This window comes from Xiphophorus maculatus, chromosome 15, assembly GCF_002775205.1.
Source record: "Xiphophorus maculatus strain JP 163 A chromosome 15, X_maculatus-5.0-male, whole genome shotgun sequence".
In the NCBI taxonomy this organism is placed as follows: domain Eukaryota; kingdom Metazoa; phylum Chordata; class Actinopteri; order Cyprinodontiformes; family Poeciliidae; genus Xiphophorus; species Xiphophorus maculatus.
Genome location: NC_036457.1, coordinates 9,180,756 through 9,433,688, shown reverse-complemented (window position 1 = coordinate 9,433,688; position 252,933 = coordinate 9,180,756). Strand labels below are relative to the sequence as shown.

The following is a 252,933-nucleotide window of genomic DNA, read 5'->3' as shown; positions in this document are numbered from 1 at the left end:
GGTGTGGCTAATTAAAGTATGAGTGTCCTGGGCTGTAAAAAAATGGACACAGATAAATGAAATGCAAAAATAGAAACCCAAAGTGTTCCAAATAATAATCTATTAAAAAGTTACATCAATAAAAAATAGATATAGACTACTATAGAAGAAACACCAGTCAAGGCATGTCCATGGTCTCTCTCAAAATGTGTTCTCAAATGAGAAAGATGTTCACTACTTCCTTTTTTTTTTAAAATCCAAGTGAATTAAATGTGACAAGCAAAAAAAAAAGAAAAGAAAACCATATTAAATAAAATGTTGATAGAACTGGAGCACTCGCTTTGCTATAATGCCTACCTGTGTAAGCCTTCCAGACAGCCACCTTATAAATTCGTGGAGATGGCTTTTGTTATCAGCACCTTGCCTCCTCACTCGGGGCAATCAGGAGGACATGTCACAAACAGCCTCAAGCATGTGTATAACAAGTCAGAGCCCTTTGCAGCCTGTAGACTGAGCTGGCTGAAGCGATACCTCTGGTGGAATGCAGCTGTCTTCACTCAGTCTGTTTTTGCGTGAAGCTGTAACGGGGTTTTGGCACCTTTTTTTTTTTTTGCTGCTTTTGCAGAGAAACCACAAGACAACCATCTGCTTCATTGAGAGTTTTCAGTTTAAAAATACATTACGTTTTTGTGCTGACTCATGCATTATTTCGGTGAGCTGCAGTGCAATTTGTGAGGGCGTGCGAGCGTGTGTGTGTGTGTGGCTGTAACACGGTGCTGAGAATCAGAAATGAGGTAATGAAAGGTATCGTTCTGAGATCAGAAGTCGTTATCTCCTCGTTGCTTTTCTGTCTGCACATCATCTGCACAAAAATAATTACAACCAGTGTCCCGTTGCAAATACAAAGTCAACAAATCAAAACAAGTTTTTGTCATGTATTTTTTAGTCAACTGATATTAATAGTAGATGTATATTTTAGGATTCAATCTATGTGTTGCATGTTCAAATCTTTCATGAGTTACAAAAACCATGGAGAACAAAAACCAGGACCTCTGGAAGCTGAAAACCTAATTGCATTATAAATCAATGTGAAGCTTAAAGTCTAAGTTGTCAAAGTTGTGTCCAAATTCTCAATTTTATGAATGCTTTGATTAAACTTCTGATCCACATTTTTTTTTGTAATCTTTGTAGTAACTTCTCTTGACTTCTTGAACTGGGTTGTGAAAAAGCTGAGTTGACCTTTTTACTGCTGTTTAAATGACTTTAGCCAACTGAAAGAGATGTTAGAGAGGAAGAAAATCACCTCCAAAAAAGTAAAAGCATATGTTTACTTTCCTTGTGGGACCTATAGAATAGAATAGAATAGAATAGAATAGAATAGAATAGAATAGAATAGAATAGAATAGAATAGAATAGAATAGAATAGAATAGAATAGAATAGAATAGGCAAATGATGCAAAAAGCATGTAATAAAACATTTCAAACTGTTAGAATGGGTAAAATATTACAAAAAATTGCCTTCAAACAACATATTGAGTCCAGATTGTTATCACATGCAGAGATCAGGTTAGATTCTTGTCTGGGAGCCTCGACCTACAGCGGTGGTGTTTGCAGAGTCTAGCTACAGTTGGCAGGAATGACCTCCTGCATTTTTTAGTGAGAATTTATGGCTGAATCAAACTTCTGTGGGTTTATTATGTTTGTTAAGGGTTTCTTGGAGACAATATGAGTAATTTCCACAAAATTGTAACTGCTTTGTCATCCTCAATCACCTATCCCAGCCTGGTGAGTTTCATACCTAGGTCAGATGCATCTCACTCGCCAAGGCTGATCTGGAGTTGTAAATCTCCTGATTGTATAACAGATGTAATAGTACCTGACCCTCCTCAAGTTGTGGACCAATCACATTTGCTACTTAGCATCACACTACTTGTAGGAGTTTCTGATCTCTATTTCACAAATACTGATGTAGACTAGAGCTGGAAGTGATTTGTTTTCCCGTACAATCCATCACCGCCTATTTTGCTTTAGCTGCATTGAAAGGCAAATAAATCTCCCCCAGACTGTCCTACAAAATACAAAAGCAGACACCAGTGCTCATCCTTGTTTCCCTTTCTAACACAACTAACAATAGCATTGTCATAAGAATATTTCTATTAATGCCATGTCTTTGAATCGTTGTTAAACTCTGCTGAAGAGGTTGGAAATAGCAAGTGGTGGCACTTTCCCCAGAGAGGCATTCATGATGATGCCCATCAGGCGATTTATGACACGAGTTCTGAATAAGCAAATAGTGCCATCTTCTGGCTGCAGTTGTGGAAGTGTTGATAAAGAAGCTCTTCCGCACTCAGTTACCAGTAGATATTTTAATATTGGTGAGTTCTTCTCGCTTTCTGAAGGGGGAGACATTTTCTTAAATATGAACCTCCGCTGGCTTTATTATTTGTCAAGTAGTAAACAGAGTTATACAGCAGGGGCACCTGCAAGAATTTAAAGACAAGAGTACTCGCAGTGAATGTTTGTCTGTTCATTATTTACCAAAGAAAAACAAACGGGTTTTTTTTTGTCTTCTTTTAGTTGTTTGCCTTCTTTTTTATCTTCCCTCGTCAAATTTGTTCCTTTTGAATCGCACACTTCAATTGCAACTTTCTGGAAGTGTCTGCAAGTCATTTTTGTTCTAATAGATAAATCACACCGCGGCATTCAACAGGGTTTCCATCTGCAGGAAGAAGAAGGAGGGTCAGCGCGTCCCTGCCCTCTGCATCCAGCTGTCCCCTCACTCCGCAGCTGCAGAGCGCCACATTTACAATGGCTGCAGCCGCAGGCAGGACGCTTCTGGCGCTATTCTTTACGTTTTGCGCTCCACAATGCGGATGGGCAGGTAAAAGAAATTGTTTTATTGCGTTTTAAAGGGGGGTGCAGGTTTTGCACTCAGCTGTGTACTGCTTAGCGGATGAGTTTGTGTTGCTTGTGCCTTTTTTTTCGAGACTTATGCAAACATCTTTTTGTTCTCTGTAAAAGATAAATTTATTATGTCTGTGCGTGATTGTTCAAGGTGTTCATTTCTGCATGGGAAAAAAACGAGTGGACTTTATTTATTATAATATTCGCCATAAGCTTTACGTTTTTTATGCAATGGAAAATTAAAAACGTTACTCAGAATAGTTTCTATATTTTAATTTAAGTTTCAAAATCTTATGCAGGAGAGTACAGTAACTGAAAGATCCAATCAATCTGCTGAAGTAACTGCAGTGGTTGCTGTGGCTAGTAGGATGGCGACAAATTTCAGCCTACACCATAAAATACACTGATTAGTCCAATTGTTTCCTTTAGGTGATTTTGTGCCAGATTGGTGACTATTCGGGCTGACAGTGGTAAGAAATTACCTGGCTGTGAAGTTCTTGTCCGTCACCCTTCAAATCTTTCATGGGTTATTTATTGTGAATGTGTTTGATAGCAAGCCTGACCCAAATGGTTTTAACCCACAAGTCATTTATCAATTGTGCTGCACATTTTTCTTCAGTATGCACGGACACTAAATTGCAGTAGCAGACGTCTTAAAAATGTCCAAAGTGTTTTCTATAAAATCCATTTTCAGTAACACCTCATCCATTTTCAGTACATTCTTCAGACAATAAAAAAAATTGTGAAAATAGAAAAAAAATGTCATAAAGCTCAGAGAGTAGAGTATTAGACAGGAGGACGCTAATCCTTTTGGCTGGGTTCAAAGACCATGCTCTCATTTTTCCTTCCCTCCTCCTAAAGTATATCCAGCACACATTTTGTGAGTTGATCTGTGAGTTTCTATTTGTTCTGGTCTCAAATGTGAGCATTTGGTGCATGAAATCAGTGCTTTCTCTAGCACAGATGCTCTTTGTTGTGGTCTTTCTTTTCTTTATGTATTAAGTGATGTCAATGAACTCTTATGCGTTCTCCCACCTGAAAACAACTTAGCACATTTAGACTTCAACACTTCTGATCTGAACAACACAGTGCAGATGTCCTGAGTTATTGCTTCATTTGAGTGTTTGAGAATCAGCTTATTAATTAAATGTGGGTGTAACTTATAGTTTTCTTATTACATTCTTCACAGGAGTATAGTAGATGAATTAAGGTATTGCAGAATATCCAGATGTTTTCAGGAGCCAGAGCCAACCCAATGTGGCCCTATGTGGTGTTTCATTTGGGGGGCCACTTACCACCTATTATCCACCAATCATCACACCATCACTAATGTTGTTTATCAAATGTCTGAGCTTCATCAATCATAGTTTGTTCATTAAGTGTGCATTTAGCTAATTAGTGATCTAATTCCTGAATTCAATGCATCACAGAATATGAAAGCTGCAAATGAACTCTGGCAGTAAGGATGTTTCTCAGACTTACTCAACAGGTTTTTTTTCCAAGATTACTCTGAATTCAACTTCATCTTTCTTCACGTTGACTTTGGCCAGTTTCATACTGGTGTTAGTTTTCTATTTGTAAGGAGGCCAAAAAGCTTAATTTTGGTCTGACCTAACCAGAGCACTGTTTATTCCCACATGTTTGCTGTCTCCTATGCAGGTTGTGTCAAACCGTGTATTACTTTTTTTTGTCTTTCTACTTTCTACTTCTCCTTGAAGACCAGATGTCAGTCTCCCACATGATTTGTGGATTTTTGCAACCCCTTTAGAGTTATCATGAGCCTCTTGGCTGCTTTTTTAATTAACGTCTCCCTCCGACTAGCTTCTCTGTTTCTGCTTAGAAAAAGGGTTCCCACAACATGATGCTACCATGACCATGTTTCACTATGTGGAGGTTGTGCTCAGAGTTATGTAACATCAACTTTTCTATCACAAATGGCCTTACCCTGCATGTGGGCCAAAACATTAACATTTGATTTTATCTGACCAGAAGGCATTTTCTAGCAACACAACTAGTATCTCCTATAAGTTGTGAAAGTTTGATATGTAATACTTTGTGCACTACAGTAGTTAACTAGTGAGAAAATAAATATGTGACAGAATTTATTGAATCCCTCCAGGTAAATAAATTACACTTGAAATTAAGGGTGTAGAATAGTTACAAATGCGGTTGAGATGAGGTTATTTCTCAGACTTTCTGATTTGATCTGACAGCTGTGTCTGTTGTATAACACTTTAATGCAAACATGAAAGAATGAGGGGTGAGAAGCCTTTGCTTACAAGAAATCACAGAAAATATTTATTCAACCCCTACATTTAACAACAGTCAATTAGTGCATAAACTGCAAAGATCCAAGCAGCCACAGATAGCCAACTATACAACAGTTTTAAATTATGATGACTGCCATAACTATTAAACTATAAGGATTGTACCTTTAATGGATTGGTGACCTGTCCCACAACTCGACTAATAACTACTGGATACAAGTGCCCTCTTCACTTGTGTGTCACCTGTCGAATAGAGTAGGTTTACACTCAGGCTAGCATTGCAAGGAACTGTGAAAGTAAAAGAAACAAAACCACAACAATGTCGAATCTATCTGGGCAGCTTTACTCTAAAAGCTTATGGAAAGTTTGTGGAGAATAAGTGAGACAGAGAGTGGTTGGAAAGATTGGATCATGTTCTTGCAGGCAAGTGGAATTTTATTTCACTGCTTCTCTTAACATGTTGGGATTCTGCAGGTACTTCATTTTACAGGATGAACAAAACCATAAAAAAAGAGAGAACACAGACTTTCTGTCATAATGTCTGCAGGCATGACATACATCTATGCTTCCAGTTTTTTCCACTGAATTAGGAAAATTCTAACACTGGCATAATTTCTGACCTGTAACCCCACCGCCCTGCTGCTTGGCTGCCTGTCGAAGCTACCAGTGCTGGCATGAGCAAATCCTGCGATGATGTGATTTCTGGGCGTCCTTCCAGCTATTCAAACAAGTACCACCTGGAAGATGAGCACACCTGTCAAAGCGTAACAAAGATCAGCCTGCTCAGGGTGCAGGAAGGCAGTTAAGTAGAGTGTCACCCTTCATTAGTGAGTAAATACTGGAAATGAGAGCAAACTGTTTTGACAAAACGTACACTTACTTGGGAAACATGACTTTATCCGATAATTATGGTGGCCTGCGTCTGCTTGAAGAAGAAATAAAGAGGAAATAAAAGTTTTTAAATTATGTTTCCTTTCAAAACTTTAAAAATGTGCTCAGTGCTAACTTTATTATAAGAGTCCTTTCTGAAGCATGAACAAAACTTCTTGCCAGAGTTCAGCAGATTGACAAACTAAATCTAAATCAAAATAAGCACCATGAAGGCATCCCAGAAACAAGTACTTCTTAGGTTATTCATGCCCCTTCAAATATTTCACATTTTGTGACATCGGAATTACAAACTTCTTTGTTTGAGGAGATTTTATGTCACAGATCAACACAAAGTAGTTCACAGACATGAAGTGGAAGGAGAAACACACATGGCATTGATCATGTTTTATAAATGAAAGCAAATAAAGCGTAACTTGACTTTTTATTCCATTGCCCTGAGTCGGAGCCGTGTAGAAACACCCTTTGCTGCAATAAGAGCAAGTCTTTACACACCAGCTTTGCATGTTTAACGATTCACAGTGGACTTCAAGAGAACAGCAATTTTCAAGTCTTACCACATAATTTTAATTGGATTTGGGTCGTGACTTTGACAAGTTAATTCCTAATACACTTAAATATATTTTGATCTAAATCCCACTGGAGCTCCAGCTAAATGTTTGGGGCTGTAATGCTGTTGAACTTCTTCCCTAGCCGATCTCTAACAGGTTCACTCCCAGGATCACCCTGTATTTATGTAGCTCCATCTGTGTTTTCCCCTAGTTCTTAATAGCATCCCCACATCATAATGCTGCCACCACCATGTTTCTTAAGAGCGGGATGGTGTGTTAAGGATGAGGGAGTGTTAATATTCCACCCAACATGGCACCAGATCACCTTCTTCCATATGTTTTTGTGGCAGATTGGAAGCAGAACATTTTGAGGCATTCCTTCAACAATGTTTTTTTCTTGACACTTTTACAATAAATTGGTATTTTAAGTGAGCATGACCAAGAGCTCAAGAGTTATTATAGGGCTCCTGGCTGCTTCTCTGATTCTTGCCCATTCTGTCAGATTAGGTGGACGCCCATGTGTTGGTGGGTTTGCAGTTGTGCCATGTTCTTTCCATCTCTTGATGATGGATTGAAAAGTACTCTGTGAGACTTTAAAAGCTTGAGCTATTGTTTTATTACCAACCCTTCTTTGAGCTTCTCCACAACTATATCCCTGACCTGTCAGATGTGTTCTGTAATACTTGGATGATGTTTGTTCACTAAAGTTTTCTATCTACATGTATTTATACTGAGATTAAAATAGTCACTGGGGGATTCTGTTTACTAATTATTCAATTCAGCTTATTTTTGGAGAGCCAATTCGCAACAAATAACACTTTGCAAAAAAATTTTTCAATTCAACCATGCATACATTCCTACTGATTCTGGTTTTCAAACAGTCCAACAGTTTTTTTTTTGGCAATTTCTATCTAAGGAAACCCTGCAGATTGCATCGAGTCATTGACTTGCAGCATTCTCTCATCTTAAAATTACAAAGTGTACGTATAAAAGTGACCACTAAGAAATATAAAACAGGGGTAAGAGAAATCACACAATAAAAAACCATAAAACAACAGACTAGGGTAAAACTCAGCATCTCAAGTGGTGTCAATGCTCATTTCTGCCTGAGCAAAGAGGTGAGCATTAGGAAGCGATTTTCAAACAGTGAGAGAAGCGGTATGTCTAATTTGCAGAGGAAGTTTATTCCACATCTTATGAGCAGTAATAGAAGAGACACAACATCCCCTAAGCTTATGTTTGGTCTTTGGAGCTCCAAGGAGGAGCTGATTACCTGGCCAGAGGGAAAGGGAGGGCATATATGGATTGAACAGCCCAGAGAGGCAGGATGGAGTTAGACCTTGGAGGGCTTAAAAAAGAAATAAAGTGAAAAAATGTTTGGGGAGCCAGTGGAGAGAAGCTAAAATGAGGGTGATGGGCTCGTATTTACTCATGCAAGGAGAAAGATAGAGTAAGATTAAAGAGAGTTGATACAACTTCACAGCAAACATTTCAGAACTTTATAGATTTTTTTATGTGCATTATTTTTATTCTGCCTTACAAGTACTTATTTGTGTGTTCTGTCAAATAAATTGTGACAAATTGTGAAAATGTTCATGTGGGTGTGAATGCTTTTAAAAGACATAAAGTCATTTAGTCTCATTATAACAAATTGTCTGATCACTAGCCCACTCCCACAACTAAGCACAGGATTAAGCAGGCATAGAGAAAAAAAAAATCTGACAGAAAATGGATGGATGTGCAGAAATGTCAAAGCCATGTGGAAACAGTGGTAATAAGGGGAGTCTGTTCTGCCTGTTGGAAAAGAATGAAGTGGAAATGGGGGGAATCTTCAATGAGGCATAAACCAAGAAGAAAGATGACACAGGTGCTTTAGCAATTGGTATCAAAATTGCACATGTGGCATTTATAGCCAGCCAATACTCATAAAAAATGTTTGGAAAACTAAATGGATGCAGTACAAACAGAATGCATTCCATTTCTTGTTATAGATGTAGACAGAATATGGAGCAAATTGTTTTGAATGTAATAGATTAAAGTAAAAAATGTAATAATGCTCATTCAATGTGTTTTGTTTGCAACTGGTGGGAGCTCATAAATATCTCAGTAGTATCTAACAACACCTCAACTATGGGAATACCAGAGAAGTTGAAAAGGAGGCTTCATGGATGCAGAGCAGGACCAAACAGCAGAGAGAGAAGGACAAACTTCAAAGTTATGTTGTTGATCGATCACAATATAATTCGGTCATGACCATAACTCCAACGTCTCTTTCTGCTTTCTAACCATACAACCAGACAGACACTTAAAAAGGAGCAACCAAAGCAAATGAGGTGGATTAGGAGGGCTTGTCAACAATGGATGGGGTTATCACAAGCTACTATGAAGTATCGTCTTTGCTGCTAGGATTAGTCCCAATAAGCTGCTATCATGTTGTGACAATCAAGAGACTGCCATACTTCAATAGCCTTCAGTCAGGGGCTTCTTCGAGTTTGTTTTCAAGACTGACCACTGTCAATTCTTTCAGCTCCCAGCATCACCAAACACAGCGACTCTTTGAAGACACTTGGATGAAGTGCCTTAAAATGTTTAATTTTAAACATTAAGTATTAAGTAATTTTGAACTTGTATTGATTTACTCGAGAAAAACTTGAGTCTAACAGCTGTGTAAACTGTTTTTGTATTTATAAAACATTGTTTAGCTACTATCATAATGAATTTTGGATACAGTTGATGTAACACACCAAATCACTGTGTAGAAAAATGTGTGAAAAACATGTTTTGGCAATATCTTCAAAATTGACAGCTTAAAGGGAGTGGTCAGTGCAAAAGAGAGATATGGTGTCTCTCTTTTGGAAGTGGAGGGTCCTTTGGGCTTTTATTCCACTGCCAAAATAAAAAGGAAAGAGTTTTCTGTGGATAAAACATTATGGAAGTAATTGGGTAATTTCCTTTTCTAAGATACCTTTTGTTGTTTTCTACTGTAAGTGCAAATTTTACATAGTTATACTGTAGCTATGTAAAATCTGCAAATCATCCAGAAACAAATCCTTATTAAAAAGAAAAAAAACAGAAAATACCCCACAACCAAAAGTACAATGAGTGTGACCAACTACTAGTATACTGATGGTAATATCTCAAATAAGAACTGAAAACAAAGCTGTGAAGCTAAATCCATCCAATCAGATTGAAGGTCTAGCATTTTAGTTTTTACTGTGATTGTTGAAAATATCATCAAACATCAAAAGTGAACAAACACAGATTCCTGTGACTGAACATGATTTGTGCAGCATCAACATTACTACAAAAAGATTACTGCCTTCAACTTACTCACATTCCTCCTGTTACAACCATCATCTTATTTGATGATGATTTTTTCCTGTTAGATCAAGACAATCAAGATAAATAGTGCATAATTGTGAAGTGGAAGAAAAATGATACATGACTTGAAATTCTTTTAACAATGAAAGTCTAAAAGCTGTGATGTACATTTACTCTGGCAGTGACAAGTCCAGTTTTACAAAATTCCCTCAAAAGTCATGAAATTATTAAACAGTGTCCACCTGTAGCTCATCTAATTTTATCACAAATAATCTGATCTTTAGGTATTTCAAAGAACTCTATTGAATCCAGTTTCTAAAAAATGGAAAGAGCATTGCACAATTACTAACCAACAAACACTTGGCTGGCCACGTAAGCTGATAGACTCTCAAGGAGAGCATAAAGTAGAGAAGCACTAAAAACGATCATTTTTATTCATGATTTGTTATTCATGGTTTGACCAATGACAGAAAGCATAAATGGATTCCTTTATATTCCTAGATCTTACAAAAATCTATGTGGAAGCAAAATGTGTTTTAAAAGGTTGATCATGACTTCTTTTGGGGTAAATGAAGGGTCAGTGTGATTTTGTGGCTGGGTGAGCAGGTTCTCTTTTAAAATCTCATTGCAGCTGCATGAGCACTAATAAATTTCAGAACTACAGCAGTCATTTGACCTCAGGCCTGAGCTGCTCATGCTTCTTGTGCCAAAGTATTCATGCACTTACATGTGCCTCCCGGTCTGTCTGTGGGTCATCAGGTGTGCATGTGTGCTATATCAATCTAACCTACACACAAGGTAATAAAATGGCACACCCTGAGTTCCTGTCTTCATTCTTGCCATACCTATGACTTTCTTCCATCAAATTCAATCACTCTTTCTTTATGTTTTTGTATCACAGTCACAAACAGAGCAGAGACTATTTTAAATTGTTGCTTTTGTCTCCTGTAGCAACGGCCTACAGCCAAGCCCTCTGCTGTCAGACATTAATGCAACATCTCCTCAGTTAACTGCTTCCAAAAATGTTTGTAGTTGGAAGACAAACATGCATCCGCAGAGTTTGGAGGAGTCTTGATTTAATTAGACATATTGGCCTTCCCCTTGCATCATACATTTTCCAAAGAGACAGAAAGAAGTCTGGACAGAGGAGTAGATCCCTTTATGTGTAATAACACAGGGTAACTTGAAACAGAAACGACTGAAAGGTGTGCTAGAGGAGAGCGAACTCGAACAGCTGGTGAAACCCCTCCCTCCCCTAATTAATTATTCCTTTATTTTTATTTTCTTTTACTGCTCTATGTACATTTTAGTCTCAGATCTATAGAGTGGTAAGAGTGAACAAAAATATGATAAGGTAAACCTTCAGCACTAAAACTCCAAAAAGCATTGGAGTTCAATAAAGTTCCTCAAACTGGAAGACACCTGTAAGCAGGAGACTTGGAGATGGTTGTTAGAAGGCATAACAAAAACAGTGATTGTGAATCAGAATACTGGAAAACATCCAATTAACACCTTAGAAAGTACCCACATGTTAAAGTTTGAAAATGCTTAAAAATTCAGACCGCAAACAATAAAGCTATTGTTTATGCATTTAAAACTAAACTATGAGACTCACAAGACTTTTAAGTTATCCATGAACTGCATAAATGTTTTGGTTTGTTCTCACTGCTCTCATCGGTGGGGTTTCCAGCAGCATCTGGAACAGGGAGCTGATTTTGCTCAAAAAACCCCCAATGCATCCCACCTGCACTCGATCAAACGTCTTACAGTTGAAGTCAGCAAGCCCGATTGCTCATAGTGGAAAATCTGGCCCAGATTTTTTATTTTTGAAGACCAAGTGGAAACTGAACTAGTGAGAGAATAATCTCCACATGAAATCTTTTATGTACAACTGTATGTGCCGGATATGAACCGTTTGAACTTTGTGTGCAATGGTGTTCAGAGGTAGGCAGCATTTCTTCAAAATAATGCACAATCGAACTGAAAAAATAGTCATGAAGAACAGTTACGTTTGGTCCCAGATGTATAATCAGTACAATTGACATATTTCCACACCAGCTGAGGGCTTGAAATGGAAACTGAATTTTACATTTATTGAAATAACTTGTGAGGCCAAACTATCATGTAAAATAAAAGGAGTGTTCACATATTTTGATTTTATTTTCAGTTTCTAATTGCGACATAATTGACTCATTGGAATTGTGTGCTATATTTAAAGTAAATTGCAAATCATATCAAGGTTTTCCATGTATTACAGAGACCTGAAGTAATGTGTTTTTTGCATGGCGTATGGTGTCAGTGTCATTTTTATTTTTTGATTCAGATGAGTTTCAAGCATTTACGTAAATTCTGAAGCCTGAAACCAGTTGAGATTGTTTATTTCCCATATCTCCAAACCACCCAGAGACATTTTAACAATTTATTTTAGACAAACTAAATACATGATTTCATTCTGAAGTGAAAGCTCCACAGTCAGTAGAAAAAACAAAGGTTTCTTATTGTCAAGAACTTTCAGCATTCAACCATGTCTGCAGTTGTTTATAAATCTGACTAGTTGGTATTTCCTAACGCTGCCTCCATGAGCGTATCTTTCTACATTAATAATGAAGCATTGCAAGAACAATAAATAAATTGGATACTGTCAGTTGGTTGTGAAGTTAGGATAGAAAATTAGATTTCAGAACCAATATGGTATGTTTTAAAAACAAAAGGTTATCACATCTGTCACGATGTTAATGTTTAGGTCAAATTTGTTTAGTCAAAATTATTTTAAAATCTTGTTTTACAGCAGAAAAAACTGTGCGGCCTCAAAGCGGGAAGCACACAGCTGCAGAGAAAGTCTTCAGGGAGAGCTGGGAGCCTTCGATCCATCTGGATGGAAGACCCGTGGACCGCTTCGTCTTCAACTCCAACAAACCCAGCAGATCCCATCGCTTCACTAAAGTGAACAAAGAGAGCCGTCCACATTCAGTGGAGGATGTAGGTAAGACAAATGAAGTTTAAGTAAGGCCTTTTTGGACAATCTGAAATAGTTAGTTGATCGTAGCAAAGCAAAGTGGAATGAATGTTCAAATATTGATAGAAGCTATTAAAAGGGAAATAAATAGACATGCTACATAAAAATTAAATTTGAGACATTTTTTCTTTATTCTTGAATCTTGAGTTCTCAAGTTCAACAGTAATAAGAGGACAAGCAAATGCAAGCAGTCAACACAAGAAGTTGGGGAGAAAAAAACACACTTGAGTGCATATGTGATTGATTTATTTTCAGTGGATTAGTTCATAATTGGACGTACTTTCGAGAAGGTTTGCCAGAAAAAACAAAGTTGGATCATGACTTGTATATGTGATCAACAGTTACCGGCATAGGGCTTATCTTAGACTATAAAGTAATATTTAGTTCCCTGTCCTGTAAAGAATATTTTGGGCTCTTGGTCCTCCCACACAAAAATAGTAGTCTGCATTGTTGAGACAGTGTTGTCTGCTTTTGTCATTATTCCATTTGCATCAGTCTTTGACAACTCAGAGCCAAACTTCATGAGCGACGCAAAGTCTGCAGAAAGCTGTTTTTCAAGCCCGGCCCAACTCTTATAACTCAATTCTCTGTGTTGTGGTAACTTGTTATGAGCATGTGTGGTCGTGGAAGTGATGCACAGTAGTGAAGTCATGCATCTTCTTGTATTGTGTCTCTAGCTTGTTGAAAGCAGCTACTCCAGATGCCTTTTGGTTTGTGTGTGCTGCTCAGTGTACGTTGTGGCAGTCCTTGTGGTCTTTCCAGCTCCGGTGAGGTTCGCCATAAATCTTTGGCAACTGGGCTGACGTTTTAGTGCGGCCTCTCCAGAAATTCCTCTGGGTCCATATGCTGTTCCCTTAGAAGCATGAAAGCTACATTAGTTACCATAAATAACACCGCTCTCTTTGCTTCCACATCATTAATATGTCTGGCCAGCCACTGCGGGAGCAAAAAAAACAAAACAAAAAATAAGCTGACTTATTATGAGCAAGAAGAAGCAAGATGGAGAATAATGGAGAGAGGATATTAGAAAAACCATTCCACTTTTTTCAATATCGCATGAAAGGAACTGACCTGCTCACCAGAAAAGAACAACAGACAGTATGCTGATTAGATAAGGTTAGAGAAATGTTTTGTTCTGCAACTGACAGCATAACAAATACAGCCAGTTTCTTCTTTGTATTTCAGACCCAGAGTGGATCAATCTGGACGGATTTGCTGTGTTGAGTCATGCACCTGTGAACAACTCATCAGCAGGTAAACTCTATGTCAAAGAAGAATTGTTTGCACTGGTCACGTTATTAGGTGCATCTGTTCAACTGCTTGTCAACGTAGAGGCACTAATTGCATTTATCCATGAAAATGTGGTGAAGATTACTTGCTTAAGCATCAGAAGAGGGAGGAAAAGGGTTTTAAGTGACTGTGAATGTATCATGGTTGCTGGTGCCAGATGAGCTGGTCTGACTGGTCAGAAACTGCTAATATACTGCAGTTTTCATAAATAGTACAGACATTACAGAGGATGGTCCTAGAAAAAAAGAAAATATACTGAGTGGAAATTGTGTTGACCAAATGTCTTGTCAGATGTCTAAATGATTGAAAGACTAAAGCAGTTACAACAAGGGTATGCAGTATATCATCACTGGATGTACAACGCTTCAAACCAGATGCATTAAAGCAGCATAGGAACACACCAAATATCAGAAATCTCTTTTTCAGCTGTGAGATATAAGACTTTAGGTTCAAAATTTGGTTTAAAGTTCATGAAAGCGTAGATTTGCGTATGCCACCTTGGATCATTGGTTCAGTTCGGTACTGGAGGTGCCTCCCACTTCATATCCTCTTATGGGATCCAAAGAAGTTGTGACTCATTGTTTCCTATACTTTTAACCAGGTATATTTTCCCTGTGGGTCATCCAAAATTTAACATCGAGTAAGAATGTGTGGTAATGGTATATGCTATATAAATGACATCATATTTCCTTTACAATGATTTCAGTAGAAAGCCAACTGGTGTGAAAATTTGTTGCAGGCATATGTGCTTCTTGCTTATTGTCACATTAACATCTATAAGGAACCTGTGGAACTGTGATGTAGAAGATTATAACCCCCATTCACCAGTGCTTTGGGGATAAATTTGCTTTCTTTTTATTTCCATTTGTTTTATATAATATGAAATTGTTATTGGAAGACTAACATGACCAGACACTGTTCCAGTTTGGTCTGTCTACAGATCTTACATATTTGGCTTTGGAAGAGATTATAGGAACCACTTCAAGTTTTTCATTTGGAGGAGAGAATCAAGAACCACAAATTTCTTTAGTGTTTGCAAGGCTAACCATAATGCTTTTCTATGGGGGAGTGTTGTTGCCCAGTTTTGCTTTAGCGGCTTTTGTTAACCAACTACTGGGTTCATGTCAATGTAATGTTAGATTAAAAATGTTTATGACACTAATTAATGGTTAAACAGCAAGAGATACTGATGCCATAACAGTACATAACTCAGGCTAGGGAGAAGGGCAAATGGATTACGATGGAGGGTTTATTTTGTTCTTGGATCCTATAAAAACAGATCAGCATAATCATAAACTGTAATTATATTTAATCATCTTTTAACCTAAAAGAATGCTAATCTGAGAATATGTCCCCAGAGAGATGCTTAATCTCTTTACATTACTCTTTTGCAGATTTCAGCAAAACATATGATAGAATTTACTTTTTCATTTTTACTGAGAAAAGGAAACAACTTCTCTTTTTTAGGATAATCACATCCAGGTTTGGTCCAAATGTACCACTGTCCCTGTGCTTTTAAAATATTCAATGGTAATTCATAACATCAATTCAGAAGAGTTAAAACCCTTGCATTATAATGATGTCTAGTGTCATTCTAATGCATTAGATGCGTTATAATGGATCCAGTGCATTATAATGACATATTACATATCATGTAATATGCATCAGAATATATTTTTGATCAAATATATTCAGAAACCAATTAAACTAAAATGCCAAAAAGTTAAGCTCATTTATCAGGTAAGCTGCAGTAAATGTACTGTGCAAATGTAAACTGCCATTTGGATACTATATACTCATCTGGTTAGTTTGGCTTTTTAATGTTTCAGATTATGTGCCAAACTAATCACTGGTGGCAAACCACGGGTAAATAATTACTGATTCATCATATGTCATCAGTGTTGTGTATTTTATGTGCAGTTGTTTTGTTCCCTTCTTGGCTTGTTAATAATCTATCTTGCCAGATAACCCTCAACTGATTATCTGGGCATGTAGGAAAACTCCTTAGCAGAAAATTGTTTTTGGAGCTGAACCTTTGGGGAAAGTGAGCAACACACTGTATCCTGAGACCTAAATCTTGCAGTTTAACATTTGCAGTATTTAGGTTGTTTTTTGGATTTGGTGAAATGTCATGGACAGTAGTTAAAGCCAGCTAGTTTTTGAAAAGCACTGAGGCAAAGAACACTCACATCTCATCTCATAAACATCTGATGCCAACTGAGGTGGCTCTCTCCGCTGAGGCAACAGTGGTACTGTCATGCCAGCTTTGCCACACCCTCAGCCATGAAGGCTAAAAAAAAAAGAGATCAGGAATTAAACGTACTTTTGGAGTTAATGGTTTGGTTGTCAGCGCCAAACTATGCAGTGTGACAAATAACCAGAGGAACAGAGGATGACAATTTTCAAGTTAGCTGATGAAAACCACATGATTCTGGTTCTGGTGTTAGAGCATAAGTGTCATCAGAGATGTTGGTAACGTCAGGGTTAAATGTTTAAAGATGCATTGGGTTATGGTAGACTATACGCTTCTTTAACATAGAATTTTATTTGCCTTTCAATAAAGAGGTCATGCTTCTGTAGGTTGGTATCTAAGACAGCAGAATATTCTATGGAAAAATCAACTCAGTCCTGTGCTGGCAGGAAATGCTGTCTGACTGGTCAGGCCCCAAAGGCAGAAAACACTATTCCAGTTTGAAACACATTGAACCATCTCTTTTCTGGACATCTTTGACATTGGATATCGCATACATTGATTTTCACCTGATACCCTTTTGTTTTTCATCAAATGTCACCTGTCAAGTTTGCTGACTTGACATTATTCATCCTATTGTGCATTTCCCTTTTTGACAGGACATTTGCTTTCATCTTTTTTCCTCTGATTGCACTAATGAGGAAATGATTATGAAAGAATAGAAAAAAAAATAAGAGTAGGAAAGTGGAAAGTGTTTTATTTTTCATGTGTCTTCTGGCAGGTCTTTAGCTTACCACTTCATCAACCAGGTGATCCCCTTCATTGGCCAAAAAGAACGAGATTGTTTGGCAGTGAGAGTCAATGTGTAAAAGATTTCCCAAAGTGCAGTGGCTACTAGGATTAGACACAAATTTAAAGCAGAACAGCAGAAGTTGGGACAAATGACGGAGGGGGAAACATTGTTGCTCTACATCTTTTCCTTTTAGTGAAAAATGACTATGTTTACTGTGACCTCAGGATGAATGGAATATAAATGTGTAGTGAATGGAACAGAAGGTGCAGTCATTTTCCATGGTAGGTAGAGTCTCAAGAAGGCCTTAAGGGAAGTTCAAGTCAGTGCTCTGTATAGAATTGAGTTATGGAGACTCACAGGTGGGATGAACTCAAGTGCTCTTTCTAAAGTTCATTATCATCCACCAACAGGTTTTGTCAGGACCGCAGTCAGAAGCAACTCTGCTGCAGGACGGAAGACCAGGGTGGATAGAACCACTCAGCCTGCAGGTGCTGCCTTCACCAGGACACACATGAGGGCGCCTCAGTCCTCCTCGGGCCCAAGACAGCCTGAGAAAGCTTTGCCAGGAACCCCGCTGTTAGAAAGAAGACGCCAGCAGCGAACCAAGCCTCAGGCTGACCAGAGAAACCGACAAGCACAAAAACTCAGTAAGAGGACCTACATTTTGTACAACTGATAACCAGGGATTGTTTTTTTCTCTGTGATAAGATTGCTAGGTAAAAAAATTTTTGGGCTATCTTTAGTGTTCATAGTGTAAACCCTGGCCGTGCCTGGTATCCTTTTCTATTCATAGCATCTGAGTCCGTTCATGTGGTGTCACTGCAGGCACAGAAGGCCCTTGGGCAGAGTCTACCCAACAATGGAGCAGCTACAGCCAAAACTTCCCCACCAGGTACCCAGATTAAGCTCATTTAGAAAACCAAGCAGAAGTATCCATACCACTTGAACTTCTTTGTCATAACAACCACAAACTTTATGTAATTTATTAGACCAAAACAAAGCAGTCTTTCGCAAATTTCCTCCAAAGTGCCTTGCGTTTCGTTCCACAGATCTTCACATCAACTTTGACCACCATGATGCCGCCAAGACTGCTTTTATTTCCTATGCATGATTTTTCACGTAGGCCTAATTTATTTTAGTCCCATTTGAGCAAAACTCCTTATTTCAAACAGCTATTGTCTGCCTTGTATGACTAGTGGCAAACCACAAACAGAAGTTATTGTTGCCGTCTTTAAACATAGGCTTTTGTCTTGCTATTCGTCTATAAAGAACAGATTTATGGTGTACACAAGTGATTGTTGTCTTCTCAACAAATTCTCTTTACTGAACTGTAGCTCTCTGCTGGTCTTCTAGAGTAACCATTGCTCTTTATCAAAATAAGATCATTTTTGTTTGTGGTTGTGAAACGACAAAATGTGAAAAGTGCCATAAATACTTTTGCAAGTCCGTGTGGCAAGTAAATGAGTTTGTTCGCACCTAACTATATTTGTCTCGATGTCTGCGAAACTGTGTGTTGTTTAGAGCCTCCTGAATATGAGGCCCAGGACATCAGTGTCAGGGTCATGTCTGCAAAGTCAGTCCTCATCTCCTGGGTTGACCCTGCCGTTGAAATGAGGAAAGTTGACCCCGGGGCATCCAGGTGGGCTTTTAAAAACTGTTGCTGTGTATAACCCCTTTTTTTTAAATGACAGACAAGCATTTGATGCAAAAAATGAGCTGAAACTAACCCTTATGCGGCTCATTATAACAGAGCATCTTCATGTACTCTTTAATCAGATCATACACAGTCAGGTTCAGGGAGAAGGGGGAATCAGCACGCTGGGAGTACAAGGAAAGCAACCAGAGAAGAATAATGATCGACACCCTGTCCGCTGACGGCATGTATGAGTTCTCTGTCAGGATCTCTCAAGGAGAAAAACAGGGCAAATGGAGCGTTTCAGTATTTCAGCGGACTCCTGAATCGGGTATGTATTGTCACAGCATTTGCTAAAAGAAATACCCTGTTAAGCCTTTTCTCCTTTTTTCTTCATGCTACACCTCATTACTATCACCGCATATAAGTCTCTTGATATATATTTCTGGCTGCAGCTCTGTCAGAGTTGGAGCAGTTGTGCTATGTCACAGGAGCTCCTGAGTTTTGGTTCACTGGAATGTCAGAATTTATTGCCTGGCTTCCAGTTCAGATCTGCATCTGCAGCTCCATACAAACTGCCATGGGACATTTTCTGTCCATATAAGGCAGCTGTATTTTGTTCAGTTGAAGCTATACTTTTTCACACACTTTAATAACCTGCTTTGACCTTTCATACATCATGTTCTTCTGCTTTTTCACTCCTGATTTGATTTTATTCTCTACTCTTTCATAGCACCATCTGGGCCACCTGAAAATTTTGAAGTCAAGCCACTAAGAGGAAAAGGAACTGCTGTGATATCAACTTGGGATCCTCCAGAAGAACCAAATGGAAGGATAAGAGGTGAGGCTGGGAGAGAAAGGCATCATTTTCTTGAATCTCTGCTATTCTTTGGCATTAGATTTATAGCCATGTGGATTATGGGTAAATATTGTGAATCTGAATTTAAACTTCTCTTAATGAAGCTAATTTCATCAAGTGAGACATTTAAAATACTTATAAATAGATTCAAAGTCTGTATAACCCTGTAACACACAGCAGATTGGAATCATTTTGCATACTTGTTTTAGCAAGATTGACAATAATACAGAGTACCTAACAACACAGCGACATAAAAGCTACTATACTTAGTTGTGATAGTAAAATATTTGTAACAGAGAGAAGACATTGTGACCTACTTTGCTCTACTTTGTAGGTGTAAGGATATCAGGAAAGGGATTAGTTTGTATTTGGCTGAAAAAGGTCAAGATACTTTAACATTTTTGCATCTAAGAAGACATTTTAGAAACATGTTTTTATTTGTTTTATCAGCTAGAGAATTAATAGAATTTGTAAACAATGACACTTTGAACCTACATGACTACAAATGAACAAATGTTTTGTGTAACTTTTCATTGAATGGATCACAAAGGCTGGAAACTCTTTTTGTTCTGGATTTTAAAATTGGAGGGATTTTTTAAAGCTTCTTGCTGAATGTTTGTGCTTTATATCCACACAGAGTATATTTTGTCCTATGCCCCTGCTATTAAACCATTCGGGATGAAAACCATAACATATCGGGAGGGCACCACCAAAGCCACCATTGATGGCCTGACACCAGGAGAGCGTTATATTTTCAAGATCAGAGCCACCAACAGGAGAGGAATGGGACCACAGAGCAAGGCCTTCAGTGTTGCCATGCCACGGTGTAAACACATTTGACTCTACATAATATAGGCATGCATTTATTCTTGAAAATCACACATCATAACTCCTTGATCGTTTTCACTTTTGTCTCTGCCAGCCAGCGGTACTGCCTCTTTGCTTTCAAAACCAAAGGACACTCAGACAACTAGTAAAACTATAATCGAACAGGATATTGATAAAAAATCCGACCTCGAGCCCACAGAGGTGCCTGAGGGTCCAATTACAACCCCAAAGCCACACAATACCAACAGACGTCTACGTCCACTTTCCCAGACACGATCTTATCACAGTATCTTCTCCTCTATCAGGGGTTCAGTCAGGAATACAGCAAACAGAGGCTCAGCAAGAGGAGCAGAGAGAGAACATGAAGAACAAGTAGATGACAAAAAACCCACAACACCATCTCCTGTAGCAGAAACAACTACAGTTGTGCCAGAGATAAAAGAGCTGGACAACAATGTCTCCCCTCTATCTGAGGAGGAAGTTGATTACAATGTTGAGCCCCTCACTACAGAAACACCCAGCCTGAAAGTTTTGACACCGTCCCCAACCAAATCTGCATTTAAGCGTCCTTATCGACCAAATAGAAGGCCAATCAAGATCAGGGTCCACCAAAAAACTGGATCTAAAAGTACTTCTTCTGTGTCATCCGCTGATTCATCTTCTTCATCTTCATCATCTTCAACTTCATCCTCATCATCCTCTGCAACATCCCCAGTTTCCTCCACTTCTGAAAACTCATTTTCTTCTTCCTCCAGATCATCATTGTCACACACTTCATTATTGCCTTCCTCACATATTCCAGAATCAGAACCAAGTAAAAAGGACAACATTGAGTCAACAAACCATGAGACCGCGAAAATACATCAAAAACCCAACCTAACTTCAACTAGAAACAGTTTAAGACATGGAAAGCCCTTGATCGTTGTCAATTCACAGGAGACAGAGTCTACACTGACAGATACTAGCTCTTCCGTGGCAGAGCGCAGCAGTAATGCTGGTTCTCGTTTTGGTTCAAGATATGGTTATGGACGACGACAGCCCGGATCTTTCTTTCGAGGGAATTCAACTCGATTGCTAAATGGCAATAAACCAGTTGTGACCACTCAGTTTCATCTTCCAAGCCAAAGTAATAATCAGGTGATATCAAATACAGGTAGTTCAGATAAAACCCAGTCTACATTAACAGAAAGAAGTCAGAACCATGAAACCTCAAATCCTTCTGATCCAAAATCATCCAAGTCAACCTCAAGAAGCACACTGGAAAGTCAAACAACATCAGACTCATCAGTTTTTGATAAATCACAGCCCGTATCAGAGTCAAGGTCTCATGGCTCTAAACTTTCACAAAACAGTCAAGCATCCACATCACATAGTAGTCCAATCCACAATTTGAATACAGATATATCAGGTTCTTCTCAATCAGTATCACAAAGACATAGTTCTTCAACTTCACAAAACAAAAACTCACGGGGTTCAGACACATCATCTAATCGAGACATTTCTCTCAGCAAGAGAACTGGAAACACTGATTACAATAATAAAGATGATATAGAAAGTAAAGCTGAGGGATCAACTTTAAACTCCAGAGCTCAAACGACACAAGATAGTAGGGAAGAAGACAGACAAGATGAAAGTAGTAATAAAAAAACTGTGGGTCCTCGTACAAGAATTAGCTCTTCCTTTGCTGAAAGATTTCCTTGGCTAGCAAGTCACTATCCAGGCAGATTTACCTCGAGTTCAAGGACTTCATATCCCAGACAGGATGCCAGGACTCCTTTAACAAGGGTATCATCTTCTGTTGGTGCTGAGAGACCACTCTTAAGAAAGACACCAACTAGGGTGTCTGGGGAAGCTGGAGATTCAAGAGTTCCTTTAAAGCAAGAGACCACTGAAGATCTGAAGGTCACATCCAGACCTGATTCAATGAAAAATAGTGTCGTACTGAACTCTGGGAAGTCTTCTTTGCCCAATCAACATGCCGTAACTGGTGACACCAGAAATCCAACAACAGTTTCTTCCACTGAAACATTAATGTCTTCAAATTCTGGCTCCCTTTCGCTTGAGAAATCAAGTGTATTGAGAGACTTCAGTGAGGTCACCCATAAAGAAATATCTAAGAGTGGAGATAATATGAGGGAAAATGTTGATACACTGAGTACAGAGAGGAAAGGGAAACTTACAGATCTAACATCTGTCCAGACAAATCCTGCTTCACCATCTGTCCATAGACATGAAGAAAACAATGAGAGCGTGGCTACAAAAGAAACTTTGTCCAGGGCAAGGGCTGGAACTTCTACTGGAATAAGTCCAAGTATTCGTCGTCCTGGCATAGGAACGAATGGAAGGGTAAGGTCTTCTCTGTTAGCCAACAGGCAGCTTGCTGGATCAAGGCTTTCTGTCAGGCCACAGCTAGTGCAGAACTCTCGGCTTGGCGGGTCAACACCCGACTCATCTTCAACTTCTTCCTTAAACATGCCCAAACCGGTCCTTACCTCTGCCAGTGACGCTGATCATGATGCTACCGTGAAAGATACAGAATTAACTGGTGGAAACACACATTCCGGATCGTCTTTACCTTCATCCAGAAACACGTTTAGGAATCAAGGGAGTAGGACTCGCTATCCCATAGTTAGAGGGAGCCCAAACAATGGAGGACGATTCAAGCCAGGCAATGGAAATGGTAAAGTCTTTTGGTATTTGTATGTGTTTAAAAATACAGTTTGTACTGTTTTCAAATACTGTTTCACTTTAAATATAATGGATACTTGAACTAAAGGTTAATTTCTAAATGATAAAATGTTGAACTATAATGATTATACTAAGCTCTGCCTCAAATCTATTAACTGGTAGGTAGAAATGGAAAGCCCAATCTGACAGCAATGAATGGAAAAGACACCACTTCCTCTCATGGAAGCAATAAGGCTGTTGGACAAAAGTTCATCACTGGGCCTGATGGAACCAGATGGGTAACAAACTTTTATGGGCTTTATTGAACTCTTATTCCCCAGCCTGGTATACATTAAATGTATGCTTTGGTAAAAAATATATATATTTTCTTTATAGGTGGTTGACTTGGAGAAAGGTGTTCTTATGAACCAAGATGGGCAGGTTCTTCAGGACTCACAAGGCAAAGCCAAGAGAGTTGTCCTTGGAGAAGATGGACGCACCATTTTTGGTAATATGCTTTAGATATTATTTGATTGCTTGTTTTTTCATTTGTTAAGTATCATATAAACCTCAAAGAGTTGAGAAAATTGTACCAATTCAAAATACTGTGATTTGGTGCAAACCAATCACAAGTCTCTGAAAAGAGTTTTTTTAAACAGCTTTGTTTTTTGTTTTTCCATGTTTACTGCATTTATTTTACAACATGAGCATAGATTTTTAAATGTGATACAGTTTTACATTTGAAACTTCTAAAAATACACTCCTCTCTCCTCTTCTATCATATGCCACCAGACCATATGGGTAGCCCCCTCGTAAGCCAGGAAGGTATTGCTTTGTTCGGACATGGGAGAGACAGCCAGCCTGTGGTCAACCCCAAAGACAAGGTCCTCATGATTGGAGGAAAACCTGTTCTTGGATTGGATGTGCCTCCTCCCAAAACTTCAACCACCACCACTACTTTGGCTCCCACTACCACATTAGAACCAACCACAGATTGGACCACAGAGGATTTTAGCACTGCATTGCCCTACCCAACCTGTCCACCAGGAACTTTCTCCAAAACAGATGAATTTGGATATCCAATTCTTGATCCAGAAGGAATTTTGGACTGCTATCCTGAAGGTGAGAACATTGACAAGAGATGTCTTAGGGAATTATCTTGTTGCATTAGTTAAATATGACACACTGACAACATTAACAGGTTTTTGACCAATGGGAAGCCAAATTAATCCCAAAAATAATAAGCACAGAAAAGTATGACTTCACTCAGTTGAACTTGAAACTATCCAGGCCAAGACTGTGTATGCTTCCTGTCTGTATCCTCAGAGTCCCATTACTGTGTGTATTACTGCGTGATCTGGTGTGTGTATAAAAGATCTGAGTGCATTCAAGTAAGACCACAGAAGCCACATGTAAGTCTCTGCATGTGGAAGCTGGCTATGGTCACAATACAGACTGGTTAAACACTCTACAATCTTTCAGTTGCACATTGTCATTGGTGTTACAATATGCCAAAAAAACAAGCATAAACATATAACAGGACTTTTCTGTTATGTACTGCATATTTGTATATAATCTAAGTCTGGATTAATTAAAATAAATGCAATTACATCACATAGAAATGAGTCAAATAACAAGCACAAAGCTGTTTTTAAATGAAAACATATTTTGTTATTATTATTGGTTCCGAAACTTTAAATCAATTGTGAGATTGATGCTGCAGCTTGTTCTACTTCTCTGACAGAGGAATCCTCAGGGATGGAAATGGATCCTATGCTTACAGTGGCCATGATGCCTGATGCTTTAAATCTTGACAAAGGTATTGGCTGCGTTTGGCTTCAGACCAATCTACCACCGGGCTTGAATTGACTAATTGCATTGCATGATTTTTGTTTGTTGTCTGTCACACAATTCTGTTTTCATGATTTGCCAACATCTCTCTTCTCTACTTTGTTGATCTTTCCTGTGGTCTTCATTTGTTTATTTTTTTTCTTGAAAACATTTGTTTTGCTTGATCAAAGTTCATCACTATGGTCCTGGATCACATCCACTATGCGCTGCTTTGAATCACTTTTTATTCCAAAAGCCTCACGTTGTTACTAAGATAAAATGAATATCCTTGCTTATAATTTCATTCAATGTATTTGCTGTTTCAACTCTGTTATATAATTGCTAGAACCTAGCTTCTGCCAAACAGCAAGCTGAATGAAAAACTGCAGGGACTGTTTTGTGTGAGAACTTACATTTACTAGGTCGCTTTAGGGGATTAGTTGCTCATAATAGTCTTTTTTTCTGTTTTGGGCTTGCCAGAAAAGTCTCACTGAGTTTTGAAATATTCTTAGCAATTTCTTGCCATGGCACTGTGTTGGTCAGCATGTATGTGGACCATGATGTAGCAGTACGGTGCACTGGTGCACCCCAGGTCATAAACTGGGATATCCACTTTTGTGGATGAAATTACATTGCAGGTTTGTTTGATTTGGAGAGTTGTGAAATAGTTCTTGCTGAACACATGGAAAATATGGGTAGCAAAATTACAGCTTTAGATGTTGATCACAAGCAAAGCAAGCTCACCCATCTGTCTACAGTAGAGTAAACTAGTCTAACATTTTCATTTTACAGTCATTGCGAAGATTGCAAAACATAAATGCTTAGTTTGGGCAAAAATATTGTAAATTAATTCATTAAGTACTAATTATCATGTACGATTTCTAGATGAACTGTTGGTGCAAACCACCTTACCACCAACTACTACCACAATTGCTACAACTACTACCACTACTACAGTGATCCCAACTACAGAGCCACAAGTGAGGGTGTCCAACAGAGGTCCTGTATCGGAGTTTGATCTCAGCGGAAAGAAGCGCTTCACAGGTACTCAAACATTTACTTCTGAATCCCTTAGAAAAAAAATTAACCAGTCACGTCATTAGATGCTCCTGTTAAATTCCTTGTCAACACAAATAGCAAATCAGTTAATGACATGGTAGCAATTCACTGAATTAAGGTATTTAGAGGTGGTGACGATGGATCACTGAAATTCAATTTCAGCATCAGAATTCAAGTGGATTTAAGTGGCTTTGAATGTGACGTGGCTGGTCAGAGTAGTAATAAAGTGAGCAGTTAATATCAGCTTAATTTTTCTTGCAGTTCTTGCTCATTGCTTTGAAAACAAAATTTTGTCTCTTTTCCTAAGTGTGTATGTCCAAATGGTTTTAAATGCATCTGTGCTGATATTGTATCTGTTTCATTGAGGAGAGCCAATATTTAAACTCGATTTTAGAAAAAGAATCCAGTATGTCACAACTGTTTGTGTAAATTGCACATGAGAAACTCCTTGTGAAGTGAAAGAAGGTGTTCCACAACTGTTCTCACTGTCTCTGTAATACTTAACGGCTATCAAACTGACTTTGACTTTTGAAATTTCAACAACATCCAGCAATTTTTGAGGGTGACAAGACATCTGGTTACCATAAAATCTGATTTTGGTCCATCAAGGACAAGGGTATTACTCTCCATGCAGAGAGGGCCATTGGCCATTGAACCTTTACAGTATGTTATCCTTGACTAATGGCTGTTTTTTACTTACAAACAGATTAAATGCATACTGTCACTCTCATTTATGTTGATATTTGAGAGGAGCCTTTTAAAAAGTAAAATTTATGACCATATCCTTATAAATACAATACGAATGAATCTGTTCCAAAGGCGAGCTACAATGATGCAACAATGCTGAACACCCACAGATTTATAATTCACATGACCATGTGAAAGCTATCATTCTTCCACGTTAAAAATGGAAATCATAAAAGCTGAAGTGTCTGGCCTCAGTGCAGATAGATGAGTCTGCTGGCTCAACGTGGAGACTTCCTCCTCCAAGTTTATTCGATTAATATTTTTAGGTCCACATCAGCAGCTTGCTGACATGCTTTAGAAAAAATAAAGTGTCTGACAGAGACTCCTGCAGCCTTTGACTTCTGGTTTGTCTGAACAAATTTTACTCAAAAAATATTCCTTAATCATTCTCAATATCTGAGGTGAAAATATTTTAGTCATAATTTGTCAGAGCTAATCTATTGGCTATCCTGAAAATGATTTTAACTGATACAAATTAATGCTGTATATTTCAGTTAAAATGTTTTTAGACCTAAACTTTGAACTATAATATTTACTATGCATTTTCTGAACATCATCTGCCCATGGGAAAAGTAATTTAGAGTTTTATTTTAAAACGACATATCTGTATTAAGACACATCCAATATCAGCATTCCTCACTGAAATAAATAACCTTGTTTTGGCCTTCAGCTCCTTTTGTGAACTACATCCAGAAGGACCCAGGTGCACCTTGCTCCTTAACGGAGGCTCTGGAGTACCTTCAAGTAGACGTCCTGGAAAACTTGATGGAGAAGGACCGCATGGCAGTCAATCAGAACCAGCCTCCAAAACACAAACCTCAAAACTTCACCGTGGTTGCCATGGAAGGTTGTCACTCTTTTATCATCCTGGACTGGGCCAAACCTCTGAAGGATGATATGGTGTCAGGTAAGGAGTTATTTCCCAAAACAAAGCTGTACTTGCTCAAGTACTCCCACATTTTAAATGATGAAAACAAACGCAATGTCAACTTTGAATCAGTGGCTCTACCAGCAACACCTCTATATACCAAAATGTACACCAAATCGTTGCTTTCCTTTTATCCATACACAGTTATTAGTTGTTAATAAAGGTTTAAAAAAAAGAAAAGAAAAACTTAAAAAAACTTCTGTTTAAATGCACTACATCTTAACCATTGTGTTATATCTTTACGTAATCCTCAATTCAATAACTAGCAGAGGGTGCCCTGCTGAATTTTGGGAAGGTGACGCACATCCACTGCCATAGGAGCATACCCTCTGTGCCTTGATGTTACTAGTTCTTTGAAAGAGTCGGCGTAATCATTGCTATGTCCCTGTTTAATATTAGCAGAGCACCATGTACATTGAAAACATGTCTGCTTCCAAAATTCTTGAATGTCAGTGCTGCTGTGGAGACCATCCCCATGGCCTTGTCACGTCAGTTTATATTTCCGCATGAAGCTCCACAGGTGAGGTTTTACTCTTAAGAACAGGAGCCAAAAAAAAGCCCTAGTGTTCAAGTAAATGGAACCTGTTTCATCAACCTCTTCTTTTCTGCGGTTTGGCAAATATGTTTAACATGTTTTTAGGCATTCCTCATGACTCACTTTGAAGAATTGGTCCCAGAAGTGTTCTGCGAAAACCAAAAAATTGTTTCTAAATGAACACATGCAAAATGGTTGCTTTACTCCTACCGTTTCACATGGAAAATTTAAAAGTAAATAAATAAATTTGTCGACCTGCATTATGACATAAGGAAAGTATGTAACAAAGAAAAATCGGAAGAAAACAACCAACTGTATGAGGCTAGTGAGCTATCAGGGTAACAGTCTGGTCACATAGAGGAACAGTGTGTTTCCTTTGGCAGACAAACACAGTCTGCTGGTCATGCTGTGGACTTCATCCTCTGATGTTTAAAACAGATAGATGGTGTGCTGTTACTTGTGTTTTCTTTCTCTCTTTCTTTTGTACTTCTTCTCCTCTCAGCCTATTGAACTTTGCATGTAACCTGTCTCTTGAAAAGGTTTCTCTTCTCCATATTTTGCCCCTTTACAACCACAAATGGAATAATTTTAGATATTCTATCTGAAAAAAACAAAGTCACTTTTATTGTCCTTCACACAGAGAGTGCCCAGCTGTTTTGGTGCAGCTCCAGTTAAAACAGATGGAAAAGTCAGGAGGTCCAATAGACTCAATCGGTAGTTGAGTGTGTTGCAGAGGTGGTTACCACAATTTTCAAATGAATAACTGAGGGTCACATGACCTGAAGAAACCGAGCAGGGTTTAGGGAATACTCAGTGCAGCCGAGCCAGACAGGAAACTTTATTAATTTTTAAAGAAACCCAAGACTCCTTTCAAGCTTTTTGGCATGTCATAATAGTATGCATATATTTTATTCTGTTTTTAAGTAACTGCTATCAAATAAATTCTGAATAGTCATCAAGAGTAAAATATAAAATGTAAGTGTTTTGACAAAAAGGATTACAATTTACTTTTGCATTGCTTCCTAAAGGTTATATGGTCCACAGTGCTTCTTATGATGACGTCCTCAACAACAGGTGGTCGTCCAAAATCTCCAATGGGACCCACCTGCCTGTGGAAAATCTCAAGCCCAACTCCAGGTAACAGATGTAATGGCGTGTGTTTGTACCACTGCACAATTCATCCATATTTGCTTAGAGTGAGGTTCATGTCTGGTGTTCAAGTGATTTACCGAACAATCTGTGACTGGGGAGGCATAAAAAGAAGAGCCAGATTTTAAAACGATCTGCTTGGTTCTGATATTTTTACAGTGTAAGCTGATCTCACTGTAGGGTTCTTCCCAGCCTTTTATAAAAGTGTATGTATGTCAAACCAGATTCATGCAGCTCAGAGTAGATTGTGAGCTGGACCCTGTAAAATTCAGAAAAGCCTTCTCAGAGTACAGTAAATTGGGTAAATGGAGACAGGCACAGAAACAGATTTAAACCTAATGCGACACGTGGCTGTAAAATTCTGTTGAGAGCTTAGAAAATTGAACAATGTCAACACAGCACTTATTATCCAACCTTCACTAACAGATACGCTGTACTCTGCCTGTTTCTGGTGTTAGAGTTTCCAAAACCTTGTTCCGCTGTTTTAACAATTCAATAATGCAAACATAAACCCAAGAGAGCTGCTGTTGGAAGCTCAAAACCTATCTGCAATTGCATGAAAGTTCTTAGCAGATGTTTGTTCAAGGTTGACTTCTACTTTAGCCTATTGTCTGCAACAGCACAGCTTATTTCTCTTTACATTGACAGTGTTTGATAAGTTTTGAATTCTGCATTTACCATATCTCACTTAGCATTAAATACCTCAATTTAGCATGTGACAATATCTAACAAGATTACGGTATGTAATGGTATGGCTTCAAAATGGCAAAAGCTGTAATTCCTAAAAAAAAAAAAAGTACTGGAGAAAGTACAAGAGACTGCTAGATTTTTTTCCCCTGTTGGATAAAGTATTAAAAATGCAGGGCTGTCTCTTACCCACATGCTCCTGCGCACTATTGCTTGGATAGCAGAAAAGATGTTGCTACATTTTTCCCTTGTTTACAAGAAAGACAAACTTGGTAACTTTTTCAAGGTACGGATTTTGGGCAAGACATGTTTATTTACAGTATGTTGCAATAATCATACACAGGATAATTCAAAGAGCTTTACATATGAATAATGGAACATGGAACAAATGTAGAAAAAACAACCAGCATTGCATAAAAACTATGCATTTAAAATAAAATAAATCTAAGTTTGACATAGGGTTAGGGCCACCTACCCAAGTGGCAGAGCTTTTCCATTCATTTTGACGCTGCATAGCACAAGTGAAATAATACATTAATATTTGACTATAAGTAATGAGTAATTAGCCAGATAATTAGCTTGTGTGCAATGGACTAGCATCTGTTTCAAATGAAAGCAATTAGATCGTATTATGAGTTTGTTTGAAATACCTATCTATATACCATGATACTGTGAAACAAAGTCATTTTCCTTGAAGATAATTCTTCCATGAGAATCTCATGTTGCCCATCCAAATAACTAAATCAAAAAAACATGTTTTGCTTTCCAATTTTATTGATTTGTTATTAAATAAATATCCCTTTATGGATACTTACTGTATAATTTTTTTGTTCACTTTGTTCTTTGGCTTAGAAAGATATAAAATAAGAGCTAAACAATGTGGCTAAAACACATATTTAAATTGTACACTAATACATTCATCCAATTTTGCTTAAAATTGTATGAATTGGGCTTCATGGGGTAACATTTACAATATACCCATGTCTTGTCTCACACCTACACCCACATACTGTTTGAAAAATACAGTTTGGCTCTTACCAAACACCTGCCACCAAGCGCCACAATTGCATGCAGGAGTTTTCCACAAGTTTTCAAGTTGGGTTTTCCTTCCTGGCAGCTACTTTCTACCAAAGATCATATTGTGTTTTCTTTTAAGTTGAAAGCTCCCTTTGGTTGCCAGAAGTATTCAACCACAGCAGTGTTACACCTCTCTGCATATCCTCACATGGAAAATTCCTGCTTTTCATAGGACTGACTAAATGGTAGAATGATAAATTAACCTCACTGTTATTTTAGACTCCTCATAGTCCTGCAGAACATTTTACAATTTTCTTCTCATTCAGAGATCACCACAATACAGATATGAAAACATTAATTTCAAACATTTTATTTAACTTGTGGTAAAGCTATAATACATAATTGGATACACGTGTTAATAAAATCTGTTCATGACTACTTGCACATACAATTATTTTGTCACTCTAAATAACATCAGTTTTAAATGACTCGATTGTATTGGTGCAGCATTTTGCACTCTGTTTTAACACTCTGTCTCGCATTCACTGGACACAGTTCCTTCCTTTTGCCTTTTACATTACATCATCTCTCAGCAGCTGCATTGCTTTATTGTCTCTCGCTCTGAGAAACATTTTGGTCAATGTCGTCATATGGTCGTAGTGATTGGATCCAGGCTTATGGCTGCATGTGATGAAATCTTTTGGGTAGAAAGTGATGGACCATGAACATACTGTATGTGGCCTTGCAATGTTGCAGAATCAAAAAATATTGTGTAAATCAGCCATTTGCAGTTGAAAATTTGCAAAATCTTCTAGATATCTGCTGTGTCTTCATTGTGAGAGGACTTTATAATTCATCACCTACCTAGAGAGAGGGTGCGTTCAGTGCATGAGTTTGTTTTGCCCTTTGGCAATAAAATGTGTGACATGTACTAAAGCGCTCAGTCAGAAATGTCTCAGTAGACTACACTCCTCACATCCCCATTTTTCCATTTGCGCTGAACAATTAAAAATCTATTTAACTGCCTCACTCTTTCCACAGGATTTTTTCCCCTCACTTTTATATTCATCCTGTACACTTATCTGTTGAGTCGATCTCTGTAAACGTTTCTTTTTCTCTCAATCACCTTTTTCTTAACTCCCACTTCCCTAGGGTCCTTTCAGCAAACAGCTTCTCTACAGCCCTCTAAGCCCTTGAATCAGAGCAGCTAAAGCATGCCAAGTCATCTGCTGCACTCATTATCTTTTCCAGTCATAACACATTGGGCGGAATGACACTGTAGCCACTGAATCCCTCATTAAATCTCAGCATTGTGCTCTTCTTGAATGCAGGTACTACTTCAAAGTGCAGGCCAAGAATGTGTTTGGTTTGGGACCATTCAGCGAGACATTAACCTATGTCACTGAGTCAGGTATGTCTGCAAAAATACATATTGAGATCCTTTTGTTGAAATATTCAAAACAGCTCTCTATGTTATTTGTATTGTATGATAGTGAAGGTACAAGATGTGAACAGGAGAATAGAGATTAGTGATCATTGTTTCCATATTCATTTCAGTATTTCAAAGTTAATTTTTCGTTTTGAATGACATTGGCATATTTCTCCTTTCAGATGATCCTCTTCTCATTGACAGACCACCTGGTGAGTCTCTTCACTAATGTTTGATTTCAAAAGTAGTATTTTAAAAAAAGAAAAATTTATTCATATGCTACTTAACAAAAAAGAGATGTGAACTGATGTACTGATTTATTCAAAGTAAAATACATTAAAAAAATAAAAACTTAGTCAATATATCGAGGAAGTACTTAGGAAATAGAAATTAGAAAAGCAGAAAAACCAAAGTCATGTTTGAGAACTTTCCCCTTTAGGAACATTTTCCTGGAGCCGGGGATAGTCTTTATTTTTTCCACTGTAGATGCTCATGTAAAACAGATTGGCAAGATATAAGTTTATTCCCCCATCACTTTACCCTGAACCTTCAGGATGGAAGTAAGTGGATGTAAGTTGAAACTCTTTTGCAACTCAATATATTTAAGCTCAAAATTATTCATAACCTTGGCAAATTGATTATTGTTTCATTGTTGCATTGTGTCATTCTGTTAATAATGAACCTATCAGGAACAAACACCTCGGTTGAATGAAAAATAATGTTAAGCCTAAATCTGTCGGGGCTATGTAAATTTTGGTCTAACTGTGTTTTTCAGTGACATTAAAAATGTCTAGGAAGATAAATATCAAATTTCCACTGTTGGCCATCTTAAGATTTACAGCCTCTGAATCATGACAATTTAGGGTTTTAAGTTGTTTGTTTCAATTTGTTTTTACAGCATTAATGTTCTAAGGGACATACAAAAACAACCACAACTCCCCCAGGAATGTGTCGTCTGGCAGATTTTAGCTCAAAAGAAACACATTGATGTGTGTATGTGTAATTCTCTTTTAGGACACACCATTCTGAGTTTATTAATAAAACATCTGCTAATATTAGATGTTTGCTTTGAGTCTGATGCCGTTTTAATTCTGTCAGTTTAAAATGCTGCCACATGTTGTGGAGACAACAATTATTCTTCTTTACACTTTTTCAGCAGCAGGCAAGATATTAATATACAACAATTCCTCTTCTGTTTTTTCCATGTCATTAGGTGGAGAACCAATCTGGATTCCTTTTACCTTCAAGTATAACCCAGTCCACAGCAGCTGTAAGGGCAGTCAGTATGTCAAGCGGACGTGGTACAGAAAGTTTGTGGGTGTCGTTCTGTGTAACTCTCTACGTTACAAAATCTTTATGGGAGATGGCCTGAGAGGTAACACATTAACTTTGAAGTGTGGAGTATTTCTAAAAAACTTGATTTATTCAACTTTTCGAATAATTTCATTTCCCCAGAGCCTTTTTACAGTATAGGAGATACATTGGGCCAAGGTGAAGACCACTGCCAGTTTGTGGACTCCCACAAGGACGGAAGAACAGGGCCAGCCTACCTCTCAGAAACTCTGCCTACAGCACAAGGCAAACACAAACAGCTGCACACATGGCTTACGACTTATCATTTTTTTCCCTTGCAGACTGACTATAAATAGTTAGGCTGCAAGACCAAAGAATTCCTTTTTTTATCTATGTTACGCACACAAATCCAAAATAAAGTTTGAATGGAAACTTGCTTTGTATTGGCAGACTAAAAATATGCAGGTTTTGTAAAAAGGCAGTGTTGTTAAACTATTAATTAGCTGATTTATTCTGAATTTTGCTAGATGGAAAATATTAGCCAATATTAAATATTGATTGTTTTTCACCAAAAGTGTATGTTTGGTTTGAAGTCCTAATAACATTCTGGTCTTTGGTAAATCCTCTGTATTACAGGATATTACCGTGCCTACAGACAGGAGCCAGTTACGTTTGGAGTCATTGGCCGGCGTACATCACATCCATTTGTGGGCTGGTATGAATGTGGGGTTCCCATCCCTGGAAAGTGGTAACTCTGCTTGAAGAGGAGACATTTTCCATGAAGTTGAACAGCTCGGCATCCTGCTACAGGCTCTCACCTGCTGGTTTTGTTCATTAAAAACAGACTTTTACCAACAAGCACAAAAACACCACTATATTGTAATATTGCTTCAAATAATAAATACAAATATGTACTTTTAACTGCTAGGTATATTCCATTACAATGCACTTTTTTTATATAAAACAGTCTGTATATGAGAGAAAAGAAGTTTGGTCTTACTTAGCATACTTGGTATTACAAGTGTTCCTCTACTATTAACAGAGACAGGTCCTTACCCAGTGTTATTTATCTCATTGATAACAAACCCACATATGGTAAATCCGGTGACACTGGACCAAAACAGAAACTGCAAGATAAACTGTACAAACAAGCACTAGAGATGTGTATAGGTCTGTTTATTTTCTATCTATGGGATTTGTATTACGTATTGTTATGACTTTGTTTTAACTATTTGTGTTCTACACCCATCATATTGTTTTTAATACCCCATTTGTATCGCTTTGAAAATTTAAATATTACAATGTAAGTTTTATATGTATACGGACAAAGAATAAAAGATTAATTATGTGCTCAGGAAATGTCAGACGTTGAATAAAGGTGCTATGACAAACAACTGCAATCCAAAAACAACAGTTATATTATGCTTCCTCTGCTACCAAATTTTGAAACATTACGTACTTCTACTTTCACAATGCTTTTGAACATGTGGGAAAGACAAGCAGTGCAGAAAATCAAGTTAAAATTAAATTCAATGCAGAGATTATTTCCTCTTAGGGGTGCATGGATTGCAGTTTTCTGGCCAATTGCCCATTGCTGATCTTCAAAATGCCTGACCTGCCAATTTCGATTTTCATGGTTTTGTCTGAAATGTTGCTAAATATGGCAAGAAAGTTGATCAGTTTGTAACAGTGGGTTGACTATTGTTAACTGCAGACATGCAGGCCTGACCTGATAAGTGGATTTGTCAGACAGAGCAAAAGAGGACACTGACTGGCTTTTAGACCTTTGTTGAGGATTGGCTAAATCCATTCCACATATCTTGCTATGAATCTGAAGAGTCCTCTGACTGAAGACTGCTGATTTCACCCAACGGTTTTAAACTAATGGGTCATAAACAGCCGTCAGCTTAACTTCATGGCGTGCTGAGGAGGTAGCTCAATAAGGGAAACAATGCCTCACACGTCACTTCTGCGGACGTTCAAACATGAAAAAGAGCATCATCAGAAAATGCTGCACATTAAAAAGGCTGTGGGCATAATGTTGGCTGGAGGTTGCACTGTGATTTGTGGTTTGTGGTAAATTGTGTCAGGCTACAAAAGCTGGTGCAGTCTTGCACCAAACTTTCCAAACAGCAATACTTAAATCAGTCACAGACATCACAGAGCATTTGCACTATTAATTAAGGTTATAATTATGCAAACTTCATTTGCAACTGAGTTTTCTATGCAACGGCCTGTATCCTTTTTTTTTACCACTCCAACAAACTGATCTAATCTTCAGTGTTACACATGGAAAGACTCTTAGAGAAGAAAACGCATTAAACCAACTGCAACCAGTTTTCTTTCCTCAATTGTATAAGGCGTAATCCAATTACTTAATATGTTTGTTGGACCATTCTGATACATGCAGATAAAATCTTTCATGGACTGGCTTCATTTTTATTTCCCAAGCCAGGTGTGATGGTTCAAGTTGACTGCACCATTTAAACACTAATTATTCTTAATCGGTCATAAATAACTATGATACAAATGGCATAACTATGATACAAATGGCAAAGGGTACAGTTATGAACGGGTCAGCACCACAGTAAACTGGGTGGAAAAGTTCTTCCAACAGCGTTGGATTACTGAAGGGGTCTGCTTTGTATTTGTTGCCAAGGAGTCATTACTGCATTTATGGGATTTTGAGATTATTTCTCAGACGTCAGATGGATTGTTGTTTCTCTAGAGTTCAAAAGCGTTAACCTCTTTTCTCTTTTCAAATCTTTTCTAACAGTAATTATGAGCATTTTTCTGTCAAATTTGATTCTAGGAACGATATTTATGATATTCAGAAGATGTTTAAACTCATACTGTGCTGTATTTTCTTCTACACTCACCACAATAACAGAAAAGTCTTATTATGAGAAGGACTGTGTACTTCTGAAGAATGAAAAAAGTATTTCCCCTGAGAAAACTAAGCGTTTTAGGGCTTGTTTTCAGATTTGCAGCAGACCAATTAGTCATCACTCTAATGGGTTATTAGTGCAGATTGTATGCATTCTTTCCAGGTATGCTTAGACAGGGTGTAAGTCTCTGCTATCATATGTTTTCAGTGAGTGATGCACATCTCTTTGCCCTCAAAACATTTTTATTGGCTGCTGCTATAGACCTGGGTGGAAAAATATCATCCATTTCAAACACAATAAGAAAAACAACCCTTCTCTTGCACATAAGATGGGTCATACAAATCTTTTTGGGTCAGAAAATGAGAATAGGAGCAGATGTAAGCAAAGTAAGAAAAGCAGAACATTGTCCTGTGCAGAATTTTCAGACTGAATCTGCACACAAGTGAGAGAGAGCAGTCAAAGGTACAACTAGAAAGGCCTGAAAGCAGAACATACATTTCCACTAATTTATCTCCACCAGTGTTTTCTGAGAGGGATGAGATTTCATGTATCCTTCAGCTGCAGAAAGTTGTCCTGATAGTGAAGCAGCAAAGTCGTCCAAACCATCACAACACTACCTCCATGTTCGGTATGTTCTTTTTGTGAATGTGATGATGTGTTAATGTGGATCATCAAAATATTTCTTGGGGTAAGCTTTTGAATTATCTTTGGTCAGCACTTGAAACTCTTGTATAAATGTCCAGTCTCTTTTTCTCGTATATTGTTTGACCTTCCCTGAATTACCATTTAGAAACTGGAGTTTTATTTGCTCTGGTTATCTTTGGCCAATATAAAATTTTGTTTGAAGATCTAAAACACTTCAATTTGACTAAATGCAAACATGGAAAAGCTTTCTATGAAGGCCAGATACTTTTTTACAGCACTGTAAAAACACATTTGTCGATGAAGAACAATGTTTTAGAGAAATTTCCATTTTCAAATACAAAGGGGTTTCAGTTTGCGGCATTAATCAACTCCACCACAACAAGTCAGACAGCAAGTCATCACAACGTTGCACTCGTTCACTTTTTTCCAAGCAGAAGTAGAATGCTTTTCCTCATGGTGCCTGTCATGTTGATAAATTGGAGCTAGACTTTTGATGTCATTTGCTTTTTGTTTTGGTCCACAACCAGGAAATAAAATGAATCTCTTCCAGTTGACTGCTTGTGACAGACTCCCTTTGCACACCAGTTATTTTCACCAGGCACAATTGAAATCTGTTTTAGAGATCAGTATCACAGTTGCAGAATGACCCTCTGGTGAAAGTATAATGAGTCTCTCCATCTTCTTGTATCTTTAGCAGAAGCACTTAACTCATAGCAGTCGTTGATCCATGCCTTTGTTGTGACTAATGACTTTTGTAGGTTCCCTAGCCCTAACTGTCTAAATTGTGTATAATCTGCAATAAACTTAGATTTTCCTGCCTCTGGCTACTGAAAATGGTTGATCCTACAACCATCAACAGGACAAAGCAATTAAGTAGAATAAGTGTAGTTATCTATCCATCCTCTTTGTAATTGGTTTGTCCTCAACTATAATTACCTCAAGATTGGCTGTTATATCACTTTCAAACTCCAGCATTCATGTTGTTATAGAAAAGACAAAAAAACACGTGTCTGCTGCACTTTCAATGATAAATATTGATCTGTGATGGCAGAAGAGTATAAAAATATGAAGTCAGTGTTTGTGTCAGGGAAAACAAGAACTCAACTGTAAATCACAATATAGATTGGTTCAAAGAAGTTACAACCATCTGACAAAAGGCACATTGTATTCATCACACCCACTAAAAATACTTTCTCTATGTTGATACAATACAGTACAACCAAAGTTACCCTAAAATTGAAAGAAAACATCAGAAACCATTCCAGTACACGATGAAGGTCTCGAGTCATCCTGGAAGCTTTGGCCACCCATGGTAGTTTCCCCTATGGTAAGTGGTTAAGACCCAAATACCAATTCAAGATTTCAGGTGGCAAATGACCACTGAAAGTAATGATCTTAGTCTGGATTTGAAAGGCCAGTGGTTGTGGGGTTGGCAGCTGCTTGCTGTGAGAATTGACTCCTGGGGATGCCAGGTTCAAAGATCCTGACATCTCTCTATCCAATAGCACTGGAGACTCAGAAGGCATTCCCAAGCCAGAACGGATGCATAGTACCTTAATCAAGTTGTGGCTTTGCCCTGGGCTCTTCTCCAGATGGGAAGCACCCAGAAAACCACCAAATATAGGCATCCTGATCAGAAGTGCAAGCCACCTCATCTGTGGTTTGGATGCTACCAGGACCCACCCTGTTTGTGGTGATCATGGATAGGATCTCAGGGTGTTGTAAAGAGAAACCATGTCTGGTTTGGGAATTTCAAGGTCCAATTTCTTTTGTTCTCTTAAATGTATGACCCTGTGAATGAACTGGAGCAGCTTGCAGCTGAGTGTGAAGTAGCCAGGATGAGAGTCAGCTAGCTAAAATGTTCAGATTCTTTCCTGTATTACCACTACTCTTGCTTTTGACTGAAGGAGGAGAAAGTCTTAAGAGAATTTAGGGAGATCAAAGCAAGGATTGTGTAAACACATAATATGAAGTGTTGACTAAATTCAACCATATGCATATATTCAAGTCAACATGTGTACAAAACGCTGAGTTTTCAGTTTACCTAGGAATGCTGACATTTCTGTCAGTCATCAATAAAGGGAGAAACACCATAAGTCAGCTGTTTCTGAGTGGTTGTCACATTATCTGGAAGCATTTTTGAATGTGTGTGTAAGAAGTGCTGATCGCTAATATAAAGAAGGGCAAAAGGCCATTGCTGCTTGATTGAGTCCAGGCTCTGCTGACTTTCCACACATGGATCTTACATCATGCGTTAATCTCCTTCTCAAACTGTCCTTGCAGAGCCAGACAGCTCCTCTTGAAATGATTCCTTTTCTTAAGAAAGAGCTCACATCCATGCATTTGAATTTAACACCAAATTTGCGTAATTAGTGGGAAGAAAAAAGAGTGTTGTTTTGAGCAAATGTAGATGTCATTCCTTTTCCACATGTCGCTTTTTTCTTTAATTCTTTCTGATTGAAGTGAGTCACACACACAATGTGAGCTGGAAAACACTTCAGCTCCATTCTAGTGAGCTGAAATCATCCCGAGAATCAGGTCAGGATTAAATACAGACGAAAAAGAGCAGAAAAGGTTGAGAAACAGATACTTGAAGAGAAAACTTCAAAGCACTGTAGTTTTTCAGGTTTTCAGTATGATTATTATGCTTAATGTAGAGTGCTATAAACCTGTTCCTATTTGTCTCTTCTTATGGAATATTTTTAACAAGAAAGAAAAAACATTACACTAAAGGTACATGTTTAAAATGCTTACCATGAAATATTACAAATACATAGATATTTGGACATAGTCTTGTGAAAAAAATATAGACATCATTAAATGTTCAGTACTTTAAAATTAACTTTTACAGCTTAAAAGTCTAACTTATTTTTTACATCTGGTGATTTAATTACAACCAAACAAAAAAGATGTTTAATCTTTGCAGATTAAATAGTTTTTGTAGATCTTTAATCTACAAAATATCTCACAGAAAATGTGTATTGTAATTAAGGATAAAGTTAGGAATACCTAATGTCTAACTGATAGTCCAATCTATGTAATTTTTAATTCTTTTTATGCTAAGGCTTAGAGCAAAACAAAGTACAAACATGTGAAATATATGAGAAATATAGACCTCAGTGCTGCATTGCCTTTGATGAGGAAATAAAAATCCAGACACAATATGGTGATATGGATGATTAGAAATGAAAGACAAGAAACTGTCATGAAATAGGATCTCTAATCTTGCTTTCTAATCTTGCTTGATTTCAGCACTGATCTGACATGATACTAAATGATAAGCACACTCTCAAGTCAAAAATAACTAAATTTCATGCTTTACACACACACACACACATACAAATACATACACAGTACAGAAAAGAAAAAACAAGTGACATGCTCAAAGTTAATTACCAGGTAACCAGGTCAGGCTGAAGCAATGTCCTGATTCTGTTAGCAGTTCAAATTATTTTAAGACAGGAGTGTTCAAACTGACTTCAGGCTAAAAAAGCATTGCCAGTTTCAGACAACATTAACTCAGCTGGTGAAGGATGTTTTCTTTAGCATTAATCTTTGACAGTGACTGCCACAGACCATCTTCTGAGGTTTTGTGTGAGGTCTGACTCACATTTCACAAGTCAGTAAACACACTGACAATATGCTGTTTATACATGAAAGTGGATTACTAATTCACAGATAAAACAGTTCACTTTTTAACATGAGCAAATCCCCCCTAAACCCAGCTTCTTTTAAACAACATACTGTTTTATTGGTCCCCAGCTAACAAATATTTTAGGAGCATGAGTAATTGTTTCCTAGACTTTGATTTCTTTTAACCACAGTCGCTTTGATAAGCTCTGACTAATAAATCTGACAAAGATCAAAATGAACTGAGACTTTTCCTTAGTTCTGACAGACATGACAGGAAGGAGCTTCAGTTGCTTTTATTTCTGTGACTGTTTTTACAGTTTTAAACATATAAATCCTCTACAGCAATAGAACCTTCCTTTAATTCAGTCATTTTCTGAAGTTTGACCCATACATGGAACCATGAATACATTTTACATGTTCAAACACATCAACAGTACTGGACGTGACTAATTTGATTGCATCAGTGGACTAACACCAATCCAAATGAATGAGACAAAATAAGTAGGTCATTATCATAAAAGTGAAAGGCAAACATATTCTAGTGGATCAAGTAAATGCAGTATTATTCATTTTTCAATGCCTTATTGACCATCAGTTACTTTCCTTCTTGTTGAAATGCATGTTTCAAGTGTGAACTTATCATTTAGGGGCTGTTACACCGTTTTCTATTTTTCCAGGTATGTTAATATATTGAAGTGTACTGAAGGTTCTATAAATATGCCTCTGCCAGATGCTTATTTTACGCTCTGCTTTGTACAGAGGGTCTGGGTCTTTCACAAGCTCTGATTTAGAAGGCGTAGTCTCTGTTGAAGTTTTAAATTTTACCCAATCGCTAACGTTTGTCAGTGACATATAAAATTGCCTGTGTTGAAGTCCACCAATCCCCTCATGCAAAGAAATTAGTCCCGAGCTGAACGAGACAGCTGTTAATGTTAATTCAATGTTTGGAAGTGTGGCCCACACAGACTGAACGGTTTTATTCACTTCTGCCGCTGTCATTGCTAAAACTACAGGCAGACTACAGTTCTAAAACAGTGCAGAAAATCAACATCATTATTTGCAACTTCTCCTTCTGTTCCGGTAGAAATTCTACTGCAGGGAATCCAAGTTAATGGGACAAAGCCCAGACTGAGCTCTAAAGCAAGACTAGTGTCGAGCAGAACTGTGTAGAAAGGCAGTGGATAAGCTAGGAGTTTCCCTAAGTTTCTTCAGTTTCCCAAAGAACTACAGTCACATTGTCTCTTTGTAGGTTACAGACAACACGTGAACAGCTTCCTATATCCGGCACTTACCTCCCTATAAGGCTGTCTGCAGCTTTTTTATTTTATTTTATTTTTACCCCTCCTGGGGGTCTTTTGTGGGCTCTAGTGTCCCTTATATAAAAGTAGGCTGATAGGGGGAAGAATAGGGAGGAAGACATGCGGCAAATATCGTCGGGTCCAGGAGTCGAACCCGCGACGACCGCGTCGAGGACTCAAGGCCTCCAAACGTGGGTTGTGCTATCCCCTACGCCACCACAGCACTCCCCTGGCTGTCTGTAGCTTTTGACTGTGGGTAAATTCTTCATTCATACCTTCCTGTCTAGGTCACTCAGGGCATAAAGGCTCATATTTTAGAGATTCTACTTAGGCACTGAAATATAACCTGTGTTTTGACTCTTCAATATCAAAACAACAAGTATTAAACCAGTACTAAAAGCTTCATTAAAGCTGCAGTATGTAACTTTTACTTGGAAAAAAAAATTTTATTTACATATTTGTTCAAACTTTCACTATGTTGTGTCAGTATAAAATGTAACAGATAATTTGTGACAAAATCAATCTCCTCTACTTTCTCCCAGTGCTATGTGCAGAAATACACCAATCAGAGCAGTCAGTGAAGGAGGAAAGTCTTAGGCTGTCAATCATACTCGTGTACACAATGATCAATGTGTTAATGGAGGAGCTACGTATTTCTGTACATACCAGATTATCTGTTCCATATTATACTGTCATGACATAGTGAAAGTTTTAATAAATATGTAAATAGTATGTTTTTTCTAAAATAAAAGTTACATACTGCAACTTTAATGAAAACTTAATTTGAAACCTGCTCTCAAACTGTCTTCTGTTTATTGTCAAAAACAGAGGAAATCTGTTGGTGTGCAAATACTTTTTCACACTTATGTAGAAAAATGTAACTTTTTTTACTTTTATATTTTAAAAAATGTTAAGGTATTTAGGTTCCAAATATCTGTATGATTTACTCAATGACATCCATTCATTTGGTATAAAACAGTCAGCTACCACCTTTGTCTTCACAGACACCAATGTCCTCTTTAGTCTCTTGTTGGGTTTTCCATAAAAAAGTTAAATATTTTGCCTATTGGACCTAAAAATACACAAAGCATTTTTACAAAATACAAAGAAGGAAGGCAACACAGCAACTTAACTAGCAGGATTTAAATGTGTTCACTGTCAAAAAGTTGAGAATTTAATATGAACCTGATATTACATAATCTCCATCTAACTGATAATGAGCTCATATGACAGTGTGTTCCAGATCTTGGCATGTAAATCTCATTAAATCAGTTCCACCACTCTTGTTGAAAGCCAAGTTGCTCAGATTTTCTGTTACATCATTTTTACATTCCACCTCTGTTGAGATCATCACTGGTAAGTCTGTGCCAGCAGGTTTCTTACTTTTTAAAAAGTAAACATAAAGCTGGCAGAGCTTTTTTACATTTTGAAAATGTATTGTTTTGGAATGGGCTGCTTTTAAAACACTTTCCAACCTACATGTCCCAAAAGTATGAGTTCATCATAATTCCTCAAGGGCAGTAAACTGCTCTGATACTACTATATCTGGCCAAAAGTACAATAAAACGTCTTGTGAGCAGATTCATAAAGCAAAACAACGGAAGGCCAGGAAACTATCAGAATCTACAAAACTGTAAGTTCTGTCAAATCAAATTTATATCAGAAAAAAAGTTATGGTTTTAGTTTCCATCAGAAGATAACATTAGAATGAATGTTTATTCAGTGTACATGAAAAGTCCAAACAATCCAGTTTAAATGCTAGATTTTATGACTAAAATTAAACCCTGATAAATCATTTCACCTTTTCTACCTTTCTACATTTCTACATCCTTTTATAGGAAATATAAAAAGGATGCAAAAATAGCATATTTATTTTCAAATACAGCATTCAATCTACTTCAGTTTGTACCACTCATACACTGTGTTGAATCTATTTTTTGACCTCAGTTATCCTAATATGATTATCTTGACATTTTGTAATTTACACCATTTAGATGAATAGAATCTTGTTGTACAAATATATTAATTAGGAGAAGAAACAAGCAGGTTCTGATATACAGTAAAACTAAATATTACCCATTACTTTAGAATTTTTAGATTCAGTTTTACCATCATGTTTCTTTTGACTGGTATTAATATTCATTTTATGGATGACCCAGTCAAAGTGCTGATTGAATCGGATTCAAATGAGATTCACTGAACTGAATGTATGGAGAAAGGGAGCTAAAGATTAGGATGATGGCAACGCGGTCTTCCAATCTGAAAGACTTGGAAAACGGTAAATAATCAAAAAATATAAGTAGAAACATGCAGAAAGCTGGTCAGCACTTCAAGAAGTATTTAAAAGAAATTTTGATATCAGTCACACTTCCTCCTGGGTTGCTGGTTACTTTGATGGTTGTAATGCCAATGAATACTTTTCCATCGAGTCTTATGAATGGAATGTATGTGCTACAAATGTAAATTGAAACACAGGAATATATATTTGTCAAAAATGACACCCATCATTCATTGTCTTGTATTTTGGGAGAGGTCTTAATCAGAAAAAAATGCTTCCTGGTTGAATAAAAATAACTCATAATTGACAGCATTCTAAATTTCGGATGTGCCGCATTATAAATTTCTAAAAATCCACCAAAAGTCTGCATTGGTTCTTTACTGAGTTAATTTCTCAATAAAACATAATAAACACTTTCATAAAAGTCTTGCATGATGCACAATAAGGAATGAATGCCACACTCCACCCTAATAAAAAAATACTTCACAGTCTGCTTTCTTGTTTAAACACTTTTGTTTTTTGTTAAAAATAATAGGAAAAAAAGATTCAACTGTTGGTGAAGTTTCTGGTAATTCTACGGAAAGTTAGACTAGATATCGTGCACACAGCAAGAACCATTGAAATCACCATAATAGCTTAAATTACAAACACACTATAAAGTGAGGCATAACTAACATTTGCTCAAAATAAAGCAGACATTCATCAGTGTTCAACTTTGGCAGAGAAACTGTTTGGATTTGTTATGCCTTTTCTCAGTTCATTTATGAAGCAGAGAAAATGTGACACACTGACTTTTCCCTCTGAGGTGTTTATGTTATGTGAAGGTGAAGTATAGAAGTTATTCAGATGGACTCTCTCGCCATTTGCCTCTTGGTTTGTGAAGGTGCCTTGCAGCTGATGTGATCCTTCACAGCGAGTGAGACTTGGCCTCCTGACAGGGCTAAACATGGTGTGATTGTAAATAATTATTAGCATTTGTTGTAACCTAAAGTGGCACATCCGCAAAAGTGCAGAGCTCACATGTGGTGGAGCTATTTTTTCTATGTATTGTGCATGTCAAACACAGCTTACCTTAAAGTAAAAGGTGCCATGTCAGCTGCATTACCCTTGAGTGTATCCGATTTCACACAAATAATGCCTTTCAAAAATATTCATTCTCCCTATAATTTTTTTTCACTTTTTGTCACATAATGGCCACATTTTTACCAAAACAAATCTTAAACATGTGGAGTGTGTTTGTATTCAGCCCCCATTACTGAATGTTTGTAGAACTCCCTTCGCTGCAAATACGTTCCTTTGGTATATGTCTCTACCAATTCTGCATATTTAGAGAGTGAATTTTTTCTTAATGTTTTTTGTAAAAAAAAAATCAGGACTGGAAAATCAGGACATTAGCTATTAATTGACATATACATTGTAGCCCTGGCTGTATTTTTGTCCTTCCTACTCTGCTGAAAGGTGAACCACTAACTCAGTCCCAACTCTTCCTCAGCCCCGAATGAGGTTTGCTTCCCGAAATGCTGACTATTAAAGTTAATTATGTAGTGCATTTCATGCACAAAGGAACACAATTTAGCTCCTTTCATTTTCCATTTAACAGTGACTAGTTTTACTGTCCACGGAGAAGAAAATCATCTCCACAGCTTGGTCCTGACGTCAGCCTTTCTGACTTTAGCCAGCACTTTAAATGGGACAAAAATGCCAAACAATTGTAGGATAAACATACGGGCAATATTTTTATATAGATCCGTCTATTGATCTATAGATCAATAGTTTTACTGTACAAAAACTAAAAAGATTAAAAGAACAATGTTCATTTTAAATCCAATCCCTATAAGCCAAATTCAAAGTGTCATGGAGCCACTTTTATTAACTTCAAGTCTCTTGGTGTCATTTAAGATGAACAGCCACATCTTGGTAGGTTTGTAGTTGTCTAATATAAGTATCAGCTCTCTCCATTTTTAGATGATTAATGGAAAAGTGCTGTGTGAGAATGCCTGGAATGCTGAAATGTAAATGCTATTTAGGGTATTAGGTTGAATATGAATCCGCACATGTTTTTCAGATATAAGTTTGCAAATATGCATTTACAACCATGTTATGTATTTTTTTACTTCACTATTATGCACTACTACTGTATGTCTTGATCTGTTCAATAAATTACCAGTAGAAACACTGAAATTGTGGTTTTAAAATGACAAAATGTTAAAAAAGCTCAAGTGTTATGAATATTTTGTCAAAGCTTGGTATGTAATTCTTATTTTAAATCAGCAATTTCTTTGTTCATGCCCGTTTCCCCCGACCCCCAATCTTCTGTCCCAACTATTTTGACTTCTGGTGTTCAGATGCTTTTCTATTTATGTCACACACTGAGGACAAAAAGATTTTATAGATGTTTGTTTGAAAGAAAACATAATCAGTCTGGTAGTTGTGTTCAAAAATATGTTGTTAATTATCACTTAACTGCTATTGGAAAGCACTGTAGGGAAAGGATTTATTTAAACACAGAAAGACCCTGACAGCTGTGGAATAAATAGAAAGGTAATTACTTCCGAGCGCTGGCAAATGCTCGTCACACGCCAGCAAAGACATCATAGGTAAACAGTATGAATACAAAAGTAAAGTTCACGTACAAACACACCTTGTCCCAATGATCTGAAGAGAACTTTGTTCCATAAATACACTCGTGTACAAATCTAAAACTAAAGATGGATAGTAAGCATTGCTCTTAGCATATACTTTAGTTGTAGCTCAACACCAAATCCAAATAAAAAGAAAACACAAATACAACACACTGAAAAGCCATTTTATAGCTAAATTTTCCCCCAAAGTCTTATTAATCACTCTGTCTTAAAAAACCACACAAAAAAAAACATCCACATTGTGCAGCCAGGAAATGTTGCGAAACAGCAAGATGAGTTCGTCTCAGATTGACTGGCTAAAGCTCTACATGGAAAAGTCACATAACAACAGAGGCTGCCTGTCCTGACTGGCTGAGCCAAGAAACATCCAGCAAACAGAAGCACACAGGGGTGAAGAGGGAGCACAGCGTGGAAGCTTTATGGATGTTGTGCATTCAGGTTCTCTTTGAACAGAGTCGGTCGGTAATCCAACAGTAAATCTAAATCCATGCAGCACTGCCGGGGGAGGACAACCTTTGATACTGTGAGTCCATCTCAATTTAAAGCTTAAGTTTCAACAAAGTAAAACTTACATGTATAAATATGGTTTCTGAGGTCCCAAAATGAGCCATTTGCTTCAAGAAAACATCAATAACTTTTACATATCTGTGCTGTAGTAAGTGAAATAGAGTTGACAGTAGCAGTTTTCACTTGTGGTGAATATAGAATTGATGAAACCTTTGCTACAAACAAATAAAGCAATAGCAAAGGATATACTAGCTTTTCAAAGGAAGAGATACCAATCTATATGTTGTCATGTTCTCACAATATTATAGAAACAAAACTAAGTCATATGGTAAGAAAACTAATACCATGTATATTTTTGCAAAGGATAGTACAGTCTTGTGGCACAGCTAACTGACAAAGAAAGTTTGAAAAGGGGAGGTTTAAAGGGAAAGTTACAATTATTTGTAGTCTGCCCAAAGGGTGATCAGCAGCTGCTTTGAAAATAGAGCATACGGAACAGCAATATGCTAACCATTTCATATTGCTGTTGTGCATTTTATCAAAAAAATAACTATATGTACAGACTCATTCAATAAATTGTAATATGAAGAGTCAATTAATTTCAGTAACACTATCACCAAGTGAAACATGTAGATCAATGAGAGGACTGATGCTTAAACCGTTATTTCTCTTAATTTTGATTATTTTTTTTAAACAGCTGATAAAACATTTAAAATTAGAATATTACATCAGACCAATAAAAAAAAACTCTTTAAAAATAGAAATGGGGGTTTAATGAAAAGTATGTTTAATACCTGCTTAAAAGTTGATATTTTGAAAATGTACTTTCAGTTAATTTCATCAATACAGCAAGTCAGTTCCTGACGAGCTAAAACCTAAAAGTGTTATTTAGACAGGTTGTGAGAGTTTCGACTCTCTAACATCTCCTACTGAGGGATCTGGAACCGTGTGTTTTGGTGAGGGGGAGTGCAGGCGAACAGACTGTCTACTGACCTGATAAGCCTCTGGAGGGATTTCCTCTCTGAGGCTGGGGCTGAACCACACACACATATAGTAAATCAGAATGCTCCCGGCTGAGCAGATGTAGAAGGCAAAGAGCGGCTTTTGTAGGAGATGGTTTTTCCTGAGGAGTCTCAGGAAATAAAGTCTGTACTCCACCTTATTTAGTAACTGTTTGGTATTTGCCCCCCAGGTAAGATTATTCTGTATTTCCATTCTCAGAAAACAGAAGGCTGACTCCCTCTCCACACAACAGATGAATATCTGTTTTTCTCTTCTCAAAGTCAATACCCAGCTCCTTAGTTTTGCTGCTGTTGCAGATTATTGACTCTGCTCAATCCAGTAAGCTCGCTCTCTCTAGCCCCTGTGATTAACCTGAGCAGAGCGGTGTCATCTGCAGACTTAATGATGCTGTTGCTGGGTCGATAGGGGTACAATATAAGCGGATTGTGAAAGTGAACTCAGCACACACTCTTGTGGAGAACTGATGTTGATACTGGGTGCAGTGGAGATATAAGAGGCCATTCTGATCTTGATAAGAAGGTCCAGAAAACTGTATTTACTCAAAATATCTTGGTCTGATGTTAAAATTTGTTAGATAAATTAAACTTTCTTAAGTCACTTAAGGTCATTAAGATCTAATAAGTTAAAAAAAATTAACATCAATAGTGGCACATAAAAATTTAATCTCAATTGCAATAATTAATTTTAACAATGTTTATAGTCAAAATTTACCCCTACCTCACCCTGGTAAAGTTATATACACACCTATACTAATTTTACATTACCTGCATGTTGACCATAACATGGACATAAGTTTAGCAGGGCAACTATTTTTACAGATATCTGGAATATCTGTAAAAATAAAATTGTAACAAATTAGAGGAAAACCAGAATAACCTTAAAAGAGAGAACATGGTAAGTAATTTCAATCTGACTTATTAAACTGTACATTCTAGCATTAAAATATTACTGCTTGCAGACAGGGGTCTTGAACAAAAGTTCATCCAACATGCCCTTTTTTTTCCTGATGTGTTGCAGTAACAGCTGGACCATTGCAACACTCTAAAAAGGCATATCCAACAGATGTTACCCTCTAAAAAAAGGAATTGTTTGACTCCCTTAGTTTGAAACTCGTTTGGGGAGCATGGGTAAGAATTTAGGGAGATACCACAGCTAACAAGATATTAAACATTGGGCAATAAAAAAATGGCATGAGACGCACTTACTGTATAAGTAATCTGCCATCTTTGTCCACTCTGTAAAAAGGCAGCTGTTTATTGTTATGTTAAGTCTTACTTCATAAGGCCACTCATGACCATTTAATGTTTTCAGATTGTAGTTTTGCAAGTTTTATTTAGCTTAGAATCCATATTATAAGAAACTGAAGCCCTTCCCACATAAAGACAAACATATATTTAGAGATTTTACAGTGACAGGTTGTTATTAAAGTGGCGCTATTCATAGTTTTTGGCACAGCTCATAATAGCAACTTCCTCTGTTGCTCTTTAAAAGCGTCAAGCAGTCGAAACTCTAATTCAGATAGGCCAAGCAGTGTGACTAACAGTGAGTTTGTGTACCCTGCTACCACTCTGTCCAAGTATGACATAGCTGGAAGTGATGAGGATGAATCTATCTTAAGTAGATTTTATGAGCCAGTAAAGATTCATTGCAACCGCTGATACTCTGAAACATAGTGCCTTGCAAAGGTTTTAAACCCTGAGAATTGAAGGGTTTCATCACCAAACAACTACAACCTATTCAATAAATCTGAATATTATTGAAACGCTGATAAATTTTTCATCGTTTGAGGAAGGAGTCTGGGTGTCATCTTCCCCAAATTTCTTTTGGCCTACATGTAAAATATAATATGTGGAGGATCACTGCATGCCACCCTGAACACATGGTAGTGGCAGCATCATTTTGAAAGTTTTGGCAGCAGAGGCAAGGAAGCTGGTTGGAGTTTATTTGAATGTGGAAAATGGAAGGAAATTCAACCTCTTCTAATGAAACCAAATATTTATGATGGAAACTCAGTCATTCTTTATGCAAATGTCCCCTTTTTAAATAAAGGTCAGAGTCAGTGACTATATAAAACCAGAAATGTGTCATACAACTGTTATATTTTGTTGTAATGTTTTCCCTGTGTAAAATGTACACTTTGCACATTCAATAAAAATATTCATTTTTGTGAGCTTTTAAAATTGCATCTGCTTTGCAAGTAGTCATCAACTGGGTTTTGTTTATCTATACCCATTAATATATTTTTATTCTGTACAATATCTGTTTTTGCATGTGTGCATATGTTGATAGTTAGCCCTGCTGATTACTGAAGCTTTTCATGGTTGCCTGGGTTAGTAAAAAACTGTAGCATATGTGCAAGCATGAGGTCACTCACGGGGACCAAAATGACTTAAACGGATGCTGAATCATCTAACATGGGCAAAGAGCAGCAGAGGTGGACCGGAACGCAGAAAAACAGTCAAAACAAAAGTCAACAGTAGGTAAAAACACCAGCTGCCCTTTTACAAATAAGAAACTGTTCTTTGAGGTTCACAGCAAGCTAAGGGTCTGTTTAAATAATCACAAGAAGTATTTAAATTGAGTGAAAGGACCTGAAAGAAGAAAGTTGGCGATGTTATCTTTGAAGAACAAGTAAAAAGGTGCAAAGCAGGCTCCCACAAGAAGCCCACGAGCATGATATGCATAGCATTGTGTTTGTGATACAATCTAAATATGAATAGATTGGCCAAACTAAATGTTATTTCTGTGGTGTAAGGTTCTGAATATGTGTTGTGTTGCTGGAGCTACAAACACAGAGAGCAGCTGAATGTAAGTATGACCAGATTCTTGCTGCAGGGTAAATGTCTTTTCCCAAGTTGTTGCAAAGTTCTTCTATCACCATTCCATCATCCCTTCATGTTTTTTTAAACTAGGTCATGGAAAACAGCTAAAGGAAAGTCAATCAAAGTTGTTGTTTTTATTATTATTATTATTATTATTATTATTATTATTATTATTTTATTTTATTTTACTATTTAGGCAGGTGCAAAATTTTACCTTCGGGATGATGTTAAATGACAAAAATTTGACTGAATCACAGATGACACATGTAGAAATCAGGCCGTGAGTAATGCATAGACTTATTCCAAGGTGGGCATGTTGATTTGATTTTTTTCCCACTTTTGAAAATCAGATTTCCAAGTGGAATGAAGCCATTATTTATGGGCAGATCTTGACCGAACTCTGTCTAAACATACAAATAGTTATATTCAGTGAATTAGGACATGGGTTCTGATGAGACTCATTTGTCAAATTCAAAGTAACTTTTGAAAATAAACGTTCAGAGGCATTGCAAAATATCATTAAGACTACATTTCACTATTAAAAAAGTTTTTTATTGGTCTGATGCACAATATTCTAATCTTAAATTATGCATTTTCAGAAAATTATCATAACTAATAAAAATAAAGGGCTTAGAATCATCAATCTTTGCGTAAATAATATAATATCTTTCACTTCATAAAATAAGCTACTAAAATATAAACATCTCAATTATATTATATTTCATTAGGTAACTAGTTAAAGGAGCTAAAACCAAAAATGTATTTGGAATGCTGATCAACCAGTGTGCAACTTCAAGAGAGAAATATTTTACACAATTCTAAATATTTGAATTTAATGTAAAAGACCACCACAAAGTAATGCATAACTATGAACGCTAAAAAGTGGGAAACTTTGCAAGGCACTACAGGTGAGAGTTCATCTTACAAACAGTGAAAGTTTGCACAGGTTATCAGAAGTTTTTCCAGAAAGAAACAGTCTATAACAAATGTCACCAAATAGTTCAAGCCAGTGGACTTGGGAAAAACCATTAAAGAACCTCAAGACAAATTGCAGATAGACAAGTCAATTAGATCATTTTAAAGGGAGGCAGTAAGAAAGTGTTAGAGTATGAAGTAAGTATGGAGACAAGAAAGAATGCTTTGTGAGCCTCTTTTTCTACCAGACTGCTAGTTTAACTGCCAACAATGCATCTGTTCCTGAACACAGCAGTAAGTATGGAAAATCCCCTGGCAGAAAGATTCTCAATCAGAGCGAGATAAACACACATGACTGGAAACTAGGACATGAACTCTGTTTGCCCTCCTAGGTAACTCTGACCTGTGCCTCTAAGGTTTATCCCCACATATGAACGGGGTCATTTTCATCCATCAGATCCTCTCATGCTTCCCTTCTGTTTTTGTTTTCATTCCCCAGAAGCAAAGGGTTCGTTATGCCACATTCAAGAATTTTAAACTAATCAATAATCCCCCCCTTGTGGCTTTGGTTATTGAGGTGCAGGCCAGTTTCTAATTTTATTTTTGCTTTTCCTATAGTCACCATTTCACTCAGCACTCACTCTTGTGAGGCCCCGAAGCAGGAGAAGACGAGAGACGGAAAGGATTTTATGGGAAAATGATGTTTTCCAAACTTTGACCTCAATTTTTTTTCTTCTCTTTGTAAAGTACCTTGTGTTGTGACCCAGTCATTTTTTCCATGCTACTTTCTGCTTCTAATTTTCCATGTGGAGATGTGCTTGGACAGACAATGGAATATATCAGGCAAGAGGGGTGAATGGATGCTGATAGATTCTAGCAAAAAAAATGACAGAAAGACGTCTACTCTCTCCAGTATGATCTCATCGTGTGTGACATACGAAGTCTGGCGAGACACGTTTGCTATGTTTATTAAATCTGAGCATATATTGAAGTTTTAGATTTTTAGTCAGTGTTTATATTCTTCTCTCTGCTGTCGGAGCCCTTGGATGTTAAAGGTAACAAGAGTGGATGTTCCACCACATCCCACCTGTCCAAAAACATATCATTGCAATTCTATTCACTTAGGGCATTGCAATTCTATTCACTTAGGGGCACACGGTTCCGATGACATCAGCTGCATGACTGCACCAGGCAGTTTTCTGACGGCCAACACTGGAAGGTAACTGGAACTAATACAAAGGTTCAAATATCCTGCGCATTAAGACAGGGATCATGCTTTTCCATCTTGTATAATTTAATTGATTAGGAGAGACAAATTGTTCATGTCAAAATAAAAGTGTTTCCTTTAGCTACGGATAGGGGTAGGCAGTCACTTCTTCACTTTGAATCTCATTGTAGTCAGAGATAAAACCAATTCCACCTGTGTAGTAGAAGCTTCATTCTGTGTTTTCTAGGGCTCATATGCTGGCACCGTGCTCCAGTATCAAACCATCACCCCTCTCTGGAGGGTGGGAGCATTTTATGTAGTTTCTGTTTAAATAAAGTCATGCAAAGTAGCAGCTAGCTAGCATGACAGATTTGATTGCCAACTTGTACCAGAGATTTTTGTTGATATTATGTTGCGCTCATGTTGACTTAGCTGTTTTTCTCCTCCTACCATCTCTCTGCAGGTTTAGTCGGGAAGGTGCAGCTTCATTTGGTCTTCATCAAGCGTAACCAGGAGTTGCATTTAGAGGTGCAGGTTCTCCATGACTCCATGGTTCTCTCATCTCCAGTTGTAACTCAGCTTCAGCTTAAAGACTGTTTTCTACCAATCTCAGTTTGAGTACTTGTCTTCCTCCTGCAGTCTGTCCTAATTTGATTAACCTCTTCCTGGATTCCTGGATCGTCCTCCCGTGCCACTGATCTCACCTGGGTAAGTTGCAGTCAGTCCATGTCCTCCTGGGATCTGACTCATGCTTCACTGATTTCTCCAGGCTCATGTTTGATTGTCCCACAGCGCTTCTTGGATTGTCTCATTGTATCATCGCTCTGAATCCCTACTCGTTTGTCCACTCTCCACTGCCTTCCCTGCCGCTTCTTTTCCTGGAAACACCAACAAGTAACCAATATTGACAGAACTACTCACCTGCTTTCAACCAATCTCAGCTTTAGTGGAAATACATACCATCGTCATGATCAGCAGCAAGCCCAGCTCTTACTCTCCCTCAGCCTGCACATCTTCCATTATTCTACACACCCATATTAATCATTTACCTTTTCCCCCAATGTGGACCCAGCTGGTTTCCCTTTCCTGCCACCGTTTCCACAGCTAGATCCTGTTATGCTCATAATAAACTCTTTTCACTTACCTCATCCGTGTCCGTATTTGTCGTCTGCACCAGAGTCAAACTGCCCAAACATGACAGTTCTGTCTCTGTTATCTGTATAGTCTACTGGATGAATAACAGTGTGCATGTTGCCTTTGATGCATAGCTGTATGCAGTATGTTAATTCACAAAGGTCAACTTCAAGTTCACTTAATCAGTCTGATTCAATATGCTAGAGTTTATCAAGTTATTGTATTGAAATATACAGAACTACTGTATCTGTAATGTTTATGTTGTATATTATAATGTTTCTAATTAGTTTATGTTTTTCCAACAGAACCCACACACAAACCCTACCACACCCTTCAAAATAAAGTACAGTAACTTCATTCCTTTAACTCTATTTTTTTTCTTCCATTCTCCTCTGTACATAACAAGTTTCCTGACCTCTAAATCTTTGCGTAATTGCTACCAGCTCAAATCTATACAGTCTTCCAAATACTATCAGCAACAGTCAGAAAATGTTTTGGTGAAATGTCCTTCACATCAAATTGGAAAGCACAGTCCTTTTTTTAAGGATGATGAGAAAAATTTGAACTGACAAACATAAACAGGGTCTTCTCCTCTGAGTCTCGTGCTCTGGTGATCAATCGATTCAGCAATTGCCACATTCTTGTCAAAGTCGGGACCCAGTAAAACACTTCTTCTACTTTCAAAGAGTCTCTAGCTTGCTTGCGAGAAAAAGTAATTCCCTCCTGGAAGTACAAATTACATCAGCAACAGGAGAAAATCAGCAGCCAACAAATACTGTTGTAGATGCTTTCATAATGAGTTGGATTTCTAATCTAACCTTATCAAAAATGGGAGAAGTGTAATGCACAAAATAAAAGGGGAAATCTCCTGTAGCCTTTGAACATTAAACAATGGCACATTTAAAGATCAAATCTTTCATAAATATTGTAGTATGAGGATTTAAATAATCCCATCATTAAATATGATTTTCTGTAATTACAGCATTAGCCTGTCATAAAAGTAGTGATTCCACATTCTGGATTTGTCAACTGGTAAGAAGTTAGTCCAAGGCTGAACAGAAATCAATGTTATTCTGTTTCAACACTATACATGACCTGAACTTGTAAGGAGAATAACGTCACATCTTGGAAGTCCCATTATGCTACAACCTTATTTATGCCAACAAAAAGCATGTGTACACATAGTATATATCCTGTATATAGTCCTTCCCAGGCCTGACCTAACTTTAGTTTTCACATAAGCATGTCAGGTTAACAGCATAACAAGTACTTTTAATGTGACACGGATAGTTGTTCTTGGACTGAATTGTGGCAAGTGTTAGCAGAATGCTCTAATGCCAGGCAGGTTCTAAAGAGCACAACTACAATACAGCTGGGTTTTTACTACATTAAAACCCTCTTTTGTTGTTCTGTTTTATATACGAAATGTAATGTGACCATCTGTTTCAAGTCTAAGAATTTGAGCAAAGAACCTAAGCTAGCCTTCTAGACTCACATTTGTGCATCTGCCAAATACCGTTAAGACTGTTTCCATTCACCATTGAATGTAAAAACCCTGCAGCAGCAGAGGGAAAAGTTGGAAATAGCTCAAAAGAATAAGAAGTTAGGCCTCAAGTGGCAATATAGATTTAGTGAGCCAAATGAATCATGAAGCTGTGAATCAACTTAATGTGAATGTTGCTCAAACTTTAGCTTCAGTTAAAAGATAAACTTGCAATTTTCATGATGAAACCTTTTGGGGTAAACTGCAACACTTTTAAAGCAAACTGTATTTTCAGGCAAATGTGTTATGAAATGATAATTTTAGGTTTTTCAAACAAAAACGGAGTGCACACTGGATAAATCTATCATTATGACAGAGTTCTGTGTTTCAGTCTGGACAGCTTAAATCAGCTGTTGTAGGTACTTTTTTTCTACGTTAGCATTTTATGTTAGAAGATTTGTCATTCTCTCTCTCAAAACAAAAACAGCTGCTCGTATCTGTACCTTTGAAGAGTGAAAAAAATTAAAGACATGCATTATGGTATTTACATACACTTACAACCAGATATACATATATTTTTTTCATCTTGCATTATGTTGTTTATTACTGTCGTATATGAGACTTATTACATTTTTCATATTAGAATGACTACGTACGGTCAGAGTAATTAACAAGATAGTTGCCTGCATGATTTTTTTTCATTCAAACTTTATTTATTTATTTATACCTTTGTGTACAGTCTGGGTAAATAAAGATGATGGCTTAATGACTTTTTAAGCTTCTACTAGATTAAATTATTATATTGCAGTAATTACAATAATTAGAGACAAACCTGTGATGACATACTCTAAGGCAGTGCTACCCAACCATGGTCCTCAAGGCAGACTGCCCTGCATGTTTTAAATGTTTCCCTGCTTCAACACACCCCTTTCAGATGATTCAAAAGCCTGTTAATCAGCCATCAATTGAAATCATGTGTGCTGAAGCAGGGAAATGCCTAAAACATGCAGGGCAATGTGTCTTGAGGACCAGGGTTGAAAAACATTCAACTGCACTGGAAAAAGATGGGTTCTGTGTCCAAAAATAAACGACATCTAGTGTAAAATGTGTTTCTGAAAAAAAGAAAAGCACCTTATGAAGATGAAGGTTGAAGTTGGACAAGGAGTCATTATCCATAATGAGTCAACCCTTGAAGCCATTTCCTTAGACACAACACAAAAACCCAGATTGCAATTTGCAAATGCGCTAAGGAAAGAAGATCTTAATTTTTGGATGCGTGTCCTGTGGTTTCATGAAACTTAAATTGAAGTGTCTGACTAAAATGCTCATCGTTATAATTAGAGGAAAAGGAAGAAGCTTGGAAACCTGAAAACACCATCCCAATTGTTTAGGTTTGGGCTATTGGCGTCATGCTGTAGAACGGGTGCGGCAGTTCTTTCAGGATGACAGATATATATTGTATGTGTTACTTTATATATTCTCTCATAAAAAAACTGTTTTGCCATAAAACAACATATAACATATAATGCAAAATATAACATATAAGTTTAAAATATTAACCAGAATTTGCTGGGCAACTCATAATTTAATCTGGCAAAATTTGGATTTTGCCTTTTATTGGAAATAGGTCTCTTCAAATTCAAACACTAATAATGAAAAACAATACAAAGGGAAAGTGGTAGTTTGATTTTCAGTTTAAAAATTAGCATAGGCTAATAAATTGAAGTACTTGCCCCTTCAATTTATTAGAAGTGGTTTTTAATCTTTTACTGTACTTTCTCCAGCAAACTATGCTCACAATGAGCCATTCTTTTCATCATATCCTTGCAGTTCATCTATCATTTTATCTTTGATCTCTCAGATTTTTTTTCTTTTCTAGATGCTTGCTAACCTCGTGGCAAACCTTTACCCAAAACAAAATCCATATTTGAATAATTTATAGTGTGTCAAATTTCTACTGAAACTAAAATGTGCTAGGGTGTCTGCTTAAAGAATTACACTGGTGCAAGATGAATATTTAAAGAAACAGCTTTTTTCCATATGTTAGATCCAAGTTAATGCCTGGTCTCATAAATAAGCATACCAATCACTTTGACTTTTTATTTTAGTAAAATTATCTTTAAAAACCTGGCTCATAAGTTGAGAATCTATAAGAAACTGAATGAGCCACCAAGCATTGCTAATGACTTGAAATGATGTTTTTGTGCCCATCTCTTGTGTGTAAAATACCACCTCCACGGAGACGGATGCATCACGTTAAGTGGGATCATTTTTGGATCATCAAGAGCATTCCCAGGATTAGATCCAGTCTGCTGCGCATGAAGGACGGTTATTGTATTATGGTGCTCTAGCTGCTGGGAATCATCCAGTTTCCCTGAGCTTTCCTCCTCATCTCCCTTCCTCTGACGTCCTGAACCGGCAGCCAAAAAGGATCTGCTAAGTGCTGACTCTCATCACAGCAGGAGAAAAAGAGACACAGATTCTGGGGAGGAAAATGTTTTCATTCTTAGGGTCAAATCCAACAGGATTATTATCACATTACACACCAAAGGACCTTAGATGCCTAGATGAGTAGTACACTAATGTATGAAACAACATCAGCTAATAACAGAAGGACAAATATGTGGAAAGAAATAATTCCCAAACAAACTTGATCAGGGTTCCATTGCTTCCAAGTTTCAAAAAAGCTTATGTACAGATTATGATGATCCTGTAAAATAATTGTTCAATTATGGATACAAGGCTTTTATGTTTGGAGCCATGATCCCTGTATGAACCACATTTTGCAACAATTGGATCTTTCTATTTTTCAGAAAGAAAACTCTGAGATTTCCGTGTGGAATTTCCAAGCCTGAATTAATCCAACATGAACCAAAATGACCTCAGTTTTTGCAGTGATTTATACCGCCATGCTGCCTAAAGGATGTCCCAAGCCTTTGGACTCACTGGAGTAAAGACCAGCTGTTACATAACTACAAATAATTTAACAGACACACACAGTCACACCCTGTTGCTAAAACAATCTTTTCCTCTCTTTTAAAGGCAGACTTTCTAAAGTGACTGAGAGACTTTCAAAGCAGAGTTACGGAAATTTACTGTGCGCACCTTTACTTTATTCTGGCTCCTGGGAATGTGCATCTGTCTGCATGGTGTTTTCACCAGCCATGATGAATCAATCATCCACAGACTGCAGTACTAAAGCTTCCTGTAGAGTCCCACAGCCTCTGAAATGTCTGCTTCCTGGCACTCAGCACCTGGTTGAGCATTCAGACCCAGGCTGAGACCCAAACGGGTGCCCTGAATTTTTCTCTGACACCCTATCTGCCAGGAGCAGTGCATGAGAAGCCCTGGAAAGTTTTACTTCTTTAATGCTGACTCTATTCAAGTCCAACTAGGACAATGGCAGCTTGTGTATAAGACAAACAGTGTAGGTATAGTTCACTTAGAAGCTTGTCAGATGGAACCTAGATGAGCAACGACAACGCCCAGGGCAACAATATGAAGCGTTAATAGGATATGTTAAGCTGTAATCAAACGTAATACAAAAATCAGAATTGTAATCTATCAAAGATGAGTCAGAAGGATGGATGACTACACTTCAATTCAGGATTGATATTCATTATGAATTAAATTAATGTCTACTCTTATTAGTTAATAATTATTAGTAAAGACAACAAAAAACAGACACAAATAGATAGAAATACGCATGTGACTAACTCAAATGCTACTGAAAGCTGAAAGGGGAGGCTTCATGAATAACAAATTAGATATTCAGAATGTTTTTAGAAACTTCATTACAGTCTAACTTTTGTCAAAAAAAAATTTAAAGGAAGGGGTATGAGGCATAATTTTGAGCAGAAAGTTTTAGGAGGGAAAAAAGAGGAGTAATTCAAAGTTTTAGACCCATGTGGGGGTAAGTCAACTTCTCCCACCAGAACCTAAACAATAAAAATACAAACGTGTGGTCTGCAAATATGTTTGTTCACTCAGAACTGACAGCATCACTCAAAGTCTGCCACAGTTCTGTTTCTAATTTGGCTGGTGGGGAAATTTTAAGCATGTTTTGTGTTCAGATTTGAAGCTCACTAGAAATGGAAAGTTCTGGTCAAGGTCATCGGATGTTGTGGTGGTTTCTCATTTTAAATTTGAAACCAAGTTATACAAGAGAGGCAAAACATTAAAAAATATATATTTTATTCAACTACGGACAACCGAAGCTAACAGAAATACTTATCCATAACCAAATCTGAACGGGGTGATTAGTCCTTGTTCAGATTTGGCTGTGCAAGGCTTCTTGCTGTTTTTTTAATGCCTTAGTTTCACTCAGAACTCTTGGGACACTGCCCTAAGAGACAGACACTTTCCTCATAAGGTTGACTGGCCAATCAGAGTTAGACTTCAGGAAACATACATCCATGCAAAATCGATTCTGTTTTTTTGCCCAAGTCAAATGCTTTAAACTCATGAATAGACCAAGAACGTAAGCATACTATCCTTGAAGATAAAACAGGCTCGTTCCATATTCAAGGATTCAAACGTGTAATCGTTTGACTAAAAAGACAGTTTTCAGAGTTTAACAAATTAATCTATACTTAGACATAACTAATATGTTATTTCTGAATCTGTAAACTAGTTTCTAAAGATTGAATATGAACATGTGTTCTGACAGATATTCAGATAAGACTCTCGACATGACACTTCAAGGTAATAAAAACGTCAAGACTCAAAATGCCATATGTGTACAAGAGAGCTTCTAATGACTAATGTAAGATTAGTCATAAGAAGCTAGTTTCACAGAAATTTGGAGCAAAGCAGTTTCTATGACTGCAAGGTCATGCGTATGGGTTAATGTTTAGTACATTTATTAAGTTACTTTTATAATTTAGCCAAATAATCAGCTAAAGCACAAAAATAAATGCAACCGTTTATCCGGCTTAGCTGAGGTAGTTTCAGAACTCATGCATTGACAATGAAAAAATGGATGCAAAACAAACCCTCACGCCAGTATCATTGCATGCCTCCATATACCACAGAGATTCAGCAGCACCAGCAGTTGAGCTTGTGTTTCAAATGATATGTGTGTTGTGGGTTTGAAATAAGCTCAACAAAGTCTGGGCAACTCAGAGGAAATAACTTTAAAATATTTGTCCAACATTTTCCAATTCTCATTCCAGAGGTTATATATTCTGCATTTTGTTCAAATTAAATTTCCTTTTTGCACAAATGAGCCTCAGCAAAAAGAGAGTCTGCTATATTTCTTCTGGTAATCCTCTTATTAGCTAGTAAAACTTTGTTTTTGAGGCATAGCCATATTTGACTTTTGGAACTCCTCTGTTTTGGGTGGTTGAATTCACTTTTCCAAATTAGTTTCCTTTGCCTTCGTAAAGGAAACTAATCGGCCTATTTATGATTCACTAACCACAATTTGTTATGTACCAACAATAGTTCAACCGCTGAATGTCTTCTGTTGAAACTATTGCAGAACAACTAATGCCATATAATTAGTTGCATGAACGCTTGTAACTGAGTTGACAGACCTGGTTACAGGTCACAGTTGTGAGTGGTGCTTTTGTAAATTTGAGCTTGAAAACACTGCCGTCTGGTGGCTGAAAGAAAAAGTGCACAAAGTAAGGCCTCTATTTTCTTCATACAATATGTACGTTTTATAAGTTTGAGTACACTTTTAACAACAGTGCTGCAGTTTGTTGATGAAAGGTGTTTTGGAGAACGTTCTCATTTCTTTTGCTAGGAAGAGACTGAAAACATTTCTGAACCATTTCCATCGAAAGTACACTTAGTACTTTGTCTCCTTTCTGGACAACCCCTAACATGATGCAGAAAACGCTGCTCATTCTTGTCCAGGACCTTCTGGAGGTTTAATCCTATTAGAAGTGGGCAGTTTCTCTCTTCTGCTGCTTGAATGGACAAGCAGCAGAAGAACTAAGAATGGACAAATTCACTGACTCAATGAAAGTAGCTGCACTTCCTTAGATTTTTTTTTTGTTTATTATTTAGATAACTGTACCATATGATTATCTAAATTTGACTAATGTGTTGTAATTAGGTTTGAATTACCGTAATTGTATGTGAAATTGAACTCAGTAAGATTCTACACAATTTAACAAATTTTCGACGAAAAAACCCAGAGATGACCTGAGTTGGCACCATTTAATAACAGAATTAAATCTCAGGTGACTAATGATGAAAATTACACTCGGAAGTTGCAAGCTCTCTCAAAGTATATAAACCTCCCCATGTTACCTAATTTGTAGAGAATCCACAGGCAAAACAGTCTGCTCTTAGAATCCAAAGCAAATTACTATAATCATCTCATTAATGCAACCTCTTAAAAACATTTTGTTTCTGGTACTGAAGTGGACATTGCATTACTTCAACTTGTACTTAAAACATAATGGCAACCCAGGCTACTCCAGCAAGGACACACATATTGCTTAAACTAGATAAAAAATATTGAGTTACAGTACTGAAAAGCTCAATTCAGAATTAAAGATGACCTACATTGTCTGATTTCAGTATGAATTATCCAGTTATTCATTCATTGCTGGTAATCCAGACATTACCAGCAAGTGTAGTGTCCAGGACAATTTGTAAAACATAGAAGTCAAGCCTGTACAATTGAAACACTATTTTATTATATTACATCAAAAACATGGACAGCCGTTATGTTGTCTGATCCTAGTGTCACTTATTTGGACAAAAACACACCTTTTTAAGTATGCACCCATGTGGCACCAGTTAGTTGGGTATGAAAAGCAAGAGGCAGGTTCTATGTCAAAAGGTGGCCAGTTTTTGTGCGCTTTAACAAGACTCTGGTGGTTTGCATTTGCAGAAGTCTTTGGTTTTCAGATTTCTTTCCTTAATTAAAGGGGATGTGGTTTGTTTTAAACAGCAAAGCACTTTGAATTGTTTATTTTTATGAATGCTACAGACATCTTTGAATGGCAAGTGCTGCTTAACCAAAAATGTTTTTTATATCCATTATTTGAAAGGTTTTGATAAAAGGTGCTATTGGGTGCTGACTAAAGAGCCTTTTCTACTTTTTGGCAATCTGTAGACGTTCGTGCACGTTCTCCCAGTTGATTACATTCCAGATAGCCTTCACATAGTCAGGGCGCACATTCTTGTACTGGAGATAGTAGGCATGCTCCCATACGTCAATGCCAAGGAGAGGGATGAGGCCTACGGTGGTAAAAAATAAATGTACATGACAATGAAATACTAGAAGTGGATGGTCCCATCTGATTCACTTCGCCATTTTAAACAAACCTGTAGTGCCCTGCAGTGGATCCTGGTTAGCACAAGCAGCAATGCGAAGTCGTCCGCTCTCCTTGTCGTAACCGAGCCATCCCCAGCCTGAGCCCTGAACAGCTACCGTGACAGCTGCCATCTTCTCTTTCATCTTCTGGTAGGAGCCAAAGTCCCGTTTGATGGCCTCCATCAGCTCCCCTGAAAGACAGATCTTTACTTTAGAGCAATAACATCCATGATCAGGAGTAAGTCTCAGTAAAACTAACTTGCAGGCTACAAAGTTAACAGTCAGTAAGCAATAAGTGTCCTCCACAGGCTGAAATACTTCAGAAAGTTGTGGCATTTTAAAGCCACCGAGGAAGTGCAATAAATTTTCCCACACTGTCAGTTAGCACATTTCCCTGACTAATCCAAGTCAGGGAGATCAAAACAAAACAAAAAACACAACCACTCAAATTATGTCTCTGCAAACTAGCAAATCACTTTGACCTACTGATTTATTCATGTTCAATATACACTATTATTTTAGGTTGGAAGTAAGTTTTCTTAAGAGTTAGAAAACTAAAACAAACAAAATAAGGTTTTGTTTCTGCCTCACCTTGGGGTTCACCGCCACTATTTGGTGAGAGATTCGTCCAAAAGATGGTGTGATTAATGTGGCCACCTCCATTAAACTTTAAAGCAGGCTGAAGGGCAACTTGTGCAGTCACATCTCCTAAAATAAGTCACACACCAGCAATGTCAAAATTTAAGAAGAATACCGATTACAGACAGATGCTTGAGGACACATAAATATGCACCCTTGGAAACGATTCTCAAACTATCCTAATTTTAAATCTGCATTCATGCAATCCTAAGTGACTTCAGGTGGCCATTTGTACCCTTTGCGAGAGCCTCCTCATATTTCTCCTCCGTAACGTTAAGGTTGTTAACATATGTGGCATGATGCTTGCTGTGGTGTAGCTGCATTATCTCTGCATTGATGTGAGGCTCCAGGGCTCCATAGTCGTATGTCAGGTCAGGAAGTGTGTGCTTCTGCCTCGATGCAGCTACCTTACAAATACTTTGGCTGAGGCTGGCAGCACACCTGGAAAGAAAACAAAACAAAGAAAAGAATAAACCAGTTGTTGATGGCACATGTAAACTGAACTTTTCCTATTTTTTTCCCACTTTACAACTACATACTTCAATCAGAATACATCGTATGACAGGCTGATCAAATGAAGCACAAATTGATTGTGAGATAAAAGGAAAACAAGATTTTTCTTTGTTTTGAATTAAGTAAAAGTGAAGGACTAGTAAGCAAGCAATCTTGAAGACCAAGGAACATAAAAAGAAATATGTCAGTAAAAATTATTGAAAAATTTAAAGCAGGATTAAGTTTTAAAACATTTTTGAAAGCTGATCACATAATTGCAAAACTGAACACAAAGGTTTTGTAAAAATGGCAACATTCTAGGGTTATAAGACAAGTTTGCAGGGCATTGTGGACTAAAGAAAATTAACTATAGATGAACAGGTGAACGTTGATTTAGTTCTGGTTATATAAAGTGGATAAACATCAACTAAATTAGCAAATAGCTTCGGCTACATTTTAAAAAAATTCTTTTTACAAAGCCACGTTTCAGTTTACAAGTGCACCGAAACATAAGAATACATAACCAAATTAACCCAAATCCTTTTTTGGTCCACCACAAACTAACATAAAGGAGTAGCTAATCTAACTTAGCATCTGACAAGCTAACTGTTAGCACGCGACATACAACTACACTATTGCAAGTTAGCATTTGACTGCCGCTAGCAAAAGCTCCACTGGTTCTCAATGCAGTTTCAGCGGTATTATTTCTCGGTAATTTTCAGCTGCCTTACCTGCGTAGTTCTCCAGCTCTGCAAAGCATGTTTCCTATAACTCTGTGCAAGATTACAGCAACTCGTGAGCAGTCCAATAAGTAATTGAAACTGCCCTTGAAAGGTGCAGCTTCAAGTTGACAGCCGAAGAGACGGTACTATTATCAGCAGATGTGGGGGTTCGTGAGGTGCGTAGGACTTATATAAGCTTGCGTGGGGACGGCGAATACCATAATAAAGAAGCACAACGAACTCCACGGTAGAATTGAGATTTTTTTAGAATAAAAAAACTCTGACAATTCCCATGTTTATCGCCTGAAATAACTCGCATTTAATTCATATGGCCTTGATTAGAATGCACTGTGATCCCGTGAGAGCAACTTGGAGATTTTAATAACTGTTTTAAACTTAGGCATTTATTATTTGTCATTATTATATTATGGAATGCTATACCCTAGCGAAAACAGTATAGTAAACAAATAAAAGATAAATAAAATAAAAATGAAAACGTGGAACCCACAGTGTGAAATGGAACTATCCGTTCCTACGTCACAAGTAATATCGGAGATCGTCTACACAGTGATGAGAACTCGCTCTTGAATATTTGAGTTAATTATAAAAGATTTTCTTTTGGGAAAAAGTTGCCATGTTCCTTAAACCAGTCTAGAATGAGTATAAATTGGTTACAAATATATGGTAAAAAATATGTCCGCATGTATGTTTCAGTCTTAGCCTAACAAGCTATTCTGAAAATACCTTGTATTATGCTCACATTTGTATTTATATATAAATTATATCTAAATAAAATTCATAAAACATTTTTGTTTTTCGGGGTCGAAGATTGCTAACATTTTAATGTATTGACAACGTGAAAGGAAAAAAAAAATTAAAAAGTAAATTTTTCTGCAGTTATAACATTTTAAACAAAAAAAGTAGGAGTGTTATCTCTTCCTTTGTGATCCCTCTTTGACATTGCTCCGCAGCAGCCTGAGTGCAATACAACCGCAGCTCGTTCAGAGCCATTCTGTTCTGTCCTCGGTGAGGAAGATGAGAGTCCGGACACCGAAGCGTGACTGAAACTTGCAAATTTCCTTTGCGAAACTTAACGTATCTCTTACATTTGGACCTGCAAGGAATTATTAAAGCCGAGTGTTTCCGGAAACACCGAAAGGAACCGACCCGGTGAGTGCTTTGATGGCGTTAGGCCTGGTAACCGCAGCCAAGAGCCCGCTAGTTTCAGGAAAAGGAGCGTAAGGGAGGGAGTCATTTCCTTCAGCGCCATTTTGTGATAACAAGGAGTCGAACCGGAGCCAAGAATTGAACGTAACATAAGTGACCGTTAAAAACACCGTAGCGTTACATCAGCGGTGTTTTAAATGTTTTTAATGTTTAGCAGGTTGGTAAATGTCATTAGCAAACAGTAGTTAACCTTGGTTAGCTTCTACACGCTGTGTCGCTGTTAACTGTTGGCTGCTGCCACACTACCGAACATTTGGCTCGACAGCGATTAGTAGCTGGTTATGGTAACTTTTAGTGGCGAATAGGTGAACGGCGCTGCAGTATCTATCCTCCATCACACACTCATTATATTTCACTATGTATTCTATGTCTTTGTATTCAAACATGGCACATTTTTATTGTGTTGCCACATTCAGCCCTTGGTAACTGAAAATATGATGTACTGACCTAAAGCTTCGGTTGCTGATCGGTTTTCTTATTTCTTTGCTGCTAGCTCACAATGACCAACGAAGAGCCTCTTCCGAAAAAGGTTAGTCCTGTCCCGCTGGTCTGTTAAGATAAATTGTTTGTAGAGCCATTTATTTCTAAAATGGTAACGGAATTATTTGACCAGTCGCTGTTTTTCTCTTCTAACAGGTTCGCCTGAGTGAGTCTGACATGAAAACCTTGACCAGAGAAGAGCTATGTACAAGGTAAACACCCTCTCTGTTTTATGTGCAAGATGATATCTAAATTAATTTCTTTTAAGTATTCTAATAACAACTTAAAAATTCTTTGTGTTTTACAGGTGGAAGCAACACGATGCATATGTCCAGGTCCTTGAAACAAAATATGCAGAGCTCTGTTGTAAGTACATTTGATGTTAGCTCATTATTACATTAGTATTTTTAGCAGTGAAATTCAACCTGATGATGCATTTGTTTTCCACACCGTAGCCAATGATGTGCCAGGACTGAAGGAGTCTGAGGAAAAGCTCAAGCAGCAGCAGCAGGAGTCTGCACGAAGGGAGAACATCTTAGTGATGCGACTTGCCACCAAGGAGCAGGAAATGCAAGAGTGCACAGTATGTATCAGTTTAACATTATTCTATTTTGTATTTAATATGTTTTTTTATTCAGAAAATAGAACTTAATTTTATACTGGAATGCCTGGAACTCTCCTGTTTTGGCATTCAGATGATGGCTGTATCAATGCTGATGCATTTTCATTAGTAATTCAAATAATGTGAAATGTTAACAACATATAACCCCTTTCAGAAAACAAATTTATGCAATATCAGATTGATTTTGACAACTGGTGGTTGAGAAAAGCCTTAGGTATTTTTCTCATGACTTTGGAAATTTTAAATATTGATCATATTGACCATTAATAATATGAGTGCAAACATTTGCAGTGCTGGCTGTCATGTTTTTTTTCACTCTGGACAGATACATTTTTGTTCTGTTTTTTAACAAACGGTTCTCAAGGAATCGTACAATTCCTTTTTTATGTTTAATTATTAATGCATTACCGTATTTTACAAGGCTTTTACTGATTGAATGCATAACACTCATCCATGGAAATCTAAGAGTGGTGGAAAATTAGTGATTCTTGCAAATGATGAATGAGCAAAGTGCTGTAAAATGGGCTATTAGGTGGATTTTCTTTTAAAAGAATTGGTATGCAGAATTACTTACCTTGATAATCTGAATTTTGTCATCCAAGTGGTGCTCAAAACTGGTAAAAAAAAGCAACAACACATGTTTATGCTGCAAGATTATTTTTGTTACAGATTCACAGTTTCTTAAATTTGAATATCCGCTTGTGCAATTTTCCCACTTACAAATAAATGTTTGGATGGAATATTGTGTTGACTGTTATACGTGGATTGCAATACATTAATGCATCCCATAACAGTAATATATTTGGCCGGTTGGATGTGATGTCATCGGCCTTAATGTCTACACCTCATAAATTTTGTAGTGGATGTGGTGCTAAAGTGCATAAGGAGGGTTGGAACATTTTAACAAAACAAACATTCATGAGTGTCATAATTGTATGCTTTCCAAATCCAAATTTTTAATGTCAGTTTTGTAGTAGAGAGCGGTTGGCAAATGAAATGAGTGAAGTTGGTTGTACTCCTATACCAGTGACTAAGTTGCATTTGTCGCATTCTGCAGACCCAGATTCAGTACCTCAAGCAAGTCCAGCAGCCGAGTGTGGCCCAGCTGCGGTCGTCCATGGTGGATCCAGCCATCAACTTGTTTTTCCTCAAAATGAAGGCTGAACTGGAACAGACTAAAGACAAACTGGAGCAGGCCCAAAATGAACTGAGTGCCTGGAAATTTACACCTGATAGGTAAAGACAATCAAAATAACTCCCCCCTTCAAACAAAAAGTCAAGACTTCCTCACGCCCCCCACCCTCACTCTCACTGCAGGCATGCAGGAACAATGGTGGGGCGGAAGGCTGACAAAATGCTGTACTGGTCACAAGACTCAGACTTTACAGAAAGCCAGTCACTGCAAAAACAAAACTGCTTTTGTTCTCTTGTACTGTGGCAGCTACATATCACATAATCTAAAGAGAAAAGACAGTATGGTCAGGTGACAATTGTGTTTCAGCTCCCGCCCCTCACCGTCCGAGGGCCTGAAGGAGTCCGGACTGTTCCGAAGAGGTGGTCGCTCACTGCCCGCACCGGATGACCCCTTCCCAACCCCTCAGCTCAAACCAGACAGTTCACACATAAAATAAAGGGCTTATGGGGGAGGTCGTGTCAGGCGGGGAGCATCCCTAGCCTAAAACATCAATTGAACATTTCAAAGAAAGCTTCCATACTTGCTTTTGTAAAGACATTTAACAGTGGATCACATCACACAATTACCTGCTAGTCTTTCTGTGAATTGTAAAGACTTCTGGACAGTCTAGACACATTTCATTCATAAGAGGAAAGTTACTAGGATTAAAAGTAAGACTTTTGGGGGAAGAGACATTAGAACTGATATAAGACTGTGAGCGGAGACAGATCCTCATCCACAAAGGGACTATGGTTCAGGCATGAGGGTCCTTTCGCCCATGCCTTTGAACATGGGCCTCCACACGGTAGAGTGTATTTAAATGTTTTATTTTGTAAATTGTTTCTTTTCCTTGCCATTTAATTTGATCTCTCGTTTCTCTTAAAGCAAACACTTACAGCAGTGTGTGTTGAAACCAAGAGGCACGATTGGTCCTCATCTTTTACACTTGTGTAAAAGTTTGCAGAACAGTTGAAATTCATTACAGAAACACACTGCTGTAGGTGCGCTCCTGTTGTCAAACTGTGAGTGCAAATGTTCTGCAGATTTTCATGTTATCAGTTGATGAGGATATATTGTTTTGTATTGTGTGTTTTTGTGATTGACCAAATAATTTCTTCCACAGCTTAGAAATTAAGTTTCCCAAATATGTGACTCAGACATTTAACTTGTGAAGCTCTCATACTCTTTTTATCTTTTAAAAAGTATTACATTCACTTTACTATAAAGCCAGACATAAAGTAGACCTTCAGTTTTTTTTCGATTACAATTAGCATAGCGGCTTATGTGCAATTTCCTAGAACTATTTTGATTCCATGTTAGGGTCATTTGTTCTAGGTGTTAAGCATTCAAACTCAATGGGCTGGACTTTCACCGTCTGTATGCCCACACATGATGACGATTTTAGTCACTTAAATGCCACAACTCAGGGGTAGTGGTGGTCAACATGATGGAAAAAGAAATGTGGGTTACTCCAAGTCGGTATCAATATTTAGGAATGATATTGCATGTTCTTGTTTTGCTGATATCATGTGGCTTTGGGTTAAAGTTGGCATTTTTATTTTTTAGTAACTTAAAGAACATTTTTTGGGGAAAAAATAAGACCAAAATTGTTAATGCAATCAAGTCATTGATATATAGTACAGTGATGACAATAACAAGGTTTTGGTAATTCAGTTTAATCTTAATGATTATCGTTGGATACAATTGCTGCTGTCTTTATTATATGTTAACTCATGGGGACAGTACCATAGGCATATATGTGTTAAAGCATTTGCAGTAATACAATTTCAACAATCACTATTGCCTTCTATACTAGTCAGTTTTAAAATAAATAGTCTTGATAATTGCAACTATAATATATTTTTCTCTTTTCTTCTGTTGAAAACTTGAACAAACGGCATCCTAAGCTGGTTGATTTTGCTGTTAACATTTTCATTGTTTTGTCTTTAAAGGGAATACTTCACAGAATCTGTGCATCATTTATTGTGCACATTAAGTTTGGTACTGATTTTCTTAGATTGAAGCATTTCTTGGTGTTTTTGTGGATGTAATGTTCTGTGACATTGCTCAAATTACTCCCAATACTTAGACACAGTAATGGTGGAAGGGTAAAAAATTTAAAAGCCACTGTGATTTTGCCTTGTACAATGTTCATCTTTCATCCATGCGCATTGTGGTAAGTTGAGGTAGACTGAAACATCATTGAAATAGTTTACTTGTCAAAATGTTTGAATTTTTAAAGCATTGGGGTAAGGAAGTTTCTTTATTCATACTGACTACATTGGTTCAGACGAGTTTAAATGGTTTGCATATATTTGTATTCAACAAACCCTTTCAAAAAGTTGCTATTCATGTTGAGGCTAGGTCTGATTGGTCATGTGGAGACTTTCTATTAGGGTTGTGGGGCGGTGATTGGCTGATACAGGCAGTGGGAACAGATCATCAGTGTCTGCCTGCCTTTTGCATTTGTCTCCTTGTTCACTGTGTGATGTGAGACTTGTTTCCCTTGCAGCCAAACAGGGAAGAAACTGATGGCCAAATGTCGGATGCTGATTCAGGAAAACCAGGAGTTGGGTAGGCAGCTATCCCAGGGACGCATCGCGCAGCTAGAGGCTGAGCTGGCCCTGCAGAAGAAGTACAGCGAAGAACTCAAAAGCAGTCAAGACGGTATGAGCAAACTTCTTTTTTCCCCTCTGTACCATATTTCAAGCAAATTTTAAAATGTCCTTTCTGTTTTTATATCATCACTTCCAGAGCTAAATGACTTTATTATCCAGCTAGACGAAGAGGTGGAAGGGATGCAGAGTACCATCCTTGTCCTACAGCAACAGTTGAAAGAATCCCGTCAGCAGCTCACTCAGTCTCAGGGCGCTTCAGCTGGAGCAGGCCCCAGTAGGACTTCACCCTCTGCCTCCAGCTCATCTGCCGAACCCTCCACTCAGCCAGAACAGGCCAATGCTCCAACCGAACAAGGAGGAAAAGACTACGGAAGGGTCTCCAATGGTCCAAGCAATAGCAACTCATCCCAAAGGAGTGAGACCACCACGCCTAGCCTGTACAGAGAGGTCAGCAGCGCCGAAGAAGACTTTCCAATGTCCCCTGTGGTTTCCAGCCCCGGTGACACCGAGACCAAACTCCCCAACCACTCAGAGGAGGCGCCAGGAAGTCAGACTGCATCCGGTAGAGTTGGAGGACCTGCCGGTTTCAGAAGCCAGCTGAGTGCGGGGTATGAGAGTGTGGACTCTCCCACAGGCAGCGAGACATCATTGACTCAACACTCGAATGACACAGACTCCACCACCGATCCCAACGAGGACAAGGCTGCCCTGGTGACCAAGGGCGCCAGGACTGCAGGGTCACGTCATGCCCAGAACGGCCTGGACTCCAACACAAGTGATGGCGCGGTTTTGTAATGTACTTAATGTGTTCTGTATTTTTTTTTATACAGTATAAAAAACAAGGCAGCAAATACATAGTCTGTAACACAGCACCGTTGTCCAAGAAGTTTTGTTTTCACCCTTGTCCCTTTGCCTGTTGTGATGCCTTTGTCACATTTGTGTTGCTTAATGGGGATATAAACAGGATTGATGTTAGATTTGAATTGCGTGAATGTATGATTTAAAACTAGTACCTTTCACTCTGTTTATTTGAGCACGGCTATGCTGTTTAAGCTATTGACACTGAAATCAGGCCGTCTGGTGTTGTAATGTGTCAAGTCAGTAACATCACTAAAAATTTCATTAGGTTCACAATATTCAAGGAGGTAATTTTTAGATGTTGGCCTGTGGGTTTTCTTCTTTTTTTGTTTTAGAATAGTTTTTATTTTCATTGGCAAAAAAATCAGTTTTGACAATTCTGTTAAAATGTTAGTAGTTCATATGCGATGTCCATATTATTCTTCAGCCCTTTTAATGTACTGACCAAATACAAATAAAGATTTTTAATACTATAGAGTGAAACCAATTATTAATAAAAATCAGGAACTTAGTATAAAAGCTCCAATTTTGGGAAAGCTTAATTTGATGTGTTGGGAAAAGGAAGTCCAAACATTGAACTAATTGATGTGCAAAAATAATCTATATTTATTTTACATTTTCAGTATTAAAAGAATCATAAAAAATAGTTTAAGACTTGTATTAATCAAGATTTGCATAAACACTTAGAAGATAGGGCATTATAGTACAGATCTTATTTTGGTATATTATTTTGATAGAGAATTTGGTAGCAGATTTACTAAATGTTTAATTATGTATTTCAGTTTAAGTGCATGATTACGTCAAAGACACATTATTTGTGTTTAATTATTTCACGGTTCTTGTGCTGTGGGGCACCATAAAATAAACTGTCACTGTGGCTATTACATCATAACGATTGATTAACCTCTGCAGACAAGCTCAGTTTTAGACCAATCCTATTAACAAGAGTGGTTGTAGCCACGCCCACCAATCCTGCTCAAAGCTGGCAGATAAATATTCCTGTTGTAAAATGTAACCTAGAATAATTAGTGAAATACATACAAATATAAATATATTTTTATAATAGATATTTATATTGACAAGCTATTTTGTTTTTTAACAAGTTGTCCATCTCTTGTATTTGATCAGTTGATGATACGTTTAAGTAATATTATTAAATATTTATTGGCAAATTAGTGGAAATGTTGTATCTCCATATTAATTCTTCCTTATGCACCCCTTTTGTGCTCATCCTCCCAAGCACACAGTGGCGCTGTGTTCTCTATGAGTTCCATTTGTACATTTGTGCGTCTATGCAGTGTCAACAGAGCCGTGTCAGTGGACAGGCAGGAATAGAAAGAAGACTTCAGCTTCAAACCAGCGCCTTTCAGGATGAACGCCGAACCTGTTGTTATCGTTTCTGCCGCCCGGACTCCAATAGGTAAAGCCAGGCCTCCTTAATGTTCTAGAGTTATTTGTTAAAACTGGACTTTCATACATTGTAACTATGCATTTGTTACATTTTTTAAACTATTATTGTCGTGTAGTTATCTGTGAGGATAAGAGACTCATTTATGTATTGTTTTATTTCTATTTTATGCATATGTTTATACTAAGTGCTATATGTTACATCTTATTTACGTTTGTAATTAAGCAAAGAGGTTCTGTCCTGCACTTAAACTCGCAAGGTTCCTGGTGAGTTTTGATTGGTTGGCTTCTATATCTGGAGTATTCTTTAGCTGCTGATTGGCCGGTAGCTGTAGTCCCATGGAACACGAGCCTGCTAGTATTGGCTACCAAATACATGATGTGAGACGACATCTACTTCTTCTCTGATCTGATTTAATTAACTTTTTCCCATTAAAGTATTCCCAGCTGCTTGCTGTTAAATAAAAGCGAATCAAAATGTGAAGAAAAAAAAACTCAAAACAAAAACATTGACATTTATAGGGACAAAAGGTACAGTATTTTTTATCTGATCGTTTCTGTTAAAAGATAAACCACATAAATTAGCATGCAGTTTCCTATATATTCAGGCTACTAATACATCATTTTTAGCTAATCTGAGGAAAATAAATACTGAAATAAATTGAAATATAATATAGGTCCTACAATCCTTTAGCAGAACTTTGCTTGAAAAACATATATATATATATATATATATATATATATATATATATATATATATATATATATATATATATATATATATATATATATATATATATATATATATATATAATATATTATATATTATAGGTCAAGACAGGTAATATCAAACTGCATAATGTTCTGTTTATTTAAAAGTGTCAGGATACATTTTTAAAGTGCTGTAAATCAGATATTAAGGTATATAATCAATAACTTTTCTGAGATTTTATACTACTTTGGGCTTCAGAGTGTGGATATAAGTAAAAAAGATCTATTTAGAACTCCAAAAGAACAGTTTTAAAAGGCCACATTTTTTAGAGTGTGATGATCATCTTTTTGTACAGGCCATTTCTGTGAAGATCTAGACATTTTACTTCTAAGAGCTTAACACAAGATATGGTTGAAAAGATTGGCTCACCATGTGAAACCGAAAATAGATTTAGACACTCCACTTATTATTTAACACTTTAATAACTTGCCGATTTCATACAGGCTGCTTGAGTGGCGCTCTCTCCTCGCTGACTCTGCGTGACCTTTGCTCGCCTGTGATAAAGGATGTTCTGAAGCGGGCTGAGGTGAAACCAGAAGAGGTCTCTGAGGTTATCATTGGACATGTTCTCACTGCAGGTAAATGTTTATCAAACCTTTTAGAGTTTTCACACTATTTAACAAATCTTGCAGTATTGTTTCCTACATAATAAAAAAAAACACAACTTCTAAAACTCTCTTTCAGGTCAAGGGCAGAACCCGGCACGTCAGGCCAGCGTTGCCGCTGGTATCCCGTATCCTGTCCCTGCCTGGAGCTGCCAGATGGTGTGTGGCTCTGGGCTTAAAGCTGTGTGTCTGGGAGCTCAGTCCATCCAGTCTGGAGAGTCCACTGTGGTAGTAGCAGGGGGCATGGAGAGCATGAGCAGGGTTGGTAATGAGGAAATCATTGTAAAAGAATATGAATATCTAGCGCCCTCCAAAGTGTTCATACTCCTTAAAGTTTTCAAATTTTGTCACCTCACAACCACAGATCTTGGTGTGTATTTTGGAGTTTTAAAGGATAGACCAACACAAAGTTGTGCATAAAACCAATCACTTCTTTTGTCTATAATCAGGCTCCTCACACTCTGCAAATGAGAGCAGGAGTGAAGATGGGTGACGCCTCCCTGCAGGACTCCATGGTTGCGGATGGCCTGACCGATGCCTTCCACAGCTATCACATGGGAATTACAGGTCTCAGTCTATATGTAAACGCTTAGCAACTCAGTCAGCTTTGTGTACTCTGTCAATAAGTATTTAATGCTGATCGCCAACCTTTTACAGCTGAGAATGTTGCGAAGCAGTGGGGAATCAGTCGAGAGCAGCAGGACCTTTTTGCTGTCAATTCTCAAAACAAAACCGAGGCGGCACAGAAAGCAGGACATTTTGATCAGGAGATTGTCCCCATCACAGTGCCCTCCAGAAAAGGTAACAGACTTTTTCAGTTGCCCGGTGACCACTTTGCCATTCTGTCTTCAACTGCTACTCTGTCCTTCAGGTCCTGTTGAGGTGAAGATGGACGAGTTTCCTCGACACGGAAGCAACATTGCAACCATGTCCAAACTCAAACCGTGTTTTGTTAAGGACAGCAGTGGCACTGTCACAGCTGGAAACGCTTCAGGTTCCAGAGTTACTCATGAACCACAATCAAACACAAAATGGGACTTTGTACAGTCATAAAGCTGATTTAATACTACATTTACAGGCATAAATGATGGAGCAGCAGCTACTGTTTTAATGAGCCAATCAGAGGCTTCGAGACGGGGCATAAAACCCATGGCCAAAATTGTTTCATGGGCTCAGGTAGGCCTGGACCCTTCTGTCATGGGAACCGGGCCAATACCAGCTATCAGGAAAGCGGTGAGATATCAAGAGAACATTAAATGTCTTAAATCGAAAAACTTTTATTTTGTTGTTCAACTCTTTTTCTAATTTTGAGTTACTCCCCTTTAGGTGGAGAAAGCAGGCTGGAAGCTGGATCAAGTTGATTTATTTGAGGTCAACGAAGCATTCGCTGCACAGTCTCTTGCTGTGATTAAGGAGCTCGGCCTGAATGAAGACAAGGTAACAGTAAAGACTGGCATCAGTATCTGGGTTCTAGTCTAATTTGTAAACCAGTGGTGGGCAGGAAGTTGGCTGACGTACCACTGAAAGCTTTTGTTTTGTTCTTCAGGTGAATGTGAGCGGCGGGGCCATTTCTCTGGGCCATCCCATTGGCATGTCGGGCTGCCGAGTCCTGGTTACGCTACTGCATGCTCTGAACAGAACTGGAGGAAGAAAAGGCGTGGCATCCCTCTGCATTGGAGGAGGGATGGGCGTCGCCATGTGTGTGGAGAGGGTTTGAGGTACAAACCTCTTAAAGCTTAGATTGCACTTGATTTATTTTTAGCTAATTAAGGGATTATAAAATCTGTTTACATTGTTGGGTGATGTAAAACATGCTGTAATGTGGTGGTCTTACCCCCTCTCCTATAAAAAGCCATTATCACTGTGAATTTGAATTTCTCAGCTTTTGGTGTTTGACTTAGTGATTAAAATATTTAGTCTGAACTGGAAAGTAAAGGTTTCTTAAACCTGTGCAGATTACAGCTGTTAAGACTAGTCAGCTTCATTAGGCTCCAGAAACAAATTCCAAACGGTGAAGCTCAAGTTGTTACTTGGAGTACAGCTTTTAAACAAACACTGTCTTGTAAGGATGTTTTTAATTTTGCTGCAATGATTTAAGTCTTCATTAGAAAGGTTTACATTTCTCAACATTCCAATATCAGCTTGTAGGATGAACATCTTTCCTCAAAGTTGTGCAGATAAAACATGTCAGTGCCAATAATTAGCTGCCTTCTCTAATCTGGTGCTTCCTGTAGACTTAATTTACTGTAATGCAAATAGGTACGTGCTGATAATAATGAATAAAGAGTCATTTACAGCCACTGAAGCTTTATTTGTGTGTCCAAAACCAAAACAGTCACTAACAGTTCCTTTGGAAGCATAAATTCCAAAGATGATGGGAGTGGGAGAAATATAAAGAGGCAAAATGCATGGCATACACTAGAGCAGCAGCCATGAAGAGCTCAGTAATTTATAAATACAGATGTTGAACCAACGGAGACGAGTAAATATTTCAACCGTCCAGAGATCCAGATTCTACAGCATCTCTGTAGGACTTTCCGCCCTCTTTAGGCTCTGGGAACAGTTTGATGAGGTCGTCGATACGCAGGATGGTGATGGCAGCCTCTGTGGCAAACTTGAGGCTTTTTGTCTTGACCATGGTGGGTTCATACACTCCGGCCTGGCGGTTGTCTCTGGGTTTGCCATTCACCAAGTCCAGCCCAATCCTACACAACAAAAAGTTTAACATGAAGCCTCAAAATAGAAAAGGTGCAATTTTACAGAAACATTTTACAGCTTTGATTTTCTTTATTAGCAAACCTGTGTAATAGTATAAAATTATAATTGTAGATACTGAAGTGAAGCAGGTAATGGTTAACCCACATTTTGACTTTTTTTAATTCTGTCCCCACCATTTTTGTGAGCTTAAGCATCTTAACACCTAAAAAATGCACCAGTTGCAGGCATCATAGAAAGGTAGAGGGACTCTATTCAACAGGCTAAACATATTAGTGTCATGAAGAATTTGCAACCATGACATTTAAAATATGATACCCTCTCAAATTTTGCATCCAAGTTCTTTGTTACATTAATGCGTGGCTCTACTCATGAGCATTCTTACAGTCACAGAGACAATACATATTTTTATAAGCAATTTCCAGAATTCACAGAGCATTTTGACATTTTTAAGTATACATATAAAACTTTACTTCGAATTTATGGCAGACCTGGTTAAGTAGACATAGACAAACGGAGTGATGATGATACAACTTCCAGGCAACAAAACAGTGGCACAAAATCTTGAATTAAAATACTTTTCCAAATTGTGTAAAGACTCTGCTTTCAATGAATTCAGTTCTGTGACAAGGCTATAAACTCACCATTTGAGATTCTTGCGCTCAGGATTGACCTGTGCCTCATTGTGGAAAGCCCTCAGTTTGGCCACCAGGTCGGTGGAGTCCTGCGCTGCATTCACAGCCAGAGTCTTCGGTATTACGAGAAGAGACCTTGCAAACTCAGCAATAGCTAGCTGCTCTCTGGAACCCTGAAGAAATAAAACAACAGATGTTTAAAAGTTTGTTTATTCAGTTTAAAGGAAGCCCTACTGGTGAAGGCTTGTAGTTTTATAAACCCACCATGCTGGTAGCATAGTTCTCCAGATAAATGGACAGAGCAGCCTCAACAGCGCCTCCTCCTGGTACAACAGACTTAGACTCGAGGACCCTCTTGACCACGCAGAGAGCATCATGCAGTGAACGCTCCATCTCGTCGCACATGAAGTCATTGGCTCCACGCAGAATGATGGAGGCCGATGTACGGGCTTTTGTACTGAAGGAATGAAAAACAGTAAAATTACTGAAAGGAGAATCTGCCTTTCAGCTGAAAACTGCAACTCTTCTCTGTCAAGCAGACAAGTTCCCGAATGCAACTCATTCTTGAGACAGGTTCAGATTGAAACCTTTGTAGCATGACAGCACAACTCTACACTGAAGACTTCATATATCAATTAGGGGTGCACCGATTGCATTTTTTTTGTGGCCGATCTTTAAAAAGCCCTACCTGCTTATTCCAATTTTGACTGATGCAGCTTTTTTTTTTTGTCTGAAATGTTGCTAAATATAGCAAGAAAGTCACTGAGTTGGCAACAGTGTGGTGACTATTGTTAACTTCAAATGTGCAGACATGACCTAGTGCACCAGTCTGTCAGTTAAACCTCTCACAGCAGAGCAAGAGGATTTTGCAATGGTTTTTAGACCTTTGGCAAGGTATGCTTCATATTTAAGTATTGGCTGATCACTGATCTCCCAAAATTAAGGAAATCAGGGCCGATTTACTGGTACACCCCTAGTATCAAGTTATCAATGAATGCACCACCAATATTAAAAACAACCTCAGATGTAGAAAATGATTTACATTTTTAATTATTTAATACTGTTTTACACCAAACCTAGGAGCTATGCATCTGTTATTGTGTTCTTACTTCTTGATGAGAATGAGCTCGTCATCACAGACTCTTTCCTGCACAACCTCCTCAGCCTGACCGAGCATAGTGACTTCAAATGTCTCCTCTCCTTCCAGATTGGACAGGGAGGGGCAGACAGTGGCTAAAAATGCACAAAAACATCAGATAAATGCAAACACTTTTCATTTAAATATTTTAAGACATGCGGAACCATTGCACAGGACAACGAACTTCGCTCGCACCTCCTGTTGCCTTGGCGATGCGTTTAAGGTCCCTCTTGAGAACCCGTCTCACTGCCATGGCTCCACTGTCCACAAAGTACTTCAGACACATATCATCAATGCCACCAGTGGTCAGTACAACATTTGCTCCAGCTGCCAGAATTTTCTGGATCCTCTCTTTGGTAATGTCAGATTCCCTAAAACCACACAAACAAATCGTTTTATTTTTTTTATATTTGAAATATTTCTGCAAGGAATTTAAGGCAGAGCAAAAACAGGAAAGCAGTACTGTACTAGTCCTAGTACAACACACAAAAAATGTGTCCAGCTCAAATTTGTGGTCCTGCAGCTTAGAGAGAAGCTGCTGCCTTGACTTGTGGCTGCTCATGTTTTCTCCCACGCGTATCACTGTATGCACTATTGGACTAGTGCCACAGCAAATTAAAATGGGATTATTCCTAAAGATGAGAGAAGAAAGACAAACATGATCTATAACGTACCGCTGTCTGATCTGGTCCAGTTTCTCTGGGTCGTTGATGACGACCTGGACCCCCATCTTCATTTTGGTCTTCTGCAGGCTGAAGTCCAGGCAGGCTATCTTAGCATTTACAACACGCTTCACCATTTCTGTGGGTATACAAAACGAGCATTCAACGGCAGAAATAGACTCAAATTAAAAAGGAAGCAAGAATAGTCCCATGTATTGATAACAGCTTCTGATTTACTATCTGGCTACAAGAAGCATCACAGTTTTCATCCCACTGTGACTTTGTTCTTTTCAAAACCAGTTTACTTTCTCCCACGCGTATCACTGCGTACATCACTAAAAGACATGGCAGCAAAAAGAAATGGAAGTTCTTGAGGCCAGTGGTGAATAGCACCCAAATTAATCCAGTAAAATACGTACCTTGTGAACCAACCGTACAGTTCAGAGCATATCCATTGACCAGGAAACTTTCTTTCTGGCTGCGGCCGTGAGCTTTCAACACGTTCACAGAGTTGATGGGGTATTTGGCTACTCCTTTTCCGTCAACAAACTTCACAGCTATGGCAGCATCCACCACCATGTTGGCAAAGAAGTCTGCATCACTAAGGACCCACGGTCAAGGCACATACATGAAACTGAATTGCTTTCTGCCTTCACACAACACTTAAAAATCATCATAACATCTTGTTAACATGCTGCTAAATCAGACAAATATTTAGGATACACTCCAATGATTTTGGAAGACATGGAGGTCTTTGCTGCATTGATTAGACACTCTCTTCCCAGATCATCTGTCCCAATAGTCAGATTCTCATTTATGTACCGCACAGCCTCTCTGGAAGATCAAAAATAAGCAGTTGTAAAGATGATCTTGATCTGCTTTCAATGCGGACTCATATTTGATATCCTCGTCTTACTTGCACGCCAAGCGATATCCGCTGATGACAGACGTGGGGTGAATCTTTTGCTTCACCAGTTCGTCTGCGCTTTTAAGCAGCTCTGCAGCAAGAATCACCTGCATAGCAGAAATGGGAAGAAAATTTTTTGCTTTAAGCAGGTTTTGACTTCTGTTTTGCACCCACATGTTTAATAAAAGTGAAGTAAAGTTGCTGAAAATTGTTTTGTGAACCTCAGAATTTCATTAAGATTGAACCTACAAAATGGTGAGGAGTGTAGGCACAAATTAATCCAGAAATAAAGAGAGATTTCTGATGAATATGGTCATTATTGAGTTCACTGAGTTTGGCTGAGGTTCTTCTAATCCTGTAAAGTAAATTCTTTGCACAAAGCTGAATGAAACATTCCAGACAAACCCAGTCTGGTTAACAGACACTGATCTCCAATTTATTTTTATAAAATTGTTTACAATTCAGGAGGTTACCTGACATGATATAGAATAGAATATATAGAATAGAAGTACTTTATTCATCCCAGCAGGGAAATTATTTCGCAGTTATAGAGACAAGACACAATAACATGAACATTAAAAATAAATAAATACTGCCTGCTAGCACTTACCACAGAAGTGGTCCCATCTCCAACCTCCTTATCCTGCAGGTCAGCCAGTTCACAGAGGACCTTGGCGGCAGGATGCTCCACCTCCAGCAGCTTCAGGATGGTGGCTCCATCGTTGGTGATGGTGACGTCCTGTTAGGATGACAAAGTCAGGACTGATAAGCAACCAATGCATACTAGAATCATTTTTGCGTGGATAAGTTCGTTTAAAAAAGTGACACAGACCCCTATGTCGTCCACCAACATCTTGTCGAGGCCCACCGGTCCGAGGGAGCTCTTGACGATGTTGGCGATGGATGCTGCAGCCATGACTGTAAAAAACACAAAACCATTCTGCTACCATTGGAGTTTCTTAAAGATACATTTTTACGTAACTGACTGAAAAGTAACTTTCTGATTCAGCTGTTCTGTCAGCTTATTTAGTGGGGCGCACAGTCAGCTAGCCACACCTTCAGACCATGACAGTGTTTCTCTTCCCCATTAGCATAGCCCTCCATTCATTAGACAGTGAGTGGAAGGTACTAAAATGGGATTACACACCTACAGTTAAAACTGCTTGTGTTATAATAGAATGCAGCAATTATTCAAAGTAAAAGACATTGACAGTTAAGAAAAGTAGAACGCAACAACCAATTTAGGCTAGCATTAAAGTTAGTTAGCATTAGCCTTAGCGGCACGTGTGTTATACATTAAAAACTCAGTTCAGACTCTGCCGGCTTGTAAAACATTCACAAGCTTAAACCGCACCACAGAATTAATAACAACCTACCATTCTGAGTGCGAACAGACTCGCCAGTAGTTCTCTGGCCGAGCACGTTTAACGGACCATCTAACAGCGACATATTGGACCACCGCACCACAGAGAAGAAAGGAAGCGGCGCGGTGTTCTATGGGTAAACTGTTACCGACCAGAAGGTTCGAGAAGAAAATTAGTCCAAATACTCCCAACTCCCACAATTCGATGGTTTTTAGTTGAGGAGTGGATCCAAGCCATTAATATTTGTTGAAATTTTACTTTCGATCAGTTAGTTTATCAAATAAGAAAAGAACGACTTAGCGTGATTATCTTTGAAAACTCCATTTCCCAGGATGCTCTATTTCAGATTACCGGACCGCTTACTTATTGGGTTTTTAGCGCCCTCTGTTGCACAGGTCTAAATTTCTCTAATCTGTTCTAAAACTGTATAAGTTCTTAGAACTTATACAGGAACTTATATTCTATTTAAATAGAAAATCTTCAGTCCTCATTATAAAAAAATAAATATAAAATTTTGCTTTTTTTCTAAATTATTCTAAAAATATATTAGGGATAAATTATAAAACATAGTGCTATTAACATGAGTTTTATTAGAGGTTTAGATTCGTATTGTTTCTTTGCATTTGGGCAGATTTTACAGGTTTAATTTTACCCTGTGTTTAGACTGGAAAATTTCAAATCTGGCAACAGTGGCTAATGGCGCCACTTTTGTTATTAATAAGAGTGATCTTCATGCGTCATGCTGGATAAAAATATGACGCAACTTTTACGTGAGCGGTTTTTAAAAAAAAAAAAATGATGCGGCTAGCACCTGGCCGCACAGAGACACAAAACTGTCGGTTTGATATTCATGAACTTTGGGACCTGGTTTAAAAAAGCATATTTTCTGATCTCCCAAGACGCGGAATCCGAGTGGACGCCCAACATTGTGACTGAAACGTTTGTGGATCCGATTGAAATTGTGTCAGTGTTTATCGAGGCCTAGTTTGGCACATTGTGCTTGGCCTAGGTGTAGGCCGTAGTGATGGCAAGTAGGCCGCGAGAGCGCCATGTTTGAAATTGCTGCGTTGGTTGAATGGAATATTGCTTTCTATTTCTTTATTTGTGTTATTTATTTTTTACATTCGTGGTTCAACATTTTTAATTTGGATGTTATGTCTCATATGTTTAGGCCACACACTGCAGCAGAGAGCAGTCCCATACATGAAGATGGTGGAGTTGCTGTTGTAAGCCAATCACCATGTCAACCTTTAGCAACAATGTGGAAAAGCGAGGTTGACCCAGACATCACCCATAGCCCACTGACGTTCAAACCCAAAAGGGCTCCTTGAGTTCAGCTTAACTCTCCACTTCAGGTGAAATTTTCTCCCACTTTTTTTGACACATAGAGCCGTTAGATTTTTTTCCCCTCAGTTTCATTAATGTGCTGGTCTGACCTATTAAATCCTAGTGAAATTTATTCAAGTTTGTAGTTTGAAATTTGAAAAAAAGTTTAAGTGGTATGAAAACATTGACGAAGAACCATCATTTCCATTTTATATTTGATCAAAAATAAAATTAGTTCTGATTATTTGTCAGGTGATTTGTGTTTGTCTGGCTGCAAAGTACAGTGTAAATATTATGCCAATAAATACTCAATTCATTAGGAAATCTTCAGATTGATGTTTATTCTTTTATCTCTAGAAAACAAAATGATTTAGTTGAATGTAAATGAGGCATCACTAGCTTGCAATGGCTGAAACAACTTTAGTGAGATTCATCTTGAGGCCTTCAGATGAGACAGAATCTCACTGGGATTAATGTCTGGGCATTAAACTAGGAATTCCTTGACTCATTCTTTATGGGTGGATTTACCAGTACATTTTGGGGTCATTGTCATGTTACAATGTCCAGGTTTCCAGATTCTGCTTTGTTTTTAAGAGATGGGTCTCACGTTTTATTTCACTTATCACAAAAAGACACAAAGAGGAGAATAATCTGAATTTATTTCCTCAGATGCATTGTCCTGTTGAGCAATGATGACTAGCCAGTTACAAAAATACAGTAAACTTAACTTAAACGTCAAAGCATTATAAAGCATATCTATGGCATACAAGAATAACTCCTAAAATGTACATCTTTACAAAGTGTTTACAAATAAGATGTAAAATAAAAAAGTGCAAAAAAAATTACCACCAAGAAAAAAACAAAAACAAAGCAATGTACAAACAAAAACATACTTCATTTTCCTACTTTGGATTTGATGTTTTTATTTAGCCTTTCCCCATGTGCTTCTTTATTTTAAGTCATTTATGATTCAATAGTGCATTAAAATCTACAAATTTCCAAGAATATTCACAGTTTGTTTCAAATTTTGAGTCCCTAAATGAAAGCACAACTGTTTTTGTAAATAAATATCTTTAAATCTAATTTACAGTTTGTGGCTTGCGGTACTGGTGAGACAGCAGGAACGCAGTCGAACAAATAAGTCATATATTGTGTTTCACATCGTTTTATCTGAAATCAAACAACTGTGGGGGTAAAACTCTTAACAAAACAACTGTGAACTTTAAAGTGTCTTTTATTGTAACGTGACTTTCCTTTCGAGTGAGGAAGTGAAATCAGTAGTGCGATAGTGTCCCATAAAGTAAACCATTAAAATACATTTGCATTTGAATAAAGAAGAAACAAAAGACACCAAATACAGTACTGTCGTCTTTAAAACCAATTCACCTGTTTACCCTTGTGGTCCATCCTCAAACCAAAACGAACATTAGATTTAAGGAAAATAAAACAGCATTTACTTACATCATCTACTGCATGTAAGAACCATTTCTCACAGATGCTCTCAATTTGAAAAGAAATGGATATTTATTATTTATTAGAGAATATCTCAATTTTCTTTAAGCATGACTCCCTATTGCTGACCAATGTCTGAGGAAGACTGACTCACTATTTTAAAAATAGACTAAATTTCCAAGTATAAGTACACTTAACCTACTGGATGTTATAATACCCCCAAATATTTGTCTTTATTTCCTGCTTGTTAAAAGATCCTAAAAGTGACTAGCTAGCCTGAGCAGCGCATCTCAAGTTGCACAAATCTTGAATTGTAAAAGCAGTTTGTTCACAACTGTTCGATATTATATAATAGCACAATTAAGAAGACGAGCAGTAACTGTGCTTTCAGCTCTAGTAAAGATGTAAAGATGACGAGATGTACAGTCGTCCTTAGGAGCAAAATTAACAGATATCCTGAACTACTGCATCTGTACAGCACAATCAGTTGCAAATGTTTCTACAAGGCTCAGATGTAAAGAGGTTTAAAAGTTTTAAAATCATAATTCATCACAATGAATTCCACCTCTCCAAATTTTTTGGAAGGAAGTTCACGTAAAAGCTAATGATGTACTGTTTTAACCTTTACTTGTGACCTATACTGTTTTAATATATCTGTAACAGTTCGCTAAAAATAAAGCTGCAATCCAAGGATTGATTTGATAGATGTATTATTTATGTCTTAATATTTATTTGTCTCGTCAGCGAAAGGTGTGGCATATTTGACCTAAAGCAGCACTGTCCCCTTTCAAACTATATGCGGTGTGGTAGCGTTGTTTTTGGTTTTTAGTTTCTGTGTAGCCTTATGCGAAGCTACTGGAGCTCAAACACTGAAACTTCTCCCTCAGAGACTGGACAATCTTGGGTTGGTTCTGCTGCGGCTCGCTCCACAGGTACTTCTCTAAGTGCTCACGCTCCAGCGGGTGGCAGGAGTGGACAGGAGTGCACGGCAGACTCCGGGACTGGACAGTGCTCCGATTCCGAGTTGATCTTGTGGTTCCCTGGTTCAACTTGTCACGCTCACCTTCACTGTCATCCTCTGAGCGGATTTCAACGTAGTCGTCGTCATCTTCCTCATTGTCCTTAAAGTTGGCCAAGTAGTTCTGAGTGGCGTTGAGGATGCCAGTCAGAGCAGAAGCACGGTTCAGGACCACCACCTGCTGGCCATCGTGTAAGGTGAGGTCCGACTGTCTCAGGGTGGTCTGGTCTGGGAGGCTGCTCTGCTGACCGGCACGCTTCAGGCTGGGTCCACGAGGTCTGTCTGTGGACGGATCCACATTGGGTCCATTACAACTGAGCCCAGACTGCCGGTGGTTGTCTTGCTGGGGATTTGTCAGAGAACCAGCTGACTGAGATTGATCCGACAGGGAAGACTTCGAGGTGGGAGCATTAAAAGAAGGATTTCTCTTTATAGAACTGTACACATGCTCTTCTTCACTCGGCGCGGAAATGCACGAGCTCCACCTCTGTGACGGAGCGGATGGGGTGGTCTTGAGAGAAGGGATGGAGGTGGTGTGGGTGAGTCTATGCTGAGAGCTGGAGGACGTTTGAGTGTCTGCTCCCCCGTCGGATGAAGACATGAAGTTCACCAGCTCCCCGTTGCTGTAGATGGAGTGGAGCCAGTCATCATCCAGAGAAGTTTCCGGCATTGACGGAGAGGACGGCAGGCCTGGGTGGAAGTGATGCGAGGAGGCGGAGGTCTGACTGGTAGAAAGAGGAGTGTCCTTAAACATCACCTGGTCGTAGAGCTGCGAGTATTCCGCTATCCTTGCACCTGAGAAGGTAGCGTAGAAGGCATAAAACAGGGTGAGTGATTATCTAAAACACTAAAACCGAAGACTTTATTTTGTTCACATAGGGAAAAATGTAATGTTTTGCAACACTAGAGTCATAGAATAAATCTGATAACATTGACACTTTTATTTCTGTGTAATAAATTTACTTAAAATACAATTTCTCTGTAGAACTTGTTCAGTTAAGAAACCATTGACACATATACTGACCTCATTAGAATGTCTTTTGTACTGGCCACATGTGACCTACCCCATTTATGTTTCAATTTAAAAACAAAAGCTATAAAAATCTCCTTCCAACAGCATGTTTTTAAGCAGGATGTAATGATGCAACAAGTTATCAACCTTCAGCTTTAGCCGCTCTGAATCAAATATGCAATCTATTTTCGATCAGTGGGTGCCGTGTTCCTGAACTTTACCCATTCATGCTAACCGCAACACGTTTAGCAAAGAAGTTGATGGATGAATCATCAAAGTTTGCAATTTTCAGCGTTAGTTACAAGTGTAATGAAGGAAAATGCTCTAACAAGCTATTTAAAAGGAAATATTTTCTACCAAATGAATCCAGGCTCTTCATTCAGACTGCTACTGCAAAGAGCTAGCTCATTTCTGCTAGCTTGAGCAAATTCCAGGAAGACTGAACAAATTATGGCCAAGTTGCTTTGATTTATTCTTTTAAGCTGAATATGAAACATATTGTCATTATACGGAAATCTCAAAGTTAAAGTAAGGGTCCATATTCGTAATAACTAGGGGGAACTGTTGTTTACAGTTAGTGATGCTAATCCCTAACATAAGATGCTAAAGACAGTTAAAAATGTGTGTTTCAAATGGGCAAAGCCCTATTTTGCCATGACAATAATCTTCTAGTTTATATGATCTTTGACAAACTACTTGATTATTTTGAATTCTGCTACTGAGTTCAAAATATACCGTTTATAGCTAAACAAGAAAAATTGTAATTAGAACACACCACCAAAACTTGGTACATGTTTAGAACTATGCAGGTTAGACAGAGAAAGCAGCCATTTTGTAGATAAGATAAATGTTTCTTGTTACCTATGGCTGCACCCCCTTGTTTTTTCTCCTCCAAGATGGCGGCAAGGTCTTTCTGTTTCCTTTCTGCTCTGGCTCGACTGCAGGAATCTCCTGGGTCCATACTCCTCATTCGCAGCAGCTGGTTGGCTTTCTTGATCTTCTGACTATATTGCCTCGCCATCAAGAATACACGACTCTTTGTTTTGTCCATGAGCTCCAGGGAAAAGTCCACAGACTCCCCCAGCAGCAAAGACGAGTTTGCCAGGGGTGAGTCCAACCCCGCCAGCTCCCCTGGAAACAAACTTTGGAGGTCCTTCAGGGAGCCCTCTCTCGGAGCGGCGGTCCGTTGCGGCAGCTCCACCAGATCATCGTCCTCAAGGCGGAAGCTGCCACTGCTGAGGCGCGCCAATCTGTTTCGGATGCTCTTCACTGTGCCTGCAGGGGGTTCTGGGGTGGCAGGAAGGGGACGGGATGCAGGGGCAGGACTGTGGATTTCTTCTTCAGTGGTACTTTCATTTTGACAATCAGGAAGGTTGATGACTGGGATGGTGAATGATTGTGCAGAGGTGACATGTGGGGTTTTGGGTTGGTGTGCTGGTTGGCTTGTGCGTGTAGGGCTGGCAGTTTGAGCAGCAACCACAGGACAGCTTTTTGTAGGACTGTTTTTAGCAGACGAGATCTTCTTGGGCGACTCATGGGAATTCACAGGGAATGCAGCAGGAAGTCGTTCAGCTTTCTTGGTGTTCTTCATGTAGTTTTCTAAGTCATTACAAAGCTCATCAACCTCCTCAGACATCCGATCAGCTCTGTTGGAGTCCCGTGGAGAGATTTTAGAAGCAGAGGCAGGATAATTTGACTCCGCAGAGCAGAGGACAGGATTAGATGCGTCGGATTCTTCATTCTTTCTCAAATGGAGGCTGTCCTCAGAAACAAACTCTGCAAGACTTCGAGTCAAGCCTTGCTCTGATGATAAACTGCTCCTCTCTTCTTTTTCTTTACTTCCTTCATTGCTTCCCTTGAGCTCCACTGACGGTGGCTCTCTGAAACAGATGGTGTCATATATATTTTCTTCAACTATCTGAAGATCACAGCTCCCATATGGCTTCATGTCTTGTGTGGAGGACCGGTTACTTTCTGATGAACTGTCTGGTTCAATGAGAGACTCTCTGACCTTTGCAGCACTTTGTTCTCTCCTCAAGTCTTTCTGCATCTGGATTTCATCTGCATCCCTCCTGATGAGACCCATGCTCCTCAGGTCCTCATAGCTGATGTTGTCATACACGTTTTCAATATCATCTAATGTCAGCTGCTCAGCTGAGGAAGACCCAGATATGTCATTGCTGGATGATTCGGTGTGAATCACTTCCAAATTGCTGTGACCAGTCTCGTCATTCCCTGGACTCTCTCGAGCCTCTGTGGCTTTCTCTCCTGCACTGCTTGCCCTTCTTAAGACTCTGCTGTTATCAGCGGGAGGGTCAACTTGAACTGTGGGCACCTGTTCAACGTGCCAGCTGCAAGGCCGGGCTGTTCTAGGTGACGAAGGAGCCTCCAGTCTCTCTGAGGGAGGTTCTGGCTCTGCTGCGCTTGGTTCTGTGGGAACAAACATTTGGTAGATGTCCTCCTCCTCATCATCTGGCTGCATCGTTCTCTGTCGGGTGGGGAACATGGCCCTGCGAGCCCGGTGATCAGCCCAAATGTTCCTCACTGAATGGTCCGTTTCTGTCACGACTACAGCTGGAACTGGAGATTCTGGAGGTTCCTCTGTCACACGAGGGGTCCTGAGAAGTGGAGGATGGTGACTTCCGTCCCTTATCAGGGATTCCCTGGCTCGCTAAGTTAAAAAAGTAAAGCAGAAATATAAATGTATATGTGCCGAACACAGGCCATCATCTGTGGACAAAATGATGCAATAACAAATGGATGCCAATGCCAAGTTAACATTTCAGCCTTGAATAATTATCCCACCTGCAGGTCTGAGGCACTCATGTTAAAAGATTTCCACTGCTCTATGCTGTCAACAGACGCCTGAGGGTTCAGTCTCTTTCTGCTGCCTTTGCCGGGAACTTTCAGTCTCTTTCCACGACCCTAAACAAAGAAACATTGAGGCACAATAGTTATAATGAATAATTCTTGGGATACAAGTGTCTGCTCAATCTGATTTCATCAGACATAAACTCACAAGAATGCTGTCATCCTCATCGTCAGCATCCTGCTGATGCGACTCGTCCCCTTCCTCCCTGTCGCTGTGCTCATAGTGATCTCCAGGGTCCAGGGATTCTTGTGATTGGTTGATCAAGCTACGGCTGCGGCCGATAGTGCCCAGAGCCAGCTGGGACACGGGGGATAGCAGGTTAGCACCTAGACTGGTACGCTGGGGAGGAGAAGAAGAAGCAGCAGCATGTTTAAAAATGAGTAAACAATTAAAACTGGTCTTAATTGTTTGACTGTAACTCACTTTTTCACCGTCATTGTTGGCAGCATTCTGCTTTGCGTTCTTCAGTAATTTGGAGAGGGGCTCTGGGAAGATATATTAACTAACATTTAGAATTACCTCCTAAAGTTTCTTTGGATAAGTATCTTTATTAATTCTTTTAATTTATCACCTTTTCTCCGTCCTCGACGAGGAGTGGGGCCTTCCTTGGTTTGAAGGGAATCCTTCTTCTCACCGTCAGGGCTGTAGTGAAACCCAGGGTGGTCTTAAAAAAAACAAAACAAAAAAACAACAAAAATCACAATTAATATTTTAAAAATATGACGACAAGTATATGGATAAGTACTAGAATGCAAAAACTGGACATGATTTCCATGGAGGCTGGCACTTACGTATTGCATCCATCTCCAAAATGGCTTGTTTGGCCTGGAATTTGACAACATGAATATAGAAAAAAGGTTACTTCATTATAAGATTCACAAAGGGCTTTCTTACACTAGGTGGCGCCACATTGCAGTTTTAATTTGTTTTAGCTTCAGTGGTTAAAAAGCAGTCAGTACAATCAATTGCATAAAATTGTAATACTATTACACACTTTTCCAATTATTTGTTAAAAATGAAATATATATATATATATATATTACCTTAAGCTTCCTAGATATGAACTGTGTAGTGTTATATTACATAACATCCTAGAATACATTGACATTTTAAGATGTAATGTGATAAATGTGAAAATGTTCAAGGAGAATGAGTATTTTTGTAAAGCATTGCAAATTAACTTTGTGATAAAGTGTGATATTCTACTTTCTGCCTCTTACAACATAATTTCCATATCTTATCAAGTATAATTGGATACACTGAGTAAGATCTAGATGAATATGTTCACAGCAATATCAGTCATACACAGCACAGTATTTTTGTTATCTTGAAATACTTTTCTAATTGTACTTTGTTATTGTTTTACTAGACATAAGTAGCATTGCACAACTGTAATGCTCAGTGATTGTAATCAAAGGACATAAATGCCCATTTTTTATAGGCAGAGTATCAGCAAGACAAAAAGGAAATAAATCCAGCAGCAGAAAGCAAAGATAAGAGCACAAGAAAATGTAAAGTAATATATGGACAGGATAAAGGGAAATATTGGAGATATTTCCAACAAATTCCACTCAGTCTGCAGTGAGCTCGTCTCACCTTGGCTGGAATTTTTGCAGGATGGTTTTCAAGTATGAGCCTTTTAAGGTGCAAGATCCACATGCGCTTGTCTTGCTGGGATTTGGCCTGAGGTTAGAGCACAAAACAGGGGTAAGAAGATTATGTCATACATGGGCTTCAAATGGGGCAACATGATTCCTTTAAAATACGGCTCCTGCACATCGTACGTTAGATGTTTTTTTGTCCCTCCCCCTGATGAATGCCCAAAAGAGAGCGGTTAGGTAACAAATATCACAGCTTTTAGCTATCAAACACTCAACATGTCTGAGCAGCTCATTTTAATGAGTTTTAATGTGCAACAAAACGATAACAAAGCTGTAAACTATCCTCACTCTTTCTGGCTCTTGCACAATGCTGCCAGTAGCTGCAAAGGATTTCCTAACATGTAATTACAATTAAAGGAACATTTGCATCTGGACACTGTGCTGCTGTACCTGAACTGTGTGCTGTAGTTTGGGATTCTTGTAGTGAAACACACTGAAACTCAGTGGTTCTTTAGGAATAACCTCCACCAGCATAAGGTTGCAGCACTGGAGAAGACAAGCAAAAATCTGTATTAGAATTGCTGCTACAAAGCAGAAATCTTCTGGTACTTGGAGTATCTATGAGGCACTCCAAGTTACAACACTGACCAGAATGTGAGCTTTATATGTGTAGGTTTCTTCTCGCTTCTTGGTGATCAGCAGCAGTTTGTCAAACAGGAAGAGGGTTCTTTCATTCTTGGCTCTCTGCAGGCGAAACGTTCCTTCGAGAACTAACTCCCCGTATCCAATCAGGTCCGGGCCCTTCCAGTTGGTCAGGAGGCTTTGGATTTCCTGCAGTGAGGATACAGAGAGGAGTTAGACAATCATGTTTATTTTGACACAAAACAGGAAGAGCAATTATGTAATTGCAATGAGTATAGAACATTTCTGGACTGTCCCAGAAAAATAATCACTCAATGGAAGAACAACAATCAAGGGTCAGACTTCTTCATAATGGAATAACTACAAGAAAAACCTTTTTTTTTTTTTTTATCTAAAATGAGTAATTACATTTTCCATCTCACTTAAATGTAAAGGTTGATGTTTGTTTGCTAAATGTTTCGATTTGAATTTTCTGTAATTTCAGTCTTAAGTCAATTGATGCATTCTGCTTTTGTTGCCCATCTATTAATTTGCTGAAAATGAGCAATTATGGCTACATTAAGCACATTTACATAATGGACAAGAGGTAGAAGAAATAGATTAAATGCCATTAAAACACAGAAGTTAACAACATAAAATTTAAAGTGGTAAATAAAGAAAAATACATAATAGGAACATAAAAAGAGGAGATACACAAGTTTTCTTTGAATAGCTCTGATTGGTAATCAGCATATCAAATACTAAAAATGTTAATTCTTCACTATTCATTAGGCGCATAAAAAATATGACAACAATTTTGGTCTGTGCACTTCTGTAAGCTTATGGCAAAACGAATCCTCAGAATACTTTGAGTTAGAAAAAGATGCTTTGATACATAAATTCAAATACTCTTTGAAATTCTTTTGTTGGATTCACATCTCCTGCCTCCATCTGTTTTATGGGTAACAGTCCTTAAAATGACTTAAATCAGTCAAAACTTGAATTAGAAAGTCAGATCTAAAAAAAAGACTTAAAATTAGTTTCAGCCAGTAACAGCCTGATTGATGCATCTCTATATAAAGCCCAACAGAAGCTGAAAATACATCTTGTGTGTCGATAATGTTTTTACACATTCCTGCATTCCTGCAGACCATCCCATCTCCCGGCAGATAAAAGAAACAAGCTTTGCCTTTTATGTCTTCCTTATGCAAGGCCATCATTAGGAGGACGTCTTGCGTAAGATATTAGGAATATCGGGGCTTTGGTGGTGAGTTCACATGACTGCTCAGCAGGATAGGAAAAGAACGGTCCTTTTTAAGCTAAAGAGTGGCCTGGAAAGCTTTTACCTGCAGCCTGACAGCGTGTTCGTGTTTCCTCTTCATGTCGTTGATGTGCCAGGCCACTCTCTGCATGGTGTCAATGGCTTCCTGCACCACCTCGTAGGTCTCTGTGTCTTTTTCCATATGGTTGGCTATCTCCTGTACGATCACATACAAATGAGCTTGAAGTTAGCAAATGCACACACACACAGGAATGCTCACTAATTTTGTGTATATAAGAAAGGAAATACAACATGGGCATCCACAAGAACAGTCGTACTGAGTGCCATATGTTAGAACATTTGGCTTCTCCAACAGAGCCATGCTTGAAGCCAAGTCAGCTTGACATATGCAATGATATGGATAAAAAAATATATATTATTAGTTTGTGCTCGCAAGTTTGTTCCTGCTCTGACAAAGGTAATTTCTTTTTTTGCACGCCATTGTGTGTGTATGTGTGTTTGAAACTGACAGCTGGCAGACAGACTTACGTGCAGCAGGAGGTGGTACTTAAGGATCCGCTGCACTGGCTTGAGCAGGTAGGAGCCCAGGGGCAGGGAGTGCCGCAGAGATTCCTGGCGCTCGCGGAAGAACTTCGCCAACGCCTTGTTCCTCATGCACTCGGTTAGCACAGCCACTGACCTGTGGAGACAAATCTCAGTGAATAAAATGTCATAGTTGAGGAAGCCGACAGCAAACTGGACAAAGGAAACTGTGACTTATTCTCTCAGTGACAATCCAGAAAATGACAACTTCTGATGACTGAAAATTTTCTAAAAAGCGCAATACAATGAAAACGAACTTAAGAAAATTTGACAAAAACCACAAGAGTTAATATTTCAAACAATGGGTTAAGCATTTACAATTGACCTTATTTAATGATATGAATGGACCCCAAAGCAACAAAATGATTATTAAAATTATTGAAATTATTCACATATTTCTATGTTATGACTACAAAACAATTTTGTGGTCGTAACAATGCAGTGGCACATCATTGTAAAGTTGAACAAAAGTGTTACATTGCTTTCTAAAAAAAAAAGTATTTCAAAAAGCATCTTCTGATTTCATTTAAGTGCATCAGTGTAATGATGGCTGAGCAGAAATGCATACAACACTTTATAGATGATTATTAGTAAAGAAAATTTTAAAATCATTCACCATTGTTACTTCCACTTCATAATTATGTGCTACTTTGTGATGGTTTAAAATACCAATCCCAGTAAATCTATTGAGGTTAGTGGTTTTAATGTGAGAAAGTGGTTAAAAGTTCAAGTAGTGAACATTTCCAAAGCACACAGTTTTAACTTGTCTTGTTTCATAAGACATTGAATCATACAATATATTTATTTCTGTACTTCTCCACTGACTGCATATAAGCTTATTGATCTTGCTGCCATACGTCAGTGTAGGATGTCAGTTTAACTGCGTGACACATGTCGAATGCTTTTAGATTTTGCCAACCTAAACAAAAAATTTTTCAACTCATTCCCCTGAAACAGCAGCCCTTTACAACCTTGTAAGAAGCAGATTTACTGCCTGGCAGAGCCTCGTTGCTGTGCAACCTACAGAAGAATAAAAAGCTTTTTCGGCACAGTGGAACAAGACAGAGAAAGACAGTTGTGAACTTGTCTTTTTTTTCTTTTTCGTCTCGTGCGTGTGTGTGTGTGTGTGTGTGTGTATGTGCATGTCTGCATGTCTAATTCCATTCCAGTGCGGCTCCAACACAGGCCTCACATTGTTCTGGAGGAAACCCGACCTTAGAGATCCCGATGGCCGTGATGCATCCACAGCCTTAGTGAGCGTGAGTTTATGTGCAAAGCGTCTCCTTCTGTGTGACCTCCACTGGACTCGCCAGCTGTGGTATGGATGTGGGAGAAGGCCAACCATAAACAGCTGATGACAGCATACAAATCAGCATTTAATTAGTCAGTAACTTCAGGCATTGTCCTCTCCTGTGTTTTTCTTGGTAAGAAGGATTTGCAGCCTGAGGAGAAGGTGCGTCAGACGGAGTGGTTTGTCAGACCACAAGGAATAAACTTGCGTTTCAGGCTGATTTTATCACTCGCAACGTTCACACTGACACAAAAATACCCCAGATTATTCCTCCCAGGTGTCCCAAGGCACCGCGGTGCTCGCACAAAGCGGAATAACACATTAATGCCATTAGGTACGATAAGGTGACAACTTTAATACCCTGTCTGTCAGCATGTGAGCTGTCACAATATGGAGGGAGAAAAAAATAGTGAAAGGAGCAGGAAGGAAGGCAAAGAAACCCTGAGGCACATCTGATGGCAGACACTTTGACTCTCGTAGGAGGTCTCCAAAAGAGTGTGTCAGCGTGTCAGAGAGGGGTAAAATGTACTTCACTGAAGGGCGCTCACAATAAAGCATGTGTAGATGATGAGGGTGTGATAACAACCATACACAAATCTCCAGAACAGGATAGATGCGTCAGAAGACAACACTTCCAGGAGGGGAGCTGAAGTTCATAGAAAATTGCTTTACAAAAAAAAAAAAAATTAAATCACTTTTGGATGAATACAGGAGTCCTTTTAAATGGGCTAGGGTACAACTTTCAAAAATTACATGTCTTTGAGCACTTTCTGTTTAATGCTCACAACAAAAAAGAAACAACTACTTCTATTTGCTTAATCATTTTCATGAGAGAAAAAAGAAATCCTCAACTTTTTAAAGCAATCCAAATGGTAGATACTAATGGCTATTTTTCCGACTTTCTGCAGCAGCTAGCTGTGCTGCATCATAAACAGCAGCTTTTACCCAAGCAGCAGAAACATGAGATGATGTAATTTCAGCTAAGATTTTAGTGTTTTATTTTTTTTTCTGCCACTGCAACAGCTAATGCCATTTCTGTTAGCATCTCTACTTCTTTCTGTATCTGTACCCATGAAAGCACTAATGGATATAAACACTCAGAAAAGTAACTTCTTACCGTGGATAGTTAGTGCAGTACTGGGTATAAATGTGGAACTCTTCACTCTGTAAAAGGAAACATAAAAGGAAGAGATAAAGTTTAGTAAAATTTGCACCAAACAGTGCACAAAATATCCATAGGAAATGTGTTGGTTCAGAACAGAGTTTTAATCATTTGAGCTGGAGCTGGGGAGAATCAGCTCATCAGTAAACCAAATCTTTTTTTAAAGGGGAGTCTTGATCTAATTTAGTCTCTGGACAAATCAAAGTCTTTACCAAAATAAGTTGCCATAGTGAACACAATACCACTAACATCCTAAAACACTTGGGACACTTGACCCCACGCTATGCTGTTTACAAAACTTGGTTGAAAGGCTAATAATAACCTCATACCTGAAATCCAATTTGGGTAAATAATTCTGAAAACCTGGCTTTTTCTTTTTATGGGAGCAAACATCTTAATGCATCATTTGAATTACAAATACTCAGTAAAGTCAAGAATCCTTAGGAAATAAATGCATGCTATCTGGAAATAATGGAGGTCACCAAAAGCATGACTTTCTTCCTTTGAGCAATTCCACAAGCCAGTAATGGATTAATCTTCATCTAGTAGTTCCTTCCATATTAAATGTTCTCTTCGAAAAACAAAATCTTGTTTCTCTCTTACAAAACAAGATTGATGGAACAGTCTTTGTTTATTTCCCAAAAAACATGTTTGTATTTGCAGAATGCTGTTCACTCCTGTAAACTAAAAATGCTTTATTGTTGTGCACAGGAAACTCAAAAATGGCTTCAGGTCACTAAATGCCTTCTGAACTGACATTTTACCCCTTTTCATATGTTATTTATTTAAAAATGGACTAAACTGTGCAGTCTTTCCAAATACCATAGTGCACAGATTTTACAATGACAATAAAAACTATTTTATTCCATCTTATCCAGCTGGATAGGCCCTTTGCCATACTAATGATAAACTCTTGTTTGACTTGCTGTTGGTGTCACAGCCTCCAGCATATTTCACTATATTTTATGATTCAGATCATAAGTGTTGTCAAGTCCCTTCTATGCTTATTTTCTCATAGTTAAATCTTGCATTCACAATCCTAACGTTTCCCAATGGTTTAGACTGTCCACTAAAGCAACTTCTAAATGTGGAGACTCCATATGGTTTTGCTTTCTCTTCTGGAAGTTTATCTTCTTTTACAACTTAAGGTGAACTTCAGGCTAATGTATTTTTATAGGTGAACATCACAACTTTAAAATATAAAATGAAATGCTCACAATGATCTCATTTTCTTATGACTGACTACAGTGATGATGTCTGCGAGTTTTAAGCCTGCAACAACAAACTGTTGAAATGTCGGGGTGAACATATGGTCTGCGTTACTCGGTTTGTATTGTTGCATACTACGCGATATTTAATAGGAAACTGATTTAAGGAAATCAAATACCAGCAATGTTTCTCTGGCAGCATTTAATAGTAATTTAATGCTGTGGTAAGGAGAGAATAAATTACTAATGCATTTTCATACCAAAGAGTTGGGTGGGCATAACAACAAACTTCTGGAATATAAAAAAAAGTGCATCTAGAATAAACACAAGCTCATGGGTTTGCTTAGTTTACCATCAGTGCATCTCATCTTTATTTAATAATTGTTTAATTTAATCTGTGCTTGGTAGCATTGCTTTTTCTAGTTGTGTGGTCTGCAATTTTGCTTTAGAGATTGTCTCCCCAACAATCTCTAAAGTTGGTTAAAAACTAGAAATCGGAAATTGGCCACAAGATTCCAATCAGTATGTCAAATCTTTTAATTGTGTTAAAATGCTTGTCATTTTAAATACTTATTCCCTTTATTATATTTAAAAATATACTTATAAATACAAGTACCCATAGACATCAGCAACAATGTAGGTTATTTAGCTTCTGAACAACTCGTATCTATATAATTTTGTTCTGTTTATCACCAGTTTCACCTTATCTGCAGTTAATTTCACCTTTGATGACTAGCTCTTTATTTCATGTTTACTGCCCTGCACAGTCAGAGCCCACATACAAGGCCTCCACTCTCCTCTGCTCACTCATCCCAACTGAAACTCGTGCTTGTAGCTTATGATTAGCAGAGCTTCCAGCCTTTAATTCGCAGTTTATCCCAACAGCTCTGAGCGGGCGGATTAAATTGCCCCTCATTCCTCATCGCCGCCCCTTTAACTGATACATTTTCCCACCTTGCATACCTCTCTGAACATCAAAAGACATCAAAAGGGGCAGCGTGACTTTATCAAAGATGGAAGTAAGATCTCTCTGGTCTCCTCTTCACATCAGTCAAGATTTCACTTTGTTTTTGTTTATGCAACATCTTTTCCTGAAAGGTCTTTTATGGACATTTTCAATTCTGTCCATGTTGTCCTTTGAAGTTTTGAGATGAACTCTTTTCTCTTGCGAAACTAAGACTCTATGTTAACTCTGTTAGTTTTTCTGTGTGTGATGAGCAGAGGACTGAGCAGAATGCAAGATTTCAGGAATAAACACAGAGGAAAGATGACAGAAGCCTGTTCTAGCCTTTGTACACATGCAAACATACAAAGCAAACAGACAGTTATGAGCATCTAATCCATAGTAAATTAACATTCTGCAGACATCACATTTATGCAAAAACTTGAGCTTTATCTCTAATTTAATTCGATATATAAAGCAAATTACATAAACAATGTATTCCACCAAAATATACCAACATGGAACTCAAACTCTTCTGAATTATTAGCCTGAGGTACTTTGTGGGAACCATCCTAAATTGAAAAGCAAAGCTCCTTCTTCCTCCTCCTCATTGTCTGCAGCATGCTGCTGCCACAGACTGGTCCTAAACACAACCAGATGTGCCACCATCGATTTCTGATGACAAACACTCCCCAAAGCACACTCTTAATATCCCTCTGCAGCTAAAAAAAACAACAACACAAGACCGCAAAGTACATAAGTGGCCCTATGAAAACAAATTTTGCAACGTTTGCAGACACTGAAATGCAAAGCATACACATCTACAGAAACTCTTTGAATCTAACCAGTTCACCAGCAGACCTTGGAATAACTCACATCTGTAATACACTTCCCTTTTTAGAAATATATACAAGCCATGGTAAATCATATAATCACCACATGCTGATTCTTCATGTTAGAGTTCTGAACACTTGTGTGCAGCTGGTACCCATGCGGAAAGGAGACATCTTCCTCTGCAGTATAAAGAGACAAATTATATGGAAGGAGTTTGACTTGTTGGAGCTGAAGCCAGTAATCACTACAGAGGGGAACAAAAAAAAAGGTTCATGCTGGTCCACAGCCCACTCATCACTTTAATAACAAAGTAATAAAGCCCAAGGTTTTGCTGAAGCGATGATTTCCCAAGAACAGACCGATCAAAGTGAGTCAGCAAGTAGGCATTGAACACTGTAAATCAAAAAAAAAAGTTTTAGCTGCTTGTGTAATTGTTCTCTTTGTGCTTCAATCAGTCGTAGCAGCCCAGGCAACACTTTGAAAGGCTTACTCATGGCAAGAAAGGTCAAACAGAAGAGAACATGAGGATGAAAAACCAATTATCTGAGACAGATTTACATTGGAATCCGTATCTTCTTCAAAAACTGTGCTGGGTTGTGATTCTTGGTTGTTAAAACTTGAAGATAAATATGCTTATATGTGGTTTTATAGATCTAAGCAACCATCATTAAGTTAAAAAAAAAAGCAAGCTCCATTACAAGACATCAGTCTGGAAAAATATGGAATCACACACACATAGAAAACAACAGCTCTAATTGCCACGCAAAGTGGGTGACAGTCAGTGGTGACTAAATATTTGCAGAAGCTGAGACTCATTTCTCCAGACCATAATGACAAATCCATACAAGCAGAGTTAATGCTTAGAAGTCTAATATAATTTGGTTTTTGAGAATGTATGCTTTAGCATGATGGTTTCGGCATAATTTTCAGGCATAAATTAAATATTTTAATAGGACATTTCCAGTTTAAATACAAAGTTTTTTGTGGCTTTGAAGAAGCACCAACTTTAAATACAACCTGCAAAAAACATCCTAGAAAATGATAGAAGGATGGATAAAAACAAATTAAAGCATAGATGGAAAGATACACTAGTAAATGTATAAATTTAAGCTGGTACCCAGCTTAAGAATGATTTTTAAGTAATTCTGAACTTAAAAGTTCAGAATTACAAATATTTTGCCATTCTCTATTTTGATTCTTCCCACTTTTCCTGACTGTGCCAAAACTCTATACCATAAACTGCCTCTTCATCATACAATGAAGCTTTATTTGAAGAGAACCTGACAAAGAGATAGATGTTAAGGCCCAGTAAAAGAGAAAAAAATATCAACGTCATGAGGTGAGGAGTTGGTTTTATGCCATCTAAATGTGGTGCAGACATTTGAGATGTTTTGTACTACTTTCAAAAATGGTGGAGGCATTCTTTCATCTCACCATAATTCAACCTCACTCCTAAATGAAGCAACTTTTAACACCACAAAGATATTTCATTGCCTTAATGATCCACATTGCAGCAATTACAACAAAGAAAAAAAAACAGTCATCATATGACTCATATTAGGTCCAGTAAGTAGAGCACTTACCTGGAACCAAAAAAATACCACAGCATTTTTTTTTCTCTGACAAAAATTTCATTTTGAGATTTCCTACAGCATTGATCAGCTGCTAACAAGATACAGGATGTTTGTTTATGAATTTCAACTAACTACCCAAAAAGTGGTGTGGGCTGCAATAAAACCAACAAAAAAACAAACAAGTGTTTCAACAACAGCTGGTGGACTTTGACAGTAAGTGATGCTGAATGGGTGTTTCTCTTTTTTGTATCTGGTCAGACAGTGGCTGTGTGGTTGTGGGGGTAATTGCAGTATGGCAGGGAGGGAATGTAATATGTTTAGTAGGAAGTGCTGGAATGCAATACATTATCATGGGACATGATCGTGCAATCATTTCTATGGGACCTAAGTAAATGAAGAGTGGGTGTAGAAGAACAGCTGAACCACATAAACAGAGGAATTCTTGAAGTAGAGTTGCTTAGAGAAGCATTGCTATTATTCCTATTGTTGAAAAACGATGGCTGAATTTTAAATAATGGGTATAAATTCCTGTGAAGCTGTCAATGCCTTCCTGACCACCTCTGCTGCAGCTAAACAGAGTATTACCTATGAACACCTCACCTCTTAATGTTTGTAATCTTCTCTGATTTGTATTTCTTAGAGAAGAATGTTGGCATAAAACTAAGGTTGCATGGCAAAAGTTGCCAATCAGACTGCAGAAGGCAGTTGCACAGTCACAGCTAATTCCTTGAATAAATGAAAGTCATTAGACTTTACAACTGAAAACTGAGATGTGAATAAAGATAAAAGAGAGAGAAGGGGAATAAAAGACACAGGATCATATTTACCTTGGATACAAAGCACTCTGCAATGGCCACAGGGTCTGCATTGCACTTCTCCAGCTCATAAAGAAGATCCCTAAAACAGACGACAGAGATGTCAGAAGACAGAAACTGTGTATGCTGTTATTTTCCTGTTTCTATAAACTTTAAACTCCAAAACAATTCCTCTGAATTTCAGGAGTAAGAGGTAGATCATAGGGCGACTAGCAGTGAGCAAATAAAGAACTTCCATGCATTCACACAACCAGCTCCCATGTGTAAAGTTATATGGGTGTATTGCTGCACGCTGAGGAAAACGGACTGCTGCTGAGGTTATTGTTTTGTGGCAAAAGCATGAGGTTATCATGACTGCTTGAAACTGCTTTAATTCCTCCTTTTTACGGGCCAGCTTGTCTGTGTGCAACTGCCCAGAAATGAATAGGTGGGAGAAAACGGCCGTGTCTCCAGACCACCGTGGGCGATGCTCCACTCACCACATCTTCTGGATTTAGAACTCACAAGCACACAAAAAATATTGTAAACACACCTGACTGCTGATGGAAAGATATACTTAGACATCAGCGAGCACCTCAACCCAGATTCTCTGGTAGCTGGACATCGTTTGTGGAGCCAGAAAGAGAACAGAGACTCGGGGTGTGTCTTTAAGCAGCAAAAGTTGTTTCCAAACAATATTCCTGTCTGTCTAAATTAGCTCCCACATCTCTGAATACTTCTAAAAATTGTTGTTTGCACACAATAAAGCTACTACAGACACTGTCAAAATAATGTTACTTGCAGTTAGTTTTGACTGATTTAACATTTATGGTGCACATTTTATAGAAAGGCACTTAAAATAGTACCTCACACTGTGGGCCAAGTAAATATAAGGGATTGAGGTCTGAAGCCACATTTTGACTAATTTGGCATGCTTAAGTTTATTGTCCATCTGGAAAATATATTTGTGTCCAAGCTTAATTTACCTGGTTGATGTCCTGAGATATTATTTAAGCATCTCCACATAATGGTATTTTCTCATAGTGCCATCAATTTTCTGAGTGTACCAGTTCCTTCATCCACAAGACGATGCTCCTATACACATGTGCTTCATAGTGAAGATAGTTTTTCAGACTTGCTTTTTATGTTGCTTTTCAATTAAATGCCTCTTCATCACTGAGTGTTTTTAGCTCATGTTAGTATTGGACTCAGTCTAAATAATGACACACAAGTTTCAGCCAGCATTTTGCTTTTGTCCTGGGATTTCTATGTACATTTTGTATAAAAATAATCTCCGAAACAAAGATACCACCTCCTCTTTAAACAGTATAGCAGACGTCTCCATTGCTCTTCTACTTGTGTATAATTATTTGAACAGATGAACATGGCACATACAGGCATCTAGAAATTATACCCTAGGGGAGAATCAGACTTGTAAAGGTTCAAAATTCACTTCCTGTTGCTTTGGCTGGCATGCTTTTGTTTTCCAAAGATTTCACGTAAGGAAGCAGTGGGTTGGAGATGTTGTCCTGTCTGTTGTTGGTCTGTCTCCAATTAATTCAAATATTGTGAATTACAAAGTCATGACTTAATCATCTGGGATTTTCCAAAATTTTTAAAGTCATTAACAATTGGACTTTGAAAAAAGCAACAAAAATACAATTATCTCTCTTAATATTTTGACAGTTAGCAAAGAAAAATACATTTGGTAACCTTAAGTTACCAAACCTTAACCAGAAAAGGTTAATCATTTGTTAAGTAGACATTTTTATTGAAATTCTCACTGCACACTGATGTGGGTCCACTCTGGAGTGTTATCAGAAGACAGCCAATGTTGATTTTCTTCCAAGATATCAGAATCTAAAAATGGTGCAGACTTTGTCAACTAGCCTTCAGGGATATCAACCAGTCTCTGCTGTTGCAATTTAATGTCTGACTTATTTCTTGAGGTTAAATCTATTGGGCTTCTGTGTGTGTACAGTACCTGTTAAAGTGGTAGATGTCCCGGATGTTGCCGAACAGCGAACTTTTATCCTCCGAGCTCAGGGCCAGTCGAGACTGGTTACTGATGCACTCCAAGTAGTCCTGTAGAGACAAAGGCAGAGCAGTCAGGAGAGGGACTATAAACACTAAAGTTCACATCTTGATTCACTTAAACTTCACTGACTTTGTTTCAGGTTTTCAGCCTTCCCTTCCCTTCCCCCAGCTTTTCACTACCTTGGTCAAATATTAAAGAATCATATAAAAAATATTTTAAATTCTAAAGTTCTCTTAAAAATGTGAACTTTTGAACGTCATGGCGTTCCACAAATAACTGCATATATTAAAGTTAATAAGTCCTCAGTCTGGTGTGAATCTCTTGATTTTTCCACTCACTTTCTTCATCTAAAAACTCCCAACCATTTGAGATAGAGATTTGGCTATTCTCATACAGTATTTAATTGTGCAGAAACACTGTAATCCAAAACAACCCTCAGAAAGGTTTCTGAATAACGCTTTGGCTTCTTTTTAAAGTTAAAAGCCTGCTCACTTTCTGTTTTCGGTAAACAGTTTGACGAATAGATGGTGCAGGCTATTACGTTGATACAAATTAGTGAAAGACTGGTTTAACAAGACTCCATTAAAAACAGGTACATGTCAGCTTGGGAGGATTTCACTCAGCACATCTTATCACTGCCTCAATCACATCCGTTACTGATGGGTGCTGATATGCGTGTGGATGGTGTTTAGACAAAAGTCTTCAGCTTCTCTCTGCCATACATGCAGAAAGTGAGACGTGGAGAAACTAGGACAGGTGGAAAGGTTTCCATGCAAGTTGCATTTGGACTTTCTACGGGAGAAATTCTTGTTGCACAGCATTGACTGAATGGACATGTTATGTCACTTTGCATTAAGGTGGCAGTCAAAGAGAGAAGATACAAATAAGCTTAAGGTATCATTAGAAAACATACAAGTGTTGATCACTAGTGTAAAAACTTTATATAGTGATATTGGATAGGACAGATGTATCCAGAGTAAACATCTCTGAAATGTTGGTCTTAGTCGGAGCTCTGATGGTATCTGTTCCTGCAGGTCTGAGTTCATCCCAAAAACAAGTGTTGGCAACCACTCCCCAGCAGTCACCGGTCAAACACCTACGCACACTTTGGTAATACAAACGATGCGCTGGATGAACATAAGATACAAACTCAACACCATTTCTGTAACCAGACCCTACAAAGATGTTACAACACTGAGAAAGTAAGAAAAACAAGACTGTCCTGAACCTGTAGAAACACCCAGTAATCATTTCATCACATAAAGCTGCTTTTATAAGACACAAAGAAGAGGGAAGGTTAGGGAGTTACCCTATTCATTTTCTTCAATTTGTTGACTTTTTTTAAAATTTCTATTCTGATGGTTTAACTCAAGTTCCTGTTGTTGTTTTGTTTGTTCTTTAGTAATAAGAGCAGCTGAGCCCCAGACATCAGTCCTTTCATCTGTTTTTGTTTAGATCAACGGATAAAAAGCTATCTTGAATCAGTGCACAGACCTTAAAATGGCCTTCCCAACTTTTTATTATTTTGATGGTCTCCATTTTATTTTACATTGATACGCAGAAGATTTCATGCTTCACCAGTGTAAACAAGGATTAATTAAGTGTGACTTTGATTTGCCTTTGAAATCTGAGATAATTAATGTGGTCTAGTTCCAATTTGGGATAGACAAGCTTAACAACAACTATGTTTATTGTTTTTAGAGTGTTATTTAGATTATTAAATTATCAGATTGGGACAATATGCTTTCGAGTGCTTCAGGAACCCATGGTTATTCATGTAACTTCTTTGAAGAAATACTTTAAAAATGTGGATTGTGGATACTGACATTAGCATTGGGGACGTTTGAGCTTGCTGCAACATGTTTTGCACCGAGATGTTATTTTAGGTTTGAATAGATTCAGTGGCAGGCCAACTCCTTTTTGAACAACTTGCACACAATAGTCTTTTTGAACATCCCATTAGATTGTTTTTTTGAAGCAAAACTTAACACCCGGATGGGCGAAGTCGTCATTGATCCCCATAGAAGTGTTTGTGTGTCAGATTTACAGGTGTATCAGAAACATGTATACAGAAGATTCCGGTTTGAAACTTTTGTGGAAAAAAAAAAAAAAAGAGAAGCAATATATTGCGTTAAAAATATTTAGCACATTAAAATCTATGTAATTAACTTATCAAAAATAATGTTAAAGTCTCAACCCTAATTCACTCATAAAAAACTTTTTCATATAGATTGTGTCCATTGGGTTTAATACCCTACAAACTATTAAAAGTGTAAGAAACATTTTATTGCTGCAGCTCTGACTACATGTGGGAGCCATATTGGATATTGAGCTTACGATGATTGGAGAGATGTCCAATTTTCCGAGTTATATTACAACTTCGGCAGTCAATCTTTTATTTTATGACTTTTTAATCTATAAGAGAAGAATAGGTTGACATGTAAGTTGTACTAAAAGGCATAATAAGAAATAGCTAATCATGGCTTAAGACAGGAAAAGGTTTGGTGGGAAAGCACAATCAATAACCTCTAATATTAATTGATAGCTCCAAAACTTCAAACATCTTTGTTTACTAGACTTTAAAACATACTGTTTTAAAGGTTCAGAAAAAAAAAACAAATTAGTCAGCTTAATTAGTTATGCATTAATTAGGAGAATCAATCAATAGTTGGATTGTGGGATGGAGACTCAAAGTCTGTCCATCCTGACAAAATGGACACTGTCAGGATCAAAGGGTTTGAGGTATAGACTGAGATTCTGGAAATCCACTATGGACAGGCTGGTGGTTATGCTGAGGGCTGTGTAAGCAGGTCAGGTTTAGGATTTGTTGACTTTAAGCAGTAATATGTAAGGTGATGCTTTATTAGCCACAGGGTTAGGGATCTGACCCGGTGTGACCTGCTCATATAAACATGCTCCGCCTCAGTGAGCTCAACAAAGGTTAGACCAACACATGCACACACCTGAAGGTTGACTCCCTCCTCTGAGCATCAGACATAACAAGTACAAACCTGATTCTTTCATGTATTAACCATTAACCTTGAGCAAGTCTTTCCCCAAACATAACCCTAACACTGCACCACAGTAGGAAGTGATTACTCCACACAATGAAGAGTGCAAACATCTCAATCTTCACGCTCGAGTATTTTCATAGGCCAGGAAATGTCTGCAGATTATTTCCAAAGTGATGGACAACTTCAAATGACCCAGTTCAAGAGGGAGATTGGAAAAGTAGGAAGGGGAAAACAAGATCCAAACAATTTCTAAAACTTTAAACGTAGCTGACTGGTGATGGATTGGTCTGGTTGCACATAATAGTTGAGGGAAGAAATTACTGGTCATGCAGAAGTGAAAAGACACCAAATACACAGCATGGGAGGTTAAAAAACCCCCACAACTTCACAAAAGATGAAAAAATGAACACAGAAATATTTAAAATCATTAGGCACATCACTAAGAAGGAAAAAACGGGCAAGAATAACTCGCAACGGCAGTGCTGCTGACAGATGATACACAGGTGAACGCAGGGGAGCCTGGGTAAATATTTGTGTTGAGGCTGTCACACCCTCTTCCTTTGCAGGAAGCATTTTGGGCAGAGGGATATACTGCAACACAGACTCCGGGACAACTCAGTTGGGCAGTTTGCTGTGTGTGTTGTGTGTGCGTCTTTGTTTTTTTGGCTATAAGAAAGAAGAAACCTCAGGTGCAGAATTTGCTGCTCTGCCATTGAAATCGAAAGCAAGTTATTTCGTCACAAGTCAGCACTTAAAATAAAAATAAATGGATGGAAAATAATAGATTTTTTTTTCGAAAAACTTAAAAACACAAAAAAATCAAAAAAGTGTGGCGCGTATTGACTTCACCCTCACACACCAAAGTAAATTTCAATAGAACCAGCTGCCTTCCGAAGCCATCTAATGGAAGCTCTGCCTGTGAGTAATATAATCCAGTAAAAAACAGCTGTTTAGTTTTGAGAACATTAGTAAACAAATGCATCATGAAGACCAAAGAATGCAATTCAATCACGACAATCATGACTTGTCATGTCTTGACATGCCAATCATCAAATATGGACTTTATGGAAGACAGGCATAAAGAACAAAGAACATTGACAACAAAGCTCTAAGAACAACAAAAGATTTTTGTCATTTTGGACCAATCAAATAGCCACACAATAACCACACAATGTTTAAGCAGAAAAACAGTGCATGTGTTTGAAGTCTGTATTAATATCCACAACAAAGAAACTGAGCATAAGCAAACAATTCAGAAAGAAATGGGAGGTAATGGAAAAGAGTGCTAGCTTTGATGCAAGCCACTACACCCAGTCCTCAACAAAGCCACTGGAGCTCAGTCTTGAGGTGATGTGTATTCTTGCAGTTCAAAGCGAACAACACTAAATGAGCCCATTTGCTTGAGTGTGTATTCATACAACGAATGTGTGCCAGCGAATGCAGGACAAAGGTACAGGGTGTCATATGACTGGACCCATCCCCGCCCACACAGGTGACCTTACAGATTCCCTGCAGGCAACAAGCTGAGGAGCTCACGTGTGTGAAAAACCCCCATAAAATCGAAAGGATGGTTAAACTTCAACACACTGCTCGACACACACACACAAAAATAATATTACAAGTTTTTTTTTTTTTTAAAAAGCAAAATTATTCTTACTAGTTAAAGGAAATCTACCATATTTTAACTTGTAAACATTAAAAGTATAAAACGTGAATAAATCATCATCGGCCATCTAATTTATTTTCAAAGTAGATCATTTTAAAAACACCATAGAGTACCATATCTCTTACAATATATGTTGATGACATACAACTTTCGAGTTCTATGACAACTTGAGCTTTATCTATTGAGGTTACTGAAACCTGGATCATATTTCAATGGGCCACAAATCACTCCACTGGCTCCCTGTTTGTAAAAGGACAGATTCAAGATCTTGTTGATGGTCTATGGCTCTGAATTGTGTTGGGCCTCAGTAAAGAGTCAGAATTTCTAGCCATATATGTACCATATAGACTCCTCAGGCCATCAGAGAGATATCATCTTTTTCTATGCTGATCGGGTCTGGTACCAGCTTCTTCCAAAGCTTGAGAGTCCAGAAACATTCGATTTCATTAAATCAAAACTGAAAATGTGATATTTACTGTAATTTTTCTAGATAGATCAAAGATCTATCAAAGAAGTTTTTGAATGTATTTTTGATATATTTCACATTCTGAATGTGTCATATTTCTGTCCTTTTGTTTTTTCCATAAAGAACTTTGAATTAATTTGTATATTATGTTACAAATAAACACTAGTTTACCTCTACGATGCTGCGCAGATCCTGAACGTACGTTCTCTCTGTGTCCAGAATCTCCTGCACCACCCGGTCCACATACGTCCTGGGTCCCTGCACCGGGCTCATCTTCTCTTGTACCTCTGGACTCAACTTAGGCTGTAAATGTTCTGTAGCAATCTGTCTGCTTCTGTCTCCATTGTTTCCCTCATATTCCACTTCGCATCCCAGCTGCCTGGCAGGGACCAGTTCCAATCGAATTGCCCCGGAGTCCCGGTCAGGGGTCATGGGGTTACACTGAGGGGCCGCGACAAGGGTCGAACGGCTGCCCAAGGAGCAGTGACTGTCCCTGGAGGAGGCGGAGGAGGACGTGGAGCTGTAGCTGATGGGTCGTTCGACGCTGTCAGGAGAGGAGTCCATGCTGATGGCGGAGCAATAACGTGAGGAGGCGTGGCGGAAGGCTGGGTTGCGGAGGCAGCGTGCTGGGATGTCAACGGAGCTCAGGTCTGAGCCGGAGTCCGGGACTTCGAGAAGAGGAGGCAGCACATCAGGCAGGTAGCTATAGTCGTCTAACGGCAAAAAAAAAACAGAGAGAAAAAAAACATTATTAGACTTAATTCTAAAGGCCAAGCATGTTTCTTATTTATCCAGTTGCAGACTTTGGTGAAACCTTTTGAGGCCTGCAGACTTGAAAATGGCAACTGTGTAATACACAGATCAATGGTGATATTCATTTTGTATGAATTCGGATAAATCTGGGAATTATCACAAACGGAGTGCAGTTATATTTCTGTCACTGTTTTGAAGTTTAAGCCAGCTTAATGACCAACAGAATGTGATGTCACAAAAGCATTTTGGTTTCATATATTTACTCTTTAAACAGTAAAGCAAGAGGTAGGTTTTCAAAAAACATTTAAAAAAAAAACAACTAAAACTTTCTTAATTCCAGGAACAGAACATTAGGATTAGAAAAAAATATAAAACTCTACTGTTTTGATACAGAGGGTAGTAATCAGATTATTCGTTGTGAAAATTTAGTGAAATCATTGTGAATTTACCAGTGGGAAGGCTTTATAAAAACATTGCCTACAACATCAGAGCTCCTTCATGAGGAGGGTATTATTGCATGTTATAAGTCTAAAATCTTATTGGGCAAAAACCTCTTAAAAAATAAAAAGAAATATCGAGGCCCAACAATCACATTTAATATTCAAATTAAACAAAAAAAGTACCAGTGCTAATATGAATCCCTCTCTGTAATTGCAAGTGCTAGTTAAACATCTTTACAGGGCCTCTGTTTATCATCCTCATTCCTGACCACAGTTAACGGACGTTTACACTGACCACCCACCATATGTGGGCCACTTGGAGATCTACCATAAATCTCTCCAAAAGTGTTTTTCTTTTACAAAAAAAAGCCTAACAGTCGTCACACCACCTAGAAAATAAACAGAAAGAAAACCAAGCATTTCTGAATTCTAATTTGTTTGACCAAATACGTGTATGGGCGATGATTTGCTTGAACACTGCATGCTAAGAGCAACCCATGTTATGAATGAAAGCCCTATTTCAAAGATATGTGCAGCTACAGTAGTCTCTCTGGCATCTAGCCTGTGTCAAACTGGTTCACAACAGAGTCCGTTTGTAGAAATTCGTTAAAATACCGTTTGCCAACCTCTAATGGCCATACAGTGAGTCTAACTGAAGTAAACTTTAACATTCAATGTTTCAAAACAGAAATCACTTCTCAAAAAGGCCGTTACTGGTGTACCAGCAGCTGCTGTGTTGTGCCAACAGCGACATCCAGGAAGATCATCAATGCCAGCAGCACCAGCTCAACCTTTCTCACTTCAAAGCATTTGAGATCACAGGTTCAGGTTCAAAACATGAAACGTGAAACTGAGGACAAGCTCAAAGAATCCAGCTCCATACCCATTCTCTCCCTTTTCAAAACAGCCCATCATTTTGCCACAGCAATGCCTGTTTTCTACTTGGACTGTTCTCTGATAAGCAGATCACAGACTGGACTCAACACAAATAGTAAGAAGCTGAACCCAAATCCATTATGAGTCTACGGTCTGGATGTACATGCTCAGAGTTAAAGCAAACCAAAATAAACAGAGACTTTCTAGTAAAAACCCGAAATATTTTACAGATAATGATTCAGGCTGCGACAATCTGGCAACCTGTCCAGGGTGTACCCCACCTCTCGCCTCACTGGAGATAGGCACCAGCACCCCTCCGACCCCACTAGGGACAAGGGTGTACAGAAAATGGATGGATGGATAATGATCCAGGATTCTTTATAGTTCTACTCCCCTGCCAAGAAAAGCAGGAAGGAATTCCAGTGTCTCCAGACTTAAGTGGGATGAAGTTTTAGTTTCTCTTTGACAAGCTTGGAAAGGATTTACTGCTTGTTTTTGTGTCCTCCAAATGTTTAAACCCCAGCTCTGACCCACTTTCTAACAATTAAAGATCAGAAAGAATAACAACTCTATGGAGTGAATCAACAACGCACATAAACACAAACAGACTTGGCTTTTCAGTAAGCCACACTCTGCTTTCATGCATACAATACACAAAGAGACAGATTAAATTGAACTCTGTGACTTTAAGAAGAAAATACCCATTTCCTTTGCTGTTTGACAAATATTTCAGTGCACATTTCACAAGAAATTATTTATTCAACAATCCATACCAAAGCTGATTATTTGATGGTTCTATCACCAACGGTCCTACCTAGTTGTAAGTTCAACTATTTAAAACGTACAAATCTGTGAATCCTGCACATGCAGACTAAAGTGTGAGCACACAAAAAACCCAAACACCACAGAGAAGTTACCCCATCTTATGTTTGCCCTGCACCTCATTCCCACCCTTCAGCTTCATGTTTGGGGCACACCCTGTCCGTTTCCTGGGTGAACAGGCCATTTTCCCTCTCACACATCAACCAGTCTGACCTCAACGCACACATACACAAGCACAGAATAAGGATGACTAGGATTTAGTTACCTGCTATCCAGATTATTTTCAACTTGATCCATGTAAATTACCTCTAATTATGATCCCAAGTATGCAGCCTGGGACTGTTTCTGCGCTGTGCATGTGTGTGTGTCGTTTGTCTCTGCGTGTGCGCGTGAGGAGTAAGGATTGTGTGTGAGGTCAGTGTCTCCTGCCAAAGGAGGGAGAGAGTGAATACAGCAAGTGTCTGAGCAACCTGGCATCAATCTCTGGCTTTCATTGAACTCAAACAAAGAGCGAGGATTTCATATGTTCGACATTAGGCCCAGCTGAAAGGCAAACACAGACAGCCAGAAAGAAACAGACGGAAGACTGGCAAACAGTGAACACCGAGTACAAAACGCTGGATCATTTATTTTATCATAATGTGTGCAAATGGATTAAGAGAAATGTTTTACAAGAAACCATGAGGAAATTATGTCGCTCAAGTATGTGGACTATTCTCTAGAATTTATTTTTTAACTTAAATATAGTAAGTGACAGTAACAGAAGTAAATAATCTTTCCACTCAATATACTTAAAATGATTATTGCATAAAACAAACTGATTTAGAAGAAAGTTTGTGCATGACCAGATAGAAGCCATATTTAAGATAAAAAAGAAAATACCTTTAATTTAAAAATTACTTGTATAAGAATTGGACTTTGTCACCAGAAAACAATATCTTTAAACAATTTCTGTATTTTTAGTCAATTCATTTAACATTTTAGCTGAATGCTGACATTACAGTTCTAATAAATTGCCAAAGACCTAGAGCGGCCTGTCAGCTTGAAGTTTTTATGTTATTTTTAGAATGTTAATCAAATATAAAAAATAATAAACATCAGAAAACTGAAGGTTGGGGAATGCTAAAAATAAGAAGTCTAACTCTCGTTGACAGCTTTTAAATCAATCCAATAATTTTTTGCAAGACTGTGATTAATTTCTGGCATCATATTAAAACTGCATTTAACATTTCTTTGCTTTTTATGGTATAGTGAGTCTGAAAAGCATACTGTAGTTTGTAGAGGATTATATCTACCCTGTTGGCAACACCCAGTCAGCCAACTTGGGGGAGAGACGATGTTACCAGCACAACACAGCATGAGGAGGGATGTGGCCAGACTTGTTAAGCAGGGCTACCACCCCTTTTTTAACTGCTTGCAATTCTAGTTTGTTTTTGTTATGCGAATAATTCAGTGTGACGTCACTAAAAAACAAAACTATTACTTCTTTATTAGACATTAGGAGGGGCATGTAGAAACTGATTTGAGCTGATTATATCACTTTAAGGAGCATTGCGGGAAACAATTATACGTGTGACTGCAGTGATGCTGAACAATGAAACTGAGTTTTACACAAAACAGTCTCACTTTCTTGCCATCATTATCTCATGATCACAAGAAAACATTGTTTTCTCCATATAAAAGGCTGTCGCTTTGACTAAACATGAGACTGATGTCTCCAGATAAAGAGATAAACATCTTGGTTTTCGTTATATAACAGCAAGGTTAACTCATGATCTTAAGAGAAACATCAGATTTCACACCTGCAGACGCCGTTACTGTTGACTTGTGTAAGTTCGCCCTGTAGTCATGGATCTTTAAAGTGTGTACATAATTAACGTTCAAAGATGCCAAACATCCAGTCTATGGACATTTCTATGACATAAAGAGAAAATCTTCTTGCTTATAAAGTCACTTTGTCATTTTCATTATCATTGTTAGCAATTCTCATCAAGACTGGTTAACAGCATTAATTAATGTATATACAACAAAAAGGGCCTTCACAACACATAGACTTGCAAAGTAATGAGTTGTAGATCTGCAAACAGAAGCGCAGTGATTTCCCTTCCACTGGTGCAAGCCAGCCGGACAAGCCTCCCTATCAGTCCAGCCAAGTTTAATGACTCATGCTAAATTTAACTGGTTCACTTCAGTCATACTCTTTACAGCCACCTGAAGTGCTCTTTGTTGTGAAGTGGTAAGCAAACAGCTGAGAGCGCTGCTCTCTATTTACGGCCCCGGGGGCCTCACAAGTAGCTAAAAAGCTCTAAGAGTGCTTTGTAATACACATCTCATGCAATCTTTTAAACTGTGAAGCTGTTCCGTAAAAACATTACTCTATACACAAAATGTCACTGAGCAAAAACTGTTCCCAGTGCTTATTTGAAGTGAAGTGGCTTCCTTAATCACTGGGTTCCAGCAGGAAAAACACACTGACAATCTGTAACATGGTGGCTCTAGCAACAAATCCAACACGTGATTCCCAGGGAGGATCTGTTGGCAAGAAAACACAGTCCACAGAATATCAAAGAAGGAAACTTCATCCTGTAAGGGTTGCCACTTGAGAAGATACCCACTTGGTTTGGCTACATCAAGAGACTCAAATGAAAGAGCAAGAGAGGAAACATTTTAGAGGCAGACAAATACATTACAGAGACAGATGTGGAGCAAATGAAGTAACATGTCCTGAACTTGCATGCACAAAGGTCTGTCCTGAATTTGCATTGTAAATGCCCAAAGAACCATTGGGTTAGAAATATATGGAAATAATCCACAGGAGACATTTAGGCACAAGACTCATTCCTGATGTGAGGAGCCTTATGGCAACCTGCTTTGCATTGTGCAGCTGAGAGCTCTCATCACTACTTTGATCTGTACTTTAGGATTACAATTATTGTTGCACAAATCAGTCATGGTAATTGTTGTTGTGGCTAAGACCAAGATGCATTAAGACAATGAATTATCCTAATTTGTCAGAATAGAGAAAATGAATGCACTGGACCCTTGTTGTAAAGATAATCTTAAGTACTACTAAATCGTTCATATATCAGTCATCTTTACTACATTTTATGTATCCACAGCCCGCATTCGAAATAAAACTAGTGGGTGTTTGTGAAACGCAGACTTTCAATTCAAATTTCAACTTCGGTATGCATCCTCAAAGCACCATAATTGTTGCAAAAACAGAGAAATTTACAGAAATTATTTTGTGTCAAAGTCAAAAAATGACTAAAGATATAAGCTTTTAATATAATTTAAGATAACCATGTCCATTACACACACAACAGCCTTTGGCACCTTTATGAGAACTAAATGCAGTAATTAGATCCCCTTTCTCTCTGGCTACACTGCAAGAAAACTAAGACAGGTAAAGTGATTTTCTATAAACAAAGGACCACAACATGGGAGAAAAACATTTCATATGCAATAATCGTGATTTTCTCATAAACCTTCAAGCTGCTCACTATTTTCATGCTATTTCAGGAAGTAAAACGCTAGAAGACACTCAATTCCTGATTTGAAATACTGGGACTTTACCACTGTACGAGCGTTTTGATCCAGTTTCCCCCCCCCCAAGAACATTTTAAATTATTTGTATTCTGATTTGAGCTTCTGACAGTCACGGAAAAGATAAAAAGCTTTATAGTGAAATTCTTGTAGTTTTCTTCAGATGTTGCAGCGACTTCAACAACAATCACTTAAATGAAATTCTTTAAAGACAAACAGGAGGCTTCCAAAAACCTCAGCCTGCAGGAAAATCCTAGTCACTACTTATTGATGGTGGTTTTTCTGAATGACTAAAATATGTCCCTCTTTGCTGTAGTTACATTCACAAGACAGAATAGAAACATATGACAAAGCCTCTATTAGTCTTTCTAATTAAGCATCTGACTTTATCAAACACCAACAGCCAAAGCTAGCCAAACATTGAAATAATCTAACAGGTTTTAATGAAGATTAATTTACACATGCAACTGAGTGTAATGCAGCAGGGAAAACAAGCTCCATCTCAGCTCCATCTTAGTGGAGAGAGGCCAAAACATTAACCACACCAACAAGTTAAATGACTTTCCCTCAGTTATTTCCATAATTTATTCCATCTTGCTCACTCACACCTTTACAATACGCTCACATACCACTCACAATCAGTCATAAACTGACTTCCGATCCTTTTCTTCCTCCCTTCCTGTCATTCTTTTTCTCCAACATCATATTTTGTTATGAAACTTAAAACACATCTGGTATTTCTCGACAGGAACCCTGCCAACTTCACAATTCAGCTTCCCCCAGACATTCCTTTCAGTCAGACCATGCCTGTTCTATTCTATTTAGGAAAATAACCATAGGCCAACCTGTACATAATGTGGGTACTGACCACCATGGCACATGTTCACATTTAGGTGCAGTAAATGTTTTCCTCCTCGGGCTCTTTTTGCTTTCCAAGTTTATGGGACATAAAAACACTCAAAAAATAAGTTACTGCAATTTTAACCAAAGTAAAGTAAATTAAATAAAAAGGTGGACAAACAATAAGATTTCCATTTTCCCTGGTTGGGACTTGGTTACTTTTGCAAGAGATATGCATATTTGAACATCGTGATTGGCTGAGCTTCCCATTATAAGCAGTTCCCAACAGTGACTTTCTGACTGACAGCTGTTTAAACACCAAATGGATTTACTCATAAGTACAGGAACATCCTTAAATTTTCAACCAGCCTTTGCAGGAAAAGAAGGGATCCCAACAAAAAAGTGTGAGCACGAGACATGATTTGACGGCACATTACTCAAAGTTGTTTGCAAGATTTTGTTTATTAAACGGTATGTCTTCCAGATGGCAACTCAATCTTTGACCTTCCTGTGTACTTCTTACTAGAAACTCAAGAATTCTGAACGGATAACCGAAACCAGTTGCAATGCAGTCGCCTTTGTTTTCACTTTGGCAGCGTCTTTAACCTCGGGGACATGAGTAACTGCGAGTAAGAGTGAGGAATGAGAGTAGATGTCCCATAGGAATGAAAGTAGGAAGAAAAGATGAGAAAGAAGGCCAAAGGTCAAACACCACCCACTCCCATATTTTTTCCATTCTTCCATTTCCCACTCAACATTTTTTTTGTGAATTCTGCCTTTTGCTTCTGCCCAACCAATCTACCCAATGAAGCACTAACTTTATAACAGTATATCCTAAAAATTTAACTTAATTTTACGCTCTGAAACCTTGACAATCTTCGACTTCCCATTTTCTGCATATTCCACTTCAGATCTGTCTCCATTTCTAATAGAGTCATAGCCTTGATCGCAACCGACATTAAAGACCTCAAAGTGTCGCTCTGGATTTCACACTGCAGCCCAATTAATGCAGCGAGGACAGGCAGACGAACACAGGGCCCAGAGGTTAGGCACATATAGACAAAGAGGTGAAACATAGGATTGGAAATGAGGCGGAGTTTCCACTGAACTTACTGCTAGACCAACAAAGAAGTGTGCGGGTTTGGGGAATATACTCAAATGCAAATGTTGCATGAATTGCTGGAGCAAAGTAAGAGGAGGTAGAAAAAAAAACATGCTTAAAAAGGCTCTAATATAAACTAAAGTAAACACAGCACACACCTGGTGCACCAATTAACAACTGCATTTGTCTTCTGAAGTATAAACACTCATCATAACCACAAGATGCTTACAGTAAGTATGCGCACGGGTTAAGCAGAGTTTGGGACGCTTAAAGTTAGTTTCGATTTATAAGCAGTTAATTATCTGTAGTATATTGCTCTCCTTGCATTTTGATTTATTATAAATCCAGATTAACTGCAGCTAAGGGCTAGTCCAAGAAGGGCTAAGACCAAATCAGACGCCTAATGTCTTAACTCCAATTTCAAAAGTGCAAAGTTATGAAAACATTGTCTTGTGACCTTTTAAATCTTTATTTACACAGAAGTTGGTGATTATTTACACTGAGTTTGGAGGCGGTGTGCCACCAATGAGCGTCCTGCGTGAAACGTATTGAGATTGGAACATGCAAAGTATTTCTGGTCACAGCAAATTTCCGATGTAAAAGGAAAAATTTAAATAATGCTCAATCTATCATATTTTTTATTTTTACACTTTATTATTGGATAATAATTGGATGTTTCTGAAATTTGGGGTTCTTTAAAATAATAGAAGTCCCCTGGCTCTTGGCAACTAAGACTACTTGTCAGTTTCAGCCTTCTGATCCAAAGAATATGAATTTACATTAAACAAAGTCATTATGAGAGTTATCCACTGTAGGCAAGATATTAACTGATTGTTACAGTTTAATACAACTTCATCTCACTGCGCTATCCCTTTAAACGTAAATCTGGGCTTTCATTGCCTCATAAAACCTAAGCAAACACATGCGTGCAGCTAGTGGACTAATTAACAACATTTTCACATAATAAAGAGAACACATTCAACAAAACCGCAACACATTTAAAATCTAAAATCCCCCTATGAAAAATAAAGTGTCCAATGATTTCTTTGTGTTTTTGACACCACAAAGACAGCACTCAGGAATGTGCAGTGTAGTTATAGTCGAGTAGCTGTGGGAGAAGAATTCACCCACATGCTGTCCCTATTTTCAGACACCCACACTCTTGTACTCGCCCACGGGACACCCATGATACGTTTGCTGTTCACACCCATCAGCCTTGCTTGAGACTGTGGCATGCTAGCCTAAATTTCTGAATGGAAATAAAAAAGTCATACAGCTGGACCTACAGGGTGTCATCTGTGCCCCCCCAGGTGAGAGACTCTAAAAGTAGGAACTTTTAAGGGATCTCATCACCACCCACTTCCCCCCGAGCCATGTGCACTTATGTGTTTTGGATGGGCAGCCTTCCCTCCCCGCGGACATGCAGAGTGGGAGGAGAAATACGGAGTACTCCATTGTCTCCAGCACCTCGAAACCAAAGACTTTGCGCGAAAAAGTAATTATTCCCCCTCCTCTTCTTTTCTGCTTCATACCCATTTGCAGCCTGCTGCCAGCTGCTGCCCTTTGAGGCTCTAAATTGGGTCACAGGCTGCCGAATGGCATCTCAACATGCAGCAAGAGGGAAGCAACATGTTTAAGATTTGTCAAAACATAAACCAAGTAGTTCACAGAAATTATGCACTTAGGGTGATATTGTGATAGCAAAATTTCATATAGATTAGAAATTTACAACTAGTGTGTAACATTAAAGAAAAATGTCAGGCATAAAAATCAAGTCACATCACAACAGAAACCTGTTGATACCCATTTAAGAAAAGAAATATATGTTTGGTAGCTGGACATTTCCGTTCTTACCAGTAGGCATAGTGGCTTGGCCCTTCTTCAGATGAAATGATGACAAAATGTTTCTCAAAAGTGATAGTGAGAAAGTTCAGAAGGAACCAGGATTTCCACAGAAGGTCACATATCCAGACTTTTCCAAAACATACTCCTAGCAGTTCCAGGAAAAAAAAAAAATCCTCAGATTTTCTTAACTCTCCAAAGCATTGTGATTTTCTTTATTTTTCTTTTCTAGAAGTTAGTAAGTTTTATTCTGAACTAACTCATCCAGGTCCTTTCTTTCACTCTCTTTAACTTGCCAATGATCTTCTCTGCCTACTCTGTCTCTGAAAGCTTCTCTCCCTCCCTCTCTCCGGCATCCACAGCGTGCATGTGCGCGTCTCGAAGTGTTCATGTGTTTGCATTGGAGTGTGTGTGTGTGTGTATCATAGTGAATGGCCTCTGCTCTCTCATGCTCCCCTCCCTGCTGTGTATTCCCCTCCCCCTGGCTCCTCCTCTCACTCTCCTGCAGCAAATTACAAGACAGGAGTCCCACAATTTGTGCGTTTTTCACTCCTTATTTTAGTTCATTTGTTTGTTTTTTTGAGTTTTTGTTGTTTCATTTGAAGTCAGTTCAGCCTTAAGCTGAATTTTTAGATTTCTGCCTGAAAGTTTGCACAGCAACAAAAAGTTTATAGGTATATTTGTTGCACACTTGGAAAACAGCTAAACTCTTGCTGCTGGTGCACAACTGCATGGGCTCCACACTGATCCACACTTCACAAGAAGGAGAGGGGGTTATGAGTGATCAATAGGCTGCGAGTCGGCTTGGACAAAAGCTCCTCATCCACTGAGAGAAATCGGACTGCTTTTTGTGTTGCAGATTAGAGAAACACCAGCACAGGATGATCATAAAACATTCCCTAACAGAAGAAGGCCAAAGAAAGAAAGTTTTTTTTAAAAACGATTAAACTCAGTAAAGCTGTAGCTCAAAAGCCTTGTAGGATTTAAAGATGGGCTAATGTCGATATATTACTCAAAATAATGTTAATAAAGCATTAACTGCTTTGATGAGAATGTCTTTTAGTGTTGAGCCTTGCTTCAATTTTAGTCAAACTTACAAAACAACCAAAAGTTTGTAGAAAGCCAAATGGAATTGCACTCATATTACGAGAATTAAGAAAAGGTAAAAGTTTAATGTTTGGAGTTTAGGGAATTGAAATCAGGGTTTCCTTCAGTGTTATAAGCCTGGCGGGCCACCAGGCTTGACTTGTGCCCCCACCAGGGAAATCATTATTTATTTATACAAGTCTTTTTAAAATGTTTGCATTTTTTAAGACTTTATAGTTGGTGTTCAGGCATTAATCATCCAATCTTTCAATAACACATGATTATCAAGTGAAATGTTTAAATTTCCTGTCAACTTTAAAGATTTCTTAACTCAAAAGCACAACTGGCCACTGGATAAATGATTCCCCTACCACCCAACTACCGGCCTTATCAAGTTTTCTCTGGGAAACCTTGGAAATAATAAAAAGGAAAAAAAAACAGAATTATTCTTTGACATCACCTTAAAACAGAAAAAAAGAGTAAATATAAAATAATATTTTGCTGTGAAAAATAGTTTGACTTTATTTTTTATCTACATTCACCAATTTGATTTGTGCTGATGATTGATCCATCCTCTTCAATGGTCACATAGTTAACAGGAAAAGGCTACAATAAATCAGGACAGACAGAGTGCCATCAAAATGACACATGCGAGACACCCAATCCTCAGTCTTGTACACCAAAGCAAATGTGTTGACTATTTGTTTTTCCTCCCATAAAGACGAGGACTGGTCACAGCAGGAAGGGGTCCTAACAGTCTACTTTTTTTTCCCTAACCAGTGCCATTACATAGATTCCCCCTGGACGACCATCACAAACAGAACAGAGTCTAAGAATCACGACCTCTCTCTCAAACAGTCAGAGGATCCGTTGACCCACGAAGGACCTCAGTCTGAATCCAAATGGTTCACCTGCAACCCCCTCTCTTCTGAAATACACACACACACACGCAGCTCTTCTATAATGAGCAACACAAGCTTAGCAAACACGCACACGGATCTTCAAAACTCCTCAGCTCACCCAAGCGTGAACTGTTGAGGACACAAGGCTACAGCAGAAACCCCTTATCTGATGACCTGTGGCTGCTCCCAAAGCCTTAACTTCTTGATGATTGAAATGATACTAAACTCATTTCATAGGAAGAACCTAAGAGCTTTGGTACATTTTCTGGTGCAAAAATGAAATTCAGACTGATAAAAAAAAAAAAAAAAGGTGAAAAAAAAATAGAATTTGAAAAATGTTTTCTTTATATATAGCAAGGGTTGAGCATTTATTGTATCGTTTATTATGCTACACTTCTTGTATTGTCACGATAAATTCCAATTAATGATGTTTAACCCCCACATAACTGTATTGTCGGGATTGTTAATTTTACCATTTTCTCCACCGTTTGTTCAATGAGAGCTTCAACAAATATTAATAAGTTTGAAAATATGATTAAATGCCCCTACTGTGTGCAGTTTAGTGATGGAACTCACTTCTTTGTGAGACTGTCGTATTACAAGTAGGAATGTTTTTCAAGAGTAGTCTTTGTGGTTGTGGGATTATGATAACTGTGTAATGCTGTCAAAGCCAAGGTTTCTTCAAAAAAGTAAAAAATAGTTTGTATTATCACTTTTCTTATCACAACTTACCACAAAATACTGTGATAAAACCTTAAGTTCATATTAAACCCATAAGTTGACACCAAATTATTTGAACCTCTGGCACCTTATTTCCCTAAACACTACCAACTTTGGACCATTGTCTACAGCTCAACACCAGAGTCACGTTCCTTCAACTTCTCATCCATCACCACTCAGTAATTTCCTCAACAGGATCTCACACACTGACAACAAGCTAAAACAAGGCAGTTGGATCCTTTGAAGGAGGCAAACATCCTTAAACTGGGTTTCCTCATGCAGAGGAAGAGCTGAGGTTTTTATAGTGTGTAGAAATTTTAGCTGCATGTTGTCAGATTGTCATGATTATAAAACAAAGACATTCACTCCCCCACTCACAAAATTTGTTTTCCAAAAGTATTTCAGCCCCTTCTATGGTCAAAACTAACTCTGTTTCCTTTCCATTTTTACTTTTGCTCTAAACAGAGAAGGACTTTAAACCCACAGAGAGGCAGAGGGCTAATTTAAAGCTCATTACTGCAGTTGACAGTATGTGTGAGTGACCGTGTTGAGTGTGAAATCAGGACCCAACTTCAGCGCGCAGTCAGACAGCTTCTTCAAATTTTCAGTTTATAAAAGGAGGTTAAGTGTTTCTGTGGTAACAAGAGAAGTGTGAATATTAAGAAAAAAAAGCATCCGGAAAGCGAGGGAGACTGTGACTAATGGCGGGTGGAGGGGTCATTTATGTATGGTTTCCCCCTCCCTCTGTGACACTGTCAATGCTGAGATGGATCATTTGCAAAAAATACACAGTCCGTCTTTATCTTCACAGATTCTTTTAAGTGTCGCCATCACTCACAGCTTTTTCTTTTTGCAACCTGACGTCTGAATTAATTAACTGTTTTGTCTGTTTTTCCCCTTTTCTAAGAAGTTTGAGATTGAAGAATCATTCCTTAGTCTGTATTACTGTAGGCAACAAACCGAACGCACAGCCAGTAAAGGTAAAAGATATCAAGCAAAAATAAAAACAGAACCATGGGTAAATTTTAAATCACATTTTATAGCTTTTGTTATTGCATTAAAAGCATTGCTTTGTGTAAAATCACCAAAAAAGACATGTTATTTGTATTAATGTGAGCAAACTTCCTCTTGATGCTAAGTGCTAGCTACCATATTTTACTCCTGCTTCCATATTAATATTTTCCCGTAAATTTCCCATATTACGCAGATAACCTCTGTGCTGAGGCACCACTGAATAGCTGCCATAGTATATCCAAAGACTTCTCAAGAATGCATTAAAGTTTTGGTGAGGGAATAACACTAGAATATGAAATAAAGTTAAAAAATATGATTATGTAATAACACGCATTTTCTCTTTTTTGTTACTATTAGGGCCACCTCGGGATTTTCTGCATTACTTGCAGCTAATGTAACATGATGCTCACTAGCTTCTAATTCTGCAGCCAGGACATCAGAACCTTGATCTAGAATCATACCTGACTTAATTCTGACTTTACATTGTGCAAGTCATAAAACTAGTTTGATTTGCTAATTCCCGTGCACAGTGACCAAACCAACTACTATTAGCCATCCAAACTGATATGAATTCTATTTTATTATCTTTCCTTTCAAACATTACAGTAGAATGCTTGCCAAAAGTGGTGGTCCGAAGTACCATTAAGTTGATTATTTTTGTAAATATGATTGATCACAGATCTGCGTCCACTAAAGTGCTGTTACAAGACTTTCTCAAAACTGCCCAGCACTGGAGTTGATGGATGAAGAGCAAGTTCAGCTCATACAAATTATATTTCTTATTTCAGTGAACTCTACATTTCACAACTTGCTTTAATACTAATTTCCTTTCATTTCCATATTTATGAGCATTCCAGACTCCTGGACGGCATTCATTCTGGCTTCAGCTGTCCACTTTCAGTGCCAGGACAAGTTCAGGAATTTCTAAGTTTTATAGGCCAAAACAACCTGGCTGCAGCACCGGTTAAAGCTTGCCTAAGAGGAGGAGTACCTACAACTTTGCCAGACAAGCAGCCAGAAACACAAACAAATGTATTTCCCATTCTAGCAGACTAAACAACATCAATAGCGACAAAGACAAAAACTTCAGCCGCAACGCCAACAAAGAAACCTCAGGAGGAACAGCTGTAGCTAATGATAGAGCAGGGTGGTACCATGGCTAATGAAGAACCTGGGAAAAGTATTTAAAATACAGCAAGGTAGATGTGAAGTGTGAAAGCTAAATAATGAGCAATAGACAAAGAAGCAGAAACACATATGGGATACCATTAGACTTGTTGCAATACACAATAAATAAATGTATCATAATAAATTAAAATCAACTTAATTTTCATTTGTACAACTTGCAGTTTTTAGCTTCTCACTCTCTACTACAAAAACTGGATGATAAGTCTTCAGCCTGGTGCTAGCTCTTTTTCTGAAGAACAGTTTTGTTTACAGAGATTTAATAATTCATTTTATTTGTCATTTCTGTTTTATTCATTTTGTATATTTAAAATGTCTTCCAGTTCCAGTGTTAAATGTTAGAATTTAAAGTTTCTTGATATTTCAGAATGTGTTGTTGCATTAGCAAAAAATGTTATTGTAACAGGCCTAGCTAACATGTTTTCTGTAATTGTTTCAGGAGATTAATGCCCTCTTCATGAAAAGAAGAGGGCATTTAAAATATATACATATATTGCATTAAGCCACTAAAACAATAGCGTATTAAGGTGGAGGATAACAATCATTGTACGCATGAGCATGTGTGGCGGATATATGGAGGAAGCTGTGTTTGGCCTCAGATTAGAATACACGGGGGTCCCACTCCAGGAAAAGAGACCAAACAGGGGGAATTTTTCCTCCATTAGGGACATGGACTCACTGGCCATCTTATTAGGTACAACTCTTCAAGTTCTTGACAATACGAATAGAAAGTGAGCCAATCGCATTTCAACAATTCAGTGCATTACTTGCTGAAGTTTTAGCACTGGATTTGAGAAGAGAAGGGATTTAAGTGATGTTGAACAAGGCACAGTTGTTGCCAGACAACATTCTGTTTTTTTAAAAAACAGATGATCTAGTGGGATTTTCATGCATTCCCACTGCAGAGAAAGGTTAGAAAATGAGAAAATATCTTGTGAAAGGCAATCGTTTGGACAAAAATACTTTGTTGGTATCAGAGAGGATAGACAGAATGGTTCCAGATGATGAAAAAGCAACAGAAGCTTAAACAACTTGCTTCAAACAAGGTAATGCTAATATGATCAATGAATGCGCTCCTGTCAGGTAACACACCCAAACAGAGTTAATTTTAACTGTAACATTTAGATAGGGTCAGATGTAGAATAAACAACATGAAATCATAAATCTTGCCTGCCTTGTAGCAGTAACTGAGCATAGTTAAAGATGCCACAACCTACCCAATTATTATTGACGACCCTTTTACAACAGTATTCTCACCGGTCAATGCACTGTGCTAGAAAGCTTGCGTCATCTCCAACTGGTCTCTTAAACAATACAATGGGATCACAGTACTGCAGTGGTCCTCCACAGCCACCAGACCTCAGTCCGATAGCTGTTTTGGGAAATGGTATAGTAGGAGATTAGCATTACAGATGTGCAGTCAGTACCAGTGCTGCACATACATAGTGCCAGCATTGTCAATGTGAACCAAAAAGTTGAGAAGTGTTGCAGACATCTTGAGGGTTCGATGAGAATAAGCAAAAAGGAATGTGGTCCTGAAGACAAAATGGGTTCAAATCCCAAACTGGCAAGGCGTACTTTGTGAAGTGGCCAGTAATGACACACTCAAATAATACATAAACCACTGACAAAATCTGACATCATTTGGTTGCCCAAAGGTAGATGTAAACACACATTTCTTAAATTGCTTGTGTTTTTAAGTGCAAGCCACACATTATGTTCAAAGAAAAAAATCAAAATGCAGGTTAGATAAGAACATTGTTATCTCTTAAGAACATATCATCTCTTCAAGAATGAGGTTTCCTTTTTTTTAAATAAAGAACTTTTCAAAACCTGTCAAACAAATAAGCATTATTGCACCATTGAGTTGGGGTGATAAAGTAGTCGCTACCATATCGTATATCGTATCTAAATTTATGACCCCCAGAAAGCTGGGCGCTCCACTTAGGACTTTCTCAAATGAGGACAAACCACACAAGAGAGCACACACATTTGTGCACGCCTACACAAAACACTGCAGGCAAGAATATAGTGTCATTGCAGTAACCTTAAAAATGAAATGATTCATCAACCAGGTATATAATGATCTCACCCAATCAAACTTTACCTGCATGGATAAGTCTTATTGGAATGGAACTCAGAGAGATTGTACATTCAAGAAATATCTTAAATGTTAATATATTTTTACAACCAAAACATCTTAAGTTTGTTTAAATTAGAACTTCAACTACAAGACCAAAATTGATCCAGCATCATTTTAATTGCGTGGTCTTCAACTCTTCAAACACATTTTACAAAGTCTTAAACACAGACTGCAGAAGCTGCCAAGCTGTCCAGCTAGATAAGTATACAAAGGTGCCATTAGACTTTTGCCAAATTGAAACTTTGGCATGCGTAATTGCTGGTCAGACTTGGTTTGGCAGGAACAACATCTGCAATTATGATTAAATAAAGACCTGGGTTCTTTTAGCAAGGAAAAAACTTGCATGTATGAGCTAATATCACAACGTACAACCTATTTTACAGTTTAACATTTACTGATGACTTTACAATTCCCTTCTAGACAGAGACACAACCTGCCACTCACCTCTGAGAGACCATTCTCACAGTTAGCCTTTTCTCAGTTGCTTGTATCCCAGTATCCTTTCGCATGTTAGATCCATGTCCGAAAACCTGAAAAGTTTCAGTATAAGGCCAAATGATTTAAAGAGATAGTTCTCGCTGTTGTCGTCCCACACCTCTACAAAATGAGGTCAGCTCAAAGAAAAAGAGACACTGAAAGGAAAGCAAAGGGGGGACAGATGGAAACAACGCCAACAGAAATGACTGCCCACTGGGAGAGGAGGGGGAGCGACAGGGAGCGAAGAGCTTGCACATCCAAGCAGCCCACTTCCTGACCAATTAGTGCTGCGAAACTAGTCTCTCTCTCTGTCTCTCTCTCTTTCTCCACTTTTCCGAATGGCCAGTTGCGCTATCCATCCTCCCTCACTTTGCCGAGCGCAATCGCTTCAAGTACCTGGAGAGCTGCCAGCACTGCAGGTGACACAAGTGACACTGGAAAGCGCAAGAGGAGCTGTCACTGAAACTGTGACAACCTGCTGAGAGGCTAAACGGCAGATGAGCAGCGGTGACAAACTGTTAATGTGAAATAACAGTGATTAGCAGTAAAGAGGAGGGTGACGGGTGAGGAAAAAAAACGTGACATTTATGCAAAAGAGGACTACACACAGATGAGCTGTCTTGTCTAACCCCAAAAATACACCAACAAGTGGGTCGCACTGCCTGCAGAGGCAGTTCAGGGACTTTTACTGCCTAACCAACTTTCATATCCACATGCCTCCAATGCAGACATTTGTTTCTGGGGGAGAGGTTAACTTGACAACAAACAAAAGTACACATTTCATGAACCCATTCGCAGCAATAGAAGAAACTTCAGCAAATGGCCATGAACATATAACTTATTTGGTCATTGTTCTGCATTCTAGTGGGGCAGGAAAAAGGAAAGTCCCTTCTCCTGGAGCCAGTGGCAGTTCCTGCCCTCTGGTAGCAAGGCTTCCTGAGATTGATAAAGCGACTCCTGGCCCCGTCAGCATAACTTTCTCACTTCAACGTTTTCACCGTCGTTTCAAGGAAAACAAAACTGCAAGTGCCCCTAGAGCAAAAACAGATGGTGGGAAACACTGACTTTGATAAGAAAACTTCACAGCTTGCTCTAATGCCCTAATTACTTTTTGAGTGGTCAATCTTTTCGAGGGAACTAACTCACTCAAATGAGGGGTGACTATGAAAACTAAATTTATATCGGTTAGAAACTTACTGCAAATGTCATTGCCTGGAATATCTGGAATAGTAATGGATCTTTTAAGGCAGGATTATAGTCTGCCTGATATTCTGTTAACCATGGAGTCTGTGTGAATTATTAATTTTCATCATGGTCAGACAGACTGAAATTGAGCCCCGGCTACTGATTACATTTGTGTGAATAAAAGGAAAACAGCTTCTACAGCACTTTGACACGTCAACTTTGATAAAGTATTAATGGCTGACGCCTTTCGCAACTTGTAATCAGCTTCTATTCTGTGAAACTTAACCCAGCTAACTGGGCTAGTTGTCTAAGAAAATATATCCTTCAAGAGGCTTGTCTTGATAAACAGAATAATCATTACCTTTATAGCAATATTATTTGGTTGGGTAAATATTTAGAATCAACTTATCGACCATATGTTTAGAGTGAATATTTATTTTTATTTTCAGTCTGGGGATTTATTTTTGTTGTTAATATACAATATTTTAATTAATAGGTTTAAAGTAGCAAGCTGTATTTAGTAAAGTATAGTTACAGTTTCGTGTCATTTTCAATCAATGAAAGGGACAAACTTTAATGGTGCCTTTCCGGTGAAAGTCTAATCTGTATCCTCTTCAAATGCTTGAAGAACAAACATTTAGCTCATGATGTCACATGGTAAATCTAACTGGGTGACTACTAAAGGAAACAAGTCAAATCCTATCTAGCAGGCTGGGTCTGTCCATACCAGTGAACTAATCCATAAAACATTTGTATTTAGTCGAAAAGAATTGTTTCTTTTGTTCCCCTGCATTAACTTTCGGACACCAAGGTGTCATTGAAAGAATGACAGAGGTTTTATCCAACAGGAGCAAAAAGCACAGAGAAAAAAAACAAAACAAAACAACAGGAAGGGTTCCTCCTCCCATTTCCCGCATATCTTCAGTGACTTGTTTACAAACGAGGACCAAACAGGACGTGACATAATTAAGCAGGTGAATCATGCTCGCATGACGGTTTTCTCATTCTAACGTCACTAAAGGTTCTGATTGTATCTTCTCAGAGGAAATGCGACTGAGTCCATCATTTGTCCCCTTTGTTCAGGATCTTCACTACAGTGATCTCACTCCGAGTGTTCTTAGCCGCTCCCGCCTCCACCCACACTTCACAGCTTTTATATTTCATACGTGTCAATTAATGTGGTCAGTTTGTGCTCTGAATAATGATGAAGGTGGCAAAGAATATGGTAGTTTAATAGATACAAACTATAATCCAGGTGCAGTACCAAAGTATTCACATATTTTGAACATTTTTACGTATCACATTGCAACCACAAGCATTCATTTTTAGGATTTAAAGTGTCCAAAACAAAGCAGTGCATAATTGTGAAGTGGAAGGAAAGGGAAGCAACCCAAGTCAATACTTTCTAGAACAGTCTTTTGCACACCACCCATCAGGACTCAATCCGTTTTTGAATGATGAAAGGATTCATGACTGTGTTAAATTTGCTCACCAAATACATGACTTGTGAAGAAAATTTCATTTATTTTAATGGAATCAAAGTAAATGAGGCAGAATACACATTTCAGATTACAAATTTGTAAAATAAAATTGAAGACTGTGTATTATTTTCTGTCCATTTCACATGTATATATTCACAACTTCATGTTGAACTATCATATATAATACTAATAAAATACAGAGAACTTCTAGTTTTAAAAAATATGTAAAAAAAAAAAACAAGAAAAAAGTCCAAGGTAGTATGTTTTCCATTAAGCTTGCACCTTCAATAGTCTCCAAGAAGAAAGAGATTAGAAATTAACATTTTAATACAAATGCTCACAAAATCCCTCCAATTTAAACTATGCATAATCAACAAAAGGAAACCTCTGATCCCATCACACTGGAAAAAGTAAGTATTTCTAACCACCAATACAGAAAGAAATATTTTGAATATAGAGGAAATTGAGTTTTTCATTAGCCATTTTTTTATAGCAACATGAGAATTTTTCTTTTTTTTAAAATTCCTTTTAAACACTATTTTAAATAGTCTAGTATTGTTGTACCTTTTCTGTTATTATTGTGTGCACCACTAAAAATTAAGCTATCCGTTTAAGGCTTCCCTATCCAACTTCTAGTCAGTGACAACTTTTGCATTTGGAGGAATATTATTCTCAAAATGTTAGGAAGCCAGGGCCAAAAAATTGTTTCTTTCACATGAAGCAGGTGATGAGTAGTTTCCTAAATGCTGAAAATCATCTGTTTGTTTGAACACTATTTAAATGCTGCTTGAGCAGAGACGTGTGCATTTTATGCTTAAAATGTCAAACGATGCATTCACTTCTTTTCTGACATTTTGTGACACTTCTGTCTTTACTGAGTCAGTATTGAAAGAAGTTGCAACTATGTTATAGTACACCAACTAGATTACAGTTGATGTTTTTTTAATGCAATAATAAACAGTAGGTACAATGAAGCATCCAGAAGTTAACCGTATGAGGAGTAGATGGTTTGATGATCCCATGACTGGTCAAACCCTCAAGGGCTACAGATGAAAAAGACACAACTTTCCTTCATTCATGAGAAATGTTTAGATCTGCAGTGGAAATAAATGGAATGAGTGTAAGGACTTTGCTCTTTTTGAAAAGTCTGGCAAGCAAACAAATGTCAATACACCCCATTGACTGTATGAGTCATACAATCTGGAAATGATTATGGATTGTGCAGTTTTTGAAGACAAATACCAGAACTCTATGGCTGCTACTGTTTATATGCAGTTTTAAAAGATTTTATATTTAACTTTAATCGAAACTTCACACATTAATTCTATCAATTTTCATGATATTAAATCAACTAAAAAGAATTATGCACTCAATTTGTCATAAATATAAAACAAATGTGCTTTTAGAAAAGAATCGTAACAACTTTGCATGTACAGTTTTGTGAGAAGCATTTAAAGACATCCTACAGTTTTAAAATAACAAAAATATATTCATATTCCCAATATTATCTTAATGGGAAATATAACTCTAGTATTTCTTTCAAATTATAAACAAAGAATATATAAAAATATAAAAAAGAGAAGAAATTCAAACATTTAGTGAAGTAGGAGCCAAAACACATCATTATTCAGACTGCGATAAAGTACGGAAGAGAAAACTTGTCTGTATTTTAACCACAGTCGGGGAATTGTTCCATTCCATTCAGGCGCCACTTTGTGGGTAGTGGTGTCTGTGTGTGTGGTGATGTGGGTTTGAGAAGAATAAAGAGCCAGGAGTGCATACTGGCAGGTTCCCTTTGACCTGTGGGGGCTTTATTTTCTCCCATATTCATATTGGGCTAATACTCTGTCTTTCCCATGCCAGCGCAAAACCCTGGAGGCCGAGCCCTCTCCGTCCCTCTTCTCTCTTTGGGAACCTAAGATGTCAGCACACACAAAAGGGGCAATGAAAGCTTTCCAACTCAAGCAGGGCCCATTATTTACAGTACCAAAAGAAAATTGCTCTTCTCCCAAATACTAACCCCACTCTAAAAATCACCCATCTGTCATCCTCAACTGCATCTCCTTTTTACCCTTTTCCAGTCCGTTTCTTTGATTCAGTCTTGAAACCTCTTCTTCTCCTCCACTTTCTTTCCATCATGTCTTTCACCCTCTTTCAACTCCACCCCCATCACCATAATAAAGTAAATTGTAGGTTTTGCAACCAGCAAGTCTAAGATTAATTGTAAACCTTATGGTGAAGAATGCCAAATCTCCAGTGAGCCATCCAAAAACAGACACGAAGATCCATGTAGGGCACGTGAGTATAGCTAAAACATGAAACCCTGATCCTCTAAAATTAGTGGAAAACAATGAAAGCTTTTAGAAAAGGCTTCAAATGTTTGTGTTAAGGCACGTTAAAGAGCACAGGATAAAAATACACATATAAAACCTACAATAATCAAGATTGGAGTTACCTTAATCTCTGGAATGCATCTATTTGTTTAATTTTTTTAAGAAAGTGTCCAAGATGACAAGTCAAAGGCTGTCTAAAGAAGGCTCGACTTATCTGGTCTCAACTAAAGCAAATATTTTCTAAAAGTGCACTGGCAAAGAAGGATTTTCTTATTTAAAACATAATTAATTTGTCCACAAATCAAGTAAACCTGTACTTGCGTACTTGGAAAGAACATAAAAGTAAGGTTAATAGGGTAAAAAAAAGAAAATATGCATACTTATTACTTCTTAATAAATTCATGCTCCAGCATTTTGAAAGGAAGCTTTTGTCTGACCAATCTCTGGTGAATGTGATGGCGTTGTGCTACTGATTTTGATGACAGATAGAAAATATGAGGCGTTATTCTGATAGCATTTAGACACCCAGGCTACAAATATCTCACACTTTAACTACCGGTAAATGATGTCTGAACAGAAAGTAAAAGTAAGGGCAGATGGTTCTGACATGTCAAAAGTTAACCCAGACATCACCAAATGGAAGATGGACCCCTTAAACACTGGAGCATCAATTCTACACCTGAATTGGCTTTAATCTAAATTTTGAATAAGTCTGCAACATTTCATCTGAGCTAAACTACACATGCTTGGAGAACTTTATTATTTGGGTTTTCTGCATTCATTAATGAAAAGTCAAGTAAATAAACATTAAAAACTATCTAAACTTGCAAATAGTAAGCTTTTATGATTGTGACAATACAGGAAAATGCATAAACTGCAGAGATGTGCATCCAATCCATGATGTTATAGTTTATGGTTAAATGCTATTCATAATAAAACAGTTACTGGGTAATTGGAAAAAAATACGGTTTTTATATGAGTTTACAGGGGACAAACTGCAGTAAAAATCAACAAAGCTTTCCAAACAAAAAACTAAGGCCCAGACTCAAAATTGATTACACCCTTCTATTTCATTCTTCACCAGAACTCTACCTTTAATAATCTCCAGGTCTCTCAGTCTTGATCTGCCTTTAGGTTCACCGCAGAGTCCAGCAACTGTGCCATGTTTCCTGTGAAGTGTGCAGCTAATGTAGGCCATCAGTGACTTCAGTAACATCAAGCAACTGCCCAAATCCAGACCAGAGACTAAATCTGCAATACACACACAAACATACACGCACACATATATCCCTGTGGAGCTGTAACAGAACTCAGGATCTGGGACATCAGAGATAAATGTGAAGAGAGGCATGAGGAGATGGTTTGTAACTGAAAATATCAGAGAGAGAGCAAATATTTACATTCTGACATCAATCATTTAATTAACAGCAGTTCAACTTCAATGTTCAAAGATAATCATGCTTAATGTTCAGCCATTTAAAATAACTTAAACAACTTTTTAAAAGAAGGCAAACATGAATAATTTCTAAACCACAACAAAAACATATCAAAATAGATGTAAAAATAAAAACTTGCCCTTTGTACACAATATTGTTAAACATCTACTGCAAAATCAGAAAGACGCTCATTTTGAACTTGTTTAGCTCTGACCAAAATTTAAAAATCCTGTCTTTTCCTGATTGAGAAGTACAGAATATCAACTAGGTTGTACTGACAAGACCCCTCAATCAGTGCGGCCACTGTTACTGAGGAAAGACTGAAGTTTAGTGACTTTTATATCAGACAGCTGTTTATTCAATTCATAAATGCTAATCGCTTTTACTTTTTAGCCTTGTTTCGTTCAGCAACAGTATCCAGAGTGTTTTTGTTTTTGGGTCAGCTAGTAACTAGCTGGAAAACCAGTCAGATTTTTAGTTTCTGACAAGCCAATTTCTTGCCAGAACTACTCACCAGAAGATTTTCCATACATTTTAATTAATATACTTAAAATGTGTGGATAGTGCATGTAAATGATTAGTCTGTCAAAATGCACTGGTCCACGTTTTTCACAATGTGTGTATCGTGTGTGCAACATGATACCAATACAGAGATATCTGTATTGGTATCGTGGAAAAAGTGACTAAACCATCTCAGGTTTAGTATTGGCCAATATTGATCCAATACAGAAAATTAGTGCTGAATTGACTTAAAACATTTCTTTTTAAATGCAGTCGTAAATGTACTAAATTACAAATGTAGTTTATAACTCTTCACCAGTACAGCACACTTAAATGCACCAATAGCTTTACAAACTTGGTGAAACATGTAAAAACAAAACAAACTTAATTTGTTCAGTCAGTGCAAAAAGGAATATAACAGTCAATGTAACAGAAATTACCTTGGACAAATTTCAATTTCAAGCACATTGCAAGTATGTACAAAGATTATTACTAAGGAGTAGTAATAAAGTAATGCTGAGCAAGATTCAAAGGCTAATACATTCCTGTATGATGCAACATGAAATACATCAGGTCACTGATCTATATGTGGCCTAGATACAAGAAAGCCAAGGAGAGAGTTGGAGTGAGGAGGTTGCTTTATTTTTAGTCTTGTTCTGCATTCACTTTTCACTAGGATGCGATGTAGAGAAGTGATGAAGCTCAACGTAATCTGCAGGCAAAATATAGGTGCCCATGAAAAACACTGTATTGCTAACAAAGAGTCAAATCTAAGAACAATGGTGAACAATTCTTCTGAATAGCTGACGAGTTCAAAGCCAAGTTATGTACAAAACTGCTGGGAAGTCTACATGACTGACTGTTTAGCAAACACCACCTGTGGAGCATTCAGTTCAGCAACTTCCTAAAATACAATTTGTTCATATCAAACAGGATCGTTCTTTTTCCACATACACACACGTGAAGTCCACTCCCTCAGACGTAAAAGGCTATTTATACACCACTTCCTTTTATTTACCCAGCTCATTGTTCAGACCACATCTGCTGAGGGTCAAGGGCACAATGGCTGGTCTACATATGTAGCTGACCACACACACACAGCTCAGAAGGCCTGCAGTACAAAGAATGTCAGCCAGAGACCAGAAACAAGACAGCATTCGGGAAAATCCACTGCTTTTGTTCTGCGCCTGAGTGACAAAGTCTACAAATCGATGCCACCTGTTACCCAGACATTCTTGCACACTAATTCACACAACAAAACATTATTTAAGTCACACAACCTCATATAAAAACTGCATCAATTTTCAGACCCCTGTGCACAAAGCAGAAAAATTGAGAGTGGTAATGTTGGAGACTTGGAAAGAGGGTTCAGCAGACAGCTTGTTAAAGTCTTAAACCACAACATGTCAGCTGTAATACATAATTTTTTTTTTCTTTTTAAAACAGCCAGATCCTTCAAAAAGCCAACAGACGCTCATAATACAGTATTAAAACTTGAAAAGCTATCACCTGAACTTGTAAATTTTTTTTAGCAGAAACTCACAGGCAACAGTCACATTAAACTTTCAGTTTATTGTGTTTAAGCTTTTAGGTTTAATTTTGCTCATCTCTTAGCTCTTACAGAATAATGCTGCCTAAACCCATTTTACAGTAAAGGTTAATGCCACTGGGATGAAGTCTAGTGCCTTTGTTGCAGCTTAATTCCTTCTTCAAGTGAGTTTTAACTAGCTAGACTTTGGTACAAAATCAGTCAAGCCCACATTAGTTATAGTTTGTCAATCATAAAGTCCAACAATGAACTAATCTCCCAAGTATCTTTACATCTTTCTGAGATCTTGTGCCAATCAATCAGATTACTGTCGAGTACAACTGTTTTTCTCCATAATTAAATCAAATTGGTGTTTATATGTATTCTGTAGACCTAACCGGAGCAACCAGAAAAAGATTAATTTTGTTATCAAAAATCTAAAACAATATTTCAAAGGGTCTAAAAACCTTCTAGAGTTTCTAAACAGTAAGTATCTGCCAAATGGGCAATACATAGATTTCTGTAATTTAACAATCTCTGCAGACCATTCCAGAGAGTTATTTCTTTTGGGGACAAGAGCAGCCCAAAATGGCCTCTATAGGGTAAACAGTTCACATCATTATATTTCCAACCCAGCAGGCCCCAGGAGTAAAGCAGTGGGGCAGAGCAGGGGTACAGGAAACCAGTATGGTTTTGTTTTCAAACCACTGACCAACTGCTTTAACCACGAAGATCTACAACGCTGATCCAGGTATTACGAAATGTAGCAAAGGCTTCACATCTGCTCTTCACAGCTTCTGTATGATTAATTCATTCAAACAAAAGCAGTTTTGACAATATCTCCCATTTTTACTTTTTATTTTTGTGTATTCCACTCTGAATGTTAGTGCAAACATGCAATTTACCGCTGAGATAAGGGTCTAAGAGCATAAGGTGAAGGTTATTTGTGCTTCCATTTACATTGACAGAATTTGTCTGGGGCATGTCCAACACACTTTTGCGCTTACTTGCTTCTTTTATAGAAAAGAAAAAAAAAACATCATACATGGTAATCAAGTTGGGAACAAACTTAAAAGCACATCTGCAGCTCAGATTATTGCTGAAAATGCAAAGGCAAAGTGAGCAAAGGGCTGCACAAAAGATGAAGAAAAACAGACTCTAAATGATGAAGAAAACAGATCCTGTTTGTTAAAAGTTAAATAGAAAAAATGCCAATAAAAGAAAAAAAAAAAGTGGGTTTACCACTCAGCGAGGCAGTTAGTCAAGAGGTTTTTGTTGGGCACTGCAGTAATAAAGTACTGATTTTACTGTCCCGCTACATTTTTTTCCTCCTCTGTGCAGGAAAACAGCCTTTTGTCAACACAAATAAATGCCCTCTCTTTCCTGTCCTTGACAAGGGATTTTTTTTTTTGCCTGTGTGGAAATAACCTGGAATACAGTGTGGATATGACATGTGATCCATGTTTTTTGGGTTTTGTTTTTGCTAAGCATGACAAAGGGTCTGGGATAGAGCATAGTAAATGTGAAAGCCAATGACTAAATTTGGGGGATGTTCCTTTTGTTTTTGCCAGAGCATTCTGGGTTGGGTAAAAAGATTTGTGGAAAACGCACAATTTTTTATTCTTTAGAAAAAATACATTGTTGGCCAAATAATAAAAAGCAAAGCATAAAAACAAGTAGAAACTCTCCAGTAGCTAAAACTGCTACAAAGTCAATATGTCCAGAAAAATTACCTCACATCTCCAACAGGTGTTTAAAAAAACAGTTCTCTGTAGAAAGAGCCAAAGCTAACAGCTTAGAAAAAAAAACATAATAGAGCTAATGTAGAAACCAAATGTCCAACAGCCGCCACCAATCCTCAGCTCTGCTTATCTGTGCACCCTCACTACATCCAACCAGTCAGGACAAGCCGGACCCCTGTCCCTCTGCAGACGGGGGTTTCCCCTGCCAAATGCTGCACTACAATAAAACAAAGCGATCACGCTGAGCCTGCTGGAGGAAGGTGGGGGGAGTCTTTAGGAGGGTATGCTGGGGTAGATGGAGGGCAGAAAGTGAGAGGAACAGCTGCAGAGCAGCAGCCGAGCAGTAGCGTCGGATGAAGGGGGAGCACAAGGAGAAAAAAGAAACCTGGAAGAACGGGGGCTTTTCTCTGTTCTCTGTCGGTGAAATAAATTACTTTTATGTCTGTAGCTTGCCATCGCTAGAGTGCGCTTCATTCCCCCCGCCTCTGCACTCTACACATGGTGGCAAGTATACAAAGACACAGCTAATAGCTTCATTGTTCGATACTGAATATCTTATGAGCTTTGAAAGTTTAAAGAAAATTTAACTGCGCAGAAGGAGACAGGGATGAGTTAGAATGTTCTTGAACTTGCTTAGTGCTGAGACCGGCCAATCTATGTCAACATGACATGGTTTAAAGCCAGATTTTAACAGATATATCAAAAGTTTTATATTTTGAACTGAGTTATAAAAAGGTGATGAGAGGGATCACAAATGGGGTGATGAAGCAATGTGGTGATAAGCTGGCTTCTCACCCTTGTTTGTCACCTGGAATAAACAGCTGTTGACAGCAATGCACCATTAAGCAATGCAATGTGTCAGTGGTATTGCCAACAACAAAACATGATTACTGAAGTGCTTCCAACTGGTTTATCACACCTATAGATATAACATTTCTGGAAACAATGCAAGAAGTTGAATACTTTAGAATAATTTGAAACTGTAAAAAGACTGAGAAGGACTAGGGAAATATGGAATTCAAGAAATGACTCTCCATTAGGCCACTTTTCATGTTTTCCACAATAGTCAATAAGAATGTCCCTTCAATGGCATTTAAATTTATGCCTAAAACATTGTTATTAACAGCTTTGGAGTAAATAAATAGAACAAACATTATGTCAAAAGGCATTATCGGGGCTGTACTGTAATAGATATATCTATTACAGTACAGTACAGTTGGTAATAGCATTTTCTTGACCCTACACAGCAGATACAAAAGGTCTACACACCACTGTTAAAAGACCTGGTTTTTGTGACCTATGAAATAACTTATTACATGTCATTTAATAAAAAGTTCCTCTTGAAATGCTGAACAGCTAAATATCCTGATGTCAAATAACTTTGTCTGACGGCAAAAGAGTTTAATACCAACCAATAACCCAACTTAAACTATTCGCTCTTATATTTGTACTTTAGCTCCACATTTGATAGGTTACTCCTAGTGCTCTGTGAGATAGATAAGTGGCTTAAACTTCTAATCAAATCACTGATGTTTCTGATACAGCCCTTGGCAGTGTCCAAATACAGCTGCTCACTCCACCCAACAGACTGGGAAAACAAATCAGCCAATTAGAACGTTGCATATTTGACCTGGGGACTCTAGAATAAAATTCAGATCTTTTAGCCAAAAAAGGGACTATGATTAGACTATAATTTTTTTTTTTTTAAACATAGGTTTTAAATTTCTTATTGTCCAATACATTATGAAGCAATCTTCTAACTGCTCATTGTATTTTTAAAGCTTGGTCTTTTCACATGTATGTTAAAATGAATGGATGCCAGAAATAGTCCAGGGTATTTGGAGAGACTGCAGACATAAAATCAGAGGGCAAAGAAGCAAGCCACAGAGAGGAGACCCTGGAGAGAACACTGATGATGAGGAAAGGAGAAGCCAACAATGGCACACATTCACATACTAATTCAACCTAAAAGTTTCTGGTGGCCTCATTATGTGGTAACACAAGTAGAACACAACAAAATGTAGGAATTTAAATTAGGTGTTCAAGCTGTAAAACAAAACTATACAGACTAAATAATGTATTATCCAGTCCTACAAACTTTAGATCTCTGCTCTAGGAGACTAATTTCTCTCCTAGTCAAGATTTCACTGTTGGCACATAGAAAAATTTTAAATAAATAAAAAAAAAAGTTACTTTCCCAAATTACTGCAAACAATATGCTCACTTTAAGTTGTTTTGGATGTCCACTTATCAGTTCCTCAAACACCTCATGTCCCACAATAACATCAAAGAAGCGGGCAATCGGAGACATCAGTGCTATTGGTTATAATTGCACTGATGTCACTTCAATGACATTTAAATTTATGCCTAAAACATTATTAACAGCTTTGGAGTAAATAAATAGAACAAACATTATGTCAAAAGGCATATCGGGACTGTACTGCAATAGCATTTTCTTGACCCTACATAGCAGATACAAAAGAACTCGGTTCTCTGTGAGTAGCTTAAAAGCATTAACAGCAGTGGGTTGACTTGCACCCATCATCTGCTTTGATTGTTACATAAATGAATCTGTGGCCAGGCTTAAAAACACGAGAGTAGCCAAATGGATAACTTCAAGTCTGTTTTACATTAAAGCATATTACAGCTACAAGAAAAAATTGTTGCATCCATAGCATATTGAAACTGCTGCAAACACAAAACAATAATGGCTAATTCATCTGCTTTTTGGTCAACATCATTGTATAATGACCTATGCACCTCGTGGATTCAATTCATCAGCCAAGGGAACACTCAAAGAAAGAAGTTGGTAACAGTTGGGAAATGGGATATGGATCTTATAAATTAAAGCATTACTACAAGGTATCTTCTGATCCACTTTCATTTAAATGGCCTGCATAATAATCCCACATCATTCCCTTTGAAATAACAATGTCTTATGATGTGACAAAGCAGCCAATCAAAGAAAAATGTGTTACTGTGGAAAATAACAGATTCTCAGTAAAATTGGACAATAAGAAATGACATTCATATCAACTTCGGGGGAGAAAGCATAGATCTATTCTTGTACATCCAAATATTTCAGGCTGCTGGTGGTGATGTAATTGTGTGGGGAGTGTTGTTTTGGTACACTTTAGATCACTTAGTAACCACTGTGCAAGTCTTATGGACTTCTCAAGCCCATCCTTTTATGGTCACAGTACATCCATTCTCTGATTGCTACTGCTAGCACCATTTCACATAGATCAAATAAACTGGTTTCTTGAGTTTAATGTACTCCATTGGACTATGTAGTCACCAAATCTCAATCCAACACGTCACCAGAATTAAGGTAGTTCTAAAGGTAAAAGTGTGTTGGATCATATGCAACAACATCCATTATTGAGTTTCTGCATATATAATATTGGGTATGAAAAAGTTACTTTAAAGACTAATTCCCAGCGACAAGTAAAAGTTTAGCATGTATGTAAATAAAACCAGAGGAATTCTTTTTTGTCTCACCTTAGAGTCGCCAAACTGATAATTATAGCTAAGAATTTGCCCCACAGATATAAAAATGTCAATGGTTGTCAAGGGACATTCTTTGGGTATGGCAAGTTTGTGACCCCTGACCCACTTGGCCATTTTTCTTCTTCTTCTCCATCTCTCTGTCTCTTAATAGTTCTGCAGATCACCACCAGTCTATTATACTGATAAACATGTCATAAATGGGAACCACAGAGAAGCAAGAATGCTACTTTAATGTTCAACCACTTCAATGTTTATTAATGTCTTCCTATTACAAATTCTACAAAATTGTTATTAAAATGTTATGTTAAAGAATATTAAATTTAATATTATTAAAGCATTATTCATTATTATGAACAGTGGAGTTCCCTTACAAAGCAATGTAAGGTTTATATTATACAGCAACTTTAAATTAGGCAAGAAAATCTGTCAGTTGCACTACAACCCCATAAATACTTTGACTGCTCCTATAATATGTAAATACCCTAGATAAGAAATCTCCAGCTACGAATACACTAAATTGCACACACCAATATACAAAGAGAATACTTAAGCACACATGACTAGATGCTAAACTGAAAGTCAAGATCACAGCCTTTAAAAAAGATTTATGGATCATATTAAGTAGTTAGAAATAATATACTTAGCTAAATTTCCAGCCATTTTGTGGACCAGAAATTGACCACAAAATTCAAATAGATGCAACTCTGAAAATCTTTAAATCTTTCCAATGAAAGACAAACGTGTTGTTCATTTCATAAGTGTGCTGCATAATGGGGAAAAGATTGACTCTTAGCATTCAAAAAATATTATATTTCCAAAGACATGCAATTACAAGTTGCATGTCTTTGCATGCAACTTTATGAGTAATACTGTTGAAGCAAGTAATGACTAGTTTTTTTAAATGCCAACACACATTTGTTCATAAGTCAGAAAATTGTTAAAATGCTGCTTGGGCAGAGATTTATGCCTTTTCTGCTTGATATTTTAAAGGCCATCATAAAAAAAGTGCAATTTTATTGAGTCTGTTCTGCAAGACGCAAAGATGATTGTGACTTTTTAATATAAAGTAGGCCCAATGAATCATGATGACGTCATAAGAGCAACCAGCCCAAATGTCTGGTTCATTGGTTGGCCTAACATGGAAAGAAAATATCTTGTCTCTATAAAAATATAGTATGTAATATGCAGCTGAAATTGAGTGTGAAACTAATGTCTTGGTGCAGGTTTCTTTCTATAAAGATAGGCAATCAAACGTATGCTAATGTCCTTTAACTATTTGAAATATTTAACATAGCGGTGAGATGTTTAAGCTGTAGTGAAAAGAAGCACAAAAAAAGTTGCAAGAAGTTATTTAAAAATAAACTGGCATTTTATATGGACATATGTTAGTTGTTTAAACTGGCTGCTACAGAAATCTAGCCTTCGCCTGGAACACACACAAAGACTGCTGTTTACAGAAACTAATAGACACTCTATTCATGCAACATGTTCCAAGGAATAAAATACCAACCTGCATGATTATACTGGAAAATGATGCATCAAGAAGTTGAAAAAAATATAAGGAATTCTACAGAGAAACCACTCAATGTGATGAATGTGCACAAATTTAATTGTAGTCCATCCGTCAGAAATTTCAGAGCAATAGTGAATCAAAATTACAAACCAGGAATGCCACCCTTTTACTCTGATACATCATGTACAAAAACCCCACACGGAGAAAATAACATTTGTCAAGATGTTATTTCAACCCAACACGCAGAAAACCATACTGGTATGGATATACACCTCTGCAACCCCTCTAATTTCAGGCTCATTTTAACCAGACAGGTGAAGCTAGTCTGAGGCAACATATTACAGAATTTTACAAGGTTACCATTTATACATTACACAAAAGACGAGACAGTAGGCTAGACTTTCTCTGTAAATGTAACAAACCATGTAATTAGGCACAACATGTTGTTACAGCCCATCTCTAAAATAAAGGCTCAAGCAGACATGAATACTTAAATAACAGCCTATAGGTAAAACTCCTGGAATGTCTCTCAGCTGAACAAATTTAGAAAACCAGCAGTTATCAGATGCACAGGATATCTTGCGACCTGTAGAATAAGACAAGTGCAAATAAGCCAATACATGCTTCATTTAACAACTGGACCAAATGCATCGAGTTATATGTGGGTGTGCCAGTTATATTGTAAGCCTAGCTGTTCCTTTGACAGCTCCCATTTACTGTGGCTTTAGTGATTAAAGTCTTAAACCAGACGCACACTTACTGCAGCCTCACGCATAGACTAGCTCAGGAAAAATGCTGAATAAGCACAGGAAAAAGAAACCAATGATTACGTGCCATTTCTAAGGAAAGAAAAATTACATTAAAGTAAGTTAATGGTAAAAAATATGAGCATCCTTCAAGATATGAGATGCGCTGAGAACAATCAGCTAGACCTATCTGATAAATGTTATATTTTCTTCACTTCCTGAACGCATCATCACAAGTATTACCAGGTCAAGGTGGCAATACCACTCATATTTGTGGACATTTTTATAAAAGGGACAAACACTCAGGATTAGTTTTTATCATCAGTGAAGGACATGGTATTTTCTATGACCCACCCAGGCGCTCTCACACAAGAAAGCTGGAAAGACATATTTGGATAAGATTTTTTATATCATCTTATGTTATTAAAAACAGAAAGAAATAAAAACTCTGCTTTAAAAAAAAATCCTTCCAGCAGGTCAAAGTACACCAAAGTACACTAATTATTATATAACAATTTTAATGGGTTAAATACTCAAGGTGGTAATGACAGAAATTTTTCTTGTGTCATTTTACTTTTAATGAAGCATAAAAGACTCATCTGGACCACAAAGAATTTTTAAAGTTATCTTCATTGATTTATTATTAGTCTGTGTTGTGTAGATGAGTTCATTTCTTTTGTGGTTTATGTGCCTACATTTATTTGAAGCTGGGTCATTCAATACAGAGCACACCCAGGACAATCTTCTTTAATGCGTCTTCTATCCCTTTAATGCAAAAAAAAAAAAAAAATCACTATCTTGCCAAAGTTGCTTGTACCCACTCACAATTTTTTATTTTATTGAGATTTAATGGTAATTCCACACTAAAGTAAAGAGAAAGTTACCGCTAAACAATCAAGTAACCAAGACTTAATAAGGAGGGAGGGAAAAAAAAATCCAAATTGCTCTTTTAAGGCGAGTTCCTTGGCAGTCTATGTCATAGCAACCCAACAGTCCAAAAATATCCCAGTTCAGCACAAAGCAGGTCCCAGCATGTTTGTCTTCTGCTCCCGTCTGGGCCAGTGAAACGCTGGCTGGACATGAGGATACACGATCAGCCATGAACCTACATGCACGCCTATGCACATCAACAGGAAGCACATGGTGATATGCATCAGGTTTATGTGCTTTGGAGTGCATGTATACAGACACACATGAGCAACACAGTGACAGACAATCTGGAAATTATAACAGGAAGCAAGCCATTTGCTTCACAGGAGCTCATCCTGTTGGCCTGATGACCTCACTCATCAGGCCAACAGGATGACACTTTTTAAAAACATGAGATAATTAGAACAAACCCAAATAAGCCGAAATGAACACTGATCACATTAAGTCAGGATAAACTTTTAATGAAATTGTGTGACCTTTTCTTCACACTGACATTCATGTCTATTCCACCCAGCTTTGCATGAGAAAAGGCCACGCTTTGCATGACAGTTGAGGCCAGCACCATTTTTTTTGCATCTCAGCTCACAACAGGTAGAGACAAATCTCCAGCAGTTATTGTCCTTATGCTGCTCAAACTACTCCATGTCCTGTCCTGTTCAGCACTGACATCATTAACAACTGTATAAAATTACAAAGAAAATATATTTTGAAGTTCAAACATCTTACACTGCAACAGTTGGATATGATGTAAAGATATCAGCTGAAAGACTGTGATCCAGAAGAGAGAAGAGACTTGAGGAGCCTCTCCCTCCTGTCCCCCAACAAACCAACAATCTGATGGAACTTGTTCACTAAATCTCTTACAAGAAGAAATAATACACACTAAGATGATAGCATTATAATTCTATAATCACAACAGAGTAGCAGTGCCCACGATTGGGGCGTGACTCCACTTGGAGTCTTGAAATGATGTTCAGAAATCAAAGTAAACAAATAAAAGTAGACTAGATTAAAAAAAACTCTCACTAAGCACTTAGTGAAAACTAGTGCAAGCTATAACACACATTTACAATTTGATCAAAAAATTGGTCAAGAGGTTAGTAGACAGGCAAAGAAATTTAGCATATTTTATTTATATGAATTTTGTCCATATTGGACTCCAGTGACTTGGTTAGCAACAATAAACTTACAGCAATAATGAATAACAATGAGCAGTGATAGTCCTAAGGACACACATATTGCTCAGTACATTACTAAATATTTAAGCAACATTTAAAAACACACAGCTTTACAGACTGTGTATGTATTATAAAATCTGATCGCCTCAGGCAGATAAGACTTGCTGTAACGTAAACTATCAATATTTCCTGGAAGAGGAAAATTTACCTTGCATGAAAAGGAGATGACGCTAAGAACTCATACATACTCCTCTTGAGGTTAACAACATTTCCTGGTTTTTAACTTGACAGGACAATTTTGTGAAGCAGCATTGTATAAAAGCAGAAGCTAATTTTAAATCAGCTTGTTAGCACAGCTTACTTCCTTTTTCCTGTATGACAAGAAGGAAAGCTCACTCAGCTGTGCAGCTAAAGCCCTGCTAGTCTGACTGAGACAAATGTTGGTGTTGATAGAAGCTGGGAGCCTCTCGTGGCCCTTCTGCTTGCCCTTGCTTTTATTTTTATCTTTGCATTTCAACAGTTTTAGTCCAATGCAAACATTCATCTCTCTCCCCAAACAGTCCTTCAAGGTATTAAGTGAGAAAAATATATTCCCCCGATCACCTTTCCTGGTCTACTCTCCAGTCTTCCATTGCTTGCTCTGTCTTGTTAGTGTCTTCATGCCTCAGCTCCTGCATGTGACCTTGCACCATGGATGGATGCCAGCAACAGGTGAAAGATCATGACCCCAAAAGACAAAGACCTTTTGCCCGCCTCCCAACCTCTGGGGCAAAGCAGAGATAAAAAAAAAAAAAAAAAAAAAAAAACACACCTTACTACCAGTTATAATTTGCCTTAAAACAAAAACTGGAGGTAATACAGAAGTCCTTTTGACAGACAAGAAGCAGAAATGTGGAACTAATAAACCTTTCATAAATAAATCTGTTGATTTTTATGTCAGTTCCGAATATGTTTTTTTTTTTTTTTTTGCACTACAAGTTCCTCAAAAACTAATTAATCTGGTCCAAAATAGTCCACATATGTGCCAAACCTCCCATGGAAACACAGTTGGGTTTCTTCCGCTTGCAGTATGTTTGAACTCCACATGCTTCCTGGAAATGCATCAGGCAGAACAGAGATAAAAGCCCAGATGGAGGGGAAAAGACATCAACACAATCATTGCATGCAGACACTAACATTTAAAACATCACCGTTCAAAAGAAAGAATACTATGAAGATGCATTTTGGACGCGCATACACAACACCTGGACCTTAACATAGATATCGCAGGTTGTGGAGTGATTTTAGTTAATCCTCAGGGACAGAAATCTGATACAGCGTGGGACCAAATGCATCCTGTGGAGCCTTCCGTCTAAAAGCCCTTCAGTAAAAATATCCATCCGTGGACATGGGAGAAGGCTGCTGGACAGGTGCAACTCATCACAAAATGAGCCAACCCTTTGGTTTTGTTTCATCTAGCAGAGATGAATATATCTACCATTACCTATTTTGGGAAATAAATATTCCTTCCAATTATTCTGCTGGAAAATGAAAACATTCTTTGAGATTTTCCTTCTGCATCTCTGTGAATAATATCATTGCTACTTGCTACAGGATTCCAAGCTGTCCAAATCTCCAGACATACCCTAATGCCTTTAAAGAAAGGTCTCGAAGCCATCAGTATACAATCCCAAGGACAAAGTTAATCTCATCAGAAGATGAGCGGAAGACATCAAGTCATAAAAACCAAATTACTGAAAGGGCATAACAATTGAGGGTGTCTGGGATTATTTTGCAATGAGGGTCATATTGTAAGAGGAAAAATATTTAAGGACTTGGAAATCCTTGAGACCGAGTCTTTTGAGTGAAACCTTAATTTACTCAAAAGAATAGTAAATGAACAGTGTGCACAGTGTGAATAGAGAATTCACACTGTCCATTTTTACGGGATCATCATCAATATTTGGACCTTCCATCAGAGCTGGAAGAAAGCGCCGGCAAACTAAGTCCCAGTTTTCATGACAACGCTATAGGACAGTGAAACACAAATGTTTAGTTGCGCTTTGGGCTCTTGTTTACATGGTAACAGTGTTTTGGCTGGACAAACACATAAAGGGCAACGGGCTTCAGAGTGAAACGATGTAGAAATACAATGCAAATCATGTTGCATAAGCACAAATTGAAAACATTTTGAAACAATTTATTTATAGAGAATGAGAAGACTGTTCGATTTGAATTGATGGTCTCACCATGAATCAATTAAAAGGCTTGATATACTAATTTAAGGAAACTGGCAAGTTTATTTTATCTAAGTGCAAAGAATAATTCTCATCGTTAGATGGATGTTGTAATATAATTGCAATCTGATGCTACAAGACAAATATTCTCTTTATGATTTAGCTCAGTTTGTTGACAAATAAGTTTCCGCCAATGTGTACAGAAATGCTGTTAATGATGTTCTTTTCACAAAGTGGTGCCCCAAATCAAATTCTATTTAAGTCCCCATACAACTTTGGGCCAACCCTGTGTTCAAACATCACAACACTCCAAAACACAAGGCCAAGTGGACCAGTCACTGACAACAGCACAAAAAAGTGAAGGTTCTGCAGCGGCTATTTCAGTCGTCTGACCTCAATATCTATGAGCCACTTTGAGGAGAAGTCAAATATGCAGTTCAAGTAAAATGATTTAAAAAATAAAGGAACTGAAGCCATTTTGCCCAAGAAAAATGGCACTGAAGCCATTTTGCCCAAGAAGAACTGAGAGCTTTTCCATCTGAGAAAATAAAGGGCAAAATCCACAACTACTGCAGAAGACTTCAAGTTGTAAGTTAGAAAGGAAAAGACAAAATATTAAAATCTGGGCTATAAATACAGTTTCATCATCTGTGGAGTTTCTGTTGTTGTATTGTAAAACATAACAGTTTGATAATAAATGACTCAACTGAAAAGCAGATAAAAAAACCGAAAGCATTTTTTTTCACATTATCTAAAAATAAGGTCCAAATATGGAAACAAATTATTGAATACATTTTAAAAAGAGAGAAATAAGGCTGCTTGAGGACAGACTCACCACTTTCTTCTTCTACTACTCTCCAATTTGCATTATTTGTGGTTATTTCAACTGTCGACTTCATGTCTTATTTTAGCTTTTTTTTCTCTTTCCATAACTACATCTGGTCTGGTTTTCTGTGGTGCCTTTCTCAATATAGAAAGTACTCTTACATCATTTATTCATTTCTTTTTCTGTACAGGGTCAAATGTGTTTTTTGAAATAAACTAGGACTGAGCCAGGTTCTTCTGGAGCGTTTTACCCGTTGCAGGGGTCTCAAACTCCAGTCCTCGAGAGCCGCAGTCCTGCAACTTTTAGATGTGCCTCTGCTGCACCACACCTCAATAGAATAATTAGGTCATTAGCAAGGCTCGGAGAACTGATCTACACAAGGAGGAGGTAATTAAGCCATTTCATTCCAGTGGTTTGTACCTGTGGCACATCTAAAAACTGTAGGTCTGCGGCCCTCGAGGACTGGAGCTTGAGACCCCTGCGTTAAGGGGAGTTTTGTCTTCTCATACGCAGTAAAATGGATTGCTATAACTCAACGACACAATGCAAGCGATTGTCTAGTCTCGCTACGAGCTCGTCCAGGCAGGGAATGCTGCAAGTCCATAACTCGATGCAATCTGCCAGATTTGCTTAGATTGAAATCGTTGAAAACTAATTTTGAATAATGATTAACTGGGATCTTTGGATGAAGAAGCAGGTTCTTTTTCTACCTGGTCTTAGTCAGCTTGCATAAAGGTGGTCTCAGAGTCACGCCCATTACAAGCAGACAATACTACTTTCATAGCATCTATTCAGTAAATGGTCATATTAGGCATTACTGTTAATTAAAATAAATTAGATTATTTAATTTTAAAGTATATGTTCCATCTCATTTCCCTGCATCTGAGTGACTTTTTCTCTTCATGCTGATTTTGCTTTCATCACATATACACACATTTCTGAGATATGAGGTGACCTCAGTATTTATTTATTTTTTTTAAGAAGACTGAAATTATTCACTGTGGAAATCTTCAGCAGGTGCCAAAACAAACTGTGCTTTTCCTTCATCCATCTGCTGCTGTTCTATCACCAGGCTGAAGTCTAACCAGGAGTAAAAAGTCGAAATACTTATAATATTATAGTCAGTGTCATTAGCTCAACACCATCTTCAGTGAGACAGTGCTTTTGAAAACTGCTGTCTTGTCTTATATAAGATAATTTTCATAAAGGGTGAGTTTATCAAGTCTCACCACTGTCCCTCATTAAAGTTGAACTCCTCGTTCTTTCCATTCATCTCACAGCACTTAGCAGTCACCGCCCCGCAGGGTCACCCTGCAACCTGTTTCACCATAAATCCCACCTATTATCTTTTATCAGCGTTCGTCTGTCAGCTTTTATCTTCGTTATCCTGGGCTCTACCTGCCCTGCACACCTGTTTTAAGGATCAGATAACACGAAACTCTTGTTCTTGCTTGTGCCCCGGAGTAATTCATTAAACGCTCCACTCGAAAATGGTTTTTGCTCATTATAGGAAAAGAACTTGTATGTTATCACTCACGTGTTTTTTCTGAATATGTCTTCGGAGGGAGTTCACGTCCTCGACTCCCTGCAGCCGCTGGAGACATGACGTCCTTCATTAACATTAAAAATAGGAGGTCCGAAGTCCGTCTTAATACTTCACTTCCCTGTTTCTCTCCTGAAGTCCAGCTGGTAACTTTTACAACGATACGTCATTGCTTTTTCAATATAATTGGCGCTATGGCCTGCGCATGCGTAACAACTTCGACAGTCAAAAAGAAGCTTACCGCTAAATAGTCAACACCTGCTCATCGCGTTCAGTACCAGTATTTTGAAAATTAACATAAACCCCCCCCCCCACACACACACATATATATATATATATATATATATATATATATATATATATATATATATATATATATATATATATATATATATATATATATATATATATATATATAAATTATGTCTATAACATGAAGGATATTGGGTCATTGTAACCCAAGTTCAAGTTTAATGAAATCTTATTATCATGAAGGGTCACATTATGCGGTTATGTGGTTTTTATTTTCCTCTGTAAACCATTTTCTTTTGTCTTGACTGCTTTGTTAATAAATGTAATCCTCCCCTTACGTCTTCATTTTAAAGATCTCGTGTTTCGTCTGGTGAGTAATACTCTCACTGTGGATGAGATCTCACCCTGAATGATTATGCCACAGAGAATTTGCTTCACAGTGAAGTCCATGTTCTCAATAAAATATCACCTTTCACACATCAAGATGACTTCACTGGCAACCGAAACCACTCAAATCCTCAACATTATAAAGGATTTACCCCCTCAGGTAGCTTCTTGAAAGGCAAATGAGAGCAAAGCTGTCTGTTAACATTACTGTCCTCCCATCGTGTCAGTGTCTTGTTCTCAAGAAAAAAAAATCTTGTTGGATAATAACTGTTTTTCTGCATGCTTGTAGAAGCATGCCCAACCAGTTTCAGTTATATGGAAGTGCCATATAGAGCAGATGCTCTACTAAGAGAACTGTAATAAACTCTATGTGTGGTAGGAAAAAGTGCATTCTGTTTGTATATTCTGCAGATCTTGAACTCAATATGTGTCTAACTGGGTTGTCTTGTTTTATTGCAGCTTTAAACATCTTCCAATGAAATTTTCAGTTTACACGTTTTGAAATTGCAGAAGTATCATTTGACACTCAGCAACACAAGGAAATGAAACGCTGTTGTAAACAGCCATTCATCTAAAATGACTTCAACTGTGGGACTTACAAAATGACTTCCTGCCCTCCAGATAGAGATTTTCCACATTTAACAATGTCTGTTTAGTGCACACAGCAGAACAGCAGAAAGGGTCGTCTGCTATTATCTACCGCCTTTTGGGGATATGTTTTTACTACTATATGTTAAAAAAAAAAAAATTTGTAGCAAACTTTAACTAATTGTACAGGTTGTGAATACAGCCCATGTGGTATTTTAAATGTGAAGGGAAAACCAGTAAACAAAGTTACTTGCAGCAACAGCTACTTTAATGGTATCATTCAGGAATGAAACCGAGTTGCACATTTCAATATTACTTTCTATGGAAAGAAAACAAGGCACTCAAAGGTACTGTCAGCAGTATTTGCAAGTGCATATATGGAGAATAGCACAATATAGAAAAGGGATAAGTACTTCCTCCAGCAGCCGAAACCTAAAGCACCATATAGGTCAAAAATATCTAGGTCATGCCAACTTTGAGGTTTATCAAAAAGAAAACTTTCAGGTCTGAATTTAGTCTGATTCTACAGTTTGTCTCGCGTGGTGACTCCACTGACTTGCATGATGATATATGCCGTGAGAATGTTTGAGAGAGATCTTGTCTGTGGCAGTCTATGGGGAACATTGTTGATCTGTGTCATGCTGCATGAGATAAATGACGTCTGGTGTTTATTGTGTCAAAGGGCAATTTGACAGATGAAATGCTAAAAATAGGAGCAGTGACTTAGCTCTCCTGCAGGCAGGGTGTAATTGAAAGAAAAATGAGGACAGCCACAACAAAACGTATTATGGATTAGACAGTCTTTTTGCGCCAGTAATCATTTTATGACAGATCTGTACAAGGCAGGGTATTTACTTTTATTCAAATCTTACAGACAAGACAGAAACAGAAGAAATAGCAATGCATATTACTGAATTTGTAACATTTTTCTCATATTTTCAACCTTTCTTGTACCGTAATTAAATCAGATATTTGGAAATGGATTTAACATTAGCTTAAGAATGTTAAATCCATTTCTCTGCCCCCAAAGTTCAATCTCATTACCTGTGAATAACTGGAAGCTCCACTTTGTTCTTTTCAGTCCAGAGTCTCTCTTTCTCTAAGAGAAAGAGAGAGAGACACAGAGGGAGTGAAAAAGAGAAAGATAGGGAGAGAGAGAGAGAAAAAGCCTTTGTTGTGCTGCAGGCTGGCAAAAAAGTTTGGCAGGATTAATTGACATTAACACATGAAGTCGTGGAGAAAGCAGGAAACACCACAGGAAATGCCTAAGATGGTGTGTAATGCCATCTCAGATCATTGCCCATTTGCACCCACTCTGTCAATGCTGATGGGTGGGAAAATAGGGGTAGGGGGGATTGTGCTTTTGGGACATGAGTGTGATGTTAAATATACAGAGAATCCTATAATGGTGGTGAAAAGGAGTTAATTTTGTCATTTCTCATCAAATCAAGGTTATTTCCTTGAGAAAGCAAATCAGAAATATTAACCACATTTTTACAAATGAAGATTTTGTTACTGTGACTGTTTTATTTGAAGTTGCAAAACTTTAGTGACGCAAAACTTTAACTGAAAAGTTAAATGGAAAAGGTTTTATTTAGTGAGTGTCATAAAAAAGTATTCGTGGGTTAAAAAAGATAGCAAAAAGAAACCAATATTGTTCTAATCTGAAGAAGTTCAAAAGTAAAATAAAAAAGACTTGAAATGCTTGCAAATCAACAATGCTGGCTCCAACAAAAGCCAGTATTCACAAATGGAGAAACCATGGAACATTGGTAAATCTTCCAAACACAGGCTGGTCTTCTAAAATTACCCCTAGAGATTGTCAACAACACATCCAGGACGACCCAAGAGAACCAAGAGACCTAAAATACTTATTTCCCTTAAGGTCAGTAAACGTGATTCAAGAGAAAGAAATTGGCCTCCATGGGAGAGTTCCAAACCCAAAACTACTGCTGACCAAAAAGAACACAAAGGCCCGATTTGCATCTGCCAAAAAGGATCTTGATGACCCCCAACACTTTTAGGAAAATATTTCTTGGACTAATCTGACAAAAGTTAAACTTTTTCCACCTACACTTGGGTTATGCAGCAAAATAATGATTCAGAGCACTCCAGCAATTCCTCCTTTGAATGTTGGGGAATGACCTTAAACAGATTGTGCAGGTTCAATAATTTCTTCTCAAACAGAGCCAGGTTAGCTTGGATAGCAATTTCCCTTCATGAAGGAAACCCATTTCAAAACTGCATTGTTGTTTTGACACAGGTTATCCTTGCATAAGATAAAAGTTTGTTTGAGGATCTACATTTTGGAAAAAACCCCAGAAATTTCCAAGGGGACAAACACGTTTGCATAAGAGATTTCTGAATCTCCCGAACGTCTGCTCACAGCCTCGCCCTCATAGGTATTCACATTCTGTGAAACAGAAAGACAGATAGAGATTATCTGATCGGCACAGGAAGACTCCACTGTAAGTCTGTCATCATGCCCTCACAGAATCTGTTGGAAACATATTGTGTCTGACTGTATCACGAAAAACTCAGCATTATGAGACTGAGCAGGTGGTTGAAAGGTGCTGCCGGCAGATCAAACAGAAGTCATGGTACACATCAAGAAAAAATCTGATAATATTCAGAACATGCTTTATCAGTATTTAACATTCAGATTTCCTCCCATGCGAGCTCACAGATCCCATTTGATAGAAAAGAGGTGATGGAAAAGATTCCTACCTTTTGGTGTGATGTGATAATGTGTTAGTGTGGTAGGAGCACAGACAAACCTGCAGGCACTTAATCCATTAGCGTCTGACCTTCTGGAGTGAACATTTTGACAAATCACTTTGTTCGTAGAAGAAAAATGCACCAAGTAGGCCTACTAATGATTTTCTTCAGTTTTTAAAAACCTTTTTGGGTTACATAACTAACCTGTGTAAAAGTTGTCCAGACCTGATGAGAATCCACTGAAAGAATTATCCTGAAAACTGCCAGCTGTCAAGGGAATGTAAAAATAGATCCACATTTCTATTTATTCAGTTCCATTATTCACTCACCTCTTCTCACTGACACCGAGTCAGAAGTCTTGTTGCCCATTGGGATCATGCCATCACCAACACTTTTGACAATAGTGCTGATTGTTTAAAGCAAGCATTCCCACTGACCCCCAAATCCACATATGGGCTACAATATTTAAACCCCACAGGTATTGTGGCACCCAGAGAAATTTCTCTCTTCCTCCAGGCGATTTGTTATAAACAAGCAGAAAATTATCAACATGACACATGTAAAAAAAATGATAGCAGTAGCAGGATTTTGTTTAATTTTCTTTTGCTGTGAAGTGATACCAGTTAGTCCAATGGATCTGGATCAAACATTTTCTGTGTGAGTGTCAGAGGTACATCTAGAAAAGTTTCAGAGTGGTCGTCAGATGGCTGCTGGTACACCAAAACATAGGACAGAATTTGACTTCAAGAGTTTCACTATCCTGGTTTTATATGTATGAAACAGGACTGAGAGTGAGCAGTCATAGTAATTTCTTTTCCCACAAAAACGTAGAATCAGGCATCTGTCAAGATTATATTTAAGGCAGAATATACACATATATTAGTAACCTAGTGGTCCTAATGTGCTCCATGTTTCCTCCAGCTGTTACTTGTATGTGACCTGCGAGTCAGTTTCTCAGAAACATGATCCATAGCTTCCTACAGCCTTCGTCTTTATCCATACATGTTCCTCTTACTTCACAAGCACATGAGTCAGAGGAGAAAATAGCCCCATTCACCCACTTAACCTCAGTGCACATGCATTAAGGGAGACAAGACCTTCGAAGCAATACAAAGACAAGATAGAGGCAGTTGTGGGGTCAGCTGCAAGTGAGAAGCTGTTAGTTTATCATCCTGAACTTAAAACGATCTGTGAATGTCTGGCTCAATTTTGTCAAACTTTCTTTTCATCTGCCACAAAGAGGGCACCGTTTATACAATTAATATTTCAAAAGTGCTGCGTGTCTCGATCAATCAGGGTTTCAGAGGATTTCTTGATTTTATTCACCAGAATAAAATGTTTTGGAATAAACAAGACACTAACTCTGGATCTGGATACAGGCTTCCCAGATAAACGTTGTTGCTGAAATATTGTGGAATGAGCTCGGACATCACCAGCAGGCTCCTCTCCGTCCCCACCTCCGTACTCTGTAGATAGCGGATGGATGGAACTAGGCTGTCCCTTTGCTAAAGTTAGCCATCCAATTAGTTCACACTCTAATTAGCTGTGAGAGCAGCAGAGGCATACCAGATTTCCCTGGTGTCCAAAACCCATTTCCCAGCCTGATTTGGGTAAATGAGGTTCTGGCAGAGACATTGCAGTATATCCAAAAATTATATCAATAGAAAACATAGGTGTTTATATCAAACAAAATATTGTGCAGAAAAACACATTAGAGTTTTATTTTTGTGGTTAGAACAAAAAATTTTATAGATCTTTTAAACAACATTGTTGTTCAGAGCATGAAAAATGAGACTTCATAACACTTTTTAAGAAAAATGTGGTCAACAGGAAAAGGAAAAATCACTTTCATAAGCTTTTCAAGTCTTTGCTCATAGGAATTACTGCTCCCTGGCATATGAAGCAATGATTTATTGAGCAAATATAGCATAAAGTCTGTATTACACATGGATTAGTAGGGCACAGAAGATTTTCAAGGAAATGAAACATCCAGTTTTCCCGTTTTTATTCCTTTGCTTTTGGGCGGCCAGGGCCTGAGAAATCCACATGACTGTATTTATTGAACATCCTGTTATCACTTTTTGAGAAAGGAAAAAAAAAAAAGAGTTGTGGTGAGTGTTACTGCAATGTGCGACTGCGTATGTGCTGTAGTGTACACAAAGGACAAGCTACAGGCCCAAGAATGTGGAAGGAATATGAAACAATCAAAGCTCTGTGAAGGGAGTTCAGTTCTGGAAAACTGTTCGGATCAGGTACAGCAGGGGACCCAAACAATGAAGCGCTCTGGGCCGGTGAGCAGATCAGTGTCAGATGTATCACTTATCATGAACAGGCCCAAATGTCTCACTTGACAGACACTCTGGACACATTAGACATTTATAAAAGGCACGAGTCATCAGAGGGTCAGCTTAATGCATTCCACTCAGGAGTGGGACAAGGAAACTTCTACTATCATCCAAGGTTTTTCGATCTGGATCAGCTCTCCTGTCTCCGATTCCGTCTCACATAGTCCTCCGACCAGGTTGCATTGTTAGAGAGAGTTTAAAAGATTGCATTCATAGCCAAGAAACCGAGCGGCACAAGTGGTACCATGCAAGTAAAATGAGTCAACTTATTTTGTTTTCAGCAACTGCCAAAAGTGCATGCCATAAATCACACATTTTTCCCAATCTGGTTCTGTTCTGGAAGTAAATATTTAAAGTCCTCCGCCTCAAGCAACATTTTGTAAGAATCTGGTTTCAGAGAAAGCGCAGAGAAAAAAGCACATTGTTATTTCTCTCTCAGCGGTGAGGAAGTGCTCTGGCTTTAAATCAAAGCATGGGAGGTCTGACTGAGGCATTAGAAATTCATGCACTCCCACTTCCCTGAAGGGACGAGACCAAGGATTCCACCCACTTACTGGAAACGGCAACTTCTTAAGAAAACCAATCCAGATGTAAAGGTTGAAACTTTTTAGACAATTACCTTAGATATATTACTATGGTGAATCATTTTTAATGTCTTGATAAACTAATTAATACATGAACTTAATATGAATGCCTCTAATTAACAAGTTGCTGAATTTCATCCACTTTGTGCCAGTACCAGTATAATCCTACATCATGATACTGCCACAACTAGCTCTTCACAGTTAGTGTGGAGTTCTTTGAAAGCCCCTCTTGGATCCTCCAAATATACTTTCAACACTGCGACCAAATACCTAAGTCTTTGTGTCCTTTGACCATTTAAATGTTTCCTTTTTCTAAAAGATGTTTGAGTCATCCATGTGGGCAGCTGCAATGAGTTAAAAGACTATGGTTTTGCAGAACTTCCGTTAGCGAGGATAGAGATGCTCTTGTTTTGGCCTTCTCAACCACGGCGGTTCACTTTCTTTGCTAAGCATCCAGGATTTGTATATTTATATATATACACATTTTGTTGTGCAAACTTGCAATCCCGAGCCCTCATTCCTATTAAAATGACCTACTTCAGTGAAAGGCCAGTCCTTGCTCTTCTACTCCTGAGTACCCCTTTAGAAAGGACCCCATCAGTAACGTCATGTCTCAAGTATCGACCACAATCCCCTCAACAACAGCAAATGGATATACATAAATCTTCAGCACATGTATTCCCAGTTGACACTAGAAATAGTCATGAGGGGAAAGGAACTGCTGTAACTCTCTCATCGACTTAAGACTCCAGAGGAGAGCCTATGAGCATCTAGGTGATAATTCATTCAGTATTTTTATGGTTACATTTTGAGTTTAAATCCAGAAGCAGAAACCAAGTAATCTTGTCAAACAAGCTCTGGTCTATTTTGATACCTACTTGCATAACTAACACGAACCACATATAAATTCAAACAGCAAGTGAATTGATACATACATTCACAGTGCTACAAAGAAAAGTCATGAGTTGAAAGGGTCAGGCAGTTGTTGGAAGCGTGTTCCTGTTGAGACTCTGTGATTGAATCTATTTTCTGAGGCCACAACAATGCCCCCTTTCTCCTCTGTGCCTCACGCTTGATTGGCCGCTCTGAATAAGACTCCAAGCGAAATAATCCATATCCCTGAACCCCCACACAGCATTCTCAATACACAGAAGCACACAGGAATCCACATGTTGACACTTAAATAGTTACACATGTTGAGGCTCATGAAGCTTGGGCACGGCCTCTTGGAGAGTTTGCTGCTGCTAGCCTATCTTTACTTTGTTTTAAATGTTCATATTCACACTCGCTATGTTAGGTAAATAAAATACACACAAGCAAGAAAAAAAAACAGCAGGTAGTGTATTTTATTCAAGTGGAAACGCCTGCCTTCAGAAATTTTTTTTAACAGTTTGCAGAAACATTGAAAGTTAGGAGTCCTTAGGGCGCCCCCACGTGGAAACGTTGAAGAACTGCAGAACAGTTAGGCTGAAACACAGATAAGATGCTCATAATATGATGCATTTTATTGCCTCACAGTTGCATCAAATCAATGTATACTGTATAAAAATATTTAGTATTTATCACTTGGTTTGCTGTAAAATGAATCATGTCTTTCAGGATGGGACCTATAATTTCAAAGAACTACCAGTGTTAAATAGGAGGAGTTTTCCAGAAAGTACTCACATCCCATATTGCTTTCCACATTTTAGCAACCTACATATAAGACCATTTAAGTACATATATATTTGTGTGATTTTCATTGCCCACAGTAAAGTGAAAACACATTTTTAAACATTTATGTAAGTTTATGAAAATGTAAACATTTGAAGATAACCAATATCTACATTATAAAGATTTTTTTGGGGGGGAGGAAAAATGTTGGGGTTCATTTTAAGACAAGAGACCAAAAGTAAGACAGAGAGAGAGAGAGAGAGGAAGACAGAGACACAGGGAGAGAGAGAAAGAGAGAGAGAAAGGGAGAGAGAGAGAGAGTCAGCTGGTTCAGTCACTGACAACACTTTCATTCTGAGGGTTGACCTTGGTTGCTCATCATTAGCATCGAAAACCAGTAAGAGGTGATTGACTTTATTTTGGTTTGTCTGATATATATAATAATATATTTTATAATTCTTGATTTTCAATGTAACTCAAAGAAACATTCAAAAGCGGAGTGGAGGTCTTTTAGTAAAAGATTTCATTATTATTGTTCAGTCAAATAGGACAAGTAATAATAGGTAGTGTGTGATGTTTTGTTGAAGTTTAATCAGGTTAGGTAAACCTGTCAATTTGTGAAATATCTAGTCCATCACTGTCTTATTACTAGAACTATTCCCTTGTAAAAAAATAAATAAAATATGTTCTTGCTGCTGGATTGCATTATACAACAGTAATATTTAAAATGGACTCAACTTTTTAAATCTCACACAAACAATATTCCATTTTTCAGTGAATAATATTCAGTGGAACCAAAACTTTTGTGACAAATTAATTATTCCTTTTGATGTAACTAAAACTTATATGTCCGTATTTTGAGCCACTTGGAGATTAAGAAGAGTTTCCCCTGGCGTTGGCCTCTTTAGAGCAAGTTGTCTTGTTTTGATAAGAACTTTGGGGAGGTGAGCTCATCATGTAAACTCGTTATCTTTACAGCCATTTAAAGAGCAGTTTCTTCTGCTGGCTCTTTAACATGTGAACAAGACACGTGAACTCAAATATCGCTGCAGTTTGTTTGTTTTCTTGTTTGACAGATTCATGCTTTGAACAAGTAAAGTACTTGGGATTGTACAACCTAAAACGTTCTCATAGATTTCTTATAACAGTATAGTTAACATAAATATATTTTGCACAGAAATATATTTTAAAACTTCTATTTTATATTTACTAAGCTCTGTTTGATTGAAGGAACCCTGTGCTCCATTGTTTCTGTTTTTAAAAGAATTGATGAAGGAGAACAGAAAATTAAAAATACTCAGTTGTCATTTTTGAGGATTTAAAAATATGTAAGAGGTCTTGGAATGTTCTTTATAACTACTGAGCTTTTTAATTTTTTATTTTTTTTAACTGTTTTGTTATTTGCCATTAAAATGTCAAACTGCAATGTGTTCTATTAGGATACATAACTATGACATGGAAAAAATAGGCAATAGGCTACCAAATATAATACATTGAAGTTTGTGATGGCATTGTGGCAAAAGGTGAAAATATTTCAGGTGAATGCTTTTGGACACTCAAAGCACCTGTAGCACAACCTTAAAGTAATGTGACTGTAATTCCTCCACAGTTCACAGGAATTATCCTCACACTAGAGCAGAGGTCACTGCATGTAAGACCAACCGCAGGTAGCTCTACGAGGACGGGGTTAATCTTTCCCCTCAGACAGTAAAAGCGGTCAGGCGAGAAGGAGGTGCTACATAATCTCACGTACAACCTGCTGCTCATCGGAGCCCCAGTAGGGGCATTGCTTGGGCCCGCTGCCCAAAACTGGATTATGGTACTTTTGCATGGCAGTGAACGAGGACTTGGACAGAAATACACTGAACACGCAGGTGCAAAAGAGAATGAGATTACACAGAACGGCCTCTTTACCCCACTCTGTAAGGGGATAAACTCCTCACTATCTAACAGAGTCTAAGGGAGCAGAAGGAGTCCTGCTACTTTACTTTCCTTTTCAATATTTATTTCACTGCTTTTCTTTGAAGCTAAATGATTCCTTTTATTTACAGATATCTGTTTTGGTGAAATTTGACTGCCTTGTTGGTTGGTTGAAAATTTCTGCATCAAGAGGATCATGGAGAAGGCGTCAAAAGCAGAGGAAAATGAGAAGGAAGAGATGGAAGAGACAAAGGAGGATTCAGAGCCTGAAATCAAGCTGGAGTCACTGGACAACTCCAACTTCGACACCCTTTTCCAGGACACGTCAGAGTTCGAGGTGGCCGCAGGCCGTCTGGAGCAGGTGCTGAAGAGCATGGAGACGCTGCTGACGGATGTGGAAGACCTCCGGAGCCAGTGCAGCTTTCAGGCCTCGGAGCTGATGCAGGCAGCGGCGGATCTGAGGCAGCAGCAGGAGGAGCTGAAGGAGAGCTACGCTGAAATGGCCCGGGAAATGCAGGACATAGTGGACTCGGTGGAGGAACTGTTCAGCACCAAGAGCGCCTTTGAAGCCAAGGAGAAGGAAATGCAGAAACTGAGCCGGCAGTTTTGAGACAGCGGAAGGGATGAACCCTGTTTTCAGTTGTGGGATGAATGCACTGTGTGGGGTGGTGGTTTGGACTCTGTGTGAGGCGCAATTTTTAAGTTGTTGACATGTGAAGTAAGGCTTGTTTGAAGTGAAACTTGTTGTTTTTTAGTTTATATCTGACAACCACAATGTGTGACAATCAATTTAAGTCTTTAAAAATAAATGTTATTTATAGAAAGCTGCAATAGTAATAAATCATACATTTGTTGTAAACACCATCGTCCAAATTTTTTGTCTTATTGCAACTGCTTTGTACTCAGATATACATTTGAAGTTCAGACTCCACTTTGGCCCAGTTTGTGTTACATAGTCAAAATTTGCTTCAGTAAGTAATATGTCTTGATGGTTTCGGAGATTTAAAAATTTGCGTTCAATGTTTTTAAGCCAGAAAGACACAAGAATGTTGCTGTCTTCTGCCTTCCCTTGATATATGTTTCAGACTGCGTCCCTGCGGTTTCCAACTAAAATAAACTAACCAAAGTATAAAAGCAACGTTTTCCTCCCCCAGCTCCACTGCTGTGACTTAATGGGCTGTGTTTAGTGGTTATGAGATGTGCAAAAGGGACAATCAGTGGTCAGAATGGGCTGTAAAAACAGTAAGGAATAAATCAATGGGAAGCAATGGAAAGTTACGGCTATATTTTACTTTATTTTTTTAAGATGGGTTTTATGATATATCCAGTGATTATTGAATGACTGTTGAATCTGCAACAAGCATATGCGCAGTCAATAAATGTTAGGTGTCCGAAGTCATTTGGTGTGTAGAACATTGTTGGATTAAACGCCTGCATTTATGCAAAAAAAGAAAAAGATAAATGAAATCTTTGATGATAGTAGCAGCATTATGAAAAAGTACTCCCCCTCCTCCACACAGTTTTTTTTCTCCTTTTTTTGGTCACACAATACATGTTTTAGTTATCATCTCAATAAATAGGAAATTTAGTTTTCAAATGATAATTTTAGTTATTAAGAGAAAAAGACAATTTAAACCAGCCTGGCCATGTTTGAAAAAGAAATTTTCCCCTTAAGCCTCAACCAGTTGTATCAACTCTGGAGGCAACAACTGTCCTCAAGTGTTTGCCATAGCGGCCAATGAGTACTTCAGATACAGTGAACTGATTTTGGTCCACTTTTAATTCTTTTACTACAGCCACATCTGAGGATTACAAACCCTGGATGGCCTGTCTGAGGTTTTGCCACAACATCTCAAGTGAATTTAACTCTAGTCTTTGACTGTGGCACTGTAAAGTTAATTTAGATCAGAGATGGGCAGTTTCAGATCATCATCTTTCTGTCTAACCCAAGTGGGCGGAAGCTTAAAGTCATGAAATTATGATCCAACATTCGTCTTTAGAATTACCTGCTAGAAGGAATACTTCATGGCATTATGAATTAAGGCAGGTCATCCAGGCTTTGAAGAGGCACAGTAGCTCTCATTCATAATACTACCACTGCCATGCTCCAGTACATCCTTGGAAATAGTTTCACAGTATGATTTAGAGGGTAACTATTTCCACTTTTATAGATGCCAATGACTTCCTTTCTTATCTGCTTTTACATTTCTGAAGATCGCTGCATGATCTGTTTGTTTTCAAAATCTTTTGAGCCCACAGTACATCATCTGGTCAGACTAATTATGTGTTTTCTACAGTTGTCAGGCCTGGGTGTAGTTAATGTTATTAAACCAAAGAATATAGCTAATCTCAGGTGATTTGTGATTTGGCAAGAGATGCAATTACGATTTCAGATAGGATAAAGTTGGTTTGCTAAATCCATTTGCATATTAAATTATTTGAAAACTGCATTTTATATTTATTTCATGCTATATTCGACTTAAAAATGAAACTCTAAACATTTAAGGTGCATGCAATCCTGCATATAATGGGGCAAATCCTGTGTTTTATGGGGGCGTATATACACAGTGCTAAAAACAGAAGCTCAAAAAAACATTTTTTTTCTGGAAAAAGAAAGTCTTCTTGAATGGTTGTAACTTGACACTTTCTGGGCTGCGGTTTTGGCAAGCAGACCAGATGAGAAGATAGAAATCAGTGTGTCTGTGCCGTCTTTCATCTTGTACATCCACGCTCCTCTGTGGTGCTGATCTACCAGCTCCGGATTCGCTTGAACAAGGTAAGGCAGCATTACCTTTAAACACATTTTCACCTCTCTCTTGTATAAATGACATTTATTCAGCTTCACCAAATACATCACTTCCAGATGTGGATGAAAATTATGGTGAACCAGTTATGACAAAAGTTGAATGCCTGGTTGCACGTCTTTGCATTGACATTTGAGTTATTTAGCAGCTTTTCTCATTGATAGTTTATGAGAGGCTTTTGGTGAACATGAACATCCTGCAAGTCCTTGGCATCCTGCAGCTGGTTGTTCCTGCTTTTACAGTAAGTCTAATTTTTATCATGTTTTATTAAATACATCTAACTCCATGTTTGAGTCAATAATAGTTCTTTATACAGTTCATAGTAAATTGAAAAAATAAAACTAGTACTTATGGACTGCATTTTTAAAAAATTAAAATAAAGCAGTAAGAGTAGTTCTTTTTTCATGTGCAGTTTTAAATTGCAGAATAAAATATTATTTGATTTGTTGTATTTTTGTACCTACAACCTGGTACTGCTAGTTATATCCACACTAGGTAAAAAGGTATTGTGCGGTTTAAAGGGAAAAACATATTTTTTGTGTAATCACTGCTAATGTCAGTGACATGCTACCTTCAGCATCCATCCATCCATCCATCCATCCATCCATCCATCCATCCATCCATCCATCCATCCATCCATCCATCCATCTATCCATCAATCCGTCCATCAATCCGTCCATCCATTCATCCATCTGTAGAAAAAAAACACGTTGACACGGGGAGAACGTCTTCTACCCCACTCAGTAAGGCCATATTCGGGTACCGACTTGCCATTCAGCTGCTACAAACCAAAGCATCACAATTCTATATCCTTAGTCAGCTAGTCTATATTTTGTAAATCTTAAATTTGACCTTTTAAGCTTAAATTCCCTTTTATTCAGACCTGTTCAGATTTAGGGTTAATTCTACAAACAATACTAATTTGTCTAGACAAGGTTTTGTTTCCCTCAAATCATCATAGTCTAAAATATCCTGGATAATAAGACAATTTCACAAAGGAAAACAAAAACGACAATTTTGCTAAAATGTTTTACTTGTACTTTAAGATTTTAGAGTAAAGTGTGATTTACTGTCATCACACAAGTGATTGTGATTATATGCCAAGGAGCAAGTTTGTATATTCATTATGCAACACACAGGGGTTGGTTTGTGGTTTCAAGTTCCAGCTTCTATTTTAGTCTCATTGTGCTCTCACACTTTGGCTTGTTGTTCTGTTGCGGCTTGAATTTGGTGCAAGGGAAGCAGCATGTGTTCCAGAGGCGGCACAAACCCCCCCCCCTTTTTTTTTTTTTAGAAATGTAACTGCATGTCCATTTTTTATTTATGCATTTATTTTGGCAGGTGACACAGCCGGTAAATGACTACTGGGGAGAGTTTGGGCCCTATGGCCCTTGCAGTCGAACCTGCGGCACCGGAGTGGCAATGAGAACCAGGAGATGTATTACTTCAAGGTAGGCTATTTAAACATTCACAGTGAAACTAATATAATATAATATAATATAATATAATATAATATAATATAATATAATATAATATAATATAATATAATATAATATAATATAATATAATATAATTTCTCTCCTGCAGGACAGATGGAGGACACAACTGTGAAGGATCCTCCAAATCATTCCTCACCTGTAATACTCATGTAATTACATTAACTCCCTTAAAAATAAACTCAGTGCACACAGGAATACAATGTGAGATATTTAGATATACGGTGTTTTTGTTTTGTTGTGACAGGCCTGCCCCGTTGGATCAAGAGACTTCAGGGAGGAACAATGTTCAGAGTTTGACAGAATGGACTTTCAAGGAAAACGACACACATGGGTGCCTTATTATGGAGGTATAGTCTCTATTAGAGTCTCTTAAAATCTTTTGCCACCATCAAGAAGAAAGAAAAGTTTTTACAGAAACATTTCTGCTTTAAAGTTTAAATTTTTGGCACAGAGTCGGATTAATATTTCATAAATATTCTACTATGTAAAAGTTTAATTAAAATGTTGATGACAAACATAGTGGGGATTACAGTGCGCAATGTTTTGTTTCAAATTACACAGTATTCCAGGAATAAAGTGTGTAAAGCTCCTGATTCAGCATGTTGCTAATTATTCCTTTAATATTCCAGCTTCTAATCCATGTGAGCTAAACTGCGTACCAAGGGGACAAAACTTCTTCTACCGCCACAGGCTCACAGTGATGGATGGGACCCCATGCTATGTGGGACGCACTGACATCTGTGTGGATGGAGTTTGTCGGGTAAGATTTGAAGCCCACTTATGTAGTTTTCCATTTCAAAGACTTCACACCTAAGCTTATTTGTCATACTGTTGATATGTTGTCTCTTTCCAGCTATTGGACCATAGAGAGTTTATGGGTTTGGATAACGACACAGTCTCTGTCCACTCCTCTGCTCCTGTCGCTGTTTCCCCCCATCCAAGAGACACACGCACATACATCTACAGGGCCGGGGTCTACGGGGAGTGCTCTGCCACCTGTGACGGAGGCATGCAGTACCGCAGCGTGGACTGTTGGGTCCAGGACCCGTCAAACCCCCATGTGGTCGATGAGTCTTACTGCATCACACAGCGCCTGCAGAGGCCACAGAGTCAGCAGGCGTGCAACATGCATCCATGTGCTGCAGCAAAGTTCAGCGTCTCCAGCTTCAGTGTGGTTTGTATCTCACAGTGTGGACCTTTGATAGGTGTCATAGAAGCTAGAATAAAGTTAATGTTGTGTTTTCTTTGTCAGTCTTGGACTTTCACTTACAGTGCCTTGGAAAAAATTAGATTTAATAAACAAAAACCTGAAAAGTGCGGTGTACATTTGGATTGAGTCCCCGTTTGAGGACCTTTTGAACTTTTTCTCTTCAAAAACACAGCTCCACATAGCTTCTTTTGAGACTCTGGCAGTATAGTTTTGTTGTTCTGCATGTTACCTCCACTCTGGTTTTACCTTTAGATTTCCCTGTTCTGACCAGCTTCTCTTTCCACACTGAAAAAAGCAAACAAACCTCTAATGCATTTATAAACCAGCTGAATTTACACTGATATTTAATTACTCGTAGATCACAGGTGGACTATTTTCTAATTTGGTAAATTCTGAATTGGTCAAAGTTATCACAGCAAAGTGGACTGAAAAGGTTTTTATTTGAGAAAAATATGAAAATCATTTTTTCAATGTTTTATAATTGTGGTCCTTCACAAATTTGAAATTATTTATGTAAATATATTATGCAAATGTACCAATAAAATAAATTAAAGTTTGTGTTTATAACCTAAGAATATGACATATTAAAGCACTATTGTAGTAAATACATTTTGTTATAAGATAACTACATAGACAGCCAGTTTGAATCTGTAATTGGTTGTCAGTGTTCAGTGACCTGTGGGGAAGGGCAGCAGACGAGGGAGGTGGTCTGTGTGGGAACGAGAGGGGAACACCTGCCTGACCACGCCTGCAGAGGACTGGCCAGACCTGCTTCTGTCCAGACCTGCCGCCAACCTGCCTGTCACACACACATTTCCTGGCACGTGACAGAGTTTGGACTTGTAAGTTTAAGAGGAAAGTCTCTGCAAATGCATTGTTAAAAAATGTAATCCTCATAAGTATTTCAGCATTAACAACTCGTCTTAAATCCACAGTGCTCTAGAAGCTGTGAAGGTGGTTTGAGGGAGAGGAAGGTCGGCTGTTTTGATGCAGATCTGAATCCCTTCTCTGAGGATCAATGTGGATTTGACAGCAGACCCACATCTGTCGAAACATGCAATGCACAGCCGTGTAACAGACCACAAAGTGAGCCAAATGTTGACTGTGGTGTGTTTTGGTTGGAATATTTGTGCTTTTCAGCCATTATAGCCTTATTTCTCTCCAGCGGTTCCAAGCATCCAGGACTCAGGGGCTGGTAGAGGTACCATAAGGTTTGTGCCCCATGTTCCAGGGGAACAGTCAGGTTTGTTACACTGTGTCTCCTTTCACTTCCTTGTCTTGCCTCTAAATGATTGGTATATTCAGCTAAAAACACAGTTTAAAAAACTCACAAGCAAAAACCATATAAAACTAGATTGCAACCAGATTTATTTGGTTAATAAGTCTTCAGTGAAATAAATATTTTTCAGGCAATAAAAATGTGTCTATTGTTGCTGCTTTCTTGCCCATCAATGACCAAAATCTCTGTAACAAACAAATAAAAAGACCATAATTTTTATTACTTCCTGCATAGGGTCAAAAAGCCCCCTAAGCAAAATTTGACTTGGAGAACCTCTTCTGTTTAACCCTATCTACCACCAGCCACCAGAATAGTGGCTGGTGCTAGCCAGCCACTATTCTGTAGCCAGCCACTTGATTAAAGATTTTAATCAAGTTCAAAATCTTTGAACTTGATTAAAATTAAACTAAAATAAATAGCAGCAAATAATTTGTAAAGGAAAGTTTTTTACCTGTACTTATGCAGGGTTTCAGTATAGACTCAGTGAAGTTAGGAACAAGGAACTTATTAATGTGGTCGTGTTTAGAAACAAATAGATTTTTTTTTTACTTTTTGACTGGATAATTTGCAGTCACAGTTGAAATTATGATGTTAAAATAACAAACAAGATTTTTCCTCCTTATGAACACAATAATTACCCTTGTTGGGTCTTTTAACTCTTCAATAAACACTTGTTTATTGAAGATTTTTTTTAATTTTGCAACTTTTCTTTTATTTGTGGACCTACAAAGAAGTATTAAGTTCATCAGTATAAATTTTAAGTTTTCAAAGTAGTTATTCTGAGAGGTCAAATATTCCTCGCAGTCACTTGCTGGCCAGGGACCCCTTAAGAAGCAACTTTTCTGGTCACTTGCATGTTCTAAAAGCCATGGTTAGTATCTGATTTTTAAATATCTTTCAGAAAAAATTAAACTTTTATTTTCCACTAAATGGTCCCAGTATCTCTAGTTGTTAATCATAGAGTTAATGGTTAGTTCCAATGCAGATTACTTTGGATTTAAGAACAGCAGCATTCACTGACATTGTTTTCCTACCCTCTTTAGGTCACCCTTGTGTGCAGTCACTGTATGGATGCTGTCCTGATGGTCACACTCCTGCAACTGGACCCAGGAACCAGGGCTGCACACAAGATGACTGTGTTCGTAGCAGGTAATGTGCTCTCTGGATTCTGTCATTTAAACCAGTATTTGACTGAAGCAAGTTGATTTGTACCTGTTAAATGTTTTCTCTAACAGAAAGTCCTTCTCATCCTCAGATATGGCTGTTGTTTAGATGGAGTGACACCAGCTCGAGGGTTTGGAATGGCTGGATGTCCTGAGTATCAAACACCTGGGGTAGGACTCAAATTCAGTTGATTTGGTTAGACCTTCACATTTTAATTTTGCTATATTTTTGTGTCTATTTGCATAAATGTCACTTCATAAGACTTCAGGCCATACAGTGCCACCTACATGGCAACCAGTGTAAATACCCAAAGAGATCATAAAACAACAGTGACCTTAATTAACTAATCTATATTGGTAATAGTTCAAAGAGAAGAAAAAAAAAAAAACTAAATTTGGAAATGAAATGCAAATTGTTTAGCTACCAATACCAAAGTTTGCTCCATTGAAGTGTTATGTTCAAATCATCTGACTTTATTTGATGTGATGACAGGGTTATGACAGCAGTCCAAGAGAGACGCTTACGTACATCTACAGGGCTGGAGTCTACAGCGAGTGCTCTGCCTCCTGCGATGGAGGTGTGCAGTACCGCAGCGTGGAGTGTTTGGTTCAGGACCCATCAAACCCCAGAGTGGTGGACGAGTCCTACTGCGTCGCCCTCCGACTACAGAGGCCAGTCAGTCAGCAGCCTTGCAACAGACACCCCTGTGCTGCTGCAGAGTACAGCGTTTCCAGCTTCAGTGTGGTTAGTATCTTACTCCAAATTATGGTCTAACTATCACATAGATTGGTGAACCATCACCCTAAGCTAGACTATTCTAAAACTGACGTACGAAGCAAGGTTTTTTTTTTCAAGACTATATGGCCTAAGTGACTGAGTTCCTACAAGAATGCTGTTTGCTCATATCCTCTTGACAGTTTTAAATTTTCTTTCAGCTGAGAGAGTTTTCTATTTCTCAATAACTGTCAACAGTCATTCATAGATGTTTTTACAGGGTCTATGCTGTAACCATCTTGGCTAATTTGACCACAAAAGATAAATGGATTTATTTTAGTGGGATGTGGTTTTGCCTTTGTCAGTGTTCAGTGACCTGTGGTGAAGGGCAGCAGACGAGGGAGGTGGGCTGTGTGGGAGCGAGAGGAGAACACCTGCCTGACCACGCCTGCAGAGGACTGGCCAGACCTGCTTCTGTCCAGACCTGCCGCAGACCTGCCTGTCACACACACATTTCCTGGCATGTGACAGAGTTTGGACTTGTAAGTTTAAGGGAAAACATCCTCGACTCCTTATTACTGCTGTTATCTCTACCTTGTTATCCTCCATCTTTTGTCCTTGCAGTGCACCAGGAGCTGTGGTGGAGGCGTGAGAGAGAGGAAGGTTGGCTGCTTTGATACAGATCTCAATCCCTACCCAGAGGAACGATGTGGAGCAGCTAGTAGACCTCTTTCTGTAGACTCATGCAACATACAACCCTGTCCAGGAGTACAAAGTGAGAAAAACCTCTTTTGAAACCTTCGGTTTTGTATTTATTTCATGTGCTAATTTTTTCAAATATTTTTTAGCGGTTCCAAGTGTTCAAAATCCAGAGGCCGGAGAAAGCCCAAGAAGATTTGTGCCACATGTTCCAGGAGATCATTCAGGTTTGTAAAAATGTCACTCCGCCTCTTAGCATGGAAGCTGGTAGACCTACCAGGAAAATAAGATGTGAACATGGTTTTCTATTTTATTCTGTTGCATTTTAAACTTTCGAACAAAAACACACAACCACTGATATTTCTGATCTAATCTATTGTGAAAATCCAAATAAATAGTATATTGAACAAATAAGCAAATGCAGAAGACCACAAAACAAGATCAAAACAAAAAGTCTATGGCATTTTGTGTGGCTTACAATGAGTACGCTGTGTTTGATGTCATGTTCTCTTGGTAAAGTTCCAAGGCCAGACACATACAGTGAGCGGGGTCCCTATCCTCCTGTGTACGGTCCCCACTGTGCTCAGTCGTTGTATGGCTGCTGTCCTGATGGCCACACCTCTGCAACTGGACCTAGGAGCCAGGGCTGCCCACAACATGACTGTGCTCAGAGCAGGTAACCTGCTGTCTTCCTCTGAGCTTTGAAACTAGTTAATAACATCCAGAGAAATTATCCATTTCTAACAGAGAAATTGTTTATAGATATGGCTGTTGTTTGGATGGCGTGACTCCAGCTCCAGGAGTTGGAAGGGCCGGGTGTCCCGAGTTTCAAACAACTGAGGTAGGAAGAAAATTTATGACCTACATTAAGATACTGAGGGGAAATTCATAAAGCATAGCCGTCTCCACCATTTTCCACAGATGTTTTGCTCTTATTTGTTTCTGCACTGGATTCACAAAGCATATTGCTCTAAATCAATGGTTTCAACCTCCAGTTCTCTAAGGACAAAGTCCTGTAAGTTTTAACATACCTAGCTTCAATATTAGCTCATTAGCAGAGCTCTATAAGGCTTGAATACATGTTAGTCCTGTGGTGGACTGGTTATCTGTCTAGGGTGTACCCTGCCTCTCACTTGTTAACAGCTGGAGATAGGCACCAACACCACTCCCAACCCCAATTGGGTGTAATAAAATGGATGGATGGATGGATGGATGGATGGATGGATGGATGGATGAATGTTAGCAAGTTGTTCTTGGCAGCTATATCAGATGATGTTATTGTTTTGTACTCAAAAATGACATCCTTTCATTCCAGTCTGGTCCTCTTCTTATAGTGCATACAAATAGAAAACAAATGAGAAAACCCATATAATTATATCAGAATTAAAAAAAAACAAATGTATGTAATGTTAATGTACATGCACCACTTCCTGCATTCTAACCTTAACCTGAACTTTCATTAGTTTTTGTTCTTTCTTTCTGAACAGTTGCATCCATCTCGCCCTGCTGATCCTTCCGGCGGGAATGTTTGCCTCCTGCCCCGTGATGAAGGTCCATGTGACAACTGGATGGTTCGGTTCGTGTATGACTACAGCACTGGCAAATGCAAGGAGTTCTGGTACGGAGGCTGCCATGGCAATGCCAACAACTACAGGTCAATGGAAGCTTGCAGAAGGGAGTGCGAGGACGTTTCGAGAGGGCCTGCACCTGCCAGGAGGACGTCGAGAAGAGGGTCACTTGGAAGCATTGCAAGGGCAAGGGCTCAGGTCTCACGTCTTCAGCGTACAGAATAGAAAAAGAATTGTAAGATACAATAAATATACTCTTATGTAGAGATTATTTTATACTAATTTGAAGAGATTGTAAATCATGACAATATTTTTCAAAGTACCGCACAATTTCATTGTTCCGATCAATATTTTCAAATGAAAATGCTTCTTGAAGTCTTTAGAACTGTTTCTGAAAATAATAAAAGTAAAATGAAAATAAAACTGTTCATTCAAAATAGAAAAGCTTGCTATTCTACAAACCCAGTTATTGGCTTGTAAGCTCAATACTATTTTTATTTTTAGGTTCTTTTCTTCCCTTCAGTTTTAAATATGTCTGTTCTACCTAATACTGGAATATGTGGAAGGACAGGATTTTGTTCATATGCCACTTGAAGAAAATTGTCTAACTCTATATGTCAAATCAACAGAAGATTTTATCACAATAAATTATATACTTACAAATCTTTGTCCTGATTTTACATTTAATTTGTTTTCTTCTGCAAATGTCTTTGTGATGTTGATTGGTCATTGACATACCATAAAACTGTGAGTAGGCCCAATCAATAAAGTGTTATTTGATCCTCCTGCAATTGGTGTTATTTATCTGTGATAGTGTGGTCATGCAATATCTGTAAATGGGAAATTTGTAAAAAGGGGTCAAACATTTGCTTTAAAAATTGCAAACCATAATTTAAATAGTTGTTTCATACTTTGGTAAAAGTAAGTTTTGTGCATTCAGTCTTTAGATCTATTGTAATTTTAAAAAAATAATATAAAAATAATATGAATAGTTTATTATAGGTCAGTATTTATATTAAGAATCTCCTCTGAAGAAAAATGATTAAAGATTGTAAGATGCCAACTCTTAAAGACTACAAGTAATCCGTACGTAGTTGAGTACATTAGTATTAACTTTTTATTTTACATCAGAACTTATTTAGCTTAACTAGTTTCCAGTTGATACAAAAATAAGTATTTTACCAGTTCATTTGACTTCTTTTTTACTTTTAGTTTGAAACCAAATTTTTATTTTGAAGCCGTAATGTTTTACAACCGGAAACACTTTTGCATCAGTTCCTTTAAGTGTTTTTTCGAGAATCTTTGCTTTGCTCGGCAATCTGAAAAGTAGATTAAGCGATTCATTTTCCCTTCTTTGTTTGCTTCCACCGTAAACTTGGGCGACCTGTAGTGAAGGCAGATATGGTAAATGTTGCTTGCACTGAGGTTTGAAATATAAGAAACGCTGATAATAAGCGACACTGCTGTTTTTGCTAAGCTAGCAAGCTGCGACGCTAACAGTTGCTACTAATTTTAATCTGTCAAATGTATTTTTTTTTTTTTTTGCTGTTACAAGATTAATTTAAGTTTGAAATTAACCCCTGAGTTGGATACTTGTTATATAATTTTGCTTCTGTTGGATTGGTGTCTGTTGTATTTTTTTATATGTACTTATTCACAGTCATGGCGTTTTGTCTTTAACCAAAAATGGTCTACACTCGTAATATTGGGAAATGACTGTGCAGAAGACCTCCATATTTATCTCTGGCATGAGAGTAAATAATGAAATCCATTTTTAGGTTATATAATTTGTGACATATTGCTATATAATTATGTTTTTATTAAATTTAAACTTTTGTTTTCCAGTCGCACACAATTTTGCTTGTCCAGCCGACCAAGAGACCAGAGGGCCGCACATATGCGGACTACGAGTCGGTAAACGAATGCATGGAAGGTATATTTTTTCCTGTCTTTTTAATTTTAACTATTTATACAGATGTGGTTATGAAATTTAATGATGAATTGGTATACTATAAAGTGATAGAAGGGAACTGTAGCAACATACAGTTTTCACCCACGTTTTAACTAAGCATCTGTAGGGCGAAAGACGAGAGAAGATTTGATGAAACATTATATAGATTAAAAGAAACTCTGACTTACGTCTCATTAACTGTGGTCTTTGGGCTCATTGTCAATATCGGCTTGATTTTGTTTGAAAATGCTTCTTTGAAAAATATTTGAGATTAGTGTTTGGTTCTGTGAGACCAAATTATGAAAATCTATTGTTGTATAATGCAAATTACCTGTTAACAGTCTACTAAGAGATGAAGACCTGTATCAAATTTGATAGAAGAATCTGAATGCACGGACCGAGACTCTGTTTTTGAGCAAGTCTCAGTCCGGTTTCACATGAACTCTTGTATATTTCACTTCTGTTTGAAAGTAGACCAGCCTCAATTGAACGTACTACAGGAAATGTACTTTTGGCTTTATGAGCCTAAAAAGGAGTCCTGCAGTGTTGCTAACGCCACTGCTGTATGTACTGAAATTGTACGTGATTCGTTGCTTTCCGCACAGCAATACTGGCAGTTTGTTACGGTACAGAATTGTACAAAAACATTTACAGACTCACTTTTCTTTTAATACAAAAAATTACTCTCAATATTTCTAAATATTGCAACATTTTAAAATGACAATAAATGTATATTTTTTTAAATAACTACAAATATTTCTTGTGGCCTGGATTTAATAATTTTTGGTATGCAAAGAGGATAAATATAGCGGATTAAATTTAAATAAACCAAAAAATGTTTTTAGTGCTCAATGTTTTCAGTACTACAGAAATCAGGTTCATCATGGCTGTAGAGGTTTTTCCACAACACATTTTTATCAGCATCTTCAAAGAAGATTTTAATTTATTTAATATCAACAGACATCAAGACACTGTTACTGCTTTCCTTTAATCTTCATTGGCATGCTATTATATTTTACTTCCACGTCTTGCTGTTCAAAACTATTGTGCCTTGTCTTCCAGGTGTTTGCAAAATGTATGAAGAGCATCTGAAGAGGATGAATCCAAACAGTCCATCCATTACTTACGACATCAGTCAGCTGTTTGACTTCATCGATGACCTGGCAGATCTGAGTTGTCTTGTGTAAGGATAGATTACTAGAAGAACGTTTTTGGCTGTCCTTCGTTCAGTTAATTATGCTCTCTGTAAAAAAGAAAATAATGTTGTTTTTAATACAGGTACAGAGCTGACACGCAGACATACCAACCTTACAACAAAGACTGGATTAAAGAGAAGATATATGTCCTGCTGCGGCGCCAGGCTCAGCAAGCGGCAAAGTAAAAGCATGTTTGACATGTTGTCCTTCTACATGCACCTGAAAGGATTTTAAACCCCTGTACTGCAGAGTGCTTCAGATATGTGTACAAGGACAACACCCTCGGGCTGGCAAGGGTTTCATTGTAAATTGTGTATCCATTGGAAAATGTGGTGGGGTGATAAAAACATTTCAGGGCTTTATATTGACGATTTGCTATGCCTAGGATAATTTTTGTCATTCCATTACATGCATTTCCAACTTGTCACACATTGAGAATTGGGTTAATGGCAGGGATGAACTTCTCTCTTCAGTACCTGCCTTTGGAAATGTTTTACATTATGGTTAGATGGTTTGTTACTGGATTCACTGCTGGCTTTACATGCAGGTGATTTATGTCTGAATTAGAGTGAAGTGAAAACATTCATAAGGTTATTATTTCTCATTTCATTTTTTTATTGCCATTATGGTAGAAATTGTTTTTTTTTATCTTTTGATTTATGTAAATGTCAGACTTTTTAAACTCTTGTCTCATCTTTGAGTTAAACAAAATAAACAGTTGTTTTCTGACTTCTGTCTATTTAATCTGCAATTATTGTACCACAACTCATCTTTTGCAAAATTGTCTTGTGATGGTAGTTGAATGAAATAATTATGATTAAATTGATATTATAGCTTGATACTGGACGACCCATATATGACCTATCACAGTAAGTGCATTTGCTGTTGCTGCTTTTAGATTTCTAACATCTTTTTCTAAAAGATAAAATTCTACTATTGTGACTTATAAAGAATTATAACTGTTCCAAAGCAAGTGAAAATATGACTCAAAAAAATCTTTTCGAATGGTCATACTAAGCATTTTTGTGGGAAAAGAAATCGATGGTAGAAAATGTGTTTTTTTTTTTTTTTCTTTTTTTGTCCTGCTACTGTCTCTTTAAATGTGGCGGGCTGCCCTGTTGTTGCAGTGTCGGAAACCCCGTACTGCCTGTGAAGGGACCCAAGATGGCTGAAAACTCAAGGGGGGCACTTAGCAATTATCTGAGCAAGACGTCTGAAATGAATGGCAAATAACAGTATAATGTAAAGCGCTATCTTGGATTAATTATTCTGCTCCACTTTGTTAGTCTGCACAATTTTGGGGGATGTCTGAGTATTAGAAATGAGAGAGAGGTCTCTCCGCGGCCCCGAGCCAGAACATGGCGGAATACTTGGGGAAGAGACACCAGCTAATGCTAGTTAGCTGGCGTAATATTTAAAGAAACGCGGAGACACTGTTTTTGATTTAAGCAGTGCTTGTTGTTCTCGAGTAAAAAAATAATAATGTTATCGGTGTTGAACAGCGGTGAGTTTGCTTTAGACTGTAGCTCTATAGTGAATATGTAGAGCGTAGGCAGCGAGCGTACTAGTTAGCTAACGTTACCTGCAAGCGTACAAACTGTACTGAGAGAAAACCAGTGCGTTTTTGTCGAGCTGGATTTATTTTGAATGTGTCTATCTCAGCTGTAGGCGTACAGTTTGTTATGTCTTTCCATCGTTTTTTGTAGAAAACAGACGAAAACGTCAGTTGCCCTTCGTTCAGTTAATTATACTGTCGTTACCTTGCCACAATGGTTTCTGTGCTGTTTCTGCCAGGCACACTGCCTGTATCCCTGTTGAGATAAGTTTCGACTCGGCTTGGCAAAACTAAAATATAAAAAAGAAACTTGTAAATGCACAATCCTTCTGAGAAGGCTACGAAAACCCTCTTTATCTTCGACGATTTTCAAAGTAAAGATCAACCCCTTTTAAAAGACTTTTAACACTTCAGAAGTGGACAGGTGTTAGGGGTTAATCTGCAGTTGTGTTAGTAGGTGAAGAAGTCCCCCTGTGAGATCCAAAGAAGTTCGGGGAAGGAAACACCGGTTACAATCACCTGCCAAGATGACGGACACTCGTAGGAGAGTCAAAGTCTATACCCTCAACGAGGACAGACAGTGGGATGACCGTGGGACCGGGCATGTCTCCTCATGCTATGTGGAGCGTTTAAAAGGCACTTCTCTCCTGGTTCGAGCAGAGAGTGATGGTAAGTGAACAACTGAAGGGTGAATTAAAAAACTCCCAGATTCTATATAGAACTCTATACAAATGTTTACCTTTTTGGTAATTATTTTTATGTTAATTGTACAGTGTGGTTTTGATTCTGATTTTACAACTTTGAGATTTCCCTTTCTGGGATTAATAAAGTGCTTTGTTTCTGTACAGTAACAGTATTTCTTAAAAGTAGCTTTTTAGCTTTGTTGCACATTTACACCTCATATGTGTCACCTTCTTAATCTGGCAGGCTCACTACTATTGGAGTCCAAAATCAACCCAAATACAGCGTACCAGAAACAGCAGGTCAGTACACGACACAGTACTTGGCTAAAAAAAGAAATGTTCTTTTCTGATGTGTCCAGGTTGTAAATTTGGGTTGTTTTTCTTTTAAAAAGGACACATTGATAGTATGGTCAGAGGCTGAGAACTATGATCTAGCACTCAGCTTTCAGGAGAAAGCTGGCTGTGATGAAATCTGGGAGAAAATATGTCAGGTAACTATTTTTTGTGCGTTTCTGTCTCTTCTGTCATTGTGTGCAGTGGATATGCACTAATAAGTCAAGTGGGAATTAAAATCAGCCAGTTTTTGGTTTGCTTTCATTGATGTTTGGCAGGGCAATTTTGAAAAAAAAAAAAAAAAAAAAAAAAATTATTTCCTAATGCTGCTCAATTCATCAAAAATATATTATCATCACTTGTGTAATATGCATATCTCTAAGGACAGTTGGAAGTGCAAAAAGTGTTGGCTAGTATATTCTAAGTGTTATGAACTTGTTTTTATCGTGTTAATATAATATTTAGCCAGTTTCACAGTCTCATGCAGAAGCTATTCAAAACAGACACAAATGACATTGCCCAAAGTGGTAAAGGTCACAGATTGGAGGAAGCTCACATGAGAAAGAGAGGCAAGCAGAAAATAGGCAGATATTGTGGCTGATGTTGTCATTGCATATCGCCACCGCAACATTTCTTAGTATCATTTAGTCTTCATTTTTTTCCCTGTTCAAAAACATGCATCAAAACTAAGAAATTTAGTTTTCTAAAAACCAAAAAAACACTTTTTGGTCTACAAACAAAGAGCATATAGTTTAATGTTCAGTATAACAAAAATATGAAATGTTAGCAATACACGATTAAATGTGCATAATCATTTTCTTATTTTCTTCTCTCTTACTTTTTAGTTAAAAACTACCAAGTTTATCAAAGGGTATTTATTTTGAATGTCTTGATATGCTTTGTAATTGGTTGAAGTGTAATACACTGTTTATGTAACTCTAATATCTGTTGCTCATCTGTTTGTCTCATCATCAAGGTGCAGGGGAAGGATCCGTCAGTGGACATCACGCAGGAAGTCGTGGACGAATCGGAGGAGGAGCGCTTTGATGACATGTCTTCCCCAGGTTTGGAGCTGCCGCCATGTGAACTAAACCGCCTGGAGGACCTTGCTGAGCTGGTGGCCTCCTCGCTCCCATCGCCGCTGCGGCGTGAGAAACTGGCTTTGGCAGTGGAGAATGAAGGCTACATTCGCAAGCTTCTGGAACTGTTTCGTGTGTGTGAGGACTTGGAGAACCGAGAAGGACTGCACCAACTGTACGAAATAATTAAAGGCATCTTCCTGCTAAATCGCACCGCACTCTTCGAGGTGATGTTTTCTGACGAGTGCATCATGGACGTCATCGGCTGTCTGGAATTCGACCCAGCACTGCCGCAGCCACGGCGGCATCGAGAGTTTCTGACTAAGACGGCGCGTTTTAAGGAGGTGATCCCCATTTCCGATCCTGAACTGCGTCAGAAAATACACCAGACATATCGCGTGCAGTACATTCAGGACATGGTGCTGCCCACGCCCTCTGTATTTGAGGAAAACATGCTGTCCACCCTGCACTCCTTCATCTTCTTCAATAAGGTGGAGATAGTGGGCATGCTACAGGTGAGAAACAAACATTTAAATACACGTAGAATACACCCAAACTTGTTATGCTTTGCTCAGTGTGAAGTCGTCTGAGTTTTTATGATCAAATGACCTTTGTGTTTTTGCACCATGTCAACTCACCAGTGTTTATGTATTACTGTCTCCATAGAGATAGAGAGGTGTTGTGTAAATCAGTGTGGCTGTGCTAGAGACAAGCTAAAACGCATATAAACATTCACTATTGACTCAGAGACACTGTGCATATGATCTTTTAGCGTAAAGCTAAATAAAAGTTTTACTGTTTAAACAGGTTGAATACTTTGGTTAATATCACTTTGTTTTTGGCCTACACTGTCGTGTAAACATTTTAAACCTCACATTATCTTCTGATAAATTACACGTGATCAAAAAGTTAAAAAAAAATAATAACCAACCTGTAGATATACTTTAATTTGTAAGATATTTTGTTTCTTTTAGCGACATCTCACGATTGTGATTAATCAGCTGCTGTGTTGCATGTTGGACTGTTTTAGGAGAAAGTGATGTTGTGATCATATTATCTACTTGCTACTCACCACTTCATAAACTCTGCCCTGTTAATGTCAGGATGATGAGAAGTTCCTGACAGACCTCTTTGCACAGCTAACTGATGAGGCTACAGATGATGACAAAAGACAAGAACTGGTATGCCAAAAATGAATTAGTGATTATCGCCTTGTAATGCAAATCAGACAGATGTGTTTTTTTTTCATGGTTAAAATAATTATGTTTTTGTATTTCTTTCAGGTAAACTTTTTAAAGGAGTTCTGTGCATTTTCACAAACATTACAACCTCAAAACAGAGACGCTTTTTTCAAGACTTTGTCAAACATGGGCATTTTACCTGCACTAGAGGTTATACTGGTGAGTAGAATGACATTTATTGATGTTTAGATTTTATAGTAACATCGCAGTCATTAATTTATCACATTTTCCTAATGTAAAAACAAAGCATGCAAAGAATATGAAATAAAGTATTTAGACCAATAAAACCTGTAGAACAGATTTAAATCGGTGTATGCAGTTGCCTTGCAACATAAAGTCTACAAAGCTCAAAGAGAAAAAGATGAAAGTTGAATATTTTTTATTTTGTTAAAGCATGAAGCAGAAATGGACTGGATGTCATGATCTTTCTGCTTTGGGAGATTCACGTGCTCTAATTCTTCAAAATCTAGCATTTTCTATGTTCCACCTGAGATATTTCCAACCTTAAACCTCACTGTCATGTTGCTCTGGAATGTTGCTGCTGTAGCTAAGAGGGAATACACAAAACATAAACAGTGACATTCGAACCGTCACTTATACAGTACATTACTGTATTGTTGAGTGAGAGCATACTGTTTCACTCTGTAAAAATGGTTGCTAGAGCAAAAGTATATTTTGTCTGTATACAGTTGTATTTTTTCATCTTTAGTAGCTTTTCTCTAATTGGTGTAAACAGTTTCCTTAAGGATTAGAGGCACAAATGGAAATCTGGCATTCCTGATGTATGTCTTAATGTTTGTTTCTTTAATTAATCTAATTTTTAAAGTAGTGTCAGTGATAGCTGAAGGTAGCTGCAACATGTTTGTTTCCTCATGGCTAAAAAGCTTTAGGAGTAACTAAAGCTTTTTATTTTTAATGTGAATTCTGCTGGTATTGTGTTATTGTGGAGGACTGCAGTACAGCAAGATAGTTGATATCCTCAGAATGAAGAGTTTGTCTCATATTTTTCTATAACCTCATTTCACCAGTGAAGTTTCTAAATACTGTTTTAAACAACGGACAGCGGTGTGTTTTAGTTGTTCTGTTTGGTGGAGTAAATGCTATCCTGGGTCCATCTTTCTAAACATAACCGTCACTACATTTTGGTTTTGTTGATCCTTATGACTAATCCCTAGCTGCACTGTTTTGGCTCTTCTGTGGCACCACTTCTTTTAGGGCTCACATCGTATTTTTCTTTTTAAACATTAAGACAGAAAGGGAGGAATGTGAATCTTAGACTCAAAGCTCCATCAATGGCATATCTGACCTATTTGAATGAAATTTTTCTAAAAATTAGTAAACGTTAGCACATCAAGTAATGCATACAAGCAAAGTCAAAGATCTAGTATGCCTAAAGCATAAAAACGCTCTTGGAAGTTCATGTATTTATTTTGGTCAATATCGAAATAAGTTGTGAAACAGGCAAAATAAAAAAAGTTTATTGTAGATTAAAAAAAAAATATTTACATTTTTATTTTTGGAACTGAATTTGAAATATATAAGCATGATTAATTGCATAAGCTTGATCACCTGCTAAGATGAGATCAGAAAAATACTTAAAGTAGTTTGAAATTCTAATTCCATGTGTTCTATTTTTTTTTCTTGTTTTCTATTTGAATCTTTAGAATAGTATTTTATTTGTTGAAATAATGAAGCTGATAACTAACAGGTCCTTCTTTGCCCAACAGGGAATGGATGATGTTCAGGTTCGTGGGGCAGCCACAGATATTTTCTCTTATCTAGTGGAATATAACCCCTCCATGGTACGAGAGTTTGTCATGCAGGAGTCTCAGCAAAATGATGATGTGAGTCTATATGAAAAGTACTCTGAAATTAAATGAAAGTTATAGCACTTTCCCACAATTGGTTTTAAACTCAACCCTTTTTTTTGGTTCTCCAGGATATTCTTCTCATCAACCTGATCATAGAACACATGATCTGTGATACCGACCCAGAACTTGGCGGCGCTGTCCAGTTAATGGGTTTGCTGCGGACTTTATTGGACCCAGAGAACATGCTGGCAACTGCAAATGTGAGTTTTCACAGCTTTCACTTTAAGGGTTGGCTAATATGTCCTCTATCACTATTAAACATGTTGAAACTGTTAATAAAGGACTATGATGGATTAAAAAAAAATCTCTGTTATTATTGCGATAAATACCAAAAAATATTCTAATGGAAATATTTTGTCCACATTGCCAATCCCAACATCAGCTTTTAGACAACTGTAATTTTACTCAAAGCTGAGGCAAGATCTGTTTCATAAAACAATGTTTTAGTTGAAGCACAATTTTTGTCGTGGTGAGAAGCTTTGATGGATGCGAAGATGAGAAATTAAGTAAATTATGTTGTATAGGTTATGTCCAGAATCAAACTTTTATTAATTTGAAGGAAAATATAGCATCAGTTAATTCATAGCAGACTCTGTGACCATTTAAAGAATGTAAGAACATACTGTTAAATCTTCCATAAATTGAAGTTACCTTTGCTAATTGAATGAGTTCAGCTTTCCCAACCTAATCGCTAGGGCCACTATGCCTGCCATTTTGGATACATTTTTACATACCAGACACATACTGGATTCTTGTATAATTGCTTTCCATAAATAATACTGCAAGCTGTACCTTAAATGCGAAATTGCACTCCAATTAGAGTATATCTTTAAAAGCAAAAGAAAAACCTAATAAATCTTTCTAGTATTCTGTATTACAAATGCTAAAACATAGTCTTTGCAACTTTTTTTTTTTTTTTACGTTTTACTGTCATTTCTAAGACTGACATGGCAATACTATTCCTGCTGACCAACATACTGTGGGTTATTAAGCTAAATGTTTTGCTTAGTCTGTAGTTATGACATTAACATAAAAGTCACAATAAATCCTTAAATAGATTTGCAAGCAGAACTTGTTTCTCACAACCAGAATTGAATTTATCAAACCTACTTATATACAGCTGTTACAATCTGTCATCTTTCAATCTGTTGTGATCTGAAGTAGACAGACGAGACATTTGAAATTAGCGAAATAATACAAAAGCTTTTCTTTTTTTATCCCCAGAAAACAGAAAAGACAGAGTTCCTGAGCTTTTTTTACAAGCATTGTATGCATGTCCTCTCTGCTCCACTATTAGCCAACACAACAGAAGAAAAACCAAGCAAAGGTACTGAATATTTTTAAAATGTGGCTATCGTGCATTTTTATTTCAAATGTTACATTTTTAATTAGTTGTCTGCATTTTCTGTTGTCTGTAGATGATTTTCAAACAGCCCAGTTGCTTGCCTTGATTTTGGAGCTGCTAACTTTTTGTGTTGAGCATCACACGTATCACATCAAGAATTACATCATCAACAAAGATATCCTAAGGAGGGTTCTGGTTCTCACTGCCTCTCAACACGCCTTTTTGGCACTATGTAAGTCTCACATGAATATTTTAGTCATTGCCTGGTAACCTATGTACAATAAGATGTGAATATTCCTACCGTTGTAGTGATGCACACGCGTTAGTACCTTTAGAATTTGACCTGTTTAGATGAAAGATGCACTTAAAAGGAAATTTGTTACTTGTGCTGTCGTGGAACTGTAGCATTTTTCTTAATAAACTACAGAATGGGATGATAAATATTGGGAAAGTGTTTAAGCTTTCCTTCACCCTGATCATGAACAAAATTTCTGTAGACAGACTTTAATACGTAAGATGTGGGGAGATTACAGTGCTGACACCGTGACCAATGGGATTTCTGTTTTGCTGTATTTCAGTGTACCACTGTTATTTTTGAATAATTTCAGTCTCTTTCTGTTTTAAATTCTCACCACAGCAAAGTCATTTATTGTCATGATTATTATTATGACAGGGAGGTATTTTCACTTGTAATACCATTTATTCTAATGGGAATGTTCCAGTAAATAAATCCCTTTTTGATTGAGGAACTTGTTCATAATCTAAGAAAAACAGCTGCTCAATACTGAGCAAATGAAAGAGTGATGGAAATGTATTCTGTCTTGCTGTTGTTAAATATTGCACTGAAGCAGATTAATTCATTAGTTTAGATGCAGGTGTTAAGCACATGTATAGAAATTATGACGCAAGACTCCGTTGGTAAACGTAGTTCCAAAAATAATTTTTCTTCAATTCATTGTAAGTCATAATTCCATGCTTTAGTGATAGTTTAACCTATCACATCAAATCACATTCTGCTGTAACAAAATGCATGACCGAACTGAATTGTGGGTAAAGGGTGAATTGTATTTAGCAAGTGTCTCTAACTAAGATATTGCTAATGTGTTTTATCGTTGATGGCACATTGAGTTCAGCCATTAAAACCTGTGGAGTGACGTGTGTCTGTTCTTTCCTTTAAGACATGCTGTGTGAGTTTGAGTTGAAATGTGCCAAGAAAACAGATTTTTGTGCCTCTGCTGTGTGTCGTTTCCCTGTTAGTTTTGTGTTGCTGGACATTTGAATGTTTCCTGAAAGGATTTCTTGCTGCTCCTGCTGTGAATTGCTGTTATTGAAATTTAAGAGACGTATTTATGGCTGCGTGTCAAATGTTTGTGTTTTCCCGTTAATTCACAACTCCACGAAAGTGAGTTTTAATGCTATTTGTATCTCAGCTGTGCAAGTTTGGAGCTCTGCATGAAAGTATCTTTCATCATTTTCAGGTGCCCTGCGCTTTATGAGGAGGATTGTAGGATTGAAGGACGAGTTCTACAATCGGTACATCATGAGAAACTTCCTGTTTGAGCCTGTCGTTAAAGCCTTCCGCAACAATGGATCGCGCTACAACCTATTAAACTCAGCTATGATTGAGATGTTTGAATATGTTCGTGTGGTGAGTATTGTGTCCATGCAGTTTATTTTCCACGAAATTGTTTCTGCTTAAATTGGAAAATCTAATCATTAAAAAATATGAATTGAATTTTTGGGAATTTTATGAAAAGGTTGTCGTTGAAGTGAAGATAATTTCATTTCAAAGTTTGTTTACTTTTTCTGTCAACTTTGATTCACTATTACCATATTTATAAATTATCCTCTGTTTCTTTGTTCTGTTCTTTGTTGGTCTGTTTGTTTTGTTTTTTGAATGTTCATATGGACAACTTTAAAATCTAAAGTTCTATCTCTTGAGTTTAAATTGCCAAAATAAGTAACAATTTCTCAAACTATTGTTTTTTATGGCAATAGTAGTTCCAATATTCTCTAATTATTCATGTGATGTTGAAGTTAGTTCAACAAATATGATGTATGTTGTGCTTATAAGTTTATCACCAGTCGTAGTTTTGCAGACTGTCTGCTCTCTGTGCTTAAATCTAATTTCTTTTCTCCTATACTTTTCTTTCCATCTGTGATTTAATAACAGGTTTATTTTGCCTCTCATTTTAGGAGGACATAAAGTCTCTGACAGCTCACATTGTGGAGAACTACTGGAAGTCTCTGGAGGATGTAGACTATGTCCAGACATTCAAAGGCCTAAAGCTGCGATACGAACAGCAGCGAGAGAGACAAGACAACCCCAAACTGGATAGGTGAGAAAATCAAGGCGCGGCAGTGCTATTACTGCTACGCCAACCTGAATTGTTAGGAAAGCCGGTTTTTGTCTTGAAAGTTAATAATGTTTTTGTGATTTCTCTTTCTTCATTTAGAGGTTAAAAAGTCCAGCATGAATATGTAAAATTATAAGTAGATGCTTTGCTTTAGATTGCTTATTTTCTTCCTCACAGTTTGCTGCTGACTTTTTTAGCTCAATACATTCCATTGATGACTAAGGTTGTTAAATGTTTCAGTGAAAACACAAACTTGAAGATCGTAAATTAAAAGCAATGCTGCAAATTGTTGCTCATTCATAATTTTCAGCTGTAAGAGCCTGTTCAAACAGAACCTAGATGATTTCTTATTTCCTTTTTATATGGTTTACATGTTTTTTTGTTGTGGTTAACATGGCAACTAAAAGGTGCCTGGTCATAAATAAAAGACTTGCTAAAAACTTTTTATACCTGAGCTAATTTTTTTCCCCATCTGAATCTCGACAGCATGCGCTCCATCCTGCGGAACCACCGCTTCCGTCGCGACGCACGGACGTTAGAGGATGAGGAGGAGATGTGGTTCAACACAGATGAAGATGACCTTGAGGATGGTGAGGCCGTTGTTCCACCCTCCGACAAGATGAAGAGCGAAGAAGACCTTATGGAACCTATTAGCAAATTCATGGAGAGAAAGAAATGTAAGTATCAGAAAATGGCTCTGCAGTACGCGTGAAGATAATTGTACGTTGTAGAAATTAGAGGACCAGCTATAATAAATGTGTACTGCAGGTTAGCCATTTTAATGTTATATTAAAGGTCATGGCGAATAATAAAGGTTTCTAAAACAGGAGTACATTTAGTTTTGGTCAGTTCAATTTAAAATCTGAATTGCTAAGTCAAACCTAAAACAGATTATTGTTTGCCAAGTCTTTAAACTACAACTCAAACTACATATTTTTTGGGAAATAAAGCAAAATCTTTGCTTTGATTGTGCATGCAGCATGTTAGACAGGGTTAAGCCTGATTATTCTATACAGTAAAAACAGAGAAATATCCCTTTACACAAGTGCTGAATCTGAATCTGGGTAACCAAGAGAAACAAAAGAAAAATCACATCAGTTATGTGCCACCCTTGTCAAAAAATACCGCATCATTATACCAACCCACATTGGTAGGTGTGCGTAGCAGCACTTAACAGACTATTAGAAGACGGTGGTCCTGGCAGACAATGGAGATGATTGAGTCCCCACAACTTCTTAGTGTGTAGTTCTTAAGAAAACAACACTAAAGTGGTTCTAAATGATGTGTCAACAATTGTTTATAGCTAGCGTTGTTTATTATGTTGACTAATTTGTTGCAGGCCTAGTATGCATGTATATAGTGGGTCACTTAGTTTTATTAAACAAAAGAAAACTATAAATAAAAACAGCCTTAATAAACAACATCAGAATTTGATTTCAATGAGTAAAGACCTTTTGTTAATTTTTTAAAATGCCTTTTAATTATATTTACCAAACAGTTGTACATGCATTCTTTTCAGTTTGGTGTATATATTTGTTTGCCATTAATCAAAATAAAAATAAAAATCTTTGAGCACAAATAGAAGCCATGAGCTCAAAATATATTAATCCATTTTATAAAGTGGACCAAAATATGCTTAGTTTGAAGAAAGTTCTCCTTAAAACATCTCTAGTTGTTAGTAGACATGTGAGATTCTCTGAGGTGCAATTTCACTATTACAAAAATGTATTTTTAATAGTGTTTTTTTTTCTTTATTTAAACTAATTTTAGCATTTTTGAAACCTGGACTATTGAAGCAAAATTGCTAGTCCATAATTTCTCTGTTTTCCTCTTTTACTGAAAACAGTCTCTTAGTCTCTTCCTCACCCTAAAAATGTAAGTAGTTTGGTGAGAATATCTTTTCTCACATTGTCATGTTGCCCACAGTGAAAGACACGGAGGATAAAGAAGTATTGGGCAAGTCAAGTTTGTCAGGCAGGCAGAATCCCAGCTTCAAGCTTTCCTTCTCTGGATCCACTAAGACCAGCCTGGCCAGTCCTCCTTCATCGGCATCACTGAACCCAGGTTCTCCAGGATCACCAGGGTCTCCTGGCTCTGGGGCACGAAGCTCACCCCCCATGACAGCTGTAACCACAAAGGTATTTGTTAAAACTTAAAAAAAAACAACAAAAAAAAACTTGAGGAATTAACCACTTCAAAAATTAATTAACACAGCTTTTGAACACCCTCTAGATAAGAGAGTGAATAAAACTTGTCAAAACTATGAAGCTTCACACCTAAACTGTTAGTTTTCACACAGAACCTGCTTTTAATTGCAATCACGAGCAATGTCATTGGACGACTTTACAGGTTGTTTTTTTTTTTACCAGATAATACATGAAAAACAATAACGCATAAATCACATGCCTTTTAGACAAACATGTTACTAAAATAGAAGTTCTGTTAGCGGCAGCTTTTTGAGGAAACTGTTTAAAGCCAGCAGCGACTGCTGAACTCCATTATTAACTCCTCATGTACGGTCCTTTGATTTATGGCATTTTGCTTGTCTGCCGCAGGGAGGTTTAGTGGGACTGGTAGACTATCCGGATGATGATGAAGAGGAGGAAGAAGAGGAGGACGGAGAAAGTAAAGAGGATGCTCTACCGCCCACAAAAAAATCCAAACTGAGCTCGTAAAGAATCTCTGTTGCAGCTTTTGCTCCACTCAGACAGTCTCAGAACATTGACTCTTCACAGGAATGATCAAACTTGCAGACAAATTGAATGAATGAAAGCCGCCCCTCGTAGTGAGAGGGCGGCCCAACGAGGAGCAGACTGCTGATGGATATAAAGCCTCCTCAGATTCTCCCAGTTCATAGAAGTGCCAATCAGGAGAGCAGGAGTGGACAAAAACCGTCTGAGAAGTGGAGCGGACGTGAAACGTTTTGGTGGATGATAGAGCTCCCACGAGAGAGCCTAGTTGTTGTTTGGTGATTTCTCAACTGGAGGAAAAAGACCACATACTAATACAAATGTACACACAGAGCATATGTGCTCGGACCATAACCCACTGCCCCCTTCCCCTGCCCCCCCACTCAGGGAAGGACATCACAGTGACCCAGATGGGTCAGCCAATTCAGACCCACACCCACCTATTGCACCCCATTCCCTCCCTAGAGTTCACTTCCTCACTGTTCCTTTCTGCTTCCTTTTCTTCTGCTCTTGTTTCCTTCTCTTCGTCGGTTGCTTTTTGTTCCCTTTTAAGTTAGTTTCTAGGACCAGATGGGAGGCAGCATGAGGCAAACAGCTGCCCTTGTTGTCATTTGATGTCATCAATGTTGTTGCTCCTCAGTGGATGTTCTTTCTCTGAAGAGAAAAAAAAAGCCAGCAGTTTTTTTTCATGATTTTCCTTATGTTCTCTATTTGTCTCTTCCACCTGTTTTTTGTAAATGACAACAAAAAAAGACCTGCCTTTAAATGTTCAGGACGTTTTCAGACACACTTGAACAGGTTTTTAAAGACCTCAGTAGGTGAGCTAGTTTTACCCTTTTTTGCCCTTTGAAACTGCAGATTTTTTGGAGAATTTGTAATCCCATCTTGATTAAAGATTGAGTGGAATTCTAGATGTGATGATTTTTTTTGTCATATCTTCTCATTTTTTTTCCTTTCAAGAGTGTACACTTAGTTGTTCGGAAAATTTGGGACCATTAAAAATGATCTTTCCTGTAAGATGTCCCCTATCTTTGTCCTGAGAAGTCGTCGTTTCTTTGAATCCAAGATTTGATCTTTTACTGATGTTTTCCCAGAACGATGCCAAGGCAGAGCAGAAAAGAACAGCGCAAGGAAAATGGAAGATTTGTTTTGACACATTAACATTTCAATTGTTATTCTGTTCCAAACTGCTTGTTTTGCAAGTTGAACAGTGTCAAGTCGTCCTCTGAGCCCTCACAGCTGTAAAGAAACCAGTTTTGTGAGATTTTTGGATGTTGAAGTCTCTATGATCCACCAGGTGGCGCCTTAGGTGCATAGTAAAGCTGGTATATAATTATTTCCACCCGAAACATTTCTACTGCACTTGAGTCAGCAGCAGTGAATGTGTGTATATCTGTAGTGTAGATACAGCTGCTTTGTCATTGTCAGTGGTTAGATTTACACATTATAATAACCCAGAAAAGACACTACAAATATTTTCTATTCAACGTCAGATTATTGTACCTATTACAGTATAAAAAAGCAGACGCGTAACTCCACACAATAAGCAATTAAAACTACTTCTAAATTTACAAAGTTTTTATATTTTTTACTGAACTTCCTGCCTCACCTATAAATAAGACTCTTCTAATATTGTTTTAAATCTCCTAAGTAGAAAGAGACTGGTATTTTTGCATAAAGTTATTGAAAGGGAGCAGACCTTCGTTGATGTCACTGGCGGAAGTTCACTTGTCACAGCAGCTTTAGTTGAAAGAGAAAAGAAGGCAAACAGCCAGTAGAAATCGATGTGTTTGGAAAAGAACTGCAAGAACCGATGCACTAAAAGTATAAAAAAAAAGATATCCAAAGTGTAACATGATAAATAAATATGCACAACCACACCATCAGTCTCGTACCGATCCGTAGTTATTGGCAAACTTCCATCATAGTTTACATCAGTAGTGTCCTATTCTCTTGCCACCTGGTGCAAAACCATCAAGTTGAAAATGTTTGTGGGCAACAAAAACAAGAGTTTTATTTTTTTAATTAAAGATGCATGAAAAATATGTGAATCTTTGTTCACGTGCTCAGCAATAAACTAAGCTATGAATATTTCAGTGAAATATTTATTTTTGTGGAAAGTGAATCTGAATTTAACTCAACTAAACTTTACTACAAAACACTTTTTGTATATTTAATGGGATCAACTGATTTTTATTTTAGTCAAAAATAGTGTCTTCAGCAATAACAATGGAATAACAATGGAATTTGGGAAAGCATATGCTTTCCTTTCAAAACATATGCATAGAAATTCAGCTTTATAATTGTTTATAATTATACCCACAAATGTGTGGATATTTAGTTTAACCTTGACATTTAACAATTATCGCCTGGGGTACAGTAGCTGACAATATTTAGTAATGCAACTGCACTGTGCTGAACCAAAATACCCCCCTTCCACTGGATAAGGGAACACAGTTTTAAAAAAAATGTTTTCACCTCCCAGTGTATGTGGTAAACTCAGTGGGAGCCAGACTACAAGTCCAAAACAAACAGCACCAGGGCCACCAAGAAGTCACTGTGTTGTCCCTCCAAGTGTATTGTGGCCTTCAAACATTGTTTTTTAATTAAAACCTAACAGAAGAGGTTCACTGGGTGCCCAGTGTGCGACGAGAGCCATCACACAACGCCTATTAAGGCTCCCATTCAGATGAAAGGCATCTCCAGACAACAGCAGCTTTTGAAGAGCAGCCCTCCCTGCCAGCCTCTGTTTGCTCCTCTGCAGGAGTGTGGCAGAGTCTGTGTGTTTGTTTCTGCCTTGCATCTCTGCCAGAGGAGAGGCCAGCCTGCTCCTGGTGCCAGCTCCTGTTCCACCAGAAAGCCAGCTGCACGACCAGTGCCAAGTGGCTCACCCGACTGGACCCGCCTGTATGTCTGCCAGGCTGAAGAGTCTCCATCAGGGACACTGCTGTCCATCTTCCTGCTGGGTTCATGAAAAACGTCTTTGACAGCTCTCTTGATTGGCTCTGCCCCTGAAACAATTGGTTCAGTAGTTCTTGCTGAAGTCTGTACATGGATCACAATTGGGGAAATTTCTATTTAACTTTTGACATGAACACAATGGGAAGGACTAACATGCACCATCAGATTGTTTTGGTGTTAATCTGATAGCATATTATTATGAGACAAAAGTAATGCAAGCAACAAAAGTGTATGCCATTATTATTCATATTTACAGTTACATTAGAAAATAACGGTCCTGTTAAGTGTAAAGAAAGAAAGAATGACATCTAAATCATACTTAGTTTGAAATCTTGACAAGCTTTCAGTTTCCATTGCAAACTCTATATCTTCTACTCAGTTAAGGACACATATACAGTATTCATTTATGCCTATTGATGCATATTCTACACATACCAAAGGTGGTACTGAAATAACTTTGCCCCCATCTAGAGGTCACTATTATCACTCATTATGCTTATACACTCACTGTAGCTCATTTGCACACTGTATGCCTTAAGTTATATACGTAGGTGATATATTTAAATTTAAATAAACAATCTAAATTAGAATCTGCATTACAACAAAAACACAGTTTTATATATAATTGGAAACATCTCCATGCAGTAAGTAAGTCATTATACAGGGAAAAAAAACCGCTAAGCTAATTATCAAATGCTGGATTTAGCTGGGTAGCTTCAGTTGTACTTGAAAAACAGCTTTCATGTAATAGCAGGGATACATGACACTCCTTTAAATTACACCTCTAGATGTCAGTGTTAGACCATGATTTTTGCAATCATAAGTATTACAGCAGATTTTCTTTTCCTTGTGTGCAAGCAAAAATATGTGTAGCCTTCTTTCAGACAGCTGACCTTCAATGCACAGCAAAGCAAAGGAAACAGACACCATGTGCTCCTTACAGCCAGGGAGAACCTGCTTCCTCTGGTGTTGTATCTGGGAAGTCTATACGGAGTTATTTTGAAACAAAATATTTTTAAATTGAGACATGCTTTTATAACATGAACAATGCCATATAGTCATAAATATTATGCCTTGAACTCAACATTATGCTTTGTTGACATTCAAATAAGCTGAATTCAGCATTTCAATTTAGCTGAAAAAACCCCTCGTAAAATAAACTGTCAAAATCTGTAGATTGTTGCAATATTGGAGTAATTACCAGGGAATATAATGTAATTTCTCATCAATACAGGATGTGTAAGAGATTCTTCACTTTTGTGATTCTGAGCGTGTTGCAAAACAGAAGTGAACAAAAATCTAATGGCGATTTTCTCCATTTCTAACTTTTATGATTTAAAAACTATAAATATATTTATGTATGCACATTTCAGGTAGCTGATACCCCCAAAAAACACACAGATGTCTGATTGAGGTGGTTTCATTACAAAATAAACCTGATAAATTTCAGTTTGATGATTTGAGTTATCTTCATAATGTTTGGATGATTAGTTTAGCACGACAGTTTCTTCTTTAATCACTAGAGGGCAATAGAGACCACACAGGTCTTGAATTTGGGTATAATTTAAATAATCAATTTCTTAAAAAAAAAAAATTAGCAAATTGGTGGGATCACTTTAATTGATCAAAGGAAGACTAAATAGAGAGGAAAAAGTAATATGTTATTGTAATCCCATCTAATCCTGCTAACCAAACCAGGATATATAACATAGGAAATGCGCCTCCTCTCATGCGGGTTTTCGGAAACCTAACCGAGGTTGTGAAAACAAGCGCACAAAGCCCGGCTTCATGTCTCCCCACCGGTCCGGGCGTCGCAGCAGACAATGACCCGTGTATCCCGACACAAAGTGCTCTCTGTGTCCACCGGAGCTCCCCCGCTCTAATGGAGGTGATTGGCCGTGTTCGGCACTGCACGTCTGCCGCCGTGTGTGTGATTAATCACCGGCTTAAACGCTGGAGCTGCTGAGCGTCCCCAAAGGCGGAGAGATGGAGGAAGGTGGACCCGGTGCTGCCGTGACGCCCCACCCCGTGCCCCACACCTTCCCCTCAGCCTCCCCAGGTCAGCATCCGTCGGTTAGCGAATGAAAGAGTGGAGAAAATTCATCTTCCGACCCCATCTGGTTCACATTAAGCCAGAGGTGAGAGCCTGTCACGAACAGAAGTCCGGCAAGCTTTCCATGAGATTTCCTTTTAGGAAACGGAATTACTGGGTGACAGATAAATTAAGTCAAAAGGTTCCCAGAATGACATGATTACAACATAAAAGGAGCAAAATGGGCCTCATAGCGAGTTTAGCGAAGGCTGCTCTGGTTTGAAAGTCATTATATTGATGCTGACCAGTCGCTGCAACAGCTATTTTACTTTAAACACCACCCAGCTAAAAGGCTTGAGTTTCCTAACGCAAATCGTACGCAGGAATGATAAATTACCAAACAACTAGGTGGGATTTGATCAAAGAAGATATCCTTTTAAGAAAACGCCCAAATTGATCTGACTTAATTATAGATCCTAATTGGTATGAAACGTATTTAAAGGCATGAATAGATACATCAGATGTCTCTTGGGACTAAGTCAATATAGAAATCCTCTTCACAAAGGAAGAGGGTCTGATCTTCAGACTGAAAACTTCTTTTCTACCTCTTGGATTTTTGGTATGACTTGAAACCAATCACAGTTTTATCAATAAATTAGTCTTCTAGTCAAATCGATTCTGAAAAATAAAATAAAATAAATAAAATAGAATATACAATTGTGTAACCTATCATAAATGTAAAGAATGGAAAATATTGATTTGATATAAGTTGATCTAGAAGGATGAATAGAAGGTTTTATAATTTGCCAACTGTATCTTACGGTATCAGTGAAGGCTAATTTTGTGGGTGCTGTGGTGGCGCAGGGGATAAGCACAACCCACAGAAGGAGGCTTTAGTCCTTGACACGGCTGTCACAGTTTCAATTCTTGTTCTCTTGACCTTTGCCGCATGTCTTTCCTCTCTCAATACCTTACTTTCCTGTCTGAGCACTTTCAAATAAAAGGCCACTATGAAATGTGTGGAATTAAGTGCTTGAGTCAAATAAGATATGTCCAAAATGCTATGTGTATTCTAAAACAAATACAGTATTGTTTCACATGATCGTGACAGCATCATGCTGTGGGAAACGTTTTCTTTCAGCTGAGACAGGAAAGAAAAGACTGAGGCAAAGGTTTTCCTTCCAGCAGGAAAACAACCATAAAGATATAGCCAGCATAGAGCTATACTGATTGATATGAAGGCATGTCCCTGCGTCTGCTCTGTGTTGTTCTATCTCAAAAAATCCTCATGAAATACATTGGAGTTTGCGTTCTAAGTATAAACACACTCAAAAAAAGTTCAAAGGGGAATGAATACTGTTATCTTTTACTAGAAACAGCATGCTATTAAATTCAATGTCTAGGAGCATTGCATTTAATAGTGCTTTTGTAATGTGAACTCCCACATTGGAAAATCAATCAGATTAAGTCCCCATGCACATGAAACCACTGGTACTATTAAAATTGCATAAAACTCACACTAAATAAAATAAAACCGACTTCACCAGCCCTCTGGGCACTTATAACTGGAGGTGTTGCTGATAAACTGCCGAGCAGCGCAGCGCTGGGAAACAGAGCGTCTTCTGTGAGGGGAAAACAGCTCACAAAGACATCCGACATTAAAAAAAAGAAAAAGAAACTCATGGTGAGAAAGTATATGACCCAACCATAATGCCTGAGCTATTGAATTTACCTCTTGTAATGTAGCATGAATGAAGTCCTTAAAGGTATCAGTTTCTAGTCAATAAACAAGAGGGATTCGGACATGTGGTTCAATCAGAGTTGAACATGTGAAACCAGTCACACACATACATACAAGCCCACTCTCTCACAGATACTTCTGTGTATATTACTTCGCCCTCTGACTTAACATATCGGTAACCAGTAACAGAAACCTACTTAAACAGGACCGTTCCCAAATTACAGTAGCGCTCGAAACTGTGTTTGACATCCACAATTTGTGTCCACTTTTGTTTCCACGGAGTGAACAGCCTGTGTGCAATCAAATTTATTTTGGGTTTTTCTTTTTACCATGCAGCCGGGCGTGATGCCTCCCACTGCTGGAGTGTCTGGGGCTTTGATGGTGACTCTGTGTCGTGTGGCGTTGGTGTCAGAGCCGTGCCAGGCGGCGTGTGTGGTCAACGGGGGGACTGAGATGCCGCAGGGGATCATGGCAGAAGCTCCCACAGCTCAAGCTGGTATCCTCATTCTGTTATTGTCTATTCATTTTCTTCCTCTGGTTACCTCGAGGAACTCTTTATTAAAAATGTGCCTTTTTTACATAATGCCTGGGCCACCCCTCACTTTTTCTACCTCGACTTTCTATCCACACACCCTTCTTTTCTGGGCCAAAGGGGCATATGGTTTTCCTGGGCAAGAGATAAGAGAGACTTGTCAGCGTTGCGGTGCTGAACAAACACATCTTTCATTTCTTCCTCAACTCCTCTTCCCTGACCTACTCCTCTCTACGCCTGTCTATGCTTTATTTTCCACCCCCCCTTTGCTCCTCTCCTCTCCTGAGCTGCTCACCTCCTTCGTCTCTGTGACAGCTGGGCACAATTAGGAGCAAGAAGTCTTTTGTCTTGTCGGGGGACAGAGAGAGAGAGAGAGATTTTGTTGTATTTGCGGGTGATGGAGAAGAGATTCGAGGCAGAGAATGGGCTTCAGATGCTCTGTGAGGAGCAAAGACGATGGGGGTAAATGAAGGGCTGTAGTAAAAGAGGCAGATCTCCTCACTCTGAATGAAAGGCTCACTATATCCACTCCGGTAGGGCACATTATAGACATGCGCTTGCTCACTTTATGGAGAGAAAAGTGGTTTCCACCAAGCTCTGCTTTCATTTATGTTTGGCTCCCTGGGCTCTCACACATACACATTCCCATGCGTTGACATTTGTTCTGCACATGCATACTCCTACTGTACGCGTGGAGGATTTGCTTTGATTCCTGATTGCTTCGGTTTCTGCGGTGGCTTGATCAGGTTACCGTTGAAGCTCTGTGCCAAGCCGGTGTGTCTGCATGTGTGTGTGTATAGAAGTGTGTTGGGAGTAGCGCAGTTTCGTCTGCTATTATTAGTCCTCTTCTACAGACCTGACTCTTTCCCCCCCACCCCCCGTCTCCTCACTGGCACCAGCGCTTCATTATCATCCAGCTCCCGTGCAGCAGGTCTATGCTATCACTTCCAGCGACAACAATGACAACCTTGCTCCCATTCCAGCTGGGCTTTTTATAGGCTGCCATACTCCTGTGTACATTGTGCTAATTAGTCAGTGTGTCAAAGGCATGGGGTGTAATAGCTTCCCAGAATCAGGTGACACACTTATACTCTACTGTGTGCTCAAAAACTCAAACCAGCCCACTGTTAACAGTCATATCCTTGACCAGCATGGCATTTTGAAGGGCATGAAATCTTCGGTAAGTACACTTCAGTCAAATGAGCGCAGTGACTATCTCCACATAGAAAGACAAATACATAACACTCTGTTCACAGCATCCCATAAGACAGGCAGGAGGCCTGTGGCAAACTGCCGGGTTACTTTTGAAGTTGAAAACTTTAACATGTAACAAAAGAAGAAGCCTAAAATAAGTCAAATATGAATGATTTATGGAAAGCCAAAGGTACTTAAAAGGCCTAAAACTGATATTTATAAATGAGAAAATTGCAACAACTGGAGCTGTATGTCCATCCATTTTCTTACACCCTTGTCCCTAGTGGGGTTGGGAGGTGCTGGTGCCTCTCTCCAGCTAACGTTCAGGGCGAGAGGCAGGGTACACCCTGGATAGGTCGCCCGTCTGTCACGGGGCTGAAGCTGTATGTGTCAAATAAATTATTTTTTTATCTTGGACTTAGATAAATAAATGTAGAAATTTATCTTCTATTTTATTTTTAGCACAAATTACAAATCAAAATCAGTCTGTGGGACTAACTGCAATATGAAAAGTGATTGGTCTGCAGTTGTTGTGCAGGTTAACTAATCAAATTTTAAGCACAGAAAGCAAATAAAATTGACAATAGTCAATGGTCAATGGTTTTAATCAAATCATATAAATTTTTTTATAATGGTCTAGTCCAGTGGCGCCCAACGTCGGTCCTTGAGGGCCGGCATCCTGCATGTTTTAGTTCTCTCCCTGGTTTTATGCACTTATATCAAATTGTGGCTCATTGGAAGGCATTAACATGCTGAAAAGGTTGTTACTACCACCAGGAAGAGAACTAAAACATGCAGGATGCAGGCCCTCGAGGACTGACTTTGGGCACAACTGATCTAGTCAAAGTTCAGATCAAAATCTTTGGTCTGGACTTAAATTGAAAATCTATGGCGATTATTTGAGACATTGTCCATCCAATGTGACAGAGCTTGAACTGTTTTGCAAATAAAAGTAAGCGATTGTTACAGTCTCTAGATATGCAAATAAAAGTAAATGCAGTGACGGGTAATCCTGCACAATGTTTGACTCTGGGAGGCTCGATACAAAATAAATTTTTATATTTAGCAAAAAAAAAAAAAAAAAACAAATAGAAATTTTCTTCTTGTTTGCATTTTTTTTTTGCAACTTTGAACTGTTCCATCACCTACAGCGCCAATAAAATGCACTAAAGTGTGTGCGATTTTTCTAATAAGTATAAAGATTAATGACTACTGTTGCAGTACAGTTGTGTTAATTTATAACTTTGTTGAAAAAAAAAAACGCCCTTTTTATTCACTAATGCCTGTGTTTACGTTGAATGTGCGCTCATCTAGATCTGCACGTGGATGTTTTGATTGTCCTGATTCGTGTGGCTCCAAATGAAAATAAACCGCCAGTAAAAATCGTCTGCTCCGGACTGAAGTCATGCTGTGGCTGCTCTTTTCTTTTGTGTTTATTTTCTGACCCGAGTCAGTAAGATGTTAGTTTAGCAGAGCTGAAGATGTGACCCCTGGGTTCTGAAGTCTGTGGTGCAAGTGGGCTGCGGATTTAGGGTACGTGTGTGATGAGTCCTTTGTGGGTTTTTTCCTTCCTTTGGATCAGTCTGAGTTCAGAAGTTCAGGCTGTGCCGTTGTGGGCACTATGTCTTTGAAAACGTCTCCAGGATGCAGTGAAGTTATGAAGAATAACTGATATGATTTCTTGCCATTTTTGAACCTTGAAGCAAACTTAGCTGTTCTTAAATTATTTCAAGAGATATCAGCTTTGTTTTTCTCTCACACAGAATTTTGTTGAAGATATACACTGTTAAGATTACACTTAAAAGTGTAATTTCCTTATGATTAATCTTTTTGAGTGTACTTTCATGTAAGAAAAGAAGCACAAAGTAGAATAATTACCATAAAAACAAAAAAGTCCCAAAGAGCCATATTTCTTCTTCCTTATATAATACAGAGTTTTTATTGTTCCTGCGAACGGAGGGGAGATGGGGTTGGAAGTTGCCATTCAGTTAAATCCAGGACCTGCTGGTCATGTTGATCACGAGGTTCTGGAGCTTGAGAATCTGATGCTGGTTAATGGTCTGAAACTGCTCACTGGAAATGCCAGTACTTGGCTGGGTGGGTGGTCATGCTTGTCAGGGAAGTATAAACCCAACTGGTGCTGAAAGTATTGTGAGACAAGTCCAGAAGCTCTTAACTGGATGCTAGGCTTCCCCTGGAAACACATGACAAGCCTGGACATAACTTATCATATCTAAGTGACAGATTTGATTAAACAAACATACCTTAATGATCATTTTAACTGAATTTAAAGTAGTGGTTTCTTTATCAATTGGCATTCAGACAAACCCATCCAACATTTGTTCTTCCATAAAACAATATATTCTTTTAAATAGGGGTTGGAGTGAGTGCTCATGAGTAATCACTAGCTTTACTGCATTAGGTAATAATCATATTTGAACAACTAAAGCCCCTTTTCCTCCAAAACGTAAAGGTGCTCATTATGGACAGTCTGCCTCACCAGGTTTAATCAGCATAGTCTGTGATAGCTTTTGTTCTGTGATAAATTTTCACTCGGACCAAAATAAATTCACAGAATCTGTCTCCTTGAGCGGCATGATGGTTTGACATTCCCATCATATCTACACTTGCTTGAACTTGTCTGAACAGATGAATGACGCAACTTAAAGCATCTGGAAATTGTTCCCAATGTTGAACCGGACTTATGTAGCTCCTGATATCTTGGTTAATTTTTTTGACGTTCCCCTCTCTGTCTAAGAGTGCCTCCAATTAACTCTAATATGTCAGTTAACCTATCAGAGGTTTTCAAACCCATGACATCATCTTTTGAGCTTTCCCTTTTTAATAAAGAGATAGCAGTCATTCTGTATGTAAACATTTGATTTTGATAAGAATAATAACTACATCTCTGACATATTCTCATCACTGTTGTATTTACGAAATAGAAATAATTTTGGCAATTCTATCTGACCTAAAACAAGAGAAGTTTGTTCTGATTTAACTTCAGACAGTGAGAACAAAACAAAAAGGAGTATGTAAATTCTGCTTTGTGCAAATTAAGACTTCACAGAGTTGGTGCGTTGACTATCTATATCACATTACCTGTGTTATCCTTTTGGAATTAGGTTATCAAGAGACAATTGCATGATGAAAGTTGGAGTATTTTATCTTCTTTGTGTGGTCTTTTTTCATGGATGTACCCATCGTTAATGTTGTATCAGTCTTATCTCTCTTCTGTCCACACGTCTCAATCTTATCAGAGTCTCTACACACCATATCCAAATACCAGATCCCAGGACCTGCACTGGAGAGTCAAAGTTCACCTGTTTGCTATGTGACCTCTGGGCGCCCTTTCCTGATGTGACAGACTAGGGGCACAAAGGAGTCCCAGTGGTCAGTGGTTGCTGAGGTTGCAAGCCATCCCTTAGCCACAGCAGGGGCAGATAGGGGAAGGTTTGGCGGGTCAGGGGTCAGGAAGATGCCACATGTTCGCTCGTCTGTCACACAGTTCGGCCCTCTTAGATGACAGTGGAGGCCTTTGAGAGCCAAGTCCAGTCCTCATTTTCAGCTTGCCACTTTTGCTGATGCAACTCATTCAGGCTATCGGTTTCCTCTGGCGAGGTTGGCATGTGCCTCTAGATTTAATAAACTATTTGGATGCCACTGAGTTTCACAACAGTAAAATAAATACAGATTTCCCGTTACGACTGGACACGCTGTGTATGTTTTCTTCAGCTGTTTTTAATGTATGATTCTTAGAATACACTGTCAGGCGTAGCAACTGCACCTTAAATTATCACTAAATATTTCATATGCAACCACTGAAAGAAAAATATTCCTCCAAACATTGCCCTATCTCTTCCAGACACACCATGAAAGCCACACACACCCAAAGACAGATGCATACAGGGTGGAGGTGACCCTGTCCAGACGGGATGCAGGGCTCAATTCCATGGCAGAGAGCTGGTGTTATTGCTGAGGATGTGAAATGTGAGCCAGCTTGCTGTCCTGGATCGATAAACTTGTCTCTTCTGCTGTCCCAAGAGTCCTCTTGTTCTCTATCACTGTCACCACTCTCCGTCTCCATCTCCTCCCCCCATCTATGCTCTACCATTCTCGTCTTTATTCAAATAAATCTCCATTTCCTGTTCAGGATTTTCTTTTTTAATCTTACATTATTCCTAAAAAGAAAAGAAAGAATGAATATCTCAGAATATTTTGAATTAGAATTTCAAAATACCTTACAGGAACATATTTAACTGCTTCCATCTTCCCTTCCTCCCTATTCTTATTGATTTTATCTCATTCCATCTTCTGTGCTTCTTTAATATCACGGTTTTTGTCCTATTGATTTTCTACACAAGCAACTGGTCTGTCATGCTGCTGAGGAGGAATGTGGCAGACTCACTTTTTCAGTCATATGGATTCAACTAACGAATGCGTATACAACTGGTACGCTAGAATATATCCTGAATGAGGCACTCTGTAACATGTTTGTAAAAAGCTTTTTTGCACATCTGTGTATATTTTGTGGTCAAAACTGAAGGTCTTTGTGGAAATGAGCGTAGAATATGTACATATATGTTCAGACAGCACTTTAACATGTCTCTTTGTGGGCAGTCAAAGCTGATTGTAGGAGTTTTGTGGCCCTTAGGGCTGGAGTGGGATTCAGAGAGTTGGACCATCTTCCCCTTTCCCCCCCCAGAATTAAGTGCAGGATAAGGATAGTTCATATACGTTTTAGTAATGGTAGAGTTGGAAGAACAAATTTAAAGTAAACATTATTGAAATCAGAAGTCAGACGCCCTCTTCTCTCCCACTTGTGGATGTGACATCTTCCAGCTCTATTGAACCAAATCATAAACAGCAGAAACCACATGTTTGCATAGAATCTGTAAATGTCTGAGGTCAATTCTGACTAAACCGTTCTTGTTTAAAGTCATTTACTAAAATGATCACTATTTTTAAAATTCCTAATTTAATACATTTTTAAAAGAGGTATTTGTAACTTGACATTTTCATTGCATTTCTGATCAGTTCAGAAACCGAGGGTGATCCAATTCACAATATTTGCCTGAACTCAAGGAACTCTTTCATATGTAATTACAGGCTCAATCTTAATCGCACTGATTCCATGTTTGACATCAGGAAAATTGTGAAGAAATCAACCAGAATACCACAAAGAGAATTGGGGACCTCCAGAATTCAGGCTCATCCTTGGGTTCAACCACCCAGTTGACTGAAAGTGTGAAGTTCATTTGTTCAGGCAAATGTCTACAAGTTTAAACAGCGTGGTAACGTCTAGTCTTCAACACCATTTAGGTGGCAGATAGCTCCTTCTGTGTCCCAGTGATTAACATATTTTGGTGCAAAATATGGATGCTTATTAATTTTAAGAAAGTTTGTGAAAAAATTTTTTATTTCATTATCTTGTGAAGATTAACAGTTTAGGTAGTCCTAACTGATCTGAAACATGGAAAACTTAGACTGATGTAATATCAAAAAGAAGGTTATTTGTTTTTTTCATAAAGTGTATGTAAATATTTGGTTTTTGTTACTCATGTTTGCTTATATCAAGAAGTTTTGGTGGACTAAGATATGGTGACTTGCATGTTGAACAAAATATATATATATTTTTTTTTACAAAATAAAAAATTCCCACATGGTTGGAGCATTTAATTGTGGAATAAGGTCATTAATCAACATAATTTCAAAATAAACACAAATTAAAAATGTGTAGCTAAGCTTGCATGCCTCATTTATTGCTGTCTTAATGGTCAGTCCATCAGCGTGAGGTTGCAGCTTAATTATTTATCTTTTGTTTTTAAAAAAATTAATAATTAATGGGCTGTCATGCTCTGTGTAATGGTACTGTCCATATAGAATGATGACCTCATAATGTTATCAGCCAGTATGGATGTATTCCCAAGGCGGAGGGGCGGGAGTGGTGTAAGCCATGAACTGAGTGGATGACTGTTTTGGACTAAAACAAAAGAAAAATCAGCTTAAGTGTGATAAAAAAACAAACTAAAAACAATTATGGGCCCAATACCTTTAAACATCAACATATCAGGTGAACAAATTATTTTCCCATTGAAATGAAACATGTACGAAATAGATTTTCAAAGAGTTGTTAGCTGAATACTTGGCTTACAGTTGATGATCAGCTGAAGCTTGACACACATCCTGGCTCAAGTCTTTGCTGAATTTTTGTCCTTTTTTTCCAAAATCTATGCATGTCAGATCATGCTAATCTTCTGTAGAAATAATTTCAGCATGAAAGTTTTCCTTTGTTCACTTTTTTCAACATAATCTGTGTAATATCCTGTTATGGTCAGGTTGTAAACTAGACAGAAATGAGTAAAAGAAAACAGCAAATGTCCAAAGAACAACTGTAAAAGACCTCCAATGAGTAAAAAGAAAACATAGGCTTCTTGGAAAAAAGTATAACATCTGAAAAAGTCTGAAATTACTAAACAGATTTGTTCTACCCGACTTTGGTTTAGCAGCCTTTAAACTGACAAAGTTGATGCTTGTTCATAAACCTTGTTGTATGTTGGATTAGATCAAGAGTAATGTCAAAGATCATTTTTTTCATTTCCAGCAAATCCAGAATACTGATGCATTGTTTGTAGTTGTAATAACCTCAAACTATTTTTTCAATTTTGTCCTTTGGCCATTGTTTTAGGCATAAAATTGGAGCAGTGAAGGTTTAAAAGAGACGCGTGACATGCACAGCAACATTCCCTTCATCATCACTTGGGGAGTACTTTGCCCTGGCGCTCACCATGACTGTGACCCTGCGTTTTTTGAATCCAGCATAAGAAGAAGAAGAATTCCAGCAAGGCGGATTTTCCTGTAAAAGCCCCCCTCTGGGTGAGAGCCATCAATCTGCTTCTGGCAGCATTTTACCCGGAAACAAGGATCACATCCAGTCAAAACAGACCCGTGTTTGGTTTCCACCGCCGAACACTGCTGGACGCCAGTAGCAAGACTCACTGTGAATGTGTGTGTGGGAGACGAAGTGCGAACTTCTGGCTGTTTCCAAGAAAAGCGGAACCCAGGTGAACCCCAGCAAACCCCATGAATCTAATTTGTTAAGTTTGCCTGGGAGCAAAAAAACCCCAAAAAACTTGACAGTCTTACTCTCTAAGAAGACTTGACTTTCATCTTTCAGTGGCGTAATAGCATAACAGTGCCAGCTCCCGAGCTGGGCGAACTCGGGAGGATGCTTGGTCTTCTCAACACATGTTGCTGTGCTTCGTAATGAGTTGAGAACTCCCATCTGTAGCTCACTCTCTGCTCTCCTTTCTTCTCTGGGTCAGAGAATATAAGCCATTAATCATCACCTGGGCATGTGACAGCCAGTGTTGTATTGGAGGTTTGATCCTGACTTTCTGACAGCCTTTTCTCTTTGGCTACTATTGCTCCAGGGGTAAAGGTGGGGTAGTGGGTATTTGTGAGTGTGGGTGAGGGGTGTGTGTGGAACACACATCACAGGAGGCATAATTGGCCATGAGTGAGCGCTTAGTGGATCAGCAGCGAGCTCCCTGACTGAGTGGTCTGTGTCAGCCGCCCTTGGACCCCCTCCAAGCAGCCAGGGATATTTTTAATTTACCTCCTACATCAGGCCTAAAGAATGCCACCCCCACCCCGCCCTTCCTCAGCTATAGATACCATTCTCCACCCCCTCGCCCTCTCTCTCCCTTTCATTCACTCTTGCTCTGCTTCCCATTATCTTTATTTGAAATGCAGATCTATATTGACTCATCAGAAACATATGTGAGCGAACATACTACTTGCATATGTGAGGACTGTGCAAAAGCAGTCATGTGCGTGGAATCCTAAATTCACTTACTCTCAATTTGAAAGCCGATACGCGACTTCAAGGTGCGCTCCGGAAATACCTGAGAGTAAAGGCAGGATGCATTTTGTTTTAAGCAGCACTGCCAGGTCATTAGAGTTCAGACTTTCTTCAGAAGCATGCCTTTCTGATTGATCAGAACCAAACAGTGGTCCTGTCTAAGATCCACTGTGGCTAATGTATAACTCTGGTTAGGCTCCTACTGATAGGCCCCTGCTTCAGTCTTCAGTTGATGGGAGCAACTGCATATTATTATGGTTTCTTAGGATTAGTGTTTCAATGTGAGACATTTTATTTTGGAGTCCCAAATAAAAACAGAAGCTGAACTACTCTGTTTCACAATTCTCATTTATTGTTCTGAACACCTCAGTGCCTTGAAAGCATCCTCATCTCAACTGACCTTTTCACGTTTTGTCACATAACTACCACGACCTCAGTTTGTTTTAATTGGATTGTGCATTTTTGGGTATCGGAAGGAAATACACAATTATGCACAGTTCTTTACAGGAACATCTTAAAACCTTAAAAGTTTGGCATTCATATGTGTTCAACTCCTTAACTCTGGTGCCCATAAATAAAATCTAGTGTAACCGAACCAATTCCCTTCCGAAGTCAGCTAATTAGAGATTTAATGTGTACAATTTTATCTGCGTATAAATCGAGATATTCTATGAAGCCATAGAGGTTTTTCAGAGAACATTAAGGAACGCTGAAGGTCAGGGATAAAATCCTTTATTAATGTTTAAATGATAAAATAATATTTGAAGCATTTAACAACCCACTGTACGCTATTCAGGTGTGACTTGGCTCTCCTCCTAAATCTTTCTCAATAATCTAATTTATAAGAAGAAACAAAGAGGCATACCGGACACAACTAGTCTATTGCTAGCTCAGGTAATAAAATATGTTCACAGGCAAAAATGATGAGTTATGCACTTTACAAATGTGGCATGTATTGAAAAGTGGCAACAATAAAGTCATTACAAAATTAAATCCATTTTGAATTCTCATTTAAAATGAACCACAAGCCATGTAATGGACACAGCCGACAAGTGAAACAGTATGCTAAATCCAACGGTAACACTTTATTTGACGGGGTGTGCATAAGACTGACATAATACTGTCATAAACGTGAAATAACACCTGTCATGAACATGAAGGAGTCTGTCTTTATGAATGTTGTCATGAAGTGTTATTCAGTAAATAATGACACTTTTAATGCAAAGCTGCTTTTTAAAGCTGCATTGAAAGTTCATTAAAAGCGCCAACTTTGCATTAAAGTGTCTTACAAAATAATGCAAAGTTGGGACTTCTTTTAATGGACTTTCAATGTATCTTTTAAAGTATTGCATTAAAAGTGTAATTATTTACCGAATGACACTTCATGACAACAGTCATAGACATTCATAAAGACCACTTCATGTTCATGACAAGTGTTATGCCGGTCTTATGCACACTCTGTCAAATAAAGTGTTGCCAGTCTAACTTTATAGTCTACATGCAAACACCGTGCTTTATGGAAATCTAACAGAGCACATCACCCACAGTGAAACATGGTGGTGACTGCATCATGGCATGGACTCTTTGGCAGGGACTTTCTTCAATTGTATGAGTGGGCATGTCACTCCCAAAATGACAGCCATAAAAAGACAGAATTTCTGGCACCCAACAACTTGTACACTTTCAGACCCAAGACATATTGCGACAGAGTTCTTTTTTGGACACCAAAAATTTCCGGTTTTAAAATAAGTGCACGTGTCAACCCTTTGAGAAATGCCTGCGTTAATCTCACTGTGGGCTGACAAGGTGGCCCCACACACAGCGGGCTGTGAACACTTTGAACATCAAAAGGTGACAAAAGGCTTACATTCTACTGAATCCCACCTTCAAGGTTACAGGGAGGAAAGCTTCAGCATGGTTCACTGCTAAGGTCTGCATGTGTGTTTGTTCTGGCTCTGTCTGTGAACCTCCACCTGAGGCTGTTTCCTCTGTCACGGTAAATTCCTGCGCAGCTTTCACAGTGTCAGCGCCAGCAGCAGGGATATCTTTGGGATGGTCGCCTTTAGGAGGCCCCACTGTTTCGAAGTTCTTCGGGTCATCTCCCGCCAGGACTGCTTATAATAAAGAGCTTCTGTGTCGTTGTACTGTGGAGATGTTAGGCATTTACTACAGACAAGTGTCTTGTGTTTCAGCTGCAGACGGTGATCAGAAGCGGCAGAAGAAGGATATTGCTGATATTGTTTTGTTCGGGTTTCTATCATAAGAATGCAGGAGTTTAACTGCACGGAGTTCAAGTAAAGACCAAACTTTACTTAGACAATTTGTACAAAAATGTCTTATGTCTTGTATTTAATTTTTATAAACTTCTTATTTTTTTTCTCTTTCTCTTTTTATTCTCAGCTAAAGCCTGTATTTGTATTGTGCTTTATCAAGGCCTGTAACTCCAAAGCACTTTACATAGCAGTAAGTCATGGTTGTAAACTACATTGTAGATTTTATTGGGGCAAATCTGGGGAAGTGTCTAGCTCAAGGACACAGTGGCAAAGTGACAGAGGTGGGGTTCCAGAAACCCATTGGATACTGGATGAACCCCCACCTTTTGATCTACCACCACTCCTGGAGTTAAGGGGCAGATGTAAATCTGCTAACCCTAAATAAACTTGTGCCATGACACTAAATTCACAAACATCTGTGAAATAGGCTCTTCAACAGTTTGATATGGGAATAGAGGTTGTTTTTTGTTTTGAGGAGGTTTCAGGACATCACTGAGAATGTAAAGTAAGAGGTTCATTCTTAGGCATAAACTGACAAAAGACAGGAGGGAAATGGAGGATTTCTATAAGGAGGTGGGTCTGTCCACATAGGCTAGGGTTGACTGGTGGTGGAGTCTTGATGTTAAACTCCTTTGTTTTCTTCTCCATATAGATGTGGAACCAATGGAGGAATTTTGAAGGTTGGACAGAGATGAGTGAGGAGGTTGCAGAAGAAGAGTTTGAACAGCACCAACCATGGTGTTCTGTCAGAGGAACATGGAAGTGATGCATGGCAGTAGCTGAAGGTGATTGCTAGAGTGGGCTTGGAGGACAAAGAACCTGGACACAGAACCAGGAGTGAATGAGAACTCAGGTGGGTTTCCTAGGAGGACAATGATAAGGAAGTTAAGTGAGGAGTACAATGAGAGGAGGCCTTGTTACCACCAATGTTGTGGAAGTATCTGGAGTCTGCCTCTGGCGAGTCTGTTCCTCTTGTGCCTCTGCCTGACTGCACCAGATGCACGTCAGTTGCAGGAGCACACCTGCCAGTCACACCCAGGAGGGGAGGTAGGAAAAACAACACATCAACCAGAGCTCAGCTCTGTTGATACGACAAACTGGCTAATTTGCATGTGTGATACTTTGACTTTCTCAAACACTCCCTCTTCAACTGCACACGTCCATTGGGCCCACTCTCAAGTGTTGATGTGTGTGTTATGCACATATTAGAGAACTGACTTGTCTATAAAAATGTTAAGTAGAATCAGTCAATAAAACTGCTTTCATTGAGATTCTGCAAAGTGATATTCAAATATCTACACTACTGGCTAAAATCCCTGACTCTCCCATTGTTTTTGTCATGTTTATTTTCATGGTTGAATAAAATCTGTTGTTCATTTTGTGCTTTCATTAATACACATCAAAAAGCATGTGACGTCAATAAAACAGAGTAAAATTTCTTTTGAAAGTATAACTTTTTTTTTACCCTATTCTTCAAAAAATGTCATCGTTGGGACGACAAGATCTGTTCTTTTATTCAAAATATTAAGGTCGATGAGACAAGAAATTTTACTTTATTTTATATGCTTCTTCTGTGTTTGACATATTTCTATTTTGCAATATTGAATAATATTTTGCTTTTTGAAAAAGGGTGATTGTTTTTAGAGGTGCCCTTAAAAAAGCATTTAACCACCAGCTGTTCAGAGTAGCTCAGTGGACACTCTTTTTTTTGTTCACATGTCCTAGTTTTCGGTGAATATAGAACTGTAGGATTGTGTACTAACGGTGCTCATAAATCTTCCACATATTACCTCAAGACTTAACAGGATTGCCACATAATTCTGTCACCCTTTTTGATAAATGTGTGCTTTAATCTGGGACTTGTGTTCCAGTCTAGAAGTGGCAGTGTGTACATCGGCATTTAGTTATGATTGAAAAATCTGATAATTGACTCTCATTTTGTCACAGTTTTCATTATGCTAATGAGTGTGTGTAAATGCAGTTTGTGTGAACTGGAGTGGAGTGTTTTGTAAAGAGTGGGTTTGTAAAGTGGGAGGATGAAGGAAGTGGGCAAAGACATCTTATTTTCCCACCTGCACACTCAACAAAGCAGAGAAATCAAATGAGGGAGGAGCCTGCGTAAATTAATTTTCCCACTGGGGATTTCTTTGTCTTCAGGCCTGTTCAGTGCTTCTCATTTTTATGTGCTGCGCTTCTTCTTGTCATCCAACCCCCTCCTTTTCCTTTGGGTCTCCTTCCCACTCTTTGTCCTATACATCAGCACGTGCCGCACATGCATTACATCACATATGCGGTTGCTCTCATTACAGTAACAGCCGCTCTGCTCAGGCAGATTTTGCTGCTGCAGTAAACTGTCCTCAACTTCAGCTCTTTGTCTGTTAACTTTCCTGTACTGCCCTATTTCTTGCTGCCTTTCTATTTCTTTGTATTTTCTACAATTCTTATCAATCTACGTCTTTGGAATAGATGCTGGAGCTAGCTTTTTTTCCATGCAACGCACTAACTCACCTTCTGAACAGGATGCATTCCGCTTGTTATGACCCCTCCGGGAGGTCTGTGATGGGCTGTTTGTATTCACATATGGACCCGTATTTATGTGCATTTCACTGTTAATGCAATGCAAATATTAATCACGGCAGAGAGAAAAGTGGAAGATCAAAGTTGAGCGGATGCAACAGACAGGGTAGATGAGTCTAGATGCGCTCAGGGTTCAATATTAGAGATGACCTCGAAGAGCTTTGAGACAGAATAAAAGCCCTCATGGCCCCCAGTTCCTGAAAAGTTTTACTGATAAATGTGGATGAGGAGAACAACAGAGTGTTTGCCGCACGAGAGACAGCGTTCTTTTGATATTGTCAGCATGACAACACCAATCCGCGTGAACCCCAAAGAAAAATGAGCCGAGCCCCTTATTTCTTAACGGCGCAATGAGAAATGATGGGTGGTTACAATGTCCCCTTCATCAAAATATGTACCTCCTCTCTGCCCTGGGCCTTTCCCTCTTGTTCACACAGGCCCCCTCACAGCTGTCTGTATTGCTCTGGCTTGAGAACCTTTGGAGGGCTCTTTGAACCAAGCTGCCCTTCATAAACTGGGCTGCTTTATCCTGAGCCCCATGTCGAGGGCCTCTGACCAGCAGCCGCGGGAAAGCAGAAGGGAAATTATAGAAGTCTCTTCATATGATGTGGGCTGTTGAACAGTTTTGATATGAACTGAATGTGACAAGAGCAAATTACCTCCAACGAAGGGCACAGAGGCCTCAGGGTAGCTATCACACAGCACACCACACAATGACTAGTACAAAGCCACTGTCCAGCTACATTAGCTGTGTCTAATTTTTACTTTGCTTGCTCTCTCCCTATCTCTTCCCCTCCCTTTCTTCAGTCAGACTGAATGAAGATGGTGGATATCAGTCAGCGGGACACATACAGACAGATTTTCAGTTACGGATCTCATGGGAAATTTATCATTGCGCTTAAGTTCTTTCAAACTGAATGTCAGACTAAAGATGTGCTATGGTAAAACCAAACTGATCAACAGTTATTGATAACACACTCCTCATGCACTTCTCTTGTTTGAGTTATTGATCTTTCTTATTGCAGATATTATAAATTAATGTTATTTCATGGCAATCAAAGAATTCATGTCTGAAATATTTTCTAAACCTTTACTTGTTCCAAAGGTTTGAGGCTTATAGAAATTTAGTACATGATAAATGTACTAAATTTGTCTGTTGGTCAAATATTTCTTTTATAATTAATTTTAATAATCATCATCACATAAGTTTCAAAAGCTTGTCTTGAGGAATGCAATACGTTTTTCAAAGCATACATATTTACAGTGTCAACCTTTCTTTTCTAGACTTTTGCAAGTCTACCTGGTATTCTGGGTATCGGCTTTTGAAGACTCTGAATTTTGAAGACCCATTCTTGTTTTATCAGTGCTCTGAGTTTGCCAGAATGTCCTGTTCTTTCCCCACCTTCTTTCTGACAATTGGGCACAGGTTCTTGATGGGATGAGCAAGAGAGCTTCCTGACCAGAAACTTAAAATTCAGTGTCTTTTGCTCACTTAGTAATACCTGTCATCTCCTAACATGGTGCTCAGACCATGTTAAAAAGCATTGTTCATCACTAAAATAGTAAGATACTGGATAATGCATAGCAACCTGCACTCCATGCAAAATGCCTTGAAAAATGTGACTGTCACACTATGTGCCTTTTATTTCAAAGGAGGAAGACATGATGACTTTGGAAAAAGAAATTGCTTCTACATGTCAGAAAAATTTTATTCCCATGTGCCATGTGTGCTGCACATATGCACTACTGCAACATGACCGATGCAGCTATTACCCAATGATCGCATTACAGAATCTCACACAGTGAAGAATCTTTACTCACTTCAACATGCTGGATGTTTGAAACTCAAAGGGAAACTAACAGCATTGCCTACAGTACTTTCTGATTAACTATAGTGGTCAAATATTTATCTGACCACTAGAAATGGATCCAGTACATTTATAAAATGTAAAAAATTAATGAGTCAAGCACAGTGCATTCATTCATCCTGTCTACAGCTACATGAAGTTAAAAGTTTGAGTCGGATTTTCTGCCTGCTTTTCCAGCATTTTTGTTGTGTTACACTAACTGAATAGGATTATTTATGACTGTATATGCCTAGTGAAATTTCTTTCAGATCTTGAGACTTTTATGTAAAATGCCAGTTGCTTTTGATGTAAACAACTTGGCAAAGGGACAGACCAACCCTGGGTGGTCGCTGCTGGTCTGTAAGGGGTTATGTAATCTCCGCCGAAGGAGTTGTGATTGGCGACTGATAAGAGCATGTGATCCCCCGCTGAGAAATTAAAACATGCCTCGCTTCATCCCTAATCCCACTTCCACCCAACATAAAGCAAATTACTGCTAACAATCTGCAAGCAGGCAGGCTGTAGTGGCAGCTCAAGCTTCCAGTGCAACAGGGGACAATACCATTGTTCTGCATCCCCTTCCCTCTTTTAGTCCCCAAACAAATTATAAGTACTCCCACTGGGCTCAGAGAAGCCTGTCGACCCCAATTCCATGAAATTTTGCACATCTAAACCGTCTTCTCAGAGGGCCTTGAAAAGAAAAATGTTTCTTCTTTTTCTGTCTTCTTTCCTTTTGTCCCCAAAGTCCTTGATTGTATTGCAATTGATTCCTCTTTGTGTCTCTTATTTTTTTGCTCATTTTCCCATGCTACTCACAGACTGTGTGTTGATTGGACAGACAGGGCTCTGGGAAAGTTCGGACTTGAACGAATGTAAAGCTAACCTGACACCAATTTACGGAGAAACACAATATATACGCAGAGGCCTTCAAAAGCATTCATACTTTTTAATTGGGATTGTATAAGATGGACAAATACAAAGCAGCTCAGTTATCAAGTTTTCGGTTCAGCTTCAGCAAGGTTTTTAGATTTTTACAAATAAAAATCAAAACAGTTTATGAATCTTTTATTCTCTTTCCTCCAATACCACTTAAGTGAAATCAGGTGCAACCAACAGGAAACATCGATGACATAGAAATTTGTTATTAAGCAAGCAGCATATAGATATACAGTATATAGATTTATATAGATTTTCTTTTCTAAGTTCAAAGCTAGCTTCTTTTCATTTTTCCAGTTCTGTTTTGATTATCTTTATTAAAATGTGCTTAAAATAGTGTCTGACCTTTGTTTCTCTTTGTAGAAAAAGACATGAATATATGCATTTTTGCTATTTTTTTCCCTGAAGGTCACTTTTGTGTGTCTGAGCAGGTGTGTTGACAGGAGGGGGTGGTGGCTGTGGAGCAAAGAGTGGAGGGTCATAGAAATGAAGTGTAAGCACAAATAAAGGAGACAGCTCTGGTCAGGGTGAATACATTTTCTATGCTTCCATCTTAAAATTGAAACTGCGTTTCCCTGGATGATGAATGTCTTTTTCTTGTAGATGTATGAAGAACCTTTTGCCCTGTAGTTGGTGTTTTAGAAAAAAAAAACACTTTCAACCTGGAGTCTGTGCCTTCCTCAGGGTTCTGTTATACCATCCTAACTGTCGCCTTGCCCTTGACTGTCACTCTTATCGTCTCCATCATTCATTAAAATAAATATAAAGAGGGAAACTCCGATAAGGAAGTAATGTAATTAAAGCCCTTCTGCACATTCTTGAATAACGTGAGAGCTGCGTCTGAGTCACAGTCTAAGTGTTGCTTTATGTGTGAGATGTTGTCCTCCTATGAACCCAACTGAAGAAATCATGCAAATTTGCACAAATTTGCCTTGCAGTTGAGTATTTGCATATCTTTTTAACTGAATTTCTTTTTGTCGTATTTCATCGGTTACGATATCTGGAAGCTATGTTCAAACAGATTAATTAAAGACATTTATCTGCCTACTTCTCCCAGGGACATCGCCATTCGTCATTGTGATGACTTCTGTTTTTGGCAAGAGGAACGCTCTCGGCTCCCTCATCTTCACAGTAATGCCACCTGAAAGAAAAAGGGGTCCCCACTTCGAGAGACAAAAGGGGCTGTGAAAAATCAAGTGTGTGCATGTGTTGGGGGGGGGATTTATGGCGCCGACACTGATGACATTCTGCGCATCATCCCACCGGGTGCTCCACCCTTACTGAGCCTCTTGTTGTTCACATCTCTCCCTTCCTTTCTCTTGCATAATAGCTTCTGTGAGCTCACAGCTGCATGCTCCACCCACCGGGCTCTTGCTCGGCTCTGCCATTACTGAAAAGCCATCAGTATTTCATCATCCTCTTTCGTCTCCCCCTCGATGACCCCCAGCCGCAGCAATACCAGCAGTCACCGCCGGATGGCAGCCTAATTATGCATTTTTTCCCAGTTTCTTCTCAACCCAGACACATTGTCCTCTTTGACTCCGTAGGAGAGAGAGAGTGTGTGTGCCTAACGGCTGGCGGGAACATCAACCGCCTGCAGTCTTTCTGTACAACAGTCTGGCACCAGCTAACACCAACACACACAAGGGAGGAAAAGAAGGAGAGTGAATAAGAGAGGGAGGGAGGGTAAGGAGAGAGACTGCAAGGAAGGGGAAAAAATGAAGAGAACAAAGAAAGATAGAGGATTTAACACAGACAGGAGGAGGTGGAGGAAGTAATATATAGAATGATGAAGTAAGTGAGAAGGATGGAGAGAGACAACACAATGGGACGTTCTGGGACCTTGAGGGGTTTAGGAAAATGAGTTTTTAAAAAGGAAATGGACAGGAAAAAGGAAAAGACAGAGGAAAAATACAAATATAGTGGAAAAAATAGGTGTGAGCACAATAGACAGGAAACAACAACAACAACAACAAAAAAACAATCGAGGAGGTGAATGTCTAAAGTGACATTGAGGACAATAGCACTATCATGACAAGAGCTCTTTCTGATGAACAGGTGTGGGTGTGTTGTTGTGTTGTGGCAAATCAGGCTTATTTGTCAACTAGAGCTTTGCTATTTAAATCAGGCAGAAATTGGAATGAGCCAGTGTTTCTTCAGTTTGCTCTGTGGGTGACTGACATGTCAAATATTCACAAATGTGATTTTTATTCTCTGTTCAAGAAGCTCATTAAATTTCTTTTGGAAACAAAGACTGCAGGTGGGTGAGGTGCAAAATAAAATATAAAAACATGAAAAACATCTTGTATTCAAATGGCTTAGATATACTGCATATTATGCTTTGATATTTCAAACATTTTGACAATAAACTTTTTATTTCATGGTTGGTGAAGTAAAACAAAACCCCAAATATTTAGAAAATAATTTTATGACTGCTGTTTGGTATAGAGGAGGATCTATAATGCCACAAAGCTGGTTTTTCAAATGTGGGTTTTGCAGTAAAATGCGTTACAGAATAAACAGGGTAAAAATGTATCATGTGGGTTTAGGATGAGAGAAATCCTGTGGACAAGCATCTCAAACCACTGAGCAGCATTAACTTTGATTCATTTTATTTTAATAAAGTCTTCTGATTCAGAGGGGCATTGACGGTAAAGCTTAGGGATAATGGATTAAAAAATATTTCAGTTTGAGGTGTTATTGTTCTTGGGAACAACAAAATATCGGAACTAATCAAAATCAGACCCAGCAAGAAAGACTTGTGTTCAGAGAGAAGCCCAAAAAAATTGCATAGAGAGGTAATTATTATGCTGGAAAGAAGTTACTTGCAACTGGTCTGGCCAGAGGTGAATGTGTAGGGAATGCATGTGAAGGAGTGAGAGGGGCTCTTAAGTCACCACCTGTCGTGTGTGTGTGTGTGTGTGTGTGTATGTGTGTGTGTGTGTGTGTGTGTGTGTGTGTGTGTGTGTGTGTGTGTGTGTCTATGCCTGGCTGAGAGAAAGTGTGGAGAAAAAAGGACTGGAATGCAGCCCAATCTCTTGAGGTTATCCCTCACACACACACCCCTACACGCGCACACACACAGACACACATTATTCCCAAAACGATGTGATTCTTCATCTCTGTTATATAACCCTGTGATCTCTGCACTTGTAGGAGCAAGAGGAAAACATAAACATTGCAGAATAATATGCTGAAGGCTGAGTACACAGGATGATAGAAGTCGCTGGATGATGTCCAGCAGAGGATTATATCACTTCCCCTTTCCTTTTGTGTTTCAATGTAGGGAAATTTAGCAGACCCCCAACTGTGCCAGCACTTCCCTTTCCTCCTTCTTTCTACCTCTGCGTCAGCAGCTGCACATCAACTGAATGGTGACAGTTTAGCAGTTTGCACACTCTTAATCCAAAGCTAAATCCAATATGCAACGTTATAACCTTATGTTCTGTATCGTATTTTAGACGCAATACAGTGCCTTACAATTCATGATTATTTAACGTTTTCATATTTAGTCATATTACAATTACAGTATGTAAGGTATGTACACAGCCCTGTGTCCTCATATACTGTAGGTGGTGGCCAGTGAGGTAGTTTTGTATCCACTGGGACATGTGGTGGTCCAGTCCTGACAGTTCCAGCTTGTAGGCTTCTCCAGGTGGGTCAGAGCTCGGCGCAGGAAGATGATGGGGTCATCCATCCTAATGCCAGGTTGGTAGGCAATCCAATTAAGACCTCACCAGGAGGCTTACATTGTTGAGAACCAGCCTCTCCAAGGTCTTCATCAGATCTGAGGTCAGGACTAGCTGCTGAGGTCCTTTGGATATTTATTCATTGGCACAGGTACCACACAGGAGGTCTTCCACAGTTGTAGTACTTTCCCAAGCTTCAGGTTTAACACGTATCCCATGATGCCACTCAGTTGATCAGCAGTTGGAGCTGCTGATGCCATCTAAACCTGCAGCCTTTCGCACCTTGATCTTTCATAGCTCGTTTCTCACCTGATGTGTTGAAGGAGTCAAGATGGAGGTGGCGGAGGAGTCTGTGGGATAGAGTCCTCTGAAGTGAAGGGGGTGGATGATAGCAGAGAGCTAAGAGGTGTGAAGTCCTGAGAAGAAAAGCTGGCAGTCATCATTGAAAGCGGAGGCAACAGCAGGGGCCACTGGACAGAGGGCCAGCTGGGTGACTGGTCAAACCTGTTAAAGAACTGGTTCAGGTCGTCCACCCACCCTATTATTATTTTCAGGTGTTTATTTAAGAAAATAAACAACTTTTGAAAACTATGAAACCTTTTCCTTCCACTGCAGTTTTGGACTGCTGTGTGTTGGTTTATTATCTACAACTCAAATGAAATAGATTTAAGTTTATAGTTATATTGTGACAAAATGTGAAAAGTACAGCAGGGTCAGTATACTTTAACAAGACAGCACACATGCTCTTTTCTGAAAATGCCATCAATCCTTTCATGGTGTTGGGGGACACTGGAGTCCCCCAACACTCCAATGTGTTTTTTTGTAGTTTTCACTTGCTTTTGTTTAACTCTCATCATCAACGGTACCTCATTTTTATGTTCCGGAAGTGCACTGTATATTTTTTACTGCTTTTTATGGCAGTAAAACCATGTGATCCCCAGCAAAGATATGTATCCTTTTCATGCACGAGCCCCCATAAAGGCTCAAGCTTCCCCAATAAAAAGGCATTAAAACTGAGCTGTCTGGACACTTTCACTGCGCTGTGACCTGCTTTTGGGACCTTTGACCTGCAAAGTATAGACACCATGAGAAACAATGAAAAACCAGAAAAAAAAATTAACACGTAAGCAGAACTCTCAGATGTTTATATCTTTATGCGAGACATGAAGAAGGAGCTGCAAAGAGAGCAACATAGTGCAAAGAATAGAGCAATGGTCCTGTTAATTCACATATTAGCCTACTTTTCTACCTCACTGACCAAAGTGGCAAATTTCAGGTCCCCAAAGTAATTATGTAGCTAAATTAGAATTCCTTTGGGGATAATATGGAAATGAGCTTCCATGTTTCTGTGCCATTAGAAAAAGGGCAATAGGGAGGCAGAGTGAAAAAAGCCTGCCGAGACATTCGGGGATGTCATGACATCTGACTGAGTTGACAATGAGCATGTGATGAAAACATCCTTCCTCCTCTGTAGCAATAACTTGCACCTTCACCTTGTGAGTCACGTTCACTCATAAATCTGCCTGTGGCAGAGTATTTGATCCAAGTGGACATAGAATCAGAACAGAGAGACTGTATTGTATAAATTTCAGTCTGACTGGTTGGGAATTGCTGGCAGAATTTACTTCTTCTCGGGTCAGAAACATAAAAACACCCAGGCGCACGTAGAGCTAACAATCCATTTATCCTCCCTGGAAAACACAGGTGTGCAGCTAGCAACACAATCCAATCACGTCTCTGAGCCATGAAAAGCGGTCAGATGCCATAACAATATACGGCATCAAAGCCCATACTGTTGTAAGCTCTGAGGGGTTGAATAACCCCTCAGATTATGGCTGTAAATCAATACGGCCGACGTCATAAAGGTACCCAGACAACACTGTTGGGCTTGACCTTTCTGACCCTGGCTGGGTCAATTTTTGGAGTCGCCCAGCTTCTGAGGTTAGTCTTTGTTTGTGTCACGTTGAGTGTTTAAGAGATGTCAGTGCTTTGTATTAGGTGGTAATTTCTGGTTACCAGACCTGAGAAGAGTGTGTGAAAGGGAACAGCTGTCCAGGGGCTTGGTTGGATGTGTGAATGTACTGGTGGGTCAACCTAATCAAGAAGTTCTTGGATCTTAAGAGAGATACTCTTGACCACCACTAATGTAGGACAGCTAAGTGGTGAATTTTCCCAACTGACTCATGCCAATTTAAGGCTATTGTAAACTCTTTTTATTGCTACAGTCTCCCAGAAGATATATTCAGTAACGAGCATGGAACTTTAGGGGACTTGATAAGAACAAAAGAAAAATCTGAAATGTGTGATATGCATATTCATTCAACCCCTTTGTTTTTGTAGAAAACCCTTTTGCTGCATTTACAAGTATACAGGTCCTTTAGGTCCTGTAGACTGAAATTGTCAATGTCCATCGCTCAGGTACTTTTGAAGGCACTGCAAAATTGTAGTAAGATGAGAAAATAAAATGCTGTTAATCTAAGTAGTTACACACATCCATCCGTCTCTTCTTCTGATTGTCTTCTGCTAATCAAAGGTAAATATTCTATTTCAAGATAACTAATACTACATAAATAAATCAAACAGACAGCCACATTACTGAAGACTCAGAGCAAAGTGGAAGTTAAAAAGTCTAAATTGTGAACTCGGCAGGTTTACATGAAAGAGGTGCTTTTGACATCGCTGAGCCTTTGCTGGCTACCTCCAATGGGGTTCAGTGCCAATGGGGCAGATGCTGAGGTCTTGGCCACCTAATCCTGAAGGCGAAGTATGAAAGGCAAAAGAAGAGGAAGAGAAAAGAAATAAAGAGGGGAGAAGACAATGAAGGATGGGGGAGTGACAAAAGCCTACAGTGTGGAGACAAGATGTGTGAAGAAACCATCAAGTAGACAAGGCTTTGGGGCCTCTTTTCATCCTGGTCCAAACATTCTCTTTGCCATTTTATTACACACACACGAGGACACACGTTATATTTATCTGTCTCTGCAGGGACTTCCATTCCCTTTAGTCGTACCTTAAACCTAACCAAAACTTAATTCACATCTTAGTCCTAACCCGTAACCCAAAAAGAGCTGTTGTCAGAGGGACCCCAGCTACACAGTATGTGTCAGGAAAATGGTCCTTACAATGTATCAAAAACAAGTCCACGCACACACACACACGCCATCACGCATGCACATGTAATTTTACACACACATACGCACACACTCAAATTGGCTTATATTTGCATAATCCTACCCATGGGCATTAGAGTCATGGTTATGATCCCAGGAAGGCGATGACTTATGTTGTGTGCATCTAATCATATTATAGTCAACCGTAAGCCGATGTTCTTGGCATGTTTCCTGCTGATATGAAGCATCGGATTGTCTGTGCTCTGCAATGGAATGATGTTAACAGAATCGTGATAAAAAATATCTTGTGCTTTTTTTTTTTTTTTTTTTTTTACAAAGAACAAGAATTGTCACTGGCCACAGTGACAGAATTTTGACAAGATTTTCTTTTCTTTATTTATAAAAAACATAGTTGTTCATGGTACTTCATTGATCTGCCTTGACTCAGGTTGGTTGCTTTTTTTCAGTGACCAGGGAAGTCACTAGTTTCAAACACTTGTATCTGATGCCCTGCATTGTGCAACATATTGATGTATGGTGTAAAGTAAGGTGAAAAATGTTTCATAATTATTTTTGACTGCATTCTGGCATAGTTTATAGTAGCCTTATAGTAAATTGTTATGAGGCGTTAGTGTTAGTGCCAACTAGGGTTGTTACTGTAAGTTCAATAAAACCTCAGTGAATGAGGTGCCAGTAAAAAATCTTTATCACCTCAATTCCGCAACAAGCTTAAACAAGTTGAAAACATTTACATTTTTTTACACAACTGGATCACATGTGAGTGTATTAAGAATAATTATGACAACCCAGGCCTTATGTTTCATATCTTGATGTTCTCTTAATGTATCATGGTGTTTAAAGTACGTAGAAATGCTATGTCCTGCAAATGTTTTCATATGCCTTTCAACATTGCTTTAGCAGGACAATAGCGACAAAACTTAACTACTACTTTATAGCTATATGTTGTGTATATATTGAAATAAAAATAAAATGAAAGGTTAGAACACATCATAACTATTACCGTAGTTTCATTGTACAACATCCTTCAAATTTACAGGATCGTCTGGTTCAGATGGATTTAAAAGTCTTACATCAAATTCAAATCTAAAGAATTTGGAAAAACCCAGTTTATTTAACAGATTTATTTAGCAAAAATAAATATGCGACACAGAAGCCAATTTCTCATAGCCACTCGTCAAATATTTATTTTGCAAAATAAATAATGTTTTGAACCAAACTGCTGATTCCTCACATATTTCTAACAAAAACAACCAGAAATGTAATATATTTATACTTTACTTTCCTTAATTAATCAATATGTCTTGGAGCTTTTATTTAGTAACCCATCCCTTTGTATTCATTTAATATGGATATGCTGTGACACAGAAGACCATTTCTCACAGCAACTCTTCAAAATGGGAGGACAAGAGCAAATACCATTTAAATAACACAGATATGTGATGATATTCCTAAAGTGGCAAAGCATCAAGCTGCAATAAATCAAAAACAAAATATTTACCCCTACATTGACAGAATACAGTAAGGTGTCATGAAGTCGTTTGCTTCCAGTGGCTTTTAAGTGACTGCATTGCTCGTTCATGGTTAACCAGTGCTTGCCACAGGAATTCTTCACATAAACGTTTGCGCATCAAAAAATGATCACCATGTGTTCATCATATATAGTCACCATGATAGGTTTATTATACAAGTAGTGCACATATTACAAAGGAGCCGGAATTGAGAGCAGGATAAATAAACTACAAACACATATTTTAATCACATTTGAAGAGTAAAAGGGGAAGGCCTGTGTTGACTTAGCAGCACATAGACATCCCCATGTTTGCTGGCCCTTCAGTGAAGTGGAACATGCTAGTTAAACTCTATCAGATGGCCTGAGTGTTTTATAATGTTCAGCATAAGGCTCTCATCTGTTTTTATACCCCACACAGTTGCATAGGCACATATGAATGCAGACAATGCTATCAATATTACGGTTCAACCTACACATCCTCTTTGATGGGCTGCTGGCTTCCTGTTTGTGATCCTCTGAGGGAGGGGCAGGAGATGCTTGTCACAAAGACTCTACGAGCGGTTGTGGCCTCTCAGCCCAGAAGCCTGGGTGATTTAACTCCCGGTCACCACGCAGAAGATATCAATCATTGCCATCTTCCTCACCACCTGACAAAGAGGCAGGAAGTCAGCTGTACTGCGAACGGATGCAGCCTTCATTTGAACCACACACATTTGCTCAACATGTGCGCCAGGCTACCGGTACCGGTAGCCCGGGCCCCTGCTTCTCGCCCCTCCATGACATCGCAAAGCCATATAGGAGCTTGAGTGACAGGGGGTCTGTTTGCTTTTCAATTCAAGACAGAGTCCATTTCCTGTGCTCCCTTTGTTTAAGAGCTAATATAAAAAAAATTCTTCCTTTAAAACACTTTGTTTACATTGTGCAAGCACTCGGAGGGAAAGCACAAAGCTGCCACACAGTGGGTGGATTATAAACTTGGAACGGGTTTCAAACAGACTGACTTTATAAACACAGAATTCCCCCACACTCAACTCGCGGGTCTCAGCCTGCGAGCGTAGCACAGCGGATCAAACACAGACGGGACCGATCTTTTTACTTTGATGCATTTGTGTGCCTGTGCTTGCAGTGCTTTTGCACTTACTTGTGGCAGGAGTTGTGAGGAGTATTTTTCTTTTCCTTTGATTCGGGGATTTACCTGATGTCATCAATCCCATACTCTTTGATTGGCACCATTGGCAAGATGGGAACACATCGGTGGAGGGATGTGTGGTCACCGCGTTATGCTCAGGCACGTGAGGGGGCGACAACCTGGTATATTCATGTCCTATTTGAAGGACTAAAGTGCCCGAATACCCATTATATGCCAGCTGTTTCGAATGTGGAGTAATTGCACTGCTGGCGAAGTGCCATGAGGGGCCCCTGTGCTGTGCCCTGTTCAACTCCAACTACCTTGGGCACCTTGCCAAGGCCTCCCGCATAACGTCTCCCTTATCCACCCCGACACCACCAACGAGCGGCACCCTATCCCACAGCCTAGCCCACCCCTAAGCCTCACTCCTGATCTACATCATCCCCAAAAACTCTTCCTCCCATTACCAGCAGCTCTATGTTCTACGTTCCAAGGGGAGTAGAGGTGCACTGCTTAAATTTAATTCTATAATAAGACACTCAGCTGTCCAGAAAAAAGAGCTTTCCTCTGGTAAATTCTAGACTTCCTTTTTTACTCCCCTCCATTCCGTTACCCCAGGCGAGATGACATTTAGGGCCGAGGAGGCCCTGAGTGTCATCGCTTGTCTTTGTCTTTCCTCCGCTCTGATTTATCCTTTCTTCCTTTTGTTTCTCTTTGATTTTTCCTCTTTTGTGTCAGTGGTGTAAGATTGCCTCTATAAAAAGACACAGTGTAGAGCCACATGGGCAGATATACTCAGTCATACTTTATACTTACCACATGCCAAGTGAACAGCAGCCAAGACACATTCTTATGTCCTGGCTGTGATTTACTTGGCAAATGGTATCGCTGGGGCATGACTGACTTGAGCTATGGGATAGAATATATTTTCTGTTAATCTTAAAACTTTTACCCAAATTACATTTACCTAAAATAAAGATATGCTTCTAACGCCCTCATAGTAAATTACAGTCCCCACAAAACAGAATACAATACATTCTGCGCTGTAGATAAATACGCTATATGTTGTATGTGTTGTGTGTATGTGAGCGATGTCTTCACTTTCACATAATAAACAGTGTGAGTGTGTGTGCATGGCAGTCCATTCCGTGTGTCTAAATGTTAACCAGTCCCCTCACAGCCCTGCAAGGAGGAGCAGGTGTAAACTATGGATAGATGAATGACAAACATTATAATATCGTGTTTGGGCTCAAAATCTCAAATCTCAAAATCTCAGTGAGCAATGACTTTCCACTGTTCATAACTTTCTCTCAACATTTAACCCTTCAGTTTTATAGGTGAGGTGTAATGATCAGTGCATGTAAGAAAATCTTGACGAGGGAATTTAAAAAGCAATACAGCTTGCTCCATCTTTTGCAGATGTCTGCTCATTTGATCGGCTTTATTCATGTACTGGAGTCGCAATGGAGTTATTACTAAAGATGTAGTCTAAATGTAGACAGACCAAACAAGTGATGCGGTTGCAAACTACCTAAGTAGCTTTTTTCTTTTTATCAGGTTGATGTTATCCTCTCTTCTCCTTGATCAAAGAGACAGCAAGATTCTGAACTCTTTCAGAACGATTTCTTTATCAGGGAGAAGGAATGTTTTGATTGACGTTCATTAAATCAATAATTCAGGTGATGTTGATGTTTTGAATGCTCCGCTTTACATTCTAAAATGATACGGAATGATTAATTCTTCTGTCTTACTAAACTGTAAATTAAAAGCAAACGCTGAATTAAAAAAAAATGTGGAAGATACAATACATTACATAAGTGACTCATTTAAATGTGGGCAAACTTTATCCCGTGTAAATTCTGAAATATTTATGCTATTTTAGAATCAGATATTCATTTGTGTGTAGTATGAGAATTAGAAGTACTGTATGTGTGCAATATATAGCGTGGTTAAATAGATGTTTAAAGTTATTCCTTAAATTTGACCTTTCTCTAGCTGTCCATATGTGGAAAGCAGGTTTGAAAAAAAGTATAATAAAGTTTCTTTTGAAATATAATAATAGTGCCTAGATATCCAGTTATGTGACACAGAAACATGGATAAGTGCGTTATATTTGATCTAACAATTCTGCAAAACATCCAAATGGTACGGCTGGATCTCTATCCACATGAACTCATTTTATTTTTTAATTTTGTTTTGTCCTGTTAATGGCAGACTCTATCAGTTTTTGATGAATAACTAGATAACGGAAATGCTTCTTGAGCACCCAGTAAGACTTTGCAAAGGGTGATGGAGACTAAACAATGTGGTTCCTGTTCTTATCTGAAAGGAAAGAATTTCAAAGCATAAATAGATCTGATTAATCTCCTACCAAATATAAAATGAACCAAAAGGAAAGATTAGTGTAAATCTCCAGGAATGTGAATGAAAACATTTATCTCATAATTAAGGACTGAAATGATAAGCTAAGTCTTTCATAGGAAACCAGGTAATGCTTTCATCCTTGGATTTCCCCCATTTTGTGTATAATTTGGATTGCTTTCAATAGATCGATCGGATTGCCTGATCTAATGCTACTTGCAAAGTTGTTGTTGATGGTTGCCGCTCTGCGCATATGGACTCCTCTGTGACCTTTCTGCAGCATGCGTAAATTCAATGCACTGGGAGTTACGTGACTTTCTTACACGTTTGCAGTGACGGCCATCTGTCACTGCAAACGTTAACTTTAATCCTGTTAATGAGGTATGGTTTTATCTTCCTTGTTGTTCAAGTAATTAGCTTGTTCATGTAAACAAAGTGCTGCCAGCAAAAACATCATTGTGCGTCAATTTATTTTCAGTGTCTTTTCAAGTCTTCAGGATAAAGAAACTGAAAAAAGGTGGAGAAGTAAGGAGGAATTCTTGAAAAAAATTTATATTTTTTCCTATAATATTGTTCATTTTTTATTTTTGCAATGAACAAGATAAAATAAAAACCATACCACAGTTTGAAAATCACATTTCCCTTCTATCGCAAAGACGTGACAACATGCTTCTTTCTCTCCACTCACTGTCTCTGCTGTTGTTTTTAAACTGGCTGCTTATTCTGCCGAAATGAAGAATCACTTAAAGCAGGGGTTTGGAGGTGGGGGAGTAGCGTCGCATGTGGTCATTGTGGAGGGAAAAAAGCAAAACAACAGATGGAGTGTGTAGTGTCCCTAACCCAGATACTAATGCTCTAATCCTGCCCTCATCACTGCAAGAATGTCCACGTCGCACGCTGGACCCGGCTTGCCAAATGCCAAACCTGACTGAGCAGAGAGTTGATAACAAGAAGGATTTTTTTAAAAAGTGTTTTGTCTCCTACGGTGATCACCTCCTTCAAACATTTGGGCCTTACTTACGAATCACTTTGTGTGATGTCTTTTGGTTATGCACTGCTTTTATGAGGTGACGTGTGAAAACGAATGCTGTTGAATTATGCATAAACTCCCAGTTTGAAGAAATTGCTTAAATCATTTTCAGGTGGACTGCTGAGACGTAGGGGATAGGGGGCGTGTTCTGTGGATGGCGAGGGATCTGGTCAGCAGTCTGAAGGCTGCATCCATCAGCTGATTCAGTATATGGGGAGGGGGTCGTGGCAGTCAGCTGACAGGGTTAGGAAAGGCCGTAGCTGAGGGGGTTGCTTGCATCCTGGCTGAGTCAGTCAGATCCCCTGACAACATTATTTAACCTTATAAAACCAGGTCAGGACCAGGATTACTGAACAAAGCCTTTTACTCCTTTCTTATGCCGACTACACTCCTACATAAGTTAGGTGGTAGTAATTATGCACCTCTTACTTTAAGGATAAAAATCCACATGGAGAAGTTGTTCTTGAAATTGATGTTAGTTTCAATATCAGATTTTTTTATTCTATTGACAGTAGGGTGATTTAAAAAAACAAAAAAACAAGATGGATTGGGTGGACTACTGAAGGAGCTGAATAAAACACAAATACAAAATTGTGTTTATGATTTGTTCTGTGTTATTGAATAATTTGGCCATTTGAAACAGATGAGTTGTACCAAGGAGACATCTATCAGTGCATCCCTTGCAGACCAAAGCTTGGTGTGCCTGATCTAAACCACAACACTGGGCCTTTGACTGCATCTCTAGTGTTGTTGTCCTGTTAGATGGTTAATATCCAATATTTTTCAGGGACTTGCAAGTTTTCTTTCAAGATTGCTTTGAAATTAGTTTTATCTGTCTTCTCATCTACTCTGACCCACCTTCAGAGTAGATGGGTCAGAGTTTTTTTTACTGAATAAAAGAATCCTGTCCATAGCATGATGCAGCCACCACCGTGGTTTTAATGTGAGGCTAGTCTGTTCAGGGTGACGATTGTTGCACTGGATTTTATGGTGGTGTCTGAGTAAAGGGGGAAAAACCTTTGGATAATTAAAAAAAAATAAAAAAGTATGTGCTGCTTTGTGTTTGTCTAATAAGTAAAATCAGAAAAAAAAAATATAATCTTAAGTTTGAAAAGCATTGTATGATATATGCCACAAGACATCTAACATCATCATCTTCCCCTGAATTACAAAAAACCTCTAGTACACCCAAATCTCTCCTTCAAATGCATAAAACATACTGAGGTAAGGCCAAGTGGAAGTGCGGATTGGGAGAATTAGCTTTTGGCCTTAATCCCCACTGTGTCCTAATATTACCTCATAGCACATCCACCACCACACCCCACCCACTCCATGACCACCACAATTAGGAGTCCTTGCAGTCCAGGGTTTAAAGGAGCATGTCAGAGCCCTTTGGGTCAGGTCAGAGGTCCTGCTGTGTGCAGGGGATTGCGCTGTAAATAAGTTGATGAGGAATCCCTAATTACATGCCTCTAATCTGTTTCAGGGTGCCAGCCTTTAACTTTGCTGTCACACCACATGCCTTCAGCTCCAAAGAGAGGGAGATAAGCATGAGCCGAACCTGAGGAGTTTTAGAGGATTGGCCGGATTTCAGATTTGATTCCTTGATGAGTTCAATTCAAAAGTGATGTAATTCTCTGGTGTGACATAATCAAACAGAATATTTTTCATTTATACCTGCATGTGAGAGTCGGTGTTAAACATTTATTCACCTCATTTCAGAGAGAGATTGTGAGCTGCATTATTAACTCCCTTCTAATGCTCTAATTATATCATTAATGTTACATTGCTCTCACGAGTGTGAAATTGCATTTGGTAATGGGTTTTTCTCAGCCTCACTGCAGCCTGGTACTGAATCTGACCTAAAAAAAAGCCTCGATGTCTACCTGGTTTTTCTAAATAATCAGAGTTGAATTTATGCAATTCCAGGCCTGACGCTGCAGAACAGGAACCAAAACAGGATCCATTTGCTTGGAATGGAGTCAGAAACAGTTGCTGGACCTTTCAGATTGACAGTTTTTAAGCTGAAGTATTAACTAACCAAATTGGGAGATAAATATGATTTTGTATCATGCGTGGCAGTATCGTACAAACAGCATCCATGTATGGTCGATATTAGAAGATTAGACTTTACAAAGAACTCAATTGTAATGAATGTGTAAGCAGCAGTCCAACGGGGAACCCATGTATGTTCATGGCTTTGGAATCGAGCCACGACAAAGGTCATGGCCAAATGAAATAGTGGCCCAACTGAAGATAACTGCTGAATCAGTGGGAGAGGGGTTTGACCAGCAGGGCTAAAGGTCAAAGATCGAGGCCTTGTACAGTTTCTCTTCCATCTACAAACAGCCATAAGTCATGTCTGTTGTTAGCAGGATGACCAGCAGACTGTCCTATTAGGGCAATGAAACAGGATATGACAAGAGTAAAAGGGTGGTCACTGTCATTATGACATTTTTTGACAGGTGTTAAAGGACTCCGATGTTCTATCCAGAGTCATAAAGATTCCTATAAATATATTTGAATTAAAAAAATCCTTTCGGTGTATTAAGCCATTTACACTAAATAATAGTCTGTCTGTCCTTTATATCAATGAATTTAGGCAGTGGGTTGAACTCTTGGGTGATTTTTAATTTTACATTGTTAATTTAGATTAAAGCAACATGTCACTAACCAGAAAACGAAATTATCTTACATGACAGTGCAAGTACCGAAACTTTGTTAAGATATTATAAACCAATTAACAACAAGTTAAGTATTAATCATTTCAACCTTACTAAAAATATAGGATGCAACAAAATTTTGCTCTTTGCTTCCAAGAAAATGCCAATGAAGGAGTGTCTTCATCTCTTAGCAGCATCAGTCACATCTCAAAAAGCAGATAGAAATCTGTTTGACTTGTTGGTCAGCATCTCTACTGATCTACATTCAAAATGTCCATTCAGTTCCTGTACCATCTGTGTTTGTGACAGTTTATTACGTACGAAACCTTTTCTGATATTACCTAGTTCTTCACTGGGCTACAATCTAAATAGTTTGGAGGCTTTTCTTTCCTCACTCAAAAGCAAAACATTTTTGGTGTAAAGCCCTTTGAGTGGTCCGTATGACTGGAAAAGCACTATAAAAGGTCAGTTACTTTCCAAAATATTTTAGTGGCTTAAAAATTACTTAATTTGATAAATATGCCTGTAATGAAAGATTTGGGCCAAACCATGATTGCACAGAAATTCTACTTTCATTAACCTTAAAATGATTATACATCGCCTGAGCACTTTGTATTCTTTGCTATTCCAAGTCTAATCTACACATAGAGTAATGTATTTAACAAAGTTATTGCTAGATTGTCTTTAGCCATACTTTTGCAGGTCCTGTTACATTTCAAGAGAAATGAGAGTAAGTCAGACAACATTGGAGTGCTTCATGAAAAGAGAAAGGGAAGGAAAAGTGCAGAACGATGATGCAACTGTCGGCTGTGTGCGTGGGCGTTTTTATTGCTGGTAAGAGTGGAGAAATCAATAAAAGAGGCAAGAAAAAAAACCCTTCCTGCTTATAAGAGCCCTATCACTACGGCAATTTAAAGGGGCCTTCAAAGAGTTGCTCTAATCAGCGGTTAAATAAAGATAGGAGCAGGCGGTACTTTGGATGGCTCTGCTTCTGTAATCTAACACCTACTGCCCTGCACTCTGTGGCCTCTTGAACTCAGTCTGCAAAGCGTGTGTCCGTGCACACGCATTCTTGTGTATTTATATGTCCTTCTTTGCACCAGCTTACTTACTGAGTGGCCTAACGTGGTTTCTGACAGTTTCGTTGTGGTTAACTTGTTCTTTAAAGGCAGATTTACCAGTTTTAGCTTCCTGTCTCCATCCTTCTTGCAAATTGCTGTGTCTGACCCTTGTCTACTGTGGAGAGAGACAAAACACTTATATATATGCATAGTTTATACAGCAGTGCTACAGTTTACCACAGTTTACCACCTGTATCCATGACCCTTCCGCTTACCTACCATCTTATCTGCCGCTCTATAAACTCATTCTTCTTCTGTGTGGGTTCTCACCGTGATAATGTCCTGAACAGAGAGTCAATATTCCAGCCTTGGGTCTGTCTTTGCAAGCCTCTCCCTGCTTCAAGAGACAAGTGTGCAGATAGAGCAGATTCCAGCCTGAGTGATGAGTTTGCTTTAGGTACATAGAGGCCGATATAGACAGGTGGAAAAAGACTCTTTAAACAGTGTTATTGTATGTCATGCTGCAATCTTTAAGTTTTAAGGGTAGGCCGCTGTAGTTTGAGCTTCGTTTGTGAAGCTGTGTATAATATGATTCGAGACACATTTGCAGTATTCATACCCCTTGAGCTTTTTCTGATTTTGTCACATCACAACAATCAATTTACAGCAAATAGTAGCAGTCCATAATTTTGTGTAAAATTGTGAAAAACTACATGTAACTTTGCAGACCCCAAACAAGTCAAAGCTTTGAAGAGTGGCTTTTGTATTTTTTTCCTTTCAGAGCATGTCTAGGGGCAAAGTTTTACTAACTACTCTTTGTAATATTCAGAATAAACTATTAGCATATTATTTTTCCTGCTACAGATTCTGAGTTGTATTGAGGTCTGGACCTTGTGTGGTCAATGTAACATATCAACCTTTGATCCAAACAAATTTTTTGTATGCAGGTCGTATGTTTAGGGTTGTTCTGCTTGAAAGTTTATTTAGCATAATTTTTCCTCCCATCAACTTTATCTAGTTTCTCTATCGCAGGTAAAAAAAAAAAAATTCGGAAATTCGGCACCATGATGCTGCCACCACTCAGCGTGGAATAGTGTATCCAGGGTGATGTGCAGCGTTCATTGTCTGTTAGACATAGGTTTTGCATGGAGGGCAAAAATTTTCTTCTTTAATTTACTAAGGATGTGCTGTACAGATCCACGAAACATATTCAGTTCCCTGCTTTAAATCCTACTCCAGACAGTAGCTTCTCAACCTGGGCAAAATTAGCTGTTTAACATTGCTGCATCTGGGCTGCAATGAGACAAGACACACAACTCCCTGTGGATGTGGTTAGTACATTGCGTGGATTTATAGACTATAAAACCTTTTTCAGGAATAATGAGTAAAGTACTGCACTAAATGAGTTTGAAGAGAAATCTGGGTACATAACCCCGCAACTGGAAAGCTCGACAAGTTTGAACTTTTACATCCATGCTGTGAGATCATTAGTCATTAATGCAATAAAAAAAGTGCACAAATAAGATAAGAAGTGATCTCTGATCTGTTTTTCCCTCAATGTTTTTAATGAGTTTTCAGGTCACAGCGTGGTACAAGCATTTCCGGTTCAAAGTCTAGGGGGAGTTTTTGCATAAAGATATATGTTGTGTGATGATATGAAAACACTGAATAACCAAGTTCAATTTGGGGCTTGCATTAGATTTTGAAGTCAATACTAAATCTTATTTATCAGATAGTATGCATAACTACAAATTCTCTTTTTGCGTAATTTTGTTTTTTGGGGGGATATATTTATGAAAAAATAAACAAATGACTGAATGCATAAAGATTAAAAAGTAGGACTGTGTCTATTCCAACAGTTTTCTTCTGCAGACCTTGATGGTCCGTGGTGTATCACAAAGTAAACACAGTTGCCGCAGATGATTTTTTGGCATGGTGTTTATTAAATTTCACATAAGTTTTAAGAGCTTCTGATGCTTTCTCCTGCTGTTTCAGCACATATCCTTTCAGTTTGCCTGTCGTAGCTACTAGTCCACATCTTGACGTAATATTTTTATGATCGTACATGTGTGAATTTGGGCACTGAAATGCATTTTTATATTAAATTTGTAACAATTCACAAGAGATCTGCTGAAATTCAGGTAACAAACCTAAGTCTATCAGCAACACTCCTTCTGTAAACACCTGTGATTGCCTTTGTTGGTTGCGTCTCTGTTTTTTTCTGACGTTCCCCTAGTCACTCCCCCCCTCCTATTAACCTCTCACCTCTCCCCTCCTGGCATTTCCCTGTGGTTAAGCTGGCGTTATCAGCGGGCCTCATTAGGACGGCATTAGTGTCAGAGATGGACACATTGATATGAATCAGGGAAGCCGGAGAAGACCTCAAGCTGTTTCTTTTTTTAATCTTTTTCACCGCACATAGAGCTCTTGATCCTATTGTCTGGCGATGCTCTAACACATCAGGTCAGAGGTCGCTTGTCCACAGGAGCCGTAATGCTCCCTCTTCTCAGTGCACTGTCACTACGATTCACCACTCACACGGGTTGCTGTCACTTGGCCCGGACACAGCTGTCACTCACATGCCTGTGAATATGTAGAGCTATGCTCGCAGGCAGAAGCATAGTTTTATCACAGGAAGCTTCACACATGCACTCACTGACTCAGGGAGCAGAACTCTTGACATGAAGCAGAAATAAGTCTTGCATACCAAGTCTTAAACGTGCACAAAAGCAGAAAAGGTCGACATATAGCAGTGTTTGCTCATTCTACCGTAAGCTTGAGGTTTAAGGTAGAATATTCCCAAATATCGATTCTTAAGGTGTATCTTTTGCAGGTCAGAACTAACATACATTTTCTTATCCACCAAAAGCAATTTAACTTGATATAATTCAGATATGCTTTCCTAAAATATTATTTAGACAAAATAAATCCCCAGATCTCTCTGTAAAGAGCCAACCAGCCTCTGCTGCTGGTTTTTTTCCACCTAGTTTCTTTATTTTTTTTAGTTTATATTTTTTCAGGTATTTTCTTGAATTAAATTGAACTTTCCATGGCACAACTCATATAGTGCCCAGAGGAGAGCTTACCATACACTATTATACTTGTGTATTTCAGTTATTGTCCTTGCCACTTTGAGTAAAAACACAAATTTCTGTGGTATTTAATGAGCATGTAGAAGCTTTTGAGGACTGACAGGTGACTGTTTGGCACTATTTAGCATCTGAAGAATTGATGCACTTCTGCTAAGCTTTCTTGTTCAGGCATTATTATATTTTTCTGGACAACAAAATAAAGACTGAAACATGATAAAGTGACGGACTTCTTTCCCACGTGAAGCAGCTGAGAAATGCTCACACACCAAAACTCTGCAGCCTTGGCCCTGTGACCCAGATAGCACCACTTAGAAAACCACTGGTCACAAGGAAATTGCTCCATCCCCTAATCATTAACACACAAATGGACCATGTTCATGTCTGGCTATGTGTTCAGATTTGTGTATGTACCTTGGCTATACATAAACACATGACGAAAGACAAAACCTAACGGCCACTTGTTGGAAATTATTTGTATGAGAGATGTAATGAAGACAGTTTTGTTTCACCTGTATCTCACCTGTTCTGTGTGCAATAAAAAACCTGCGCACCTGAGAACGGATGTTTGATTGGGTGTGTTTATCTGTTAAAAATGAAACCGTGCTGTAAGTTTTATGATGCAACAAAAAGTGTTTGATCCATGCAGCTGTGTGTGTGTGTGTGAGTGATTTCTCAAAGCGTGTCCTTCATGTTTATGTCCAATAGAATAATCTATAGCAACAAAGAAAGATCTGTCAGAGGTGTTGCAGGTTTTTTTTTTTTTTTTACTGCTTAAGGCTGTTCATTAAAAATAACAAAAGAAAAAGAAAAAGATGATGAAAACATGTAAGGACCTGACTCAACTGTATCAGGTGTTCAGAGATCAGAGGTGAGAGGCTGCAGGAGACTCTGAATGTGCGGGTGTCTCTGCTGCTGTTGCAGATGTTATTCAGCTTTGCCTCAGTCAGGTGACAGCGCCCCTCAGCACTAACCCACCTCAAGAGAGGGTGGGGGGAAGCGGAGGAGAGGTGGGCGATCTGATAGGCAACTAGGACCTGCAGGCGACAGGTGGTGGAGGTCGAAGTTCAGAAAACAGTCGCCAGGGGTCCTATGACAGGATTCAATGTCAAAAAGCAACACAAAAAACGTAAACATATAAACAGGGGTGTACTCAAGAGGAATGCAAGAACACTGTGACAAAAAGCCAAATAGATTTTTTTTTTCTTTTGGCTTATATTGACAAAAACCACTATTTAAATAGATCACATCTCCTCCACTAAAAGTTTGGTTTGGATCTGTTAGAAATCAACTGTAGATCAGAAATACCTTTTGATGCCACGCTGCAAGCAGTGGCTGGAGAAGGGGACAGAAAAAGAGAAAAGAAAATATTTGATATTATAGATGTTATTAAAAGAGGCTTGTGCCTGTTCTGTAGTTAAAAAAATCATCTTAATATGTACATCAGCTATTATGTGTATTATGTGATTGGCATAACTTTTGAGTAAACTATTTTATTGTCTTACTTGTCTTCAGTTGTTTTTATTTTCCAGAATTTGATGGGGTTTTTTTTCAGATGTACTATAGCTGCCTCAGATTTTCTTTGAAAGCTCTTGAACTGGGCGTGCAACAATTTTGAAAGCAACATGCTGTTTAGATTGATATAAAAAGGAAGAAAAAATCTTTGCAGAAACAGCATAACATTGGCAGCAGTTTTAAAATCTGAGACTCAAAACAAATAAAGCAACACTGTTGTATTTGAACACACTGGCATACATCAATACAATATAACTGCTAAAATATTTCATGTGGTTTTATTTTTTGATGGTCAGTTTTCCTTCTCTCCACATTCCATAGACAGCGAGCAGCAGGGAGCGGTAGTATTGACCTGATAATCAGAATGAATGAATAACTTCCTGCTGCTGGTTAAAAAGAGTGGGTGTGTCAGGTGTGTGAGTTATCTAACCTATAGGACATTTATCAGGATCAAACAAGAGCTCCGGCATTAGGTGCAAAGAACTCTGCTCTTTTATCTGTTGGGGATAATAATTCTCTCACAGAGAAAGCAAGCTTAGGAAAGGTGGTGAGTTCAAGGAGAAGCTGCTTAAAGCAGGGATTTGTTGATGGGAATTAACCTGCAGAGGTTTCACGCAAAACTTTTGAAACAAGTTCTCTGCTTGCTCAAGAGCATTTACCAGTCCTCTATGGAAACTAGAATATCCATTAAATCCTTCCGAGTACCTCCCAAACCTCTGGTTATTTTCCATTTGTTGCAATTCTTTGAAAGCTCAGGAACAAGGATACTGACTATTCAGGGATATTTAGGAAGCAAACAAACAGATCTTCTGCTGCAATGTGTTTATGGGGTCTTATCTCAGCTTGCTGTTTTATTAGCCCCTTGTGTTCCTTGGTTTCAGGGAACTTCCGCCCTATAAATGAGGGTGGCTTCACTCTACCCCTAGCCGACTCTGAGATCATCAGGAGACAGACTCGAACCTGGTATGGATTAACATAATCCACCTAAATCAACTCTCTGGATGACAGCCAGACGCTGAACACTCTTAGCAAACAGTGAATACGCATACTTTCCTCTCGCCGTCCCCTCCTCCCAGATTATATGAGAAAACCTTAGACATCGTAATTACACGGACCGCCCTCTCACTTTTGAGGTTCTTTGTAAATCAAGTCTATCTGTCTTTTAGTAGATGAGCACAGCTGCACACACCTGAATATCACTTATCACCTTGGGCTACTACAATACGCAGAAACATAACTAGTAATTTGCTAATATTACCCAAATTTAGGTTTGAGTGTATAATGAGTGGATTCGTCGGTCTATATTTTTATTGCATGTTAAATCATTGCCCTCTCAACCTGGAAATGTCTTTGAACTGCCAGGAAGCAGTCATTTACTTTTCAGATATATGGATTTCTTTGGCCAGCCCCTTTAATTTCAGTATAATACAATACAGAGTGAGGGACAAGGAAAGGGAGGGGAGGAATACTGCTCTGGTTGTTTGATGTGCTTTTATGCCTCTTATGCTATCCTAAGTAAAATATCCATCTAGCTTTGATGTGTTACCATTAACTCCCGCCCCCATCTTTATTTTCATCTGGTTAGATATGAGTGATCATGTGACCACACATGCTTAGCTTGGTGGGCGTCATGGAAGAAGATGATGGTCATTTCTTTTTCAAGTCTGTGAAACATTTTTAAACCACCTCTTTATAAATTAGACATTATTTTACTTTCAACAACCCAGATGTACTTTTCAGTCTTTTAAAGTGGTTTTGGATAAACGTCCTCAATGTTTTCTCAAGGTCTTCCAAAGTTTCTTTGGACTTGAGCTTTTTCCATACATATTTTCTATCTCGACCTTATATGTGCTTAAAGAGGCAACATTATGTATTATCCAGGTAAATAGTGCAATTTTATAGCACAATCAAGTCTCCATGTCGTCACCAAGGCAAACATCAGATAACAGAGATTCTGTCAGCATATTTTCCCAGTGTTCTTGCTATTTCACTGGTTTGTCAACGGCGAAAAATGGAGATGTGTGTTTGTCTAAAACACAGGTGTCAAACTCCAGTCCTCAAGGGCCAGTGTCCTGCAACTTTTAGTTGTGCCTTTGCTGCACCACACCTGAATGGAATAATTAGGTCATTAGCAAGGCTCTGGAGAACTGATCTACACAAGGAGGAGGTAATTAAGCCATTTCATTCCAGTGTTTTGTACCTGTGGCACTTATAAAAACTGCAGGACACCGGCCCTTGAGGACTGGAGTTTGACACCCCTGGTCTAAAATAACTGAGATCCCAGCTACATTCCTCAGATACTTATTACAATTTTTTTTCCCTCATGTTTTTTTTTTTTATTGTGTCTATGATCCATTTCATTCCAGTCACAAATGTGACCAACAGCTGACAATAATGGTTTACTACATTCAAATGGAACAATAAAAATAAGATAATCCTGGCTTAGCTAAAGTTGTGTCAGGCTAAAAATTCCCACAAATCAGTTGCTGTTTGTCTTTTGTTTTGTTCGACACAAGCCAATCTTAAATCTTCTCTTCATAGTCTTTATCTCTTCTAGTTTACATTGTAAGTTTAATTGAAACATGAGTCAGGAGTAAATTAGGTAAATCTGGATTAACCTATTGTTGGATTCACTCCTCCCATTCCGCTAGGGGGCTCTGTAGTTGTTTTGCATTGGTAGTGGAGGGGAGGTGAAATAAGAGAAGAAACTTACGGCAGGCCAGTAATACACCGAGACTGCCGTTAGCTGAAGCAAACAAGCTGAAGCTACAATAAAATCATATTCTACTGGCGTTCATGAGTGTTGCCCAACGTGGTGAGTTATTAATGCTGTAAGGAGATTAGTTTTTTGTTATCTGTTGTTTTTTGTTATCTGTTCTAAGCGTGAGCTTGCTGAATTTGCTAGTGCTAATTAGCCCAATGCTAGCTGTGTTTGCTGCACTGTGATAGTTGAATGCCGATGTTTATTATATGACGAAGTGTTCTAAGAATAAACTGCCTTATAACTGGTTGGTCAAGCCTAGCTAATAAATCTATGTTTAAGTTTGTGTTGATTGAATTCTGCAATACTAAGTATTGATGTTTTGTTTTTTCTTACTTTATTTACAGTTTAACCGGACGGCACGTCCGTGTAAAAGCACTCGGCAATAAAATTAACAACAGCAACAACAACAACAACGACTATCTTATGTTCTTTGTAACAACCTATAAAAACGGCTTCATTGTGGGGTAGCTACTAGCACAGGAAGCTACTAGCACAGGAAGTCAGCTAAGGCAAGTGCAAAGTGCCAATATTTTTTAATAATCTCTAGATATCAAGTCTAAACATTCAGGCCAACACCACTTAAAAAGTCAAATTTTATGTTATCTATGCCTTTGCTTTTATGGGGACGGCAGGTGCAAATACCAGAAAATCTCACTTTTATGAAATATTTAGGTTACTCTGGACAGGACCTCAAAGAAAGAACAGGGCAACTACCTTTTAAGGATATCATCAGAGTTCTTGTGTCAAAAATACATCTGTGACAAAAAAGAGCCCTTGGATATTCACCTTTCTAAAACAGAACAGTAGTATGCATTATACATGGATGATATGATAGATGTAACAGCTTCTACGGGCTGCTTATTTTTCAAAACAGAAAACAGCCAGACAGATAAATATCAACATAAAACGTGCACTTTTTCCAAATACAGAAGAAGATTTACAAAACCAAATAATCGAGAGAGCATTTCTCCTGACCCCTCAACTTCTCTGTTAGAAAAACTTTTAGCCTGAGGATCATGAAACAAGGGCTGACTTGGCTTCGGTGGAAGGACACAGATTTAACAGAGGCAAGGACACAGCACAGTTTTATGCAACAACTGATACTTTCAGCAGAGTCAGCAGGCAGACCTGTTTTTTTACTTTTTCTAACCTGTATCAATGCTAAATGTCTTCTGAAATAAATTAATAGCCACGCTATTCAAATGGTCTCCTTTCATGCTTACTTTTATTAATTAGATGCAGCAGTGACTTGTTTAATTTATTCAGCGTCTGAGCTGAATAAGTCAGAGTCTTGCTTAGTTAGTGTTTGAAGATAAGGGAGTGCCACACAACCGGTTGGATTTGAGGGACAGAGCTTATCCAAGCTGAAGTAGAAATTATATCTAACACTCCCAGAATTTTTTTATTTTATTTAAATTGCAGTATTTGTAACAATTGGTCAATCTGTAATGTCATACAACTTGCTCCAATTTTTTAAACTCTCCTTTTGATTGGACAAATTGCAACATAGACTGTTGCCTTACAGGCTCACTTTTAAGATACACACCTAAATCTGATGATCATCTGTACAAAATATAAGGTTGTGACATCTTCAGCAAGTGTCAGATGTATTGTCTGATTCAATTTTTCTTTTTTCTGCAGAAATGAATATCACTATCGTGAACTACAAACATTAATATAATTGAAAAGGAAGGGAAACAACTTATGCCATGTGCCCTTCAATAACCTTGGCCTCTGGGAAGCAAACTACAAAGGACAGGTGGACGATTTAAAACTTCTACGTAGTACAGTATGTATGTGTTGTTTTATGCATATGAGTGTACATGAAGCGACTGATGTTGCACAACTTGCCAGAGTCTCTTGATGTGTTACAGGGATTGTAGAAGCTTTGGAAGATTTACCCACCCTGGGAGTTTGAGTGAGCAAGAGGAAATACCCTTAACAAGCAGAGTCAAAGTGTGATTAGCATCCATTTCTTTTACCCTCAAGTCTGTTGGTTTATGTGTTCGCCAATCTGTTCTGGTGACTCACATCCTTCATGTAATGACACATTATCCCTTAACACACACACACAGTAAGATCCTGCTACTTTACAGCCATGATCAAAAGCACTAGTTCTACATTTACTTTTATCAGTCTCAGCCACAAACAAAGGCCAGTCATTATGTTTATGAGAAGTTTCAAACTTTAAATCCAGGTTACTGCTTTTATAATGAATCCTCTGCACAAGACCTCATGCTTCTAGTTAGGCTGAACTCTAAAAGTATGTCCCCAGTCTGGGTTTTCACAAGAAATACTCTAACTTTCAAGTGTCAAATCTGGGTCATGTAGCTTTGTTTATGATGAAGTTTTAACCTTAGCCATTCGTGCAGGCGTAACAAAGGTCCTAGTGGTTTCGTCCGGTATTAATATTGCTCCTCCCAACCTTCCGCAGCTGGACACTAACGAGATGCCGCACACTGACCTCTGCAGCGGCTCAAATTAGATGTAAATTGTGCCTGATTTTTACTGGGGTCCCTAACGCAATCCAGATCCCCCTGCCATCACGGCCAGCGGGTCAACGCCGTGAGAACGTCTCGCTCCCTAACGACATTTGGAGTGGTCGATGAGAGGGGTCACGGGTAATGGTGACCTCACTGGCCTACACTTCACTTCCTTCTAATTAGAGCGCTGGGCCAGATCAAAGGAGCCAACCGCATCGCAGCAGGAGGGCTACCGAAGAAGGAGGGAGGGTAGTAAAGACGAAGAGGAGGAGGAAGGAGACAAGAGGGCAGGAGGAGGGTGAGGTACGAGTCTTTTCAACAAGTAATGGGGTGCGGAGAGGATGAAGGAGAATGTGAGGGGTTTTTCATTTGTACTTTAGGTCAGTGGGGTACTCAACATGGGTGCAGAGGTATGGAAGCTTATCTTTGGTTGGTAACATTTTTTAGGTGCCTAAGGTAGAGGGAAAAATGTATTTAAGAGGAGGAAGGACAGAGAGGTTTAGCTCAGAGGATCAAGAATAGGCCTTTATGTTACATATCCTTTCAGGAGGACCTTATAATGCTGTGCTGTCGACTGGCCTGCTCCATGTCTGGTCACAGCTGTGGAGACTGACGCAGTCTAACAGGAAGTGGAGAATTTAGCACTTTCTTGCCCTTGAATGTGTATAACTGATTGAAGTCCTTTGCCCAGCGAGACACGTGGTGTATTGCAGAGTGGATGCAATCACACACAGACACACATACACACCTTCCTTAGCAGCAACAATCGCCACCAAGTGTTTTCAGTAACTGCAATGAGTGATTTGCATGGCTTTAGGTTTGCTCTAGTTTTGCTTAAGGTCTTACATACAGACATTGTCCTTCAGGCCTTCGGGGATTTCTAATGATTCCATCAATTATAACAAGTAAGGCTGGTCCTAAAGCAGCAAAGAAGCCACAAACTATAACACTACCACCTCCATGTTCAACTGTCAATATCTTTTTCTGTCCTCTTAACTTAATTCCAGATCTCATTTGACTCCTACCTTTGAAAATGTTCCAGTTCTGTCTCCTTAGTCCAAATAATATTTCTTGAACACTGAAGAATTATGAACACTGTGCTTAATTGAGGCAAGAAAAGCCTGCAGTGCTTTAGTTGTTGCTTTGGATTATTTTATGACCTCCTGAATAATTCGTCAGTGTGTTTTTGGTGTGATTGGCATAACTGGGAAGATCCGCCATCCGCACCCCCACCCCCTGTTGGTGGACTAAAGCTGTCCGGAGGTTCTTTAGAATGACCTTTGTGACCATTTCCAGAGTGATATATCTAAATTTGTTGCTATACTGAGATCTTGATTGATTCTACAGGTCTGACAGTAATCAGGATGCATTGTTGTGGGTGAAATTAAACACAGCTTTCTAAGAAACGTGGTGACAGATAAGTCATGTTATACAAGTTGATGGTCATGTCTTTTTTCATTCAGTAAATAATTATTCTGATATTAAAGTTTAAATTGTAAAAGATTTGGTGACTTGGAGAAATTATTTTCAGTGGGGGCTTTTCCCCCAAATTAATAATAAAATTAAAAATTGGTTCTTCTTTAGCCATTTTTGTGCTATGTGTAAAAACCAGACGAGCAGCAGGCTATGCTAGAGTTTGCGAGCAGATTTGTTTGTCCAGACATCTGCCCGACAAAAATCCCAGAAACCAAATGGCATTTCAAATGTTACAGGCACTTAAAAAGACGCAACAAAACACATAAGATAAAACTGTAACTATGTTTGTGTGTGAAAAATGGATCATCTTTATGACAATTTTCTGCAATTCCTGCTGTTTAACTATTTTTTTTCGGTAACTATTTTTCTTCAAGAGGGGAACTGCTGTGAACAAATGTTTCAAATGCCTGATCTTGACATCCACTAGAGGTATAATCTGTTCTCTTATATAATCTCTGGTATATTTTCTCACACTGTTTCATAGATAAATAAATCAAAGTTATTCACAGTAGGACATTTTCACATTGCAATTACTTGTAGTGCTTGCAGTCCTGGCTCTTTTAAAATACTGTGGATTTCTGCAGCCTCTCCAGAGTTTCTGTAGGACTCTCGGCTGATTCTCTGATTAATGCTGTCCTTGTCAAGCTTTTCAAATTAGGTGGAACACCATATCTCGATAGGTTTGCAGTTGTGCCATGGATTTTCCATTTTCAAATTATAAAATGGACAGAGCTCCATCAGCTGTTCAAAGCTTCAGTTGTTTTATTAACTAACCATTCACATCACCACTGTCTGTTGTGCTTCTTAATCTCCATGATGTTGGTTGTTTACCAATTTCTCTCTGCAGAACAGCTACTGTATATTTGTACACAAAAACAACATAGAAAAAGTTTTGAAACCACTGTTAATTTCTCAGCTGTGTGCAGTTATGTGTTATTGTGTAGCACATAAAAGTTAAACAAAATACCCTGGTATGAGATTGCAATGTATCAAGATATGAAAGAGTTTTACAAGGAACTATTTAGTACATACACATTTATTCTTACATCCAAAATGGCTTATGATATTAAAAAGTTGACTTTTAGTCAGACTCAAATAAGTCAAATCAATTATTTACTATTTTTGTGCTTGAAGTCATTTTCATTACTTTTCTTTCATTTCCCAACTACAACTGAATAAAGTAGGATTTGTTTTTTCAGTCCTGCAAATCTTTGCGATTGCTAACTTTATGTTTGGGAACCAAAGCAGTGTGTTATAATATATCAAGTTATGTATAATAGAAATCAGCTTTCTATTTCCTGTTGCATACACAGATTTTTCTTTAAGAGCCAGATGAAACAGAAGATATAGCTCCAGCGCAGAGCTTCTCCATTATTGACCCTCCTCGTTTGTTGTTATAAGTATACTTTAGGTAGGAAGATTGAGAATTTCATATGTTGGTAGCTTCAGCCTGGGAAGTTCCCACAGCTTTGATGGAGTTGGAATTCCAGGAGATTCTTGTAATATCGGGATAAGGCTGTGTCATCCCTGTCACTCACCTGGATTTATCAGCAGGAAATCTGAAAATGAGACAGCATTCCTGCACCCTTCAGGAAGTCAGACAGGGCGAAAAAAGCAGACAAAGACGGCATCAGTAACAGATGAAATGTGACTTCCCTCTTATCTCGCACTTTGTCAAGATGCATAATCTTTCCAGATAGGTTTTGTATGTCTTTAAACACACCACACAGGAATAGTTCTGTTTGGTTAACAGATTTCAGTGATTAGCTTGTTTGCAAAAAGTCAAAATAAGACATTTTTCTGCCAGCCTAGTTCACCCCTCAGGGCAAACCAGTGAACTATGCACAACCCCCTACTATTGATGCTGACATGATCATTGACCTACTCTAGGAACAGACATGCTTACACACATGCAAAGTCTTTGCACCCCTTCTGTGTGCTAATCAGAGCTGGTATCATCTGTTATGCCTGATAAGTTCTAATCTGTTTGCTTGCATCTGAGGACTCCTCAGGGTCTGGATGTGCCCAGCAGGGCAGGAGACCCAGCAGGCCCTGAGTTGAGCTTGTCTAAGATCCTGCAGTGCAAGAAAATACTTCTTCCCTTCATGCTGTGTGTGAAACACAAATTAGTGAAATACATAGCAATACAGGCTACAAATGTAGCTTTTATGATGACCTACTGGAGATATTTGTATGTTTTATAGTCAACAGTCACAGGACAACACAGTCACAGGACAACAACGAGGAGGAACTGTAACAGCACAACTAAACACCGCAATACCATGACTGTCATCAATCTCTAAATGTAGACTGTTGAATGATAATGAAACCTAAGCCCCTTTCACATAGCACTTCAAGACAGGATTAGAGTAGCATTTTTCAATCTCCATGTGGTTTGTGAAAGAACCGATGCACTGAGAGTAGAATTCTCCCTGCCTTTGTTACGCCCCTGACTCACCGAGCATGGTGGTCAGAGCCCTGCATCGACTGACTTTTATAAGAGCAAGATGGCTTTGTGACTCCAAAGAGTAATGCAGACGTAAGACATATGGCTTGTTCTGCCAGAAAGCTGGAATGACAAGAGTCTTGGACTGAGAAGAGTCAGGAGTTATTTCATACATCCATTGAGAAGATTAGAAAAGTGAGGAACATTATTTAGACCTGGTCAACAGCAGGATCACCACACTGAGCCGTTGTTGTTTTAAAGAGAATAATAGGAGGAGACTTGCTTTTATCTGTAACGCTGATGTTGATTCTGCATGACACCTCCTGTTGTCCTGAACTGCTTGTTTTTTTTTTTTTTTTTAAAGTCACAGCTGTGTGGGATATTGTTGAAGCAACATGTGATTTATGAATAAACAGAGGGCGCTCTCAGGTGGCTCGTAATTATGAGCTTATGACGGAAATCTGACTTCTCTATTTCCAGGGATAAACTTGACACTGAATATATTCATTGAGGATCATTTCTACTTTAGACACCCCGGGAGGGAATAATATGAGTGATACCATTAACTGTGTGAAAACAGTTCCAAAAAGAATAAAGGTAATGACATTTTCAAAATAAAATATAAAACAACTGCATACAGCAAAAATCTATTGATGCTAAAATCGACATGTAAGTTCAAATGCAGCATGCATCATAATTAAGGTGAAAATGTCATCCTGCTTTTCCATCTCTAAATAAATAAAGTTAGGATGCCATTGATTGTGTAAATATCAAGCCCTCTTCTGTATGGATAGATATATCTACGCTTATATAAGAGTAAACCATAGTTTTAGCTTATAAAAATAGTGGAAAATTTGTTAAAATTCAACTGCTGCAATGAGGTAATGATGTGTGATTTTAGGATAACTGTGGCAAATAAGTAGGATGGTGTGAGAACGTTTGAAATGTAAGAGTTACGCATACTTTGATGGTTCCTTTGGCATTTTTAGCAATTACCTTGATGGTAAAGGTAAATTTTATATAACAAAAACAATAATTTTAACACTGTTACATTTGGCATTATCAGACATTAAAATCACTGTCACAAAACATTAAATAATAGAGAAATCATTTGTCACCTCGTAATAGCGAATCAACTATAATTTCAGTTTTATTTCTACATGTCTGTTCATTAACTAGTGCAATTCAAAAACAAACATGATGACATTTAGTTTGTTTTGTTCAAACTGAGGAATCTGGTCAACACGTTTTTATAAACACGCATTGCAAACATAACATAACAGCGCGTCCACATGCCTGCTTTAACAAAATTGCCAAAGACACACCTGCGATGTTTCACACAGTCACTCAAGCACAAAAATACAAACGCAAACATGCCGACAAACAGGCAGCTCTCCACACCAGCTTATTATGGTAACAATTACCGCGCCGATCAATTAGCTAAATTATAGACCAATAACTGAGGCCTTATTGTCTGAGGGGTAACACAGCACCCTTCATCTCCTGCGTCCAATGAATCAGAGTGCATCATTTTGGGCTTGACCTGCTGCACCCACCTAGCTCCTCCTCTCTTTTCCACACCCCTAATATCTTCCTGTTTCAATTAACAGGCTGAGAAGGTCACCCTGTGCAAAGGTCAGAGTTTAAGGTCAGGCTGTCATTCAGGTTTTGGCGAAAAATAGGTGCAATGTGATTTGTACTGTGGAAGAGCTCGAAGCTCCAGCAGCACAGTGAGCAATGTCTCCACATCATTAACATTCTTTTCAAAGAGGGAAGCATCTGCTGCAAAACACCCACATGTATACTTTAGAGTATGTTGCATAAGGATCACAAAAGATGCTGTGAGACAAAAAAATACCAGCTTCAGTTTTCACATTACAAAAGCTGACCAAGTGGAAGAATACAGCGGCCCTCAGGAATCCAGCGATAACAGTTGGGAGGAGTGGTGTCCAGGTTGTTAAAAAGCTGGTAAAATCCATAAGGGTTGGCTGGAGAACTGGATCTGGCTCTCTGATGGATGTGTGCTGGCACAGACGCAGGCAGGAGCCACGGTACTTACGCTGCAATGTAAATCAAGGCTGCTCTGTTAGCGCTTAGGGCATTTATCAATCACATCCGTGCTACCACAGTCTGCAGGAGCTGAATGGACCAGCATCGCGGGTTGCATTCCCAAACAGCTTCTCACCTGCCACGGCGGCAGAAATGTGGATGTTTTGGCTCGCCGGAACTGTCTTCATGTTACTCTACTTGAAAAGGAGATGCTCCCTACCTGGGAGCTGCAACATGAGAGGGCTTCTTAAGGTCCTTGGTAACAGAGCAATATGTTGCACCTCATTACCTGACACAGAAGTGATAAATGGCACATTGTATTTTAAGTGAGTACATGTAAATGCAGGAGACAGGTGTTGACACCTCTGGAAGGGTTAAAAGCCTTAAAATAAATAAAACTAAAAATCCAACATTTATTGAGCGAGGAACAAATCTTATGTTAAGAAAGGGTTTTGCATAAAAAATATTAGTTGTATACAGTTCAAAATATATATTTTAAATAAATGCACAAAGTGCAATACTTTAGTGTTTGCTTTATGTTTCAGTTGAGCTGTGTTTCTAGGAGATTCTAATTAGCAAGTGATCACTTTCTGTTTCCTAAGAATGTAAAGCCTAATTGTTTTACCCATGAGACTGGGTGAGATGGGCATTCTGGGGTCACCAAGTCTCCATAACTACCATTACATGTTATGTACATTTTTCTCTTTTCAGTTTTCTGAGATTAAATGTGTCTGGCATGAAACAAAGATTCAATATGTAAAAAAAAAGAAAAAATGGCAACTCTTACCCATTGTTAAGTATGGTGGAGGATGTGTCATGCTGTGGGCCTGTTTCTCTTCCAATGACCATGGAAACTAGAACATTTTTAAATAAAAACGTGACAGAAAGCTGAAAATAGGTCATTTCTGGGTCTTTCAGCAGGATAATAGAACAAAACAGCCAAAACAGGACAGAAGTGATTCACTGGGAATATAATCAGCCTTCTTCCATTACCTTTACAGTCCACAAACCTAAATTCCTTAGAATTTAGGGCTTTTGTATTTCCTTTAGGCTAAGGACATACAAAAGAGAGGACCCAGGTATGTGGGAAATCTAAAGGGATTGTTCAAGACTGCTCCCTCTGTTTGCTCCAGTTTTTTAAAATGCTGTCAGAAAATAATAGGTGTGACCCTAAAGCCAAAGGCTGCTGTACAAGTTAATTCACAAGTTTGCTATTCAGAACTTTAGAGTTGTTGGTCAAAATTTAAGCAGGAAACAACAAAATCTCTAAGTATCCTTTACACTCATTATTATTGCACTTTCATAAATAATGTAAGAAAGTGGTGCAGGAAAACTCAGGTCTGAGATATATTGAGTTCTCTGAAGACTCTGTGCTGACCCATAGCATGTATTGTTAGATTCCTGCTTTAGCTGACTCACTTTCTTCCTGAGTAAACTGAGAATTCTGGACTTTCAGGCTCTTTTTTACAAAATAAACAAATATTTTTATGTATAATATTTACTGCCTTAAGACTGGAAGCTAAGACATGTTTGACATTTGTTTTGCGAGGATGAAAAATTGATCATAAATCATGTCGAGTTTTGAGAGCTGCCCCTATCAGCTGGCATAAGGATTCCTGCCCCGTGACCCGAAAAGACAGACCCTGAGATAAAAACCATCAAACAATTTGACTGATCGCTCATTGCAAGTGAATGCAACTGGCTGGATGGGCTGGAGCTTGCCATTTCTGAGGATGGTATGTGGGCGTGTGTGAGAAAAAAAAAAGTGATGAGACAGAGAGAGTGGAATGAGACAGACTCGTTTAATGGGGACGGTAGCTACATTTGCGTTCTTCAGGAGGAAGATGACAGATGGACTGAGAGACTTAGAGGTGAACACCAAAAAAAAATTGTAGGAAATGGAGAGGGAAGACTGAAATGTAGAAAAGGACAAGGTCTTATGTGTAGGAAATGAGAGGGATTAGACACAAAGACCCCATTAACCTGAAGTCAGGTATAAATCAGGCAAAGGGCCACTGAAGTCAGCCTCTCATATTAAAACCAGGTTACATTCTTTCCTCAGACTTGCTGATTGCCATGTTGTGTCTCAACTTCATTGTCGTAAAGGCTGTAAAATGTGAGCGAGGTGACATGAACATGATTGATGCCTTGCAAGCACAATGACCCAAAAGAAGGGAGTGGTGGAGCTGAGCAAAGTTGCATCGTCCATTTTGCATTCCTACTGTCTTTTTTTTTTTGTTTGTTCAGAGATAAGAGATAAGTGGCAGCACCTGCATACCGTGGATGAACGCACTTTTCTGTTGCTGCAGCTACGTTTCCGTTTGAACAAGACATGATATTTTTTTTGTTTTCAATAAAACTTTAAGGCTTTACCCAAACAGCCAGAGAAACATCAGTGTCATAATCCTTTCTTATCTGATTGGTTCAAATTCATAAACTGCCGTCCTGTGGGTGCTGACGGATGTTCACAAACTTTCCCCAAGGCCTCGGTGAACCTGGATCTTCTAACTTCCAGGAGTCACACTTGGCTGCACAGAAGTCTGATTTCTGATAAGAATAATGTGTCTCTGGCATCGGGGTTTAACAGACAGTGTAAAAAGACGATGTCCAGAGAGAAAATAATTATCCTTGGGATGCATGTATAATTTAATTTTGGTGACAACTCAATTTCTGCAATTTTATTTCATTGCATTGCAATTTATTGATTCCATGTCAGCAAGCTTGCGTTGTTAGGTAAACAGATTTTCCACATTTTTGAGGAAAAAAAGGAAAAGGAAAAAACAAATGGGATTGCCAACATGGGAAAAACAAACTGTTAATGTATTGAATTTAAAGTGCTCATATTTCCTTACTATGGTTTTTTTTCCCCCATTTGATTAAGGGCGTTGACAGAATCTTTATGGAGGCAGACAAGAACCCAACAGGCTTTTTGAAGATGCTAACAGCCAGAGTTGGCATCTTCTTATTTTTTCTAATTTATCTCGTAAACATAGTTTCATTCTATTTGTATGGGTATCCATGAAGCGTCCATGTATTTTTGCTTGCAACTCTGACAGCTTCCCTGTCCCTGCTGAAAATAAGCACCTCCACAGCATAATACTATGACCAGCAAGCTTCACAGTGGTGTTAAGTGTGATGTGTTTTCCACCACACTCACCATTTTGTGTATGACCCAAAATGTTTTGGTCAGATTTGTTCATCTGAGCAGAGCATCGTCCACATTTCCAGCATCTCCAGTGTGGCCAGAGGTCGACAGCAACTTGAATATTTTTTTTTTTGCAATAATAGTCTTTGTGTTGCTGTTTTTCAATAATTGCCAGCTTTGTGAAGAGTACTACTGATAGTTATCTTTGAACAGATTCAATACATATCGACCCTGTTTACTAATTTACATGACTCCTGAAGTCAGCCAGTTGCATTGTGTTTTATTTATTGGTATCAAGTTCAAGTGGGGCTGAGAAATATAGACCATATCCTTTTCTTTCTTTCTTTCTAGGAGTCTACTTTGGACTTATGTGCTACTTTGTGTTACTTTATTGCATGAAATCCAAATAAAGTACATTGAATTTTAAAGGGAGTTTATACTTTTGGAAGACAATGTACTGTATGAAACATTTTTACTCCCTCCCTGAAAGGCCTACTCACGTCAGTTGTTTTACCCTGAGGATACGTGAACATCACAAAGGTAAGCTGTAAAATTTTTATGCATAAGCAAAAACCCCTAAAGGAACAATAGAGGTTTTGTGAACAACTTGCAGAGCAGCAGGGGTGAGATACAAGAAGGAGAAAGAGTGTTTTGAGCAGAAGTTGTTGTGCAAGTTAAGATGGAATGTAAAGTGTTTGAAAAGACATTAGATAAAGCTGGCAGAACATTTTCTGTGTTTGGCTGCGAAGCGTTGCTGCAAACGCCAAGCCTCGTTCCTCCGGCAGGAGCCCAGTACTACAAGTGAACAGAATGCGCCGTAACACACAGACTGTGTGAGCACACACGGACACACATTGCCCAAGGGGCTGTTAACAGACTGCATCGCAAGAAAGCGGCTAGGGAATTTAGGCACTGTGTGAAATTGGGCTCATTAGTTTTTGAGTGAATTATATAAAACAGTTGCACAAGGCTGGTGACAACTCAATTTCTGCAATTTTATTTCATTGCATTGCAATTTATTGATTCCATGTCAGCAAGCTTGCGTTGTTAGGTAAACAGATTTTCCACATTTTTGAGGAAAAAAAGGAAAAGGAAAAAACAAATGGGATTGCCAACATGGGAAAAACAAACTGTTAATGTATTGATGTCATAACGGGTTAAAAAACAACGCATGCAAGGCATATTTGCATTGCAGTTTATTTTAACCTTAAGCGGTTAGCACATGGAGATGTCACATGCAAAAGAGACACATAGTGTTTACCTATAGATCCTCACTCCTATGTGCAGTGCACCTGGAAAGTTTTCACAGTGCTTTACTTTTTCCATATTTGTTGTGTCACAACTTCATTCTAAATTGTACTTAATTACTCTCTTTCCTCAAACGTCTACACACAAATATCCCATTGTGATAACATAATTTTTTTTGTCAGTTTTGCAAATTTAAAAAACATAGAAAACCAAGAAATCACATTTAAATAAGCATTCACATCTTTAGCTAAATTGTTTTGTTGATCCACCTTTGTCAACAGTTACAGCCTCAAGTGTTTTTGAATATGAGACCACAAATGCAATGGTTTGACACCTTAACCATGTGCTTTGGGTCATTGTCCTGCTGAATCATAAACCATGTCCCCAGTCTGAGGTCAAGGTCATTCTGGAGCAGGTTTTCATCCAGGATGTCTCTGTACATGTATCTTAAGAAGCGGCTTTCATCTGACCACTCCACCATGTAGGCCTCATTGGTGGATTGCTTCAGATACGGTTGTCTTTCTGGATGATTCGTCTCTCCGCAGAGGATCACTTGAGCTCTGAAAGAGTGACCATTGGGTTCTTGGTCACCTCAATTAGGTCCTAGTCCCCTGATCATTCAGTTTTTTACAACTTGATTATTAGGCTTATATTGTTCTTCACCAGCAGGCCTTTTTTGAAAACAGTATTCCTAACCGTAATTTGATAGTGTCAGGGCCCTTTGCTGGACTCCACTCCAACAATCTGCCAGGTACATCAGACCCTGTCATCTTCCCCTGTCGGTGGCCACGTATAACGGCATAAAATAAAACATCTACATAGACTTGAACACACCAGCTTTGTTTGGATAAATGTCCTTTAGCAAGTTTAGCCAGGCTGTGCCTCGATTCCAAAATCTGTTGTGTTTAGGATCATTGTCAAACAGTTTCCAAGTTTCATCCATTTAGCCGATGAATTGAGATGAAGACAAAGAACAACTGTGGTGGTCCTAGGTTTTCATCATTTAATTCATATTGCGCAATTCTCCAATAACACTGGAAGTATAATAGAACCTCAGCATTCTGAGGCTCTATTACGGTTGTTACTACCAACAGTGTGTTTGTCAGCTTGTATAGTCTTTCTGGATTTAAACAATTGACTCCTAAAAACTCCATGTCAATGTGTAGGTAATTCTTTGTCCTCTATGACTGTAAAACATTTGCCTTTATTCTGTGCTGGAATAAATAGATGTTGCAGGAACTTCTTGGTTTTTCTTGTTGTTTGGCAGATTCTAAGTCTATGGTGACGTAACTCTGGACTGTGATACTCCAGCAGTTCCTGAGCTGTTCTTCAACATTATTATTATTATTTTTTTATCTATTGGTGACATTTTGGGTAAGACAGCTAAAATCTTAACACAATTGAGTGATCTTACAGGATAACCCAAAACACACATTATAACTGCCTTTAACGTGGTTAAAGCAGAGCAATACTGACCAATATAACAGGCTTTTGGTTAGCTAGGATAGTTTTGTAGTGTAAGATGATGTCGGATCAGGTCCCTACTTAGAAAAACATTATGTTTGAGATTTATTGGTACAAAGTGGAAAGTTTCCTGCTACACTGTCTGAAAAACGGTTGCTCCCATTTTCCAAAACATGCTGTAAAAAAATACATTCTGAAAAAGGGAAGAAAAACTCCAGAAGAAAATTCACACATTTCTCGCTAAGTGTTCCATTAAAAGTGCTTTTTGCACATTGATGACTCTGAGAGTAATTGCGACTTGTTTAATTCCGGTACATGACAAGATAAACAACCAGAGGCACATGACAAATATTTCAGCTTTTAAATGTCTTCTAAGCAGAGATCCGGCATTGGAGTGAGAAGCTACTGATGCATGTTAAACCCCCCTCATCCACACATGGAAACTCTGGGCCACAGAATGTCCCGACGCAGCGCTTTTCATTTTCCATGCATTGCTGAGAGAAAGCACAGAGGTAGGCAAGGGCAAACACAAACACACGCACACATATGCACATTCACATTTTCACGGGAGCACTGGGGCTCTGAAAATCTGCTGACATGTCTGCATTGAACAGGCGGCACTCAGTCTGTGCTGCTGCTGAGCGGGTCAGCTGTGACAGTGACAGCAATGACACCCGTCACCCAAGGGGGGAGCAGAGGACAGGACGGGGCTCACAAGCACTGGTTTATGGACACAATGCGCATAGGAAAATGTAATTAATCACAGAGCTGTCTTCAAAATATATGGGCTTGTCTGCGCAAAAACACAAACAATAGAAATTCAGTACGAGGTTACATTTCTCGTTCTTTCTGTTTTCATTTGTTGCCGTTTTATCACACATTTACTAAATGATTTCAGATGTAGAGCCATAGGCTGTTTTTCCATAAATGCTATTGATTTAGTTTTTGCTGACACACATTTGGAGCTTTCACACTGTAAGTCAGACATCAGGCTTGTTTGGACTTAAAGGAAAAAGTGGATCAGTCTGAAACACCTTGTGGCAGCAGAGGATGCATGAAGAGCTACAGACAACTCTGTGTGTGAAGAATGAGAGAAGATGTAAACAGTAGACAGGAGGGGACACCATTGTGTCCTGTACATCTAATATCAAGAATCATAAAAATCATAAAATATTTCCCTAAGTTTCAGAATTATTGATACAATCAAACCAGATTATATCAACTATTAATTAGAATCAAGTAATAGCTTTGTAAAAGTACTTAAAAATCAAACCTAATTTTGTATTATACTTTTGGACAAAATATTGATGAATTTCACTTTGCTGTCAACTTTTGTTATTGCACTTATGTACATTGAACCTCCAAGCAGTGGTTTTCAGAGGAATACACCAACCATATTGACTGTGAGCAAATTCTGCATTAATACATTTTCTTCTGTGTGACTCCAGGCATAAAGTCTCATAACGTAGATATGTTACTGAGGCCTTGATCATTTGGTTTTAGACACTCCTAGTTCTATATTATGCTCCCCATTGTTACATTTTATGCTTTATACTTTGTTTCCTTTTTGTAATATCACTTAAAATCTTTTGCCTTTAGTCATTTTTTTCAATAAAAAGTAAAACACAGTTTTTTGTGTGGAAGTATATTCATAAGACTATATTTCTAAGGTAATTATTTTGGAGAATGTGATGTCTTTATGGACCTTACTGTAGAATAGTCTTCATAATATTTATCATATTTGGTACTGTTGCAATTATGATAAAAGTATATCTGAATAAAACAAGTATACATAGAAACATTTATAAGAATGTTCTGCATGTTTTATATTTTACACATTAGTAACATTTGCCTTACTTGCTTGTTGCCTGTAAAAAGTTACCAGTCTGTGATTGGAAAAGTATGATAATGATTAACATGTTTCATCTGCCAACAAGTTATTTAAGACTAACTGAACCGGTGAGCAACTTCTCTTTCCCTGAAGCAATCATGTATGACAGCTGTTTCAAGAGCCATTAAATATTTGTGAACAAACTAGGTTTTATGAACTTAAAAAAGTTATTTAGAAAAAAAGGGTGCTTAGTTTCACACACCAGAGTCCAACCTTTACTCTTTTGTTTGATATATGCCAAATTTAAAACGGTGTGTATTATAATCCTCCATATTGAAGAAGGTATATTTTATGCCAGATTTCTCTCAGATGACAAGTTAACATACAACAAAAGAAGCTTGCATGTCAGAATAATCTGAATATTTGATGATGTATTGATGCTGATTATACTATCAGCATCCATGGTCTCTATAAGTAAAAATAAGTTATTGTAGATTTTTCTCACACAGGTTCAAAAATTTACTTACAGGCTTGACTATATGGTTAGATTTTCTTAAGCAAACTACATCTCGACCACATTTTTTAAAAAGTTGTTGTAAACATCTGGTGCAAATAGCCCTACTAATGTACATACACCATTTACTGTACTACTAAATTGATTAAGTTGTTCTTGAACAACCCAACAAACCCTCCATCATAAACTGAAAACTGCAGGATCACCAGTATCAATGTCCACAGTGAATTGAGCTTTATTAAAAGTGAGATGGATAGAGCTGTTTCTGACCAAGAAATTGGCACGTGCCTCTAAATCGACACATTTAAGTTTGACAGAAATTTGCAACTGACCATATGCATATGAAAAATAGACCTTCTGGTGAATTATAAGTTGGTTCGAGAAGAAAGACTAACAACAATGATGTTTAAAGGAATCAAGATTAAGGTTTTAAACCGATGAATACTGTACCAGCTGTTAAGCTCTGCAGATCATGGAGAGGGTCTGTTTCGCCTCTAGTGGTACAGATAACCTTGTTAATGGGTAGAAAAAGTGTGTATAAAGTCATTGAGGGACATTTTTGAAACTGTAATGGTGTATGCACATTATATACAGTATATGACCGTCTATATGTTATTTAGATTGAATAGATTGGAAGAGGCACACAAAAAGTTATTGCTTGTGTGCTCAGGACTTGCTTTTAAAGTTCATTGAGGTATGTTGCATTATAAATCCCTCCTAAAAATAGAAAACAAAACACAACAGCAAAAATTAATGAATGAAATTCATCAGTAAAAGCCCCATCCTTTATGTCATAAAAAAAAAACAACTAGTTTATGTAAACTCAAGATGTATCAGTCTTTTATCATTTACAACTAAACAGTCAAATATTG

General features: G+C 38.3%; 9 protein-coding genes, 1 long non-coding RNA gene and 1 other non-coding gene across 14 annotated transcripts; 7 read left to right on the top strand and 4 right to left on the bottom strand.

Moving 5' to 3' along the window:
* Positions 1 to 2,597: 2,597 nt before the first annotated feature.
* Positions 2,598 to 35,911, top strand: fndc1 (fibronectin type III domain containing 1). Of its 2 annotated transcripts, XM_023347974.1 has the most exons (22): positions 2,598 to 2,860; positions 12,699 to 12,893; positions 14,112 to 14,180; positions 17,611 to 17,847; positions 17,994 to 18,092; positions 18,722 to 18,839; positions 18,977 to 19,164; positions 19,567 to 19,674; positions 20,330 to 20,518; positions 20,615 to 23,200; positions 23,371 to 23,486; positions 23,584 to 23,695; positions 23,980 to 24,309; positions 24,932 to 25,006; positions 25,903 to 26,061; positions 27,494 to 27,730; positions 29,315 to 29,423; positions 32,471 to 32,550; positions 32,751 to 32,780; positions 33,782 to 33,943; positions 34,024 to 34,146; positions 34,498 to 35,911. In XM_023347974.1, the coding sequence occupies exons 1-22, from the start codon at positions 2,788 to 2,790 to the stop codon at positions 34,611 to 34,613; spliced, it is 5,511 nt and encodes a 1,836-aa protein (XP_023203742.1). In that variant the 5' UTR covers positions 2,598 to 2,787; the 3' UTR covers positions 34,614 to 35,911. The 2 variants fall into 2 exon arrangements, with proteins under 2 accessions (XP_023203742.1, XP_023203743.1); XM_023347975.1 differs by lacking the exon at positions 24,932 to 25,006.
* An 18,269-nt stretch (positions 35,912 to 54,180) lies between these two features.
* On the top strand, positions 54,181 to 55,035 carry LOC111611391. Its single transcript, XR_002754036.1, has 3 exons — positions 54,181 to 54,247; positions 54,359 to 54,427; positions 54,512 to 55,035. It is a non-coding gene; the product is annotated as an uncharacterized LOC111611391 (long non-coding RNA).
* Positions 55,036 to 62,967: 7,932 nt separating this feature from the next.
* sod2 (superoxide dismutase 2) lies at positions 62,968 to 65,632 on the bottom strand. The gene is made up of 5 exons (XM_005802615.2): positions 65,475 to 65,632; positions 64,487 to 64,692; positions 64,204 to 64,320; positions 63,624 to 63,803; positions 62,968 to 63,536 (listed from the first exon to the last, which is right to left on the bottom strand). The coding sequence occupies exons 1-5, from the start codon at positions 65,501 to 65,503 to the stop codon at positions 63,391 to 63,393; spliced, it is 678 nt and encodes a 225-aa protein (XP_005802672.1). The 5' UTR covers positions 65,504 to 65,632; the 3' UTR covers positions 62,968 to 63,390.
* An 806-nt stretch (positions 65,633 to 66,438) lies between these two features.
* Positions 66,439 to 72,917, top strand: wtap (WT1 associated protein). Its single transcript, XM_005802617.3, has 8 exons — positions 66,439 to 66,635; positions 67,186 to 67,221; positions 67,329 to 67,384; positions 67,480 to 67,538; positions 67,628 to 67,755; positions 68,852 to 69,030; positions 71,481 to 71,635; positions 71,723 to 72,917. The coding sequence occupies exons 2-8, from the start codon at positions 67,192 to 67,194 to the stop codon at positions 72,379 to 72,381; spliced, it is 1,266 nt and encodes a 421-aa protein (XP_005802674.2). The 5' UTR covers positions 66,439 to 66,635; positions 67,186 to 67,191; the 3' UTR covers positions 72,382 to 72,917.
* Positions 72,918 to 73,743: 826 nt separating this feature from the next.
* On the top strand, positions 73,744 to 77,528 carry acat2 (acetyl-CoA acetyltransferase 2). Its single transcript, XM_005802618.3, has 9 exons — positions 73,744 to 73,864; positions 75,067 to 75,201; positions 75,308 to 75,489; positions 75,678 to 75,795; positions 75,886 to 76,029; positions 76,100 to 76,222; positions 76,307 to 76,461; positions 76,555 to 76,665; positions 76,775 to 77,528. The coding sequence occupies exons 1-9, from the start codon at positions 73,816 to 73,818 to the stop codon at positions 76,943 to 76,945; spliced, it is 1,188 nt and encodes a 395-aa protein (XP_005802675.1). The 5' UTR covers positions 73,744 to 73,815; the 3' UTR covers positions 76,946 to 77,528.
* tcp1 (t-complex 1) lies at positions 77,519 to 82,770 on the bottom strand. The gene is made up of 12 exons (XM_005802619.3): positions 82,662 to 82,770; positions 82,118 to 82,203; positions 81,896 to 82,024; positions 81,295 to 81,392; positions 81,102 to 81,212; positions 80,798 to 80,979; positions 80,391 to 80,517; positions 79,912 to 80,087; positions 79,688 to 79,811; positions 78,843 to 79,035; positions 78,588 to 78,751; positions 77,519 to 77,933 (listed from the first exon to the last, which is right to left on the bottom strand). The coding sequence occupies exons 1-12, from the start codon at positions 82,732 to 82,734 to the stop codon at positions 77,720 to 77,722; spliced, it is 1,677 nt and encodes a 558-aa protein (XP_005802676.1). The 5' UTR covers positions 82,735 to 82,770; the 3' UTR covers positions 77,519 to 77,719.
* LOC111611469 lies at positions 82,289 to 82,426 on the bottom strand. The gene has a single exon (XR_002754066.1). It is a non-coding gene; the product is annotated as a small nucleolar RNA SNORA29 (small nucleolar RNA).
* A 1,846-nt stretch (positions 82,771 to 84,616) lies between the features above and the next one.
* On the bottom strand, positions 84,617 to 149,903 carry plekhg1 (pleckstrin homology and RhoGEF domain containing G1). Of its 3 annotated transcripts, none has more exons than XM_023347832.1 (17): positions 149,816 to 149,903; positions 109,577 to 110,118; positions 104,206 to 104,306; positions 102,255 to 102,324; positions 96,824 to 96,870; positions 94,362 to 94,512; positions 93,898 to 94,029; positions 92,579 to 92,761; positions 92,381 to 92,476; positions 91,926 to 92,012; positions 91,121 to 91,154; positions 90,901 to 90,993; positions 90,753 to 90,814; positions 90,477 to 90,668; positions 90,263 to 90,382; positions 88,319 to 90,128; positions 84,617 to 87,240 (listed from the first exon to the last, which is right to left on the bottom strand). In XM_023347832.1, the coding sequence occupies exons 1-17, from the start codon at positions 149,898 to 149,900 to the stop codon at positions 86,270 to 86,272; spliced, it is 4,776 nt and encodes a 1,591-aa protein (XP_023203600.1). In that variant the 5' UTR covers positions 149,901 to 149,903; the 3' UTR covers positions 84,617 to 86,269. The 3 variants fall into 3 exon arrangements, with proteins under 3 accessions (XP_023203600.1, XP_023203601.1, XP_005802677.2); XM_023347833.1 differs by lacking the exon at positions 149,816 to 149,903 and adding an exon at positions 127,121 to 127,425; XM_005802620.2 differs by lacking the exon at positions 149,816 to 149,903 and adding an exon at positions 119,639 to 120,025.
* A 13,080-nt stretch (positions 149,904 to 162,983) lies between these two features.
* On the top strand, positions 162,984 to 171,996 carry LOC102228974 (papilin-like). Its single transcript, XM_023347266.1, has 19 exons — positions 162,984 to 163,044; positions 163,237 to 163,313; positions 164,414 to 164,523; positions 164,660 to 164,720; positions 164,816 to 164,918; positions 165,201 to 165,331; positions 165,425 to 165,745; positions 166,447 to 166,623; positions 166,717 to 166,867; positions 166,947 to 167,024; positions 168,104 to 168,209; positions 168,316 to 168,394; positions 168,717 to 168,968; positions 169,304 to 169,480; positions 169,563 to 169,713; positions 169,787 to 169,864; positions 170,157 to 170,313; positions 170,400 to 170,478; positions 171,125 to 171,996. Exons 2-19 carry the CDS (start codon positions 163,260 to 163,262, stop codon positions 171,428 to 171,430), a joined length of 2,571 nt encoding a protein of 856 aa, XP_023203034.1. The 5' UTR covers positions 162,984 to 163,044; positions 163,237 to 163,259; the 3' UTR covers positions 171,431 to 171,996.
* A 462-nt stretch (positions 171,997 to 172,458) lies between these two features.
* Positions 172,459 to 175,079, top strand: LOC102220864 (enhancer of rudimentary homolog). Its single transcript, XM_005802621.3, has 4 exons — positions 172,459 to 172,609; positions 173,051 to 173,138; positions 174,219 to 174,339; positions 174,435 to 175,079. The coding sequence occupies exons 1-4, from the start codon at positions 172,607 to 172,609 to the stop codon at positions 174,535 to 174,537; spliced, it is 315 nt and encodes a 104-aa protein (XP_005802678.1). The 5' UTR covers positions 172,459 to 172,606; the 3' UTR covers positions 174,538 to 175,079.
* Positions 175,080 to 175,482: 403 nt separating this feature from the next.
* ppp4r3a (protein phosphatase 4 regulatory subunit 3A) lies at positions 175,483 to 188,534 on the top strand. Its single transcript, XM_005802622.3, has 15 exons — positions 175,483 to 176,576; positions 176,835 to 176,890; positions 176,983 to 177,081; positions 177,900 to 178,517; positions 179,106 to 179,183; positions 179,286 to 179,402; positions 180,971 to 181,087; positions 181,183 to 181,314; positions 182,339 to 182,441; positions 182,533 to 182,691; positions 183,938 to 184,107; positions 184,656 to 184,798; positions 185,303 to 185,493; positions 186,743 to 186,954; positions 187,372 to 188,534. Exons 1-15 carry the CDS (start codon positions 176,435 to 176,437, stop codon positions 187,489 to 187,491), a joined length of 2,457 nt encoding a protein of 818 aa, XP_005802679.1. The 5' UTR covers positions 175,483 to 176,434; the 3' UTR covers positions 187,492 to 188,534.
* Positions 188,535 to 252,933: the final 64,399 nt, after the last annotated feature.

What these genes read in the sequence shown, in the direction of transcription:
- fndc1 (XM_023347974.1), top strand. Translation starts at nt 2,788, where the DNA reads ATGGCTGCAGCCGCAGGCAGGACGCTTCTGGCGCTATTCTTTACGTTT. An exon ending in TGTGAACAACTCATCAGCAG is followed by an intron (nt 14,181 to 17,610) that starts GTAAACTCTATG and finishes ATCCACCAACAG; the next exon opens with GTTTTGTCAGGACCGCAGTC. An exon ending in GTTGACCCCGGGGCATCCAG is followed by an intron (nt 18,840 to 18,976) that starts GTGGGCTTTTAA and finishes CTCTTTAATCAG; the next exon opens with ATCATACACAGTCAGGTTCA.
- sod2 (XM_005802615.2), bottom strand. Translation starts at nt 65,503, where the DNA reads ATGCTTTGCAGAGCTGGAGAACTACGCAG. An exon ending in AGAGCTGGAGAACTACGCAG is followed by an intron (nt 64,693 to 65,474) that starts GTAAGGCAGCTG and finishes TTTTCTTTCCAG; the next exon opens with GTGTGCTGCCAGCCTCAGCC. An exon ending in TAGTGGCGGTGAACCCCAAG is followed by an intron (nt 63,804 to 64,203) that starts GTGAGGCAGAAA and finishes TCTGTCTTTCAG; the next exon opens with GGGAGCTGATGGAGGCCATC.
- wtap (XM_005802617.3), top strand. Translation starts at nt 67,192, where the DNA reads ATGACCAACGAAGAGCCTCTTCCGAAAAAG. An exon ending in AGAGAAGAGCTATGTACAAG is followed by an intron (nt 67,385 to 67,479) that starts GTAAACACCCTC and finishes TGTGTTTTACAG; the next exon opens with GTGGAAGCAACACGATGCAT. An exon ending in AAAATATGCAGAGCTCTGTT is followed by an intron (nt 67,539 to 67,627) that starts GTAAGTACATTT and finishes TCCACACCGTAG; the next exon opens with CCAATGATGTGCCAGGACTG.
- acat2 (XM_005802618.3), top strand. Translation starts at nt 73,816, where the DNA reads ATGAACGCCGAACCTGTTGTTATCGTTTCTGCCGCCCGGACTCCAATA. An exon ending in TGCCGCCCGGACTCCAATAG is followed by an intron (nt 73,865 to 75,066) that starts GTAAAGCCAGGC and finishes GATTTCATACAG; the next exon opens with GCTGCTTGAGTGGCGCTCTC. An exon ending in GCATGGAGAGCATGAGCAGG is followed by an intron (nt 75,490 to 75,677) that starts GTTGGTAATGAG and finishes GTCTATAATCAG; the next exon opens with GCTCCTCACACTCTGCAAAT.
- tcp1 (XM_005802619.3), bottom strand. Translation starts at nt 82,734, where the DNA reads ATGTCGCTGTTAGATGGTCCGTTAAACGTGCTCGGCCAGAGAACTACT. An exon ending in TGTTGGTGGACGACATAGGG is followed by an intron (nt 82,025 to 82,117) that starts GTCTGTGTCACT and finishes TCATCCTAACAG; the next exon opens with GACGTCACCATCACCAACGA. An exon ending in GGATATCGCTTGGCGTGCAA is followed by an intron (nt 81,213 to 81,294) that starts GTAAGACGAGGA and finishes TTGATCTTCCAG; the next exon opens with AGAGGCTGTGCGGTACATAA.
- plekhg1 (XM_023347832.1), bottom strand. Translation starts at nt 149,900, where the DNA reads ATGTTAATGAAGGACGTCATGTCTCCAGCGGCTGCAGGGAGTCGAGGA. An exon ending in TGAGTGCCTCAGACCTGCAG is followed by an intron (nt 90,129 to 90,262) that starts GTGGGATAATTA and finishes TTTTTAACTTAG; the next exon opens with CGAGCCAGGGAATCCCTGAT. An exon ending in ACAAGGGGGTGCAGCCATAG is followed by an intron (nt 87,241 to 88,318) that starts GTAACAAGAAAC and finishes CTACCTTCTCAG; the next exon opens with GTGCAAGGATAGCGGAATAC.
- LOC102228974 (XM_023347266.1), top strand. Translation starts at nt 163,260, where the DNA reads ATGAACATCCTGCAAGTCCTTGGCATCCTGCAGCTGGTTGTTCCTGCT. An exon ending in GCCGTGTAACAGACCACAAA is followed by an intron (nt 166,868 to 166,946) that starts GTGAGCCAAATG and finishes ATTTCTCTCCAG; the next exon opens with CGGTTCCAAGCATCCAGGAC. An exon ending in TGTTCCAGGAGATCATTCAG is followed by an intron (nt 169,865 to 170,156) that starts GTTTGTAAAAAT and finishes CTCTTGGTAAAG; the next exon opens with TTCCAAGGCCAGACACATAC.
- LOC102220864 (XM_005802621.3), top strand. An exon ending in GGTAAACGAATGCATGGAAG is followed by an intron (nt 173,139 to 174,218) that starts GTATATTTTTTC and finishes CTTGTCTTCCAG; the next exon opens with GTGTTTGCAAAATGTATGAA. An exon ending in GCAGATCTGAGTTGTCTTGT is followed by an intron (nt 174,340 to 174,434) that starts GTAAGGATAGAT and finishes TTTTTAATACAG; the next exon opens with GTACAGAGCTGACACGCAGA.
- ppp4r3a (XM_005802622.3), top strand. Translation starts at nt 176,435, where the DNA reads ATGACGGACACTCGTAGGAGAGTCAAAGTCTATACCCTCAACGAGGAC. An exon ending in AGAAGAAAAACCAAGCAAAG is followed by an intron (nt 182,442 to 182,532) that starts GTACTGAATATT and finishes TGTTGTCTGTAG; the next exon opens with ATGATTTTCAAACAGCCCAG. An exon ending in TGACAGCTGTAACCACAAAG is followed by an intron (nt 186,955 to 187,371) that starts GTATTTGTTAAA and finishes TGTCTGCCGCAG; the next exon opens with GGAGGTTTAGTGGGACTGGT.